Source organism: Pholcus phalangioides, unplaced genomic scaffold, assembly GCF_987345545.1.
Source record: "Pholcus phalangioides strain wild (caught in Gottingen) unplaced genomic scaffold, Ppha-v1.0 ptg000039l_1, whole genome shotgun sequence".
In the NCBI taxonomy this organism is placed as follows: domain Eukaryota; kingdom Metazoa; phylum Arthropoda; class Arachnida; order Araneae; family Pholcidae; genus Pholcus; species Pholcus phalangioides.
This window is the reverse complement of record NW_028301625.1, coordinates 24,412,175-24,699,300: the sequence shown is the minus strand read 5'-3', so window position 1 is coordinate 24,699,300 and position 287,126 is coordinate 24,412,175. Positions and strand designations below refer to the sequence as shown.

The following is a 287,126-nucleotide window of genomic DNA, read 5'->3' as shown; positions in this document are numbered from 1 at the left end:
TTTTTGTTCTACCTACAATAAAAGTATTTTTGACATATTTCAACATAAACTGCTGGCAGGCATTATATATGCTAATGTTTTCCACACACACACACACACATTAAAATGCTCTTTTCTCAAAACATTTTTTTCACACACCTTTTTGTTCAAATATCTTGAAACTTTGTGTGTCTCTGAATACTATGGTGTTACATACTTTAAAGAAATGATTTCTTATCGAAATGATTTAAAGAAATTTCATGGCACAAAGTAGTAGAAATTTTGATTTTTGAAAAAGCTGCATGTTCTTGTGTGAAGTTGAAATTCGAGAAAAAAAAAACCAATAGTTTTCCAACAAATCCTAAATATTCTTGTTAAATTGTATAAAGATTTCTATATACTTGAGAAAAAAAAATTAAGTGCCTAAACCAATGAATAGAAAATTTTAAATGTTCCTGAAAGGAAGATTTTTCCCGTAGGGAAGCATGAAAAAAGCCAAGATCATGCACCAGTTCAAAACATCGCGATTGGGGCAAAGTCAAAAACCGAAAACTGGGAAAATATGAGAATAAAAATTTTTTGGCTGATTTTGAAATTAAAATTAAATAGGAGAATGTGAGAATGTCCGAATAAATATTTTGTGGTTGAGTCTAAAATTAAAATAAAATATGAAAAAGTATCAGTATAAAGAGGAGAATCGAGCTGTGATAATTTCAATCCCGTTAAAACAGGGTTTTTTAACCTTTTTCAATCCCGACCCAAAATCAACATCATGACCAACTTCGCAACCCATCGGTCCATTTTAAATTTGTGTGCGAAAAGTTTTCTAATTAAATATTTCTAATGAACAAAATGTTTAGTTTTCGAAATTAGTAAAATTGGTCCATGGTGGGCCAACATGACCTTAACCTAGGGCCCCGAATCAAGAAGGGGCACCAAATTATTGAAAGCTTTCCTTCATTCTGAAATTTCGTATTTCTTTTCTAAATTCTGAATTTCCATCCATTCTGTGTATTCTGAAATATCATGCCAACTTCTCCCCCAAAAATACTGTAAACAAAATCATGGCTGAACAGGGCCTCAAAAATGTCTGGGTTGCAACCCAGGCCACCAAGATAATCGAGGTGCCTTTGAAACCAGTCATGCAACAAATGGATTTAGAACTGGGTTGTAGGTGGGCTCGAATGACCCATTTCAGGAGCCCGTGAGACCCAAGTTTGAGTCAAGACCATTAAAACATAATCATGTAAATATAAAAATTTGAATTATTATGGTGTTCATAGTCAAAAAGATGCCAATTAGTTAAATTTGCCCTACTCTGTTTTATTACTCTATAACATCTGAATAAACATTCGTGGAGATATCGCTTGTTAAAATACCGGATTTTTTTCGCTTTCTACGACAATCTTTCAACTTCTTTTGAGACTTGGTAATTTTAGCACTGTAAAAGTAGCAAATATCTAGAATATCAATGAATTTTTTTCATTTATTAATTTTTTTGAGTTATAATAAGGAAAAAAAGGAAAAAAATTCATCAATCGACATTTTTTTTTGATTGCGGGCCTTTGGTATATATATTTCGAATTTTCTCCCAATTAATTATGAATGGAATTTCCATAGGCTTTTTATCCCCCTTCGCCTTGGATCATCAAAAGGATTAAACTGCTTTCAGCAACATGGCTATTCATAACAGAGAGCTTATAATATGCTAATCTTTGGTCCTCATTTTATATCCCATCAATATAGAATTATCAGAGTTCAATCTCCTTTTATTGCTGATATGTTTTTTGCATTCTATTTTAATTTTAGAATCAATTTTAGAATTTTATTTCTTTCGGACACTCTTCGTGAAACACCCGATAATCTGTTCTCATGGAGTCAATGTAATGTAATTGATGTAGATTCTCAAACTGTTTATGAACAGTGTCCCACAATTGACTGGCGGTTTTCAAAATAGGACAGCGAGGAAACGGTGACAGATATTAAAGTCATTCTTGCGGAATATAAGTGTGCGAAGTCAGGAATTTCAGCTACGTCATTCGTGTTGCAAGGGGTTGTATATTTGTTGAAATTAAAAAATAACTTTTTATATGGACACCCTGTGCCCAAAAAACCCAATCAGAAAGTTGTTATCCTGTCTCTCCTGTTAAAACAAACAAACGAAAAAAAAAATCCACGTTTCTAAGTGTAATATTCGAAGGTCGGTATTACACTATAAAAGTTTTGTAAAAGTCCTTTTATAAAACTTGGAAAATGCAGCCAATATATGTCACCGGTTGCATTTTCTAGAATGTAACCAATAACCTTATTGGTTAGATTTTGCAAGTTTTATAAAAGGAATTTTATCAAACTTTTACAGTGTAATACCGGCCGAAGAGATGTTTTTTATAACTCCAAAATCGGAGAAAAGTTGGGAAAGAAACGTTGTTTGTTAGTTTTTGTTGTTCTTTCTCAACTTTCCTCTGATTTTGGAATTCAGATATCTCTGCGAACATTGCACTTAGAAACGTGGAAATTTTTGTTGGCATCAGCAAAGACAGGGCAACAACTTTCTAATTGGGTTTTTGGGCGCAGGGTGTCCGTATAAAAAGGTAACGTTTAATTATAATAACTATACAACCCCTTGCAACATCAATGACGTAGTTGAAATTCTTGATTTCGTACATTTATATTTTAAGATCTGTCACCGTTTTCTTGCTATCCCATTTTGAAAACCGTTAGTCGATTTTGGGACACGTACGTGTGAAGCGTACACTATGCTATCATAGTCATTATTAAACATATTAAAATATTAAATAAAATGTTTGGAAAAAAGATGTTTGGTTACTTAAGACAAAATTGAAAATGATTTTTTAAAAATGTATATGTACTCTTTAAAGTAGCCCTCGTTTGCATAAAATGACACAGTATGACAAAAATGATCAAAATGGTTCAGCTAACGTGATTTATTTGCGTGGTTTGACTATACGCGCACCCCAATGTTATAAAGTTATTACCATATTTTTCAAATAATATTCATTATTTACGCTTGTGCTTATATTTTCTTATCTCGTGTTGCATTTACTTTATCGGTTCTGTTCCTGAATTATATCTTTTCCGGACCGAAATAAAATTAAAATTGTATTAAAATACGGATTTCTGATTTTATACAGGGTGATCAGCGAATAAGCCCTAATTTCAAAATTAAATATCTCTACAACAAAGATCACTAGAATTATGCGGTAAACGGTACGTTTATTAGCAAAACTGTAAGAATGTTGTACAGAAATTTCGAAAATTTAGTTTTTTTAAAAATTTTTTAAAATTTAAAAAAAAAAAGAAGAGATTTTGGGGTTCCGAAAAATCCTCATTTGTGTGAAGAGAAACCACTGCATTCGCCTAAAGTTACTGCATGGGCTGCGGTATGCGGCATGTGTGCTGACAAATTTTTCCAAAATTGTAACGTAACGTTCAGTAGTAATCGTTTCTCGCACGAAGAAGGGGCCGATAATGCCTCTGGCGCATACCGCAGCCCATGCAGTAACTTTAGGCGAATGCAGTGGTTTCTCTTCACACAAATGAGGATTTTCGGAACCACAAAATCTCCAGTTTTTTTTTTAAATTTTAAAAAATTGAAAAAAAAACTAAATTTTTGAAATTTCTGTCAGTTTTGCTAATAAACGTACGCTCTAGCGAAGGAAAATCTCTATCTCCTCTGTAGCTTAGTGGTCAGAGCACTCGTCCGGCAATCGAGGGACCCGGGTTCGACTCCCGGTAGAGGCAGAGATGAGTTTTTTCCTTCCTTAAAAAATTAACATCTCAAATAATAAATATCTTCACAACATCCAGTCTTCTGTATATCTTGTAATAAACGTACCGTTTACCGCATAATTCTATTGATCTTTGTTGTAGAGATATTTAATTTTGAAATAAGGGCTTATTCGCTGATCACCCTGTATATATATTAAAATTAAATTTCCCTTATTATTATAATTAAATTTATCTTATCCGCGCATATTACTTCAGGTGTGGTGTGATAATATTGATAAATTATAAGTTATGCATCATCAGGTCACATACAAAATATTTCTCAATATTTTTAATGAAATTCATATCGCTCAGAATACCGACAATTATGAATAATATACTAATATAACAGCGTAAAATAAATAATCACAGTGAAGGTTGAAATGCTCATCGCTCGATGTTCCATTCGTAAATGTTTCTGTATCGATAGAATCCGTATATGTTTTCGGCACTAAAATGGCCGAAATATGCACGAAAAAAGGCATTTATAATTAATGGAAGAAAAGCGAGGAAAATAACGGAAAGCTAAAAAACCGAAAATCGGCTAGAAAATTGCTTGCACAGAAGTCTATTTCAATTTTAGTTTAACTTGGATAATAATTCAGTTTTTTTTAAATTTATTACTTTTTTATTTATATTACCGTAATATGCGAGAATCCTTCAAGCGCAGGGCTTGTTGTAGCAAAAATAAATTTAATTAAAACAACAGAGGCGGCCCTGTTAGCTTATACTCCTCCTTGTAAGCCATGACAACAACCGATGATCTCTTGGGGCGGTTGTTGGTCAGCCATTGCCGTAACTAGAGTAGGGACGGCGAAGGCAACTGCCCCGGGTGGCAAAATTTAGGGGGCGGCAGTTTTAGGTGGGAACGAAGAACACCATTACAAAATTATTGAGTTTTAAAGCTGTGGGGACGGCAAAATAATGTTTGCTGCGGGCGGCAAAAATCCTAGTTACGGCCCTGTGGTCAGCTATATATATACGGGGTGATTATAAAAAAACTATCCCGACATATGGGCCCCTAACTATCATATCATTCACAGAAACTGAATGAAATTTTGGCATAAGGTATTTTGAGGTATGCGCTCAAGAATGATATGGAAAACAACAGTGTCACTCTAACAGTTACGGTTACAGTGAGAAAATTTCGAAAATATCAAATGGCAACACCAAGTTTTTTGTATTGGAATGCGATCTCCATACTGAAAAACACTAAATAGCGTTGGAATGGCACCTGTAGCACGAAAATCCCCGGAGCTAGGCAAGGAAAAAGTAAAAAGGACTTTGCCGTGCACCAGAGCATTAATGTTCGTTTCATTCGTCACACCGTTTCTTCGGCTGAGATCCCAGCCTGATTGGTCCTCCACAAGGTCATGTGGAAAATTTGTGAAACACAATAAAATACTTTATTTTATGCTGCTTCTCTGTCCTTATTGGTTGTCCTCACTTTAAGCCTATCTACCGCCGGTGATTTTCATGCTACAGTTGCCGTTCGAACGCCATTTAGGGTTTTTCACAATGGAGATCACATTCCAATACAAAAAAACTTGGTGTTGCCATTTGATATTTTCGAAATTTTCTCACTGTAACCGTAACTGTTAGAGTGACACTGTTGTTTCCATATCATTCTTGAGCGCATACATCAAAATACCTTATGCCAAAATTTCATTCAGTTTCTGTGAATGGTATGATAGTTAGGGGCCCATATGTCGGGATAGTTTTTTTATAATCACCCTGTATATACAATGCAGTCCAATGCGTGCGCAAGTCATGTTATGTGAAGCCTGGGAGAAACAGAGTTCTAATTTTTCTCTCATCTTTTCTCGTACATGAACTGCATTCGTCTGAAACAATAACATTCGTGTCTAACCATCACGTCTAACAGCATCCGGCCAAAACAAAGTAGATGCATGGCGACACCACGTTTTTTATCTCTCAGGTACTTACACTTTTTCGCGTTTGAATGGGACTGGAAGGGAAGACGGTGGGTGGGTGGGTTGGCTTTCTCTGATAATAATTAATACTGAAAAAATTAGGAACTTTAAAAGTGCAATGCAACAGATTCGGAAAACTGGCTAAATGAAGAGACATCAGTGTTTCAGGCAAGGGAAATTCATCTCTGCCCTCCAGGTGACTCGAACCCCGGTCTCTGATTTGCCGGACGAATGCTCTACCAACTGAGATATGAAGACAGATAGAATTCTCCCCTCCCCCTCGGAGCGTATGTATATGCTGAATGGCTCCGTGCAATGGACGGTGGCAATATTATGCTAACAGCTCGCAAATGACATCACAGGGCTACCAGATGGTGACACACATGTAGAAAGAGGTCACTCTCTCTTCTGTTATTACAACAGATTCTTAAAACTGACGGAATGAAGTGACATCGGTGTTTCAGGGAAGGAAAATTAATCTCTCTCCTCACAGGGACTCGAACCGTGAGTCTCGTTTGCCGGACGAGTGTTCCACCAACTAAGCTATGAAGACAAATAGAATATGAAGGCATGGAGTCATTCAGCATATACATACACTCCAAGGGGGGAGAATTCCATCTGTTTTCGTAGCTTTGTTGGTAGAGCCCTCGTCCGGCAAATGAGAGACTGTGGTTCGAGTCTCCGTGAGGGAAGAGAAGAATTTTCTTTTCCCTGAAACACCGATGTCTCTTCATTCATCCAGTTTTGTGAATCTGATGTATCAACAGGGGAGAGTGACGTTTTTCTACATAAAAGAGCAATCTTTGAAGTTGTCATTTCTTAAAATATCCAAGTTCTATAGATAATGGTCTTTGAAATTCACGAATAAACTTTAAAAACATATTTAAAATAGGCCTTTACGGCAGTAAAAGTTCAAAAAAGGGGTTTTTACAAGATTTTGAAAATAGGCAAAAAAGGCATTTATGGCATTTTGCTTGCACTTCCGGGCTCTACTTATTAAAAAGAGCCAAAATGCTCATTTTACTAAAGATATAGAGAAAAGTCACGTAAAAACTTATGATTCGTTCCGGAAGATACTAAGTTATTTGAATTATCTAGTACGTAAAGAGAACCATGATCTCAAAATCGCCCATTCAATTTAATGTGCTGAAGGTTCGAGTTTAAATGGAAGGACTTTTTAGTTAACTTGAATTAAAAGAGTCAAATTACTCTGGAAAACGAAGTTATTACTTCACCATAGCATGCCTAGTGAATGTCACCGTTTCTCGGAAAATCCCTCCAGGTTAACAATTCAAACATGTCATGTCCGCAACGCAATGGCATGAACTAAGAAAGCTACACGCGGAAAAAAAGGAATTACCTGTCGACGGATTCTGATCTAGAACTAAACAAGAACACCAGGAAAAAAAGCCAATCGAGTAAAGAGGATGGATAAATTTCATCCTGGTTCGGTGCTCATTTCCGCAAAAGAGTTCCTAACTATTTCTTTCTATTTCGATGACTTTCGTTCAAATTTAGAACAACTAAAAAATTCGCTCCATACTGATTTTCAATGATTAAGTTCTTTAGCGGAATTCAAAAAATACGTGTTTTTTAAATAATAATAAAAGTATCAGTAAATATATGTTTAATCATTATTAAAATACCGCATTTTTTTGTCTTAACCCTTTTGAACCCGAGCATTCATTTTCTGGAATTTTTAAAATATTTTTGCATTTTTGATACTCAAAAAAATGCATTAAAAACATAAATGTCAGCAAATCTTTATTTTTCAAATTTTCAAATTTTTCTTGTGAAGAAATAATTCCCCCCCCCCTCCATATTTTTTCAGCAAAGATAACACAAAGTATATTGATCTTCATATACAATTTTTCCCAGAATTTTATTGCTAAATTTTATATAATAAATCACATTTTTCCTGGAAGCCATCCTAAAAACCCCAGAAAGATCAACTTTAAGTGCTGCCCTCTGATAAAAGCCCCTAAAATTCATATTTATCATATTTCTAACTCAAAACTTACACAATCCTTTAAGTCAGGGCTTAACTTTCTGAGGTCAAAAGAAAAAAATTCTACAGTGAGAAATAGCACCCACATATTTGCGGCACCAGGGTCTGGAATGGTTAAGATATCCGAATACGTTGCAAACGCCATTTTGGAAGAAAAAAAATGCCGATTTGTTTATTTTCATTTTTTTTATAAAAGCCCCCATTTCTTTGTGATTCCAACAAAGACTTTGTTGTGTTGGAATACGCTTAGAACTGAGGTGAAGTCCACTTTAGTGTAGCGTTTTTAAATAATGCAGGTACCAAATTCGTACTATTACTAGTTTAAATCGACTGTAAAAAAAAAATATATATATATATTTCATTCATAGAATTTTTTTTGCAATCGCGTTTCGAATATTAAATGAATTTTGTTTTAAAGTCAATAAAGATGACTTTTTCATAGAAAATGACGTAGGTAGTCCGAAATTTATGATTGTTTTCACCATTTCGAGACATTTTATATCAGAAAATGTTATTAAACTTCAATCCAGCACCACTTTATAGAAAAGTGACAAGAAAGATAGTCGGATACCTTTTAAAGGCCTTTTATTTTATCATTGGCAAACCCCTATATTTTGTAAAGTTGATTTCTCAATAGATCACTATTCCCTATCCTCTTAATTTGCACGTGCTAAAAATCGGGAAAAAAGAACTTAAACTAAAAAGTTTGATTTTTCTCCTCTTTTTCCAGGTTTAAATTAAAAATTTCCATGTAATTACTGTTTCTTGTATAGTAGACGCCGCTTATTATAATAATGGATAATGTTATCATTCAGGTGTTGTTATCACTTTCACAAAGTACTGAACTGATCTATATCACATGGCAAAAAAATTCATTTATAGTTATCAGGATTTCGGTTTATGTAAAATTTTTTTTCGTGGAAAGTTTTTCTTCTTGCTTATTTCACTAAAGTTGAGAGTGAGACTAATTTTTTCCCTATAAGTTATCGCTATCAACCTGCAAGACTATATAGAACACATACATGCTCAACTCTTGGCTCTCGGAGACATCTGATGTGGCCCGCAAGAAATAATCAAACCAGTCAAGTGGCCAACGAAAGGTTATCAAATCAATTAAGGGGCTAGTGGTACATTTCGAGATTAATTCAGTGTCTCGCGGTGAATTTCCAGATCATTTAAGCTGCCAACAGCACATATCCAGCATATCCAGATCACTTAAGCGACCTCAAGCGCATTTCCAAATCAATCGAGAGATCTGTTGACACCCCCAGTTCACGTAAGTGGCTCGTGGTACATTAGCAGATTACTCAAGTAGCTGTCGGCACATTTCCAAATCACTCGAGTGGTCAGCGACAGGCTTACAGATCACTTGAGTGGATATCAGCACACTTGAGCGGCCCGCGGCATACCTTCAGATTACCTGAATTGCTCGAGGCACATTTTCGGGTAACACAACTAGCCCGCGACACGTTTCCAAACCAATGAAGTGGTCCAGACTCTCCGAAAGGTTGAGCACCCTTTCCGTAGGAGGTAAGAAGGTGTACCAACATTCCCTGTCGGCGGAAATTTTCGTATGAGCTCACAATATCTTAATCGCGATGTAATATCCGCTATGTACCCTGCTCCATGTACATGTGGAGATGCATTTGTAAGTGGCTTTCCCATAGTGGAGACAAATGATGCGACAAGGAAAGCGAAAAAAAGCTCCTTCCTTCAATTTTTGGTCAGTTTCTTTCATTTGACAGATTCACAGTTACTCGGTCGAACTCAAGGAATCTATGGAATGTACCGTACCTTACAAAAATGATTGTTATTCGTAAAAACACAATAGACAGTTACATTCTAACTCCTCGTAATGACTGAATTATAATAATAATGAACGCAGGATTTTAGCTTGAAGGAAAAAGATCCAATTTTTTTATTTTTTTATTGGACAGAACACATAACAAAGAACATAAGAAATACAGATAACAAGACAAAAAATGCATAAAAATAAATAAAAATGAACATATACAGACACCCAATGTGTGATCTTCAAGGGACTTTTCGTTGTTTTAGAACCATATGAAAAAAAGAAAACCACACGATTGAACATTTTGCAACGAGTTTTGCGGGGAAGAAAAACTCAGTTGTCACGTTTTCATTAATCCCGCTCAACCAAACGGGACGCATGGACATCGCATTTACTTTTGCATTTCCTTCGGATAGAGTTATCAGTTGGTTATTGTTATCGAGTCCCAATGTGATCACATTAAGAGGCGTGCATTGTATTTGACAAAAATATTTGTTAGAAAATGTTTGTTATAGAATCAATTAAACAGTTGGTGTTTGAATGCTGTACGTACATGTGTGTGCGTTCATAATCTTTTAGAGATTGCATTTTTAGAAAATGCTTGTTAAATAACAAAAAACTTGTTAAATAAAAAATGAACATAGGCACCACTAGAGTCTTCAAAACGTCTTCAGTCTTATACAAACATAAATATACAAACACAAAGGGAACAAAAGGAAAATTGCCCAACGAGGTGACTAAAAAAAGATGTTCATAAAAATATGGATGTCAAATATAACCAAAATAAAGCAACCCAAACTTGAAATACGTTTCGTTGTTTAGAGGTGTCACAAGTTCGGTACCCGGTTCGTCCCTGTCAGAAATGTTCCTGACGCGGAAGTACAACAAAAACGTTGACATGACCACAGAAAAAGATTGCTACAGCAGGGAGCCGAAAGGTTAGCGCAACAACCTCTCGATGAGTATAAAAATAAGGCTGCCGTTCGGAATCGACAAGCAGAAAATGACCGTGGTGCGACACAAATGATCAAAATAAAGTACGTTCCGCAGTGCCAAGAAATACGGTAGTAAAATTTTAGATTATAGGTAATCGAACAAATGAACGAATCACTCCGGAATCGAATCAATACATATTGTGGTTGAGAAAAGTTCAGGTCACGAATTATTTCAACATTTCCTATACCCCTTGCAAATCCATAAATTAATCAATCAATGCAATAATTTGATACGAAATTCAGTAAGAGAGAGAGAGAGAGAGAGAGAAGGCATCGTTTTTTTCCTATACACATTCTCTCGGCTGCTCCAATTGTTCGTTTTCATGGGCCACGAAAGTGAAATAATTTTTTTTATGCTTTTCTTTTAGAGATTAGTAAATAGTTATTTAGTTAATCAAGGCTTTTGTTCAGAGATGGCTAGCTGCTGTTACTCTCGCTCGAGAATAACCATTATTTTCTTTTCTCCCCTTGAAAAACCATTGATCAAAATCGTACCTTTCTAAAAGGTTTCTTTTCTACTCAAAGTAAAAGTTCAAGTTGAAGTCTAAAAGTTAATGTTTCGCAAACAAATTTTCCCTTTCAATTTCTTAAGAACTACGTTTATTTGTTTGTGTTGTGTTCAATGGCTTCTTTCCTTTTCTCCGTCTTGAAATGGAAGAAAGAAAAGAAGAAAACCACAGAAGAAGCATCAAATTTGCGTTCCAAATGACCGGACAAGACCGCTTGCATAGTCCGTCATGTTTGACTGAAAAGCACATACACAATGAATTGCGGAATATTTGTTTTGCTCATGCAATTATGTTATTCATGCTTCCGGTTTAGCTAAAAGTATGGAATGATTCATAATGATTTTTGAACAATTCGTGATTTTTTTTTGCAAAATAATCAGATTGAAAAAATCTTACAGCCCGTGCCATAAATTTCCACGATCAGAAGAAATATTTTCATCTTACGGGGGGGGGGGGGGGGAGGGTATTTATTAAGGCATCGTTTCTCAATCTATGGTCCGCGACAATGGCATAAGTGGTCCACTGGCAGATTTGATAACATTAACCACCCGTTGTAACTTATATTAATAATATCCATATGGGTTGAAATAAAAGTATACCCCTTCATGCTTAGGTTCACCATACATCATCAAAGAGAATGCAGGAAATTGCGGTCATAAGTAGGAATATCATTAGATATTGCTAAAAAATTTGCAATTCACTGCTTCAAACGCAATATTTCGCGAGAACTTATTGATTTAAAAAAGTTTTTCAACTAAAAAAAGTTTCGATCGAAAATTAAATACAAAAAAAAATATACTTCGTCTAGAAAATAAATTTCATAATCTTTAACTAAATTAAAATAATGAATCAAAAACTGAATTTTTTTTTAAAGTTCAATTATATAAGAGATACATTTTGGATGGATAAAAATCCATTTTCTTCCTTCTTAGTGGATAAAATTGGGAAAAGGTGCCCTATATAGAAAGACCTGGTCACATGAAATTTCTGACAAAAAAATTTGATACTCGTGCACGCGCAGTGAATATAGCAAAGCCGGTCATAGAACCAGCCTGTCAAATACGTATTCTAAAGCAGTGGTTATCAACCTTTGGAAGCCCGCGGCCCAGTAAATTTCTTATGTGTAATTGAAAGGCCCGGCCATACACACAACTAACAAGAAATTATAATGGGGAACATGCACGCCTGGTGTGACTAATGTTAGGGCCCGTTACTGGGCCGCGTCCCGGTGGTTGAGAAGCACTGTTCTAAAGAAACCTACATGGCAGACAGAATTTTATAAAGATTGAAATTAAAATGATTGCAGTTGATAAAGCATTAAAAACTGCACATGTTATGGTTAAGAGCTAAAGTTGTGTGGGGGGGGGGATAATTGAACCTGTGAAGAACTATAAAAGCATCGTTAGAAAATAATAACGAGATTTTTCCGAATGAAACTTCCGCACAATATGGCGAACTGACGCGAAACTATGCAATACCCCAGCGGAAAAAAAAAATATCAGGTGATCCAAGCAAATAGCTACACAACATAAGAGCACTAAATTTCGAATTCCTTTCAAAATTAAAAAAAAAATAGAAAATTGGCTACATATATTATCATCAGACACCTTACATATATCAAAATTTATTACTTGCATAATTATTAGGGCTGGGAATCGATTAAAATTTTTAACTGCTAATCAAAAATTTTTAATCGATAAATCGACTGATTAATCGAATATTTTTCGTAACTATATAATATTAATTAATGCTATAAAAATGTAATTTATTCATTTCACGCACCTATTCGCTATATATAGATGTAAACACGTATAGGAATAGACCATAGTTTCCCAAACATTTTGTTCCATCGCCCCCCTTTCTTCGGAAATTTTTTCTCTCATCGCCCCCCGACTCAAGTGAATCTATAGGATCCTATGTCATACTCGCGGCTTCTATGGCCCCCTCGGTCATTCCATCGACCACCACGAGGGCGATATTTCCACTTTGGGAAACACAGGAATAGACTAAGAAATTAAGGCTGCCATTTGAAGCAATTTAATACTCGTATGCTGAACATATTTTGTTTAAAACCTGGAATTTCTTCATTTGGAGATCTTGTGGTTTTTTTAAATCGATTATTTTAGGTTAGTCACTGATTTCGAATCATATATTTTTGATCTCATACTGTTACTTGTTCTCCTTCAAAGTCCTCCCAAATGGTACTTGTGAGGAGAGGGACTGATAATTCCAAGAATACGAGCAACTGCTGTTCATAGTGGAGAAAATAAAAACTTTTTGGTCTTGTCTTTTAAAACACCCCTCAAACTCAATTTGAAACTGAAATGATCACAATTTTAAGTTGAATGGAATTATGTTTCCCAATTCAGAAACATTTGATGAAAATATTGATTCAAATGTTTTTAAATATGACCACTTATCGAAAATGTTATATATTGGTACAATAATATAGGACATTTAATCAGTTGCGTTAAATAAATCAAGCCAAATTATTAACTTTTTACTCGAATTTTAATCGAACTTCAATCGGATTGATCGAGTCGATTAATTCAACTAAAATTTTTAACTGCGATTAATAATTAATCGATTCACCGACCCCCAATTAATAGATTAATTGGACCACCCCTAATAATAATTATGCATTTCGTTTCAGGTAATGTATTCAGTTTTCTTTCGATATTTTCCACATCTTAGCTCAAAACGGCATTCAGACTTTAATTTTGAAGATGCGTGGATAATGAATGTATATAAACATTTTAATTCAAAAGTTATTGAGCTATATAAGTGGCTATGGCTATGAATATAACATATTATAACATATAACATATTAATTTTTTTAATAAAAAATTTTCAAATGAAAAAAAAAAAACCACACAAATAAAACAAGCTTATGATATGACTTTGTTCTACGAGTTTTATTACATAATGATACGGTTTATGATAAATAACTTGTGAGACATTTGAATGTCAAAAAAAAAGTTTGGCAATTTGATGAGTGAGGGTAGTCCTTGACCAATTAGAAGAAAAATTTGGTTAAGTGAGTCACAGATTAGAGACCAACGACGCTGGTGGAAAATCTGACTACGCCCACGAATTGCCCTTTTCTGAATTCTCAGAGGCTTTTCTTAAAGATGGGGCAGAAAGGAAAGACACCCATACTAAAGATTACAGTTGGAATATTAGTATAATGCGCTTTTAGCTGAGCGTGACCCAAAAAACCGATACATATTAAAAATACAACACTACGATATTTGTACTCATTTTTTATCGAGAAATATATTAATTTATTCTTGTTTTTTTTTTATAATTCTTACAATGAGTTTATATACAGGGTGATTCCTTAATTCCCCTTGCCGCAGTTTACTGGTGCACCGTTGATCCTAGAGACATACTTCCAATTCGAAAAATTATCCAAATAACGTGTAGAACTCAGATATGCCATTCATGTTGCAAGGGGTTGTATAGTTATTAAAATACAAAAATGAACTTTTTATACGGACACCCTGTCCTCAAAAACAAAATTGAGTACTTGGAGTAACTCAAGTCCTCAAAAACTCAATTATAAAGTTATTGCCCTGTCTCTCCTGGGGCCAAAATTGAAAATTTCAAGTTTCTAAGTGCAATATTCACTGAGGTATTTTTTTGAATTCAAAAATCGGAGGGGAAAAAGTTGATAAAGGACAGCATGAATAAGGGAAAGAAGCATTGATCGTTAGTTTTTGCTGTTCTTTCCCGATTTTCAATTCAAATATCTCGGCGAATATTGCACTTAGAAATGTGGGAATTTTCTTGTTGGCCTCAGGGGAGATAATGGGTTATTTGGGCTAATTAGGTTTTTGAGGACAGGGTGACCATATAAAAAGTTCATTTTTATATTTTATAATTACCATACAACCTCTTGCAACATAAATGACGTATCAGCTATATACACGTTATTTGGATAATTTTTCTAATTGGAAGTATGCCTCCAAGAACAACGGTTCGATAATAAAATGCGCCAAGGGGAATTAAGTAACAACCCTGTAGAGCAGTGGTTCCCAACCTTTCTTCTCCATGTCCTACCTAAGCACCTTGTAAAACCCCGATGTCCTAATTTAAAGGACACACACGGGCAGGATACGGAGGCCCCTCTTCCCTCACGATGATCGAAAATTTAAAAATAAATTGTAAAAAAAATTTTAAATGCTGTTTTAATCATTTTCGGTGATTTTGAAACGTTTTTGAAGGTCAAAAACTCAAAGTTTCCTTGAAACCACCTCAGAACTCAAATTAGCCTATGTGCTCCCTCCCATAAAAGTAGGCCCTGCTTACATCCCTGTACTCTTTCCGTGACATATAGTTCTTATTATTCCAAAAAGGGAACTATTCACTGGGAGGAAGCTGGTATTAACCTGGTCTAAATCAGGAGTTTTCAACCTTTGAGACGCAGTGTGGGCAAAATAAAAAATTTCTATGAAGCCCTATATGACCAACAAGTCATACTGTGGTATCTCGATTAACACAGTGGCATCTTAACGTTTGGACCCAATGGGACCCAGTGCTCCGAGTCAAATAGGGAGCCCTACATTTTGGAGATTATTTATTCTGAGAGATCACTTTTTCGTTAAATATGAATTTCAATTAGTACTGAAATTATTTTCTTATCGAATACGAATTTTCATTACTTTGTGAATTACTTTTTTCGGTGGATATGAATTTAAAATTATGAACTTTTTTCACTGGATTTCTCATTAATTCGGAAATTGTTTTTTAATTAAATACGTATTTACAATAATTCGGAAATTGTTTTTTAATTCAATACGTATTTACAATAATTCGGAAATTATTTGTTCACTAAATATGAATTTTCAAGAATTGGGAAATTATTATTTTTCATTAAATATGAATTTTAATAAATCCTGATGTATTAAAAATCAAATTTCCCCCTTAAAAATCACATTGCCCCTTCCCCCCGTAGGGTGTTGTCCCCACGTTAGGAATTCGGAAATCACGGGTATGGAGTCATATTTCAAGTAATTTTCTTTTCGAAAATCATTTCATTTCATCGAAAAGAATTTGATGTCCCATTGTTATTTCATTGCGCTAAAAAGATAAGGAAATTGAAGACTAAAAAAAAAATTTAATTAGAATCAGTTTTCTGTATCTTTGAACTCACAAGGTGATTTGACACCTTTTAAATCCCCTAAAGAATGCTGAAGGAACGAGAAACATGTTTGAAAATGGACTCCAGAAACGGGGTTTGTATGAGCCACTCCGTTATTATATAAATCACTTTCATCTCTCTCATTTAACTTCTCCTTTAATAAGCGCTCTAGTTGGAAATCCTCTCAGTCGTTTCAAAATGAGAGGATTATCAACTAATAAAGTAATTAGAAATCTGTAAGCTCAGTTTGCATCTCGGCGTTTCGATTTCTATGTGGTTTGTTACATTGATTTTGTGTTCGGTCATTCAATTTTCTAATTTGGGGGAGCATTCTCTATTAGAAGCATGTCGTTCCATTAGATCCCGTTTGTTGTGTTGGTCGATTGCTTTGATTTGTTACGAGCTACTACCGGAACTGATAGCATGTTCCTTTTGCCACGTGGAGGACGATTGAGTTGATCCTTTTCGAAGAGCATTTACCTTCCCGTACCGTCACACTTGAAATTGCTTTCACGTGTGTTTCGATTATCCTGTTTGTAGACGGTACAAACATTTAAAAGCATCCGATGTCTAGGCTTATTCACACTCAGTCGAGAACAATGGTGAATCCGATCGATTTCTGGTGCTAACAATTCACCGGTGTAACTCTATGGACCAACTAGACGGACAGTGGGAAATACATCAGGGTCACATTCCAATCGAGAATGAATCTTTATCTATTAGGTCACCAGGGCTAAAACCATCTAGCTGGATGAAATATAAATGTAATATATCGGATTATGATATGTAGACTCAGTAGTGGACTGTCTACTATAATAGACTCATAGCTAATACACTATAGCTACTTAGAGCAATGAAGTCCTTCCAAGTTATCATAATACCATTAGAAATGAATTATGCATTCAACCATAACTTTCAAGGTTAATTTATACTTATTGTACATTGTACTGTGAAGCGAACTTCATAAATGCGATGATGCTATTAAATACAGTACGTACCCAAGGAAATGTCTGAACTGCATGTCCTATTGCCGAAAGCTGTCTTAACGTATGGACTTGGGGCCTCCATGTTAATGAGATCTGGTACTTTTATTTAGAGAGTAAATAGGTAGGCTGCTATTTCTGGCCAGATAGGAGGTCCCAGAACATCTCTTTGCCGGTAGCCAATGATGCGGTAAAGCCAGCTCAGCTACAGGGTGGTTATAAATAAACTGACACTGTTTAGACTTATATAGCGCCAATTCTGATGAAGGTATTTCGATGAAACTTGGCATATAGGATGTATGAACGAGAAGGATCATGGGGAACAGAAAGACTCAATAAAGTAATAGTTCAATTTTTGATCACCAGGTGAAAAAGTGGCGCTTTTTTATAGCAGTTATCTTTTTTTCTACATATGGTCCAAATAATATATATATACTAAGTTTCAATGAAATACGTTCGCCACAACAGGCACTACATAGGTTGGAGTAGAGTCATTATAATTAAGTAGTGTCAGTTGTAGTGTTATTTAAACCACCCTGTATTTCCTATCTTTTTTTCTGTGATTGTTAAGCCTATTTGACAGGAATAAGAATGTTCATACTGGGACGCATATCGAATAGTAGCTACGTTTTACCACATCTTTAGATGGGTCTGAACACCTTTACTTTCTTTCTCATCGAGTTCAACAGAAAACTTTTTTTCATCCCTGTTTCAGTTCTGCAGAAAGTAATGATGTTTCGAAGTCATTTCAAATGTCTTTGAGCTTTTAATCTGAATCCTATTCGTGTTCCCTTTTAAAGATATTTACGTCTGAACTGAACCGAATGTTAAAATATAGATTTATATCTACTTGTCGATCGAGAAGCACAGAATGTTCTTTGATGTTTTATTATGCTCTATGCAAATGAAATTACTAGTCAGCGAAGCTCACAGAAAAATTAATTTATCATCATGTGCTATGCTCGCCTTGTTGTCCAGATCGTAAAACTGCTAATTCAATTTTCAATATGCCTACATTCTTCATACAAAATGTATTAAATTGTTTGTTCAAAGGACTATCGCTACAACTGCTGACTTTAGAAACTACAAAAATGTTTTCAAATGACATGCAATATATCTTGAAATTTCGTAATTTTTTTTGACGATTGCATACACGGAAAAAAAAACTTTTTACACAGTCCCTGTGTACTAAAACTTTCATTTGGTGAAATGTAAAGTCGGTTTTAGAAAGTCATTTGCGAAAAGTTTCATATTTTTGAATGCAATAATTATTCCGTTATTGAAAATGAAAAATTACAATATTTTGGTGACTAATAGCTGTGTTGGCGTGTTATTATTGGCTCGATTATCTTCATTTTTAGGGACGGCATATAAATGAAATGAACTCAACTATTGTTTATTTTTATGTTATTTTATTCCACATTTAAAAGATAAATGCTTTTCTCACTTTCTGCTCCAAATAATTTCCACTCCTGTCGGACAAAATTATAATAAAATAATTATTCAAACTTTTGAGGACCAAGAAGTGAAAAGATAAAACACAAAAAAAGAAAAAAAAACCACGTGGTGTAAATGTCTCTTCGGCAGATCGAATCAAATTGTATGAATGAAACGTCGCTGGTTCCAACTTCATGTCACTGGCAAGCGTGGATCCAGAGCGAGGGGCGATGTAGGTGATTGCCTCTCCCAAGAACCGGATAATAGGAAAAATCTGTCTGCCTCGTGTGCGATCCTATGAATCTACACAATAAATCCCCCCCTTCCAACACATTGCCTTGAATCCGGGCCGGACAGCTGGTCACATAAGAAAGAAAATGAAAAGATAGTTTTGTTGTGAAACAACTTGATTGACTTTTTTAGTCACAATGACAATTACATTTTTTTACAGAATTTTTATTTTCAATTTGAATCGCGTTTTCGCAGTTTTCCATTCACACCCTCAATCATCGGCGATAAATGCAAAAACGTAAAATATTTCTATATTTCAAATCTGATAATTCAAATTTTTACAGTGTATAACATTTTGAAATATTCATATTTTATTACATAACATTTACTAACACAACATATGGTTCTTGGGAAATGGTCGCAAAATACTGTATAACAGTATAATTCATAGGGCTGCCTGAAAGGACGTTGTGTCCCTTAGGGCCCAATATGGTTATATATGTGTTCATGTTTTGTCTTTTTTTATATGTGGTTTTTGTTTTGTTTTTAAAGTGTGTTTTGTGTCTGATTTTGCAAATAAAAAAAAATGCTGAAAAAGTACATCTTGATAAATATTGCATTTACAAATATGGAATTTTTCGCAAATAAAGAGCACGTGATCTCTCTGTATATCACTAAATTGAAGTTTGGACACACGGGAACTGCATAAAAGCTCATTTTTTATTTTGTTATGTATTCGAGTCCTCAAAGAAATTACGACATTTTAGGAAACTGCGTGTCATTTGGAAACTTTTTGTAATTGGAAGTTAACTTTTAAAGTCAACGGTTGCAGGGATAGTTCTATGAACAAAGAATTTGAAACATCCCGTATAAGGAATAAAAAATCTCTTGGATTTGGTGGAACCTCTGACCAAGAGACGGAGTAAAAAATCTATTGATAGCATGGAATAGCTTACCTTCTGATGTCATGAATTCCTCCACGATAGACATTTTCAAGAGAAAATGTGATAAGATGGGTGGGAGTAATCGAGAAGCTATCCATATTTAAAGAATGACAATCATATTTCTATGAGCAGATATAGTTGTTTAGTTAAATTTTGCTGGCTTATTATTTTTGGGTAGCTGTATTTAGATTACGACAACCATAATTTTTTTGGGCTTCTTCTAGTACTATTTATTTTTATTTCTCCTTTTACTTTTTTCCAGCCACCTTGTTGGGTAATTTGCCTGTTGTGGTTTCTGATTTTGTATTTGTATAAAATTTTACGATGAGTGCTTTAAAAAGCCCGAGTTTTAAGTTCTATTGATGAGAAATATGTTGATTTATTTCCAGACACACGTATCGTAATGTTTTCAATAAAATTTAGTTTTAAATATTTAAAAAATATAAGACCGATACCCAAGTCTTATAGAGCCCTGCAGCCTATCCAAATGAGGGGAGTGGGTAGGACATGGTATTAACAGTATTAGCCCTGTGGAAAAGAGATTCTCTATGTCCGTCACCCTATCAGACGAAACGCCAGCCATCCCGATTTAAAATCGTATTTCCTTATTATTTTTTCATGTCTCGTTAACGTGAGGCTCCTTATCGACCTGCTGTATCCAGTATGCGTTAGGACAGCTCTGCTCTTTCTGGAACCTCTTCGGAAAGGTGTTTGTGACTGATTTGAATTCCAAGACTTACCGGGGCCCGATAAATTGAATTTCAGTGAATGTATAGAGCATAAACGAATTAATCTCTTATCGTAATGTCTATCATATTATCTTTTGTACTACTGAAGAGAGTCACAAAACTTTTCTCGCACCGGGCAGCCAAATGAGCAAGTTCGGTCCTGTGTAGTCAAGTATAATTCTTTCGTAGTCGATAATTGAAATTATATCTTGCACAGCCAAATATCATCATATTAAAGATCTGGAAAAACTAGGAATTGAAAAAAAGCAATCTATTATCAATGACCAAAAAACGGAAGCAAAGTGAAAAGACATCGTTTTGCAAAACTGATGCCATTCCGAATCATTATCTCGGCTAGGAATTTCACTATAATTAGCTCAATCAAGATCTTTAAAAAATAAATAATTTCAAAATACTTTATGACTAATGAAAGAAATATTTTCCCAAACTGATAATTGTATGTATTGCCAAATACATTAGGCTATTAATCATTTCGTGATTCGTGCCATATTAGTGAAAAACTAAACAAAATGACTACAACATTTTTAAAGTACAACATTGCAAATCAAGATGTGGTATCATTGTTTCTGAAAATAAATTATAATTCAGAAAAATATCAGAAACATTTGGTCATAAATGCACACGAATAGTTCAGAAAGCAAAAGAAATTATCAGTTAGTTGAACGCCTTTTTTGAAGCACCGCTTGTTTCAAGGGCCCCAAAAACCGTAAATCAGAAAAACAATTAGTTTAGAACGTGACATTCATGCATAAAAGGATCAAGTAGCCATTAGCCTATTTGGAAAGCTACATGCAAATGAAAAATCACCAATGAAAGATATCATTAAAAAGTTGTAAAATTGTAAACTCTTTTCAGTTCGAGGTGACATGACTTCTGTTTTAGAACTGTCTAAACCAACCACAAATCCCCGAGATTTCTCATCGTTTCAAAAGCCGCCTTTAGCAAGAGTTGTTCGAAATACTTCCACTTAAATAGCTGAGAGAACAAAATGACCATAATCATGAAAGTAGGTGATGTCCTTCACGCGCAGAAGTAGTTGCCATCCACTGTAATACATAGCAACAATAATATCAATTTTGACAGTACAAATACATGCACATGAGAAAGATTTCAGGGTTGGTTGTGATGATTTGGGCAAAATCGCATGGCTGGAAGCTCGTCCTACTTGTAATGTACTCATTATTTTGACTGCACGTAGCAGTTTTCAGATGTAAGAACTATGTTTCGTTCCGGAAAGCAATTTCTATCGTGTATATTTTGACTCGGGATTCCAAGAATTATTCAAAATGCGAGAATACTAATATGCTTCCGACACCCGCCATTAACACAGTTTTATAAGTAGCATGGCATCGCAGTGTTTAGCTATGGAAATTTTTCAAGGTTATGCTGCATAGACAGAACGTTTAAGACAGCCATAAAGAAAGTCACTGATGTGAAATACGGCTTTCGCAACGGGTGTTTGAATTCTACAGTGGTATGTAGAAAATTCCATCAGCTGCTGATATACCAGAATACGATACATAGATAACCAAACTTGCAGCCATTTGAAAATTTTATAACACATTTTAACTGATCGATATGAAAAGCTAACTCATCGTCATTTTTTTTAAACCGTGATCATTATATGTATATGCATTTCTTTTTTGTCAGAGCTAAAATGATGTACGGAATCGTAACTGCAATAATAGTGTGAGTTGATTTTTTCACAAAAAGGTAACAAAATTGTCAAACCGTGTCCAAAAGTCGTATTTTCTCTTACTTTGAGCTGATGAAAAACCTGTTGTGTAAAATGCAAGAACCATAAAAAAAAGTCTTTGTAGAGTCACGTAGAGAAAATTTATCAACATATTACCTGAGCACGACACGAATGATAACAGGAAAATGATGTACTAAATTATTCTAAGACGTTTACTACTCCGCGAAGAATCCTTATAGCTTGTGTCTTTCTATTTTTATTCAGTTTCAAGTTCATGGATGTGTACGTCCTATCGTACAGCATATTTTCTTGGAGTCATTAGTGTAACGAAAAATTTGAGGCAAACTCTCGAAACGACGCATGTTATTCATTCTGGTATCTTCTCACAATAACCAGCGATAACACCAATAAAAAATAGCTCAGCTTTCAGAAATTTCCACGCAACATGTGGCTATTATTTTCTCATCGTACGTCGCATCTATCCTTCTTTTTCGAAGTTTCGCGTCAAAGTCCTTGGAGAGTTACCAGTAAGACGTAATAATGATAACATACGTATTACATTGGCTCATCATGGAGAATAATGGAAATTGCTGAAGATCCAACTCCAATTTATCAATATTTTTATTACGTTCTAGCAGATTCAGATTAAAATAATATCAGATAAAGAATCGAACTGATATCGAATATATCTGATTATATCACATGACATGAAGTCAGAGGTTGCGTGATAGTCTTTCATTTCAGAAACTTCATACATATCATGAAAAATTTTCAATGAAAAAAATTCGACTCTCATCAAGATTGAATTATTTTTTACATTTTTCGGAAATTTCAAGCTCTTCATTGTTCTTTTTTTTATCGATCAGAAAAATATGTGATCAAAGAAAACAATAACCTCTTATGTATGCGATTTATCCACGCAAATTGAATTTTTAGTCTTGGTATCGAAAGATTGTTAATAATTAAAAAAAATCATTTTACTCACTTTTATATTCAGAAACTAAATAACAAGTCGAAGATTTGTGAAATCGTTCGTCAGGAAAATTTGCAATCAGAAGCAATTTATTAAAAGTTTAAGAAAGAGAAAGCTCTTAAGATTCATAGTAGAGAATGAAAATCACATGTGATTCAATGCCTCCAAGGATACGTTTATGAGAAAAATTCATACTGGTATATCCGTAATCAGAGAAGAACTAATCAAATGTTTTGTTTAAAGTGAAGTTTTGAAGTACGTAAAATTTCTCTTATCGGTTAATAGTTACAATAATTATTCATTGTGACAGCCGTAGGCAAAGGAATCTTTTTTTATTATAGGATTAATTTACTTGATTCCCCCGTCATAAAACACAAAATTAATGTTCATACGTAATTTTGTTCGAGATTAGATGACCTTTTGTTTTTCATTTGCCCATTAGGTTGCATATTACCGTCTCTAATTGGATCTAAAAGTAATTATTTGTATATTTGCATCCTATTTTGACTTTTTTACCCCTGAATTTTGAATCAAAAATGTCTTGGAGAAACGAACCACCACATGAAGACGTAGAGACTGAATATTGATTATTTTCTGAGAACGGTGTTGATGTGCAGATACGTTATGGTGCCTCATAATTAATTTATTCTGCTGATGAAGCGTTATGAAACGCATTGCTTTATGATTGATGTAAAGGGGACACAAAAGCATGGATTTTTTTAAACACGATGAGGTGCGGAATGATGAATACATTCGAAGGACCAGAGTCTTATACAAATTTAATATTATAAGAAAAGTGGCATCTCAATTCATAATGTAAAATTTATTGAAATACAGTATTATGGCACCTGGCGGGTATCAAGCTCTAAATCGGCAGAACTGAGTTTGGATATAGTCTAGCTCCACAGAAAATTAAAGAAACTTTCAGGAATTTGTTTTGGACTGCAGGTCTCGGTATACTCAGCCTTCATGTGCATAAAAATATCACGGTGAAAATAAATAATCAAATGCGTTGTGAGAACCTTGATTCATTTTGTATATCTATGCCAATAATCAGACTATTGCATTGCAATCAATATGCTCATCGTCAATCCCCTAAAAGTATCCTTTGCATCGTTGATACTGCTAAAATTATAGTATCTAAAAGAAATCACATATACACAGAGTGTAAACAACAACTAGCACCACAAATTACTGGCGAATCGTTGATCCTAGAAAGACATACTTCTAATGAGAAAAAGTATCCAAATAACGTGTGGACCTCAGATACGTCATTGATATTGCAAAAGGTTGTATAGGGGACGAGGGGGGAAAAACCAGGCCCGTCATTTAGGAGGGGGGTTGCCCCCACCCTGGCTTTTGAAAATACACTAAAAATGGTATATATATATATACATACATTGAGTACATGTGCTTTCCCCCCCCCCCCGGAAAAAGTTGAAATGACGGCCCTGGAAAAAACATTTTCCGTTAGTTTATGCTGTTTTTCCTAATTTTTCCTCAATTTTTTGTATATTGCGAATATTGCACTTAGTCCGGGATCACACTATAAAAGTTTCATAAAAGTTATTTTATAAAACTTGAAAAATCCAACCATTAAGCATATTGGTTACATTCGAGCAAATGTAACTGATGATCTTATTGGTTGCATTTTTCAAGTTTTAGAAAAGAACTTTTATCAAACTTTTACAGTGTAATCCCGGCCTTAGAAATATAGAATTTCTTTTGTTGGCCTCAAGAGAAACAGGATAACACTGGGTTACTAACTAGGAACTAACTGGGTTTTTGAGCACAGGGTGTCCGTATAAAAAAGTTAATTTTTTTTAGTTTTATAACTATAATAACCCTTTTCATTATGAATGGCGTATCTGAAGTCCACACGTTTTTTGGGTAGTTTTTGTAATTGGAAATATGCCTCTAGGATCAATGGTTCGACAGTAAATTGTGGAGCCAGCTGTTATCTATGCACCCTGCATAGGTGGTATAAAAGGCATAAATTTTATGAAGTCAATCGCACTACATTAACTTCATATAATGTACATTTAGATGCCTGTATAAAAAGGATTTATAAAAATGACCCCTCGTTTTCAACGTTCATACAAGAGAAAGGATTAGCCATATTTAATTAAACGACCGCGTTGACTGTTTATTCGCTATAAGACGTGATTTAAAAAAGACTGACTAGAGTACCATCTGTTTTTTACATCTGGATCAGATATTTTAAATAATTAATTTTTTTTTATTCTAACAAATTGAAAGGTTTTCATTTTTCTGAATTTGTGGTAAGCGTTTTTAGCAAACTTTACGTCTTTTATTACCAAGTTGGAATTTATGATTCATTCTTATTCATTTATTTACTTAAATATTTAGAGACCGGAAGTTTAGGCACTGAAAACTAAAAATGAGCAGGCAAAAATGCACAAAAAATACTTAAAATAGGCACAAAAAATTCATTTATAATTTATGGGCAAAAAGAAAAATAACTATTTGAGGGTCCAGAAATTGGCTAAAAAACTGACTGCCATTGTACCGTCTATTGTTTTTATTTATGTTTTAATAACTGAAAAAGAAGTGCTTGTGACCCTTCAAGCTTAGGTCGGAGGTGATTTGATCAATTACTAAATACGTAACTAGCTAACATGTAAAATAATGCCAGCAAAAATTAAAGAGCAAAAATAAGTGAATAATTGTAATTATGTTTTAACCAGAATTCTCAGAATATCGATGTGAGTAGTTCAAATTTTATGTCGAATAGGGAACATAATAATAATATATATATAATGCGATTAAATAACACAAATTCAGTCATTCATAAAAAACATAAATGACGAACTTCAGTTTTTGGAGAATTAGTGAAAGGTTGTGAAATTTAAGTGAAGCTTTCCCGACACATATTTTTTTCAAGTTTAAGAGAATTATGCATATTGTGAGAACAGAGTTATTTTTTAGTGTGGGGGATTGAAGTATGCGTGAGAAATAGTCATGGTATTAAATTTATTATGAGTCAAGGCACTTACAAGTTCAAAGGTTTAAGAAATTTTTTCGTCCTTTTATATAGTTGACCGATTTGAAAGCGAAACAATATTTCATTACTTTTGTTTTCTGTCAATTAATCAGCTTTTCGTTTGGTATGATCTGATATACATATACCAACAGTTGACACTGCAAAATAAATCCACTCTTATGATGTCTAAATGGCTATTTTAGATAATTTATGTATTATTTGTGATGTTTGTAATATTTTTTATACCACAGATTTCTAGTTTTCTTTCTGACTCACTATTAACCTTATAAGCAGCATTAACGAGATATCCCGCCTATTTAATAGCCTCTTATTTTAGCATTGTCAAGCTCTGATATTTTGTAAAGTTTATTTCTCAATGAAACACATTTTCTTGTCCGCCTTAATTTGCAACTGCTGAAAATTGGAAGGGAAAATTTTTTTTCAGAGGGTTCAGTGATTCCTGCTATGCTACTTGAAGGGTTAAACGAAAAATCAGTTTCCAATATTCACGTAACCATACTATCAGTCTCTAATTAGCGACTACTCACGATAATTGCTGATTCTTCAGTGATGTACCGTTTTTATTCAGTGCCGGTTCTGGACATTTTTCAAGTGTAAGCGAACAATATTTTAGTGATAAAAAATCGCCCAAATCGGTCCCCCCCTTCAGTTGGCTCCTTCTGCGGTCGCGTAGTTCGCATAATTCAAGGTCCGGCCATTGCCAAATCCCTGTTTTTATCTCAGTGAAATATGCTCATCTTCGTTTTCGTTTTAGCGCCTTTCCGATATACTCATCCCACACAATCATGCAACGCCATCTGGCGTCGAAATATCCAAAATGAATGTGAAGGAAAGTTATCTGGTTTATCTAGTTGATGTATAGTTCACTAATGATTTGTTTATTACAATCATTTTTCAGTTGCAGCGTTATTGAATGGTAGTAAAAGTAATAATAATCAACATTTCGGTTCTCTGATCTTCAATACATATCATAAGCTGACCTGTAAGGATAAAACTATGAATTCTACGGTATTTATATTATATAAATCAGCTTGATTCTCTCCACCAGAAAAATTTATTTTTAAAGCATGAATTGCATATTTAGTAGACCAATATAGTTTATTTCTCCTATTTAATTAAAAAAATACACCCGATTTCACATTTAAGTCAAATAATAAGCTGTAGTATATAGTGTAAAAGGGACATAGAAGTGTTAAATAATTTACATAAATGTATATGATATCAGAATTAAATTTTTGCCATAAACGAAAATAAATAAAATTGATGAAAAGCGCCATCTATGAAGAATATTTTCTGACTAAGAATTTATTAGCATGAAGATTTATTTATACAGTAAATATGTACTCGTTATGAATCGCAAAATAAAGGATTCAATCAAACAAAGTTTTATTTTATTTTGGAGAGATAGTTATACTGTTTATAACAAATTTCTTGAATAAAATCATTATTTGGGAAGAGTCTTTTAAAGAAAAAATTCCACTTGATATAAGCAGGGATATCTCGATAGCATCATGGCCCTCCTCCTAGGGCAAAGCATGGGCGGAGATACGGGGGGGGGAAACCCCAGCGTCGATAACGAATCTGCCTGATCTAATGTATATGCACATGGTTGAATTGGCCCCCCCCCAGCCCTTTATGTCTATCTCCGCCTATGTTCAAACCACGATCCCCACATCCAGCAGCTGGGCTCCCAGGCCAAATTTTTCAAGGGCCCTTCCGTAGTGAATTTATAACGTGAAAGAAACAAAAATGATAGGAATCATCTCGGGCCCCCGGTCTGGAGCCTTATCAGCCCCACCCTCGTGGGGGCCTCTACCTGAATTCTATAACTGATGTGGCAATACTGTTTATTTTTGTCGTACCACGGTGATTTTCTGCACACGAGGGCTAATTAGATCGGGACTTACAATTTATTGCCGAGTCCGAACGGCAGCCTTGTTTTTCTTTTATACTCATCGAGAGATTGGTGCGCTAATCTGTTGATGGGGGGACTCCCTGCGGAAGCAATCTTTTTTTTCTGTGGTCATATCGCCGTTTCTGTTGTATCCCTGTGTCAGGAAAGTTTCTGACAAGGGCGAACCGGGTGTCGAACTCGCGACACCTCTAAACATCCTTTGATACTTTAGGCGAGTATCTTATCGACCTGGGCTACCGCGCTTGGCAACAATGTTGATTATAATGAAGTTTCCCGCGCGCTTCTCGACACCAAGGGTTACAAACACTGTCCGGAAATTCTCATCAATTGAGATCATCCCTGTTCATATAAGCGATAGTCATTCTTCTAGAAATATAGTAAAACCTCTCTGCGGACACCAACGGGACAAAAAAATTCTTCCGTAAAAGAAAGGTTACCGTTAATCAAGGGTTTGAAATACAAACTTTTATTTTATAAGGAGAAACTATTATTTCGCCTTAAAAGAGAGGTGATCGTCATCTGAGGGCTGTCCGTTAAGACAGGTTTTTACTGTACTAAAATATCGTAAATTCATTTCGAAGATACAACATTTTCAACCTCAATTTATATCTCTGGTTATATTCCCAGATTTCATTCCGACGAGGATAGAATATTGCATTGACGACGACATCAACTTACGCCAGGATTACACTATAAAAGTTTGATAAAAGATCTTCTACAAAACTTGAAAAAAACACAACCAATAAGCCCATTTTTTATATTTGCTCGAATGTAACAGATGCTGTTATTGGTAACTTTCAAGTTTTATAAAAGAAATTCTCTAAAACATTTTCGTTTAATCCCGACTTTAAAATCCAAGTACTAAATTATCTTTTAGGGAAACTAATCTCTTCCTGACATGAGGCTCACCTTCAACCACTAGATTAAAAAAAAAAAAAAACAAGCAATATAACACGTAATATTCTGGAATTAAATTTCAAGAAAGAATAAAAAAGTAGTAAAAATTTGCAGCGCTTAACATAGTTTCCAGATACAACGCTTGTAACAATACCTGATCCTTGACTAATCCTTTGTATTTTTGGAGCATCACGGAAGATTCATGGAACAATCAGAAGGTTTTGTCAAGGATTAGTTTCTTCACGTGTAGTTCTATATAAACCAAACAGACGTTCATAATCTCTCGAAAAAACTGCCAAATTTTTTCTGCCACTTTCATATTCAAAGACAAAAAGTAAAAAATCTCGGTAACATCTCAGTGACATTTTTAACGGCTTACGGTTCTTAAAATTCACCGACTAACAATTCACCGAAAACAGTTCGACACGTGTCAGTGAGTCAGTAAGTGATACAGTACGATAGTTAGTGAGTGTGACAGAGTGGTTAGTGTTGGTAAGTGAGCAAACTAGGGGGGAGCAAGTGACAGAGTGAGAGACCTAGAGATAGAGTAAGTGACCTAGTGCGTAGGCAAGTGACAGAATGAGTGCTAGTGAGTAAGTGCTTGACCTGGTGATTGACTGCGTGACAGAAAGAGCGACCTAGTCAATAAGTGAATGACCCGGTGATTGAGTGCGTGTGACACAGTGAGCGACCAGGTGATTGAGTGTGTAACAGTATGAGAAACCTAATGAGTTGATGATGAAATGAGTGACCTAGTGAGTAAGCGAATGACCCAGGAAGTGAATGAGTGACCTAATGAGTAAGTGAATGACCCAGGAAGTGAATGAGTGACCTAATGAGTAAGTGAATGACCCAGGAAGTGAATGAGTGACCTAGAGATCAAGTGAGTGTCCGGCTTACTGAGAGAGTGATCGAGTGACATAGTGAGTGAGTGACCTGGTGAGTTACCCAGGGAGTGATATAGTGAGTGACATGGTGAATGAGTGACAGAGGGAGCAACACAGTGAGTAAGTGATAGAATGAGCTACCTAGTGATTCACTGAATGACCTGGTGAGTGAGTGAGCGAGAGCGAACGGGGTCCGAAGCTCTAATGAACGGGGTTTCGCTCATTTATTCACTCTCTCATTCATTCATTTGCTCACTCACTCGATGACTTGCTCACTGGATCATTTATTCACTGGATCATTTATTCACTCGTTCATTCACTCGCTTATTCATTCACTCACTTGCTTATTCATTCACTCACTCGCTTATTCATTCACTCACTTGCTTATTCATTCACTCACTCGCTTATTCATTCACTCACTCTCTCACTTGTTAACTCGATCATTCATTCACTTATCCATTCACTCATGTCGGTGAATTTTCCCATCGATGAATTTTCCAGTCGGTAAATTTTCAGGATACGATTTTTGACATTACGAAAACATTGAATGATGATGTTTTTGTTTGAATCTACGTCTTCCAGATCAATAATCGACTGTCTCACTGATGGATAGACGCGAATACGTAATACTACAATACGTACATTTACAAATGCAAACATAATATTTATGATTTCTACGAAAAGCAAAACTACAGTCGCTTTTCGTAGCGGGGGTTCACAAACAAAATGATAACTAATAAACCCAAAGTGGAAAACCCGAATGGCGAGAAATTCCCGAAAGTTACCATTTTTACTGCCTTTGATAAGTGGACATCAAACTTCACGCCAAAGAAGTTTTAAGAAGCTCTCGGTGATAAGAAAGTGCTTTTTGGAAGCTCAAACATAACGGAAAATTTCTTATTACAACGCATGAGGAGGAACGCAAAAATAATAATAGCAATAATAATAACAATAATAAAAAAATAATAAAAAAATATATTGTTGTGCATTTCTTATTGCCGGAAAAACGGCCACGTTTGCGAAGATAAATGTTACTAAACATAGAGTCCACTCGCTATCGAACGCTAACAACCTGACGATGTAGCTTCGGGCATTTTCCTCCTTCCCATTATTGCTTTCTGAATTTCTTGTGTTGATCTCTTTAGGAATAAATAAAAAAAAATAAGAAATGTATATATATTTATGTGTACATATACACTGTATTTATATAAAGCATACCGTGAGTGACCAGCGCAGTGAGTTGACCGTCTAGGAAAAAAGGAAAAACAAACCGCACACACACACGCGAAAAAGGTAGGAATTGATCAGAGTTCTAGCCGGTCTTATGGACAGAACCGCGAGAAGTCGATAATAAGTGTTAGTATATTTACCTTGATTGTGTATGAGTACATGTATGAATGCGTACGCGACACAAACTTCTCATGTTCGCCTATTTACCTCCTTTTCAAAATGGAACATCAACGGGTGATAAACCCGCTTCTGTCGACGCATTAAGCATGCGAGACATCACACACTCTCTTTCTCTCATACAAGTACCCACTACTTTATGATTCTTGTGGCATGAGATAAGCACCGGGGTGTACTTAATACTTTCACATATGACTCTCGTGCTCAAAAAAACATTTTTTTCCCCCTCTGAAATATGTTATTTTTAGGAATTAACATGCTTTATTAGCCGTATCTTGAGTGGAGCACACCTACAAAACACACACACCTCAAAATTTATGCTAATTATTTGCAGAGAAAATTCTACCAGAGAGAGTAATACGTCATAAATATCTAGAAAGAATTTCGAGAATATAATTCATTTTTTCACTGACGTGGTTTGTTCTAAATGCCATTTACATGCAGTGAAAGTCCGTTATAACGATAGTTATCAGAGGGACGATTTTCGTTATAACGAACTTTTCGTTATAAACGAATTTTAGTTTTTGGACTGCAGATAATAAATGCAGATAATAAATAAATAAATGGGGGGAAAAATAGATAAATTTGCCTTTTTTTTTCCTTTCATTTTGAACTACTTTTTCTGAAATATGCATCTAGAGCAGTGATTCGCAACGTGGGCGTTAACGCCCCCGGGGGAGCGGTAGAAGCTACGGGTATAACATAGGATCCTATGGTTAGATTGCGTTGGGGGGGAAGGCGATGGGAGAAAAAAATTTCTGAAGAAGGGGGCGATGGGACATAAAAGGTTGGGAAACTATGATCTAGAGCATGGGTGGACAACCTTTTTAAACGCCGTGCCCCAATCAAGATTATTTTCGATGCGCTTGCCACTCTACGAATTTCAACACACAGACCATGCAGGACACAAGCATTCTCTCCGTTTCTGCAAAATATTGCTCGGTCGTATTCTTATTTTTGTAAAAATGTTCAATTTGTCACTCCTGTAAATTCATTTTTAAATTGTTTTTATTTTTGAGTCATAAATTCGATCATCGCATTACATATTGTGCATGTACGTATACCGGTAAAAGTTCATCTTACCTACACCATGTTACCGGAATCTGAGGACTCATGGTGCTTGCTCCCCCAATAAGCTTGGAAGAGGGCTTAGCTCCCCCATTAAGAATTCATAAATATATAATGTAATTGTAAATACATGTCCCACCCCCATTGTGAACTACCCTGAATCTCGTAAGCATGGGATGCTCAGCAACTATGTCCAAAGGTGAAAAATCGAACATAAACGCATTGAATGGAAAGTCATCACATGATTATTATTTCAAGAGGACCTATATACTATACTAACTACAGGTTTGGCAGCCCACCAGACCATCATTCATAAGAAAAGGATTATTTAAAATTTGTAGAGAATTTTTATTTGTTTGAAAAATGGAATAGTATTTCATTAATTTTTCAAAAGTGTTCGCGTGCCACCCCTGATACCATGGCGTGTCAATTGTGGCACGCGTGCCGTGGGTTGGCCACCCTGATCTAGAGTTAATGTCTTATGAATATACAATGCTGATTGTATAAAAAATAACAAAATGAAAAAAAAAAACACAAAGCTGATGACGGAAGCCCGAATTTTTTTGCAATTTTTGCGAAAAAAAAAACCGCAAGATCTGGTAGAGAAAAATAACTTACGACCGAGAAAGTGTTTAAGGCCTGTTTGCTCTTTGTCCAATTTTGGAAGAATCCAAGAAAGTGGAGAGAGGATGAGGAGGGGGAAGGTTTTTTTCAGGGAAATAACGATGATATCAAAACCAGGGATCATGCACCACCTGCCCAACAAACGTACATACAGATAAATTTTGTGTTTTTCCACCTCCTATATAGATTACAAGAAGATAAGATACAGCATGTGGTCCTCTTATTTATAGGGAGGTACTGGCATGCCCGTTTATAAACACCTATGAATAGGGTGAGGAAGTTAAAAAAATGCCACTGTTTCTTGTAAATCTCACTTTATAAATTCGTAATGAAAGGAGCAAAGAAAACATGCTTTTCGAGAATTTCCGTTGTCGTTATAGCGAATGTGTTCTGATTCTCATTCATAAATAACTCGCTATAAGCGAATATTTTTTGTATCTTTAGCATTAGCTGTTGACAATCACTTGCGAATGACTCGCAATAGCGAGATTATCGTTGTAAGCTGTACTCGTTATAACGAACGTTTACGGTATTTTAAATTGATCAGGAAATTTATATGAGTGTTTTCGTTGAATCGCGATAAATATCGACACAAATGCAAATTATTGTCAGATGAAGCAACAGGCTGTCTTTTTCTGTAATTTTTGTGAAAAGAAAATTTAATGTATTGCGTTTGTGAAGGAATGTATATACGAATATATGTATGTATGTAAAAGAAAAGTCGTATATAAAATGCAATCTTAAGAGGATCTCAAAGTGAAAAGACATTCTACTTTTCTGGCAGACAACCAATCTCGGAAAAGAGAGCTTTTCTGTATTTTCCTGAGAGAAATTTATCTGTTGTGTTACTGTTGTTTTATTTAGACAGTCGATAGACCGAACATAAACGAAAAAGTAATACACTAAACTCAAATCTCGAACCAACAATATTTTCTCTTAAAAATTTACTTTTTATTTCACCTTAAGCTTCCGATTATTGCTTTTCCTTCCCTTACAATGCAATCTTCAAAAAGTAAGCTCAATATTTCCAAGATTTAGAATAATTGTTGTTCGACACCTAAGTCTTTAGAGATAAAAGAAAAGATTGATTTGTCTTTTCCACGCAAATAGGAATCGTATGTTTGCTTATTTAGTTCTGTTATAAATAATATCGTTACCTGGTAGCTGCGTTGTTGGTGCATCAACCTTTAGTCCAGTTTTGGAATAGTAGGATTCGCATAAATGATATTATAGGTAAACTTATCTTGGTTAATGCTATGAATGGTGATATCAAATGACATGCTGAAAGTGGCCGCCATTAGTATGCAGGTATGCTAGAACACGACGCTGCATGTTGTCAAAGACTGGCGGTCATAGCTGAATTTTGCTGTGAATGTTTCATTCGTGTCTAGATAGTATTCAGCCTAGATGGTCACATTAAATGGACTGCGACTATCCATTTAATCCTACCTATCTGCTTCAGATTATTTCCTTTGGATTATATTGACAAGTAAAGTGAACGAGACATAGATTGTCGCTTTATTTAGACCCTTTCAAAACATATAATTTATATGCAAAAATATCATTGCACAACAGTGACAACCACACTTGGTTTGATATTATCACACCATGCAAAATCAAGGTAAATTCACACCTATAATTCAATTTCTATCGTTTTGTAATTTTGCTCATTATTTTGAAAAAACAGGTTACTAGTGAGTAAAAAATCTCTCCTGTCGGGGTGAAAAAAGAACTAAACTGTATTACAGATTTCATATTTTGAAGAAAAACAATTAAAATAGTTGTATTTTACGTTAAAAGGGGTTAGTTTTACTCACGTAGAGAGTTACTCACTCGACTAGTGTCCAGAGCTTTCTGGACTGAGTTACGCTGACTTCGCTGAGTTACTTGATGGCACCGATTGGTTGAGGATCCGCACCGTCCTCCACATAGGAAAGATTGAGATTGAATCGGATCTTGCTAAAGCATGCTTTTCTTCGTGTAGCTATAGAAAAAGGCCTGTAAACTTGATTCCATCTACTTATCCTATCTAAGTGTAAAAAAATGACCGTGGTATGTCTAAGTGGACAGTCAACCGTGATTTAGCCAATGATATTGATTAAATGATGACTGAAAGTGTTAAAACGATGTAGGCTTAGTACTAAAGAAAAAATCCAAACACAGTTTTTCACGTTACAGTGTCAAATGAACAATGCTTTACTGTGTGCTAAACGTGAAAAGTGCCTGGTAGTTTCTCTAAGTATACATCGCTAGTGTGAACGAAAACAGTTCTTTTGCGATTTCCCAACATTTTTGTGTTTGGTACTTACCATGTTTACCACTTTTAGTCTTCAAATATGTTCTAATTGATGATCCAACCTCTCTGTAACATAAATTGTTTGTTCTTCGCCCAAAGTATTCACATCTTCACAAGGAACAGCTTATGACAGAAAATAGATGACATTAATTACTATATCAGAAAATAGATGGCATAACCTTCTGCAGCAGGGGTGCACAATCTTTGCAGTCCGCGTTCCAGGTGTACAGTATTTCTGTCATTCACGGCTAGAAATGTGTGTGCATAGGGTGGCCATACGACCCGTATTCCACGAAAAGTGTCCCGTAATTCTGACTGGCTCAATTTGTTTTATAAAATGTCCTGCTTTTTTTCTCATTTTCAACGAGTGTTATTTGAATTTTTGAAATCAAGAATTAAGATTATTTTCGTGTGACTTATAACTTCTTCTATGATAATTATGACTCTATCATAATTATAGTCATATAAATATATTCATGTTACATATTTGTCATACAAGTTTCTTTGGTGAATTACATTTTAATTTATTGAGACTTGCAGTAGTCCTCTCATTCTCGCTATTAGCGATTTTTCAGCAATTTCAGCAATAGATGGCAGATTTACTTGCATTTAAAATTTTTTGGGTGTAATTGACAATTTTAATCGACAGTAATTTGGCTGTAATTGGCAACTTTACTTGCCTCTGACAATTTTTTTTAGTATAATTGGCAACTTTATTTGCCTCCGACATTTTTTTAGTTGTGATCGGCCACTTTACTTGCTTTCGACATTTTTTGGGCTGTGATAGACAACTTTACTTGCTTTCGACATTTTTTGGGCTGTAATAGACAACTTTACTTGCTTTTTGGGTTGTAATCGGCAACTTTCTTATATTTGATTATTTCTTTGGTGATTTTTCATATTTTTATAAGAGAAATATGGTCAGCAGGGTATATTTATTGTGTTGTGTGTATCGGACCACCTTACGCGGGCAGGATGAAAGTCCTTGGCATGCCGGTTCTAGTTATAATTCATTAAGTTTAAGACATGCTTTTAATATCTGAGGAAGCAAAAAAAAAAAAACACGTACATGTTCAAAAGATAGGCAAAAATAATAGATTTTATCTATATGTTAGTTTTTCCGTTATATACAAAAAGGAAAAAACCGATTTTTAAGCTTGCGTTGAAGAAAGGAAAACAAATACTGGCATTCAATAATATCAATAATATTCAAATTACCCTTATCAATAGTATAACTGCTTGTTCAAGGTACAGAAAGAAGAAAGCTAATCGCCTGAAAGTTGTTTGTTACAAATAAAAGATAGGGAATAATAGGATAGAGCACGTTTATTTTACTACTATCGGTTGTCTATTTCAAGAATATTCTGGAAATAAGATCCATAGTTTCTCGCGTCTTGCCGAACTAATCTGGCAGTAACGGTGGCTAACCAATTGCTTTGATTGCAATTGCGTAAGAAACAAGAAAGAAAATAACTTTTTTTCCCGAAGATTCTGGACTCTTTTGCCCCCTTTTCCCCCGATGAAACAGTTTCTTGGGTAACTTCGTTTCTCGGAAAACAAAGCATTTATTCTGGACGAGTGGGATGGAAGACAAGAAAAGATCACTGGCTTCACAGAGAGAGAAATGAGTAAAGGAACAATCTGTGGAATTGTAAGCAGTTTCACTTTAGCTTCACTCTTTGCTATACTTGCGCTAACCTCAATTCCCGTTAAAAGTGAACTCGATGAAACATGTGGAGACAACATCAAATATGAATGTGATCCGCAAGATTTATTTCTCTCTGATTCAGCTTGTATATAGATAAAAACTATTCTCAGAAACTTATTTTTAATTCATTCAATGTTTCACTACGTATACTTATTTCAGGATTTAAAGAAACCAATAATTATATCATTTAGAATGAAATACTTATAAATAAGTTATTACGTTATATACCGTACACGATAAAGTAGGATTAGTGTTGTCCGTACATGTCAAATTATGTATATGTTACGGTAAATGTGATAAATCGGTTATTATGCATAGTTTTGTTTGTTTATTATGCAAGTCTTCTTCTGTGACAAGCGTTGGCTTTTATGGCCGGCATCTAATTGAGAATGAAAAATTACGCAGGCCACGTGCCGTTGGGCCGCGTGGTCTGCTATTTCCTTCTAAAGTTTCACCGCAGCTGTAGCGGGCATCTTCAGAGTTGAGTCTGGTACCGGCGAGGTGCCCTTCTCATCAACATTTCCTGCTTCATATGCTGTAGATTATTGATCCCCTCATGCTTATTCGGGATTGGCTGAGAACGGTTACTATTTTGCGATTGGTGGAGATCTATTGTCACGTTATTTTCGGATAAAATTTCCGCATATGAAAGGATTGGGAAATCTACTAGGATTATCTTCAAACTTTCTTCTTTTTTGGTTGAAATTATTCCTATGTCGAAAAATATCTATCGCTTCTCTGTAGAGACGGGGGTAGTAGTGAACAGATTCGATGGTTCACTACTACCCCCGGTTGTTAACACACCTTTTGTGCTCTTTTAGTCTTAGTTTAAACTACCAAGATAAATTCTCATTCGCAGTTTTGAAAGCATTCAAAACAAATGCAGACATGTACTGAGTTTGAGCAAGTGCTACTTTCTATTGATCCTGAGAGATGTAATGGCTATTCTCTAAGGGACCTATTATCTTTTGCCACTGTGTACATTTTCCTTGGTGTAAAATCTATACCATTCTGGCTGAATAAAGGTAGAAGTCTTCTTCTGTGGACTGTTTTATTTGAAATATGGCACATGAAATCTTGAACATAGCAGCTGTCTAGCAGTGTATATGAATGATCTGGTTGTTTATTGTAATTGCATTTAAGCCTCTCTGATAAAATCACAATTATGAGTTAATAAAGCATTTTCCAATAGCCGAAGGGTAATTGTACACGTTTCCATTTTGTGGTAAAATAACAGGTAGAGCACAATGGCTCTTACAGAAGTTCAGAGATTCCATTAGAACTGGTAAATTCCGGTTTACGGATAAGATTTTATGCGTGAGAATCAAAGCATGGAAGCCGTAGATCTGCTGTACTATAATCATAGGCGAGTTCTTGGAATTACCCTTTGGCTGAAAGAGAATTAAGCGAAATCATAATAGTTCCACGAAGCTTTAAACAAAGATTAAAGTGTGGTGCTTGACATTATATTCAGTGAACACCTGACAAGACTGGAAGCTACGGTTTCGATGGCTGATATTATAATCATAAAATTAATTAATATCTAAACCTCTTCATATAAGAGAAGCAGCTATTTTTCAGGTTTGTGTCACTAATATACAGAGTGCATACAGGGTGCTAAGTTCCCTTGCCGAAAATTACTGATGATTCTAGAGGCACACTTTCAGTTAGAAAAAACATCCAAATCACGTGTAGACCTCAAATACGTCATTCATATTGCAAGATGTTTTGTATAGTTGTTGCACTAAAAAAATTAAATTTTTATACAGGCACCTTGTCCTAAAAAAATCCGATTAGAAAGTTGTCACCCTGTCTTTCCTGAGCCCAAAAAAATCCCCGCTTCTCCAAGTACAATATTCGCTGAGATATTTGAATTAAATAATCGGAGAAAATTTGGAGAAAGAACCGTATAAATGAGAGAGAGAGAGAAGCGTTTTCTGTTAGTTTTATGTGGTTCTTTCCGACATCTTCTCCGACGTTTGAATTCAAATATTACAATGAATATTTATACTTTTAAACACGGTATTTTTTTATTGGGTTCAGGAGAGACAGGGCAGCAAAGAACTTTTTAATTGGGTTTTTAGAACAGGGTGTGCGTATAAAAAATTGATTTTTCATTTCCCAATAACTATATAACCCCGTGCAATATGAATCACTTATCTGAGGTCCACACGTTATTTGGATACTTTTAATGGTAAGTACGCTTCGAGAATCAACGATCGCCAGCAGTTTGCAGCAACGGGACTTAGTTATGCATCCTGTATACCTTGGTGCAACGCGGATTTATGTAGTCTGGTTATTTCATTTAAAACTGGGGGTGCCCAACCTTTTGGGTAGTCTGAAAAAGAAATAAAATAAAAAAATAAACTATTCTGGGAGATGCATTAAGATAATTTAATGAAATTTAGAACAAATAGAATTATTAAGTATGAATTTGTTATATTTTAAAAATGCTAGTTTTACCAAATTAATAGTTGTTGTAGGCACACCTGATATAGGGCATAAATGTACAAATCTAGCTTTTCGAAAGGCTTCAAATTAGACGCCCAAATCTAACAGACTGATATAAATGCATAAAATCATGATGGACAAGACGTAAATGAGTCTAAAATTCAACCAGGAACTTACAAAATACAGGGATTATTTTTAAACAGCTTTTCTCATTCAAAGCCTTTTAACCTTTTGCGGTCCTATGTCGAGGTGAACTCGACATAGGACCGCAAAAGGTTAAAAGGTGGACTCGACATAGGACTGCTTCAGCAAACAACGGTACTTCATTGTTACAATGACCCCATACGATAACAGGAAGGCCCTTTTGAATTCGGCTTTCTAGCAGAACTCATAAGCTATACAAAATCCACAAATGGACAACGATTCAGGGACCTTCGTCATTGCTCTCTGAGGAGGCACTATAAAGCACGAACTGTACCAACGAAGTGACGAAGAAAACCTCTAGGCCGCTCTCTCTCTCTAATATACATAAAAGAAGTTTTCTCAAACAAATTGTTTTTTGTGATTAAAAAAATGTGCTATTAATAGTACATAAGAAAAGCTATTGAATTTCGCGTCGATATCTGTCATCAATAATGACTAAATACACATTAAATGCACGATACACATTTCCACATTTGTTAAGAAGGGCATTTGATATTCGAAAAGATAATATTTTCCAGACAGAAAAAACAAGGACTGTCATCGGAATAATTTGAACTGAAATATGCAAAAGGGCGAAAAGTTCAGTCTAGGTAGTTGTCAGTTATTTATTCATAAGTTCCTTTCATAGAAAAGCATGTCGAGAATATCTTTTGGAAAAGAACGATTTTTTGGCAGAAAATGCGGCGATGGCACGAGTGCCATCGCCGAGTGCTAAATATAGCAACAGTGAAACTGATGGCCGAAAGAGAAGAGAACAGAGAGAACATTGGCTATCGTATTTACATCGAAGCGGGAAAAAGCAATCAGGAAGGGCTTAGAGAGAGAAACGAAATACGAAACGGATACTTCTTAGACCTCTAGTCTAAAGTAGGAGCTTTGATGACGATGCGTTGCCGAAAGCAAATTACTTATTGAGCTACTCATTTGCGAGGATTCACTCATAAAAATTTGCTTATCCAACTTATTATCGGTCGAAGCACGTACATATACAAAAACAAAACTTCAAATATCGATTTTGAAAATAAAAGAAATATATATTATTCTATTTTAACTTTTCAAATGTCTTTCGGGGAAATTTTCTTCTAATAAAAAATGTAAATATATACCCAATAAAGTATTAAGTATTTAATTATTTTGTTATAGTAATGGAGGGATAATACATGTTAATTATTAATAGATCAATAAATTTTGTACGTTTTATATTCCGTAGAAAATGTCCTTCATTTCCCCCAACTCCTCTGGTTGGAAATTGCCGTATGGCGATATATGACCGGAGTTGGTATGCGGTAAAGTAGCAAAATTAGGGGGCATGCCACAAAATTAACCAGGAAGCTGTCATATTTAACATAATATTTTACTTACAACATAATGTGCAGTCATTTATGCCGTTTTACCCTGTTCAACGAATATCTGTGAAGCCAATAATAAATTTACAGAAACTTTCTCTCAACTCAGAATCGCCCTTTTGGGTATTCGATAGGTGAGGCCGCAATTTTCTTATCCTGTTCAAATGATTTTTAATGATTTTTTTCAAGTTAAGATCTGAGGTACACATATATGTACCAAACTGAAATGGTCCTAGTAAAGATGTCGACCCAACAGAAATTAGTTAATTATATATATAATTAATTTTTTTTTACACAAATAAATCAAAAATATTATTTTAATAGTCAGTTTTGGCTCAGTTGTGAAGAGTTAATACGCAAACACTACTCTCTCAGCAATAAAAATGAAAAAATTGATGGTATTGTTATAAGGGGTCTTATTAGCCTTGAACTTTCAAAAAAAAGATTTCAAAAAGATTTCATTCAATCGCAAATAAAATAATGAAAATTTCTTGTCAATCGGTTAATTTGTTCTTTCATAGGAAAAGAAAGAAATAATGTGTGTGTGAATCATAGTGTAAACGTATACAAGGAAACACTTTGAACGCGATTTTCTCAGATTGCAGTTTTTGAGCTCCTCCGTAAGATTTAAAAAAAAAAACTATTGCCCCAAAATCTCTGAAATTTTGCAGAAATGTTTATTCGACATGTCCTAGTAAAATAGACCGGATTTATCAATTGACTAATAGGAAATATTAATATATATATAGAAGTTCGACTGTATAACAATTTCCAGCTACTTATTTCTTCACTTCCAGAATAGACGATCGTGCTGCAGCACGGACTGCACAAAACTGTTTTTTTTTCGCTGGTGGTAATATTAATGTGACTATAATGTGCAGTTTGTAATAATATCAATAATATCAAAAATAGCCACTTTGATAAAGACGAACGTTTAAAAATGACACCGGGAATGTTCTTCTGTAATATAATAAAACGAGGTTTGTTTGAAACTTGACAGAAAAAAAAAATTATCAATTTTACTTATAATAACAATAAGGCTTCAAAATCGAAAATAATTATTGAGGAATGTCTTGGTTGTAAGAATTCCTGACTCATATTTTTTTTGTTGTATTTACCGACGGCAAATGCATGTAATTTACCCGGTTAGATAGAATTTTATATTCCACGAAACTCAAGGAAAACATCATGTAAGTATCATGAAAACAAATATATTTCTCTTGATTTTTTCTTTTATATTTGTTCAAATATGATTGAGTTCTGCACGTATGTAAGCGAAACTATTTCACCCAATGTAATATTCTCACCCATTAAAGAAAACGTGTGGACATTTATTCTTGGGAACGTGTTAGACAACATGCCACCTTTTATTAATATCGTCTTTTAGGGTAAAGAAAGTAGACACTTCATTATCATGTTCCACAATATATACACATGGTCGTACCTCCGATCTATTGTCTGAAGATGTACACATAAAAATGGGATTATTTTCTCACGAATTTCTCATTTTTTTTCATGTTTTTACACCAAGTTTCTGGAATGTTCGGAAATTCAACATTTTCTATGATATTGATGGGATTTTTTTCACTCGTTTGTTTGTGAATATTTTTTAGATTAATTCTTGAATTAAATTGACGATTTTAAATGTGATTAATTAAAGAATTTATAAAATGGATTTCAATTTTATCATTAGTTTTATTGGTAAGGTATCCAACTATGTTTAAAACGTCATATTGGAAGAAAATATCGATTTTTTTATTTTATTTATTTTTTATGAAAGCTCCAATTTTTTGTGATTTCAAAACAGGCCTTGCTTATATGACGCTTAGAACTGAAGTTACGCCCACTTTATTGTTGGGCTTTTACATAAAATAATCTGTGAAAAAACCTTTAAACGTCTTTTATTAATAGTGCTATTTTTGATATTTTACTTGAGTTTGAGAAACATGATTTCTAAAAAAATCTATTGATTGTATCATTAAAAAATTTTGATATGATATTTTTCCATATATTTTTAAGGTTTTGTATCCAAATTTAAGGTCTATCTCATGTATTTGTCTAATAACAGAGTTTTATGCACGATATGAGTATGAAATTTCGAAAAAATTCACACGCACATCAACAGATTTGGGTCCAACTTATGAGCATACGATACAATACTTTAAATTTTGGTACCAAGCCTGCACCATCACTATCTAAATCTACTATGAAAAAACAAAATATTTCATTCATAGAAGTTTTTGCAATCGTGTTTCGAAAACAGTTAAATTTCGATATACCGATACTCTGCGTATCAAGAAAAAATATCGTTGTGGAGAGGTTATCATCATTATCATCAGGTGCCGCCGCATTTATGCTGTTGTTGACATCTCTTCTGCATTCGCGTTGTTAGTACCAAAATAAAATTCATTTATAGGTGTTTATTCGCAGCCAAAAATTGGAACGGATTTGTTAATGAATAAAATTCAGTTAATTTTTTACCCTATAAAGTTGTTTACCGCACAATACTATCATGTACTACACAGAAAGTAGCTTCATGGCAACTCCATTTATACTTTCAAAGGATAGATAGTGTAAAATATCGATGCTATTAGACACCCTCGAAAGAACAAAGACTGGTGAGAAATTTAAAAATATATTGACGGTGATTTTGAGGTAAATATATAAAAATATCGTTGTAGAAGTTTCGAAATACCCTTAAAATATCATTATAAAGGGATTTATCTTAGTAAAGGATGTCGTTGTATCGAGAGTATAAACATTAGACTACAGGTAATTCCAAACAAGATTTGAAAAAAAAAATTCTTGTAGAGGGATTTATCGTTCTAGTGAGGTTTCACTGTATTACATGAATTTTGCTGAAAATTTGACATAAATATGATTTTTTCGTAGAAAATGACAATGGTAGTTCAAAACTTATTATCATTTCCACCATTTTGAGACACTTTCCATCGAAAAATTTTATTGAAGTTCACTCCAGTACCATTTTATAGATAAGTGATAAGAAAGGTAGTCGGATACCTAACATATTATTTGGCAATGCTGCTCTCAACCAACATGGTTTTCTTATATTTTTCAAGTAAACGCATTCTAGTTTTTGAGCTCGTTTCGGCATTGATGCTTCTAAACAGCTCCTATCATTCGATTTTTACTTAAAAGATGTTCATGAAGTTTCTATAATTATTAGTAGGATGGCTCAAACGTACACGTCTCTTATTTCTTAACAAGCCAAGCCAAAACGATTTTTAACCCTTGTATTTTGGAGAGTAATACCATGTGGAGACATATTGCTGTTCATTCTTAACAATGATAGAAAAGTAAGTTGGCAAACAATAAATGACATTTTTGAACTATTCAGATCCATGCAACTCATATAAATACAGTGTGTTCCCCGAAGTGCAACACCCCATAATTTTTTAAATAGTGACAATAGATTTTTTGTCATGTAATAGCATTCAAGGTACCTTATTTACCTAATGCAGTAGAAATTCGTTAATTCGAACGTGATTATTTCGAACTTTTACGAAATTTCCCCCCTTGAGTTTTCTATGTAAGTTAATGATAAAATTTCTTGTTTAATTAGAATTTTTTCGAATGGTTTGGAAAATTAGAAGTTGAAAGGAAAAAATCATTATTTTTGTATGAGCAAGTTTAGTTAGGAAAAAATCTACAACAAGACACTTTGCTTTTCTCGACCAAGTTGTTAAACAAAAATCTTTAAAGACAACTAAAAATTTGGATATTTTGTTTTTCTCTACTCTTTCTTTGATAAATTAATGCCCAGTTTAACACTCACTATTCAACTGGAGTGCATCGAGAATGTGCACCACTTGATACCGATCATGTTGTTCAATCTATGGATCAAGGTGTACCATTCAAAATCTGAATCTTTTTATCGTCATTAATAGTATGGAAACTATCGAAAAGTACAAATTGTAATACGCTAATGAAAGTATGTATTTTTTGGTAGCATAAGAATGATAAGCAAAATTTGCGCAACAATTTCGTAACGGGTGATCATGAACTGTTTCCGTAAATCAGATTTTGAGCATGGTCAAGAAATTCTGCGTAGATGCTGAGATTCCAGAACAGTGAAATAATGTAGCAGTTAAGACTAATTATATTATAATAATTCCCATTTTGTTAATATTTTCCCACTCAATATCAACATGATTGATGATTTTAAGCAGTACATGAAATCGAATAATGTCCATTATAATATTCGTTCACGTAAGAAAAGCTTTTGATGGTGTAAATCATTATATATTATTAAATAAGTTGTCAAATTACAGAATCAGAGATAATACTTTCAATATAATTGCTTCTTATTTAACCCATAGAACACAATTAGTCAAAATTCGCACCGTTGGGAACCACACTATTAGCGCCCCATTGAAAATAATGAAAGGCGTTCCTCAGGGCTCTGACCTGGGACCATTATTATTTTTAATATTCATAAATGATTCATGCAACTTAAACATAAATGACAATATAATGACTTTCGCCGATAACACTATATTACTTTACTCAGCTGACGATTTCCAATCACTAACTAACCTAATCAATACTGATTTAAATGGAGTTTGAAAGTGGTTTCTTTCTGACGACCTACAGATAAACACATAAAAAATTAAGTTAATAAATTTCTGTTCCCAAACTAACATTCATTTTAACTCTAATTTAATTTTTCATAATCTTGATTGGGCACAATCTTAAATGGAAGAGTCATGTCAAGTAAAAAAGACTACGGCTAAAAATTGATAAACTTTACTATCTCAAAAGTTACTTGAATCAATCTTTTTTACTTACTCTTTATTTCTCCTTGTTTCACTCACTCTTAATATATGACCCAAGAGTGTTTGGTGTTCTGACTATCTTTCAACACTTTTCCCTATAATCAGCCTCTAAAAGAGTACATATAATTAGAATCATCAAAAATTATTTTACTACATCATCAATATAACTTCATCAACAGCTCGGAATACTCACATTACGTCAATTATATTTCAATAAATCCATTCTCTTCCTACTCAAAAGCCAATTCTCATTAGCTTTAAATACATCCCAATCTTCAAATATACTAAATAATATGTATTCCCTTTCGTTACCTCATAAAACACTCTTGAAGAAACATTTTACTTATTTTATCCAAAAATTCTACAATATATTATAAACAGAAATTACTCGCAATACTAATTTATCAACGAATGCTTTATAAATGTTTGTTATGTACTTTTCTCTGAACTGTGCTGTTTTAAAAATTTACTACAGAAAAAGGAAGTACAAGAATACAAATATTGCACATATTTCAAGATAAACTTTATAATGTATAACTTAATTGCAGTAAATCATAAATTGCATAAAATCATGTACACTGTACAGCGGTGTGTTTCAACGTGTCCGGGGATAATTTTCATTTACTATTATTGCATTTATAGTGTTACAAAATTGTAATTTACTACTTCAATTTTTTACGATATGCACATTATAAAAAAAAACAACGTATTTTGGATTTCCTCGGGGAGGCAGAGTGGAAATTGACCTGCTGCCTTGACCTTCACGAACCTGAGTCCGCTACATAAAAAGATTGGGAAACACTGTTGTACAGTACAATTACACACACTTTCAAAATGAACAACAAAACATAAACGCAAAACGTAGGCTACGTTCTTACAAAAATTATTTAACCTTATTTTAATGATAAATGATTACACAAATATGAAAAGATAATATTGCAATTCATTAATATATTATTGTTTTATCCGGCTAGTCTGGATAGTACGTAGGCCGGATAGTCGAGAGTTTACTGTATTATGAAATACGATATTTTTGTGCTACAGGGTGAAGTGGTTTTCCTTAATGAAGAAGAGGGGATACTATATGTGGTGTTCGACGAAATTTTTGGTTGAGCGTTGGAATTTCTTGACAGGGAGCAAAACGAGAGGAAGGAAGCGGATGATGGGGGAAGAAAGCTTGGCGTCATTCCAAAGGTGGTTTGGCGTCACGATGACCAATGAATTTGGCGTCGTCGTGCGCTTTCCCGTGGCTGCGGCAATCGAGGAGGGATTCGGTTTTAAGCATTCCGGTCCTCATTGCTCCAGAGTCCGGCTTTATCTGGACTTGGCCAGTGCTTGGATTAAAAATCAGGTGGTGCCGCCGTGAGGAAGTTAAAAGGTGTCAAGTACAGCCGAAATGGCGAATGCGGCTCGAGACCCTTTCGGGACTCCGCTCTCTGCGCGGGACGCTGTTGTAGATGATGATGATGGGATGATGATGATGTTGATGATGCTGATGACTTGCGACCCACCTGGACACGTGTGCAGCAGCAAAAAGCAGTGTTGAGAGAGAAGATACGAGAGAGGCTCTTAGTCGTCAAGCTCCGTGGAAAAAGCTATGCAATTGAGGTGGTCCTACTGGCCTCCTACTGACCCTCACTGGCTTAAAAAGCGGTAGCTGACGGGCGGGCCAACCCTCACAGCGGTATGACAAAATGCCTGGCGGGCGAAGAGGACTCGTTGCCCCTCAAAACACTTTTCTCGAGAACATACTCCGACGGTACAATTCCTTGCGTAAGTCCCATTTTTATATATACTATCTATAAATTTTACTTTAAATTAATCGAATTTTATTTTGCATGCATTAACAGTTTTTTGACATGTAAGGAGTTACAAGAAAAATACTTTTACCTTACAAACTTCAATTATTAACTACTATTAAACGATGCAAGTCGTAGTTTATATAGGCTATTTTTTATCATGCACGAAGTCCATACCATTCATGTATCAAGAATTTGAGGAAGGGGATATAACTGGAGCTCACTTTTTTGCTGAAATTACTTTAGAGAACCATCTATATTGACTAAAAAGAAATTGTGTTTTATCTCAGAATTCAATCCTATTTAAAATTTTAAACACGCTTGCAACAAAATATCTCCCTCAGAACTGCGATTGGTTGTGAATTAAAAGGTTTAAATAGGTTTAATTAGGCCTCAAACTTACTTTATAATTCTGATAAAAGCTCATTTTATAGCATTGCCGCCAAGCAGAAAAAAAATTAAACATGAAAAATAAAATTTATTAATTAATACAAATGTTTTGGAAAACTTCAACTACTGTGTAAAAATCCGAAAAAATTATTGTTATGATATGATAGTTATTAATTCGTAATAAAGATCATAAATATCTTCAAATACATTGTTTTTGATATATTATTCATTATTACTCGAAATTTATGTGCAATTAACAGATCTTACCGGGTTTGTCTGATGAAATCTTTTCGAACAGGATCTACAAAACGTTATGTTCCGTAAAATATGAATTTCTACGGCGTTCTATATAAGAAAATATTTTTTAATCCAATGACTTGATGACATTTCCCTGTAACAAGAAAAAATAGTAATATCGAAAACATGAATCAAATATCAACTCAGTAATAAATTATGCTTAATAAGTAAAAATTTAGTGATTAAAACCGGTTTAGTAATTAAGTATTAATTCATTATTGAATTGTTAGTTCAGTAATTACGTAGTAATGAATTAAATTTTTGGTTCGCCAATTAAATATGAATATATTTATTTATTACAGTAATTAAAAATTTCTGATGACATTTATTGTATACGTCTACATTTTTAAACCTTCATAATGAAAAATATAATCCAAATACCCAGATGCAGTTCATAAAAAAGTGTTATTCGCTTCGAAAAATACGTAAATTTGCGCTGATTCCGTGAAGTCGGCTTTCCTGTAGACTAAATACTCATGCGAAGTAGCGGCTTTACAGTCATATTGGGTTTCACACAATCACTTCAAAATATCTTACAATGACTTCGTTTAAATTATTTAGCCATGAATATTTTCATCTATTTTAAGGCAAATATTAATAGAAAATACTGAACTATCAAACATGCAACATATAGCAGCAGTATTATTGGTTATCTGCTCGTAAATGTGACAGGAATATAAAAACGGAAACGCCATTTGGATCACTGGCACGATCCTGACACTATCAAACGTTTTAATATAATATTTGCAACGTATTCGGATAATAGAAAAATTGAGGAATATTATACCCTGCATGGTTGATCAATTTATGACACAGAGCCAAAAACAAATCGAGAACTCATCAATCAAATATTTTCCTTTTTTCCTCCTCTCATGTTTCTGTTCGAAATGGATCAAAAACAAAAGGAATAAAAGGGATACTATGATACCCGTGACTGTATCATTCAAACGTGATCCAATGATCACGTCTGAATACCATAGCCTGAGTCGTTTTGAACTGAAAGTTGTTGTAGGAAATATTTATGGGATTACGATATCCATTTCGCTTCCGGTACCCTGTTCACGTTTTTTCACAGAATTTCAGCAGTTTAATGTGTGATATCACTTACATGATGTCAAGAATACCTGTTGTAATGATCCAAAACCCCCATAGAGATGCTCAATATTTACTACTTGAAGTCGATGCGTGACAGTCTGTGAAAATGTCCATTCAGCAAAACTAAAGCATAAGAAAAGCAAGAAAAGTATCACTATTGAGCTATCCCATCATTTCTTTTTGCGATATTACATTTATATTTATTTAAAATTGAGGACTTCTCAATATTCTGCAGAATACAAAGGTCTTACTAGAAAAGACGACTCTTGTCATTCGATTCTTTGAAAAATTTTCGCTTGCAAATAAAATTTAATAGAAATATTACAATGCGCACATTTGAAAGTTTTCGGTTATTTTAAAAGATTTTAATCTTAATAAATCCTTGGAGAATGCGGAAGGTTTTCACGTTGAGAGAATATTTTAAATTACTGCGAGTTATATTGGTTATTTTACGAAATTAAATTAAAAAAAAACTTTTATGGCTTTATGGAAGTAGATATGTTATTTAAAACACCTGGTTTAATATAGGTTTTCTTCTTTAAGAGAGATTAAGTGAGGCTCTCAAAAACTATTCATTATCATTCGCTGTTGTTGCCGTTTCCTTCATTAAAATTTTTCTTTCAGCCATGAATATAATGCACGGTTTTTTATTTCTCTGGACTATAAGTGATAAAATGTGAGAGGTCAGACTAACAAAAGCTCGCCATGGTGTCTTTCATTATAGTTGAGAAATTTTCCTCGGATCTATTTTTGTATTCACGGTGAAGTTCCGGAGTGGTTAACGTTATAGTTTCTTACATTTGATCTTTTACGTCACACCACGACAATTTTGCTTCAGTCAAAGGCCATTGGATAAAGTTGCAACACTGCAAAATCGTCTGCTGCCTTTAGTACATTAGAGCAAAATGTATTTGCTCTATTTTGTATGTATTTACAACTTGAACTACTGCGCCATTATTTATTTGCCTATAATGCAGGATACCCGACTGTCATGGTCTAAATCTATCTGAGGTCAAACAGAAATTCAAGAGCCACAACAGGTAAAATAAGCAACGAGATGACTGAAAAAAAATAATGCTCATAAAATATTCATGTCAGATAAACCTAAAATCGCAGCAAACCCCTCAAAAGCAGTTTTCATGAAAAATCTAAATACTAAAATACACTGCCCATTAAAATTATGATTGTCTTCATTTAAGTAGAATAGGAAAGTAGTATTAATATCTATTAAATTTTAACCTATTATATGCAAAAACTATCATTTAACTTCTTCAAAAAATACATAAAAATGATAATATGAATGAAATATGAAAGGAAAACTATTCGGAAAAAATTGTGAATTAACTAGCCGTTATTTATCAAAAATTTTAGAATATTTTTATTTATTTTGTAACGTTTATAGCAGTCAGTTTAAAATTAAGGTACAATAATCGAATTTCAAATTATCAACAATAATTTCAACAATCATTTTAATTTCACCAATCATTTAATTTCACCAATCATTTTAATTTCACCAATCATTTAATTTCACCAATCGTTTCTAAAAATTCTACTGCTTAATTAGAAATGAAAACAAGCGTCCCAAGAAAAGAACAATGGTAAATAATGGGTCACGTTCCCAGTCTTTAGAGCAGAGATTCCCGTAATGTCGTAAGAGTATGGTAAACATCAATTCAATTTAGCTTATGTATAAACTTTATGTTCCAAAAAAATGATAACCATAGAGATTATTTAATGCGTATACATGAAATGAAGGAGCACAAGCACACAATAGACTATTTTTCAATATTTTCCATTGAAAGATCGATCTAACGTAAATAAAAGATGCGATATTGTTGCTAAATTTTCATTTGTGGTCTAGATGTTGCTCTTCTATCGATTCCAATTAGTCATGTCAAAAATATAGGAAATGACAAAGAGTCACGTGACATATTTGAATAAATGAGTCACGAGAAGGAAGCCAAAAAAAAAAAAAAAAAATGTTTCCTTGAAGTAGCTTTTAAAAATTCGAATCACGTAATCTGGATCTAGACCTTTTAGTGTTTACGAACAATATTTCTCAGAAAGCCGGATGAAACTGGTAGCATAGATAGATTTTGCTGTTTTCTTCTACTAATGAATAATTTCAATGGAAGTCAAGTTAATTGTTTCAATTGAATATTAAAGCTAACATCTTTTGAACTATTTAAAGCAATGCCAATTTTTTAATTTATCACCAAATTTTTGTTTCAAGAAATGATGAAGGCGAATGAGGTACTTTATTTTTTTTTCAAAAAAAAAGGTCATTTTGGATAAAACGTACATGGTTTTGGTTTGGATATGGTATGAAATTAAGAACACAAATGTCATTTCATGAATATTTTGGCAAAAAATATTTATACCGCTAATTACACAGGCCTGTGATGAAAAAGCTTTCTCAGAAATAATTAGCGTTTTTTACAGTTTTTTGCATGCTAATTACTGGAAAATGATTTAAAAATTTCATCAAGTCTAGTTTTTGAGATAAAGTGAAAATTAAATTTCAATAGTAATACCATATGCAGCATACCAATCACATTGAAACTGCGCGTTACAAAAAATACATAAATAATTGGCAAAAATATTTCAGTGATTTTAGGGTGTTTTGGGACTGCTGAATCCGAATCTGGCATTGGTTTTGTCAGATTGGCTCTACTTTTTGAGAAATATTGAAAATTATATTTCAATAGTAATACCATAAGCAGCATACGAATCACATTTATGCTGTGCGTTATGAATAAATATAGTAAATAATTGCCAAATACATGTTATTGATTTTAGGGCACATCATTATAATGAAAGAGCTAGGATCTATAAATAAGATGTATTTATGAGGTGATAAGAAATAAAAATAAAAATTTCGAATTACTTGGATTTGAGTTATTTCCCCAACATATGAAATCATTTTGTTTAAAAACCTTACGTGATAGAAAAAAATAGATTGCATTTTTTGCCCGAATCAGCACTGAAAATAATAATATAAAAATTAGTTATTGAAACTAAAAGGACTTAACACAAAAAAACATTTTTTTGTAAACCTACATGTGTAAAACAAGTATATTTTCAGTAATTTTGCTAGACACTGTACACTAAAATCTGCGGCTTGTATCAACATGTTCTTCACACAGATTATTGCTATGACACTTTTCTGTGTAATGAATTGAAAGTTTTAGAATGATGTGGAAATTTTTTTGAGATATGATTATTATACGTGAAAAAATACATTTTTTTTGTTAAAAATACTTGATATTCTCAATTGAAAATCATGTAAACCAAAAAGTTTCAAACATATTGCTTAGTTTCTAGTTCACTCAGAACTGTTTAAAACTTAATGGGGAAGTTTCGTAGATATATTTAAAAAAATTCCTGACATATCAAGTTTTTCGTCAAGTAAAAGGGAGATACAAATTTTCCGAAAATGCATTCAAAGATTTTGTTTTCAAACTAAGATCATCAAAGTCATTTTACATAATTTTAGCACTAACTTCGCTTTTAGCTATTGCAGAGATCAAAATGAGACAGTTTTGGATTCCAAAATAACTGCTCTTTCGAATGAACAAATAAAAACAATTTCGAAAATTTTGCCGAAATTCATCATTTGAAGGAGAGACCTTAAGCTTTAAAACAAATTTGATTGATTTTAAAAATTCGTAATAAATCATTCTTCGCAAATAACTGCAGGAATTGGTTAAAAAATATATATACAATTTATTCATCCAAAGTATTCTGAGAAAATTCAGTAGATTTCAGAAAAACGGTCGATTTCTGACATTTCAGTTGTAGGTGAAAGCGGAAAAAAATTATATAAAAGAAGGAAATGGAACTGTCTAATAGAAGTCAACAGACAAGTGAGAAATGGCCGTTGTCTTTAACCGATCACACACGGCAAAAAATAAAAGCAAAAGCAGTAAGAGAGAGCGAAAGAGAAAAAAAAGAAATCAATAAGAAAAAATACATTTCCTCAACTTATTCCTACAACTGCCTTCATAAATAAATGACCAGGTAATAACATAGAAGTACGGAGAACCCGCGTCCGACCTTGGACAAAATCGAACTGAACGACAATGGTCAGTTCAGTTACAGTGAAATAATTCTCTCTTGAGCCACTTCATCGGCATAACGACTCAGAATAGATTTTAACATATATATATGTTACTGCCAAAGCCCGAAATTGGCCGATTGGCGAAGGGCCGACAGTTCGGAAATTTGCCAATTTTGTGAAATATTAACGTGGCCAATGTCCGAAATTCGTACATTGACTCTCTCTCAGGGCCGTCATTTCAACTTTTTCCGGGGGGGGGCGGCAAAGCACATGTACTCAATGTATCTATATAAACTGAAGAGCCAAAAAAACTGGTACAGGCATGCGCATGCAAATAAAGAGATATGGAACCAATCAGAGTACGGCGCTGCGGTCGGCAACGCCTATATAACACAACAAGTGTCTGGCATAGTTGTTAGATCGGTTACTGCTGCTACAATGGCAGGTTATCGAGATTTAAGTGAGTTTGAACGTGGTGTTATAGTCGGCGCACGAGAGATGGGACATAGCATCTCCGAGGTAGCGGTGAAATTTGGATTTTCACGTACGACCATTTCACGATTGTACCGTGAATATCGGGAATCCGGTAAAAAATTAAATCTACGACATCGCTGCGGCCGGAAAAAGATCATGCAAGAACGGGACCAACGACGACTGACGAGAATCATTAAACGTGACAAAGACGTGCAACCCTTCCGCAAATTCCTGCAGATTTCAATGCTGGGCCATCAACAAGTGTCAGCGTGCGAACCATTCAACGAAACATCATCGACATGGGCTTTCGGAGCCAAAGGCCCACTCGTGTACCCTTGATGACTGCACGACACAAAGCTTTACGCCTCGCCTGGGCCCGACAACACTGACATTGGACTGTTGAGGACTGGAAACACGTTGCCTGGTCTGACGAGTCTCGGTTCCAATTGCTTCGAGCTGATGGACGTGAACGGGTATGGAGACAACCTCATGAATCCATGGACCCTACATGTCAACAGGGGACTGTTCAAGCTGGTGGAGGCTCTGTGATGGTATGGGGCGTGTGCAGTTGGCGTGATATGGGACCCCTGATACGTCTAGATACGACTCTGACAGGTGACAGGTACGTAAGCATCCTGTCTGATCACCTGCACCCATTCATGTCCATTGCGCATTCCGACGGACTTGGACAATTTCAGCAGGACAATGCGACACCCCACACGTCCAGAATTGCTACAAAGTGGCTCCAGGAACACTCTTCTGACTTTAGACACTTCCGCTGGCCACCTAAATCCTCAGACATGAACATTATTGAACATATCTGGGATGCCTTGCAACGTGCTGTTCAGAAGAGATCTACACCCCCTCTTACTCCTACGGATTTGTGGACAGCCCTGCAGGATTCATGGTGTCAATTACCTCCATCACTACTTCAGACATTAGTCGAGTCCATGCCACGCCGTGTTGCGGCACTTCTGCGTGCTCGCGGGGGTCCTACACGAAATTAGGCAGGGGTACCAGTTTTTTTGGCTCTTCAATGTATATATATATACATATATACATATATATATATATATATATATATATATACCATTTTTAGTGTATTTTCAAAAGCCAGGGGTGGCAACGGCCCCCCTGCCCCACCTAAATGACGGGCCTGCATTGACTGGCCAGTTCGTGTAGTGGACGATGAATTCTGGCTGAAGTCCGTTAATGAAGATATGATTCAGTATCATCGCTAATTTGGCGTATTATTTCGTGATAATTATGCCCACGTTAGTTATAGCAACCCATCAAACCGCAGTCACAATGCGGTAATCATTTTTTTGCCAAAATGTAGCAGAAAAGACGATGTGTTAATATAATTATTTTTATAGTTTTTTTGCCAAATTTCAATTTTTTTCTCAGCGTCACATGGAGCTAATCCAATACAGCTGCTATATATAGACATGCATCACACGTTGGCGATTAGAAAAAATGGATTTGTCTCCTACTGGGCCGTCTTACATCACCACATCGAGCTTTGGCCAGGGATCTCCGGCCACTTCGCGAAATGGCCGTTCAAAGTCCGAATCATTTCTGCAGTTTGGACTTTGTCCGAAACTCTTGGCCAATTCACGAAGTAGCCGGCCCCGTCGCGAATTTGCAGCAGTTGGGGCTTCGGCAGTAATATATATACAGTGTTATTCCGTAATTCATTTTCCTGTCGAACCGTTGATCCTGGAGACATATTTCCAGTTAGAAAAAGTCGGTTTTGGGTGGGGAGTGTTTATCACTGCACAAGATCGGAAAAAAAATCTTGAAAACAACTGGCAATTTTTAGAAGCTTTAGCGATTTTCACTGTGGCAGTTTTAATGTGGATCAGGAAAATTTTGAAAACCACTCACAGGGTTAAAATATAAAAACTTATTCCTTATACGGGACACCCTGACCTCAAAAACCCAATGAGAAATTTGTTGCCCAGTCTCTCCTGAGGTCAACGAAAAAAAAATTCCACGTTTCTAAGTGCAATATCTGCCGAGATATTGAATTAACACCGTAGATAAGTCTGAAAAGAACAGCGTTGTTATATATATATGTTATATATATATGCTGTTTTTTCCCCAACTCCCATTTTTGAATTCAAATACCTCAGTGTGCACTTAGAAACGTGGATTTTTTTAGCTTCAGGCGAGACAGGGCAACAATTTTCTTATTGGGCTTGTGAGGACAGACTTTAATAACTATAAAATTCTTTGCAATATAAGTGACGCATCTGAGCTCTAGTCGTTGTTTGAATAATTTTTCTAATTGAAAGTATGCCTCTAGGATCAACGTTTCACCAGTAAAATGCGGCAAGGGGAATAATGGAACCACACGGTATATATTTCCACACATAGAAAGCCGGGTTTATATAAAAACATACGGAAAAAGCAGGCGAAAGAAATAAGTAAATATTTTTAGGAGACAGAAAAGCTCTTTTTTGTTGTTGAAAGAATTCGTATATAGAAAAGAACATCGAAAAATATGTCTTTTTTCCCATCTCACGCGTACTCTGATACCATTTTCAAGAAATGTTCTCTGTAATAGATATACTATGTGTGTGTATATATATTTTTTCTCCTCTTTTAACTTATCTTTACTGTAGTTACCGGAGAATGTTTAGTGTTCAAATATTTGCATAGCTTTTCCTTACGTTTAGGTAACTTTTACCTATTTGTTACTTACTTACTCGCCCTAGCAAATGGAAACAGATTAAAAGCTCTTCATACGTCAGTCATCATGCGAATAGTTTCCTTGGTCATTGCATGATTGCAAAAATATTTTAAGTACAGATACTTAATCAGAATAATTTTAATATATATATATATATATTTATACATTTTTTGTTAGAATTCCATTTAAAAATCTGAGGCAATGATCATAGTATATGTAACGTGTTTCTCACCGTTAGGTAAAAACGGAAAAATATATATTAATCTGTAATCAATGACAATTATTAAAAAATAAATGCTAATATTCATAAGGTAAAATATTGCATATATTTGTATAAAAAATTCGTATTCTCTATATTATGTAAATAAAGAGATTAAATCACTATTTATTACTCTTATAGAAAATTAATAAGTATATATTACTTATTATAAGTTATACAATTATTTATATAACCTTTTCCTAAAATCAAACTACAAAATTGAGCAAAATGGATCTAGCTTTTCTATATAAAATAAATATAGCTGATATATCCATTTTCTACAAAAAATTAATATCTACAAAAAATAAATTATTTAAAAATTGCTAAATTACTATAAAACAAGTAAAAAAGACCACCTATGATAATTTTTTTTAATTTACCTAATTTTTTTAATTATCACAAGTATATTCAAGTGAAAAATTTAAATTAAACTTTTATGCAAACAAAAAATTTTCGTAATAAACCATGACAAATTAGAAGTTTTTGATCATAGGATTATATATACCTATAATATATTATTTAAATTTCATTTCGAATGATTTTATTTCAGATTTCAAATAAAATATTTTGATATACTTATTTTTTGATCCAAGCATCTTTTTGATAAGTGGTAGCTCAGGTCAAGTTTTTGAAGTTATTTGTATCAGCTTCTTTAATGGTGCATGTGGGATAGTATCAAACTACTTTCGTATGTACGGCAATGGGCAATAAAGTTGGAACGGACCTTACCCCACAAATCGAAAAACATCTTCTCCAACTTGGGTATTTTTTATTATTTTATTTATGTATATATATATATATATTCTTTCTCGGTCACTTTTCTAAAACCTTTACAAAGTTTCAATTTTTTTCTCCTCTTGAAATTTCTATTTGCAGTAACGGAACATCTACTAAATCGTGTTTGTACGTGGTAATATTTATTTCGTTGAGTTTCCCCGTCCATGAGATTTATTTTGAGAAGTTGAATTGTATATATATCTTTTTTTCTTTACTGAAAATATTACACCTTACCTTCAAAAAGAAAGTCAATAATAAAAGTTAGATAATAAATAAACATGTTAACCTCTCCTCCTTCTCGTTATAAGGAGAAGAAAAAGTAGCCTCAAAACTATTACTATTATTTTTTTAATGGTTATGAATCTCACATGAAAACTCAATTAGAATTTTCTGGAATTGAAAATAATATCTCTCATTCTATATATAGATTTTTTTAGTGAGACCAATCAATAAAAATAAGCTGAGACAGTAAGAACGTTTTTATGTGAAACTAGAATATTTTGATGTTGGTTTTGAGACTTGCCTAATATGCAAGTCTGGATTGAATCTTAGTTGGGGAAAAAACTGACTGTGTCCGTTCCAGGTAATCGATTGTAATCGTAAGTCATAATTGATTAACCCTTTATGATCCAGTGTATATTTGTATATACGTGGAAAATACATGGTCGAAAAAAAAATCCCATTTCTTTTCTCAATTTTTCCTTTTTGGTGTTTTAGAAAGTACATCTTTTAGTGCTATTTCAGTAGAAAATACAGGTATATAAGAAGAATAATTTTTTACCTCGAAAGAGTCGATTCTTTTTCGGTGTCAGTTTTTGAGGGCTGCTGAAATTTTTCACATATTATAGAGATTCATAAAATCTCGCCAAATCGAGGGAATCGGAAATAAAATTCTAAGTAACAGCTGCTCAACTTTGCTATGTAAGATTTGATCTGTTTATAGATAACAGTAAAATCAAAGCAAACTATATATTTTGCCTTTAATTAACAATTTTAGCTAATTAAAAGACAATTCTCACTAATTAAATTACTATGATGATGTATTGTTTCAATTAAAAATATGCTAACAGCAAAAAATTATAATAATAATTTAAATACGTTTTTATTGGGTGAACGACAGAGGGTGCTTCATTGTAAATAATTCAGTGTCGTATAATTTTCTAGGCAGTCTTAAATTGAGTTCAGGAACTGGAGTCGCAAACATTTTTAGGTCTGTTTAATTTAGTAGACTGAATCAAATTGAAAATAACCAAATAAAATGAAATAATAAAGAAATAAATTCCGAATAAGCAAAATTCTTCAATTGTTTGGGGCCGATGTGTGCTGTGGCAAACCCATCAAGATGCTACTGGTTTTGCTTTGAATACTCTTATAGTTATTGATTGTCGGAATATCCCCAGTGTTTAGTTATAGCCTCGTGAGAGATCAGAGAACGAATCACGGCACAAAAATATGAAGAAAATGAACCACTACCACTCTTTTATCAAGGCTTTCATTTATATCTCGATTCATTATCTGAATCAATCAATAAAGCAAGCCTCTCATCCTAAAAAACCATAAAACGAAACTAAACTATTTTACAAACTCTTTAATTAATAGAGTTTCATATATATAAATCACTTTTTTTTTCTTTCATTAAACAGAAACTTTAATTTTATAATAGTAAGAAGACGAACTTTCATCATTGGAATTATTCTTTCGACTACGCCTCAGGAGAAATCATGCAATTAAGAATTAGAAATGTAGTCCTAGAATCTCTTCGCTCTTTTCTAGTACGTATTTGACATTGTACTGGTAGGAAATAAAGAAGCCTTTTTCAGGCCGCTTAATGACGAATGAATTTTTATTTTCGTTTCTTTTTGTAAATGGGATATATATATATATCCCATGTATATGCAACATTTTTGTTTCCTAAATGCATTATTTTCCTAATTATTACAATTAGGAAAATTTATAATAATTAGGAAAATTTATAATAATTAGGAAAACTTATAATAATTAGGAAAATTTATAATAATTAGGAAAATTTATAATAATTAGGAAAATTTATAATTTTAAATATAGAGTAATAATAAAATATATATTATAATAATTATAGAGAATTTCCTAATATTATAATTTTATAAATCATAATATTTTTCTATTTAATTTTTACTAATTCTTTCTAATTTAATTTCCTTATTGTAATATTTTTTATTATACAATTATATACATATATATATAATAAAAATATTGCAATAGGGGAAGTGTATAGAGTGAAAAGAATGTAAAATAAATAAGATGAAATAAAATGGAGAAAATCGGCAACAACAGAACTGAGATGTTAGCAGTGGCTGTAGGAGAAAAATCTTATCGTTGGTATTGGATAAAGATCCCCTTTTTTGCTTAGTAGTCTCATAAATTTTTAGACCTGTATGATTCAGTAGACTGATCAAATTGGAAATAACCAAATAAAATTAAAGGCAAATTTAAGTTAATTAATTAAAATTAATACCAAATAAATATAAAAGAAATAAATTCCGAATGACTAAAAATTTTCAACTATTTGAGGCCGATGTGTAGCCTACCCAAGTAAGTCTTTGATTCTAAAAAAATAAAACGAAACTAAAGTGTTTTTGCCAACTCTTTCATTAATAGATATTTCAATCACTTTTTCTTTCTCTTTCATTAACTTTAATTTTACAGGAGTAGTAAGAATGTTTCAGAAACTTTAATTTTACAGGAGTAGTAAGAATTTTCTTCATTGACATCATTCTTTCGACTATGCCTCAGGAGAAATCATGCAATTAAGAATTAGAAATGTAGTCTAAGAATCTCCTTACTCTTTTCTAGTACGTATTCGACGTTGTAGTAGTAGAAGAAGAAGAAGCCTTTTTCAGGCCGCTTAATGACGAACGAATTTTTATTTTATTTTCGTTTCTTTTTGGGAATGGGATACATATATATATATATATATATATATATATATATACATATAAATAAAATAAAAATATTGCAATAGGGGAAGTATATAGAGTCGAAAGAATGGAATAAATAAAATGAAATAAAATGGAGAAAATCGGCAACAACAGAACTGAGAAGATGTTAGCAGTTGCTGTAGGAGAAAAATCTTATCGTTAGTATTGGGTAAAGGTCCTTTTTTGCTTTCACATACTCTAAGCTTCCAATTTTCTCTCCGCAGGCGTTTTCGATGCTTTTTCCTCACAAAAGAACTGTATTATCCGCAACTGGTTATTCTCTAGAAAAGATGTGCAGAGATATTTTTCGTCTCTTTTCTTATATATATATATATATATATATATATATATATATATATATATTCTTTTCTCCTTCCCATTTCATCGATGATGAATTTCTTGAAATGGAAAGCTACAAAACTTCGTGAAGAGGATCACTAAAATTCTCCGTTTGTTTTTGCTATTATTTTTATTCGTTATAATTCACTAGGCGAAAACAGCAAATACCATGAATTATTTTATTTTTATCGAAAGGATAAATGATGTGGATATGCTCTAGCCGAAAAGTGGCGATTTTAGAAAATAATCTAATAATAATAATAATAATAATGGTGGTATAGAGTATATATGTATTCTTACTTTGATGTGAGATAAAGGTGTGTGTGTAACTAGAAATAATGTTTCTTGAAACTTCAGTTTTATTGTGTTCTGGCTGTTGTTGAGAAACTTCTTGATATTGAGAGTTATTTTAGGAGTTTCTAAGTGGTTTTCATAAAGTCTGATGAAAAAAAGAATCCATGCCTGATTGAAAAGGATAGACATGCCTCAGATGATAAATGAGTATGGGATATTTATCATCTACCGGCATTTCTTGCCTATAACCCGCACTGGCGTATTGTACGCATATGAAATTTCATTCACCAATTTAGAAATCTTAAGAAATAGATGAGGTTGTTGTGGCTACGTATGTTTTTTTATGTATAACGAAATGTCGATTCTTCTACTAGCATTTGTAAGCTATCTATTATCTCTAAACATATTACTTTTCATGAATTATTTTTGCGAATATTTATTTTTATTCCCGCTTTTTAAACAAAAATTGCAGATAATATAATCCGCAATAAGTAATTCAGATAATTTGTTACGGTACCTAAACTTTTTGCTACATAATTTCCATGCAAATTCGGCCATTTTTTTGATCACACGATCAACTTCTGAATTTCAAGTCAAAGATATCACTTGCCTGCTATTTCAGCCGTATTGTAGTCAGATGTTGGAACATCATTTCGAACATCTTCTAGAACGTTTTGTAACTAACAATCGAATATTAATCACTATGGAAATCCAGATTACAGAGTGTCCTGTAGGTGCTAATGCGGCCGTCATCTCATTAAACGTCCATAGTACGGTTCTAATTTAAAAAATGCTTAAACGGCCTTCAAAAATTACCCTGTATCAGTTTAGTTTTGAGAGTGAAAATACAGCGTATAGCAAAATAAAAAGTCTAAATTTCTATACGGTATCCCTGTTCTCTAACTTCCAATTAGAAAGTTGCTGCCCTGTCTCTCCTGAGGCAAAAAAAAAAAAATCCAAGTTTCTAGATGCAATATTTACAGAGATATTCGAAATCAATAATCGGAGAAAAGTTGAGGGAGGACAGCATAAATGAGGTAAATGAGCGTTGTCTGTTAGTTTTTGCTGTTTTTTTGATAACCTTTCTCCGATTTTTGAATTCCAATATCTTGGCGAATATTGCACTTAAAAACATGAAATTTTCTGTATTCTCGCTCTCAAAACTGGTACAGACTAATTCTTGAACGCCTTTTGAGCATTTTTTCAAATTGGAATCGTACCTCTACGACAGACGGTTGATGAGATAAAGGCCGCATTAGCACTTACAGGACACCCTGCATAGTTGGGATGAATACACGTTTAGTTGAATTTTTAGAGAAATTGCGAAGAATAATAAATACTTTGTTAATGGAAGATAAGAAATGATAAAAAAATATGTGAACCAAAAATATAGTGTATCAATAACTAGACACGTATTACGGGAATTTAAGGAGTTTCTTACTCAGTAGCTAAGGAAATGGTGAAAAAAAAATGATGAATGTACGCGTACGTTTTTTACTCGCCTTTGCTGATCAGGAAGGCATTTATTAAAATTTCGAAACACGTGTTTAGTTATTGCTGCACTATATTTTGAGCACACAGATGTGGCTCATCTTCTCTTAATATACATCGCTCAAAATCCAATTTCTTTCCAATGAATTCTTACTTCTAATTAGTGCTACATTTTTCTAAATATTTAGCATTTCGATTTCATACTAGTGTTGATTGCGACTAATGCATTAATAACTAGCATCATCTGTTCAACTTAATATACAGTGATACCTCGGTCAATGGAGATAATTCGTGAAGGAATCACATTCGTTAGCCGCAACGCGATTTTCCGTAGGTTTCAATGGAAACTCGTTTAATTCGTTCTAGAAATGGCACAAAATTTGAATATAACTTTCATGAAAAACTACAAGGGCCTGTAAAAAAAATACAAATACTGACCGAAGACGGAGATAAACAACTTCACAATAGGATGAAGAAAATCTAATAGTCGATGAAAACTGAACATATCTTTTATTTTCCACTATGTCCGCTATGCAGTCGTGTTCATTAAAGAAAAAAAAAACCCACGGGTAAAAGTAATGTGTTATGTAATATAGTCAGCTCATTTCCTTCACACACACATGCAGATGGAAGAGATATGTTCCTAGAATGTCCAGACTGTTCAGTTTAGTGTATTACGATTCTTAATACCAAAATCCGTATCCACTGAAATCATTCAAGTCTGAAGCTTCTTTTTAAAATATTATTTTAGTGCATTTTCTCTGAGCTTAATCTTTCATTTCATATGAAATGGCTCGAAATCCTTCCGAAAGAGAAAGAAAGATCTATCTCGAAAGCGATTCCGAGTTGGAAATAAATTCATGTGGCTCGAGTGACAGTTACTCATTGGATTCATTTTGGATTAACTCGAAAATTTTGTTCATGACGTAGGTGTTTTATGTTAGCGTGTTCCCCCACATCAACTAAAATGTTCATTAGCCGAATCTGTATTGGTTAACCGAGGGAGAAAAACGTCGAACAAAATTCTGCGTTATCCAAAAAATTCGCAAGCCGAGGTATCACTGTATTAAAGAATGTTAAAAATTCACTACCCGCTTCATCATAAAATTAATTTACTGTCGTTAGAGAGAAAGGACTTCATTTTTTGATTACGTAAGAAAACTGAAATGTGTGTGTGTGTGTGTATTTATGGAAAAATTTATTTTTAGAAATCGTTTTTTTTGGGATTAAATTCGGAATTAATAATGAGTTTATTATATGACCACCGGGAAAAAATGGCATATATGGTCTATAAGAGAGAATGTGCTACTTGATGGAGTCTTCTCGAGAGTCTACTCTATATGTTTTTTTCCTTTTTTGCGCGGGAGTAATTGATGAGAGGTTTGTTTTTATGTGGCTATTTGTGCACTACCTCTTGCGATGCCATCCTTCTTTCGTACTTCATTGCGACTTGTCTTGCTCTTGAGAGACCTTACTAGAGGACCAAGTCCATCATCTCCTCTCATACCAGTCGAGAATCTCGTTCACTTCGCTGGACCATTTTCACCCTCGACATATACTGCTCCTTCATCATTTTCTATTACTAAACATTGCTTCGATGTTTTTGACAGTTTATTGGGATTCTTATCTACTAAATAACTTTTATATACGTGGCATCACAAAAATATTTCGACGTATTGTTGAATGGTTTTGGAGTTTCATCCAAAAATATTTCTAATCCTTGAATTCTATAATTTCTCGGTAATTCTCTCTATAGACAAATGGGCAGCAAACAAATTGTTTTTGTTGTTTTCAATTAGTTAAAGTTCATTTCCGACAATTGTTACGCCGAATATCATTTAAGGTAATGCGAAATTCCATGCAACGTTAGAAAGAAAACAAAAAAACATTTATTGGTTAAAAATACGGATCCAGACATAATCCCGAGAGAATGAAATTCATTCAATTCCGAAATTTTGACATTTCTAAATTATTTCACTATGAAAAAATATTATGATTAAATTAGTTTAACTTATTGATGCATGGATTTTTTTAATATTGTAAAATATTTATCCTTAAATTCCTAAAAAACTTAGCATATGAACGAATCATATACCTAAATTTATAATTTTACATCTATTTATTTGGGAAAATGGTAGAAAATGAAAGCATTGAGATATTTATGTATTTTAATATTGCAAAAAAATTATTATAAGTTTATAACCTTAAATTAAAAGAATAATCAACACATAAAATAAAAAACCAAGCATTTAAGGGTGAAGATTCCGAATACCCAAAAAGTCACTAGAATAACTTTCAAACTTTAAAGTTAACAGTATATTTCTTTCCATGTGCACTCCATAAATCATCCCCATAAATAAAATATAGTTCACTCATATATTTCGTTTTTGTTTGATTGTATTAGACTCATAAATTGACCTTTTACTCGCTTCTCAAATGATGCGGCATACGTTCCAAAAATAGTATCAAGACTCGGATCGAATCACACAGCAATATATATAAATGTACGACGGGACATGCATTTTGCGTTAAATTAGATAACAAACTAATGTTATTTGTTTCAGCGATCACTATCCCAAAAACTGATTAACTTGGGAGCTTTCAATACATGTCAGATATGAGGTTCCATTTGTGTAGATGGGATCTCAACTTCACGGGCCAAAGGTCATAGTTGCTGTGTCAGCACTTGCTTTACTAGGTTAGTTTAAGGTAGAGCTAGGTTTCTTCGCTGTAATTTTGTTGTTTTTTCGGTGAGTTCTGCCCACCGCATTGATGATCAGTTAATCTGGAAAGCGGGTGAGATCTTGGAGCCAATGGGGGTTAGTCTTACCAGCAATTGACGACTTGGTTTTTGTAGTTTCTGGGTTAGCGACGAAGAGGTTAAATAGAGTATGGCTTTCTTTTCTGTTCTCTGTTGTTTTTTTATCCTCCAACGCGTAGGTCATTTCTTAGAGTGCTCCGTTAGTTTGAAGGTCTCTTCGTATTAGCCATGTGTATCACGTATGAACAACTCGGAAGCACGTATTTTCTTTCTTTATTTGCGTGCTCCTAGTGGCACACTTTCACAGCCCCCAAAATTACAATCTCGCGGTTGCAAATGAAGAAAAGTCCAGTCAGAAATGCAACCATCAGACTACTGCTTGTTATAATGATGGTCGCAGGAAGTATACGGCTGAAAAAAAAAAAAATATTTGTGAATAATCGGAAAATAAAATTCAACCCGTAATCTGAGACAAAAGGGGTAAATAAGTAAATTAGTTTTGACAAGGAGAAAAAACCTACACTAATGAAAAACAAGATGACGTTTGAATGTTTTCCGAAATCGCGTGCAGTTAAACTGTGATTTTTTTATTTTAGTTTTTGTTCTTAGAATGAAACCTCATTAAAGGGGAATGACACGCTTTCATTTTTTGTGTGTGGAATAGTGTTCAATCTTCGACTTTCCCTGAATCAATATCTGAGTTTTCTTTAAATTTTAGATCAGGTTTCACGCGCGCAGTTTTTATTATTCGAGACTGCTTTAGCTAGTGTTGAAAAGCATTCAAGTCATTCATTACATAAATTATTTTGTGAATGCAAACAAGCGCGTGTTTTATTTTTTCCATGTATTTATAAATTAACATCGTGTGAATAAATAGAACAATGTATTTTGCTACGTTTCCCTCAATATATAAAATGTAATATACATACGTCTAAATCAAGTTGGATATACACCCCCAGAGGACTCTCTGATTTTAAAATGAAATAACTCGTAAACGGTAATCGATAGTGGAATAAAATAAGCGGTATTTTTATTTTGAAAGCTGTAAAAATCTGATAAAGAAGCTTCAAAATTAGTTACAAATATTGCCAACGGGGGCGCTGTATGCTGTAATCGCAGTTTGGAGTCCGAGAATTAGGTTATAAACTGTCCTTTGCAAGCAAACGTTGCAATCACATCACAATATGTTCAAAAATGTGCACTTTTGGCAGCGCAAGGAGGGAGAATGAAATATTCAGTCATTTTCTCTTTCTGTAGTGCCTCAACGGAAATGAACTGCACATGCCTCACAGATCAAATCTTGAAGTTCATTCAGTGTAACAGGATTGTTCCGGAAAACAGAATTCTTCAATTTGTCCCACAGAAAGTAGTAACGGGGAGGGGGTAAGATCGGGTGAGCATGGAGACCAATCCATGCCCGTTCCAGTAAATGTGGAATAATTCAATGCAATGACGTAGTGTTCCTCAAGTAAGGCAAAAACCATTGTGGTGCGATGTGTTTAGGCCCCATCTTGCATGAACCACGAAGTGCCTTGTTGATCCTCCAACCCAGGCAACAAATTGCTCTAAAACTGCAATGTACCGTTCAATAGCGATCGTTTGCTGCGAAAGGTGCACATTTTTGAATCGATTGTGATGTGAAAAATTGCAATGACGCTTGCAAAAGACAATTTATAGCCTATTTTTCAGACCCCAAACTGTGATTACAGCATGCAGAGGCCCCCTGTTGGCAATATTTGTAACTAATTCTGAAACTTCTGTATTAGATTTTTACTGCTTTTAGAATAAACATACTGTTTATTTTATTCTTCTATCATCGATCACCGTTCCCGAGTGATTTCATTGTGTCCTTTTTGAGACACCCTGTAGATTTGGTGCTATAAAAAAGCACCGAGTTGGCAAAGTAGTAACGGATAATAAAATGCACGCAATAATCGTTAAAAAAATGTAATACCACCCATAACTCTGCAGGGGGTTGTAAAAAGTACTCATAGAAATATGGATCCTGATCGATATGCTGTGGCACTTTAGGGTACCGTAAAATCCATCGCGACTGCGGCGAAGCATTTTTGGCATAAAAGTATATACATTGGAAGTGGCATTTAAGACTGATTCCAAACTGGTGTTGTGGAAATTTCGGGTGCCAACAAGTATTTCGAGATCAGACGGGGGAGCCGCTAAGGATGTCATTGATGGCATGATTTGTATTCTTGTAGACCTGTAACCCTACGAATTACCTCCCACGCGTAGTTACATCTTTCAGTTTTCGCAATATGTACTGGAATTTCTTTGATCATATTTTGTACACTGTATGTAGAAATACTGTAAATTTTTTTAGCATACTGTAAAATTTTGCACAGAATTTCTAGACGTTGCTTCACATTGAATATTATTTCTCTACGACGAAAAATATCTGTTTTTTGGCCGAAAATATGGTTCGAACTTTAATTCTGGACACGTGTGTATATATAAATCATGTACTTGACTGGATCCTCTTCCATCTGCACACTTTATTACTTCCACGAAAGTATACTTCCTATAGCGGAATTTTCCGTCGGTTTAACATACACCAAGGCAATTTCATAACCGACCCGATATTTTCCAGATGGCTTCCACTTGTTTATACCAAAACAATATTAGGAAAAAAATAACAAAATGAACAATTCAAGGAGCTAAAACTAGATATTTAGTTTTTTCGTATAAAAGTAATAGAAAATTACGGTTTCTCTCTCACTTTCTATATATAGAAAGAACGGCTATATATATATATAATCATTTTTATTATAATAAAATTCCATTTAAGTAGAATGAACTTGGAATAAAAAAAACCAGTTCTAATCAAAAGCTAATGATTCAGTGAACGAAAAATAATAGAAAAAGCTCATTAAAAGTGTTAATTAAGTCTTAAGGAAAAAAGTATAAAATTATATGAGAGAGAAAAAAAAATTCTTATATGTGGTCGTCTTTTGTTTATCCGTTGAAACATAACTAAAGCAACGCTCAACGCGATTTTTCTCTCTTCATCATCATGTTCTTACTATTTTTTTAGATAAACGTAGAAAGAATTAAATTTACTTCGTTTAAGAAAAAAAGAGTTTGAAAGTTTAAGGGAGAAATGCCAACTTTTAGCAATCAAAGTTTCTTTTTTACTTTTGAAAATTTTCTCAACATACAACAACAAATAACATGAGAGAAAAAAAAAAAAAACTAACTAAACACTGAAGTTTGTTACATGCATATTCGTTCAACTCTTTCTTTTCAAGTTTAAGGACTGCATTTTGAAAGACTTTTTTAATCTTAAGCGAATTAAACGTAACTCAAACGTTTAGCAACTCAAAAAAAAAAAAAAAACATTTAATTCCTCATATGATGTGAAATATCGCAATTTCTGTTATGTGTAAGAGCACTAAACTGCAATTTGGCAGGTTTGGATTCGAATTTGAGTTAAAGGCTTGTAAAAATGAGCATTGATATATATTTTACAATCATCAATAAAATCGGTTAAAATGAAGATTAGGACAGAGGGGATTTGACAACAACTTTATACACCCTGTAACCTAAAACGATAATAATAAACTAATAATTTAGTGCATTTAGGGGGACCGACAAAAAATTAAATAGGAAAAAATGGTTTTGATCAACCCAGTATCACAGAAAAAGCTGCAAATGACTATATATTGTACTAACTTTCTGCAATACTCTCTTCTGTGCATGTTCGTTAGTATAGAACGTATATCCACAAAAATATAAATGTTTTCTATGAAAATTTCGATTTTCATCTCATTATTTTTGCTTATAACAGGACGAGTTTTCAATAAATTTTTACAAAATTTACAGAAAACATTACGCATTGTATAGAAAATTAAAATGTGAAAATTATTATTTAGTGAGATAGGAGTATTTTCATTAAATGATTATTAATCGTGCATTGTGTGTGTGTGTGCTCAAGAAAGATGCATAATTTGATTGCCAGATGTGCAGGGTGTCCCGTAAGTGCTAATGCGGCCTTTATCTCATCAACCGTTTGGGGTAGAGGTGTGATTTCAATTAAAAAAATGCTCAAAATGTGTTCAAAAATTACCCTGTACCAGTTTTAAGATTGAACATAAAGTGTGTCACAAAATAAAAAATCGATGAGACCATATAAGTCACTCCGTCTTTAAACTTCCATTTGGAAAGTTGTTGCCCTGTCTTTTTTGAGTCCAACAAAGGAGATCCCATTTTTTTTACTACAATATTTGCTGAGGTATTCAAATTCAAAGCTCAGAGAAAAGTTGGGGAAGGACAGCATAAATGAGGGAAAGAAGCGCTGTGTCCGTAAATAATAAATAACTAATCAGTTTTTAAAAAAAATTCGTATTAATTCACAAACTTTTGATAAAAATTTTAATTGAATGTTAATCGAATTGATCGAGTCGATTAACTCAACTAAAATTTTTAACCGCGATTAACAATTTATCGATTTAATCGGACCAGCTATATTTAAAATCAATTCCAAATTGCTGGTCTCGATCTAAAATTATAGGCCTCTGATTCCTGTGATCAATACATTTGCTGCACCATATAAATATGCGCATCCACTACAAAAATATTGATGAACATTTTATTAGTAAAAGGAATTTGATGAATTATATCCTTTTCTTAACTGTGATTATTTATTATTTTATCAAATAATAAATGGATATCTCTCGAAAATGCGAAAACTTATATCTCATAGAAAATTTTAAAATAAAGTATTTAGTTGAATTTCGATAACATTTATTCAATCAAAAGGAATCCTATTCACGAATTTAAATCTTATAACAGCTTATTGATTATTGAACTTAGTCTTTATTATATATAAATAAAGTTTTTTAACCGAAGTGAAGTTTTTTTTTTTCAATGACTTTAATTAAGAAAACTTCTCCTTATGAATAAATGCAATTTTTGAAACGATACATTTTTCGAGCGGTTAATACAGTTAACATACATCATAAAGCTTTCAAATACGTTTAACAAAAAACTAAAAAAAAAATTATAAGGTGAAAGGAAAGGTGTATAAGAAGCTAAAATTGAAAAAAACCCCGTAACACTCTTCTTCAAATATTTACAATTATATCCATTATGAAATAATTGATCAAATGAGTTAGGTAATTAAGACACAGGCAAATAACAGCTCTCATAAAAATTTGAAGCGAGATGCCATTAAGGTTTGAAATTACTCTGTAATACTAAAAAGGAAGGCGTGAAAGAAGCTAACGGTTAAAAGTAAATTAAAACAACTCGGGTTTTTAAAAGTGATTTTTGAGGTTATTAAAATTTTCGGATACATATATATATACACCCACCCCCGCACACATACGGAGGGCTGAAAATAGTTTTGGTAGAACGAGGGAAAATCAAATTTATAACCGACGAAAATGAATTGCTTCTAATGCAATGTCCGTTCCGTAAAAAAGCTTATTCCGGTTCTCCTCACTTGCTGCAATTTTATACACACACTTACACACACATAAAAAAAACCGAATCAACAAAAAAAGCTTTTTAAAATTTACTTCTTAATGTAAATTATGGGCAAATTAATGGAAATAATTAATAAAGGCTAATATAGCTTCATGTTACTCAATTGGGACCAAGCATTAATCAATTTGATTTATAATTTACTATTTTTGATGTTTTTGATTTTTACCAACTACGGCTTGTTAAAGGTCTTTGAATAAATCTGATGGCCCAACAATTTTGTATAAAATATGTTAATTAATTTTTTTTCCGAAAATGCGGTAATTTAAATCATATTTAAAGCTTTTGTAGCATTGAAATTGTTCGATGGAGTGAATAGATACACGAGAAAATATTTGACGTGACAAAATAGTTCTTTATAGTACTTCTTTTTTAATACATCGATCAAAGATGGTAGTGATTCGATGTTAAAACGGATAACTTTGCACGATATTAGAGCATGTCCCCTTCTGTCACACGCTGTTACATTTTTGCTCGTGTAAGTTCATAAGCGTGATTAATATTTGAGTGTGTCGCACCTAAAAGTCATAATTTTCTTGTCAGAAGAGATGGAAAGCTTCTGATGAGAGGGTGGAGGTTTACCACCTTTAGTAAAGTAGCAAAAGGGTCTTTCATAATTAATTTCTATCGCGGAGAGTTTGAAATTAGTCTCTTTATAGGTTTATCATTTCATGCGAAGTTCTTTAGTTAATCCGCGAGATACGCCAGTGACAATTTCCCCCCCGTATATAGTAACTACTAGCTAATATCATAAAAATGTCTTAAATATCTAAAAAGTGCAAAAAATATCAGGCATAAAAATCATGAAGATTACTCGTTGGCCATGCAGTTGGATTACTATGAAATCTGGGTGTTTACCATCTCCTTGTCTTTAACGTGAATCCTTTGTAACCTCTTCACACCTAAGCCAAAACTAACCATTAAATCTTTTTTGATTGATTTGTGTTTATTGTATGTCAAAATCCCCTTTAAAAAGAAAAACATTGAAATAATTAATTAATTAGTTTGGGTCGATATCTTGGAGTTAGGTACACATACGTGTACCTCAGGTCTTAACTTGAAAAAAAAAACTATTATAAACCAACCATTTAAAACCATTAAAAATGAGGTATACACGTATCGTCCCCCTCACGTCAGAAACATAAATGGTGCAAATTTTCACTTTTTTTCAATCAGCTGATTGGATCCCTTATATAGCTATCCAAGTTTTGCCAGAAACGCGAATGTGTGAAATACAGGTTACAAAAAAAATAGCTTCCAATAAGTAACATGGGTCGAGTAAACATTCAAATGTTATTTCCCACATTCCCCTCCCCCACAACAATTTGCACATTCATGCGTCTGGAATGAGGTGGACGATATGCGTATTTCTGGAGTGAAGAGAATATGAGGATATAAGCTATTTTACTGCTTAGCTGTGTGTGTGTGTGTGTGTGTGTGAAGACGAAAATAAAATTTTATATGCAAAATTTAATTCCTCACAAACCACTTGGTTTACAGTTAGGAAAAGTTCGTAAGGCAATAAAAATCTGACATGTAAACTTATTTTTTGTCCTTAGCTAAAGACTAACCTCTTCACAGTCCTTTCCTTGTCTGCAGGAGATACTAGGTAGCACTTAGAAAAAGTTCGACCTTGCTAAACGACATGCTCACAGATACCTACAATTAGTTTTAAATGTTATAAAAATTTCGTAAAGTAAATTATTCCTGCTTATCTATTGGCAGAAATTAATTTTTGGCAGCATCACAGTTGAAAATAAACGTAAAAAGCGTAAAATTCAACGTTTCTTTCAGGACTGAGGAGGCTAAAAACACGCTTGAGGTCTGGATTCTAACTAAGGATGAAAAGGTGGCATACCTGACTATTACAACTATTGAAAACAAGTTTTAATGTCTCTGTCTTGGCTAAATTAATCCACTAGAATACAGAAAATGTCTGCGATATGACATTAAAATAAAAGTAAAGCGTAACTGGAAAGTCCCTTTAATAAATTTGATTTTGACCCATCGATAATTTTGTATTTACTGGTGATGAATATACAGATGGCCAGAATACACATATATCATATCATATATAAAAAATTACGAGTGTGATACCCAAAATATCATCAGAAAAACCTCGGCTATCACACAAGTGTCTCTTTTTCTAGAAGAGAACGAATGTTGCGGTTGTACATTGTATTTCAACAGCACGTTGGGGAATTCTTTTGGCATCCTAGGAAAAAGGATGAATCTCCATTTCATCAATCCTTTACTGTCTCCAAACTCTTTTCTCCTTCTCTGTACGTTGTGGAGCCGTCACTCTTTATGAAGAGTCATGCGAAGATGGTCATTATGCAATCTGTCATTGTTACAGTCGTCAGACTGAGAATGGTAGGTAGCGCTTTCGAATTCGTTAGAGCTTTTTGATCGAAATGGGCGTCACCAAACTACCACCGGAGCCCACGTCAATATGACATCTTGTCATTTTTTATAAATTCCAAGGGAATATCTTTTTGTGTTGAATGCCTGGAAGATATTCATCAGGATATAAAAGAAAACAAATGAATCCCTTTCCTTTGATACACTGACTGCGGAGGATACAACGTGCCTGAGGCCCAATATTATCTTACAAAAGATAAGTGCCAACTTGTCAAAACAATATTTCTATTGATCGGAAAACATATTTCAGATTTCAGTATAAATACCTGACGTGCTGTGATTTACTTTTTTATGTTTCTCCGATAAAAGATAAAAACGCTTATAAATACAGGGTGATTATAAACTATCCCGACATATGGGCCCCTAACTATCATACCATTCACAGAAACTGAATGAAATTTTGGCATAAGGTATTTTGATGTATGCGCTCAAGAATGATATGGAAAACAACAGTGTCACTCTAACAGTTACGGTTACAGTGAGAAAATTTCGAAAATATCAGATGGCAACACCAAGTTTTTTGTATTGGAATGTGATCTCCATTGTGAAAAACCCTAAATAGCGTTGGAACGGCAACTGTAGCATGAAAATCACCGGCGGTAGATAGGCTAAAAGTGAGGACAACCAATAAGGACAGAGAAGCAGCATTAAATAAAGCATTTTATTGTGTTTCACAAATTTTCCACATGAGCTTGTGGAGGACTAATCAGGCTGGGATCTCAGCCGAACAAACGGTGTGACGAATGAAACGAACATTAATGCTCTGGTGCACGGCAAAGTCCTTTTTACTTTTTCCTTGCCTAGCTCCGGAGATTTTCGTGCTACAGGTGCCATTCCAACGCTATTTAGTGTTTTTCAGTATGGAGATCACATTCCAATACAAAAAACTTGGTGTTGCTATTTGATATGTTCTCACTGTAACCGTAACTGTTAGAGTGACACTGTTGTTTTCCATATCATTCTTGAGCGCATACCTCAAAATACCTTATGCCAAAATTTCATTCAGTTTCTGTGAATGGTATGATAGTTAGGGGCCCATATGTCGGGATAGTTTTTTTATAGTCACCCCGTATATATGAGATTTAAATGTAGTGAATTCAAGATCTGATGTGCATCATTGTGATAGCACTTAAAAAAGAATACGTGTGAGCTATTGATCATTATTTGCCTATTCATACAGAAGGTTTATCTTTGAAGTCATATTACTAGAGTTATCAGACGTCAATATTTTAAAGTCCAATCCATATCGTACTTATATAAAATGAGTAAAATAATTGTGAATATACAATCTATATTGTGTTACATATCAATCATTTTTGTAAATGACAAAAAGGTTAATTATTACAAATACAAGTACGAAATCTGAAGCCACAAGAAAATGACCCGCATGGTGGCTGGAAAAAAAAATTAAAGAAAGAATAAAAGCTAATAAATTAAGATATATGGAAAAATATTAATATAATATATTGCCCCCTCATACTAGAAGCATGAATGTGCAATGTCCTTGGAAAAAAAAAGAACGTGGGAAATGTGACGTTTGAATGCTCACTCTACCCATGTTTCTCTACGGAAGTTATTTTCCTGAAATGTTTTGTAATATATGTTTCAATAAGGATACACATTCGCGTTTCAGGTAAAACTTAGCAAAACAAGGTATATTCAAAGAGCTGATAAAAAAAGAGAGGAAAATTTGTACATTCGTATTTCTGGCTCATGCGGCGGACGATATCAAGTTGGTATTTTTACTGAGTGACTTAGAAAGAATCACCCGATTTCAAAATTGTATATATTTCTTAAGAATTAAAAACTAGAACGATAAGTAATATGTAAATACAAGGGGGGAAAATGTGTCTACGTTGTATGAACAATTTTTGTTAATGGTCGATTTCAAGTATAGAATGAAATCGAATGATGCTTTCTTAATCACCCTGTATACGAAAATCAAGGACCATACACCTCGCTACAATTCCGTCTTGCATAAGGGACACTAAATACATCAAAACACAAAGTAGATATTTATATAATATTAAAAAAAATTGAATATCTTTGGAAGTCAATATCGCCTATTTGAAATCGAAACAAGCGTTCCGGAAAGTGATTTTGGGACAGCACATTTACACGCAAAAAAACCAGGAAATATGGTCAGCTTATGTAGGAGTCGCCGTTAAATTTTTTGGTCAAAAAGAGGTTGCGCACCACTAGACTACAAAGGTAACGAATCTCAATCTTCTGAAATTGATTTTCACCGTTGAGGTCTAAATCCAAAATTTTCAGGGGTCTTTTTGTAAAAAGAGGGATATTTTTTTATAATAAAAATTAGAGAAAAAAATTACCTAAAATTTGAATGAGTATTTTCACTCTTCAATGAAATTTGGAGGAGTAAAATTGAATTTTGATGCCTGAATCACGCGTCTAGATGCGTATTGGCAAACATTTTCCGTGAGAGTGTCTGTATTTTGTGATTTGAAAAATTGGTAACCTCATAATAAAACTATTGTTTAATTGAATGAGAAATGAATCTCAAGCAACTTTAATTAAGAACTAACTATTCAGATAGAGAGCGGAATGAATGACATTAATGTATAAATTACGATTATTTAATAATCTGGTTTTCATAAACATAACTAAAGATGCTTTCCCGGATGATTAAAGGAAAGCCGTAATTATTGAAACTTTTGGGAATTAAGAAGATATAATTTATAACACTAATAAAATGAAAATTCATTAACAAACAGATAAGATATGGACTACCCATGACTCACGTGAACAACCAGTTCTGAATAAGACTGGAAATTTCTTTCTTTTTAGATAGAATATTTTCGATCCATACATTTTTTCGTCACGTCGTCTCTTTTCCTTCGTGAACTACATCAAGATTTTTCTGATGAATAAATCATAAGAATTTTCTGATGCAGTTTCCTCCACGAACTATGACTTTTGTCGTTGCCACCTTTTCTACACTGTGTTTCACTCGCTATAATGTACCATCAACACTCAACTGGAACGGAACAGATCAAAGCAAGGTCACTTCTCAAAGCTTATACATACAATAAAAGATTCGAAGAGAAAGAAAGCTATAAAATTTTACTTGGATATTAAATACTTTTTACTACGATTTTTATTTAGTGAATTATTTACAGTTTACGAAATATGTGTTTCGAACAAAAGATATTTTACGAGAGAACTATTCAGGTATCTTAAGTATTATATCCTCATATAAAATATGATATTTATTTTATTTATTTCACGATCACATCAAATACACGCGTCTCATTTATCATCATTTTTCATACCAGTGCAATTGAGTTCGTATTTTTACAACAAGCCTGACAAAAACACTGAGTATTTAGTCGCATGATAATAATTAGAAATGTTGTTTTCCTTATCCCGAAGTATATAATCGAGCTTCTTTTCTTAAATGCTTATAATTAGATGTCTGGTAAGAAATGCCACGAAGTTTATATATTAGAAGATTTCTATTATTGGACCAAGTGAATTTGCTTCAATCACGAACACAATGAAAGGTTGGAACTCAAACGATGGGCAACAGATGACGACGCTTTTATGGCGAACAACAAAGAGAAGAAATTACAGTCGCACCAACTAACTACCACAGTATAAGCGAAATAATAGTTCTCAGCTGTTGTTCAAAACAATCGCAACTATAATAATGCATTCATTGCCTGCCGTTAAAGAATTTCTGATAATCACTTGGAGCGGGAATCGCACAATGAGGCGGACTTTAAAAGAAAACGATTAAAACTTCATTTTTATCTTTTTTACGAATGTCGCGTTTGTTCTTAGACTATTCAATCGTCACATTCGGTTGATTCTTACGCTTTATATTGTCACTAATTGTTTTAAAACTTAATTGAATTTAATATAACATCGGGAAACGTAAGCAATTATCATTATAAAACGGCAGAGGTATAAAACATTTTAATCTTTTTTTTTAATGAGAAAACACCAAGTACGTACCATAGCTTCCAGTGTATTCCGGCTGACGACAAAATTATAATTCGTACAATTGTAGCTTTTATTTCTTTCTATTTGCTTATTTTCGCCATTTTCTGAATGTAAAGGATAATCATGTCGTATTTAATATAAATCTCTCCAGACATAATACGGTATCAATTAATTAAATTCCATCTAGTATCGAGGTGGTTATCTAGCTGTAATAACAAACAGCACACGAAGGAGCACAGACTCAACACATATGCGGAAATGAGAATTCTGATGAACAACTTGCTGAAAATTTGCTACAACTGTCTATAATGAAGCAAAAATAGTCAATGTCCAATGACGTGTCTTAACACATTTCTCCACAGTGTACCAAAAATGATTCGTTGGATTTAAGTCATTAAGGATTATGCAGAATTATCGGTATGCTCCTTAATCTAGGCAGCAGCCAATCGGGACCAGTGAGAGTAATAGTTGTTCGGCTGAAACACGCAAATTCTACCAGGATGCTAGAAGGTTTAAAACGGATATACTTGATGGGCTATCAGGTCCACGTATCGGAACGTATTGTGGGAGATTAATAAACTTAATAAAGTTCAAAAAATTGTCACGAGGACGGATCACGACATTTATTTTATTCAAATGAAATAAACAATACAACATTGAGAAACTGAGGCGACATTACGTTGTTCTGCGATTAAATTTTAAATATTTATTCGCTTCAAACTTTTATAGTAAATAAAAAAAAATTATAATAAACCTTATCATAATTATTGTTTTTTATTGCTCTTATTGCATTGCTGTGTTTTTGATATAGTTTAGATATATCTTCAACATCCATTTTTTTTATGGCCATCTTTTTTCAGCCACCTCGTTGGGCATTTTGTCTATTGTGGCCTTTGCATTTGTACTCGCATTTGTGACACACTTTATGTTCAATCTTAAAACTGGTACAGGGTAATTTTTGAACACATTTTGAGCATTTTTTTAATTGAAATCATACCTCTACCCCAAACGGTTGATTAGCACTTACAGGATACCCTGCACATCTGGCAATCAAATTATGCATCTTTCTTGAGCACACACACACACACACAATGCACAATTAATAATCATTTAATAAAAATACTCCTATCTCACTAAATAATAATTTTCACATTTTAATTTTCTATACAATGCGTAACGTCTTCTGTAAATTTTGTAAAAATTTATTGAAAACTCGTCCTGTTATAAGCAAAAATAATGAGATGAAAATCGAAATTTTCATAGAAAACATTTATATTTTTGTGGATATACGTTCTATACTAACGAACATGCACAGAAGAGAGTATTGCAGAAAGTTAGTACAATATATATTTTTTTGAAGTTGCAAGTCATTTGCAGCTTTTTCTGTGATACTGGGTTGAACAAAACCATTTTTTCCTATTTAATTTCTTGTCGGTCCCCTAAATGCACTCGAGGCTAAATTTTCACTAGAAATGGTGAGTGACAATATATGTGACTAAAATTTTAAAACGATTCGCCCAGTATTTTTCTAGAAATTCGAAAAAAGAAATGTCTAATCTCCAAAAAGAAAAGACTTTTGGAAAGAGTGTATGTTTTCAGATCCGGTTATCAGTTAAACATTCAAAATTTCGGATCTACGTATATATCGTCGCAAAAGCAATATTATGCATAGAGCGTATATTTATCCCATTTCACATTTTATGTATTTGTCTGAAAAATGAAAAAAAAAAAAAGGGAAACGCAGAAGATGAATGCTGAAACAGTTGCCATTTGTTGTCCTAGCCATCGAGCACTATCGGAGTGCTGATGGGCAATGGGTGAATTTAAAGAATGGGTGAACATCAGATTTATGGTGAACAAAAAGCATAATTTAAGTAAATTGTCTTTAGCCTCCGACGACATTTATTCTGAACTGGAACGCATATTTTTATAATATAAAAATTTTCCAATGTCACAATAAATATCCATTACATTCTATGCTTCTCTTTAGGCGAATATTATGAAAGAAGACTGCAGTAATTTTCTAGATATATGTTTATGGTTACGACCCCTCAGAGTGTAAAACATTTTTTTTTTCTAAGCAAAACCTTTGTAATTTACAACTTAGATTTACGTTCCGAGTTTATCAAAAATTATACGGTATTTGTAGTCTCTAAAGCTCAGCGCCACCCTTAGGGGTGGGCGACAGGTTCCCCGGGCCAACACCCCTCTACTTTAGGGAGTGTTGATGTACTTTAGGGGGGGCCCCGAGGATTCTGGAAAAAATTTGTTTCATCAATTCTGGAAAAAATTTGTTTCAAATCAAATAGAATTATTTTTTTCATCAATTCTGGGTTTTTCTCTGTCGTTAATTCTGAATTTTCATCAATGCTGGAATTTTTCTTTCATTACTTCTCAATTTTCATTAGTTCAGAGATTTTTTACTCTCATTAATTCTGAATTTTTACCTCTCTCATTTCTGGAATTCGTTCTTTTATTTATTCTGAATTTTCTTTTGTGTGCTGGAATTATATATATCTTTCAATTATTTATCATTTTTAATTCATCAATTTTAAATTTTCATTAGTTCTCAGACCTTTAGGCCCTAATTTTCATTATTTCATCAATTTTGAATTATCTTCTGTACTGAATTTTCATCGATTCAAAATTTTCAGTAACTCGTGTTAATTTACAATTCATTGTGTCTATGTATATATATATTTTTTTGACTGGATATTTTTCAGCATTCCTGTATATTCTGTGATGATGCATGAATCTTTGAATGCCCCGATTATCCTCCACCACATAAATATATAAAATCGGGACTAAGGAGTTCCTAAATCATTTTTGCATCGGGCTTCACGTCTGATGTGTGTGTGTGTGTGTGTGTGTGAGGCGGCCCTCTGCTTAAACTCCCCATTGATTTTCATGTCTTGATCAAATGGTGAACGTGACATGTTCTTTCAGGACAAATTTAGCTTTTGTTCGCGATACATAACTGAAATCAACGTTTGCCGAAGTAGATATTCCACGACAATTGACGGTCACGGATTTTGGTGACAATTTGATTTTGCAGAAAAACCCTATAAGGTGGCATTACCTCTATCTACAGGGTATCTGTATTTAACGGTGAGCTTCAAGTGCTGAGAGATTGTTTAAGTGAAAAATCGAATTGTCGCGAAAACCTACTAAAATTACTTCGACGAGCGAAAATTTCAGTGTTGTATTGTAAAACAAAAGACTAAATTTCTCCTGAACTAGATCACCGATGCGGTTTATTGTAAACTCTTTCGAAAGCTAGCGCAATGGACAAGTTTTTGGTAAATTCGACCGATTGTAGCTAGAAGGGTGTGGAATTGGCGACTAAAAAGTTTAACGACAATTCAATTTTGAACTCTTCCAATCTTTCAGCGCTTGTAGTTCACCATTACATTCAGATATTTCTATGAAATTGGTGCTGCCTTATAGCATTTTTTCTGTTTTTTCCAAACATGTGCATAGTTTATGTGTAGGTTTCTCAGAAACTTCACAAATTGAGGTTCTTTCAGAGTTGAAATTTTTTTTTAACAATCGATTATCCACCATAACTCAAAAACGGTTCGAGATAGGACAGAGTTGGCCGGGTGTTACATGTTCTATACTTGGGCTCGTCTATCACCTCCTTTCGTATGCCAGAACATGTCACGTTCACCCTGTATAGTAAGGGCTTTTCCATCTCTGTAAACGCGATCGCCGCTTTGGCTCCGTTGGACATGTCTCGGAGTCACTGCTCAAGCACTTTGTAGTGGACGACATCAGAGCAGAGACGTACTATATTGGAGACGATTATTTTTTAGTGGTGGGAATCGATTAAAATTTTTTACTGGTTAATCAACAATTTTAATCGATTATTTTTAAATCCTATTCATTCATAGCAAAAGCAAACGTATAGTGATGGTAACTATAGGCCTATATAATATTCATTAACGTTATAAAAATATATTCTATTCCTTTCACGCATCTATCCCCTGAATGGATGTAAACAGATATAGAAATAGATTAAGAAATAAAGGCCGCCCGCTTGAAGTTATTTAATATCGTCCCCCTTTCCCAGAAACATGAATGTGCAAATTTCTAGAACTTGGAAAACGACTTTTGAATGTTTTCTCTACCCAAGTTACGCTATGGAAGTTGTTCTCATAAAATGGTCTGCATAATGTGTTTCAATAGGGGATACACACATTTTTCGTTTCTGGCAGAACTTAAATAGCAAAATAAGTGATCCAACACACCAGCGGATAAACCCAAAAGTGAAAATTTTCCCATTAATGTCTCTGGCATAAGGGGGACATATGAACATGCTTGTCATATCTTGGAATTTTTTTACTTGGATCTTGTCGGTTTTTTTTAATCAGTAATTTTAGAAATCATCACTAGTTTTCGTTGAATCGACTTGTGTTTCTTCATGTCAAAAAATTTGATCGAAACATTGATTCAAATATCTTCAAATACGCTCGCTTATCTGAAATTTTATGTATAGGAACATAATTTAAGGCATTTAATCGATTTAGTGAAATAAATCAAGTTAAATTATAAACCTTTATAAAAAATTTTAATCGGATTGATTGAGTCGATAATACGACCATAACACAACTAAAATTTTTGATTTAAATTCGATTAACAATTGATCAATTAGCAAACCTAGTTAATCGATTAATCAAACAAGCCCTAATTATTTGAAATTTTAGTTGCTTACTCTAATTTCTCAAGTGAGTGATCTCTCGTTTGTGGTTTGGTTTTAGTATCACAAGTATTCGCTTGTGACGTTTTTCTAATTTTTTTTGTGATTCTTGTGAAAATGAGCGATAAACAAATATGAGTTAAACAGTTGCAACATGCAAGAACTCGCAAAATATGAGTTTCCAAATGTAAGAGGCTCGATCAAGTAAACTAAGTACGCTCATATTTAATTCATGGATAAATACTTTATCCTCTTTGGTAAATTAACAGTGCCGTCGGAGACATGGAGAAGAACGGTTGGCTTCGAAAGATATTTAAATCTCTCCATGGTGTGCATGAGACATTCAACCATCAAAAAGGTGTTATTAAAGAGCTGAAAGAAAGACTTACGAAGGAGTTCCCTCATGTATACCCACAAGCTATGCACATTTATTCAAGGATAATGACTTTTATCAGAATTAAAAGTTTAAATAGGGATGGAGAGTGCATTAGGAGAGAAATTAAAAAAAGAAACAAATAAATTAAATCCAAGAAATAGTTGGTAAGTAACAATGTCTTTTGGTGTTAGCATTCATAATAGTTCATTCAAACATTTTTTGTATTATGATTTCTTTTTTTATTTGCTTTCTATGTTTTTATGTTGCAGTTGCATTGGTAATAACCAAGTTGTTGTCCTAAAAAAATCTTGAAAAATGACTAAAAAATGATCTAAAAATTGGAAAAAAATTCCCATCAAAATAATAAGACAAAGTTCTTGAAAAACCAGTTATATATTAGAATGTCGAACGTGAAAGTTTTGACAGCATCAAAATCATATGTAAACTTTTTTCTCAATGCTTATACATTTCATCAAAAATAACAATTTTTCTAATAAACGAGTTATAAGTCATGAATCGGTTAGGAGCACTGGCGTTATGACCCCTAGCAAGGGTGGGGCTGACAGGGCTGTAGGTTGGGGCACCCGAGACAATTCTTATCATTTTTTTTTTCACAAGAAATTCACTATTGAGAGGCACGTGAAGAATCTGCTCAGAGTGCCCTGTTGCTAGATGTGGGGGCCCATGACTGGTGTACTGAAGGGGATAAGGCTTTTTGCAGTACAAAACGAAAAATGAAACTCCCCTGCCAGGAGCAAATTGAGTGTATATCTATGGTTAGGAAGCCAGAAAGCATCTTTAGTTTTATTAACCAAGAAATTCAAGCATATTTTTTCATAATTACTCTCAATGTAATCAGTATCCATAAAATTTTTTCAATCTTTTCCGTTATCAAAAAGTTTGAAAAATGAAAAATATCGTGAAAATGCCAAAATGTGCCCCAAAACTCAAAAAATGCCCTAACAGTGAAAAAAAAGAAGAAAAATGCAAAAGATGCAAAAAAATGCAAATGTCATCAACCGGCCCGGGTGATAATGAAGTTTGACTTATTTTGTTAAGTTTGACTTCACTTTTAAAACTTACACCTAATTCAAATGAAAATAAAAAGAGATAATTAAAGATTATTGTAAGTTTGAAAGGTAACTGAAATTATCTGTCTCGAGTTGTCTCCAATCATCCCAATCAAAATTAAACGTACGTGATTCAACTGAAATGAATCCGAGAAAAATATTTTTAGTGGAAGTTCCCTCATAAGCAAATGCAAAATTTCTTATTTCAAATGTTTAAATGGTTTGACGAAGCAAGCCAATAAATATACAAATACTAATGACCGGGGCTAGGATTTCTATAACTGCATATTTTCTATGCATTTTGCATATTTCGCTATTTTTAGGCGATAGAGCATTTTTTCATGATTTTGAGATTTATTTAGGGCATTTTTTATAGAATTCAGAATTTAAGACATATTTTCGTATTTTGGAGCATTATTTGGCATAGTTCAGCTGTGGGGAGCCGACCACATAATCAAGGTCGTCAACAAAGTGAAATTAGTTGGCGATTAGTTGATAGAATGTTTTTTAAAAATATTTTATTTTACTGTCGGCTTTGACCGAGTCCCAACACAGCATGACAATTAAGAGCGATTTTTTTCCTTAAGAGAGCTCCCTTCTCTAGCTTCATTTCACGCAATTGGCGGTTTTAGCAATAACAGGCAATTTTATTCACCTTTGACATCTTTTGTTGGCAATGATTGACAGTTTTTCGGTGACATTAGCAACCATTGGCAATTTTATTTGTGTGCCTTTGGCATCATTTTTGATAATGATTGGCGATTTCTTGTAATTTCCGTATTTTTCTCGAGGAAATATGGTTAGCCTATTTGTAAAAGCATATTTTTCAGTTTCTTACTGCATATTTTTAGTTTTTTTCAGGGTATAAATGCATTTCTTATGGAGCATATTCTGTCCATTTTTAGGTGATAAAAAATCTAGCCCTACTAATGACAATAATCGAAAAGATAATTTTGGAAAGAATTGAATAAAATGGGCGATACAGAGATTGCAAACTATCGTAATTAACAGGGTAGCAAGGTTTACGGAAAATTCACCGACAACAATTTACCACCATGCAAAATTCACCGCCAGGAAAATTCACCGACAACAATTCATCGACGTAAAATTCACCGACAACAATTCATCGACGTAAAATTCACCGACAACAATTCATCGACGTAAAATTCACCGACAACAATTCATCGACGTAAAATTCACCGACAACAATTCATCGACGTAAAATTCACCGACAACAGTTCGACACGAGTCAGTGAGCCAGTAATTGAGCAGGGCCGTCTTAAGAACATCTTGGGCCCCAGGCCAAGTGATTTTTCTGAGGCCCTACATGGCAAATTCTTGAAAAATTCAACTACTTTTCATTTTTCTGAGGCCCTTATTCTCTTGAGGACAACAAGAGAACTGAGGCACTGAGTGACCAGGCGATTGAGTGTGTAACAGAGTGAGCAACCTAGTGGGTTGATGATAGAATGAGTAACCTGGTGAGTGAAGGACAAAGTGAGTGACTTCGCGAGTTAGTGTGTGACCTAGGAAGTAATTGAGTGACCTGGAGATCAAGTGAGTGACTGACTTACTGAGAGATTGATTGAGTGAGAGACATTGTGATTGAGTGAGAGACATTGTGATTGAGTGATATAATGAGCGACCTAGTGAGTGAGTGATAGAATATGCTATTTAGTGATTGACTGAGTTACCTGGTGAGTGAACGAGAGCCAGCTAGCTTTAGTGACAGGCCGGTTTTGCTCATTCATTCACTAACTCACACACTCATTCATTGACTCTCTCGATCATTTATTCCCTTGTTCATTCACTCACTCAATCTCTCATTTACTCGCTTATTCATTCACTGAGTCATTCATCTGCTCGCTGGATCATTCATTCAAGGAAAAATTTTGTGAAAGAATCTCAGAAATATTTCATAAAAGTCCATCTACTACGGATACATGGTAATTAAAAAGGGATTATTTCATGGAGAAAGACATACGACACATGATACATGAAAAAAGAGAGTATCTTGAGTTAAAAGAAAAAGTTACTTGTTAGGAGTCCTCAATGAGTGTTGCCAGCTTATGTTTCCAAAATTACATTCTCCAGTGTCAGCTTTCACTCATGACAAGAATAAGAAAAATTGGTTTTGATGTTGAACAAGTAGCAGAGAGAGTATTAGCACGAGAGAGAGAGAGAGGGGAAAAGTATGTGTGTTTGTGTGGTAAAAAAATTTGTTTTAGAAAAGAAAATGAAGTTTTGCTGAAAACTTCTCAACTTTCTTTTCCACTTTTGGGGGTTTCATTTTTATCAAGTAATGGAGTTATTTCGGGATTTCTGGTCAGAGTCATGCTATTGATCTTAAGGTGAAACAGTGAGGCATACCGTACAGTGAAACATGTGTGCAACAATGATTTTTTGATAGTTCACTTGGAAGAGAAACAAAGTAAAGCATACACATTCAATTAAATTAATTAAAAAAAAATACCTGAACCAATTTTTGTAAAAATTTGATTACAAAAATACTTCGAAAGTAGTCTAAAATAATGTGAAAATGTTATGACTTTCTTTGCTGTTGAGCCATCGGCCAAAATTGAAAACGGAACTACGGTGAAACCTCCCCTAACGGACAGACAGTCCCCGTTAACGAACACTTTTCTGATCCCCGGTCCCGTAAAACAGGGTATTAATGTATTTCACTCCCCGTTAGCGGACCGTAAAATCAGACAGATTCATTTTCCCCCAAACTTTAATTTATTAATTATTGGTCATTAACCAAGAATTTATCATGTTCACCTAAGATTATGTTTAATCTCAAGGTCGTGTTGTTAAAAATGATAAATCGTCAATTTATTACTTAATTAACTGAACATAATTATGGTCCGGTCCACACTCATTTTAATTTAATTTTTATTGCAAAATATATGTGTAGTACACGTATCATGTACGGGTAAAAATAATTAATTGGTTGAATGAAGAGAAGATAAATTATAAATTTTTCATATATTCACCACTTTCCAACTTTATTTGGAAATTATGCGTAATCGCCGCTAAATGATAAATGTAGTGGAATTTCACTCAAACTTTCTTTATCGAGACGATTTCGATTTATGATTATGCATAACAACCGGTGTACCATTTTTACAGTAACATACATATGCATTTTTAACATTAAAATGATTGAGGACCAAAATTGTGACCGAAGCCAAACGTCGTATAAATGTGAAAAAAAGTCGCATAAACAAGGTTCCCCCTGTGTATCGTACTGACCTATTAGCAGACAAAGTTTTTGGTCCCATGAGTGTCCGTTATCAAGAGGTTCCACTGTAGATGTCTCTGTGCAGACGCAGCAGGTTTTTTCAGCAGATAGAAGTATAATTACAAATCTATATAAGAACAGTAATTATTTATAATTATCTTCATTTTTTATTTACTTTCAGTATTTACTGAAGACTATACTTTTGCAGCCGTTGCAAACGGAACAATAATTGGTTTCGTTCTGTATTTATAACCAAAAAAAAAAACCAAAAAAAGAAACCAAAAAGCAACACGTCGTGTGGCATTAAGGAATGATTCCAGCCATTTGTTTGCAATCTGGGTGTTTTGCGAAAAGCATCCAAAAGGAATTGAAATTTCACGGTAATTCTAAAATGAAAGTAAAATATGGAACATGATCAGTAGAACGAGGAACATCTGGCATAAATATAAAGATATTTTTTTTAACAAATCGAAACAATGCCAATGAATAAAATTTACGCCTCTATTATACTGGAAAAAACTGACTCCATAACGTTTGAATAAGAATTCGCCGAGACATAGATCACGTCAGCAACCACCCTAAGATTTATGGCTTTTTGCAGTGAGAATATGCAAGAAAAACTGTTGCAGCAACGCGTTTTCACTGCATACAGAAATTGTGGGCATTTGATTAATATAAATGACGTTTTTTCAAACGATTCGGAGTTCGAGTCGAAGTGAAAAAGTCGAATAATTGAGGTTTTACGTCGAATAAATGAATTATTTTAACATTAAATGTATAGGAACCAATTGCGACCGAAGCTATACGGCGTATAAAAGTCATAGTCGTATCACTGAGCGATGTATAAACGAGGTTCCACTGTACCATGGCCCCCTGAGAAAAAGGATATTGTGGAGCTCCACTTCCCTAATTAGCTGAAAATGTCCGTTTAGAAATTTATATACATCAAAATCACAGCACCAAATTTCATTGTAACCAGGCTTCTTAAGCTCTTGCCGTGTCCGGGTGAGCCCATGCGTTAAGACGGCACTGGTGTTCAACACCGAAACTAGAGGAAGGCAGGGGGCCTGGTGCTTGGAGCATTGGACCAAGAAGGGCACCAAGTATTTTTTTTGTTCAACATTACGATGAGATGGTGCTAAAGTTGATATTTTCTAGGTCGGCGAGCGATTAAAAGAGTGACTTAGATAGTTTGCAAGCATGTGAGTGACTTAGAGAACAAGGAAACAGGTCGGTGAATGATTTAAGATTGACCTCGAGACAGGGCTGTCTTAAGAGCATCGTGGGCAGGGTCCTCGGACGAAGTTTTAAATTAATTTTGTTTTAAAGTTAATTTTTCTGATTCCCCTATCTAGCCAAAAATGCCTGCCTACCAATTCTCCCGCTTACTCTCAACATTTTTAATCAGATTATCTTTTCACGAGGCCCTCTCTGTACTTGAGGCCCCTGGGTCGTGCCCGGGTGCGCCCATGCGTTCAAACGGTACTGCATACGTATGCCTGAAATCCGCATTTTTTAAATTGTAATCCTTGAATGCAATTTTTACAGGGTATTCACTGGGTATTCAATTGAAGCGTTGATGAAGTGCTCGTGCGCACGAAATCGGACATGAGAAGTGAGCAAACTTAGTGTTTCGGGGAGCACCATGGTGCTCACTAGCAAGAGGTTGAATATGCTGATGTTGGCAATAGGTAAAAAAAAAGGGGAAAAAGTTCAGTCATCTATATATCTCAGCAAATTTTCAATCAATATTCTCGGATTAAATTCGTTTTGGTCGAAAGAAGCTCAAATTTTACAAAGTGAAATTTTTCTATTGGGAACCTATAGAAATTGAAATCTTTATGTATGTCTGAAATAATGAGTTAAAATTAATTTACAATCGATTAAATAAAATTTATGTAAATAAATCGAAATAACGCGGCTCATTTCCCCTTGTTTTGCTGGTAATTTTTCATATTTAAGTTCAATTTTAAGATAATTGAAGATTTGTTAATCCCCTTTCGGATACAATCTTGAAACACATTCCGTGTTTCTTCAATGTTTTCGACAATCGTAATATCCACAGACAGGCGATATATAAAGATTATTTAAATTGTATAAATCAACTTGCTGAATCTATAACAAAAGAAATAAATTTGGTTCATTTCTCAAACGTTATGTTCATTTTTAATCATCCTCCCGGATTCATTTCAGATCGATTTATAACGACCAGACGTTGCTAAAAGATAATGAAAGAAAGGGATGTTACAACTCTCATCACAGCATGGAACCAATTGTGATCTTGGGATTAAATTTGATTTCATTACATGACATTTTCTTGTAAAACAGGAATTTTTCCAATTTTAAAAAGAATTCAAAGAATCCACGCAGTTATTTTAATATACGCATATTTAATTAATATTACAACTACAGACGTTAGAAAGATGGAATCAAGATTTTAATGAAACGATGATGAATGACGAAGTTGATGCTTATAAAAATATGTTGTTTTAAAACATTTAATTCTTAGATTTTTATGAATTTCTTCTGGTGTTTTTAAGGAAAATCGAAGCAAATGTGTTTCATTTTCTTTGAGGAAGATTATTTATTGTCCTGTAATTGGTTTTAAATGGTTCTTGGCAAAAATGATTCTGTGATTTTTTGACGTGTCTTCTAAATCATCTGACGATACTGGGTGCATTCGAAAAAAGTTGTGTAAACGAAGTAATTTAAACGTTCGTATCTAAAGAAGTATTCAATATACATCAGCGCTTTTGATGTCTGACGGTAAATCTTGTTAAGGGAAATACAATGACATCCCTCCGGTTTTAATACCTCTTCTAGTCTGGGCACCAGGTTTGCGGCCCGCTTTCGTAACGAAATTGTTCTACGTATATCATGAAAGACTCGCAATGCAAATAAAAACCAATGCCGTCGTCTGATAGGCATTTTTGAGACAAATCCAGTGATACTGCAGCCGTCCCTCGGTATACGCGGGGGTTATGTTTCGGGAGTGATCATGAATACGGAAAACTCGCGAACTACAAACTTAGGCATACGTTTTTTTAGGCATCTCGTATCTGCTTTTGAGTGGAAGAAGTAGAAGATTGGGGGAGGGGATTTTGAGGGCAGGATTAGTTTTTGTATTTCAATAACTATACAACCCCTTGCAATATGAATGGCGTATATCTGAGTTCTACATGTTATTTGGGAATTTTTTGTAATTGAAAGTATTCCTCTAGGATCAACGGTTCGCCAATAAAATGTGGTCTAGGGACTTTTAATACCCTGTATAGTAAGTGTAGCTACAGCAACGGCTGATCGAATTTTAAGTTCTTATATTTCTTGATAGATTTGACTATAGATTCATTGATACCATAAATAACGGGAAACAACGCTAACCTCTGCCAATATTTCTAATTTTTCTTGCAAGTTTTCCACTTTAAAAAAACGTTTGATCAACAGTCTTTAGAAACATTTTAAGAAGCGCCAGAAAAACGTTTAGGAGAGATTTTTCAAACGTTCATTTAACACACGCGCGCGCGCGTGTATATATATATATATAACTTATATTTTTCTCCGAAATGAGAATTATCACTGTAACAATATTTTCCAGAAAACATGGAAAAAGACCACAAATACAAAAACCTCGAATATTAAATCCGCGAATACCGAGGGCCGAGACTGTACTTCGGTTTTAATATCTGTTCTGGACTGGACATCAAGCTTGCGGCCCACTTTCGTAATGAAATTTGTTTTACGCTATATTTCGAGAGACTCGTAACGCAAACAAAAAAGAATGGTGTCGTCTGATCACGGCCGTAACTAGGGGAGGGGCAACTGCCCCGGGCGGCAAAATTTATTGGGCGGCAATTTTAGATGGGAATAAAGAACACCGTTATAAAATTATCGAATTTTAAAGTTGTGGGGGCGGCAAAATAACGTTTGCCCTGAGCGGCAAAAATCCTAGTTACGACCCTGCGTCTGATAGGCATTTGTAAGATTAATACAATGATACTACTTAGGTTTCAATATCTCTTCTGGTCTGGGCACCAGGCTGGCGGCCCGTTTTCGTTACGAAATCATTTTGCATTCAATCTCGAATGGTTTGCAAAGCATACGGACGACATTGATATTGTCTGTTAGATATTCCAAAGACAAATCTGATAACACCAATTTAATTATATCCACTTTTTTTTTAATAGGTAATTGATTATTACCTACCACGCGATTCAAAGCACAAGGAACGTATTCACGTCAAAACTTGCGGCCGCGTTTATGACACAGCCTACCTCAATTTTTTTCTTGTTCGGGAATGAGCGTAATATATGTTTATCACTCCAAACTTTATGTATGTGAATGCGTGCATTCATCTTGTGTTGTGATCGATCACGTCTCGAGACCGAGATGCAATTCTTTTGAGTTTCTGAAGTGCTTTAGAACATGTTGAGAAAATAATATTGATTGCTGACTTCAAATATCTCGACATGATGTGAATCATCTCTTCGGATATATTTCTTCCTCCTTGCCACCAGCAGCAACAATAGACAAACAGCCTCACTAGATGCAGATGGAAGAGATCTCAGACTGGAAAAATCGAATGTTTACTCGAGTAATCAATCATTCTGTTCAAATATCACTGTTGGATATTCGTGGATGCGCTTTTTCACAATTGCTTCGAACCCGCTATGCACTTTTCATTTCGCAGTGTCCACGTTGAAGAATTTCTCTCATCGATCTGCAGATGGATAATGAATGGATTGGTTAAAAGCATTCGTGCACGTATTTACGTAAATAATATGATTAATTCACACGCATTGAAACATATAAAAATTTAAAAATAAACTAAAGATCCTATTAGATAATTAAACATTAATATATGTTGATGAGAAAATTTAGGTTAATGTTTCAATGGGGATGATCAAGTGAAAAAGTAACGAGAGTCTCTGACGATAAAATACCCTCACTTTACGTGATTTTGGTATAACGTAAAGCCGCCCCTAGGAGTGTTAGACAGGTGCGGTCGCACCGGGATGTGCACTTACTGTAATGATAATTTGTTTTGTGAATTCGGGAATTCTGAAATTTCACCAATTCTTTCATGAATTGTGGAAATATTTCTTTCATTTATTTCGTTTTTTCTGAATTTTCCTCAGGTCTGGAATTATTTCTTTCATTTATTCAGAATTTTAATTTATTCTAAAAGAATGAATGAAAAATGAATTTATTATTCATTCAGAATTTTCATAAGTTCTAGAAAATTCCATCAGAATTGTAAGCGATGTGAATTATAACACATGAATAAGAACACAATTGTCACATTTATGAGGGATATTCAGAATGCTGTCTTTGGATAGTGATATAGTAAAAAAACCGTAATGTTTTATGGGCAATGTAGTTTATTTTATCATAATCATTAGTTTTTATTGGCTTTATTTTAGTGTGTCATTAATTATTTTGGGTTGCTATATATTTTGAAATCCATATTTTTTATATGCATCTTTTTTTCAACCAACTCGTTGGGCATTTTACCTGTTGTGGCTTTTGTTTTTGTATTTGTATAAAAATGCTGTCCGTCAGCTTCTCTTCAGGAGGGTAGAGATCGACATTCACCTGACCTAGTTCGTTCAACATCCGATTGAAGAAACTAGAAATTAGAAATTATTGATTAAATTCATTCACATTTAGTCAATTTGCGAGATTTATCTATAGGTTTGAGTAATTAGTTCATTTTTTTTTACTACTAGGAGTTAAGATTTTTTAACCCTTAAATGCATAGCTTTGCATATGTACAAAGGGTCCTTTAAACATTCATTACTCCAGCTTAGTTTAAAGATTAAAATTCAGAATCACCTTTGCACATAAGATGAGGTCATATCCTTTCCGTCTTATATCTTGAATTTGCTGGTAGATGTTCCAATTACGACAAAAGCACTTTGTTGCAGAGCATGTGTGGCTGCGATTTCGCTAATTCGTTAAACTGTTTTGTTTACATTTCTTTTCTTTTTACTTTGAAGTTTGCAACCTGATTTTTTTTCTTACTATAGTTTGAATCCCAATGAAGGTAGTTATACTGAGTGATTACTTAATTCTTCTTGCCGCATTTTACTAGCAAACCGTTGATTCTATAGGCATATACCTCCAATTAATAATAACATTCAAATAACGTGTAAAACTCAGATATATACGTCATTCATGTTGCAAGTGGCTGTATAGTTATTAGAGTAAAAAAAAATTAACTTTTTATATTTACACACCCTACCCTCAAGAATCCAATAAGAAAGTTGTCGCCCTGTCTCTCCTGAGGCCAAGAAAGAAAATTCCACGTTTCTAAGTGCAACATTCGTGAAGATATTAGAATTCAAAAATCGTTGGAAACTTGGGAAAAAACAGAATGAATAAGAGAAAGAAGCGGTGTCCGTCGTTTTTTCGAAACACAGCATTGCAAAATGCACTGTGTATTTTCAATACCAATCAGATCACACCTAATATAAATGAGCAAGATATTGTCACAAAACTTATATTGCATGTATGAAATGATACACATAAAAAAAGGCACTTTTGTATAATAAAAAAACATATTACACTTTCTTTTAAACATTTCTGTCAATATTCAACAAATTTTACTATCAATTCATAACGCACTGGAGCAGCGATGTTTTCCACACATACAGATGAATGAAACATCGAGCGAATCGGTAATGATAATCACGGCGATAACCATGAGCATTACTAATAAGTTAGCGTGTATTTTATTCCAAAAAAGATATTAATAAATAAAACGAAAACGTACACAAACATGTATGAATAATAAAAAAAAATATTTTTTCCAATAAATAAATTCCTCTTTGGAGCGGTTGGGGCACTTCAGGGGATAAGAAAATGAAATAAAGAGAGAAGAAAAGCAAAAAGAAAAAGCATCTTTTTAACGAATGAAAGAAAATATTGGATTCCATTTCGCTTGGGTAAAGAAGAAATCCAGTCAAGGAAAAGACACTACGTTTCTACCCGAAAGCCATTCATGTTAAAACTATCTTATTATTTCTCTTTTTCCCATCGAAACACACCATTTCTTATTTTTTTTCTTTAGGTTTTTTATTTATCCCCATTGAAAATATCCGAGTAAACGCCCCACAGACGAGTTGTTTTTCAAGTGTCGCTGTAAAAATATTCGTGCTTGAGTAAGTACCGAAGTATATTAGATACCTTAATAGATTGCCATAAAAGAGACAGTCAGACAGTGATTTCGAGTTATAATTAATCTAAGTTCGTGTTGTGAGAGGTTAAAGAAAAAATATGTTTATGAATAAAAATTCTATCTCGTTTTTTAAATATTTTTTAATGAATTTATGAGAAATGAGATGAATGAAAATAAAGCTATAAATATTTATTAAATTTGTTTTCTTTCGGATGGAAGTAAATAAAGAGTGATGGTAATTGAAATTTCAATTTGAGATAACCACTGGTCGGAATGTTTTAAAATTTTGTGTGAATACTTGTTTGACTTCATGAATTACTTCGAAGAAATTAAATTTGTTTAATGAAGAACAGTTCAGAAATTAGATCCTAGGAGACTTGCGGCCGTATTCATCAACACAGTTTAAACTAAAATCGCAGGTTAAAAGATTAGCGATCGACACGGATTGGTTAAAATCCTCAATTTAACCAAACCGTTTCAATCTTCAATACTTTCACCTGCGATTGCAGTTTGAACTGTGTTGCTGGATACGGCCGTTGGTGTTTTATTACGATTGAAATCGATACAAAAGTAATAATAAAATCATTGCAGAACAATTTTCAGATGACCGAATGCACGCGAGTGAAGCCGCGGGTTACAGCTAGTTAAGGATAAAATTCTATAGGATGTAGCTAAAGAGATCACATGGATACAGGTCTGACGAGCGTGCTAAACATGTAATGCAGAAAAAATATGGGTTATTTTGTCATTTTCACAATGACTGCGAAGTAGCTGATTCTCTGTTAGTATTCACGCAAAATTTCAAAACATTTTAACCAGTTGTATTTATTTCAAACCTTTTTGATAGTGAAACTTAATAATACGCGCATTGTACTGCGATTGGTTTTACGATTGATATGAAAATAGTTAAACATACATTAAAAACACATTTCTTCTTTTACTATCCGTGAAAGAAATTTTATTTTTAGTTTCAATGTTCATAGTGAACATCAACGTGTATATGACTCTCGGAATAATCCGAGATCCATTTCGTGCAAATACTTCAAAGGGTTCGTCAGATTCTATCAGTGACATACATCTATATTTATTATATGAAAGCCGTGTTACATCAGTAGAACATACATTTCAACATTACCTCTAACGACATGCAACAATAGTGAAGAACAGAGAAAATTTATAGCGATATTTATAGTGATAGCTCCAGACTTGTATGAGAATCGAAGTGAGAATCGTTATATATATCCGTGGATGTATATTATTTAGAAAGGTCAGAGCAATCACACAATAAATCCATATACAATCATGTATTATGTAATTTCATACGCAGTTAGAATTATCATGGGTCTTTTTACATGTACAGGGTGTTTCGTGAAGAGTGTATGAAAGAATACAAATTCTATGGTTGTTTCTAAAATTAAAGTGAAATATAAAAAATAATCAATAGAAACAGCAGAATTCTGTTACAATGCTCGGTAGACGGTAATCGGTAGGGAAGGGGGAGGGCCTTGCTTCTTTTGAGGCCAACAAAAAAAAACATCCATGTTTCCAAGTGTATATATATATAATATTCGCTGAAATATTACACTCAAAAGTTCAAAAATCGGTGAAAAATAGGAAAAGAATCGCATAAATGAAAGAAAGACGCGTTTCCTTTTAGTTCTTATGCCCTTTTTTCCTAACTTTTCGCCAATTTTTGAATTCAAATATTTCATCGAATATTACACTAAGTTTTAAAAATTTAAGTAACTGAACGTAATTTGACAAGTTTTTGTACTAGAAAGTAGGTTTCTAAAGTCAACGAATTCGGAGATATCCGACGTGCAAACAATTTGGGACAGCCTGTACAACCCACGCAGAATAAAATGAATACCGATTGGTAAAATTTACATTTCTTTTTTTTTTGTATTGCAAGAAATTGACTCTATATCAGTCAGTATAATACCCTAGTGTAATTTATGAATTTGATAAATATGAAAAAAATTTCCAAAGGAGTCTAGTATGTTTGACCTATCCAGATTTAAGAGGGGTGTCACGGCCCCTGAAGTCGATTTTTCGACTTTCCCTGAAGTGTATTATGCATAATCACACACCCCTAAAAGTGATAAATTTCAAGTATTTATCGAATTAACAAGGCACGCTTGCATATTATGCATAATCTGCAGTAAAAATGAATTTTTCTTTATTATTCATCAGCGATGATTGGGATTTATGCATAATTGCCGGTGAAAGTGATAAATTTATCAAACTTTCAGAGACAATTGGTGATTATGCATAGTAACCGATTCATCACATTTACCGTAACATATATTGCTCACTAAAGGATTTTGACCCCTTGCCTCTTTAGTCCCGCCTCGTCTTTTAGTGACGTAATAGTGATCTTGGCCAATGACGTTGGCGTAACTCCATGTTAAAATCCTATATATAGGATGAAATAACGCAAACGGGTTTTCAAGATTTCGTTATTTCTATTCGTTCTATTTCGTTATTTTGATGGGATGTTTTTTCGAGTTTTAGGGAATTTTTTTAGTAATTTTTCAAGTTTTTTAGGGTAACAACATCCAGATCTTGATCATAACCAAGGGCCAGATGTTGTTTCCTAAAAACCTTGAAAAATAACTGTAAAAAATGCCATAAAAATCTAAAAAATGCCATCAAAATAATGAAACAGAGTTCTCTTGAAAAACCGGTTATGTTCGAATGTCGAAAGAAAAAGTTTTGACAGCATCAAAATCACACACACACACACGCGCGCGCGTACATTTTTTCAAGTTTTTTCTCTCTCGTTTAGATTTCATCAAAAATAACAATTTTTTTCATTAAACGAGTTATAATTCATGAATCGGTTAGGAGCACTGGCGTTATGACCCAATAAGGGCGGGGCCGACAGGGTACCGGCTCGGGGGCCGGAGACGATTCTCATCATTTTTTGTTTTTTTTCACAAGAAATCCACTATTGAGAGGCCCGTGAAGAATATGTTCGGAGGGCCCTGTTGCTAGATGTGGGGGCCATGACTGGCGTACTGTGGAGAGGATAAGGTTTTTTGCAGTACAAAACGAAAAATGACCCCCCTGGTATGTGTATGGTTAGGAAGCCAAAAACCATCTTTTATTTTATTTTCCAAGAAATTCAAGCATATTTTTTCATAAGTGCTCATTGCAATCAGTATTTCCAATCTCTTCCATTGTCAAAAAATTTAAAAAGTGAAAATATATCGCGAAAATGCCAAAAATGTCTCAAAACTAAAAAAACTGCCCTAACAGTGGACAAAATGCAAAAGATACAAAAAAAAAAAGGCAAATGTCATCAGCATCCGGGCCCTGATCATAACCATCAACGGCAAGACAGCGTTTGAAACCCTATGAGATATTTATTCACAATTTTTTCGTAGTATTCGAGGTACACGGTGAATGTGCAAGTTAAATGAACATTATGGAGAATGGAAAATAAGAAATACATTTTTTTTTTCACATGTATTCTTCGGCAGAGAATAATGCTCTTTTATGCCCAAGAAATAAAATTGAATTCGTCTTCTATAGTGATAAACCAATCATAGACAAGAGAATGGAAGATGAAGACGAAGGGAAATGAAAAGGATTCTTAGTTTTGGGGATTCTTCTTCTCTTTTCAACGAAATATTTAATATTCATAATCATTTATGCGAGATTCTCTTCCACCATCTCTCCCTCTCTCTCTCCCGCATCCCTGTCTTTACTTTATTTTCATTTTCATTCTAAGCAACATTTCGTATTCTTATCTTCACAAGAAACGGCCTATGACGTCAATGACGAAGGTTGGAGGTTTGCCAAAAATAGATTTTTGTATTTTTTTTTTTTTGCCTCCAATATCCCTTCTTATGTTCGGTTATTTATTTATTTATTTTATTTCATTTATTTTTTATTCTCCTCATCGCAAATGGGAAGATTTCTGAGTATGGAATTTTATCCACGTGCTGCGATGGAAAAAGCTTCTTTTTCGTTTTTTTTAAACATTATGGAATTTTATATATATATATATATATATTATATATTTGCTGTATCAATGGGACCTCACAAAATCTAAATCTAATCTAAGAGTATTTTTTGCAGCTGTTAGAATTTTAGAATAAAGTTTATGAAATAGATACAGTCATGTCTCGACTGAATTTATAGAAATATTTTACAATTTTTTTTTTCTCTTCGATGAAGTTATCCGCTAATGTAAATAAGGTTAGGAATGCGATATAATGTACAATGAAACCTGATCACAACGACACATCTCTCAACAACGATATTTTTTCAAATCGTATTTGGAATTGCCTATAGCCTAGTGTTAAACTCCCATAAACTAAAAAACGATATCCTTTACTACGATAAATCCGTCTGTAACAGTGGGTTTCAACCTTTTTTCATCCCGTACCTCTAGTACAATACGACTTACCTTCCCGCACCATTGGATAATGAGTTTCGTATCTATTAGAAAAAATTTAGTTTTTCTGCAATTAATTACATTAATTAGTATTAATTAATTTCTATAAACCCTTTTATTTATTATTTTATTATTTTTTCGGCTATGGCTAATATTTAATTTTGACTTCCATTTTTTTTTTGAAAATCAATTCAAAAACGAAACTAGAAGAAAAGTTCCTCTTTTTTTGTTTTACATTTTTTGGAATTTGAGGGAAAAAATATTCAACGAATAGTAGTTCTTCATTTAATCATTTCAGCCGGAACGTAAATATATAAATGTTTGTGTATTACCTTTTATTTTTTTATTTTTTGACGTTTTTTCTGAGTTATGGTCACGACAGTATCAAATGTAAACGCAGCATGCTAATAACATAATGTACAAATATAAAGAAACCGCGAAATATGTTAGTTATTGGTAATATTTTTTTTTAATCAAAATAAAAACAACTACGATCGCTAATCGAAAAATAAACTTTTGCAACGCAAATTTCGTATGGAACCCACCCGTATCCCGCACCCACGATTAAAAACAACTCGTCTATAATGATATTTTTAGGAGATTTCGAAACTGCTACAACGATATTTTTATATTTTCCTCAAAATCACCTTCAATATATTTTTAAATTCCTCACCAGTTTTTGTTCTTTCGAGGGTGTCTAAAAACATCGGTATTTCGCACTATCTACCCTCTGAAAGTATTAATGAAATTGCCATGAAGCTACTTTCTCTGTACTACACGGCAGTGTGGTACAAGAAACCACTTTACAGGGTAAAATAACTACCGTATTTTAACGTGTATAAGGAAACAATTTTTGCCAAAAAATTGCGTCCCAAAAATACGAAGGGTTTCTTATACATGGATAGTATTATATATATATCTTTTAAAATCTTCAAATTTTAAGTCAAAAAATATACACGTTAAAATACGGTAACTGAATTTTATTTATCAACTAACCAATTACAATTTTTTTGCATTGGATGAACACTCATAAATGCATTTTATGGTGATACTAAGAACGCCGATTCAGAAGAAATTCCAACAACAGCTTAAATTTGATGGCGCTTGATGATGATGCTATCTCTCGATACAACGATAACCTCTCTACAACGATATTTTTCTTGGTTCGCATATCGTTATATCGATAGACTCGTCCGTTATATCCAAGTTTCATCGTATAATAATCTCAATAATACCATTTTATTTTTACTTATTATTTATGAGGGCTGTAAATTAAATTTTAATTAATCAGATAATTATGAGTGCATTATATGCATTTTCATCTAAGACATATCGGAAGTGTATTGTTCTAGAGAGTCACCATGGGAATTATATTTACAAAAGATACCGAAATAATACAGATTTATGAATATATTTGTAGTCATGGAGTTTATTGTATTCGCATAGAACAAAAGCAATATATTATCGTCGAAGTCATTTATCAATGCGAAAGCTTACTTGACAAGCATGCCTAGTCCACATGTCCGAGTGTTTTCAATTAAATTGAATACATCACATTCCACCGTTGAATTCACTTTTCTCTCTCTCACTCTACTATAATTAATTATAAGTAATTGTTTGTATTGTTGTGAATGCTACTCTAACTGATGATCAGTGCATATTTCATTGTAAATTCGCTAAAAATGAATGTGAGTTCATAATTTATGTTACTGATCGTCATAATTTTAATTTAAAAAACGAAATGTCTATACAGTATAAAAAATACTTTAAAAAAAAATTATTTCAACGCACCGTTATTTCTTGCGTATAACTTGCTGATCCGTATTTTCCTGAATTGAGAGAAAATATTATCTTATATGAGGGGTTCACAACCCTAGTAGACCAAGTCCATTTATCTTTATTATGGATAATAACACCTTAAAGTTTCCGTAAAAGCCCTGCTTTTACAAATTTTGTAAAAGCAAGGCACTAAAAAATGATAGTTTTAACTGAACTTTGACATATTAAATTCCTTTACGGCACTTGAACTGAATTAGTTATCTATCAAAGACTTTAAGTTGTTATTATCCATAATAAAGATAAATGGACTTGGTCTATATTATGGTTGTGCACCCCTCATATATATCCACGTATGCAAATTTCATTGAAGAATAATATAATCTTGTGGAACAGAAAGGTTGTTTATCACGCGTTTTTGTAGAAAACACAGCCCACGTTCGTTGTAACAACCCTTCTTTTTTCACGGAAAACGGACGTTATATTGGGAAGTCATTAGATCGAACGCTTGAAAAACAATAGTTTCTTAAGGGAATTCATATTTGGACATAATGAAAAATTGTATTATTATTTACATTTTGTCATAAAGTAAGAAGGTGCAGTAAAAATGCACCAGGTCAGAAAAGAGCAATAAAATTGTAATAATTAATAACATGCAAGAACATATGTGCTAAATTCTCCAATATCAAGGGTCAAGGTGAAACACAATTTTAGAAAATGAAAATCGCATGTTTTGTTCATTTTTTTACAAAAAGAGGCGAGGCGGAGCTGAGTTAGGACGTTGTATTGGATTGAACGTTGTTTGTAGGTCGTTATATTGGATGAATATGAAAAAAATTGGAACTTATCATACCGGTCGGTATAATAGAACGGTCGCAATAACGAATTGTGGCTATACACGCACATCAACTGTATAACGTCTATTTTCGACAACCCGTGGGAGTTATAAGGAGCGTTGATTGTATGTAGATTTTTCTACTATATTATAGAAATAATATAGTAGATATATTATTATACGAAATTATTAAGGGGCGCGGTAGCCCGGTCGATAAGATGCTCGCCTAAAGTACCAAAGGATGTATAGAGGTGTCGCGAGTTCGATACCCAGTTCGTCCTTGTCAGAAAACTTTCCTGACACAGGGGTACAACAAAAAACGGCGACTTGACCGCAGCAAAAATTGCTACCGCAGGGAGTCCCCCATCGAGGGGTTAGCGCACCAACCTCTCGATGAGTATGAAAAACAAGCCTGCCGTTCGGAATCGGCAATAAATTGTAGGTCCCGGTCTAATTAGCCCTCGTGTGCAGAAAATGACCGTGGTGTGACAAAAATGATCAAAAAATGATCAACGAAATTATTATTACCACACGAAATTTATAAATTTTTAAAAATTATTTCTTTACAAATCAGTTCTGAAAATTCTTATTTTATCTCTATTTCAATTTCTCCGAAGGAAAGATTCAGATAAAATGCAAGAAATCCCGATGATTTTTCAACGCATAATCAGCAGATAATACGAAAGAAAATAAGATGATTACAAAAAACACAAGAATTAACTGACATGAAAATTCATTTTAAAAACGACCTCAATTTTTAAAATCTTCTAAAAAATACGTAATCTCTTTAAATTAATTTTTTTAGTCCTCTTTATTGTAGATTTTGCATGAAATTAGCCGGGGAAAAATTTATTATTTAAAGCGAACATTAATATGTTTGAGCATGTGTTATATCCGAGCTCCTAAACAACGCCGCTGATGGTTTGCTTCTCACCTTTTAATGACAAGTAACGATTAATAAACACATCATACTGGAAAAGAATTAATGTAGCTTCATCGGAAGACTGACAAATCAATTTCAGGCTTAAAGGAATTTTTCACTTCAGTTATTTCCTGCAAGAGAAAGATTAAAGGGGGATTTGCTGGCCGAGTAAAAATCGAACCACATGTCGATGCGGTTCATTCGTCAATCGCAGGCTCACCAAAAGAACGATGAATGGATTTTCTGTGGCAAAATTATCTTACGCCTAGATGATTTGTTCTTTCATCCACATTCAGCGAAGATAAATAAGTTCTATTCACAAAAGAGAAGTCGGACCATTGGTCTAGCACCATCCGAATGCTTAAAGTATCTGTTCCGCTACGTACACCAAAGAAGACTACATTCGTTTATTGAAAAATTTAAAGGTTTCCCATGGATTCCATGTGATTGATCTGATCCACAAAACTATTGAATTCTCTAGAGGAAATAGAACGTTTTTTTGTCAGGGTGCCTGATCATTTTTTATGAACACGATGGCCATTTAGACCGAGATTTATAGAAGATTCTTTCTTTCCCCTCCCCCCATTTCTGTAACTGAAAAGATGGTGTGCTATCCTCTTGATGCAATAGACCAGCGTTTCTCAACCTATGGTCCGTGAACGGGACGTGGTCCGCGACGATGGCATAGGTGACCCGCAGGCAGACTTGATAAAATTATTCACTCGTTGTAATTTACATTAGTAATATCCATATGGGTTGAAATAAAATTATACCTTCATACTTAGGTTTACTATACATCATCGAGGAGAATGCAGGAAATCACGATCCTAAATACGGGATATCACTAAATGTTGCCAAAAATTGCAAATTATTGCTTTATATGCAATTTGCTAATTACTATTAAAGTTGGAGAATGGTGTAAAAATAAAGGGCTGCTACAAATCGCAGTAAATAAAAATGTATTTCACGAAAAAATATTTAAATGATCTGATGACCAAACACATATTTCATTGAGAAAAATAAAATTCTGTAAACTGCGTGGGATCGTGAATAATAAATCTATAGACTGGGATCGTAAATGATAATCCGTAAAATACGGGGCACATTGCCACTTGTCATCAAAAACCTCGTCAGAAGTAGGCACAATCGCCAATCGTAAATAATATTCCTAAAAAAATTGAGGAAAAACGTTGAAAGTGAAAAAATATGTGTGATGATATATGATTTCCGCCATAATTATCATAATAGATTTTATATTATGAAAACACTGTGCATTCACACACACACACGACCTATAAGTAAATATTAAAATTCAAACAAGTATCGTTGAAAAATCGGGGCAAATGTATAAAAAATATTAGAGCAACGAAAATTACAGGAATGCTCCATAATACGGGACACAAGATGTTCGTCGAATTGTTTGAGACATTTTACTAGTGTTTTACTAGTGTTTTCAGAGAGGTTGAGAAACACTGCAATAGACTGTTTGCTGTAGCCCTTTGCTTGTGCAGTAATATCGTCGTCTTGATGCCATCTCTCTTCTGCAATTGGAAATGGTATTTTTGTGTCGGGAAGGATTCTGATGAAGACCGAGTATTTTTCAAACTCGTTAAATGCATGAGCGCCTTTTGGTACAGTAGGGGTAGGGGGGTGTTTTATTTTTCCTAGTATCCGTGGAGATCCATCCGTACCTGACGATTACCATATACATCATACAAATACGAATTGAAGAACCAATATAGTCCTCAACAAGGTGGCTGTTAAAAAAATACCCATAAAAATGAGGATGTCAAATACAGGGTATTTTTACCACTAGACTACAAAGGCAACGATTTCCAATCTTTAATTAGAGCTCGTGTGTACCGAAGGAGCTTTGGCCTCGGTTCCGACCAAAGCGCTTGAAGAGAGCGCTTTGGTTCCGACCATCCGTGAACGGTCCCGTTCAGCACACACGAGCTTTAAGGAAAGATTGAGAATCGTTGCCTTAGGGGCAACTGTCTTGCCTGTTCAGGGCATTCGACCGGCAAGTGAAAGAACGTTTGTCCGATTCCTCGTGAGGGCAGTTGAATTTTCTCCCTTTCCTAAATTCATCTTCGCATCAGCCAGCTGTTGAAAACCTTTGCATTGTATGCACCCCATCGAAAATGTTCAGTCATACTATCTGACACACCTGCGTTCTTAAATAAATAATTAACATTATTTATCATTATTCTGATTTATATTTTAGAAGAACCTGCCACAAGAAATCGGATAGATTTATAGGACCAAAGAAAAAAAATAAAATGCACTATAATATTTAATATATTTCTAGGAAATAAAACGCTATGTACGCGAATGGGTAATCATAAAAATCAATCACATATTGTAAAAATAAATTGCCGAACATCTTGAGATATATCTCTGTTTACCCCCGAGTCATGTTCTTTTTTATAAGAAGAAATGTCTTTTTCGTGCTCTTTCTATTTCTGTTAAGTAATAAAATAGAACAATCAGTTTTCTTGCTGGGGATTTACAATTGGGATCATAATCTTTTTTGTTTCTAAAGTGGTGTAATGTATCAACGAAGACAGTGGGACAGATCCGGCCACATCTTGGACGCTACATTTGAAAGAAAAATACAGAACTCAATTAACTCCTGGAATCGAATGCTCTTGTGTAAAACAAAATAAAGTATCGAAAAGATATCCGATTAATTTTTTTATTCTTTTCGGTTTCATTGACGGCTTGTTGCCAAAATTAGTTCTGAATCACTGCCAAATTTACCATGACTCAGGTGTGATCGTCGCCAGGATACGTGGGATACGTTTTCGCATCACTGTCAAATGATCGAATTCGTTATTCAATGCACGCAATCTTGATACACGTGCGAAATGATCGCTAATACTGTATAAACTATCTATAACATATATACTCACTCCATACTTTGCACTAACATCATTTCATTTCAAGCTTGTAACTTGGCAAACCGTACTGGATAAAAAAGTCTATGATCTACTGTATATACAGTAGAACAGTCCAACTCGTTTATAACGACATCGAATATTCCACAAAATTTTGTCGTTATAACCAAAGTTGACGTTTTCCGGATTTTTTTCGACACAAAATATAATCAGATGCACAATCAAATTACTATACATAAATGCGGAACATCGGTAATTCTCGCCAAGTGCGTTTCCGATTACCAGCGAAATCACCAAACATACCTTAACGAGAAATGTTACAACAGGTCTGCAGTTATTCAAAATGTATTTTACAAAGAAAAAAAAAACACGACAAATATTCGAGATGAAAATATATATATGATATTCGTAATCACTTTTATCAATTTATAAACAATCGAAACTACCTTAACTCCCGCTTCCAGTAAAAATTAACGTAAGCTCCGTTGAAAAAAAGTTTTTTTTTTAAAAGGCAGAAATAGCGAAATTTCTGCGAAATACGGGATTGTCCTGTATACCGGTCACGCCAATTAACACGTTGGGGCGTTAAACTAGTGATAAATATATTTTTCAACATTGAGCATTGACAGAATAACTAATAAACATTGCCTGAATGTGATATTCCCTATGGGGACAGAGCGGGGGTCAAAGTTGGTCTGGATGGATGGATGGATGAATGCCTGAATGTGATGATCTGGAAATTTCTAAAATTCTAGCAATATTCCTGGAAAACGCTATAAAAACAAGCAAAGGCAACAAGAGATGCCGTTATATCTACGGTCGTTGCGTTTTCATAGACATTATAAAAAGGGTTATTTAACATTACTCCTTATGCGATTCTACCCGGACAGTAGATTATAGACGTTCCATAACCGAGGTGTCGTTAATCGAGTTTGACTGCACTTAGACTCTATATTAAATCTATATGGATAAGAAATGTAAATTATGTAGTGCTTAGCGAAGTGTGATCAAATACAATTCAAGATATCCATGATATAGGGTATTTTTTCCAATTCCAAACGGTGTCTCATCAGTTGATATACAGTATTTGGAAACCAAACTTTTGTGTAACGAATGAACTGGACTTTAATGAAAAGCGATGAGGAATATGATTCATCGTTGCTTGAAAGAATGACGTCAGAATTAAACACGATCCATACTATACGTGTTCGATCGTGGTGTAAACGTGAAGCGTACAAACGAAGAAATAAATGAGTCAACCCAAATTACAAGCATGACGTATTCAATGAGAATGCTAAGAATTCCAAGTAACCCTCGAAATGAAAATCTGCTTATGGCTCGGCATCATTGGGAATTTCATATGTCATAAATTATTAGTCAGCAAAGCGCAATCTTGTTACTTTGCATCGGCGAGACGCAGCATTCACACACACTCACTAGTACATACGGAAGCTCTTCTCCGATACTCTACTCGGTATCACTTGTATTAAATATGCACATACTCCAGTTGTATATTTAATCTTTCACAGCTAACGAAAGCCTGTCCATGATCTACCCTTCATATTCCATGCATGTAAATGGAATGCAATCGTAACAAATTATGTGCACGTATTCATTCACGGCCTGTGAGCTTCTAACGAATTTCGAATATTCTATTCAAGCAGGTCATATGCACATATATCTACGCACATGTAGATTGAATATTTATTTCTTTTGTGTTTGAATTCTTTCATGGAATAGCATGCTACGGATTTCCAGAATTTGCAGGGTGATTATAATTAAAGTTTCCCGTGCTCTGAGTAGTCTTTCTCAAAAACTGCTTCCCCGAATATAGCCAAATTTTTAGAATATCTTAATGAAACCATGGGGAGAGATTTGTGAAATAAATAAAAAAAAGTTCAATTTTTGACCACCAGGTGAAAAAGTGAAATTTCAATAAGAAATTTCTTTTTTCCCATAAACCATGTAGCGTATACACCAAGCTTCAATGGAATACGTCCTCCAGAACGGACGCTACATAGGTCGGAGTAGTGTCAGTATACTGAAGGTTCCACATTGGTCTGAGTAGTGTTAGTATACTGAAACTACTCAAAGACCTATGTACAGCGTCCGTTCTGGTGGACGTATTCCATTGAAACTTGGTATAGACGCTGTATGAACCATGGCAAAATGTAAAATGCAATAAAAATAAATAAATAAAAAGCACCACTTTTTCACCTTGTGGTCGAAAATTGAACCATTTTTTATCTATTTTACAAATCTCTTACCTATGATCTCATTAAGATATCCTAAAAATTTGGCTGTATTTGGATAAGCAGTTTTTGAAAATAAGCTGCACAGAGTACGGGAACTTTTATTATAATCATCCTGTACTTTCATCATATTTGATTGGACGTATTAGAAAATCATCAGCAGCCCGGGAAATACTTTTTTTGAATGTCAGTTCATTAGTCAGATTGAAAATAAGACAAAAATCTGGTGATTTTTTTCCCTTAAAAAATCATTTTTAGGGTATAAATTATGTATTTGTGTGTGTGCTGTAAAAAATGAATTTGAGATTGTCATTTTTAAATTTTCATTTTGAAGCGATGCCAGAATGAACTAATGATTGACATTCATTTCTTTTTTTTTCGGTAGTTAGAAAAAAAATGGAGTTTTTTACGGTTTTTTCGCTGCGGGGCATCACTGAGTTTATCGGTGAATAGAAACCTCGCGATATTTCAGTTTGATTAATGACTTTAATAAAGAATGTCTCAGGTTTCTTAAACCGTGCACTTTGATGTTAATCCTGTATAAATAGTATAAGATGTTGAAAAAAAAGCCACTAAATGAACAGTAAATATTAACTAAATTTGATAGTCTCTGATTTGATTTTCAATTAACTAGAAATGTTTCGTTTTTGTCAAGCATTCAGTTCATACCGGCTGAAAATTTAAGTCAGTTTCACCTCAAATAACTCTTAACTATGGAAAGTGGGCGCGGTAGCCCAGGTCAATCGGATACTCGCCTAAAGTACCAAAGGATGTGCAGAGGTGTCGCGAGTTCGATGCCCGGTTCGTCCTTATCAGAAAAATTTCCCGACACAAGGGTACAGCCAAAGCTGCATTAAGAGTTTCAAGTGGCTTTGGGTACAGCAGAAACGGCGACATGACCACAGAAAAAGTTGCTACCGCAGGGAGTCCCCAACTCGAGGGATTAGCGCACCAATCCCTCGACGAGTATAAAAAACAAGCCTGACGTTCGGAATCGGCAATAAATTGTAGGTCCCGGGGTCTAATTAGCCCTCGAGTGCAGAAAATGACCGTGGTGCGACAAAACTGATCAAATTGTCTATGGAAACAGACTTTCGATTAGAAAAAGTGTTTAAATGACATGTTAGATGCGTCTTTTATTTTATCAAGGGCCGTATATGTACCGAGATACAAAAATTAATTTAATTTTTTATGCGTTCCGTCGTCCTCCAACTTTCAATTAAGTCGGGATTACTCTATAAAAGTTTGATAAAAGATTTTTTACAAAACATGAGAAAAAACAATCAATCAGCCTACTGGTTGCATTCGCTCGAATGTAACTGATTGGTTGCATTTTTCAAGTTTTGTAAAATAACTTTTATAAAACTTTTATAGTGTAATGCCGGCTTTAGGGCAGGATTCCATTATAATTTCTTTTTAAAATAAATGTTATATTATAAAATTAAAAAAATACAAGCAATAAGCTCATCGTTTACATTCGAGCAAATGTAACCGATAACCTTATTGCTTTCATTTGTCAAGATTTATAAAATTATTTTTATAAAACTTTTATAGTGTAATACCGGCCTTAGAAAGTTGTTGCCCTGTGTCTCCTGAGGCTACCAAAAAATTCCATGTTTTTAAGTGCAATATTCACTGGCTCTTGAATTAAAAAAATAACTGAAAATGACGGCAAGAGCAGCATAAACTAACAAGCTCATTCTACGCTTCATATGCTGTTTTTTTCTCTCTCATTTTCAGTGTTTTTCAATTCAAATATCTGAGCGAATATTGCACTTTGAAGTCATGGAATTTTGGAGATAAGGCTAGAACTTTCTAAGGCCGTAATACACTGCAAAAGTTTTGTAAAAACTATTTTATACATCTCGACATATGCAAACAATTGCTCGCGAAAGTAACCGATCAGCTTTTTGGTTGCATTCGTCAAATGTTATAAAATAACTTTTATAAAACTTTTGTAGTGTAATCCCAGCCTAATTGAACGTTAGAGGACGGTGGCAGGACACATAAAAAAATTACATTTTATACCTCCCTCGATATACGGCTCTTATTTAATGTCACTTCCAACATGTACAAATAATTTAAACACTTTTGCGAATAAAAGTATGTCTCTATAGCCAACGGTTTACGAGATATTTGAGGTGAAACGAACTCGCGTTTTCACCCTGTGTAATCTTGAAAGATTTTAAATATTCTGTTTTACTGAAATCGGAAATACCTAAAAAAAAATCTCCACGTTTTCTTTTTTTCCTTTTATTTCAGGAAAATTCACTGTTTTATAAGTTATTATTTCGAGAACAAAAAACCACAAAGTGCAAGCGCCTTTGTGGTATCATATGTTTCTATCATTCCATAATGGCTTTCAAGAGCTGTAAATCTCTAGGCTTCTTGTAATGCTTCACTTAAAAAGCAATGCAATTTCGGTATGAATTCTTTTGTGTTAGCAATAATAATAAAAAAAAAAAAGTGCTTACCGTGCATTGCCTTTATTTTCCATCTGCGAACTCAAATACGCAAAAAAAAAAAAATAAATGTCACAGGAAATGTCTTTGGAAGCGATTGTTACTCGGGAAAAAAAGATGGAAACGATTTAGAATGAAGAAAGAATAAGAAAATCGCTTTGAAGATAGAAAACGAAGGTTAAAAAAGGAAAACGTCTGCAAAAATCTGAGCTAAACACTTCCGTTTAAAGCAACTTGAGCTGCTGGAATAAAACTGTTATTAAGACGCACACATTTTCCAGATTTGTGTAATAACTACTAGATAAAAAATAGAAAAACTAGATCGCAGTTGGAAAACTAGAAATATTCACCTCATCTCTCTTAAGAATCTTTCGTGATCTCTTTCAATGACTTGGAAAGCTCTTCAAGTCATCGACATAATCTTTTCACTCCTTTCTTGTAGGGTCTATACAAAACAGCAATCTTCATTGAAACAGAATACAATTTGGAGGATTTTTCCCTCTCTAGTGTAGAATCTAGTGTAGTATATATATATATTTAGTTTTTATTATTTTTCCCAGTGATTCTTTCTTCTAAATATTCGATGACTAAACATTGAGATTGTTACCAACTTCTTCAACATTTCGTTACTGTCGATTGTCAAGTAAGCTATAACAAGCTATTTATTAGCTATATAGGGTGCATAGCAAACAGGGGGGGGGGTATGGCATTTTACTGGCGAACCATTGATCCTAGAGGCATATCCTTCCAATTAGAAAACGTTTTCAAATCACGGGTAGTACTCAGATATGTCATTCATGTTTCGAAGGGTTATTGGTTATTAAAATAAAAAAATTAATATTTTATACGGTCTCCGTGTGCCCCAAAACCCAGTTAGAAACCCTGTCTCTCCCGATGCCAACAAAAAACATCCCATGTTTCTAATAGTGCAATATTCACTGAGATATTCAAATTCGAATAACATGGAGGAAATTTGGGAGAAACAGCGTTGAATGTGGGTAAAACGGTCTTTCCGCATTTGGAGCGGTTTTTCCCAAATTTCCTCCGTTCGAATATTTCCATGAATATTGCACTTAGAAACATTGCATTTTTTTATTAGCGTCAGGAGAAACAGGGCAACAACTTTCTAATCGGGTTTTGGGGCACACGGAGAATGTATAAAAAGTTAATTTTTTTATTTTAATAACTGTACAATCCCTTGAAACATGAATGACATATCTGAGTACTACATGTTATTTGAAAACTTTTTTCTAATTGGAAGTATACCTCTAGGACCAACGGTTCACCAGTAAAATGTCATACCCCCCTGTTTGCTATGCACCCTGTGTATTTATTAGCTTTATACGCTTATCTATTACCTACATGTGCCTGGCAATATTATTATCTTGAATTGTGCATTATTCGACTGTGTTTTTCTTTCTTGGTGAAATTATTTTCTTATCGTCATGAATTACAGTAAAATGGGTATTTTCAGCATTAAAGGATAAAGTACCATTCAAGCATACAGTCAAACTTGGTTATAACGACACCTCTGCTGTAACGTCAATAATTTGAGGTCCATACTAGAGAATAATGCTATCCATACTAGAGAATAATGCTATCCATACTAGAGAATAATGCTATCCATACTAGAGAATAATGCTATCCATACTAGAGAATAATGCTATCCATACTAGAGAATAATGCTATCCATACTAGAGAATAATGCTATCCATACTAGAGAATAATGCTATCCATACTAGAGAATAATGCTATCCATACTAGAGAATAATGCTATCCATACTAGAGAATAATGCTATCCATACTAGAGAATAATGCTATCCATACTAGAGAATAATGCTATCCATACTAGAGAATAATGCTATCCATACTAGAGAATAATGCTATCCATACTAGAGAATAATGCTATCCATACTAGAGAATAATGCTATCCATACTAGAGAATAATGCTATCCATACTAGAGAATAATGCTATCCATACTAGAGAATAATGCTATCCATAGAGAATAATACTATCGAACTTTGCTCATCCCTTTCAGACCCTGCATTCACAAATGTGTACGTTGCTTTTTCTTACTGTAGAATTTTCTGTTTATCTCCAGATAATTAAACCCTGGTCAAAGGATTGTGTAAGTTTTGAGTTAAAAATATGGTGAATATGAACTTTGGGGCTTTCATCATAGGGCAGTAGTTAAAGTTGAACTTTCAGGGGTTTTTTAAGATTGCTTCTAGTAGAAAGTGCTTCCGGGAAAGGTATGATTTATATAAAATTTAGCAATATAATTCTGGAAAACATTTTTATATGAAGATGAATACACCCTGCATCATCTTGGCTGTAAACATTAGAACTAAGTGAATTAATTTTTAAAAAAATTTTAAAAGTTAAATTTTTTTTTAAAATAAAGATTTGACGGAATTTACATTTTTTAATGCTAGGGGAATCTGTAGATATGTGTGGTCTCCAAAACATTACGGCATACTCTAGTCCAGGCTTAACTAAACCTCGGGAAAGCGGAAGAATGACTTTAGGAGAATACGAAGAGACCTTTTTAAGCATTAAAGCGTTACCATTCTATTCGTTTTTTTTCAACGTTCAGAAAACCAAAGCCGCTCGTCAACGAGAATTCCCAAATCGTTGACCCTAGTTGCATCCGGGATAGTGAAATAAAATAATGATACCATTCAACATAGGTTGGGGTAACCAAAGCACCGCCCCGAGCAGAATGAGGGATCCCAAAAAATATACACTTATTTTGCAACCTTTACGAGGGGCCCAAGAAAAGTCTGCCCCGTGACTCTCGAGAAGGTACGCTACGGCTCTGCATTCAACTCGTAATTCAAAATGGGGTTGTTCGGACGAAAACGTCATACAAAGTATTTGATTGCCTCTGTTTATATTTTTAGTTAAAAAAAAAAAGTCTTTCAAAAAAAAACGTCAACCTTGGTTGTAACGACTCATCAATTATAACGACAAAATTCGTGGAATCACTGATATCGTCATAACCGAATTTGACTGTATCTTCTTAATGAACGACTCAGATTAAAATTTTTTATGGTGCTGTAGCAGCTCAGATTCATCTCAAGTACTTTTGTTTTTATGATATATTCCGACTAATGTTACGAACGATTCATTAAAAAAAGGAAGAAAATCTGTCAAAAGTCAAATTATTTCAATGCACGCAGCAGTGAATTCATTCAGCGTTATTTTTATTTGCAAATGCTAAAAGGGACTTAGATTGAGCTGTGTTTTGTAAGAGAGAAAGACACCCAAACAGACAGAGAAACTGTTTCGTATTTTAAGTTGTTTCTTTCAGCTAGATCAACGTGCATCGTTCACTCTACACTGCATCAGCACAATAATAATAATAAAAAAAGAGAATTTAAAAAATACATCCAAACACAATTTTCCACTCTTCGCCAATGTTAGTTGTGCTCATGAACTTACTGTTGGCTGTTTTCCAGAATAGCACTTCTATCACACGCGTCTCTGGAAATTCCTCCGGAATCTAGATGATGCATTTCGAAAAAACAAAACAAAGAAGAAAGGGGGGGAAAAAAAGGAGAGAAAAGGATTCGGCTCTTACATTACCGTTTCCTTTAATTTTATCGAAATAGGAAACGACTGAAGCTTCACTTGCTGGAGGAAAGACACCTTTGGTAATGCATCAAAGAATCCATTAGAAAACCTAAGAACATGTCAACTGGTGCTCTAGATGTCAGCTGCCGAGTGTGTAGTCATCCTGGGAACATTTCTAAGATAGACATAAGTGAAATAAAAGATTTTCAAACGTATGCAATTAGCGATAATAGTAAGAATACTACTTTGGAAATAAAAAGAATACTACTTTGGCTTTTTTTTATTATCGGAATGGCAATGTTTTTTGACGGAATGTTTAAAGGCAATGGGAACGGTCGAGATCTTTGAGATATGTTACGGTAAATAGATAAATCCTGTAATTATGCATAATCACTGATCATTTTGGTATGTTAAGTGATAAGTTTCCCTGAATTTATCACTTTTACTGGCGATTATGCATGATATTCAAGCGTCGTTTATATAAACATGATAAATCGTACTAAATTCATCACTAAATTGCCGATTATTATGCATACTCATCATTTCGTAGTGGTAAATATGATAAATTAGCCTCATTGCCGTGATAAGATTTATTATTTAGATGACTGTAGGCTACCTATGCAGAGTCCGTACCGAATATAATGAACTCTGATTTATTTTAATTTTTTCCGAACATCCCCGAAATAACTCGTATAATTAACTCTGGCTTTACGAATTCTGAAATCAGACCTCGATATAACTAAACCATATTTAACAAATTTTACGATCGTACCCTGATTACCAAACTCTCGTTTAACAAATTTTACAATCGTACCCCGATATAACGAATTCACATTAAAGAAATTCTTCGATTTATTGGATTTTTACAAGTTTTTGTGCGTATACAATCAAGCCCCAATATAACAAACTCCCATTTAACGAATTCCGCAGTTGGACCTCAATATAATTTCCATTTGATGAATTCTACAATATAATCTCGATATAACGATCCCTGGCTTGACAAATTTGACGGTTGCACCCCGATATAACAAACCACTACTTGACGAATTTTACAGTTGTACTCCGATATAACGATTCCGAATTACACAAATTTTAAGGTTGTACCCCGATATAACGATTACAAATTCGAAAAATTTTACGGTTGTATCTCGAAATAACAAACCTCTACTTGACAAATTTTATGGTTGTACCCCAATATAATGTGTGTGTTTGTATGTGAACTCTGACTTAACAACCTTAACTGTAACCAATGACGCTTGGGTGTTATGCATAATCGCCGATAAATGTGATAATTTTTTTTAGCATTTATTAAATTTACCAATGACGCATGGGTATTATATATACTCGCCGGTAAAAGTGATAAATTTATTAAACATATAGAGCCGATTAAAGATTATGGTTAATTACCGGTTATTATGCGTAGTATAACCAATTTATCACATGTACCGTAATAGATACATCACTGGAGCTATAATCAGTTTATCACAGGAATTACAGTATTATATTTTTACCGTAGAAACATTTAAAACGTGTTGGTGCGTAGAATATATATGTTACTGTCAAAGTCCGAAATTGACCAATTCGCGACGGAGCCGGCCACTTCGCGAATCGGCCAATGTACGAAATTTGAACATTGATCGGCCAGTTCGTGAAGTGGCCGGTGATCCCTGGCCAAAGTCCGACAACGAAAGACATGATTCGGGATCATCGTCAAGCTGTCGTACTTTTTGGTGATAATTATATCCACATTAGTTATAGCAACCCATCAAACCGCAGTCACGATGAGGTAATCATTTCTTCCTCTAAACTTTGGCAGAAAAAACGATATGTTTATGTAAAATTATTTTATAGTTTTCTGTCAAATTTAATTTTTTTTTTCTCTCGTCACATGCAGCTAATCCAGTACACAGCTGCTATACATATAGACATGTATCACACGTTGTCGATTAAAAAAAATGAATTTGGCTTCTACCGCACATCAGCACATCGAGCTTTGGCCAGGTATCTCCGAGCACTTCACGAAATGGCCGACCAAAGTCCGAATCATTTCTTTAATTTGGAGTTTGGCCAAAACTCCCTACCAATTCGCGGCCAAGTGGCCGGCAGCATCGGGAATTGGCCGCACTTTGGGCTTTGGCGGTAACATACACACATAAAGCTTTATAGAACGTCTTTTATGTCTTTTATTTGTTCTGACAACTTTTTATTCTTGTGTCAGAAGTAATAGATGGAGAATTCTGACTTTGAAAACTGCCTTCGATTTTTCATTTTGCTTTTCAACACTTTTTTTTTGGGGTATGAAAATTGCTGAAACATCAATGTTCTTTGACGTTTCCGGTCGTAACTTCCGCGACAATGAAACTGGACTTCGTCACATAAAGTTACGCGAGAAGTAGAGAGATTTTTTTTTCTCATTCACACAAAAACGGAATTTTCGCTGTTACGGAATATCACTAGCAATAGGTTAATGGTTAGAGTATGGAATAGTAACGTCGAAACATTGTAGAGAGATAAAATCCCTTACACTAGTTATCTTCGAAGTTTTAAGCCCATTAGATTCTTCAAAGGTGACGTCACCAGACATCGGTGCTTTAATGTTCACGTCTAGATAAACTAGATGAAAGTCAACTGAGAGATTAGAAAAGTAATCATGTTCATAGATATATTTGAAAGTTTAAGGGGTCTCCTACCTATTAACATGGTGGAAAAACTATACTCTAGTACATAAATGATCAGCACATGGCCCGCGAGCCAAATACGGCCCTCGGAGTCATCTGATGTCATCGTAAAAATGAACTAAGCGGCACATTCCCAGATTTATTAAGTGACCTGCGGCACAGTTCCACAGCACTCAAGTGACCCGCTGTGCAGGCCCACATCATTCCGTGGCACATTTACAAGTGACTTAAGTGACACACGGCACTTTTACAGATCACAAAACTGGCCTGAGGTGCTCTTTCAGATTATAAATCTGACAGGCAACGCTGTTTCAGATCACTTAAGTGAGCCGTGGTTGTCCGTTCAAGATCACTTAAGCGGCCCGCGACACATTTTCACACTAGTGAAGTGGCACGCGTTCTCTTAAAAGTTCAGCACTCGTGCTCTAGTAGAAAAATATCATTAAAAATATTATTTAACCACTGATTTATTTCAAATTTAACATACATATTTTTGATTGTATAGGCCTATCTATTCTATGCCAATAGAGTGTTTTACATATCTTCAATACTTATTTTCGCAAATTTAAAAGAAAAATAATACATTATTAACACCTTGCGCGCATCAGAAAATAGTATGACATCAATGTAATTTAAAAAAAATTGATTTAAAATAAAGGGAATTTTTCAGTTCATAAAATGAAAAAGATTTGAGATCCATTCAGAAATACTTGAGTTATAAAAAAATATTTAATTTTTTTTTAGTTTTAAAATGTATTTTTAAATAAGATTGAATTATTGAAATCTCAATCTTTTTCATCATTTTATGAACTGAACATTGTACAACATTGAATAAATATTTTGTATAATTTTATTTTAATGACTGGGGAGAAATAAATTATGTTTTGTTATGTTATATATATATATATATATATATGAACAGTTTTAATTACAGAGATGTCATGCTATTTTATCATGTGCGCAAGGTGTTAATAATATATATTTTTTAAATTTTTCAAAAGCTCATGTATTGTAGATAAGTAAAACTTGGTAATGGCACGGGATAGCATATGCAATCAAATATATGTGCACTAAATTTGAAATAAATCAATGTCTCAATAACATTTTCAATGATATTTCTACTAGAGCATAGATGCCACCATGTTAAAAGGTACGAGCCCCTCTTTAAGAAATCAAACATTACATTAACATACCTGATAAATTTCGTCCTATAAAGTAACTCAGTCGTTACAAATTAAAATAATGCTGGATCACAAATAACGGGCGATAACTTCGCGAAAAATCGCTAATTTGCAATGGAATCAAAATAGAAAGGTTTGATAAAAATATTAAGGATTTTTTTTATATATTTTAATGTAAAAATTAATCAGAATGATATACGTTGTTCTATAATATACCAATTATGAAAAAAAGAAAACAACAACAACGGAACATTAATAACGTTAGCAACATTGAAAAATGCTAAAAGGCCATTTTATCGCGAGGACGATAAAAGCGTTAGCACCTAAAAAGAGAAATTCCAAAGCCCTTTTAACAAGTTTAGACCCCGAGCTCAATATATTTATTGCAATTGATCTAGATAAGGAAGACGTCAGAGTAATGTTAATTTGCTCGTAAAAGTTTCGCACGTGGGCACCAAACTGCAGGACATCTACTTAAATTAGGCTTATCATCTAGCGGCTTTCCAATATACAAAATGCATCTCTACGCTCTCGACATTTACACACCCTTCTTTTGCAGACCTCAAAAAACGTGCGTTGTGGGATTAATAAAAACCTTGATTAATTGCCCGAAGATGTGGCAATTAATGATTTTTCTCAGCCATCCAGAAAAGCATGGATGAGTTCTATTCTTTTCGGATGCCGTCATTCTACGAATATATAATTACTCTTTTATTGAATTCCCATGATATTCTCTTTTGTTAATGAATAAAAAAATATACTTTTTCATTATCCCGTTCTAATACACTATCTAAATTCGTCTTTACAAGTTTTAAATGTAACATTATTTGAACCCGAATGACGTTGTGGGATAGCGATGCGAAAGGGGCGCCATTGCTCTTGATTAAAACATTTAGAAATGAATCGAGAGAATTTGGAGAAAGAGGCGTCCGATTGTTGATGTGTCTTTTTAATTAAGAGAAATTTTTAACCTAAAACCTAGAAACGCGATTCCGCTCACCGTCGATGAATGAAAATGGAAGTTTCATCCTCTTATAATCCTATGGGAAAATGACTTAGACCAAAGTATTTGTTGAAATTAACTATGCCTAAGAAACTGAACTATTGTCTCCGATCGATATATGTATATTGGATAATTAAAGATCCTATCTATTCTAAGTATGAGGCATAGAGACAGTAATTTTATGTCGGGCGTTTCATGAACAATCGAATACCGATCGTAATCATTGCTTAATATCTTTGAAATAGGCAATTTAAGTGGTTGAACCTCCAAACAGTTTAAGACAGTGAGCGTGAGGATACACTTAAAATTACCACCTGTATATTAAACAATTAAATGGCTTCTACATTCGGATGCGTTTTAGTTTATGTAATGAGTAACTAATATTAAATTTTTCCTTGTTAGCTGTAATGAATACCATAGGAATATCTGACATCGTTACAATATAAATTCTTTCACGCAGGATAAATGTAGTTTGAACATCACCTAGAACGAAATACTGAATACTTCAAAAAATATAGACACTTTTTGAGTCTACGTTCGTACAATGAACATCATTTATGAATCTCGTATATCGTACACGATATTTTATTAGAAATAACATTGCACATATCACTATTTTGATAAATTTCTTATAGTCGTTGTGGTTGAATATGGATTCAATAGGAATATCCCAAGGAATTATGGGTAGTATCAACAATTTCTTCACAATAATGTGAAACAGACAATTAATAATAATTAATTAATTAACAAACTAAATAAAATAAGGAATTGATAAAAATATATAACGGAATCTTCATCATAACTGCGTTATTTGTGAATTTTCTGAGCTTCTGGGAAGTTAGTTATGCATTCATGTTTTAAAAAATTAAGGATATTGGCGGTGACCAGGGAAATGTATACCCACAGCGAACATTTGTGACAAAAAATAGTTTGACACTTCCAGAAAATTTACGTAAGTTTATTAAGAGAAATAGGAGATGACTGTCGGGTGCGACGAACGAGCATTATGTTCAGCGACATGTAAGTAGAGATTTTGTTGCTGTAGGAAAAAGCATGTTAGGTGAATGTCGGTGATTTGACAGTACTGTTTACGACTTGTAAATATGGTTGATAGATGGCACATGAACAATATTTTGTGAGAAAAACTGATCGGCTGACTGGAATGTAAGTGAACAACGAGGAAATTATCTAAAGACACATCCTCAAATTGTTATATCCTTAATTAATCGGTATTTGAAACGGACAGAAATGTTTCTCTATGTTTCAGCAAAGGACCTAGACGCATCATAATGTCAATATAAGACCAGTATTCGTCTCTATGTGATAGAAGATGAAGAGAGAGTACGTCCGGAGACTTCTCCAAAGATCTTTCTGCAGCTACTGAGACCACCTCTTCAGATTAAACGTCTACAGAGGAGTCAAGGACCATATTCTGCATTTCCGAAGCGTACATGATCCCTCAGCTCAACTTACGGTCACCGCATAGACCCTTTGGTTTAGTGCTGAGAACATAGATATCGTACAGATGGGCAGTACACTCATGTTTTATTTACGGATAATTCCTTCTTTTCTTAGTCAGATCATGGCCCGCCGATCTGTCTCAATGAAGAGATAATGCAGGCGGTCGAAGAAGACCTGCGCCATGCTAGGAAATGTGCGTGTATGTGTTGTGAACCTAACGTGATGTTTGTTTCCGTGTAATGCTTGTTATAGCGCTGCCATCTGCCATCAATTTTTCTAACTATGGGTGAAGAGTAATGATTGGATAAATGTCTGTTAGCCTGTTGCTCTCTGTGGGGAGACTTTTAAACGGGAAAAAAAAGATCGGATTGCATTTTTTTGTTGGTATCAAGAGAGAGACATGGCAACAACTTTCTAATTGGGTTTTTGAGCACATAAGAACTGTATAAAAAGTAAATTTTTTTATTTTAATAACTATGCAACTTTTTGAAACATGAATGCCATATCTGAGTACTACATGTTATTTGGAAACTTTTTATAATTGAAAGTATACCTCTAGGATCAACGGTTCGCCAGAAAAATGTCATACACCCCTGTTTGCTATGCAGCCTGTATAATGCCATTAGAGCATATCTTGGACCACTTCTGACTGGAGCGGGCGTATTTCTTCTTATGGGATCCCGGGAGTTGAAAATTTGTAACCAAGTCAAGTTGGATCCCCGGTCAGCGTGATAGTGGTTATACTCATCCTCTGAAGATGACATCTTTTGTATGTTGAAACGCGTTAGGAATTTCACGTTTTTTTTATTTTCATTTAACTTTTTCATTGGTTCATTCTGAGATGTCTTCAACCTTTTTCACGTCGCGAGCACTGCCTGTACCCATCATCAAAAGAAGAGCACCTTTACGACAAGTTTAACATACGATGTTTCAATGTATGTATGAACAAATGAAATGACGATGATTTCAATCCTTGAATGCAATCCACAAGCAAGGTGATGTTGCAAGCAATTGGAACGTTGATGAAGTGCTCGCCAGCACAAAATCGGACACAAGCATTGAGCACTCTGGGTGCTTCAGAGAGCATTGTGGTGCTCGCGAGAAACGGGTTGGCGATGCCTGTCTTGCACATATGTTAGTAAGGCTTGCACAACGCCACCCACGTCTTATACAGTATCTATTCGTGAGGTTTAGATACACAGCAGCACTGAGATCGTAAACCTCAATAATAGATGTATGGTTTGGGGCTGAGTATGCCCAATTGCTGTGATGCGTATATTGTAATATCATCTTCAAATTTATAGATATGAAACATTCGTTATTATCACACCCTCCTGTTTTGTTTCCATGGCATTTTCTGTGGTTTTGTGAGAGAGAGTTTCCATTTCATTTAAATAACTTATATTACCGTTCTGAGGATGGAACTTCCCAAACTGCCATCATCCTTAATTTCTGGATACGAGTGAACATCAAAGAAAACGAAGTAAAAAAAAATCAGGATGTTTTAATACAAGTAATATTTTCTATATCCAGTGATTTCACGGCGTATACAAGCTACATACTCATATAAAAAGGATGAGATGCCTCTATTTAAAGCATTTTCGCTGTTCATTTAATAGAGCAGTTATTTTTATTTAAGGGCTATAAAGACGCAGAGCACAATACATTTTGAAAACTTCCAGAGTTTGATCATTTTCTATGGATATCTCCTCCCACATTTACGAGTACTTTTCCTTAGAATCGATACTTTAGTGAAAGGTCACCGAATACTTGCAGGGTATATAGCGAGTACACACACACACAAAATCTTCTGTTGAACCTCATAGATTCGTTGTTAGTAGTTCTTTCTCTCTCTCTCTCTCTTTTTTGTTATTTTATGATCTCGATGCTGTTCTCTTACTATTTATATATATTTCCGATGCCCTTTTACTATTTTCAAGGAATACGATTTTTTTGCAAAGTAGTAAAAGTGTAGTGCTCTCTTTCTCTCTCTTTTCCATCCATTTTTCTTATATTTTTTGCTGTCGTTTATTGATGACTGCTCTTCAGACTTTATCGATTGTAGACTGCTATTTCATTTGTTTTTTCGTTGCTCTTGCTTTATTTGCAACATCCATCCTGTACGATATCTGAAACGATTATGTTCAGCAAGATGCGCTCTTTCCCATTAGCAAAAGTAAGGAAAAGTAATCGGTTGGAAAAACTGACGATCTCCGGATTTATTATTACTATTATTATTATTTTCCTCTCTCTTATTTCTTTTCTTTGGACCAACATGGTAGTTGCGATTCATCTTCGGCACAATTCTTCAAATTATTATATGTCATCTGGAAATTCAACAGGCGAACCATATTTATTCTTAGCGTAAATCAAATTGATGGCAGCGGAGAGATATTTGTTTTTCAAAAAAAAAATATGTTCGAAATACGTCTAAAAAAATTTTTTTTTTTGGTATGTTAATTAATCAAACGATTCGGCTGTGTGTATTTACTCGTATTAGACAATACCAACGTGATTTTTATTGTTGCGTGTTAGATATAATTTGCATCGAATTCTCACGATGTTTTTTCCCGTATAAACACCAAACAGAAATCTATTAATCTTCATAATCAAACAATTTCGAATTTATTTGAAAAATGATGTAGTCATGCAGTCAGTCTCACAATGAAAAATGTTAATGATATTATATATTGTGATTAATCGCTATTTAGATTATGTCTGGCACGATCGTAAAAATCCCACGCGTATTACTTCTATTGAGAGAAATCAGTGATATATTAATTGATGAAGTCCGACTGATTATATATCTAGAATAATTAGCCTGTGTTTAGTCTCAAAAAATCACTAGGAATTGGGAAATTCAACAAAGATGTAATCATACAACTAATTTTATATTTATTGATCAATTGATATCAACAAGATAGTAAAATTGACCCAAATAATATTTATAGTCTGATGACTTCATTGATTATTTAGATTTAATATTTTATCCAAGATTTATGTTAATTCTTAAAATAAAAATAAAATAATGTTATTACTATGAGGGGGAAAAAGTTAAATTTCTTACCGGAATCAGGAAAATCAATAAAAATATTATCACTTCAACTAATTTGCATTAATCATGAATTGGTATCAACAAGAAACAAAATTAATTCAATAAGTAGTTGTAGTCTAGTGTTTTTCATGGAATATATATTTGGGTTTTATATCTTACTAGCTATAATACCCGGCGTTGCCCGGGTTTTCTTTAATGAGGTTTTTTTGGATCACGTGATATCTCCCTCATTCTTCGAGGGACATGCAAACCGTGTCTAAGTTGGCGAATTCCTGCGCGACTCATGAAAGAGACAAATCTAGATTTAAAGAAACTAAAAATAAATAAATAAATAAATAAATAAATAAATAAATAAACATATATATATATTTTTTTTTAAAGGGTGCTAGGTATTTCGATTCCCCCCCCCCTTTTGAACTTCAAGTTATCCATCTGCCTATTTCTGTTTCAAAAAAAGCTTAATTAAAGCTGTGGAATTTCTTCGATCTACTTTTTACGGGCCCATAATAAATTTTAGAATATCCTAACCCGCATGAATTTATGCAGTTGAATATCAAAAGACAATACGGAGACATTAATTTTCATGCTTGAGAAGATACTCGTATAAATAAAAAGTTGAAATCAATGTTATTACATGGATATCCAACTCAAAAGTAGGTCCGGCTAATTACTTCATATTTAATTTTTTGGACTTCGTATCTCTAAGCGAACTCAATATTTCAAAAATCGAGTATTCAATGCAATTTTTAAAATTATTGATGTGACAGAAAACTCCACTAAATTTCCTCATTTCTACAGTAAAATCGGCAATTTTAACACTGATTTCTATGAGGATTCCCCCTTTTCCCAACCCTCAAAGCGATGCTGATGATGATTATCGCGTCTATTCAAAAAGCCTCATTATTGGGAGTATTAAAAATGTGGCAAACCATTATAAAGGCATAAACTATTATACATATACGTACAGCATTGATGAAATGACAAACCATTGTAAAGGCATATACACGTCTTAAACGCATTGCTAGGGAACCACGGTAACCAAAGTAAACGTTTGGAAAGTGATTGTTGAGGCACAAAAACCATCGTTGCCCTCGGTTTTTTGTCCATTTGGGGCATTTGCCCTGCTCTGACGAAATTTTAACGTAGCCTATCGTTCAAGTCGGGTCCCATTTGGTTTATATGCAAAATTTGGCGACGATCGGTCTAAAATTCTAGATTTGTATGGAGAACACACACACACACAAACAGACAGAAAATCAATTTTATATATATAGATTTTATGCTGATTTTCAAATTCGCAAAATAAAAAGATCAATTTCCTTTTTATGGGAAAAAAGACATTTAATTTTTTTATTTGAATCGAAAAACCAACAGAATCGCTACTTCTAAAATTTATATCGATCATCGATTGGTATTTACAAGAAATAAAATTGATTTTAGTTAATAGTTACAGTCTGAGTGTTTTCATTGAAATTTCGGATTTAGGTTCTTATTTGATCCGGGTTATTTATGTTATTTCATAAAATAAAAAAAAATGAATTTTAGTTTTATGACGAAAAAAGGAAATTTAATTTTTTAATGGAATTCGGAAAATCATCAAAAATGTAATTTTTACAACTTATTTACATTGATTATTATCAAACGGTATTGATAATAGTCCTTTAATAATGGGAATTTCATTAATCAGTTAAATTTTTATCAATAGGTTCATTAATAGAATAAAGGACTTCTAATGAGGAAATAGGAAATGTACATTTTATCGGAATCGGAAAAATAAACCCCAAATATGTATAATAACGCAACTAATTTATATTGATCACTAACTAGTATTTACAACAAATAAAATTGACTATTATAGTTCTAGTCTGGTTATTTCATGGAAAACTTGGATTAAATTTATTATTTTATCCGTGATTTATGTTAACAAAGTAAAGTAAAAAAGAAATGAATCTTATTCTTATGAGAAAAAAAGGGAAATTTAATTTTTTACTGGAATCGGGGAAAAATCAACAAAAGTGCAGCAAATGACAAACTTGTGGAGTGGGTTAGTCTTACGCTTCAAGTACATCGTGACACCTTTAAGTATTATGATACGCATTTCCATACGTCCAAAAAAAAAAATGGTAGAGGTGATGAAAAATTTAGTTTTTTTTCGGTATGTTCTCTTTTAAACAACGTATATAAATATTATTAGTGTCCTTTTTATATATTTATATGCGCATTTTTTCTTCTGGTTATCTTTTTTTTCTATAGTAAATAGCAATGAGACGAGACTTTTTTTGTGGTCGGTCGCGTGAACAGCAGTAATTTTCGGCTGGCACTTTGCCCTTAAAAGAGGCTAAAACAGTGGTATATATACGTGTATACATATATATATGTAAGGAATGTATATATGTTGGAGTAAGAAAGGGTTGGTGGCCGGTCTCGCACGATAAAGCAAATACGTAGTACATGGAAATTTTAACGTGGACTTGTTTCATTTAAGCAGACGCAAAATAACCCAGAATCTTGCACATTACGGGCGTTTGTCTGACGCACGCAACTTCTCTGGGTTGTTCTCTTTTTATTTCCTAATCCCATTTTTTTTAACATCATTCGGGAAAAGTAGTAAAAAAATTTGTGTTGTGAGAGATATATCTGGCACTTTTATTCTTTTGACTGCGAGAAGTATGTGGAGGTGGTTGCTGCATTCATGTGTCCGATAAAACGCTATCTCCATTACTGTAGACATCAAAAAATGCTTGAGATATTTTCAACATGTGAAAAATATAGTGTCTCGCCAGTTAATTATTTCTCTAGAATTCACATTATTTTTATACACTTTTTTATTACTATTATGATTGATGATAACAATTCTAGAAATTTTATTTTAGATTTATAAAATTCTTTTAGATAAACTGTTAACCATAAATAATATATGTAAATAATAGAATCATAAACGTGTGAAATATTAATCTCAAATACGCATGAGTTGCTTGAAAAGTAAATTACCACCTTATTATTACAGTAATTATTTTAAAGTAATTTTTCGTAATAAAACCTTTTTTTTTGCAATCATTTACGCAGTTTAAAAATTATATTTTTAGCTTTTGTGGCTAAGTCCCGATCGATTTAATAATTTTTTTCAGACGTCAAGAAATTTTAATTAATATCTATGAGGACTTTTTTGTACATTTCATTTTTATCCATCGAAAAAATTAAATTTTTACTTCATAATAATGCCTAATATCACATTATATTTGAAAAATTCTTTACAGAAAGAAACTTGAACATTAATTTAAAGGCTAAACGTTTTATTTTATTTCTATATCAGTATTTTTGGTTTTGCTGTTGAATGAAAATACGTGTGACTTATATAAAGCTGCGGCGTTTCTACCGAAGTTTTATGGTTGGTCATTTTACTTGGTGCGGCTTGCGCATCCCAATGGCTTATTTACCAGAAATAACAGTACTATATATTAAAGTGGACAGACCTATTAAAGTAATTTGGTCTTCGATTACATAATTAGTGTCGACTTAAAATTTCAATATTTATTAATAACAGTTGAATTGCACAAAAACCTATATAAAATAACCTATATAACCTATATAAACCCCCCCCCCCCCAATATTTTGTTACACCATTCTGAGCGTCCCCCTTACGCGCGCGAACGCACACACACAGAATTAAATTCAAAATTCTCCTATACAATAAATAACACCCTGACTTACGTCACCCTTCATTTACGTCGTCTTGCCCTAAAAATATTATGTTATTATCTATGAATAAACGAAATAGACAAAAGAGTTGAATTAATAAATCTAGTTTTCTCTTTCTTTATTTTGATCTCTAAAATCGTACCTCTTCCTATATGCGAGTAAATATGGTATTTTATGTTTACTGAACTAAAACTTTCGCCCGTTTCCAAGTAAAATATACTTCAGGCAATTGAATGAACGGAGTTTTTCTAGAATATACTTGTTTAGTGATGGTCACATGAAAAATTCGGCATCAGATACGTTGATTTTGCCTAGCAACCTTGAAGGTACAAATCAATACGGATTTTCAGCTCGGTTCATTTGATGGAACAACCACATGTAGTCTTTATTAATGACTTGAAATGGGATTTCCTCTTTCCGATCCGTAAGATAATGAGGTGGTTACAGACTAAACATTCAAACGGTTGTCTGTCTCCCTCTCGATTACAACAGCACCAATACCAAATTCGGTGCATTAAATGATAAAAAACTAGGAGAGAGATCAGCAGTTGCGAAAGAGATAGAGAGCGAAAACGTCTTAGAGCTCGAAAGAAATTACTGTCTTAACGGTATTAAATTAACTTTGATGTCCTTCACTGACGTTAATATTTCTTTTTGCTCTGCCATTAAAGTGCAGAACATTATTAGCTTTGGACATGAACGTTATCCACGTGTTTATTCTGATCTGTTACCATGGAAACGAGACTCTTTACAAATCTCTTTCATGCAAAATACCCTTTAGCAATAGCTTCTTAATATAGATTATCTGGAATCATGTGGTGATAGAGATCTTAGATAATCCAACTTATTTCTGTTTATTGTTAAACGTAATGCGTCTTTTCACTTTGGAAAATGTAGTAATATAATTTTCAATGATCTGCTTTAATTATAATTTAATTGAATGAGATTTTAGATTTAGATTTTGCGTTTTTATTTTGACAATTTTGGTGTGTGAAAATAATTATTATATATGTAGTACATTCGGGTGTAATATGGAATACACTTTTATTTTTTTTTTTCGATTATTCCAATTTGAAACATGGTAGAAACCTGAAACCTCGTTATATAAAATTTTGTGTCTTGTCTTTGCATTGGCAAGTTTATCATATTTAAAAATAAATATTATAACTAAGAAAAAAAACTATTAAAAAAAATCATTTTCGTGGGGTAATATGGAATAGTCGGATAATAAGGGGGATATGGAATAGGGGCTCAAAATGAAGAAAACGAATTTTTCAGTTTCCTAATTTAATGAGTCTATGGCAATGGAAAATAAAAATTCCATCGTTTATTTTTGTAGTTGATGATGCGTGGCATCATAGTCTGTTTACAAAAGTCATAAATGTAATCTTTCTATTCTGCCACAAAACAGTCTAGGTGGGCGCTCAGAAACAGGACACACATTACACCCAGTGTCCAAAAAATTAGGAACACCCTGCTACTCACCACTAATATCGTGTGGGACCACTAATATGGTGAGTTACTCAAATCTCTTGTTTCTCCATGAACAGTCAAATTGCAACGTCAGCTGGTGCTTCTGACCAGGGAAAAGCAACTAATAAGCAAAATCCGATTTATTACGTCAGCGCACGTGCTGCACGGATGAGTCGAAGTTTGAGTGAGGGATGTTCCTAATTTTTGGCCCTGAGTGTATTTCTAGATCTTTCCTCTTCTATCTTACTAAACTTTCAATCTTGCAGAGATATTCTAACCCAACTCAGATAATACTTAAAGTATTCCATGTTACCTGACACACCCATCTGTGAATAAATAGCGTTCCATCTAACCGGAAAGAATCGCTAACTAAAACTGAGCATAGCGCAATAAAATACCACTTGCGATACACGTTGCGATTACTTTCAAATTATTGGGCACATTTCCAATAGTTAATAAACACTTTTGGAAATTAATGGTTAATAAACACTTTTTTTCTGAAAGTGGAAAAACAAATATTCTCTTATAGCAGCCGTGTTGATGGCGATAACCGAGCGACACTAACTCTATAGCATCTTTGGGGCTTTTTGACGTTGATTATCACTGTTCCACTTATAAAGGCCATACCTGAAGGCAGAGAAAATCTGGTATTCTATATTAATCTCCGAATGTACTATATATATATATATATAAAATTGAAGATGGAGATAATTTGTATAATTTACAAATTGTGTATAATGAGTGTATACGCATCTTACATATTTGTCATGTTCACCTTATTTGTTTAGTGAAATACACTTGTGAGTTCACTGCAGACTTGCTGTGACTATTCACCACCAAGTGTTACTAATATGCAATTATTGGCAGTTTCGCCAACAATTGGTAATATTTTGGGATGCATTAGAGGCTTTCAAATCCAAGATCTCAAATTTTCCGCATTTTTCTCAGTATAAAATATGATCATTGTAATTGTAATAGAGTAGCAACTTCATGTATAGTATTTGACTGTGTGTGCATCTCTGATTTTAAATTCTTTATACCTAAAAAGGTAGTGGAAACTTCAGACTTAGTTATATCGATACCTTGTTCATAACGATACAATTTAGGAAACCTCGATATCGTTATAACCGAGTTTGACTGTAATTGATATTCATATGCACTAGTATTCATTCTCAACAAAATAAGGGGGTGTCCGGAAACCCTACCGCCAAAATGAAAAGGTTGATAGTACACGTCAAGACAAACAATTTTTGCGATAGAACCCAGAATCCCAAACTGTTAACATGGAATTTCAGACACTGGCACCAAAAAAGGGATAAAAAAGGTTCTAAAGTAACCCCTGAGGGAAATACACTCACACACGCGCAAGGTTGCTGTATTTTGTTAACTTCTGAAGTAGGTTAATGCTCGTATTCCACGAATAAGTGGGTTGTGACCCCGCTCCATTGAAAAAAATGTCTTGCACTGTCACCTGTGTCATTTTGATGATAGAATTTTAGGATACCCTCTGTATCGTAATACGTTATGTTTGCGCATACACGATGTTTAGTATCCAGCAAGTTGTGCGTCTACCTGGAAGAGATTATTTATGTATTTGTAACCGTTAACTAAAATTAATAAAGTAAATGGGTATATACCATAATGAAACGATATCAATATTCATTGCAACACGAGTTTTTTTTAATTATTACAATCTATATCAAATGGAAGTTTCCACAGATAAAATTTCTTTACTTTTAAGTATATTACAAACAGATTTCTTATACATATTATATCTTACACAATATATATCTCTTTATCACACAATTCGACCGAGCAAAATTTAGAGGGATGCGTTCATGTCCTCCCTTCTATTTGGAGTATACTATATATAGATTAATATTATAATTTGAGGTTCTCATGCGTGGATTGTAGTTTGGACTAGTGGCATGTTTCGACTACATTAATTCGGTAGGGTTAATTGCTTTCGATGTCTCTTGCGAGTGGTCGGCAGTATTTGCACAGACAGAAACCTGGAAGCCCCAAAACTGTTTCACATGATACCGAGAGAGAGAGATATATAGACTTCCCTCCTGTTTCCTCTTCACAAAGCCCTACCGGATGTTGAGCTGAGCCTCTTGGCTCATTGATCGGAAGCTGCATTTCCATAAGGCTCGTTAAAACGCGGTCTAGAAAATCCGGAGTTTTGCTTTAACCTTTGTGTGTGGGGGTTCCTCTCTCTTCCATCCACCTTCAGTTTTGAGTACATTAGCTGCAACGAATACCTTTTCTATTTTGGTGGACGCGCACTCGCTCATTCACCGAATCACTACTCTCTTTTCTACGGTGTTTCTTTCTCCATGGTTTACTTGATGGGCGTGACCACGACTTGCAATGTATCACAGAGCTCATTAAGATTCCGAGATGCCTTACACCCCTTCCATTCCATAACGCGTGCGATGACTCGCTTCAACGAACAGTCTGATTACTTTCAGAGGGCGCTTTCATTTTTACAACGTAAAGGATTTGCTCAACTCTCTCTCTCTCTCTCATCTGCTCAAGTGTTTACGAAACTCATTTGCAAGTTTGTTCGAAAAAAAAGCTTCATTATAATAAATAAATAAGGAAAAAAAAAGAGGAAAGATATTTTTTTTTTCTTAGCATAAATATCGTAACTAGCCCTACCCAACTGCCCCATATATCACTAATACCACTCTAAAAATGGTGAAATGCTAGTGTGTTATTACCTAACGTGCTTTCATAACTCAAGGTAAGAGTATAAAGGTCAAATTTTGAGTAATTCTTTCGATGTGGAGTAGATTTTTTAGCTGTTGAATTGGATTCAATTGGAAAGAGTTGTACGGTTATATTGGAGTTATACGTAGAATATAATGTTAGGCATGATAAAAGGCAACTAGGGTTGCAGAAAAATTCACAGACATTTCGACTGCCAAATGTGACATTTTGTTCAGTGCAACGTGCGTGATGTTAGGTGCAATTCATATTATTGTGGAATCAGCTTTCGGAGAGAGGAGTTTTTGTTAAAACACACACACACACTCATGACAAGGCTGACCCAATACGTTCCATGGGCAAGTAGTGTGGTCGCTCCACCACTGGCAATGATCGTCAAATGTTGGAGGCTGGTAGGTATTGGAAGACTGGTGTCGAGTATATATCTTCCATCTTCCTACTCAAGTCAAAGGTGTCCTTTGACCTGTTTGATCAAGAACGAAGACATTCCTTCGATCTTCCAATCCGTTTGGCCACTCATTGGTCTAAGAACGCCAACAAACACATGAAGAGTTCTGGACAAACAGTTTCTGTTCTTGTTTTTGGTGAATATTTGCCAAGGAATATTGGGCCAAGCTGAGCCAGTGTGTAGCCAACTTATGCCACTTTTTTGCATCAAGGAAAGGCAAATATTTGCGAATGACTATTGGGACAGCCTTAACACAAGTGTGGCCATGCCTTAACATTACTAGTATGCCGGCTGTCCCGCATTTTTCTGCGTATAATCCGAGGATTATTTGTTAGAAAAACATGGGAATTTTTTTCTTATTGAGGATTAGATGCCACTGCGTCAAATAAATTGTCTATATCTTCGTTTTTCTAGAGGGGTGGAATACAAATAAATAATTTGAAAATTGATTTGTAAAAAAATTAATTTTTAACAATATATAAGTTACGTATAGATGCAACAAGAAAAATTGTGTTATTTTTTCCTTAAAAAATAGTCACAACTCCTTTCATTTTTCACCCCTCTCATGGGTATTGACGAGATATCTCGCTTGGTCGAAACCTTTTTATTTTAGGAATTCCAAGCCCAGATAAGGCTGATTTTTTAATGAAGCACACTATTCTTCTTACTTTGCACCTGCTAAAAATCGGAAGAAATTCTATTTCATAAAAAAAAGATATTATATATTATTATAGGGTTTAAGTGATTTCTGCTATGCCGTTTAAAGGGTGAATATTTCATTATTGATGGAAAAAATTTACATTTGCGGTTTATACATCGCTGCGGACTACATGATGACATATTTCTCAAAATGGCAAATTTGCATCTGCGCATTATCCACAGGCGATTACTGCAGTTCCCTTCTCTAGTATCAGCTTGTCCATCTTCTTCGATGACCAAAAACAGGTGCTAACATTGAGCTCATTCTAAGACATTGTTACTTCTGCATCGGGCTGTAATGATAAATCAACCCGAAATTGTGACTGCGGGTGTTGTGTTTGAGCTCGAAAATGACTGACCACATGTGCCTTAGTACATAATCAGTCTTCTAACTGAATGTCGCCAGGAGATACTGGAACAGCCACCCTACACTCCAGACTCATCGTTCTGTGACTTTCACCTGCTTGCCTCACCTCCTTAGCCTCTAAAGATGAGTTGAGGAATATTGTATTGTATAGCATTGTTTGTTCAATAAAACCGTATCATAACGGAGATCTAAAGGTCATCGCGTCCAGGCTAACTTACAAGCACTCAAGAACTCATGCTCTTATATTTACTTATTTGAAATAGACTGGAAAAGTGATTAAAAACCGCCGGATAAATGAGTTTCGGGTGATTTGAATGATGATCAGAAATTAGAAAGATTTTTTTTTCATTTCTTCTCTTCTCTACAAAATAAGTTTCTTTTTTGCATTGTATTTTCGAGAGTGACGAAGAATGGATTCTGTATGGTAATGATCGGCATTTTCATCAGTGGTTAGATTCGAATAAATCAGCATATCATTGCTCTGAACCTAGCGTGGATCACAAAAAGTTTGATGGTCTAAATTCCAGACTTATGTTCCCTATTCTTTCTGAGAGAGCAGAGAACTAGCAGAGAGTATTTGCAAGCGACGGCTGTAGGGAATGATGCGAAAATTTGGCCTTTCTCAACTCCCAAAATCGGCCGATCGATCAATTCTGATATTGTTTCGGGTTATTAGTGAAGTCATTACACGTAATGCTACGCAGAAGCCATATGAGTAGCGACTGGAACGTTTTTCGTCACACAATATATTTGTCAACCTTGTTCTTATTCATTATCATTTGTTTCGGAGTTTCGATAGCTTCTTGATCGGAAAACATTTAAATTTTCATGTAGCAGCCATGACCTTGGGTTTCTTGGTAGCCAAAATTCAACAATTAGCTGAATCAATGAACTACTACAGTAAAATTCCTCTTTTGCGGACACCGTCGGGACGCAAAAATCGTCCATAAAATAGAGTTGATATCATATAACGGTGTTGTTATTGGAGAGTTTAAAAAAAGTGGTTTTTTTTTTTGGCCGAAAACGGGGTGAACGTTTAGAGGGATTTCACTGTATTAAAACGATAAAAGATAATACTGGTATATATTTAAATTACAGTTAAACTCGGTTACATTGAAGATTGGGTGAAATTTTGGCATTACAACCAAGGTTCACGTTTTCAAGACCTTTTACGTATAAGAAAATATAATCAGATGCAATCAAATGGTGTGCATGAAGTTGTTGTTTTATTATTATCAAGTTGATCGAGAAAAATACGAGAAAGGGGGATCTTAAATACATCAGTTCTAGGTAAAGATATTGCCAATTGTCAGCGAAATTACAAATTGTTCCCAATAAAGTGGTCTTGGTGAGAAATACAAATCTGCAGTGATTTAAAATGTATTTCATGGAAAAAAATTGAAAAAAACAACATGGTAGATATGTAAGATTAGTATTCATATTTATAATCATAATTATCATAACATAATTTGTAGATTATTGAAATTACTTTCATCCCGATTTTAGTAAATGTTAAGGATTAAAGTAAACTTCGTTGAAAATATGGGACGATTTTATAGAAAAAAGTCAGGAAGGGAAAAGTTATGAAATGTTCCGTGTACGTGTCAAATTGTTTAAATAATTATGATGAATAATATGGAATAACGACAAATAATAAATTTTTATACTCGAGGTCGTTGCGTTTTCACTAATGTTATAAGCAAGGTTCATTAAAATTATTCATCTCATGGAAGTCAGTCGGAACCGCTAGTTTTTGACGTCATAACCAAGGTATCGTTTCAGTCGAGGTCGTTATAGCCAAGCTCAACTGAAATGAATTGAATCACTTTTCCTGGCATTTATGATTGTATAACTGACAAGGAAAGGGTCCCAAGGTGACGTCTTCAAAAAGTGTTGAAGAAGTTACCACTGATTCTACTCATTTAAATATGCACAAAAAATGTAAAGAAATCCTGCGAAGTTATTTTGGGTCAGTCAGAAAAATCGTAAACATTAATACGTATTTTGAACGTCAGAGAAACCATGAATGAATTTGAAAATGCCGCTACCCTAGAGTGTTAGAGTGACGTCATTTAAACCTTTAAACAACACATGATCAAGTACAGCACAGGCAATGAAAGAAAAAAAAGAGAAATAACTAGTTTCTATGTAAAAACAAAGAAGCTGGAGGAAAGAAAGGAAAAGAAAGTGATAAGAAGTTTCTTATAGACGTCGGTCAAAAAGAATGCGCGAGAATGGATGAGTAGCCGACTGTTATCCTGTTTTATAATTTTTTGTGGCATTAATGATTACACTCCACCGCTAATTTTCATATTTTTATGTGTTTCTGCGTGAGATGAATGTAGATTTTTTTTCCATAACTTTTTGAGGACGACACCTTGGGACCCTTTCCTTGTGAGTAAGACAGTTTAGTATTTAAATTCGTTTTACAACAGTGTTATATTGTTTCTAACAGGTACTCAAATAATGAGAACAACAATCTAACTGTTAAAACGGTTCAAAACGAAACCATACTTTGAGTGGTAGATATTTGAAATATAGTTATCTAATATGTGCGGTTATGGGACTACAATGATTTCAGGATTATTGGTATTGTCAAGAGAGAGTGTGTGTTGATCTATTATAAATGCAACTATAAACTGTATAAAGAGACAAAGTTGTATCTTAAAATTCGTTTACAGTAGATACATTAGACGTGGATGCACCTAATGCCTTTACTGTTCTCATTAGAGGAATCCACTATGATGTCCTAGCAAAAGGACGTCATTAACGGAATTGTGCCGGGTGGTAAAGACAGGATTCATAGCGTCTAAAGATAACGTATCCCAAAATGGCCTATCTATCCCCCTCCCAGGGGACTAGACGCTGTCCACTTGACCGCTTAAATTACGCATGTTCAGCTTCAAATGACTCTTTTATCTCCCGCGTGAGAATTATATTTCACCTTCTTCGTAACTCTCACGTATTTTTTGCTTTAGAGTTCATTTTAGAATACCCTTGAGAACACATGAATTCTCCGATAGTGTGTGTGAATTGTCGAGTGCGCGAAAGTTATTACGCTTTTGATTTTAGGTTGTTTTCTTTAGACCTAATATATTGTAACTACGGTAATTGTTTAACCAGTAATGGAAGATAATTTTATTCTGAATAAAATTGGAATTCTTTTTTCTGCCGATGGAAAAACAGAAATTTATTTTTCTTAGAATTTTCGAGAAAAAAAACGCTATTTCAGACTTATTCAATGAAATCAAAACGATTTATTTTTGATTTTTGTGATTTTAGAAGAGTCACGAATTTCCAGACTGAGTAAAAAAAGTCTAGTCTAGCTCCTGGAATTCGTTTTCTGAAGAGGGAAGAAAGGAAAGTAAACTTCTTCCAGTCAGTCTTATGTGTTAGAGCATTGTTCCGAAGAATCCATCCATCATTTTCCCACAAGTTCGGCATCTTCTTTCTTATAAATCTCACCTCAATGTAATGGTCTGACCTTCAGAAACATTCTTGGCCATAATCATACCCTTCTGGTAGGAGGAAAATATATATTTTTTTCAATTTGATAGGGACAAACACCACACTCATGTGGAATAGAATTAAACCACTAGTACGATTTTTTTCTTTGAAAAAAAAAATAGAATTTAAAGTTATATTATTTTTCGTCGATAGAAATAGTCTAGACACTAAAAAACGAGGCGCGTTTGAACCTAAGTATTTTATTTATTTTATTTTATCGGTAGATGGAAAATGTCTGAAATGTATCATTGTACAGGGTAGTGCGTTTCCTATCCGCAAATTTGAATTGGTAATCCTGTCCGAATGTATGTGCAGTATACATTCGACTTTTGTGAATTAAGAATCGGGCAATTAGCATACTTAGACCAATGGCTGGTGCAGATGAGGATGTTGCACATGCTGCATTATTGTTCTCTACTTGTTTTTGAAGATGACGTGCCTGTACTGTACAAACTGTACCTTAACATTGGATTCGCATTTACTGCACGTGTAACATCACCCAAAAAAAAAGAAAGAAAGTAGAGACCATTATACAAGGACGACGTCACTCTCCGCTACCATACGAAGGTTTTTAACAACTGAGTTGTTAAAATGAACGTTTTGAGCTTGGCCTGAGTCCGGTTCGGCCGTCCATGTAGCCACGAGCTCCAAGGAAAGATTTTGAGATTTGTTGTCTTTGTAGTCGACTGGTCTAGGGCGTTCACCCGGAAAGTGAAAGGAGGTGGGTTCGATTCCCCGCAAAGACAGTTGAATTTTCTCTGTCTCAAAAATTTATCTTCACACAGCCAGTTGTTAAAAACCTTCGTATGGTAGAGGAGAGTGAAGTCATCTCCTTGTATAAGTCGCCATCTGGTAGCAGCGTCAGCAGTTGTGAGCCTGGCCTGAGTCAGGTCTGGCCGTGAATTAAGCCACAAAAACGAACGCGAAAAGAGACCTTCTCAAATATGAAACCGAGCATCCTATTTGCTATTTTGATCACCGGAGACAATATTCACAAAACCTAATTCCCTCAATCAATGAAAATTCCCAAATCAGTTATCTTAATCCCATCTGAATAATTTTACTATTTAACTCGTAAGTGGAGCTATTCCGTGCGTTATTCGAAGCTGAGTGAGCAACCGTACACTTGAGAATATTGAATCCATTCATCTGCCAATACTGCGATCCCATTCAAGTTAGTTTGGAGCGACTCCCTATCACTAGGGTTCCCGACTTAGTCATTAGTTTTACTTCATCTGCGTGTTTCCTAACAATCCCATCGAGTTTATCGATAAAAAGAGGAAGAATTAGTTCAAATTGTTGTTTTAATTTAGCGTTAAATGAAGTTTTATTTACAAAATTGTTCACAATTTACTGCTATTTAATTACTAAATTTAACTGTTTACAAAACTTACTATTAGCTGTTAATAATTTTTAAGGTGTAGATTCGTATCTTGTAAGAAAGGGCATGATATTGAATACGATCAGTTTAAATCCAGCTTTAACCACTTTACGTACAAGCTTTCGGCAACAAATTTGGATTATCTCTATTTCAAGTATCGACGATAAACCTGGTACCCTTGCAATAAACCTAACAGCACGTTAGAAGAAGGAAGAAGGTAAAATAGAAATAGAAGAAAAGGAGGAGAAAATATGAAAGAGTATTATTTTGGAGTCTTTCACCCTCACCCTACCTGTTCTCTTTCGCTTTTGCATGAATATTATGTACGTTTTTTTCTCGTATATACATTTTATACAAAAATTCACATATATACATTATATGTGAGGAAACAAAATCACTAAAAGGAGTATAGAAAAAAACGGGGAAACGGGGTGTAAAATCTTCGGTTCATAGGGTCACAATAAAACTTCGCAATGGTGAGGAGAGAGGAAAGAAAACACAAAGAACTGGATCGAATTTATTGCACTGGCGTTTGGACGAAATATTTCATCCGTGATCGTAAAAGGGATAAACATTTATTTCTGTTGGAAAATCTCGAATAATTACCCTAAAGGGAAAAAAAAATTCATTTTGGGTATGCATTTATGACGATGGTATCCCGGGCTTTTCCCAATTAATGATTAACATCACGTGTAAATAATACAGTGAAAGAAGTAATTCGAAACAGCGATGGAGAAACGAAAAAAGAGATGAATTAGAAAACTGAGAATGTAAGGCATTATGTACGCATAATTTTTTTTTCCCGTGTCTGAAAGAAGATGTAGTATGAATTCGTTTTTACGCTCGTGAACGCAACAAACGCATTCGCATAACTAACGCGCAGAGTAAGAGAGAATAGGCTTCAATTTCCGAAACTAAAGAGTTTATTAGAAGAGCGCAGGCTAACTCATTCGCTGTGTGTATGTATGTACTGTGATAAATGAGAAGAACCGGGTGCGAAAGAAATTGTCGGCAAACATGGAGGCAGAAAATAATTTAAGAAACTTAAGAAAAAAAAGAAAGAAACCACTCCATATACACACACACACATACAAGCTTCAGTAATGTTGTTGTAAATTAACAGAGCAAACTCTCGTCGAGGAACATTTAGCAATTCTTCCGTTTTCTGAAATTAACTTTAATGTACCACCAGACTTTCTTAAATGCACTAGTTTCGCGTGCGAAAATAAACCTACTTTACGGCCACCGTTTTACTAGTTAATGCGCTTCAGAACTACTCTGGAACCGGCTTGAATTTTCATTTCTGGGAAAACATTTCGGTTCCTCCAATATACGGTACCCGTTGAAATTTTTTTTTTTTTTTATCTCTCTTCCAACATCGCATTTATTTTACTTTTATTTTTTAAAAGATCCTACTTTATAAAAAAAAAAGTGACAAAATCTTTACATGATACGGAGTAATCAGAGATTATGGGAACTAATTCGAGCGAGAAAAAGAGATAAGCATAAATTGTGAGTGATAAAATATTATTATCAGTAATATACATCGGATTAGATATCTACTACATATTCGTAATCTTTTCTATAGAATTGCCCGTAGTTTGGTTATATTTGACATCCATATTTTTTATGGGCATCTTTTTTTCAGCCAGCTCGTTGGGAAAATTGCATGTTGTGGCCTTTGTGATGGTATTTGCAATAAATGGGTTTCAAGTAAAGGTGAGAGATTAGAAATCATGTGAATGCAAATAGCGTGAGAGATATTCGAAATTATTCCTTGTATATCATGATCGAAATGATCTGAAACTTTTCCATTAAACTTAAGAACCATTAATTTTGCAAAACATTAATTTATATATTTTTTCGGGTTAATTAATTTCTAAAAGGATCCATGATAATAATCTTTTTTGAGAAGAAAAAATACGAATAGTACATCAAAATGAGAATCTGGAACCCACTTGAATTTTCATTTCTAAGAAAACATTTTGGTTCTTCCAATACCACCCGTTGAAACCGATTTTTATCTTTCTTTTAACATCAAATTCATTTTACTTTTATTTTGTTAAAAGATCCCATTTCATAAATTTTTTACAAAAACATGTGACAAAATTTTTATTTGATACCAAGTAATCAGAGACTATGGAAACTAATTCGAGCGGGACAGATAAGTATAAACTGTGAGTGATAAAATATTATTATCAGTAATATAGATTGGATTAGATATCTACTACATATTTGTAATAAAATGAATTTGTGTAGAGTAAAAGTGATTAGAAATCGCGTGAATGCGAATCGCGTGAAGGATTCAAAATGATTTTTTGTATATCATGATGGTAATAATCTGAAACTTTAATAAATCTATTATTTTTGCATAACAATAATCTATTTTTTGGGGAGAAATAAATTTCTAAAATAACCGATGCTACAATAATTTTTTTCGATGAGAAAAACATTATAATAAAATGGGAGTCTGGAACCGGCTTGATTTTTCATTTCTTGAAACATTTCGGTGCTTCCAATACTGTACCCGCTGATACATTTTTCCTCTCTTTTCCAGCATCGAATATTTTTTCATTTTACTTTGATTTATTTAAAAGATCCTACTTTATAAAAAATTTTATAGGAAAGAAATGTGCAAAATATTTACTCTTGATACCCAGTATACCCAGTAATCAGAGCTGGAACTAATTCGAGTGGGAAAGATAAGTATAACTTGTTTGAGTGATAAAAATATTATTATCAAAATAGCACTAGTCTACAAGGTTTTTCTAACATGGGAAAATTTAGCTGTTCTTAAGTACTTTTGGGTGCTGATTCTAGATCTGACCTTAAGAAATGGCCATCTTAGTTTTTTGTTACATGGTATATGATTTAGAATATCTTTCAAAATTTACATATTTAGGCCATAAGTGTGTAAAGAACGAAATACTAATAAAATACCTTTATCAACTATTTCAATCAAAAATCCTGTAAATGCGAATTGCGTGAGAGATTCACAATGATTCTTTGCATATCATGATCCAAAAATGATCTGAAACTTTTATAAGTCCATTAATTTGGCAAAAAAATTAATTAATTTTTTGAGGGGAAATAAATTTCTAAAAGAATCGATGATGAATCTTTTCAGGGAAGAAACAATACGGATATTACAAAAAATAGGAAACGGCTTGAATTTCCATTTCTAGGAGAACATTTCGGTTCTTTGAATACGGTACCCGTTGAAAATGTTTTTTTTTCTCTCTCTTTCAACATCACATTCATTTTTATTATTTAAAAGATCCTACTTAATAAAAAAATTTTAATAAAAACAACACGTGACAAAATTTTTACTTGGTACGGAGTAATCAGAGATAATATGGGAACTCATTCGAGCGGGAAAGATAAGCATATATTGTGAGTGATAAAATAATATTATCAGTAATATACATAGGATTAGATATCTCCTACATATTTGTAATAAAATGGGTTTGAAGTAAACGTGATTAGAAATCGTGTGAATGCGAATCGCGTGAGAGATCCAAAATGATTCTTTGTATATCATGATCGAAATAATCTGAAACATTTATAAGTCCATTTTTTTTGCAAAACATTAATTTATTTTTTCGGGGAATAAATTTATAAAAAAATCGATGATGAAATTTTTTTTTCGAGAGTAAAAAAAAACACATCAAAATGGGAATATTTAGATACCTCATTTCACACAGCCGAGCAATGAGATATCTATCTATCATCTCTTTCCTGTTTTGTTGAGAAAAGGATGGTAAGAAAAATAATCAAAGGAAAAATCCTTAGATATTAGGGAATCCAACAGCTGGTATTCATTGATTTCTGTGTGTATGCTTCTTTTCAACCTCCAATCACAGTGGATTGTTACAAATGTGGAATGTTTTTAAGAACAAAAGAAAACCGATTAGTCATTTCCAAACCAGTTCAAGTTGATATCTCGGTTTCACTTTTAAAGCTGGAATAATTTACGGAGGGGAGTGTGATATCGTCTCATTTCTCTTTTCTTTCTCAAACAAAGGACAAAAGTTGTGATTTGTAAACGAAAACGAAACTACAATTTTTTTCTTCGTCTGTGAATGAGAAATGTTAAGTTGATTGCACTTCATTTTCGTGCACGCGATTCTAATATACACCCATGTTCTTTGAAAATACATTTTTTTTTGTCTCGTGTAGCACATTTTTATTTTTGTTTTTATTCACATAGGTGAATAACCCGACACGGTGTAAATTGATTTTATATTGATGTGTATATGGAAAAAGATTATGTGTGTCGATAAGAAAGCGTGAATATTTCGGTTATTTTATCGGCTTGTTAGACTGAAATCTGCTATTGAAATCCATGCCCGAAATTATTTTTAACTTCAACACACTTGTTGAGCAACCTATTTCCTCGCTAACCCCACGTTTGTCAAATTGATAATAATGTAATGTTTTCAAACTTTGTGATATTGCTCATGAAAATTTTCCTGAACTCAACGGACATAAATGTGTAAAGTCATCGTAAGAAATTTTTAATTCATAACTATAACATAAATTATTAATTTTTAGGCTACTGTTAGTTTTAAGACCCTTTTTCTTAGCTTATCTGTATATACAGAATGTAAAGTTGAGTCCTTATACACACTTTATCTTTTAAACCGTGGGTTATAGAAACATACTTCTAATTGTACAAAGTATTCGAATAACGTTACCATTTTAGATATGTTATTTATTTTACTAGGGATAAAATATGTGTACCGAGGTACAAAATGTAATTTTTATATACGGTCCCTCTTTCCTCTAATTTCCGATCGAAGAAATTCTGCCTTGTCTTCACTGAGGATACAAAAAAAATCCATGCTTCCAAATTCAAATATTTGCAGAGATGCTTGCATTCAAAGATATATTTGAAAATGAAGAAAAGAATAGCATATATTTTTTAGGGACAAACTTGAGAAAAAAAGCGCGAAAATTCGAAAGACTCTTTGAAATCGAGTTTTATAAATATTCTGAGATTCCCTCCCCCCCACCCCACACACACACACTCAATGAGTAATATCTCTCTCGGCTAAAAGAAAAATTCTAAGTGGCAGTAGAGACTTGGCAGCAATTTTCTAGTTGGAAATTAGAAGACAGGGGAACCACATAGAGAATTAGATTTTGTACCTCTGTACATATACGGTGCCGTAAAATATATGCCATATAAAAAAATGCCTACGCTATTTGGATAGTTTTCATAATTGAAGATATGTTTCTATAACCAACGGTTCAAAAGATAAGTGGTATATGAAGACTCAACTTTTTTTACACCCTGTTATATAGACAATATTTTAAACTATTTTGTATCACTCATACGATTTATTTTGTACTTGCAGCGGATTGTAGTTTTGTCCTGGCTAATGCGCAGATTGTGGATTACCCGATCGTGTACTGTTCGGAGTCGTTCTGCAAGATTTCCGGCTACAACCGGGCCGAGGTCATGCAAAAGTCGTGCCGATGTACATTCATGTACGGCGAGCTGACGGATAAGAATGCCACCACACGACTAGAGCAGTGCCTAATTTCCCAAACCCAGGACCAGTTCGAGATCCTTCTTTATAAGAAGAGCGGTAAGATTAAAACTCAATCTGTTTCAATAAATCTCCAACGCACCTTTCCGTTAACGTGTTTGAGAGCTTCTACGGGAATCGTAATAAGACAATAGAAATATAATCTTATATAGTTTTACCGAAAGTCTTTCAAAGGCAATTTTTCAGTGAGTAAGTACGTTTCATTTTCAGCAACATCATGCACACAAAAATTCGTGAAATGAAAAAAATAAATAGAATAATAATAAATAAATAATTTAGATTCAGGAATAAAAATTTGCGAAATTATTTTTTGATCAAAAGGGGTTGGGAAATGATTAATAATACTGTAGTTTAAAAGACATTTTATTTTTTAAAACTGACATTCTAAATATCACATAATTTACATCAACTCACAAACCATCAACGGTATAGTCTCTGACATGGTAGTTATTGGAAAATTCTTCTGAAGGTAAGCTTTAGTTTATAGATTTGTACAAACTGTATATTTGTAGCTGATGCAGAAATGAAGGTGAGTATGACATTCCAAGTAGATTTTAATGATATTTTTCTGGACATTTCGGTTCAACATCAGGTTTTGGAGAAAAAATTAGGTATAGTTTTTTATGTGTGTGAAAAATATTGTTCGTGCGTATGGTATGTAAGAGAATTCCAAAAAAAAAACAAAAACAAAACTGGTTCAAAATATTCTGGTTGGAATACGGAGGTTTTTTCAAGTTTTTTATTGCACTGCACCGACATTTTATGAAGGTATTCTATTTTATTAAACTGCTGGTAGAAATGAATTTTTTTGTCTCCATTGATGTTTTGAATTATTGGTGAATGGCAATTTTTCTGTACTGGTAAATAAATCGAATTGTGTATAAATATGAGTTATTCATTAATGCACTAGCGGAAAATGAAATATCAACACATTAAAGGTAGAGCACGGTATTGTGTTGGGATTTAATTTTCCACCCGTGTATAGTTATTAGTATATATTTATAAAAATATTCAATTTTTACTCCAAGTTAAAATTTTCTACGATCGATTGCTTCACATCTCAAATTCTGTTAGAGTATATACTAAGAATTTTTTTTTATTACTTTTACTCCATAAGATATATATTTTAGGGATGAGGAACCTTATATAACAATTTCCAAGTGTACTCTAGAGAGAGAGTTTGAAAATATGACCCATACAGATCATCTCATATTATCTCGAAAGTTATAACTTCCTACGTATATATGGGATTAATATAATATATATATATATATATATATATCAAATTCCCTCTACCCCCAAATTTAAGTTAAAATCTTCGCATCAAACCATCTTGAAATAAAATTTTATTGCTCCGAATATTTCAGAAAAACGACTAATGCCAGACATTTGAGGTTCTGCCACACCACATGATCTGGCGAATGAATTATGACTCCATTTGATATGAAGTCTTGGTAAACTTCCGTGTGCCCATGATTTATTGGAGGATACCAGACATTTTAGTTCTGTTCTGCTTTGCGTGTTTGTACGATTCCAAAGAAATTTCGGTTTCCAGTTCGAGCCCTAGTTGCATGTTTTAACGCCGAGAATGTCGGCTTAACTTTCAGCCTATCATTTACGACTGGGATTAAAAAGAAAAAAATTGACCATTGAATGCTGATTCATGCCAAGAAATGACCGTGTATGGTTGTATATCGCTTATGAATACATGCATGTCTCTGATCTCCCATAAACGGGCTTTTAAGTGACTTGCTGAGAGAGGGTGAGGGCTGATTTTACATACGTCTTATTAACCCATTAGCATCGGTTGGAAAGAAAATTTGCCATTCTAAATTTTACGTTTTTGCTTTGCCAATAAATGGTGGAAGTGGTTCCACTCATTTTTTGTTTAAAAAAAGTCAAAATCATCGTTAATGGGTTAATCCAATTCAATTTCAATTTCCCATGGATTTCCAATTCTAACTGGTGTTAAAAAGTTTACAGAGTGAAAACTGATGTCAAATAACTCGTTTTTACTAGGGCCGTATATGTACTGAGATAAATTTATTTTTTATAAGGTCTCCCTGCTTTCTAACTTCCTATTGAAAAGTTGTTGCACTGTCTCCCCTGAACCCCCAAGAACCAAAAAAAAATTTCTCGTGTATCTAAGTGGAATATTTGTCGAGATATTTCTCATTGGAGGTTAAGGGGGAACGGGATTTCTTAATTTATAAAAGTTTTATTAAACAGCAACTTTAAAGAAATTTCCGAATATTTTTCCCTCTTCAAGATTGTCCCTTAATACAGGGTGGTTATAAATAAACTGACGCTACTCAGACATACGTAGCATCCATTCTCTGATGGAGGTATTTTGATGAAAAACTTAGTATATAGGATAACTGGACCATGGGGGAAAAGAAAGATTCAATCAAAAATAGTTGAATTTTTGACTACTAGGTGAAAAAGTGGTGCTTATCGCAGTTATCTTTTTCCCATGGTTCAAATAACATATACATGTACCACGTTTCAATGAAGTACGTCCGGCGCTACATAGATCGGTGTAGTGTCAGTATAATTGAACTGACACTATTCAGCTCAATTAATAGTGTCACACAGTATAGTTAAACTCAGTAGTGTTAGTTGAATTATACTGACACTACTCCGACCTATGTGCTGGACGTATTTCATTGAAACTTGGTATCTAATGTTATTTAGACCATGGGAAAAAGATAAATGTGATAAAAATCGCCACTTTTTCACCTGGTGATCAAAATTTGAACTATTTTTATTGAATCTTTCTTCTCCCTCATGGTCCATATATCCTATATACCAAAATTTTCATCAAAATACCTCCATCAGGATAGGCACTGCATATGTCTGAGTAGTGACTATAACCACCCTGCATTTTAAGAGACAATCTTGAAGGGAAAAAAAACGTGAAAATATTGGTAAAATACTTTAAAGTTTCAGTTTGATAAAACTTTTATTAATTCAGAATTGGCACTTTATATGTCTGAGTAGTATCAGTTTATTTACAACAACCCTGTATATGATGTTCTGTTCCTCATTTTCGGAGATTTATGGAATTAACTTATCTCGGCCAATATTGTACTCAAAAACACAGAATGTTTTTCTGATGGAGTCAGGAGCAACAGAGCAACAAATTTTTCATTGGAAATTAGAGGACAGAGGGACCGTATGAAATATAAATTTTACATGTCAGTACATATACGGCTTTAGTAAAAAAGATGACGTATCTAAAATGAACTCATTATTCGAATCTTGTTCTAATTAAAAGTATGTTTTCATAACCAATCGTTTACAAGTTATTTGAGCTGAAACGGACTTAAGTTTTCACTCTGTATATACAGAGGTGACTTTCAATGGCAAAAAATGTTTCAAATGCTGTCCGACTTCCTCCTAGAAGCCGTTGAATTCAGGAAAACTATTTCTAAGAAAGTTACGAAACATAATTTTGCATACTGTGACCGAAATTCCCCGACTTATCGCTAATCAGAGTTGCTTTATTTCTTCTTCTGAGAAATAATTGTCATGTGCACACACTCACAACAAAATTATTTCCGATGAACAATCTTTACTGATTCAAATTATTCACCATGCACACATTAATAACCCCTAATGTAATGTCATTGAATGAAATCTAAAGAAAATTGTTTTGGTTATATTAGATATGAATTTTTTATACAGCACTTTGAAGCTTAACTGGAATGATGTATTTTCTCACAATGAATTTTCCTAAAATACATCAATTTTCAACTTTCATAACTCGGTGAATTTCGGTCGTAAGAAAATGATTTTTTTTTAAATTAACATGTTGGGCACGAAGAATTTTTTACTAGCTTCGAGTTATAGGATCCAGGAACCGTCTAAAAAGTTAAATTTCGTAATTTTTCCAGAAATAGAGATAGATGAATTTTGATCGACCAAGATACATGAAATAAATAGGTTATCTGGATATTAAGCCGAGATGAAATGAGAAAAGTGTCATTCACTCTACCGCGAATCGAACTCGGGTCCTCTTGCACAGACAGATGATCCTCTTTCTTTTAAAACACGCACAGTAGCGTGACTTGCTTAGTAGAGACATTGCAACCTCTCTTAACTTCAGTTAATGGCCTCCAGGTGGCGGCAGTACAATTCATTTCCCAGAAATAGTTTTTTTTTTTTTTTTACTCAAACGACTTCTAGGATGGTGTCTATATAAACATATCTGAACAATTTTTTGGAAGTCTCCTCTATTACTAACAGTTTAGAAATTAGCTACCGGATGACGGTAATATTGGACACTTTGTATATTCAGTATACTCTGTAATATAAGACGTGGTTCATTTTTTCACGATTTTATGCTAATTGAATTGAAACACTCGAGTGCGTACGGAAGTCTCATATTAGATGATAAATCCTTGTGCTAAAAATATCTTTTCCTAGAAATCAACACTCGAATCACCACTGAGAGAATTCAAGAATATTAAATCATATTAAAACTCAGAAATCCTGAAAATGAAAAAAAAAATGTTTCTAGAGAATTTCTACCCTTATTTTAGATACAGAAAATTTCGAAACCCAATTGATTTTCTGACAGTTGCATCATGATTTACGCGAACTCTCGATCCAATACTCAGAAAGATCCAGCGTTTTCTATAAATGAAAAGTTACGAAATTTTATTAGTTTTCAGAAATGAAAACCCACGGAAATTTAAAATCCTTTTAACTTAAATTTAAAGCTGTCTACTAGACAAATTCAATCTTAGATATATCCTGGGGGGATGTAGAGATAAATTGGTTTCATAAAATTTATGAACGTTTCATAATCAAGAGAGAATCTTTCCCTTTGGTGGAATTTCGTTCTTGAGTTTGTCAGTGGAAATTTGAAGCCTAATATTATTTCAATTACATGAATTTATTATTTAGGAGGCAAGACAGAGAATAATTTTAAATAGTTGAGGGGGGAAAATATATTACTCTTTTTTTAATAAACACATATCCACAAAAACAAATAACGCTTGATATGAAGGGAAAAATAACTCCCAATTCCTCTTGTGTGAAATAAGAGTACATTCAAATTTGGTTATAATGAAATCGAAGATTCCGCGCCATTCTGTTGTTATAACAGAGGTTCACGTTTTCTAGACTTTTTGATAAAAAATAGAATCAGATACCATGCATGACGTTGTTATCTAATAGAAATACAATTCCACAACAGGCAAATTACCCAACGAGGTGGCCGAAAAAAATTCCCATAAAAAATATGAATGTCAAATATAACCAAAATACAGCAAGCAAATATAGAATCATATATCACGAAGGAAAAAAAACTAATAATTAATACTATATAATGCACTTCCCATAAAAGGCTATGGTTGTCTCTCTCTTATCTAAGTATGGATAACTTCCTGATTTATCATACTATGTGTATCATACTTTCTTTAAACATGTCAATTGTGTTAGAAGTCACGACCCCTGCGGTTAAACTATTCCATTTATCCCCAACCCTATTAGAGAAAAACTCCCTGCGACAACACAACCTAGAATTCTCTCACCAATCGATACTTGTGCTCCTTTGTCGAAGCAGTTGATTAATGATGTATTAATAACTCATGGTACATTTCATTTATTCCTTTGAAAATTTTAAACATAGCGATCATATTCCCCAGACCCTTATTCTTTCGATGTAGAAAATTTTCAAAAATCAGGTCTTCCTTCATGGTCTCCCCGTTTGCCATCAAGAGCACGCGTGGCTCTTCTCTCATTCCCTCGACCAAGTCAATGTCCTTCTGTAAGTATGGTCTCCAAAACCTAACGGCATACTCCAATCCAGGACGAACTAAACCCCGGAAAAGTGGAAGGATAAGTTTGGGAGAACGTGAAGAGACCTTTATGAGAATGAAATCAAGCATTCTGTACGTTTTTTTAACCCTTACAGCGGCAATCCCGAGATATCTCGTCAAACTCGATCTGCTTTATTCAGTCACGAAATATCCCAGGTTCTTAAAAGCTTTTATTTCGGCATCGACGAGCTCAATAGACGTCGAAGTTATTTTTGCACTCAAACATGTCTTTCCATCCCCACCCCCAATCGATCAACTACCAGTAGGCGGAGTCAACTTTTTTTCAAAGTTAGATAACAGAAGGAGCGAAAAAGTGAGAGAATGTTTTTCCCTCTCTCTTTCTTTCAGCAGAGTAAAGAAATGTACACTCAGTATGAGCAATACAAAAAGATTTTTTTCTAAAATAAAGTATTTCTCTTCCTAGGAAGCCACACATTTCATGGCAAGTGTCTGTATCATAGTGAGGGGAATAAAAAGCGATGGGAGGTTTTTTTCCAAGTTTCTTGGTTTCTTGTTGGGGATGGGTAAAGCATTTGTTAAATCGAAATCGAAATAAAAAAATCTACTAGAAAATAGGTGGCAATTTTTATATAAGACTTAGTGATTCCGAATGTGGCAAGTATAATGCGGATCAGCAAAATTTTAAAAACCGCTTAAAGGGTTAACAACTGCTGAACAATGTTCCGAAAAGCTAAGTCGCTCGTCAATGAGGAGTCCCAAATCGGTGATCCTAGTTGCATTCCGAATGACACCACCATTCAATTCGCAACTGAAACGTGGGCAGTTCGAACCAAAATGGGAGACGCTATAGGGCGTGCTCCAATCGTTAGATCATGCTGCAATCATATTCAATTTCACCTGAAGCTTCCGACTACCCCTCATAAACTTCACTTCATCTGCAAATTTTCTCACAATCCCATCGATACCCTGATCGAACTTATCGGTAAAATGTGAAAAAATAATAGGACCAAGGACACTTCTTTGAGGGACTCCACTTTTAACACCTGTGCAATCACAAAATTCCCTGTTCACCATAGCCCACTGTAACCTATCTCGCAACCACGATTATATCCAGTTCACACAACAAGTTGCTCCCAATCTCATGTAAACGCTTCAAGAGTTTACCATGTTGAACCCGATCGAATGCCTTCTGGAAATCAAGATAAACAATGTCGACGTTTTTTTTCCTTTTCCCTTCAGTCCCGTGATCATAGAAACAAAGGCGGTTAGTTACACATGACTTCCCCTTCTTGAATCCATGCTGGTGGGGCGCGCGCGGTAGCCCAGGTCGATAAGATACTCGCCTGAAGTACCAAAGGATATATGGAGGTGTCGCGAGTTCGATACCCGGTTCATCCTTGTCAGAAAAATTTTCCTGACACTGAGGTACAACAGAAACGGCGACATGACCGCAGAAAAAATTGCTACAGTAGGGAGTCCCACATCGAGGGACACCAAGCTCTTGATGAGTATAGAAATAAACCTGTCGTTCGGAATCGGCAATAAATTGTAGGTCCTGGTCTAATTAGCCCTGGTGTGCAGAAAATGACCGTGGTGAAAAAAAACGAATCCATGCTGGTTTTCCAACATAGCATTATTTTCGCCTATCCACTTCACCAATTGCCTTTTGATGATAATTTCTAAAATTTTCGAGAGAAAATTCGTCCAATTCACTGGACGATAATTTGACACGGTTTCTCTACTGCCGTTTTTAAATATCGGAATAACATTAGCAATCTTCCAATGATCTGGGATGATACCGTCAGAAACACTACTACCGTAAATCTGTGCAATTGGCCCAAACAGTTCATTAGTACAATCCCGAAGGACCATTGGGAAAAATATCATCTGGTCCTGGTGTTTTTCTTGGACATACATTGCTTGCAGTTAGGAGAAATTAAAGTGCCGCAGCAGGTTCGCGGAGAAGTGTAATGCTTTTTATGGGGGGAAAAGTTGAGAAAGTGTGTAAATATATGTTAGATTTAGGATATTTTTTATTCAAAAAAAAATCTGAAAGGACAAAATTATACTGGAATGTTAGTTACACGGATGATGTCAATGAGCGTCAAACATCTATAAATTGTTTCTTATTCAAATCATATGTTCTGAGCACCAATTCAAAAAATTTCTTAGAAAAATGCCATAAATACGACAAAAGTGCGAAAAATGGTCGTTGTATGCTCGGCGCTTTTTCATCGACATTATAACCAAGTCTCATTAAATTTTAAGGGAAGAAATCCTGACCGCCGGAAGTTATAACCGAGTTTGACTGCATTTAGTGAATGAAAATAATACAATATAACTTTTAAAGTTTCTATTTTCAATTTTTTCATCTTAAAGGAAAAATGACACTTCAACAAAAACATATCGATTCCTTCAAAAAAGCTAAATCCATGTAACGGAATAAAAATAAAATCCTCTAAAGTTTTCAAGGTATCGTTTTTCTTTTCTAGATAAGTTATACTTGATAAATGACAATATCTAATGGAAACTGTCTGAAATATATATACCGAAAATCACCAGAAACTTCAGTAAGATACCAAACTTGGATTTTTTTTGGTAACATTTAAGCTATAATGTGCACGAGAACTTTTCGATTATTTAATACGTGAAAATGATATATGGTTGAATGGGTTAGATAAATCTTTAAATTGGATTACTTATGAATTGCGTGAGACGGTGGCATTATACCACAAAACCATTCTCAGAGTCTCCTGCGGACGCGTACATGCATAAGTAATAAGACATTTTATGAGTGTGCGAATGAGATAAGACATAAATATCTAGGGGGAATCCTGGGGATAACGGTTTCTTGTACGCATTATGTCAGGAAATCTCCCGCTTCCATACTGATATCATGAGTACACGAGCATGAAAGAGTTTAACGTTCATCACATACATATAACATGCAAGTTGTTTACTAGATGAAGCTACCGGTCGTCCTGCATTCATATTAGAAATGCACTGAAAAAAAATTTCTGCAATTCCGTTTTATTGATGGGATGTAATAATAATATGATTAGATATTTAATGTCACAGCACTTCTAGGGGTCTCATATCTTTTGAAATGGTCAAAAAGCGGCAAAAACTATGCTGTAGTAGAGATATCATTAAAAATACCACTTAAGTTTTAACATGGTGAAACTCTAGTAAAAAGATCATTAAAAGTATTATTTAAACACTGATTATATAACTTGAAATTTGGTATACGTACAGGGTGATTACTCAATTCTTCTTGCGTATTTTACTGGTGAACCGTTGATCCTAAAGGAATACTTCCAATTAGAGAAATTTTCCAAATAACGTGTAAAACTCAGATATGTCGTTCATGTTGTAAGGGGTTGTGTAGTTTTTAAAACAAAATTAAAAATAACTTTTTTTTATACGGATAAGTTGTCCTCAAAAGCAAACTAGAAAGTTGTTACTCCGTCTTTCTTGAGGTGAACAAAAAAAATTCCACGTTTCTAAGTGCGATATTCACTGAGTTATTCGAATTCGGAAAGTAGAGAAAAGTTGGGGAAATACAGCAAAAATTAACGGAAAACGCTTTTAAGTCTCATTTACGCTGTTTTTCCAAACTTTTATCCATTTTTACAATTCAAATGTCTCTGCGAATTTTGCAATAGAAACATAGAAGTGTTTTGTAACTTTTGTTGGCCTCAAGAAAGACAGTACAACAACTTTGTAATTGGGTTTTTGAGGATAGGGTGCCTGTATAAAAAGTTAATATTTTTTTATTTTAATAACTGTACAACTCCTTGCAACATGAATGACGTGTCTCAGACACACACACGTTATTTGGATAATTTTTCTAATTGGAAGTACGCATCTAGGATCAACGGTTCACTAATAAAATGCGGCAAGGGGAATTAAGTAATCACCCTCTACATTTGATTGGATATGCTATTTTATGTCAGTGCAAAATTTTGCGTATCTCTAATACTTAGTTTTTTTGCAAATTAAAAAAAAAACCGCAATATAAACACATTGCGGCCATGATAAAATAGGATGATATCAATGTTATTGAGTAAAAGTTTATTCAAAGTAAAAAAACTCTGTTCACTTCATAAAATGATGAAATAGATTGAGAATATTACATTACCTAAATCTTCCTTAAAATTAAATGTCAAAACTAAACAAAAAAAACTAAATATTTTTTCTTATATCCCAAAAATTTATGAATGGGTCTCAAATTTTATGCACTGAACAGTTTCCTTTATTTTTAATCAATGTTTTTTAAGTATACGGATACCATGCTATTTTATTATGCACGCAAGGCGTTAATAATGGTTTTTTTTTTGTAAAAATTTACAAAGAACTTGAGTATTGGAGATATGTAAAACATTATATTGACATAGATAGCATATACAATCAAAAATTTGTGTACCAAATTTGAAATATGGTAATGGAAATGCTAATGATATTTCTACTAGAGCATAGTTGTTCACCACACGTTAAAAGGTGGAAGACCCCCTTAACCATTGATTTACTTCAAATTTAATGCACATATTTGTGATTTTTCATGCTATAGTATGATAATAAAATGTTTTAAATATCTTTAATACTCATTTTTTTGAGAATTTCGCAACATCAAGAAAAAAATCTATTATTACCACCTTGGGCGTATGATAAAATACATACATGATAAATACACGACATCAATGTAATGGAATAAAAATTGATTCAAAATAAAATGAGGCAAAATATACTTGAGATCCATTCATAAATATTTGATTTATGAAGTTTAATTTTTAAAAATTACAATTTCAAATTTAATTTTTAAATAAGATTGAGTCAGAGAAATTTTACGCTCAATCTTTTGCTTCATATTATAAACTAAATTGTTTACTTTAGCCTTTTATCTACTGACGGTACTTTAAAATACCAGGTTTGATGATTTCTTATACACTAACTAATTCTATGAAAAACAGTACTTGTGTTTTATTTTTTTTCTCTTTAATTAGAATTAAAATTACTTATGGAATAATTTACATAATAATTTATTATTATTATTATTTATTTTTTTTATATTTGTTACATTCTCTTCTTAAATTCTTTTCATAATCTAGTGGATAAAAGGTTAATAAATTTTTATTAAATTACATTGGTGTCATGCTATTTTATCATGCACGCAACGTGTTAATGATACATGTTTTTCCTTAATGTTTGAAAATTTGCAAAAAAATGAGCAACGGATATATAAAAAACATTGCAATATGATATAGCATAGCATATAATTATTATCTAAAATATGTGTACTGAATTCGAAATAAATCAATGGTTGAATAATATTTTAAATATAATTTCTACTAGAGCAAGGGTGCGCAAACTTTTCACTCTGCGGGACAGATGTGCGCGGTATTTTTGCCGCTTGCAGGCCAGAAACTTGTATGTGAAGGGTGGCCATATGACCTGTATTTTACGGGATAGCCTCATATAATTTTAGTCGTCCCAACTTTTTTTAATATAAAATGTCTCGTTTTTTTCCCTTATTTTCAAAAGAAGCTTATTGAATTTTTTTTTTGAAATGAAGAGTTAAGAGTATTTTCATGACTTATAAATTGCAATATGTTTATTATGACTAATTATCATAATTAATTATGGTCATATAAATATATTCTCACATATTTGTCAAATATACGTTTTGATAATGAATTACATTTTTACTTGCAGTAAACTATATTTTCCTCGATTGGAGATTTTTCAGCAATTTTAGCAACGGCTAGCAAATTTACTTACCTTTGATAATTATTTAGGCTGTAATTGGTAACCTTACTTGACTTGACAACTTTTTTTTTGGCTATATAATGTATTTTTTAGGAAAGAAATATGGTCAGCCCAGATATATATTGTGTTGTATGCATTAATGCTTTTCTAACGGAACAAATTTCGCAGGTCGGATGAAATCTCTTGGCGGGCCGCATTAGGCCCATGGGCCAGAGGTTGTAAACCTTTATGTTTGAGCATATTTCTTGAGGCTTTTTGATCATATTGAAAAGTATGAGACCCCTTAATGAAATTTTAACTGACCGAGAATGTATTTTCCTTTGAGAATGTTAATGATCCATTGAATTTTTTTTAAACAAAAAAAATAAATAAAATAAACTTTCAATTCAGTTAATTAGTATATGTATTCTACTGCAAATTTCATTTATTTAATTCAAATTTAATATGTAAATGAAGCTTTTTTTATGCTATTTTCTTTAGTTTAAGATAGTTTCAAATTAAACTGCTGAGAACACGAGCTTTTTCGACCGAGATAGTCTCTTATTAAGGTAATTAAATGAATAGAATAAAATTAAAGTATGTAAATGAACAATAATAGGAAAGGAGAAAAGAAATCTAGGAAAGAAAAGCCGTTATATATACGTATTGTATTGTGTGATCGCAGTTTATCTATAATTTATGCATAAAAGAAAAAAAATCTCAGCAATTAGGATCGTTTCTCTGAGGCTAAAAGCTCATTAAAGTAGATTATATCTCGAATCAAGAAATAATTGGCTGTAAAATAAAGAAAGATGCAAATAAAAGAAATAATAATTATTATTATTATGATTTTTCTTCTCCCAATGCACGAATTAGTTCTTCAAACATTGATTATTACTTATTTTGAAGTCAAATGGAATTTTTTTCTCTTTCTGATTATTTGAAAGTCTATTATCGTAATCTGTTTTACATAAAGAGAAGAAAGAATACATTGTATGTGGATATAGAACAGTTTGTTTCTCATTAAGTCGGAGAAAAAGCTTCTGAATACAACCGAAAATTAATGTGATCAAAAACTAGGCGCTACCCAATATGGTGTGGATTCGAAAAATACGTGAATTAATTTCGGTAAAAATACATATACATGTTACGGTTAATGTGATCAACTGGTTATATATTATTAGAGCCCGGATTATATGCATGTGCATTTGCATATTTTGGCCTTTTTTTTAGCATTAATGCATATAAATGCATGAAATCAAAGAATTTTCAGTATAAGTGCATATTTTTGAAGGTTTATTTAAGCTCACTCAATTTTTTCTTTATATATAATTTTTCAAATAAGTGTTGTTCATAATATTTTCATAACATCGATTCTTTTCCGCAGGTGAAATTTAGTGAATTAATACTTATTTATTAAAGTATTTCATGAATATTAACCATTTTATTGTAAGGCTATTTCTAGAGATATGTCAAAGTGTTAAATTTTTTTTTAGAAATAGTGTCGAAATTCTTTGGTTACTGGTATTTTCGTTATTGAGCAGCTACAAACTGAACATTAAAAATGCCTGAATAAAAAATATGTAGAAGTTATTTGCATATGTGGTATATATATATATATATATATATATTATATATATATATGAGGGGATATTTTTTGTAAATGAATTTCATATGCACGAAAAAATAGAAAAGATGCATTTTAAAAACACATCTGTTTTTTTTTGCATGATAATTTTTCAACGCATATTTTCTTATTTTTTGTACATATTTCGGAATTTTTTACTTTTTCAAGATTTCTAGTGCATATTCTGGGGTGTTTAATGCATATTTTGGGATTTTCAGTGAATATTTTTTCATTTTCATATGCATATTTGCATATTTTTAGAGTTTACCACTTTTTAGTGCATATAATCATGTTATTACACAATAACTAGTTATTATGCACACTTACAAATCGTCTTGATATAATTACTTGATATAATTGATTACAATAAGTTTGATAAATTTATCACTTTTGCCGGCGAATATGCATAATACCCAAGCGTCGTTGGTAAATTTGATAAATGCCGAAAACATTATCACTTTTGAGACGGCTTCTTTCTCAGCCCAATACATATAAACACATATACGAACACAAAGGCCACAACAGGCGAAATGCCAAGATACAGGAAGAAATCAGATATTTTCTGGACATTAATCCGAGATGAACTCGGAAATTAAGGTCATATGGTCTCCTCTGGGACTCGGACCAAAACCAGCATGTTTGCCCGGTTCGCAAGAAGGACTGGGTCCCGGAGGATTCATGACATTTGTTTCCGAGTTCACCTTAGCATTATATCCAGAAAATATGTGTTTCCTTGATTATTAATTTTATGGTGATTATGCATAATAACCAAGTGTCGTTGGTCAATTTGATAAACACTTGAAATTTATCGCCTTAATCTGCGATTATGCATAACACCCTAGTGTAATTGGTGAATTTGATGAATATGAAAAAAATATGTGATGAATATAGTTGGACCCCAATATAATGATAACAGATTTTATGATCGTACCCCAATATAATTATACAATAGATGTATGAATTATCATGTATATTATATCACATAGTGCGATTTAACATGTTTACCAACGACGCGACGCTTGGGTGTTGTGCATAATCGCCGGTAAATGCGATAATTTTTTTAGTACTTATTAGATTTACAAACGATGCTTAGGTATTATGCATGATCGCCGGTAAAAGTGATTAATTTAAGGAAATTTGTCAGACTTACCAAAATGCTCGGTGATTATGCAAAAAACCGGATTTATCACATTTACCGTAACATATATATTAAAAAAATATACGTAGATTTCATTTAATCATAGGGATAGGGATTAGGATTCCGTGAAAAAAAAATTAATTATGTTACAAAGTATATTGTTCGGGTAAATTCATGAGAGTTTGCGCAGGAAACCATCTGGTGAGAAACAGCCGAGTTATTTCTTACGTGTGGTATGCTAATTTGTCCTCAAACTTCTTGCGAAATTGTTTTTCTAGTACATAACATGCACGTAACAACAACAACAACAACAAAAAATAAAATAAAAATAATTCTTTTTTTCAAAGGAAAAACTTTGCATTTGCATTTAGTTTTTCAATATCCTGCTACTGTATATAGGCAACGCATAATATTCAATATACTCATCCAGGAGAAAGAGAAATAAAACATCTTCAGCATTTAATTTGTGAGACATTTTTACTCTTTTTTTAATATCAAATTAGCTAATTTAGTTATTTAAAAAAAATTAAGTTATTATTTCAAAAAACAAATAACAGATTCTGTTGAGAATGAGATATTATCTACGTTATATCGGGATGGGAAAGACTAATGGCGGACCGACCAAGATGATAAATTATTCCGTGAGAGTCATTAAATTGTTGTAATTAAATAAAAAGCAAGCGTATTTGAAAAACAAAATAAAACAAGAAATTAATTATCTATCTAATTATAGATAGTTAAGCGAGATGGGAGAAAAAAAAAGTTAAGTAAAAAAATCTATAGCACGTGGAAGTGAATTATTGAAAACAATGACCTAATGAATGAAAAAATTCGATTTATTTATTCCTTTTAGACTCTGCATGCATAAATTTGGTGTTAGCTTTTTCTCACAGTAGAAATTTTTTTTTAACTTCAGAGAGTTAAGCCCTGACTTAGGGGGTCTCCTACCTTTTAATAATGTGAAAAAATTTCTTGCGTAGAAAATCAATAAGTCCATTGATTTGTTCTAAATTTTTATCACGTATACAGGATTGATTATAATTAAAGTTCCCGTACTCTGAGTAGTTTTTCTCAAAAACTGCCAAATAGTAGCCAAGTGTAGGATATCTTAAGAGTATAAAAGATTTATGAAATTAGAAAAAAAATTCAAATTTCGACCACCACTTTTTGGTGAAAAAGTAGCACTTTTTATTTCATTTTACATTTTCCCATGGCCCATGTAGCGTATATGTTTCCATGGAATACGTATAGGAGAACGGGCGCTACATTGGTCTGAGTAGTTTCAGTATACTGACACTGCTCAGACCAATGTAGCATCAGTCGGTATTCTAACACTACTCCGACCTATGTAGCGTCCGTTCTGGAGAACGTATTTTATTGAAACTTGGTATATATATATACGCTATATGGTCCATGGGAAAAAGGAAAATTCAGTAAAAAAACGCCACTTTTTCAAACTTTTCATCTGGTGGTCGAAAATTGAACTATATTTTTTATTTCAAATATCTGCCTTCCCATAGTCTCATTAAAATATCCTAAAAATTTGGCTGTATTCGAATAAGTAGTTTTTGAGAAAAACTACTCAGAATATGGGAACTTTGATTATAATCACCCTGTATTTGATTGTATATGCCAGTGATTAGCAAACTTTTTTAGAATCGGGCCAAAAAAACAAAAAAGAAAACATTTTGGCGGTCCAGGACATATTCGAACTTTTATTCATACTGTATTCCCGCGTATTAACCGCCATGCCATAAAACTCGAGGCACATCAGGTTTTTGAATTATTTTCTGGTACGTTACCGGCATGCTGGGAGAAGCGAGGTTTAGCAAGAATTACAATATGAATTTAGCCAATTCAGGAGATTTTAAAATAAAGATGTCATATTTAAGAATTTTCCAGAATCCGTGACTTGAATTTTCCAGCATGTCGGAAAATACGGGTGTTTCAGGCTTGTTGGTCTCTCTTGCTGTTTCCTGGCATGCCAGCTAAACAGGGAGAATACAGTAACTGGAATTTTATGCTTGGAAATGAAGTTGCGGAATGTGTTGTTTACTTTAAGACTGTCATGGTATCATTGCAAATGAGATAATGGGTTATCATTTAAAACTGTAAAAAAATAAATAAAGTAAGTATATATATATTTCAACAACTTTATGCATATGCGTTTCATTTTTTTGCATATGCAAAAGTTTTTAAATCAATTTCTATTTAAATTATCACAACTGTATTTTTCCATATGTAAGAAAAGGATCATTCCCCTTGAATGAATTTTTTTAAAACACTGAAATTGGAAATTTCTATACTATTATTTTGAAATCTGCGGCTGGCCGGATAGAACTTCTAAGCGGGCCGCGTTTTGCCCATCACTAGTATATGCTATCCTATGACAGTAGAAAATTTTACATATTTTCAATACTTAATTTTTAAAAATTTTCAAAAAAAAATTCAGCTTGCTCGCATGCTAAAAACACCTAAAAACAGCTTGCTCGCATGAGAATGCAATGGAATTGCAGAAAAATTCATTCCAAATAAAGAAAACTCTTTGGTTCATGAAATGACGGATAAGATTTGAGACTCATTCATAAATTATCAAATTTTGAAATTATTTTAAAACTTATTACAATTTTTTAAAATTTAATTTTGAATAAGACTGAGTCCATAAAATCCAATCTTTTTCATAATTTTATGAACTGAACAGTTTTCTTTATTTTGAAATTTTCTTTTACTCAATTACATTGATTTCATGCAATTTTATCACGCACACCAGCTGTTTCTAATGAATTTTTTTAAAAATTTGTAAAAAAATAAGTATTGAAGATATGTAAAATTTTGTATCAGCGTAGGATAGTATATACAACCAAATATATGTGGTGAAAATTTGATATAAAGCAATGGAACATAATATTTCTACATAAGAAAGTTTTTTACCATGTTAAAAGGTAAGAGACCCCTTTTAGAGGATTGTGTAAGTTTTTAGTTAGAAATACGGTGAATATGAACTTTGGAGGATTTCATTAATAGGGAAGCACTAAAAGTTCAGGGGATATTTGAAATGGTTTCCAAGAGAAAATGCGTCCTGGGAAAGTGTGATATATTACATAAAATTTTGGAAAAAATTGTATGTGAAGATGAATATACCTTGCATAACGGCTGAAAAAATTTGAACTGAATTATTTGTTCCCCCCCCCCAAAAAAAAATGCAAATAAAAAAAAAAATTGAAAATTTGAAAAAAGAAATTTGCTGACATTTATGTTTTTAATGCATTTTTTGAGTATCAGAAATGCAAAAACATCTTGAAAACTTCGAAAAAATGAATGCTCGGGTCTGAAAGGGTTATACGTATTTTTCATATAAAATTCGATTTTTGGATAGAGGTTTCGAATTTCTGTTTCGCTTCACTACCGTTTTTTTTGAAGTATTTTATCCATCATGTCGTCGGTGTTCAAAAATAGAGATATTTTAGTGAAAAATCCGTTTCCAAAAATTTACGTATCTTTTTTCCTGTATGTGCATGTAGGAAATACTAATACATATAGAAACGAAAAAAAAAAAAACTTTAAGAATCGGGTTGTATCTTGAATATTCTTAAATTCCATACACATAGAAATCTGAAACGTGAAACAAATATCGAATTTGAAAAAGCAAAGCCGCCTCTGTTTTTACAGTATTTTTATTTATTTTTCCTCTCCCGGAATAGAGCTTTAGATCCTTTTTCTCCCGTTCTTTTCTCGTGCTTGTGCCAGCAAAAATACTTCTTTGGCATTTTTATTTAAAGATTTTAAACCGCTTTTAAATATATATTTTAAAAAAATGAATGTTGAGAAGACACGTATATGTACGAAAATAAACTGGTTGTTTACACTTAAAAATATAATATCTCAATATTTTAATGCTACCCTATCGTAAGATATCATTTTATGGAGAAAAATATGCATTATTTAAATTAGACTAGTTCAGTAACCATGATATCATGAGAGTTTCTAATTGGAATGTTTAATATGTTTAATTTTTTTGTGACTTAGAGTATCATGGAAATCAAGGTTTCTTTTCGAAGAGAACATTTGAGATGTGTGGTAATCAAATTTGATGTTTTTTTGTGTTGTGTGTTGTAGACATTTATATTTTACTATCGATTATTTTTTGTAGCTTTTCCTGTGTGTTTTGTGAATATCGGCACTTTTATCTAGTAATAATGTAGTTATCTTGATTTCTGTATGTTCAATAAATACATCATTGAGGGTATTTTTGTATACTATTTTGATTTTTAATTGAAATGATTTTTTTTCTTCTTCATGACAGTGATGCAAGGAAGTGTCCCTCATAGCCCTGGTAAGTACGTTGTACGTCTTCTAAATGCATGAATTGAATTGTCTGACAACTGATGCAGCATCTAATTATCATTTCAGAATTTTCAGGAATTAAATCGGGCATTTGTGATTTTCTGATTTTGGTTACGAAAGCAAAAAATACCTTCATACACAGCTCAGTCTCAACCACATGCAGACATATAGGTTGAACTAGACACATGTAGACGCATAAGTTTTACACAGAGGCTATGTCATACTCAATTTGGTCCTACCGAGGCATCACGATTGCTAGTTGAAAAGTTTCCTAAACATAAGCTCAACTTGAAAAATTTACGCTAAATTTGATAATTTTGAACATTTTTGTCACACCGCGGTCATTTTCTGCAGACGAGGCTAATTAGACGAGCACCTACTATTTATTGCTGATTCCGAACACGGCAGCGTTTTTTATACTCACCGAGAGGTTGGCGCACTAACCCCTCGGCGTGGGACTCCCTGCGGTAACAATCTTTTCTGTGGTCACGTCGTCGTTTTTGTTGCACCTCAGTGTCAGGAAAGTATCTGAGAAGGACGAACCGGATATCGAACTCGCGACATCTTTAAACGGGCGAAAATCTTATCGACCTGGGCTATATAATGAAGGCTGGCCCCCATAATGAAGATAACACTCAATCTTCATTCCCAAGCCCACGAGTACATATCGACGGCTCTGTTGAAAAGGCAACATATCAAAAAATTGCATTTTTGAATTACGCACACCATGAGAACGGAGGAGATTGCCTCTACAAATTGCAAAACAGCAACAACTCCCAACTCTGCTTATACGCTCCCTACTGTAATTAAAAATCTGAGTTGATTCCTATTCAGTTCCATACAAAATGACTCTTTAAAATGAAGTTAGAACATGGAATTTTGAGTTGTTGCATTTTTAAACTAGGTCATCGATATACACCAGTGTGAGAAAAACCGATATACAAGTTATATACTTGATAACTTTCCCATGGTTCGCAGAACTGCGCAAAAATGACGAGGCATAGACTGTGCAATCTTGAGGAAGTAGTGTGTCTGTAATTGACACTTTATATAAAGCGGTTTACAGTAGTGTTTTATTTTAAGATGTTTGGTTTCCCTGCAGCACAATGCGTTTCATGACATCTCTAATGAGCTCGATAAAACTGAGATCTAGTAACTGAGGCCAGGTCTCGAGCACTATAGCAGAGGGAGGGGAGAGTCAAGAATAATATGGAAAATAATGATTCAGTCCTGTAAAATACGGTATGTGTCGCCACCGTACGACTTTGACTGCCACTAAGTTGTCCCTCCCTTGTCCGCTTGATCATGGTCTTAAACCATCCTAAAAATGTGCAGTGGGGCTTTATAACCAAAAAACCATTGTACCAAAAAACACTGGAATGGATGCAGGACATAAATTGATAAAATATTCGACCCCATTCAATGAGACATATCTAGGAATTCAGAGAATGATAACCAAATGTACCCCATCCACCACATAACTGACCCAGCAACATCTTCTAATGTTCTCTGTTGACATGAAAAATCCATGACTCGATGGAGTTTTCGCAACACGTTAGGTTCTTCTGTTTGTTCAGTGAAGTTAGAAACGTAACTCGTCAGACAATACCGATTGCTTCAAATGGTCATGTGTCCATTGATGGTGAGCCCAGGTGACACGGCAAGGGTTCTTCGATACGGCATCGACTGTTATATCCGTGCCATGGACATTGTAATTGCAATGTCACCACAGAGGTTTTGTACAAGAATCAGTGTTGAAATTTGAGTTTATTTGTCACCGTTTTCACGACCATTTAGTAGAGCAATTATTGTCAGTCGTTATTGATTATGATGATTTGAATTTTTTCTACTACCACCACTGCTCGAAAAAAGTCGAAATGCCGTTGCAAACGCACTATAATAGTCGTAGTCACAAACCAAACTCTATCTTTATCTCAAGAACAGTGTAACCCATCTCACGAACTTCTATTCATATTTAAAGTCATTTTAATGGTTATACTAGACATTTTCCCTACAAAAACTGCTCTAGAATTTCCGTTAGATGTCTATTATATTATATACGTACTGGCACATGTAGCCAATGATGTGAATGTAAGACATTGCAATGAAATTTGCATGGAATCACCTGTATCAGCTTTTCTGGTACTTCCACCTTCAATACATAATAACATCAGCTTTGCAAGATTGTCATCTTAAAGAATGAGAGAGCAGTTTCATCTCTCGGAAATTTGATATACGTGCACATCGCATCGAACGCAAATAAGATTACACAACAAGCGAGTACATAATACTCAAAATTGACTAAAACTTTTTTTTCTTATTCTAGTCCCTCGACATCGAATCATAGAAGAGGAAAAAGACAACCGATATATAAGTCTTGACCTCTCCATCGAAATCATTCGAGCAACTTCCATTTTCCCTGGGCTGCATCTTCTCCACTTCTTATCATCTATTGACCATCATTTTTCATCTTTAGAGGCTTCTCTAGAGTAAACTCTTTTACTATGGACTCGCGTCCTTCTCTAGTGTATATAAGAAAAGGATTTATAATGACTCAAAATGATATTTTTCCTTCCTTTCTGCCCTCTCAATTCTTTGGAAAGTACATTTTCTCCTTATACTCTCTTCATGTCTTTATACAGTTTTTTGTTCTTCGGGAGATTTTTCTATTATTCTATTCGAATCGAATATTGTATTTTCTACGGCATGGGTGCACATCCTTCTCAGTCTACGGGTCAGATATTCAGTAATTCTGCTGCTCACGGGCCAGAAATTTGTATATATAAGGTCACCATATGACCTAATGGGACATTCCCGTAATTTTGGTTGCCCCAACTTTTTCATACAATGTCCCATTTTTCTCTTATTTTCCACGAAGCTTACTGTAATTTTTGAAATCAAGAATTGAGACTATTTTCTCATTACTTATAAATTAATGTCCTTGAGAATATTTTTGGATGTCATTGTTAGCTTTACATACTTTTGACAAGTGGCTGTAATTGCATTGGCAACTTTACTTTTTCTTAGACAATTTTTTTTGCTGTAATTGGTAAATTTACTTGCCATTGACAATTTTTCTGGCTCTAATTGGCAAACTTACTTATCTTAGGCAATGTTTTGGATATAACTGGCAACTTTAGACAATGTTTTGCGTTAATTTGCGATCTCCCTCATGGATCCGATTTCTCGTATTTTTATGAAAAAAATATGGTCAGCCTAGTCTTTCATCGTGTTGCTCGTATCGATACTTTTCTACCGGGTCGGTCCTACTTTTCTACCGGGTCTACCTATTCGTGGGTCGGATGGAACCCCTTAACGGGACGCATTTTGCCCGCGGACCGGAGGATATGCACCCCTCTTGTACGGTATTTTTGAATTCCAAGCTCGTATAATGAGTTCTAAATTCTAAGCTCATATCGGGCCAATTCGAATAATAACGATCTGTAAAAATCGTGCTACTTCTAAGCTAGTATAAATAGTGAAAAATAATCTATACAAAGTAGATCTTTTTTCTATTGAAGAAATTATCACAAGAAAGTTTATTAAATAATCATACAAGTTTTATAATCGTTAAACCGAAATTTTCAAGAAATTCAGTACTGTTCATCAGAAAAAAGTAATATTTTCTCACATATCACACATTTATAGAACAGATATTACTTTAAAATTATAGGTTTTTTTTTTGAAAATAGCACAAACTACGTATAAATTTGTACGTATCACATATGTACACTGCTTGGCTATAGTTGAGTACTCATGAGATTTTGCGCTATAATTTATGGTGGACACTGTTCGAAAGGAAAAAGTATCAGACTTACATAATTTGCAGCAGAGAACCTCTGTATCTTTAAGAAGTCGACATAGGGAAAAGTACAGGGTGGCAAAAAGAAGAAGTCTTAGAGAACATATTGGGATTTTCATCCCAGAAAATGCATATTTTCTCGTGGATTGCACCAGACCTCGTGGTTTTGGTTGAAAGTTAGCCTCCTCTGTATCAGTTTAACATGTTTACTGCGCTATTACTATTATTATTTCGCCGTTATTCTTGCAAGGTTTATTAGCCACATATTATAGTTTTCAGGACTTGCACATTTTTTAATGGTGTTTTCCTGTTCGTTACACATCTAATAAGTGCACCTCTTTCATGTTCAATAAAGTTAAGGTCCGGGAATTATGCAAGCCATTCCATACGTGATACCTAACTCTCTAATATACCAGTCACGACATTTGACCTTTGTTCGCAAGAATTGTTCTTATCTGGGATCTACGTCTGCCCGGATACCGAAAGGCTTCTTCAGCATGGTTCATCGACTGCTAAAATCCCCTTGGAGGACAGAGCGGGGCCATGTTCTGCTCTTGGTGGTGTGTGGGCGAGTATTTTCATTCATATACAGTAGGAAATTGAGCGAGATACGTTACTCCACTAAAAAGACTAACACAAGATCTAGAAAACTCTCTTTGAAGGAGGCTATCTGTTGTGATGGTCCATGATTCAAAGATATGCAGCAGCTATAAGTGGTCAATGATGTTGCCCCCAGTTCACCGTAAAGAGCAGTTCTGGACATCAAATTGTGGAGAGAAGACAGAGAACGCGTCACCAACAACGTCTAACGCGTCACAAAATATGTCAAATATGTTGACTGTTATGGTCTGGAATTAATGGTATAAGCAAGAATCATGCACGACATTAGAATCCCAGAGTGACGCAGAACGTGCATTCAAATTCGGGGACAGCCTATCTCTACCGAGACTGCGGGATCTGTTACCATTCCCGAGAAAATTTGCATTTTCTGCAATACGCTATAAAATATGGAATATAAATTATGTCCTATCTCTCCTCTTCTTCACTTTGCCACCTTCTACGTTCCCCTGCCATGCAATCTAAATAATTTCAATTTCAAAAAACAAATTCTGTTGAAATTGTGTATATTTAAGGGATATCCTACCTTTTAACATGGTAAAAACTTTCTTAAGTAGAAATATTATTAAAAATATTATTTATACATATATCAATTGATTGATATATGTATTTTAAATTTTTCCCCATACATTTCTTTGCGTATGATATCCTATGCCAGTAAAAAAGTTTACACATCCTTAATACTTAGTTTTTTAAAAATTTTCCAAAAAATGCATTAAAAATAGCTTGCGTGTATGGTAAAATATCATAACGTCAATGAAATTGAATTCAAAAGATCTTGCTCTATATCTTTTGTTGAAATATCATTTATCCCCCGTTAATTATTTCCCTAAATATGAGCAGATCATGACCAAGAGTTACCTGATAATTTTCAGACTCCTAGAAAAGACAAAAATGCGTCTTTTCTAGGAGTCTGAAATTAAAACGTCGAATTAAAATATTCTATAACCCATTCCAGACTTTCGTAACCATTTGTTCCTCATAAAAATATGGACTTATACGAGTCAGTTTAATCTTTTGTTTTTAAATGTTGTTTTTTTGGCAGGGTGGACGATAGATTTTCTTCAAAACAATGAGGTAGACACCTTTATTTATTTATTTATTTAATACCACGCTACAGAAAACAATCCAATTACAGCAAGGTATCGTTGAACGATATAACAATACAGCAAGAAATGACGTTTGATTTGAGCATGAATTGTAGACACATAATTTTGTGTGACCAGGGCTATATTTTATCTGTAAGCAGAGGCATTTTCTGACTAAATGTCATTCTTATAATTCACTTCACTACAGTCGTAGTTGTTGTATATGATCTTCCACATCGTGATTTTGGATCAGAAAATTCATATTATTGGCTAACCCAGGGTAAATACTTTATTTGGACCGTTGTAAAACATTCAAAATTTCACCCTTGCCTTTCGTTTTGAACTTGGACAATTTACAAACTTCTGTCTTGGTTTTCGACCGAAAGACTTCTTTTTCGAGTCAAAAGATTTCGACGTTTTGATTTAGGGATGAAATCGGTGATTCCGCTTTAATATTACGCGTCTGACACGTAATCTTGATCGTCCAATCACACACAGCATTGATTTACTTAAAATGACGTTTGTGTCTAAACTTTTGAAACACTTGTTTTTCAGTATATATTTATTTACATTTTCGAAATTTGATGCTATTTATACAGGGTGTCCTGTAAGTTCTAATGCGGCCTTTATCTCATCAACCTTTCGTCGTAGAGGCATGGCTTTAATATAAAAAGGCTCAAAGCAGTTAGGAAAGAACAGTGTAAATGAGGGTAAAGGAGCGTAGTCCGCGTTGGTTTATGCTGTTCTTTCCCAACTTTTCTTCGGTTTTTGAATTCAAATATCTCAGCGAATATTGCATTTAAAAACGTGGAACTTTTATGTTGACCTCAGGAAAGACAGGGCAACAACTTTCTAACTGGAAGTTAGCAGACAGAGGAACGTATAAAAATTTAGATTTTTTTTTATTTTACGATGAACTGTATTTTCACTCTCAAAACTAGCACAAAGTGAAACATTTTGAGTATTTTTTAAATTAGAACCATACCTCTCTACGATGAACGGTTGATGAGATGAAGGCCGAGTTAGTACTTACAGGACACCCTGTATATCCTTGCGTGTGCGTAAATAAAAAATAAATCTCAAGAGATTTTTTTTTTGCTGTTTCGTCTAATTTTCTGTTTGTTGCAATTTACTTACTGTGACTGAACTTATGAAACAGACTATATTGCAAGAAAAAATGAATAAAAACAAATATCATTGTGAGAATATCTTAAATAAATGAATAATAACTCGTAATTACTTTGAATAGCGATTAATTCTCCGTCTTTTTTGAGCGATTTCGCCTTAGGACATCCGATAAGTGAGCGATAATTACCCGGATGCTTGATAATTGCTAATATATTCGATTGCTATTAAGTGCCCCCCCTCCTTCTCCTCTTGCCCCAACAACTGACGAGACTCGTTTTATTTTTGCGGTAAAAGCTAAATATATATATAAGTGTGTAAAAGGATTATAAAGCGTATCATAAATGAAGCTTCTGATTTTTCTAGTTCAATGTCAGCCAAACGCGTTAAATAGAGCAGGGACAAAACCTTAACTGCAGTAGTTACCTAGTTTCTCTAGTCTTTTTTTCATTATTATTATTAATTTTTTTTTTCTCCACCCACAACATTTTTCAAAGCAAAACGTTTCCATAGTGATTTGCATTCCTCGGTTTCTCTCTCACGTGGCCAGAAAATAAAACAATAAATAAAGAAACAAATCAAGATCACAATTACGCGTGGCTTGGCAGCTTTGGAATCAATGGTTTCGTTTTGTTATATCATATCCTAATGACATTGCATATTATATGCCAGGAGTATCCCGATTTATGGCATCGGATAATGCCAAATAAAATAAGGGGAAAATCTACATATTTAAATAAAATTATTTTACTCGTAAATTTTAGAGAATACTACATTCACGTTTTTTTCCCGAATGAAGGAATAATAATTAATTTAGGAATTTATTATTAATAATATAATAATGAGTGGTTTGTCACATGTTTTCTGATAGTTATTTTCTGTTTTTGTATCATGAATATACAGTCCCTACAAAACAGAGAAGCAATAAATTCCCGTCGTAGAATGCATAATATAGTGCGCAAAGCTTTTAATGATGGCAGTATACAGGCAGAAAAGGGATCCATGATGTTCTGAAGCTGTTTAAATCTGTCAAAGCTGGCCCTGTTTTTATGGTTGGCACTAGCTTGAATCCTCACGGAGTAGCTATAGTCAACTTTCTGGACTATAAGGTGTATAAGGTGTTGCTTTTTTTTTTTGGTCATCCTTTAAAAGATTCTGATAGTTTTCAAAGGCCAATAACACTGCCGTATGCATCACATCGCAACTGATGATGCCATTCAGACAGAATAATGGACATTCAGAACAACTCATCACCAAATCTTCTCCGATACAGAATATTTGAAAAGGAATATCTTATTAACAATTGAAACAGAATCATATGCACTTGGGAAACTTTGCTGAACTCAGAGATCACTGATGATCGAGTGGCTTAACTTTGATCTCAACTAGTCTCACACTTGTTGGATCCATGCCACGTCGACTTAAAGGGAGGACTAACTGCTTATTTTAAGTTGGATTATACATTGGGGTCTAATTGTCTGTCCGGTTATTGTATATTCGTCAAAATATACAATTCTAACTTATTGGGACGTGAACTATGAATGCAATGGTACTGACTATTGAACTCATGATATTGCTCATCCTCTATTAGACATTGATTCTTCTGACTCCCATTTGCTGTGTTCGAGTATAAATTACGTAATTACATTTGGTGTAAGAATTTTTATTTTCTGCACTGTAGTATCTTACATCTGATATTGACTGTTGTACTCAAATCGTTAAGAAGAATATTGGAGCTTCGTTTTTTATTGAGCAATACTACTGATCTAATTTCATGACCCATATTGATTAAATTCCGCTCCAGGGAATTGCGAGCATAGACAATCATTAATTATAGATATTCACTACATTTGGAATTTCAGTGAATTAGTTATATTTTAGGGGCGGTGTATGTGTGTTGCAGACTAATTTCGAAAATATTTGCTGAAGTCTATACGGAATATTTCGAATTCTTAAGTTTATAAAAGTGGATATTTCTATTTTTCGTACGTGTGAGCTGCCGCTAATTAACACAAATACTTTACTGAAAAGTACAAAGCGACGCTGAAAGGTTGAAGTAATGCATTTTTCTAATAAAAGTGATGAAGAGCTTTGTACAGTATTAACCAATTTGACAATTTGAAAAATTTTCAAATCTACCTATCGCATTTGAGTTTTTAAATAAAAAAAATTGAGTTTTAATAAAAGTTCCTTCCAGTTTTCAATTAAATATCTAATACGTTCGCGGGGAATTTCACGAAGAGAATCTGAAAGAGACAGAGAAAAAGAATGCAAATTTTTTCCAGTTTGATTTTTAAAATTGAAGTAAAAAATAGAAAAATAACCAGTGACAAAAAATAAGTTGAGCTGTGATAGTTTTAGCCCTACAATATTTGAGAAAAATAATAAATAAAAATTTTCATAATAGCTTAAAATAAAAAAATACCAATTAATAAAATTTACGCTTATCTTGGTTATACCGAAAGAAACTCCCTATAATGTATTTGAAGAAAACATTCTGAGATATAGGTTATTTAATTTCTTGATTTTTGCCACTTTTTACGTGCCATAACTATAAAGTTCTGTAAGGAGTAAATTTAATGCCGTAAAAAACTCAGAAACAAAGAATTTCAGTCACTTAATATCTCGGTGAATTTTCCTTCAAATGAAGGAGTGTAATTCACTCTTTTTTCATTCAATCTTTTCCATAAGAACTTGGAGTAAAATCTTGAAAAAATCATGAAATGTAGGTACAGCAAATATAATTTATTCTTTTTCAAATTATCTTCCCTCAAATGATATGCAATGGTCCCATCGTTCAATCCCCTTTCCAAAACAAGTAGAGAAGTCTTTTTCTTTACTGCACACCAACTCAAGTATATTCATTGACTATAGGGGAAATGAATGGCTTCAATGACGTCACGAGCTACGCACATTGTCTTTTTGCTATAGACGATGTTGTCGGTGGTCGCTCCAGGCTCGGTAGGTAAAGAACTTGTTCGTTCCTGATGTTCTTCCCGAATTCGAACCCGTAGACCTTGACGGTAACCTTCATAGTGGAAGACATGCATTTTACCACAGCGCCACTCAGGCAGAAGGAATCTGTCCCAATTTTCTTTAAGCTGTCTCAGTTTTCTGGAAGCTGTCTCGATGCACCCCACACAGCTAAAATAACAATTGATTCACCTACGGAACTTCTCCTTCAATGAAACAGACAGAAATCGCATGGTGCGATCCGGATTTTAAGATGATTGTGTGGCATGATATTATTATTGCATTTATATAAATTATGTTTTAGTTTTTAAAAGTTTGTGACAACATATCGAGAAAGCTTTGTGAACTGGAGGAAATTCCAGTTGTGCAGGTTCCACTGAGGCTGCTTTAATAAAAGGCTTCTCTGCTTGCTTTGAAAAGTGGATTTAATAAATGGACCATTGAATATCATCTGAGGGAAGATGTTTTGATAAAGAATGAATTATTCTTCGCTGTACTTATATTTCTTGATTTTTTTTATAATTTTACTGTTTATATGAGACACACCTAGCATAACAAAGAGGGACACCAATTTTACTAATTATTACTGGCATTTTTTGATTGAAGGGGCGTATAAAAGTTTCAATCTCAATATTTCTTCCAATTTTCAGCAGGTGCAAAGTAAAGGGGATAAGAAAATGAGCTCCATTGAGAAATCAGATGTACAAAATATCTAGGCTTGTCAACCATAAAATATAACGGTTTCCTCGACCGGATATATGTAGCCTCGCTCATTTAAGGGTTAATACCAAACTGAGCACCGTCTGAACAACACATTCTAGGGAATTTATCTTTCCCATCTTACTTAATTGCGTTTACTTACTGTATCTTTCCCATCTGCATGTGTGTGAAAGAGAAATGAACTAACTATCACACACTACTCGAATTAAATGATTTTCCATAGAAACCTATGAAAAACTGCGCTTTGGGTAACGAATACTATTTCGGAATGAATTAATTTTTCATTAGCCGAGCTATCACTGTAATGTTACTGCCATAATCCGAAACCGGCAGTTCGCGAATTGGCCAATTTCGTTGTAAATCGACCCGGCCAATGTACAAATTTTGGGCTTTGACCAGCCCGTTCGCGAAGTGGCTAGAGATCCCTGGCTAAAAATTCCGAAAAGAAAAAGCAGGATTCGTTGTCAACGCCATTTGGTATATTTTCTCGTGATAAATATATCCACGTCAGCTATGGTAACCCATCATATCACAGTCGCGATGCGGTAATCATTTTTTCTCTCAAAATTTGACAAACAACTACATTTATAATATTATATAAATAGTTTTTCTATCAAGTTTCTCTTTTTTTTCTCTCGTTACATGAAGCTAATCCATTAAAGCTACTGTACATAGCGATGTATCACACGTTGGCAACGAAAAAAAATGGATTTGAGACCTACCGGACAGTCTTACATCAGCATACCGAACATTGACTGGGATCTCCAGCCACTTCGTGAATTGGCCGACTAAAGCCCGAATCATTTCTGCAAGTCGGACTTTGGCCAAAACTCGGGCTTTGGCAGTAGCATATATATTCTGACTCATTCCTTGTCCGAAAACCAAAAATATTCAAAGATTTCGTGAAGACTCCTCGAGAAAAACGGGACACGAGAGGTCACTTCCATCTATAACTATCCGAGAAATACATCCATCCTTAGGATAGGAATGATGAGTATTGGTTTAATGAAATTATAAGAGACTACGTTTTGCGCTGAAATCTTTGATGTGTTTTTGCAACGGCAGCAATTTCTTAATTACGAATGCGAACGATCGCTAAATTAAGGTATCATCGCAGAGCTGCGGTAACAGAGACGCGAAAGCAAATTAAGGAATATGTAATTAACGTCTAATCGCTTCGCTTGCTGCCGTCACTTTCGATATTCGAAGGAGAAGAAAATCTGGACCAAGCTTAAGGCGTTGCATTCTTACTTCCCTTCATTAAACATCTCTTCCGTTCAGTCTGTGTGTGAAAATGCTTTTAAAATATTTCTCCCGAAAATTATCGGGACTCGGGCATACATATACCAGAAAGAGACGTTTAATGCCTGTATCCGACAGCTTTACATTCAATACGATATAATATAGAACTCGGGAGGAAGATATTTCTCGTGGACATGACACACATTTTCCTTTTCAAAAGAATGCGTTTGTACGTGTGGTGTGTCTTTATGCACGTTCGGGGAGGATAATCATTAAAATTGATTTTCGTTATCTTTTGTATAAGCCACAAGCACACTTCACGAATCGGATTCGACCATCGGTATTCCGAAGAGAAGCGGTTTCCTAAAAATGACTTGGAAATTTCTTCGCTGACCTAGAAGATAAAAATAAACTTAGCCGTGTAGAGAGATATCACATTTAGGATATTTCGGGAAATTGATGGAATCAAACTTTTTTTACCCTTCCTCACTTCAACTTCAATGTGAGTATGTTATCGGGTGGTCATTTTTAAGTGATACGATGGTCATCCAATAAACGTTAAGCTATAAATCACCGAGGGCGTTTAATGCTGTAGTTTTATTTCTTTCTCCTCCTCGTCTGTCGATTCCTCCGGTTGAAAATTTCGGGCACTAGGTCAAATACTTGTTCATGGTCAACTGACTACAAAACTATCTAACTTATTTTGAATATAAAAAAAAATTGAAATTTGCTTATTGTGCGTTAAAACAGCAAACAAGCTAATTACAAAAACACACAGAGACGCAAAATATACACACAAAAAAATATAAATATACGAATAAAAATAAATAAATAAGACACACAGAAATAAGGATAAGGATAATAAGGATAAAAGCATTAATCAGTGGTAAAAAAAAAAGAATTAAAAACTAGAAAGAATAAATTTTTAAGGGGTCTCATACCTTTTAACATGGTGAAAAACTATGATCTAATAGGAATATCGTTAAAAATACTATTTAACTATTGACTTTTTGAAAATTTTTTACACGTTATTGATTTGAATGAATTTCTATGAAAAGTGTGCCTTCAATAATTCTTAAACATACAAAGCAATCCCTCCCACGCGTGCTTTATTGAATCGACACGTTCATGCCATCAACTTTGGTGATGTGATCCTTAGGGGTTTCAATGGAAATCGCGTACCCAATGCCCAGGAGATAGACCCACAAAAATTAGTCTAAAGAAAAGAGATCGGGGTGGAGCCATGTAATGGTCTTACTGTGTCCAATCCATTAGAGCAGAAATTTTGTGCTCAAATGATTCCTCATTTCATTGTGAAAACGACTGCTCTATCATATTAGAACCACATGCGCTCCATATGGTTGATGCTACATATTGCGACAAATTCGTTGAGACAAAAATCGTACTTGCTCATGCTGAAGTGCTGTTACACACTCTCAATAAACCTATATAATATTTCCCAATGCTAATGATATTAGTTTGATTTAACAAAGATTAGTCAATATCGATGATTTGAGATTACAAATAAGTCAGAATCTATTTTATATTCCATGATTTCTAATTTTTTTTAACTTTCTGGGAAAGTTACCCATATAAGTAAAATTAGATTATTACAACTCATATAAGGCGTCAATAAGCGCTGGTCCGTTTTCCATGAAGAACAATTCTAATAAGCCCCACATTTAACGTCAACGAAATCGAATGACCTCGGATATAACAGCACATTTTTCAGCAGTTTTGTAGTATTTTTCGAAGAAATTTTTAAATATTTAAAACAAGACACTAATGAGTGGTTGTGAATTAATTTTCAATCATAACTAAGAAACTAAAAACAAGATATGTTTCATTATTGACGATCGGTGTAGTTTCCATGCATTCTATATAGGAACATTAGCAGAGTTCGTAGAAGCCGTAGAATCCCTGTTGATATGCATTTTCTCAAATTAGTTTATGTAGCAAAACTCTCTGTTTAGATATCATTAACTCTGTTTAATCCATGCATTTCTCATCATTTTTAGCTTTATCTTTTATTTAGAATGTCTTCTGGAATTCTCACTCATACTTTAAAAAAAAAAATTAGATTTTGAACATGCATTCTGCGTCTCTGTATATGAAGACATCTATTGAGGATGGTTTAAGCCTAGTTTATAATCATCATTACCACATATTATGGTCATCATTTGATCATTTTTGTAGCTTCATGGTCATTTTATGCACACGAAGGCTAATTAGACCAGGACCTACAATTTATTGCCGATTCCGAACGGCAGCCTTTTTTTATACTCACCGAGATGTTGGTGCGCTAACCCGTGAGACTCGTGTGGTAGTAATCTTTTTCTGTTGTACTCCTGTGTCAGGAAAATTTTCTGACAAGGACGAACCGGGCATCGAGCTCGCAACACCTTTAAACATCCTTTGGTGGAGTGTCTTATCGACCTGGGCTACCGCGCACTTATAATATTATGGTAAAAGAACCAGTTCATGATAGCATCTGATTGTACATTTCGTACTAGTGCCTTAAGAATTTCACTTCAACATCTATTTAAACGACACAATTGCACGATCTCTATCATTACAACCAAGTTGATGTCCCAAAATATCTGTAAGAACTAAAAAAATAAGAATTAAACAAATGAATGAATTTACTTAATTGATATTATACATTCATTCCATTAAAAAAAATATGTTTAAAAAAAATGTTTTTGTTTTTTTTACTAACGTCATATGCGAGATTTCGTACATTATTTCATAACCGAAATCCTTTTATCAATGCATTCATATTTGGATTCCGTGACAGTGAGAGAACTCCTGTTTCGCCCATAAATGCATATTATTACAGAGACGAATGTTGTTAGTTTTTATCCAAAGTGCGTAAGTGAACTTGGAAAATGACGAGAAAATTATCGACTATTCTGGAAAGCAAATGACAACACGATCCGTTTTGGAACGTGTTCGATTTGCGAAAGAGACAAATTATACTCCAGGACAAAGTCATGTCTGTCGTGCTACCCTTTCAATCTGAAATCGATGAATCACCAGCGATCTCGTTTCTAAATTGAATACGGCTGACAGTTATGCATTATTCAATCACAGAGGTTTTACGTATGATGAATTATTTTACAAAATGTCTATGTAAAACTCTCGAAACAGTGAGAATTTATTTATTTTTTAGATATATCCGTACACTTATTTATTTATTATGATAGCTTTTTTTAAAAATAATTGAATGTCTCTAATAATAAAACTAATCATTATCGATTTTTTTTATTTAATATTAATAAATGATTGTAATAATTTGGTTTAAAAGGTTCGATTTGATTTTATGTTGATAATCATGATCGTAGGTTCCTAATGAGTTTTTAACTAATGGAACATTCGAATGATTAAGAAATATATACATTGTAAGTCTTTTTACTATCAAAATATTGAGAATTTAATACTGTTGTTGAGTTATTCAAAACTTATTAAATTATACTCTATAATCAAAAGTATGAGGTCCTCAAAAAACTATTGCAAAAATATGGTCGATTGGCGCAGAATTTTCGGAAATGTCATAACAAGATTTGCACCTCTGATTCCCTTCGAAGAACCAGTGGCCTAAGCTCAAACAAGAAATATCTGCAAACCATACACACACATTACGTTTCTACCATGAAACTTCACTACTCAATATTGTCCCATGAGAATGGCTTTCACCGGAATTTTTCGAACCCAAACTCTTATAGCCATCGCTATCATACATTGCTCCACTGTTGTCGAGCTGTATACCACTGTAATAAATGTTTAGCATCGGCAACGGTAGTGTTAAGTGTGTATGCGGCTGCAAGACCATGAAAACGAATGACTTGGATCATGACGAATTGCCATCGCACTGATGCTGCATATGTTACGGTAACCTTGATTCTATTAACGAATGTTCTCAGTTGATTCCATGCTATTTTTTTTTCTTTGGGACCGTTTTTAAAACTACACAATATGTAACAGCCAATCGAGAGGGTGGACCAGTTAGACATTTCTAAAAAAATAAAATATTGCGAGTATATCAATTTTATTTCTTTTTGGCAATTGATGAAAACGATGCTTTAGTTATATAAATTGCTTTTTTAGAGGCTATAATAGGTTTTTATTATTAACTTTTTTTGCTCTTGTTCGGCACCATCAAGAACTTCTGTAGAAGGTTGAATACAATGTAGTAGAAAAGCACAAAAAGAGAAAAAGGTAGAAAGATACAACTATTAAGGTAAACGTACATGCTTCCCTCAGTAAGAATCAAATATATTAACTGCTTGTTTTTGTATGTCCGCGCATAAATTCTCAACATTCTGGAGAGTCATTAGCACAAAAATAAAAAGAATTCCAAAAAAAAAGCAATAAATTATTCACCTGAGAGCCTCATTCTGTATATGTAGTGAAGTTTTACCCACTGGAGCGTTGAGTTTTACCGTCATCTATGGAATGTGATGACTGTAGCTAAAAGAAATATGCTGGGGGGAAAAACATGATAAATAACATAAAGTAATGTTTCAGTGTCTCGGCCGAAATTTATTGTATGTATATAACGGAATTTTTAAAAATAACTTTGATTTTCTTGCCAAGTTGTTTTTTTTTTAGTAGAAACTGTTACATTTTCCGCTGTTCTAAGGTGTTTCTACATGCTGGAGTTGATGAAAATGGGAAAAGTGGATACTATCATTATGAATTTTTTAGAACCATTGAATTGTTTCTAGAAAAAGTCACTCTTTTTATTTATGTAATGGATCCATCCGTTGTACGATACATATTTTAGTTTTTCCTGTATATTTGCTCTTTCTTTAACCACTTGAATGTCTTAGGCCACGGGTCTTCAACGCATGGCCCGAGGGCCACATTTGCCCCACGGAGCTTTTTGTCGTGGTCCTCCAACAATTTTTAAGAAATAATTGAAAATATTGAATGGCGATTAATTTTAAATTTAACGAAAGAAATAATTTCGGAATGAATGAAAGAAATAATTTCGGAATGAATGAAAGAAATAATTTCGGAATGAATGAAAGAAATAATTTCGGAATGAATGAAAGAAATAATTTCGGAATGAATGAAAGAAATAAGTCTAGAATAAATGAAAGAAATAAGTCTAGAATAAATGAAAGAAATAAGTCTAGAATAAATGAAAGAAATAAGTCTAGAATAAATGAAAGAAATAAGTCTAGAATAAATGAAAGAAATAAGTCTAGAATAAATGAAAGAAATAAGTCTAGAATAAATGTAGAAATGAATTCTGGAACAAATTGATGAAAATTCAGAGTTACCGAAACAAATATTTCAGAACTGGTGAAAAAATAACATAAAGCAATGATAGAACTAATTCCGTAACTTTTGATAGAAATTATTTCACAAGCGATAAGGGAATAATTGCATAATTATTGAACGAAATGATTTCAAGATAAATTGAGAAGGAAAATAACTTTTTTTCAGAATTACTGAAATAAATAAACAGAATCGTTTAAAGTGATTTCAGATTTAAATTATTCTAAGAATCAATTGATTTAATCAGTAATTAATCAAATTCTGAAAAAAATAAACTCTTTTGGAATCAGCGAAAAAAAATTATTTCAGAATTAATCAAACCTGATAATTAATAAAAGAAATAATTTTAGAATAAATAAAAGCCTTTAATTATTTTTGCCTTTGCTTTAACTCGGGATCCCATTGGTCCCTTCTATTAAGATATTACTGAATTAAATGTGTTGGTGGGCCACGGGCTTCGTGGGAACTTCCAATTTGGCCAGCCGTGTCGGAAAGGTTTAAGACCTCCTGTATTAGGCCTAACATCTGTGTGGCAATATACTTCACGTATATGATGCACGTGCCAACTTTATAAAGTTAAAACTAGAATATTGCAATTTTTGTTAGACATCATATATTTATCAAATAATTTTTTAATGGAAAAAATAATCTAAAGAAATGTGGAAACGAAATTAATCTAAGGAAACAAAAATTCAATTTCCTTAATCTCTAATGGAAATAACACAAGAACGTGGTATGATAAAACAATTAATTTAAAAAAATAAATCTCCATTTATTTAGATTAAATTATTTCCAAAACCATAATCATTGCCATTCTATAATCTCTCCCTTTATTTCAAATTTAATTTAAAGAAAATCCTCGACCGAAAATCTATTAACGTTTCAACATGTGCTACTGCATATATTTATGTATTTATGGCGAAACATGCTGTTTTTCTATCGAATATATCAATTTTATATATATAAAGCATATGAATAGTTTGCTCTTCTTAGACTTTATAATTTGGTTGTGGTGGCATAAGGGTGTCCTGTAAGTGCTAATGCGGCCTTTATTTCATCAACCGTCAGTCGTAGAGGCATGATACCAATTTAAAATATGTTCAAAAGGCGTTCAAAAATTACCCTGCACTAGTTTTGAGAGTGAAAATACAGCGTGTCTCAAAATAAAAGAAATCTAAATTTTTATACGGCCGCTCTTCTTCTCTAACTTCCAATCAGAAAGTTGTTGCCCTTTATTTCCTGAGATAAAAAAAAACAAAAAAAAAACCACTTTTCCAAGTGCCACATTCACTAAGATATTTTAATTTGGAAAAATGGGGAAAAAAAGTTGGGGAAATAACAGAAAAACTAACGGACAACGGCCTTTTCCCTTATTTACGCTGTCCCTACCCAAATTTGCTCTGATTTTTGAATTCGAATATGTCAGCGGATATTGCACTTAGGTACTTGGAATTTTTTTGGTTGGCTTCAAGAGATACATAACAACAACTTTCTAATTGGAAGTAAGAGAAGAAGGGACGTATAAAAATTTAGATTTTTTTACGCGCTGTATTTTCACTCTCAAAACTGGTATAGGGTAATTTTTGAACACCTTTTGAGCATTTTTTAAATTGGAATCATACGTCTACGACAGACGGTTGATGAGATAAAGACCGCGTTAGCACTTACAGGACACCCTGTATATAGAACATTCACGTGCATATATTATCACGTCTTTTCAGTATGAAAGTTAAATACACAGTGCATTTCATGACTCAAATAAAATGGCTGTAATTGTTTGCTTTAATTAAACATTAAAAAAAAAAAAAAAATTTTTGCCCCTTAAAACTGCCTTCACTGCTATAACATCATTATTAAGGGGAAACCAATAACAGAGATTCAATCCATGTGAGTAAATCCATAGTTGATATTCAAAAGGATTATTTTCAACATTGGGGACCAATCAATAATGTGATAAAAGTATGTACACTATACGAAGAAAGCGATGGTGCGATCGTAATCGAATATTATGATGAACATATTGATTACCGCACAAGGTTCACACTTTAACATTTTATTAAATTTATTGTTATTATTTTTAGCTAATGAAAAGTACCTACATGCTTAAGATTTAGTGTATTATGCTTATGAATATCGGTGTTAATGATATAACTAGTTAGTATTTTTCGCATTAAATATCTAGAATATGATATTTTTTTCCGTCGTCGAGACGTCATCGCTATAACATGGTTTTGATTTTAAACTAAAAATATTTTTCAGCGGACAAAAAGCTTTGCATAGAATAATAAACAAAGTTTTGTGACTTAGTTCGACAGTTTTGATGCAAAAGATGGACAAATACATTTGAAAATTTATTTCCCCAGTTCCCATAAACGTGTACAGTGTTGTTTAAATGCGTTGTATAATATAATAAAAGCATTAGCTATGTCCTAGAATTCCCGAGACGTCAGCTTTTGAAAATTAGCTCGTACTTGTGTTAATGTGTACGTAGCTTATGACATGTTGGAAGTTATGCGGACAATGCTACTGAGGTATGATTATCATCTTATATGTGCATTTCGTGCACTATACGAACTCGAGAAGGTTTTAGAACAGGTTGTTATGAGTAAACCGCATTCGGACATCGTAGCACTTTTAGGCATATTTAGCTTTCTATAACGTTCAGTTAAATAAACTGCGGTATATTTTCTTGTTCCAGACCATATGTAGGAAAAGAAATTAGATGTATCATATTCACATACCTTTCCAATTTCAGTAAATATATCGCATTAATGACTTGTTTTTCATAACTTATATACGTATATTGTTTTGTAAAAAATAGAAGCTAATTTTCTTCTTCAAAAGCTGGCAGACACCAAAGAAAAAAACGATTGTACATAATGCTGATGCTTCATTTATCAATGTGTCATAAAATGGGTTTAGTAAATTTAGTTTAACATACTGGCAATTATCCAAAACAACTGAGAGATACATACTTTTCTTAGAATATTCTTGAAACAACGGTTCATATTGCACAGAATATTATAATAATGAAAGAATATACAAAATAGAATGATTAAATAAAAAACAAAAAAAATAATATGTTTTATTATAGTAACTCGTGATATAAACGGATATAAGTATCTTTAGTAGAGTCAATTTAAATTTGAAAGAAATTAAATCCACTACAATTCATTTGAACACGAAAACGTATACTTGAGCTGCCGAAATCACGCAATTAATGGATTTCGACACTTTAGGCCCATGACTATTGATTACAACAAGAAAAAAAAATTAAAGAGTATTATGTATAATGACTTGTAATAGCATCGAACCACTTTGTATGAATTAATCATTTTGACAATCTTAAAGGAAGAAAAGAATGCGATGTTTCCACATGTATTGATAGCGTGATATGAAACTACCGAATCTAGCCAGCAATAGTAACACAGACGGAAGTGACTTTACGTGCAAGGTCGAGAAATTTCAATCACAGATATCTCATATAATAAAAAAAAAAAGAGGAGAAATAATAATAATAAAAAAAATGTGTATTTTTAGTTTCATTTTTCCACCTTTCTTACAAAAAATGTCGTGTTATGTTCCAGCAACTTCAACAATAAAAAAAATGAAATGACCGCGAATCAATTCAGTGTCACGCACGACCGGCAACAATCATATCGAGACCTTAGAATTACGTCCTCACAACATGATCATTACCAAAGTTTTTCATGTCACAGAAAATAGTTTTTTGAATGCTCACTTCATGTTAAGATACGATTATACTAGACCTTGATACAGTCTGCGCCGCTTATTAAAATCATGTATAATGTTATCATTCGGGTTTTGTTATCACTTTTGCAAAGAACGGAACGGGCCCATATCATATCATGGGAAAAAATATTTGTTTGTAGTTATCGGGGGACTTCGGATAATGTTATGATGATCGCGAATCAAACGACCGACAACAATTATATCGGGACCTAAGGTTTAACCAAACTTTTCCCCCTATATAAGTTATCGTTATCAGGCTACAAGACTACAGTGGAACCTCCAGACAGTTTTCTGATCCCCGGTCCCGTGGAATAGGGCATTAATGTATTTCACTCCCCGTCAGCGGACACTCTCAATAGCGGACAGTAAAATCAGGCAAACTCTAATTTCTTCTCTAAACTCAAATTTTTTCCAAAAAAAAAATTTATTAATTTTTGGTCATAAAAAAACCAACAATTCATAATATTCAACTAAGATTATCTTCCTCACACATGTATTTATTTTAATTTAATTTAATTTTTATTGCAAAATATGTGTAGTACACTTATCAGGTAAAAATAATTAATGGGTTCAATGAAGAGAAGAAAGATTATAAATTTTTTCCATATTTATATTACACTTTCCAACTTTATTTGGGAATCATGTATAATCGTCGATAAAAGTAATAAATGAAGTGAAATTTAATCAAACTTCCGTTACCAAGACGATTGGTGATTATGCATAACCACTTTAGTGTATCAATTTTGCACAAAAATGTATAGGAACGAATTGCGACTGAAGCCAAACGTCGTATAAATGCGAAGGCCGTATAACCGAGGTTTCACTGTATATAGCAGTGGTTTTGAACCTTTTGAAGCCCGCAGCCCCGGTTCATCTATTTTTCGTGATTGGAAGGCCCAGCCATATATATGATTAAGGGCAGTTGATACCTTTATCATGGTGAAAAAAAAAACAATGATCTAATACAAATATCATAAAAATTCATAAAAAAATTTATGAATGAAACGCATTGTATATTAAAAAAATATTACTAAATTCGTGATGTACATTGAAAAGCCTCATTCTGATACCTCATACCTCAGCTTAATAGAAAAAAAATAATTCCCTCCGTTTTGCGGAATTTAGAAAAATCGAACGATTGAACATTTTGCAACCAGTTATGTAGGAAAGTAAAACAGAGTTGTCCAGTTTTACCAATATCCGTCTACCATACGTCCCGTTCGACCAAACGAAATGTATGGTCACCGTACTTGAAAACAGGATTTTCTTCGGTTATAGTTATCATTTGGATATTTTTATCAGAAACCCAGAGTCCCGATGTGATGACATTAAGCGGCGTGGACTAGTTAGAGAGAGAGAACTCGACACAAATAAATTAATATTTGAAAACAAAAACACAAGCGTAAATTTTATTTATAGTAAAAAAACCATTTGGTAGTAGTCTGGGAAAAAATGAAAAATAATGAGATAATAATATATAAAATACCGGAAAAGACATCGATCTTTTTTTTTTTTTTAAGATATTGTCAACGAAAGTTCTCTCAAATTGTTAGCTTGTATTCGACGAACGTGACAAAAATACCGATAAACACTGACCCTCTCCCTTATTTCTGTAAGATCCGGAATTTCCAAACATCAACTCGGTTTTTTTCTTGAGTTAAAAGTATGATTTATTTTGAGTGCGTGGCTCTTTGACGGAATTTATTGACCTTGCTTGCGATTTTGTTCACATCTTGTTGGTTCTTTGCTGAGTTCGCGTTTCCTTAAGTTGAATTTTTACACACACACATATATATATAGAAAAAATGGGATAACACTCTTTTCCTTTTTTCATATATTTATTTTAGGAGACACTTCTATTCTTTCTCGAGTGGACACTTCTTTTGAAATCTTTACGCTGAAAATAATCTATCGTGTGTAAGCACTTTCATCTCAAACATTCAAATTGAACGCATATTTTAATTCCAATTAATCCAAGTTTAATTCAAGCGTGATTTATCCTAACGTAGCTAAAATAAATTTCACCGAAAGAAGCGTGTAATTTAAATCTTAAATACTTATTTAATATTTTCTATTTATGGTATTTATGTAATAAAAATAACTGTATACAACTGTATATAACTGTATGTAATAAAAATAAATACTGTATCTACAACATGAGCAAATAATTTTTTAAAATTGAAAAATTAAATGTTTAAAAACAAATATTAGTGATATGAAAATTTACATAAAAATTTGATTTTGATATTATACAGCGATATCCTATAAGTTTCTCATTTAAATTTTAAATATGTCTATTATTTTATAGCATTACAAAATTTCGTATAAACGTAAGACAGTTCTTGAATATCGCAAGTCTTTTTATATTCGAGGTAAATAATTCAGGGGGTCGTACGAGTCTTTTTTGGAGGATTTCTTCATGTAATTGTGTAATAAATGAGATTTCCGTATATTATATAAATTTTTATACATTTACGGTAATTATCCAATCAAAATATAATTTCGTGTCTGCAGATGGAAACAAAAAATTCAATAAAATGTAAATTATGGTAAGAATAGTATGATATAAAAATTGGTTTTAATATTGAAATAAAGTTTCAACGAGCTCTTAATTTATACTTTGAATATGCCAATTTTCTTATAATATTAAAACTATTAGCATAAAAGTGGAAAATTTAATAAATATTTATAATATAATTTCAGATTAGATTTTATTAGTTTACAATTTCTGCATCCGACACATCTCGGATATCAGTAATATTAATCGAAATTTTATTATCAGAATAGGTATTGGGAATTATTTAAACATATATTTTTATATCTATGGTGAGTTTTACCTGACCAAAATATAACAATTTTCTAAAGATGGAATAATTGTAATTTTTAAAATAAAAAATCAAACTTTAGTAAGAAAAATGATTTTAGTGCTTTTAAAAAACTTGTATAAAAAATTTTTTTTGAAACTATATAGCGTTTCCTATAAATTTATTATTTAAATATTAAATATGCAAATTTCATAGTTATAAAATTCTACAAATATCGCAAATGTTTTTAGATTAGAGGGAAATAACCCACGGCTTGTATTTTTCAACAATTTTTTCATTCATCGTATTCGATGTATAATATTAAATAAGAATTTCTCTCCCGATGAGACATTAAAAAATGATCTATACACAAATTTCGTAATTTATTATTACCTAATTATAATATGATATCATATCAGTTAAAAAAGTTATTTTTTAGAATAAAAATATTCACAACAAAAATTAAAATCAAAATCATATTTTAATTAAAAAAATCACTTCGTAGAAATTACTTATTTAAATTTTAAACATGTAAATTTTTCTATAATATCACGAAAATTCATACCGACACGAAAATTCCACAAATATTTCAAATATTTTTAGCTTAGAGGTAAATAATTTGCGTGGTGTATTTTTTGGAGAATTTTTGCATCCGCGTGTCTCAGATATGTGTAATATTAAATAAAATGTTCTTCCTAGAAAAGAGATATAAATCACGTGTCAAATATTATATTAAGATTTATATATTTCATGCGCTAATAAAAAAAAATTAGATGAGGAAATTTGCTTATTTTTGTATATGTATACCTAAATTCGGGATGGCAACCTGTGTAAGATATGTAAATCAAATTTGAAAATAAATCTATATTTATATCCGGTGTCCCAAAATATTTTGAGCATATAAACATATTTTTAAAAAAAAACGCAAAAAAAAAAAAATTTATTTGAATTTTTTTTATGTTCAGCAGGTGAAATAATTTAGGATATTTTTTTTAGAATAAACAGCTAATTTCTCTATATATATATATTCCCCCTTTCAAACAAATTATTGTCAGTGCATTTAAAAATAGAATTTTAGAAATTTTTTTTTAAAAAGTTCATAAAAAAAATTGAAATCAAAACATGATTCTAATATTATTATAATTTTAAAAAATTAATTCCTGTAAATTACTTATTACAATTTCAAACTAGTTAATTTTTATATAGTAACATAAAAATTCGTACCAACATAAAAATTCCATAAATATTTTGGAAATATTTTTAGATAAAAGTTAAATAATTCACGTGGTGTATTTTTGGACAGTTTTGAATCCGCTGGGTTTCAGATATATATAATATTGATTAAGAATTTTTTCCTCAAGAGAGATATTAGAAATTACCTATCTGTACAAATTTTGCCAACTATCTAATAAAAATATATCGTGTCAGTGCATTTAAAAAAATTCATAACAAAAATTCCAATCTAAAAATGCGATTCTAATATTATAATAATTTTGAAAGATCAGGTCCTATAAATTACTTATTAAAATTTCAAACTCCTAAATTTTTATATAGTATCACAAAAAATTCGTACCAACATAAAATTTCCATAAACATTCGAAATATTTTTAGATTAGAGGTAAATAATTCAAGGTGGCGTTTTTTTGGACAGTTTTGAATCCGCTGGGTTTCAGATATGTATAATATTGATTAAGAATTTTTTCCTCAAGAGAGATATTAGAAATTACCTATCTGTACAAATTTTGCCAACTATCTAATAAAAATATATCGTGTCAGTGCATTTAAAAAAATTCATAACAAAAATTCCAATCTAAAAATGCGATTCTAATATTATAATAATTTTGAAAGATCAGGTCCTATAAATTACTTATTAAAATTTCAAACTCCTAAATTTTTATATAGTATCACAAAAAATTCGTACCAACATAAAATTTCCATAAACATTCGAAATATTTTTAGATTAGAGGTAAATAATTCAAGGTGGCGTTTTTTTGGGCAATTTTGAATCCGTCTGTCTCAGATGTGTATAATATTGAAAAATAATTTTATCCTGAAGAGAGACATTAAAAAATGTTCTATATATATATATATATATATATAGTTAGTTAAAAATTTTTAAACTGTGTAATTACAATTTATCATATCAATGCATCAAGAAATTGAATTTCAGAAAAAATATTTACAGAAATTCAAATCGAAATATGATTCTAATATTATTATAATTTTAAAAAAGTCAGTTCCTGTGAATTACTTATTTAAATTTAAAACTTCTAAATTTTTATATAGTAACAAAAAAATTCGTACCAACATAAAAACTCCATAAATATCGGAAAATAATATTTTTATATATAAGAGGTAAATAATTCACGTGGTGTATTTTTGGAGAGTTTTTGCATCCGCGTGTCTCAGATATGTGTAATACCAAATAAGATTTTCTTCCTAGAAAAGAGATATCAGTCATACGTCAAATACTATATTTAGATTTATATATTTCATATACTGATAAAAAAAAAATTTGGGGATGGAAATTTCTTTTTCCTTATTTTCATGTATAAAAAAAAAGAAAAATTTTCTTATATGTATATATAAGAAAAATTCGTGATGGCAACGTGTATGATATGTGAATCAAATTTGAAAATATATTTATATCAGAGGTTCCAAAATATTTTGGGCTTATACGCATATTTCTTAAAAAAAAAAAAAAAATTCAAAATTTTATTAATAAAAAGAAAAATTTCGTGTTCAGCAGGTGAAATAATTCTGTGGATTTTCCTTTTTTTTGGAAGCGCATGTGGAGGGTGCCCACGGTTTTTTTTTTTTGGAATAAAGCGCTAATTTTCTTTCCTCTACTCCCCTTTTGCTCCCCCTTATGCCCAAAAACTCCCCTCGCTCGCCCCCCCCCCGGTCTCCGTCCTCCTCCCCGCCATCGCTGTCTCTTTTGTAGACGTAGTTGCCCCTGGCAACCAACGCCGGGGATCTTTGACGTCACGGGTCACACGATTATGAGAGCGCGTTCTTCACCGCCCCCTCCCCCTTTGCCCCTTTTATACTCGCGCGAACCCCGTTTTCGCTTTTGGTTCGGGCACCCCGCTTGCGCCCCCAGCTGGGCATCTTCCCACGCTGGGGCGGTAAAGAGAGGGGGGGTCCCCGATAGAGTTAAATGAATCGGAGGAGAGAGAGAGAGATACATAGACACACACACACACAGTGAGTGGGGCATCGATGGATGGAACCACCTCCGACGAGTATATACGCCTCCCACTGTCTTCGGATTTATTTTTGTATTTTCTTATCTTTTTGAGGAAACATGTTAGAAAAAGTGTACATCGTTGACACCACTGCCTTTTCCTTTTTTCTCCTGGAAAGACAGGAACATTGGTATCTCTTGTTGTACCTCTCTTTCATCTTTTAGATTTTTTTTTGCTCTCTGTTTGGCATCCAACAACCCCGGATGTTGGAGTCACGAGTAATATGAATTCCTATATGCGTATAGAGAGTAAATATTGTTGCTCTCATGTCCGCGCCCGGTCAATATTATTTTGGATCTGTTCCCATAAATGATATCAAAAAGAAAAGAATTTCCTGGATCATGTTTCCAAAAATATCCTACTAGAAAGACAGACATATCGGAATTTACATGTGATATATAATGGGCAATTATAATGGAACACGAAATGGAAATAATTGTATTTATATTTTAGTAGTTTGTTTTTGTTAAATTAAAATAATTATGAAGTTAAAAATGTCTTTTTAAATTGAAATTAGAATTAATTAGAATTTACACGAGGACACCACTTGATCGAATACAAACGGATCCAAGAACACTTAGAGCTATGACATAGACCAGCGTTTCTCAACCTATGGTCCGTGGCTCAGAGTCCTCGACGATGACAAAGGTGGTCCGCAGGTCGATTCAATAATTTACTGTACTTCCAAATCAGTTGTAAAATTGTTTAATTGGTGTAATTGATAATAGTAATATCCTTATAGGTTATAATAAAAATTACAACTTCATACTTGGAGTCACCATATCTCATCGAAGAAAATGCGGGAAATTGCAAGATAAATACGAGATATCACTATTGTAACCGAAAAATGAAATTTACGACAAATTTGCTAATTATTACTAAAATTTCTGAAATAAAGGGCTTCTGCAAATCGCAGTAAACAAAGACGTATTTCTCGAAAAAAAAAAAACATTGGTTATGACTTTGTGACCATATTTCAATAAGTAAAATACGGAATGCTGGGATATTAAAAATACGGCAAATTACGGGACATCGTCAATTCTCACCAAAAACGTTGTCACAAGGCGGCAAAAACAACAATTGTTGCTAAAAAATTACAAATACTTAGGGAATGCAGGACTACTGGAAATCTCTGTGAATTGAATTGTAGCCATAATTACGATAATATGTTTCATAAACTATAAAAGCCTCATCATTCACAAGTTTAGAAAACTTTAAAAATTCGAATAAGCTCCGTTGGAGAAAAACGGGACAGGTGTATAGAATAGTCTGAACAGCGAAAAATCTGGCAATTTTGACAGTCCCGTAAAATACGGGACGCCATCATATTAAAAGTTTGTGTTCCGTCGAATTGATTCAGACATTTTACTGGTCCTTGGATTCAGAAAGGTTGAGAAACGCTGACAAGAGAGACGGATTGGAAATTCGGCAGTTGGTTATATGAAAATTAAATATGTTAAATATCAGCTTATTCGGTCTTTACATGCTAAAATAATTAAGTTTAAATTTTTATAAATTTCGGAAAGATGTGAAAAGTCTCAAAAATCGGGAGTTATAGTCACCAATATCTCGATGGATTTTTCATACAAATGTCACGGGGTAAATTTCCTTGTCTACTTTGGCCCTGGGAAGGTGGGGTCTTTCTCTGTCCCGAAATGATAAAATAATAGAACGTACTCTAATTACTGTAGAAAACCATTTTCGGGACTAGTTTCTGTAATTTCTGCTGGGTACTACAGAAACTAGTTTCGAAAATGATTTTATACAGCACAGTAAGTTTTATTATTTTATCATTTGGAGAAGAGAAGGGGCATAGGGCAAAAGCAGCCAGTGTTTACGGTACAATAAAAATAATAAAAAAAAATTTACCAATTGTGAAATCATCTGGACTCTGGGAGCCGCATATGTGTAAATAAAAATTTAATGTTTTTTTAATCTTTTGGTCTGTATTAATTGATATCTTATTTAATTTTACGTATGAATCAACCATAGAATTTTGAGGACACTAGATCTGTGAAACAATTCGTATACAGTGTACACGGTCATTCCCCAATTTACGAACTTTCGAAGTTTGGACAGAATATTTTTCCGAATCTTACATTAACTTTCTTGGCGATATTGGTTGAAAATGGGTGAAATTCAACATGATAAATAGTTGTTATGCTAAGACTATCGTGTAGCATTCAAGAACAATTTTGAAGAATTATGAAATGGCTGAATAAAACAACTGATATCATCCTGAATCGCCCTCAAAAAAACTTATACCCCTAGTTTTTAACCACTTCACGTACAAGCGTTTGACAAGAAATTTGGATTATCTCTATTTAACGAATCGGCGATAAATATGGTAACCTAGTGGTTGTGTATGTATATAACTCCAGTATTTCGTATTATATTCTTTTTCTCTGTATTGCCTATCGATGGCACCGCTTACACAATTATTATCTATGTTATTTTTCCCGCCTTTTGAGGCAGATGTTTCATATCGGCTCGAGTCAGTCGTAAATTTGCTCCTTTGCTCATGTCTAAATAAACGTTTCATTATAACTAAAACCTTGCGTTCTCCGTATATATCGTCACGTCCGTCGTTCGTATACACCATAGTCTCCCAAACTTTTTGTTCCATCGCCATTTTCATCAGAAATTTTTTCCTCTCATCGCCCCAAACTCAAGTAAACCCATAGGATTCTATGTTAAATCAGTAGGTTTTATCGCCCCCTTGGACCATTCCATTGCCCACTTTGGGAAACACTGGTATACACATTGTCCTAACCTAAGGGAAAGAAAAAAATATAAAAGTATAATAGATAAGATTTATAGATGAGAGTGGTATTTTTAAAGTCCTCTTTTCACCCTCACCCTACGTGTTCTATTTCGCTCTTACATGTATACAGTCCGTCTCAAAAGTTTAGACACTAAATTTTTAACTGCGCCATGGATACCGTTTAAAATTTTGAGTTCTTTTTTTTTTGCTTGTGATCAGAATGCAAAAATATACTATAAACTTCAATCATTGTCGAGGAAAATACATTTTGGATTTTTCAAACAAAAATTTTTTTGAAAATAGCTGTCTCAAAAGTTCAGAAAAATCTGCAAATGTTGAAGACTGCGTGTATATGGCGTACCAGAGACGTGATAGTATAAAAGTGGAAAGATATCCGATTCATTTTCATTTTTAAAAAAAACATTTCCAAAGTCGTCGCATATTCTGTGCGATGAAATCACTCGAGTACTTTATTTGAAAGTAAAAAGAAAGGCTGTAAAAGGCATTGTTATTGCTTTGAGCAAGTCGAAATGAAGTGTCTGACGTGTATTGATCCACAGTGTGTCCCAAAAGCCAAAACTTGGTTGTGGTAGGCAACGCAGTACATGTTTAAGCGAAAACAAAACCACTGGAAGATTGGCTTCAACGCATAAAATGACCTTGCCTGAAATCATGAAAGATCCTGGAGTGAAAATTCCAACAGATACAGTTCATAGACAGATCAGAGAAACTTGTGTTTGATTCATAAAAGAATGGGTAAGAAATGTAAGAAATGGGTAAGATTGTCACAAAGAAGCACCAAAGAGAGGTGGAGAAGAAAGACTGGAATGGGCATGAAATGATGTTTTATGGAGGCAAATAGCTTATTTATCATATTTAGTGGTTATCATATTTAGTGGTTATCATATTTAGTGGTTATCATATTTAGTGGTTATCATATTTAGTGGTTATCATATTTAGTGGTTATCATATTGACAGGTATCATATTTAGTGGTTATCATATTTAGTGGTTATCATATTTAGTGGTTATCATATTGACAGGTATCATATTTAGTGGTTATCATATTGACAGGTATCATATTTAGCGGTACAAAAAAATGGAGAGCTTACATGTTCCAGACGTATGTTTTCAACAGACAGTAAGGTGGAGCTTCGATAATGGGCAGCGTTTGTTTCCAATGGTCAGGTTTCCTTAACTTTTAAAACTGATCGTCAAAACTCTGATGCTTGAAGGAGATAATGGAGAACAATTTGCTGGAGAAAATTTAAGAGGACCAAACTTTACATTTCCACATCATAACGTGTCTATTCAAAGATCCGCTGCCACAAAAAAGCTCTTTAATTGCAAAAATGTATTGTTTTTAGACTGGCCATCTGTGAGTTCTGTTTTGAATCCTATTAGGAATGTATAGAGCATACTTACGATAAATGCGTTTGCAAATGAAATACAGTATTCGACTGCTGATGACTTGAAGAGCTCTATCGGGGAAACATGGTACAGTTCTGATGTTGATACCCTACAGAATTTAATTAGGTCTATAGAGAATAGTATGTTTGAGGTTGTCTATTAGTTATTAAAAGCCTCTAATTTATGTAAACCTGAACGTTCTCTAAACATTTGAGACAACCATTTGTTGTATTTTCGATACTATGAATATCCTAAACGTTTTTCGTAAAAAATTTTCTTTCTATAAATGTAAAAAATACTTCAGTTGGTATCCATTAAAAGGTGCTAATTTTACTCGCCGTATTTTTCTTGTTATTTTAAGGAAAAGTGCATTATCTAATTTTTTGAGATGGAGTGTATAGTAGAAAAATATATTAAATGCGTGGAAATTTTTTTTCGCAGATAGTATGGTTGCTATAAAGCTTTGGGATGGTGAAAAGAGAGAAAAGAAAACACAGAGAACTTGTTTGAATTTATTCCACTTTAGTTTGGACGTAATATTACTCTCGTTTTGATTGTAAAGACGTTAATTCAGAATTAGCTACTTTCCACTTTGAGTGATTTTTTACTGTGTTAGCCCGAAAATTACAATTTTTCACGTTCACAGCACCCTTAAAATGAATAAATTTCCATTATGTTTTCTGGTTTGGCACATCTCGTAGGCCTCCCTAATGATCTCTGGTTTACCCCCATAGGTCTCAGCCTATCTTTAGAAAATCAACAGAATAGACCAATTGGAGCCCCGAATATAGAAATTATTTTAAATAGGAATTAGGAACATTTTAATTAAAAAAAAAAAGAATTGAAATTACAGGTCTGTTAAATATTAACTAAGAGATTAATATTATATTAATATTAATATTAATTAAAAGAAATTAGATTATTAAAAAACACCATGGAAAAATGCCATTGAAGACAAAACAAATACCCATATATTCAATGAATGATCACGGTAAGAACCATAATCCCATCAGCTGTTCCTAAAAAACCAATTCTTGCATAACACAATTGGAATCTAAATCCTAACAAAACAATTTTAAAAACATCAAATTCCAAAACAAACAACAGAAAAGTAAGTATTGACTTTTTATTGATAACGGAAGGAGAAAAATATAGATACAAAATTTTTTTTATATAAAAACGGGGTTTTTTTTTTCGTGGAAATTGATTCTATTCATAGAAAAAATATAAAAAAAAACCACTTTCGAAATTTCATTGAGTTTTCATTTTTTAAACGATCGATCAGTTCATTTCCTCTCGTATGTCCAAACAAGAGAAAATTGCCATTTTTATCTATTTATATTTGTTTTTGAGTCATCTTTTTTTTTTCGATTCTGAACGAGAGAAATTCCAACTGTATTTTCTCTTTTCTATCACCTAGAAGTAAATCTAGAAACATAGAAATATATGATTCCATAGTTCAGCGGTTTTTGTTTTTTCTTTTACTTTCACAAGAAAACTCCGTGCTTCTTAAGAGGTAAAAGGTTTGGTCAACACCATAGTTTGGAATTAAAATAAATTTACTTTAACATGTCTTCGCGGCAACAAACATTTTCAATATTTTACGTCTTGAAGAAAAGACGAGAAAAACAAAAAACTTTAAGGATAGGCAATCTTTTCGAAGACTTAATCACCAAGGCATCAAGGACAATCTATATTTTACTCGGAATGATAGCTTCTCTCCTTAACAGGAATGGCTTTTTCTTCTAAGACATTTCTTTCTTATAACTTCTTGCTACTAGTAAATCCTTTCTTTTTCTCCAGCCGACATTTATAGAGAAAACTGTCGAGAAAGAGAGGGATCGTAACTCACTTGAAAATATAAAGTTTATCTCGCTATTTAAGATCCGTATACAGCTTACATTGTATTTCTCTATCGCATTTTTGTAGCAACACATTTTTAATTTATATTAGCGCTGCTTAAACCAGAATTTCAATTCCGTTTTTCTCAAAGTTGACGAATTATTTCTTCTAGTCTATTCGTTTTTTTTTTTTTTCATTTTTCTAAAGAATATTTCCAATTTTTTTTTCACATTTTGGATTTTACATTGATCCGAACTGTACTCTAATGATGATGTATTATTTTATTAGTCTCTAGTTGTAGAATTTATATGTGCCATTAGTATATTTTGAAAAATAAGTAGTGTCATACTTGTCTTGATTTTTTGATCATGTATAATTTTCTTGCATGATATATATTTCTCCTTCCTCTCGTTCCTTTACGTGTTGTGGACATGAATCACTGATATTCTATTATTTTTTTTATTACACTGCATGTTACTGATTGGAGAACCACTTTATTTTTTTTTTGTGAAACATCATAGAATTAGTGAAAAATGCATGATTCGTTTGTGTAGGAAAAACGGATACGTTATTAAGTCTGTTATCATGAAATCATTAGAAAAACCGCAAAGCTAGATTCATTTTTATCATTTTAATACTCCCTATAGAAGCAATGTAATTAGTAGTTATAATGCTTGTTTTAGCGAAACTTTCGATATTTTTAGGAAATTGTTGTAATGTTTCAATTTCATAATTATATAGTTTTATAAAATTTTAAATCCTTAAAAAATATATCATATCTAAATTGGATAATCTTACAAGAAAAATCTCTACGGAATGAGATTATAAGATAGTAAGAGTAATTCAATGAAACAATAAAGATTTTAATTCAAATAACTATTGGGTTTCAATAAATAATGTCAATTAAAAAATAAACCAATAAATAAATAATTAAATTGAAGAAATAAAAGAATAAAATAAAGAAATAAATTGACCATTAATAAATTTTTCATAATAGCTCTAATAATTCTTAAAGAAAAGATGCGGATATATTTGTTTTGGTCTCTGTTTCTTCGTTTGTCGTCTATCCTTTACCTTTTCTCTGACTGTTCTCTTATTTCCTTTCTCTTTCCGAAAAAAATTTCCTATAATTTTCTTTTGTTACGACCCTTATCCTGTATCTTTCCATATTGTGTCATGCGTATGACCTCTTCAATTTGCAATTGTTTCCTGGCATGGTAAACAGAACGAATTTTCATTTAACTCCTTTTTGAACTTTTACCAAACGGTTTCTGAAATAATTTTGTCTCTTTACTCTTCGTAAATTACAGATACATGTGCCCGAAATCTAGCGTGGAAGGCTTCACTGTCCACTCCTGTCAAAGGTAATTTAGACTATATATAATAGTTTACCGTATTTCAATATCCTTTTTCCAGCTGATGATGCCACTGATTCTTTTGCTCTCAAGAACTAAATGGATTTTTAAATTTTAAATAATTGAGTATTGATTGGCACCATGTTTGATATTGATAAACTTTTTGTAGATCAATTCGTAGTGAAAACACGTTGATTATATCATTTAATTATTTGTTTTGAAGAAAAAACTATAAGAGTTCTGATAGTATATGCTGTGAAACAGGACTGTAAATGGAGTTTTGTACGCTAGAGTGAAAGTTTAAATATGAATTCTTGAGTCTCGTTAAAATCACTTATAACAAGAAACTTAATGTTTTTAGTCGCCTGAATGTATCTCCAAAGTCGTTTTACATAAATTGTTGCGGTTGTAATGCATATATATTATCTCAAGTTATATGCTGATGCTACAGGAGATTTTTCGAACTCTATATGATATTATGGATCTACTGCAGCAAACATAACAGATATTATTGGCCTACTGCAATGTTTCTCAACCTTTCCCAGTCTGAAGACCAATAAAATGTCTGAAACAATTCGACGGACCACAAACTTACAACATCATGGTGTCCCATATTTTACGGGACCGTCAGAATGGCCAGATTTTTGGCTGTTCCGACTATTCTATACACTTGTCCCATTTTTTTCCAAGGAAGCTTATTTGAATTTGTAATATATTATTTTTGCGTATTTGAATTTGTCATACTAAACTCGTGAATACTGGTAATTTTTATAGCTTATAAATCATATTATGATAGTTACGGCTACATTTAAATTAACAGCGATTTCCATTAGTCCTTCATTTCCTAAATATCCATATTTTTTAAGCAATTTTAGCAACTATCGTTGATTTATGGCTACGTTTTGCCTACGCTTATGGCATCGTTTTTGCTGGCAATCCATGGTATCCCCTATTATGCCGTATTTAAGATCCTAGCTTCCAGTACTTTGCTTAATGAAATTTGTCGCCTAATCATGATGGATTTTTTTCTCTCAAGAAATATATCCCTTTTTACTGTGGTTTGCAACACCCCTTTATTTCAGAAAACTTTGCAATACAGTCGAATCCCGTTATAACGAACTCCAAGTGATCGGAGAAATCACTTCGTTATAACGAAATTTCGTAATAAAAGAATTCGAGGTATTTGCATTTCTCCTATACGTGAACTTATTTGGGGGATTACAAAAGTGTTCGTTAAAACGAGATTTTCGCTATAACGGTATTCGACTGTATTTAGTAAATTTATCATAAATTGCACTTTTTGGCTACAATTAGCGAAATCCCGTATTTATGGTCACAATTTCTTGCATTTTCCTTGATGAAATATAGTAATTTTTATTTGAACCTATGAGGATAATGATTATTACTAATATCAATTACAAAAATGAAGCAATTTTGCAATTGATTTGGAAATAAATTATCAAGCCTACCTGTGAACTACCTTTGTCATCGTCGTGGACTTCCTCTGGTCCGTAGACCATAGGTTGAGAAACGCTGGCCTACTGCATCCACATAGTCCTATAAACAGCGTATGTTTCAGCAAATAAACATATAAATCTATTGCTAAAAGTATAAACATTCAAGAAACGAGAAAAGACCAATTCATTTCATTTATGTGCATTTTTTTTACTATATGTTTTATTTTTTGCTGCTCCCTCAATTCAGTATTCCAAACATTGGAACTTTTTTTTCTATTCGTCCGCTTAGCGTTTCTTGGTATATCACCGTGGGAATCAATCTGATCAAAGAGAACTCATTCGGCTTGACATAACTCTTAAACGTAATGAATGTCCGAGTCTTAAGAGGATTAACGATAGTTTACTCTGATAGTTACGCTGATAACGTGAACAAAAATCGGTATTACGACTTAGTGTATTCCGAGCAAAAGAACACGAAGATTTCTGACATGTGATATTTTTTTGGCTTTTCTATACTTGGCTATCGATCGAATATGAAATTCTGTAGTCGCTCAACAAGATTTCACAGATTGAACAATTGCAACTGATTTCCCCCTTGCGTTTTCGTTATCCATCAATTTAACATGCACGTTATATTCACGTAAAATATTTCAGGATATTCGAAAAGCTTTCAAACTTCAAGTTTCAGAAGGGTTGTTTCAATTGCAATCACCTATAAGGTAATTTGTTAGAAACTTTTTATTACGAAGTTCCTTTGTAGGATTTCTGGCAGTTTTTTACTAATTGTAGAAACTTGGTTAATCAGGCAAAAACTTTTACCCAAATTAAAGAGACGGTTAGAAAAGTTAACCCACTGTTTGATGACATTGGCTGATATTGACATTCGTTATTTGGTAAAGTTTATCTTTTACTTGCCAAATAAGCATTTAATCACGCTTCAGAGCAATGGTGATCAACAATACTCCGAATTCTGCTGTTATAAGTTGAGTTGTTTAAAGAATTCTGCTTCTAAGGTTGAATGCTCTCAAGTTTTAGTCCACACGCAAAAAAAAACATCGTAGTTAGCCCCTTTTTTAATTAACTTTTTTTTCCTTTTCAAACATTTTTAGTTAACAATTTTGCTGTTGGAAGTTTAATTATATCGCAATTAAATATATTTCAAACGGTTATAGGAAGAAACATCCATGTTTCTGAAAAGTTTCATGGAAATTGAACTCTATTATTATATCACACGTTAATGTTTTCAGCTCAGCAACCCAATATTATACATTTACTATACATTTATCACATGTGGACTTTGCACATATGAGAAAGGAATTTTTTCCTTGTACAGTGTGAAGTCACCTCAATAAAAACGAAAAATAAACTTTTTTTATACTGTATATGAATTTAATTTGCAGCACGATTTCTCATCCCTGAAAGCCATGATCAGAGTACACTATTATTAGAAAAATGGCTTTTGAAAAAGTTAAGTGAATCAACTCAATTCAGTTCTTGAAAGTATTTGAAATTCACAAAGTAGTAGTTAGACTCACCGAGAGAGATCGGACGATTTCCTAATCCATTTGTATCCACTGTACTCATTTGGGTAAAGCGAGGATTTAGCTCTTTGCATAATATAATAACCTTGCAACTAGATGTTGTATATTTTAACACTTGTAGAATATGACAATTCTACTCAGAGATTGGCATCGAAAAAATTCTCGAGAAGCCATTTCTGATTTAGAAATGAACTCTCTCTCTCTCTCTCTCCACCTTATATTATCGACTTTTTTTTTAATATTTTCAAATTACTTTATTTCAAATAATTACAAAAAACCAGCATTCAAATACAAAAATAAAACAACCAAGGGGACATTGGTCCCATACTGGTTGTTACAATAAAAATTTCAGTATATGTCAAAGTTATTACAATAAATTAGAATTCATGACAAATAAACAAAAAAATTAATAATTAATGACAAAAAAAAGTAAACATACTATGTATTAAAAAAATGAGTGAATACAAAAAAAAGAGAAACACACAAAAGAAAATAAGAGACAGGAAAGAGAAAAATGTAAGTAAATTTAGTATTATAATATAAGTGGTGGCAGATATATACATTTGGTATATGAATAATAACCATGTAACGGGGTTGAAGGCGCTGTGACGCTTATGACATATAAGAACATGAATCAACATATGCATAATACAATAATGTATATATCCATACCAATACAATACACATGCAATTGCATAAGTTTTCTAAAGAAAAAAAAAAATTGGGTGTACGTTATTTGACAGAATTTTTTTCCTTTAATTAATTTATACATTGAGTTAATAAAGCAGAGGAAAAAAATTAAAGTTATGTTAAGACCTGTTTATATTATTGTTTTCATGCAAGTGATTCTTTTGTAATTGGGTTTTTAGATTACAGTTTAATGTGATTAACTCTCTAGCACAATTCAATTACATTTCATTTCCACTTTTTTTCAAATATGACGTCATATTTTGCTGTCTTCAATTCAGGACACTCGCCATCCAGTGTCATACCTGTTGATGTATTTAAAAAATCTCTTGGAATATTCTTGATAGGTGCAATTTCAACAAAACATCCCAATATCGAAATGGAATTTAAATCGCATCAAGGTGCAGGCACAAACGGGTTAAGTAATTTCATTCGTCTATTTTCATAAGGTACTATGTACAGCCATTGCATAACTCCGGGGATACGTATACACTATTCTCACTGTCCCATATCAACGACGATCGATTAAATAGCGTCAATAGTATACAGGTACAATCTCCACCATCATACTCCCACATTAAGGTAACTTTAATGTATCCAGCCACAATCGTATCAAAATTCCAAAAAAGTAATATTACGAATTACGTAAAGTATACCATCGGGTAGAATAATTTGTCTTCGTAAAGTATTAAAAAAAATATTTTTTTATATATAAAACCTTGATTCAACGCTCCGAACTTTGTGAAAGCTGAGAGCTTTAAAACACGATGGGGTGAAAGAAAAAAAATGTGAAAAATGAGTCTTAAGCTATGATTCAATTGTTCGTTGGCACTACCACGTACGAAACTTCAATGTTGCTACTCTCTGAAAAGCTTCCAGCCGAAACACAATGCTCACGACTCCTAGACTTCATTAATCAATCCCCGACCACAAAACGGATCGGTCGCACCACCACTGCTCCCAATAGAATTTTGGTACTGTACTGGAACTTCCTGTCAAAGAGAGAGATATCACATGATTTTTGTACTTTCTCACAGCACATTGGACGCCGTGACATCGCGTATATAATATATATAACCACGGAAAATTATTTTCTAAAATTCCAAAATAAGTTACAACTAATACTTTATGTTGTTGTCTTTTACTAAGACGTCTCATGACAATATACCAAAACTGAAATGCTTAAAAGACGCGTATGCATGAAAATGTAAATTGCCGATGCGCTATTATTGCAATATTTCCGTAACGGTTAGCTTAAAAATGAGCTAAAAAATTTATGTGCTTTCATCTCACATTGCGATCGAATTGTTCACAAATTCCTTTGGGTTGTGAATATTTCACATGAATAAATCAGGTCTGAGACACTTTTTAGCGATGGATGGTATCAAAATTCTCTTTTTTATCTGTTAAGAAATGTTTTTTTATATACATGCGGAACAAATTAGTAATATTTTAAGACCCTTTTAAGATCTTATTTCAGTAGTGAATAAAAATCTGGAATAAAAAAAAAATGTCATACTGATTTTCTCTCTTTATAGATATTTTTACATAAGAAACTTTTCCTTTAAACCTTTAAATCTGATAATCTTCTTTCGAGCTGAAGAAACAATAACTGACACACTCTCCACCTCCTTTCTTTTTATCCATTTTTGTGTTACAATGTGACGTGTTATGAACATTTTTTGAAACTTTCCCTGCTGAATAAATTTCATTTTCTCTCTCGCATTTGTTTTTTTATGAAAAAGATAAAACATGGCTGACTAAATTTCACTGAATTTTTTTATTATTTTCATGTACTTTATCATGTAGGTTTTTATTTTCTCAAAAATATAAAGCACACGATTCATACTTCTTTAGTTGAAATTTTAATACTTAATCTGCCTCGTAATCCTTGACCCTCCCTCATGATCAAGACATATTAATAGATGAAGATACTAGTTGTATTCAAGATAATACTAATATTGATAGAATATTTTAGCCGTCTAAATTTTCTAAATAATTTATTGACCAGCATTGACTTATTATATTAATATGAACGATTTGAACTTATCATTAATTATTTCAACTGAAAAATAGGTGTTATATCACACATCAGGGAAAAACAATATTTCCAATGGAACCTAGGGCTGTATTTAACTTATTCTCATACTACCAGAAAAAGTTAAAGCTACCCGTTAACGTTGATTCTTCAACAATGAAAAATAGAGACTCAGATAATTCCATCCGCATTCCGCATCAGAGAAAGACTCAAAGAATTGGCTGAACAGGGGGCTCTCGTTGCATAATCCACGTCTGTGAATGAAAGACCATCTCGCATAGACTTTTTATTGTGTTAACCTTGCCCACAGCAACGACGTTTTATGCAATTTTTTCTGTGAAATCTACGATATTCTCGTGCCCAATGTTTATGTGTAAATTTGGCGGGAGAATATCAGTTACAGTTTCAAGTCTAAACGAAAAGTGGAAAAGTAGTCCAATCAATGATGTTTCAGGAGCGTAGGGATATAGCCACAGATTTTCCATGCCCAATTTACACCCACGTTTTTGGCACTATGATCGGAATGTAACATTAGGTCCCATAAAATATTGTTCGTTTCGATATGTCTCCCATTTTCTATTAAAATTATTTCAAACCTCAAGCTCATATGTCATCCATCAGCCTATTAGCATAACAAAAAACATCGTAACTACAGGGTTTAAATTTAAATTCGGTGTATTCTGAGCTACCTACAGTCTCAAATACCCAGGTCTATGGTATAGGTCTATGATATAGTCTATATCACATGTATATGATAGACAGAGCACTCTATCCATAGAACTTCTTCAGCTTGAAACAAAGATGTATCATATGCTGTGAAGGGATTAGGAATTTTGGGTAGCACATTTGATTAATTTCCTCAGTAATTGGCAATGCCGTGTTAATGCGATGAATTGCATTAACAAAATTTGATGAAAATGAAATTTTTTCATAAAATCATGATTACAAGAAAATATTTTTGAAAATCTCATTAGGACATAGCGGAAGAGTAAAACCAATTACGTGCTTTTCACATTTACCATGTAATATAAATTTCATAATTTTGATTTGATCCTGTATTTTTGTATACAGGGTGTCCTGTAAATCCTAATGCGGCCTTTAACTCATCAACCGTTAGTCGTAGAGGTATGATTTTAATGTAAAAAATGGTCAAAGTGTGTTTCGGAATCACTCTGTACCAGTTTCGAGAGTGAAAATGAAGTGTCTCGTAAAATTAAATTAAAAATCTAAAGTATTATACGATCCCCTTGGCCTTTAACTTCCAATTAGAAAGTTGTTGGTATGTCTCTTATGAAGAAAATAAATGTGCATGTGAACTGCAAGTTCAATATTCACTGATATATTTAAATTAAAAATTCGAGAAAAGTTAGAAAGGACAATATAAATGAGGGAAAAGAGCGTTGTCTGTTAGTTTATATGCTGTTCTTTCTCAACTTTCCTCAGATTTTTTTAATTCGAATATCTCGGCGAATATTGCACTTGCAAACACAAGCAATTTTTTGTTGACCTCACATGAGACAGGGCAACAACTTTCTAACTGGAAGTTGGAGGACCGGAGACCGTCTAAAAATTTAGATATTTTTTTTTATGACAAACTGTATTTTTACTCCCGAAGCTGATGCAGAGTGATTCCAAAACACACTTTGACCATTTTTTAAATTAGAACAATACCTCTAAGACGAACGGTTGATGAGACAAAGGCCGCATTAGGACTTGCAGGACCCCTTGTACAAGTCTATGGTCTAAATACGTGTAACTTAATTTTCAAATGGTATGCAGTCACACAATTCAGTTTTCAAATCAGTTTTTATTTTGAGATTAAGATAGCGGAAACAATATCGTGAAAAATATATTTTTTAAGAATGGCTTGTGTCTCTTATATCGAGCCTAAGAGCTCGCTTTCTACATCCACCATCCTTCTAAAGCAGGTGTGAGAAAGTATTCAGTACACGAATGACTAATGTCACTAGGCACTAACTTCTGAAAAGTTGCCATCCCTGTCGCTATCTATACATACAGTATATAATTTTAAGATGATTCTAAAAGTTTGTAAAAAAATGAGAAAAAAATGAGGAGGTTGGTGGGGGGGGGGGGGAGAAACCAAATCCGGAAGGATTTGTTTAGAGTCGAGAAAGTTTGACATTTGAGTATAACAATTTCTCATCCACAAAATCCTGAAAAGTCCAGGTCGTATTTCATAAGAGGTTGTGTGCGAAAAGCCATTCGTGCTATCATGCATCAAAAGAAATCCGACTTTGGCTGCTGGAATATATTTCCGTTTTTATTTTCCTATAAACTAAAAAAAATATTCTTGTTTTACCATACTAGATAGCGTTTCATTCATTCCTTGATTATTTACTTCCTCTATCATTTGGATATTTTTGTCCAGTGTGGCATCGTTGAAATTTTACGCTTTTGATTCCCTTCAAAAAACATGAAGTTTTGTGTCATTTCCAGATGACATCTTTGTGAAATGTCTCCCTCTTTATTTCTTATTATAAGCATACATCATCTCTTTACCTTGCATAGACTGCAGTTTTAATGCTAAGCATCATGATTGCACTATATTCAAAATAATACAGTATATTTTTAATACCCTATCTATTAACGAATTAGAAATGAAATGATAAACCGTTGAAGATGTCTAATTTGTACTATAGCGTGTATAATTGCGAAATGAAATTTCATAAACTCGTGTCAAACATTCTGAGAACTTCTAAATAAAGTTCAAGTTTCGCATTAACGCAATTCTTTCGGTGTTTAGGGTTTCGTCTGGCAGACAACTGCCAGACGGAAGAAACTAGACGGAATGCTTTTGAATTCAAGAACACTTCAATTTTTTGATAGAACTAATTTTTGAAAGGCTTCCAAGTCAATTTTATATCTCCTATTGTTCTGAACATCAAGCTCATTCTCTATCGTTGTTTCTATCCCATCATATGGGCCTTCATATACCGGATTTAAAACTTATATTGTTTTGCCAACCGTGAGCGCTATAAACAGGTAATTGGAGTCTAAATCATCTGTCCCTTTTGTTAGAGGATAGCACAACAATAAATTGCTTCATGGCGATATATATGTCAAAATTTTGTTTTCTTAAAAAGTATACCTTGTTTGATGCTACAACTGTCATGAACACAGATTCTCATATCCCGCAAAATACAGGGTGTCCGGGCTGAAAGTACACAAAAGCAACGGCTCATATTGAGAGATATGATTAGAGTTATAAATTTTAGTGAATGAAGAATCAAATCCTCAAGTTTATTTGAAAGTTAATAAAGTTTAATGTGACCACCTACAATGGCTGTGTAGGCATCCGAATGGTATTCGATCTCTTGCCGTTTGTTCAATAGTACTTCAGATGTTATTAAATCTACGCCTGCGAAGATGAGCTAGTTTGAATGATGTAAGAGACTACAAATTTCACTCAGTTCGTACATGGCGTTTAACACGCGTCACTGATTTAAATTCAGCCATCCTGCACACGCACTGAATCTTATGTTGTGGCATCCACATGCTCTACTACCAAATCCGACGCGCATCTTGTAAACATTCCTCGGAAGAACTTCTAACGAATTAATGCATATTGGAATGTGCGGTGATGTGTTGAGTACCACCATCAAGTTTGTTTCTGAGGAATGCTTGTCATGTGTTCCAGAAGTGCAGATATCTGTCTTCTGAATTTGGAAGCAAACAACTCATCAGTTTATTTTTCCTGTTCGTATTATAAATGAGTTTTAAATGTTGTAGGCCGGATTGTGTGAGATGTCTGTGGAGAGACTATTTAAATGGGAGATCGGCTCACACTTGCACCTTGAAGTTGAAAAACTATTGAAAACCAACTTCAGCTGACCACGGCTTCCCGACGTTGGCAGTCAGCGAGCAATTGCTGCGAAAAGCGTTTCAAAGCAGCTGTCGACAATGCACATGCGTGATCTTATAGAAAACTTGAATGAAAAACTTAGAGCAACCCCCTTACAACGGTGCAGCACTTTCATAACTAAGCATGAGTGGTTCTCTCAGTATGAGTCTATTGTTTTTTTGAATAGTAAATGATCTTATTGTCATATTGGACTTTCTAGGGCAGTCTAGATAAGGTTGTCTTGGAAAGGTCATCGTACTTCAGATGTTATTAAATCATAATAAAATGATAAGATGTCTTTCGACAAAGTCTTCCATCTCCACCAGGTATCTTCCTAAAGATGCAACCCACTAGAAAAAAATAAGTGCATGTAAAATTAAACCGAAAACAATGTTTTACAAGAAAAGGAAACTGACATTGAGTTTAGAACAGTGTTCCAACCTTTTTGTCTCATCGCCCCCTTCTTCAGAAATTAATTTTCTCCCATCGCCCCCACCCCAACGTAATCTAACCTATAAAATCCTGTTATACCCGTTGCTTCTACCACCCCCCTGGAAAATTCCATCGCCCCCAGGGGGCGTTAACGCCCACGTTGGGAATCACTGGTTTAGAACATACACGACATAATGAAAAGACAGTGTGCAAACAATGGACCTCAAACCTCTTTTATAAACTATCTTATAACTACACTAAACTAGACAAATCTTAAACTGATCTTAAACATGCGAAGAGACTAATATTTCATCGTTCTTATAAAACTTCTGTGTGTGACACCAAAGGAATAAACCATTCCAAAACAATTTTAATGTCACTAAATAAAAAGTAAAAAGCGAAAAAAAAACCTCCAATTAAAAGTAAACATATATTCGACATTCTACAAATAAACAAACACGAACTCAATAATATTATTGGGGGCTCAGTCCCCTTACAAAATTTATTGGGGGGGGGGGGACTCAAATGGCCTCAGCCCCTTGGTTCCGGCACCTATGCATTGATTCAAAAGTAAGTCAAAAAGATACGGAAAACAAATGTCAAATACAAAACTTAGCATTGAATAAATTATTCAATTAACTCAATTAATTATCTTTAACAATGAGCCTTGGACCCAATAATACAATACAAAGAAATGAATGCTTATATTAACGTAAAGACAAAAATAAAATATATTACATTTGCATCATGTAATGGAACTAATGGTGCGATAAAGGTAAACAACCGTACTGCGCCTGCGCAGATACGGCAAGACGCTTGAGATCCCATTTGAATCAGAATTTTTTTTCGCCTGCTACTGTTGTAGCCAGAAATCACAAGCTAAAGATCACTGCCAATGGACGAAGTTCTCGTACTTTCTATGCAATAGAATCAGTCTTGCAAATACAGACATCTATGCGTGACTTGTTTATCGCTTCAAGTCGCTTTCAGTGGAAGGCCGGCCTAAATATTGCTATGCCACCTATCAAAGCTCTTGTAGAGGCAATCATGATATGTCATGCTTTTTCAATAACTTATACAAATACAAATTCAAGGCCACAACAGGCAAAATGCCCAACGAAGCGACTGAGGAAAAAGATGGCCACAAGAAATATTGATGTCATACGTTTCTAAAATACAGTAACCCAATTAAAAATGCAGTTATGAAAACTAGAAACAATATATACAGGGTGTTCTGTTGATGGGCCGGCAAACTCAGAGGGTTGTTAGTAGGCATCGAGAGGAACGAATATTGCAATGGAACGTGGTGTCGCAAAACACGTTGAGAGGGTGAAAATCGCGAAAAATGCATGCAGACTCTGAGTCCAGAGGAGACGAAACATGGACGTCAGTTGATCTCTGAATGCGTTCGTGGGTTCGCTCACCATATCTGACGTAAGCAGCGTCGCGAAACGCATGCGCTGGGTATGATCACGCACTGCGGACGACGTAAATTAGTGCTATTGCGGTAGTAAGCACCTGTTGTCTGTTTCAATGAGCGTCCGGGAATCGTTTTTACGTCGTTGTAGACTGTGCAATGACGTCAGCGGCTGCCACTTTCAACAACTCTTGTAATAATTAATCAAATAAATCTTTTTGTAGTTATTATCGTACTTTTTGTTGTTCCAGCGTGACGTCGAAACCTGCATGAGTTTTTCGCGATTTTCACCCTCTCAACGTGGTTTGCGACACCATGTTCCATTGCATTTTTTTGTTTTTCTTGATGTCTACTAACAACCCTCTGAGTTTGTCGGTCCATTAACAGAACACCTTGTATACATGACAAAATATTATACAATGCCAATAAAATATATTTTTATGGTTGTAATACTTGTAAATGTTATGGTTTTTTACTTATAAATAAAGAAAAAACAGTTAGTTTTGTAACTATATGTTACACCGTGTACAATCGTCTCTATAAACTTATCTGCATCCTACAATCATATTTTGTAATTCAAGGATTGTTTTTTTTGCTTGAAAAACAGACCGAATACGTTTGATCAAAAAAGTAAAAAACTTCATACATAATTTTTTCCTAGAAATGAAGTGAATATAAAATAAGTTTACTTAAAGAAAGTCAAATTTCTTACGAACTTATCATCAAGCAATTTTTTCTTGCAAGCGAATCTTATTGATCTGAGTCGTAATATTTCACTTAAAATTCTTGTTTTCAAACTCCTTACTTCATGTGCTTTTATATGTCCGAAGTATTGACTGGAATTGCATTTGAATTTCCAATGATGTTCAAAGTTTGGGCTCAATGCGGTTTCCATATTATTATTCATAAAAAAAGCACCGTTATTTAAATATTTGGTTGAGAATTCTCAGAGAAAAAAAGTTCTATCGAAAAAAGTATAAAAACATAAAATTTTTCGAGAACTTCTTTTTTGTCGCTGGTATGTACATATTTGAATGATTCGAAAATCGTCGCTTGTGTTTCAGCGTGATTTTAATTTCTCAGTATTATAAAATAGCCGCTGTGGTGGTCGAGTGGTTATAGTGACGGACTCGCGATGCGAGGATCCGGGTTCGAACCCCACAGTGGTGGTCGGCTGAAGTTGGCTTTCTGTGGTTCCCAACTTCAAGGCGCGAATGCGAGCCGATCTCCCCGTTAAAAAGTCTCGCCACAGAGAGCAGCAGGCTTACAACGTTACAAATATTCAATCATTACACATCACTCACAATTTGAAGTATAGATGGCAGCACTGGAATATCATACACAACACTAGCTACACACTCAGACTGTTAGGTGCACTCACTTTGTTCCAGACTCTGCCACGAAGCTGGGCTGGAAGAGATCTCGGCAACGGGATAAGTCCGGTGGCAGAGACCCTGGCGTTCATTCATTCAGTATTATAAAATAATCATTTTTTTTACACTTAGCTTTACCAATTATGATAGATGCAACACTAGTGGTAAAAGTTCTCTAATGTTGTTGAATTTGTTGTTGAATTTGTCGCCTGTTGTGGCGTTGTATTTGTATTTGTATTTGTATTTGAATGTAATACATCAAGAGCTTGATCAAGAAACCTGACTTAAGTTTGTACACGTAAAAACTCAATTTATAAGTAAGAAAATTAGTAATTAGTATGTACAGGCTATCAATAATTTGTTATCTAAATTCTGCCAATCAACTATTGCAAAGTTTTGAATTGAATATCATATTAAAATTATGCACAATTTCGAATACCCATAAGTGTGAGTTTGAAATTTCCCATTAATTTTTTTTCATCAAGATGCAATCTATATTTTTTATGGGCATCTTTTTTCAGCCACCTCGTTGGGCATTTACCTGCTGTGGCCTTTGTATTTGTATTTGTGTTTTATAGATATGCAATGATTGTAACGTATTTACTGAGTGTTTGTAATTTTTGAATGATTTATATATATATATAGGGTGATTACTCAATTTTTCTTGCCGCATTTTACTAGCGAACTGTTAAGCCTAGAGGCCTACTTACAATTAGAAAAATTATTCAAAAAACATGTAAAATTCAGACACGCCATTCATGTTGCAAGGGATTGTATAGTTATTAAAGTAAAAAAAATAACTTTTTATATATGGACAGCCTGCTCTCAAAAACCCAATTGGTAAATTCGAAATCTGTATCCTGAGGCCAACAAAAAAACTTCCAAGTTTTTTTAAGTGCAATATTCATTGAGATATTTTTTATTTCAAAAATCAGAGAAAAGTTCGTAAAAAAACAGAGAAAACTAACGGAAACAACGCTTCTTTCCCTTATTTATGCTGTTCTCTCCTAACTTTCCTCCGATTGGAATTCTAATATCTCTGTGAATATTGCATTTATAAACGTCGAATTTTTTTTTTGTTGGCCTCAGGAGAGACATGGCAACGACTTTCTAACTGGGCTTTTGAGGATAGGGGTGTGCATATAAAAAGTTATTTTTTATTTTAATAACTATACAACCCTATACAACATCAATGGCGTATCTAAGTTGTACACGTCATTTGGATAATGTTTCTAATGGAAGTATATCTCTAGAATCGCAACGGTTCACCAGTAAAATTCAGCAAGCGGAATTAAGTAATTACTCTGTATAACGTGCCCATTGAATTAAATGTTTTTAGAAATATCGGGATACGGAAGTTACATAACTTTATAAATAGAAAAACCACTCATTGTGGAATACGTTCAATCTTAAAGGCAGCAGATTATGCAAGATTTCGTAAGAATGGAAGCCTTACAAAAAGAGATGGAAACCCCAAAAGTAACATTTCTTTTACGGTCAAAAGAATAATATATAAATCTTCGATTATCTTTTCTCTTTTTAGTGTTTCTCTCTCTCTATTCGCGTACATTCTAGTGAAAACATACTTCTACAATACACTATACGGCAAAAAGTGTTCTGACACCAGCTGTTGTACACTGAGAGAGTTGTTTGGTACATATTGATGTGACATCAGGCAACTGTTTGTATCAGTCATTGTCTGCACAGATGTTTGAAAAGACTTCAAACCATTATTTATTTTTCTAATGACAGTTTTTTCATTGGTCCATGAGAGCTGCATTGAATCTAAAAACTGAAAGTGGGTAGTTTTACATCACACGTAATCGGAAGTCTAATATTTCCCGGTGGTATTCAGTGGAATTAAGATCAGGGTTTCGTGTGAACAGTCTCCAACAACTTCAGATCACATTGACATACTTTCGTTTCTGTGGATAGAATAACTATCATGCAGATACCGAAATACTACTGCAGAAACCGTCCTTACTAAAACTGTTATTTCTAGAGGTAATAGACAAAAAAAATAACGTCACACTACGTCTTAGTGTTCATATTTCCTGCCACAAGAACTAAGAGAACAAGGCTGAATCATGAAAAACAGCTGTTAACCATGATCCTCCAATCACCAAAGTCAACAGTTAGCACAATAAACCCGTTAGCACAAAAACCACAGGAGAGACGTTTTATCCTAGCATCTCTCAAACTTAGATGAATGCATGAGATTGTTAAATGGTGTACGATATTCGTAGCTCAGAAGACTCTCCTATGTGCACAGTCCCATTGCTAGTGAGCTTTTCACCATTGCTACCTACCATTGTTTGTGCTCATGTTCGGCTTGTGAGTAGCTGAACAACTTCCAACTTTTTTCAGTTCCAGGCGAATAATTCTGGTGATAGTGACGACACCAAAAGGACTTTGGAAGCCCCTACTGATTATTACCACCGTAGACATGAGAATAAAATTTAAATAACACCAACAACATTTGTTTGAGGTACGACAATTTTACGAATGTCCGTAATTGGATACCGGAGAAATGAAAAAAAAGAATAAAATTTAGTAAGAAGTTAAAAAATGCATAAATGTATCTTATTTTCTACATATTTAACCCATTCGTACCCACTGTACTCCATTTGAGTACAACTAAAACCAAATCCTCGCTGTATTCAAATGAGTACAGCGAGGATTTGGCTTTGTATATTATTTCAGCCTTGCAGCTAGATGTTGTATATTTCAGCACGTGCAGATGAAAACCCTATTTAGAGATTGGTTGGTATATAAAAAATTCTCGAGAAGCCATTTCTCGTTTAGAAATGAACTCTTGAAGCTGGTGTATTTTATTATTTCATGGGTACTTTTGTTTTCCACCTAATATTATCGACATTATATTGGTATTTTCATGTAAGTGAATTCTTTTGTAATTCTTTATTTAGGTTATAGCTTAATGTGAATACAAATACAAATACAAATACAAATACAACGCCACAACAGGCAAAATGCCCAACGAGGTGGCTGATAAAAAGATGCCCATAAAAATATGGTTGTCATATGTTTCAAAAATACAGCAACCCAATTAAAAATGCAATTAACACAAATTACAAACAATATATACACATGATAAAATATTATACGATGCCCATAAAGATTACTTATGGTTGTCTTATTCTAAGAATGGATAGCTTCTCGATTTACCCCAACATGTTTATCGTATTTCTTTTTAAACGTGTCAATTGTGTTACAATTTACTACCTCCGGGGGTAAGCTATTCCATTTATTAACAACCCTATTGGAGAAAAATTCCCTGCGACACCATAACCTTGCATTGTCCCTCACCAATCGATACTGGTGTCCCCTTGTAAAAGCAGTCGATTGGCGGTGTACTAAAAGTTCATGGTCCATCCTATCCATCCCATTGAAAATTTTGAACACTTCGATCATATCTCCTCGACACCTGCGTTCATCCAATGTAAACATATTCAAAAAATGAAGTCTTTCTTCATAACTCAAGCCCTGTGTGCCAATAAGGACACGCGTAGCTCTTCTCTGCACCCCTTCAACCAAGTCTATGTCCCTCTGTAGGTATGGTCTCCAAAACCTTACAGCATACTCCAGTCCAGGACGAACTAAGCCTCGAAAAAGAGGAAGAATGACTTTAGGAGAACGCGAAGAGACCTTTTTGAAAATGAGACCAAGCATTCTATTCGATTTTTTGACAACCGCTGAACAATGTTCAGAAAACTTAAGTCGCTCGTCAATGAGAATTCCCAAATCGGTGACTCTAGTTGCATCCGGGATAGTGACACCATTCAACTCGTAAGAGAACCGTTGGTTGTTCGAACCAAAATGAGCGACCATGCACTTATCTACGCTAAACGTCATGCTCCATTCATTTGCCCATGCTGCAATCTTGTTTAAGTTGGTCTGGAGCAACTCCCTATCGCTTTCATTCCCGATTACCCCCATTAGCTTCACATCATCTGCGAATTTGCTAGTAATTCCATCGATACCCTGATCGAGTTTATCGATAAAAAGTGAAAAAAGTATGGGGCCAAGGACACTTCCCTGAGGAACTCCACTTGTGACGTCTGTCCAACCAGAGAATTCCCCGTTCACCATAACTCGTTGCGACCTATCTCTTAACCATGATTCTATCCAATTCAGCAAGTTGCCCCCTATTCCAATCTCGTGTAAACGCTTCAAGAGTTTGCCATGTTGGACCCGATCGAATGCCTTCTGGAAATCAAGGTAAACAACGTCGACATTTTTGCTCTTACCCAAAGCCTTAGTCACGTAATCATAGAAGCAAAGGAGGTTAGTTACACATGACTTCCCCTTCCTGAACCCATGCTGATTATCCGACAATACATTATTCTCGTCTATCCACTTCACAAACTGCCTTTTGATGATAATTTCCAAAATTTTCGAGAGGGAGCTCGTCAAACTCACTGGACGATAATTAGACACCACTTCTCTACTACCCTTCTTAAATATCGGAACAACGTTAGCCAGTTTCCAATCTCTCGGGACGATACCCTCAGCAACACTACTCCTGTATATCTGTGCGACTGGCCCCAACAATTCATTAGCACCTTCCCTGAGAACCCTGGGATAGATATCATCTGGTCCTGGTGCTTTGCTTGCACATACATTTCTTAGAAGATTTAGGACCTCCACGTCTTCCACTTGAATATCGTTGAGCGTTTTATTACCCCATGCAATACCCGTATATCGAATATCATTATCTCCATTAAAAACCGACGCGAAAAAGTCATTGAAAGCACTACACATGCCTACATTGCTCTCTACTTTTGAGCCTCCTATCGAGAGGGGGCCAACTGTCCCCTTACATCCATTATTGACGTATCGAAAAAATGATTTTGGGTCAGAGCCAATGTTATCTGCCAACCTAGATTCAACTTGCTTTTTACTATCCCTTATCGCTTTCTTCAACAGTCTTCTTTTATCAGTAAACAATGATAGGTCACCTCGTCCACTTTTATACTCTCTGAATGCTCTTTTCTTTTCAAGATAAAGGTTCCGCACGCTATCCGTGAACCATAGAGGGTGTGATGTACAAACACGCTTTTTTCGAACAAAGGGTATGACGTCGTGCAAAACAGAGGACAGCTTCGTACTAAATTCTTCCCATTGACTTACCACCCCTACTGATTCCAACCGGTCTTTGAAAACTTCCGCTAACCTTCTTCGCAAAACATCAAAGTTAGTTCTCCGAAAACAAGGAACCAATCTTTTGTTATCAACCTTACCCGAGGAAAAGTTACAGTGAAATCTGACGATACGATGATCACTGGAAGAAAACTCTTCCCCCACCGAAACATGTTCAACTAGATCCTCAGAACTAGTAAGAACTAAATCCAAAATAGCAGTACCCCTAGTGGCTTCTGATACATGCTGATACAAAAAATTTTCGAGCACCAACTTAAGAAAGTCTCTTTCATACTGATTTCCAGATGAAAGGTTCTCCCAATCAATACCCGGGTAATTGAAATCCCCTAGTATGAGAACCCTCTTTCGCTTACACATGTAGGAAATTTCATCGTGCATTTTGGCGATGTAGTTTTGATCCCTATTCGGTGGATTGTAAAAAACCCCAACAATAAGCTTATGACGTCTTTTGTTCTCAAGTTCAACCCATATGGTTTCAATATCACTTCTCTGTACGTTACACTCTCTAGCCTTCAAACATGATTTCACGTATATCAACACTCCACCCCCTTTCCTATCAGATCTATTTCTCAAAAAAGTATCGTATCCGGAGATGTGTAAGAAAGATTCATCCCCATCGTTTGCCCAAGATTCTGTAATGGCTATAAGATCCAAGTCCTCCACAACTATCATAGTTTCTAAAAAATCTTTCTTGTTACCCAAGCTCCTGGCATTTATTAACACACATTTTAATTTGCCCGGTGGTTTGTTGTCAATCGAGAAGCCTCGACCTAACACAATTCAGTTTCGTTTCACTTCATTTTTTTTCCGAATATGACGGCATATTTTGTTGTCCTCAATTGAGGACACTTGTCGTCCAGTGTCATACTTCCTGTTAATATATTTGAAAAATATCTTAATTGGTGCAATTTCAACAAAATATCCCAATACCGGAATGGAATTCAAAGCGCATCAAGGTGTGGGCATAAACGGATTAATTATAATATTCAATAAATATTTTTATTTCAATATTTTGAAGGCATTTTGAGCTTTTTTCTGTTTGCATTCAAGACTATGCATTTTTATAAGGTTCACCAAGGAACGTTTGGTTTTTCTGAAGTACGGAAATTAAAAAAAAATTAAGGGTAAAAATGGTAAACCCTGTGAGTGTGTGCCCCAAAAAAAATTCAAACACCGTTTTTCAGGTTAAAGTGTCAAATGAGCAAAGCTTTATAATGTTGTCAGCGTGAAAAGTGCCTGGTATTCCAAGTACCTAAGTGGTCCAAAAGAGCGTATGAGAAGAAGTCACAAAATTGAAGGTTCAAAACATTTTTTTGCAATTTCCCAACATTTTCCTTTTTGGCACTTACAGTGTTTACCACTTTTACCCTTCTCAATTTACCATCAATCATTTGTTAATAATGAGTTCATATGAAATGGATTTCTTTTTGAATTAATTTGTGTTCCTTTATGTAGCAACATATGGTTGCAAACCATGTAAAGTCACGTTATTTTTTGTGTTTTTCCTCGAACAGGGTGCAAATTGGACAGCGTGCTGCAGAAGCTACCGACTTCCCGCTCGCCAGAATCTGGGGATTCTCGCGGAGATGCCTCCAGCCTCGGCAGGAAATCCCCAAGCTTCGGGTGGGATGGAGGTAAGGTACCTTTTCCAACGCACATACGATACACCTATTTACGTCAACACATTATCTACTTATTGCTTATAATGTTTAAGTTAACTACCACTAACCGGCAAACACTGGAACAATCGAGACATATTTGATGCAACAGCAATTACCGATCCCTCATTTAAGTCTTAAATTTCTAAACTCCTTTCGCAGCTATAAGAAATAATTGAAATGCGACCAAGTTCTGATGCAGGAATTTTATGTATCCGGTAACTTCAGACTGGAACTACGAACGACACGAACTGTCTATTGATTGCGGAGTAAATGCTTTAGTTTCCAAGCATTGATAAACTTCTTAAAAAAAATTGTGACCGCAAATTTTTGTTGAAATGAACGATGTTTTCAAACTCATTCAGGCTACTTTATAGGTGTATAAAGTTGATTTACACATTACATTAAAATACAGTCGAACTCGGTTATAACGAAGTCGAAAAACACAGCGAAATTATTCGTTATACGCGAACTTCGTTATATCAGTACGGGCTTTAAAATAATGCATTCAAGCAAAATAAAACATTTTACACATTTCTGGGTAATCTGAGCTCTTAAAATGAATAGATTAAAATGATATATTTCAATAAAGATCAAAAATTTAATAAAAATATCACGTAATTCAATAAATCAACAAAAATATGTGTTTTTTCCCTTGATAATTTTGTGGACTTTGAATATTTTGTGTTAAAATCATTTTCGCTAAATAAGCGTACACAAATACCGTATAATGCCTTTTCTTTTAACAAAGGCACCGACACCGAAAAACTTTTACGTCTCATTTTTTCGAATCATTTAAAGAAAAAATAACGAACTTCGAATAATCCCGAATTTTTTTTGATACGTCACTTTTTTTTTCAATTTTGGATTTCAACCAACCGTATAGCTACAATTTTTGAAGCAATGACTAGCGTTTTGCACTTGGACATTCCTAAAATTCATTTGCAAATGATGAAATCATCACAACCAGCGTCCGAATCTAGATTGTGAATGTCAAATGGGCACTGAAGGTGATTTGAAGGTTATATTCTTGACAATAAATAACCTTAATTCTTTCTTCCTATAATGAGGTTTTCTGCAAAGAAAATAATATTTATATGTCAGAGAAAATTCGAAAAAAAGAAGCAAAATATTGTTTTACAGTACCCACAAAACAACCCTATAATCTTCCACAAAGAATGTCTAAGATAGGAGATAATATCATCTGCAGGAAAGTAAATTGTACAGATAAGAAGATTTAGATAAGATTACAAAGAAATTCACGAGACAATTACATGTTTGAAAATCGGTCGAAAATTCATTATAGGCGTACCTTGCTGAAATCGGTGTTCGTTATAAACAATCAAAATAGCATTGATAGAGAATACAAAATTCACGAGACGGAGAAACTTCATTATATGTGAAAATTCGTAATATCCGTGTTTGTTATAAGCGAGTTCGACTGTGTAACTGAAAGTTCCATGGTGATAGTAGTAAAACGATCGAATGAAAAGTCGTATCGAATTCAGCGTGGGTTGAGACTATTCTGCATGAGAAATAGCATCGGTCCCACAATCGAAGGTTCGTACATCTTTTAAAACACGAAAGCTTTCTTTTATCTTTATGGTAGTTCTTGTTTTATCCTTCACATGTCCATTTGTTTCTTAAGGTGACCGGTCGATTCTATAGCTTGCGGGCTTTTCCCCAAACAAAAATAAATCCTTTCGAATATATATATATATATATATATATATATATTCTTATTCCTTTATTATTTTCTTTAAAAAAAAATAAAATGAGTGAAAATATCGTCGTTTTTGTTTATTCAGCGACATTAAACGGTTCTTCTTACAATACTTTCGCCACACAAAATGCCGTAAAAAACGCATTATTCTAGATAGAGATTGTGAAATCTCATTATGTAACGTGAGAATTTCTATGCGATATTACTTGTTATACCTCCCTTTGTAAAGGTCACGAATAGAGAGTTTCGATGCATGTATATATCGATTTTTTATGAATGGTATTTTTCATAACAAAGCCTTATAAGTGCTCAAAATTATTCATTTTTGGCGACAGAAAAAAAATTCATGTAACAAGTATGTTTTCGTGAGTGTGGAGATGAAAAATCAATGTTCTTTTGCAGTAATAATAACTCAGCAAATATGTATTCCGCGTCTTCTACCCCGAAGCCATTTACGTGGATCATCAATCATCATCAACTCACCAACCTGACTATATGAAATATGATAATTCCAGATTTTATGACCCTGAAACTTCATCGACTACGAAAAGTTATACAATTTTATACCGTATAAAAAACATACGAACCTTAAGATATTCCGTCGACATTACAATTCTAAATACGTGCACTACATCTCCAACAGGGTGAAAAGATTCACCTAAGTACGCGTATATGTGTCTGAACATTCATTCACTTTCAAGAGAATCGCTTTCTCTCAGCATGACGAATCGTGGTAAAGATGTGGACGGAATTTGTTCGCATCCCATCTTCCAATAGCAAATCTCGATTTTTTGGAAAGCAGAATATATCGGAATGGGGAAAAAAGTTACAATATGCGCAGTACGCTTCCTGCAAAATGTGATTTCACCCTTTATATACAGGGTGAATACTTAAGTCCGTGTCATCTGAAATAACTCGTAAACCTTGGCCATAGAAACATACTTTCAAGTAGAAAAAATATTTAAATAACGTATACATCTTAGAGGTGCCTTTTATCTTACCAAGAGCCGTTTATGTATCGAGATACTAAATTTAATTTTTCATACGCTCCCCTGTCCTCAAACTTCCAATTAGAAAGTTGTTTACCCGTCTCTTCTTAACATAAAAAAAATCCATGTTTTTGAGTGCAATATTCACTGAGACTTTTTTGGATTCAAAAATCGTTGGGAGTCAGGGAAAGAACAGCATATGATAACGGACAAGCGTACTCTGTGTTTCATTTGCTGTTCTTCCCCTCATTTTCAGAGATTTTTGATGTACGTCTTAGTAATGTTGTACTTTACAACAATTGCTTTGTTGGGCTCAGGAGTAGGATCTCTCTCCCGGGATCCCGCACCTAAAATGCAACCGGGAATTTCTCCTGGGATTCCGGAAGACCAGATCACATTTCTGTATTGAATTAGACATACCTAAGATATTTTATTCACTAAAAGCATATGCATTTTAGAAACTACAATCAATACATTTTGAATACAATTGATCACATATTAATAAGATAAATTATTTAATTTATTAATATATATTTAATTTATTATTATATATATATATATATATATATATATATATATATATATATATATATATATATATATATATATATATATATTTTCTCTCTCTCTTATTTTGCTTGTGCAAACAGAGAAGACATAAATCTTATAGGCTTCCTGGAAGGACAATTGTCCCTTGGGGCCACACAGATGTCTTTATTGTTTGCGTGCGCGCTCAATTTCATATGTATATTTGTGTATTGTCAAATTAATTAAAGAAAATGATATGCACGCAGCACATTCAACCCTTTAGGCGGCATTGATGAGATATTTCGTCAATCTCTTGCCTGTAATTTTAGCATTGACAAGCCAAGGCATTTTATAACGTCGAAAAAAATTTCACTAATTTGTCAAATAGTGAGAATCTCGAATAAATAACTCACTTGAACGCGGACTTTTCTCTTTCATTAATTTGTTAACCTTTTAAGTGGCATTGACGAGATATCTCGCCTTCTTGAAAGAATCTTACTTTAGCATTGACAACCCAGAAATTTTGTAACGTTGATTTTTCAATAGAATACTTTTCTTACACTCCTTAGTCTCGCATTCGTGCCTCGAAGCTGGAATACTTTAGTTTGCACCTGCTGAAAATCGGAATAAAAAGCCTACTCCATTAAAAAAATGGCATTTTGAACCGGGGAGGGGGGAGGGGGAGTTAAGTGATTTTTGTTGTGCTGCTTAAAGGGGTAACAAGTCCACCACTGAAACGTTGCTGTGTGTGCAGAACGTGCAGCTTTTTTGCGATGGAAAATCTCTTTATTTCAAAACTAATTCAATAAAAATTTTTTTGGAAAAATATAAAGTACCTAGCTCAAAAATTGTTTGAATGATTGTTCTACAAATATTGAGATTATTCCGAAAGGAAAATAAAACTATTTTTCTGTAGTTAAGTAAATTTTTCCAAAGAAATTTACATATAAAATTACATTATATTTATGAGAAATAATAATGTAATTCTTAAATTATTGTGAAATCACATTAGTATTAAAATTACATTATTTCCAACATTATTGTAGAATAGTTTACGCTTCGATAATTCTTCTAATTAATTAAAATATTATAATGTAATAGTTTAATTACATTAACTCATCAACCGCACCATTACTAAATAGTATTTTGGGATTATAGCACTATTGGCAATCCACGAGATACATTCACCCTCCCCCAGACCCATTGATCTGTTTTAAAGTCGAACCTTCAATAAGAAGAGAACAAATTATTTCTACAAATCAATATTTATTCAAAACAATTTCATAACAGATTAATAAACCCATAATTTTATTAATTATATTAATAAACTTTTGATATTAATACCTTATCAGTAATTGAATATCTTTAAATTTACTTAAATTGCTCATATTTTTACGATAACCGAATCCTGGGATTGAGAAAAACTCGGGAAACGTTAATCCTTACCCAAGAGAGAGATCTCTATTCATTAGGGCTCAATAGAGGCTCTATTCATTCTGTTTCATACGCTGTTTTTTCCCTTATTTTTAGCGAGTTTTGAATTCAATTATCTTAGCGAATATTGCACGTAAAAACATGAAACGAATTTTTTTTCCGAGTTGAGTTCAGGTTAAATTGTGTATCTCGGTACATATACGGCCCTTAGTAAAAAAAAGTCTAAGATATTCAGAGGCTAAGACACAGGGCCGTCATTTCAACTTTTTCCGGGGGGGGGGGCGCAAAACACATGTACTCAATGTATATATATATATATATATACCATTTTTAGTGTATTTTCAAAAGCCGGGGGGGCAACGGCCCCCTCCCCTGCCCCCCTAAATGACGGGCCTGCTAAGACATTTCACTAAAGATGCAATGTAGAAGCTGTAGTTAAAGATAGAAAAACATTTTATTATTAATTAAAATTACGTATGTGTGTGTGTATTTCCCTATATTTTAAGAAACAAAAATTAACTTTAAAATTGAAGCACTCGACCAATTTCTAAAACATCTCCCTCAAAAGCAAATGTAATTTTATATTTTGTTGCCTTTTTCTGTATTTTATTATTTTGTTCAATCGAGTGGCTTTCCAACTCATTTTCCTTCAAGGCGTACTCTAAAATGCCCAACTTCTGAGGTACAACCACTCTCTCGGCAGTAATTTGATTTCTACTTTGTAAGTAACTTACGGGAAGGCAAACCTAATTGTGTTCACGGTGACTAGACGTAAAGCAGATGTTTCTAGAGTGTTACAACGGAAGACCTGAAAAATTGAACTTAATAAAATTGTGGTGAATATTTTGCAAAACGTGTGTTTTTTGTTTGTTTTTTTCGTTTTTTGATTTAAGAAGTAATGACGGTTCATTTTTTCCCTCTTTTATAACTAATAAAAGTTAATTTGGTTTACCGTTATCCAATTTCCAGAAATAAAATTGCGATGGGTAACTTCAATGGCGTGTTTGAACAACTATGAATTTTTGCTTGAGTGGTTAATAGCCTGTGAGAAGTATTCATAGATGAATTCTAAAATTATAGAATATAATTTTGTGTTTGGGGGTATAATAATGGATAATAAACTTTGGAAGAAGTAGAATATGCAATGAGCTGCATGGCGATATATTGCGCTTCATAAGTATAAATAGAATATTAGCGGAAAAATATAAGACCAAAAAACAATTATAGAGAGAGAGAGTATTACGTATAAACTTTCATGTATGAGACGAATCTTTTTGTTCAGATAATCTTTCATATATTGGGAGGGTCGGCTTATACCAACACCACCTGTTCTATAGGTGGTGTTGCTTATACACGGGTCAGTTTTTGAGAAAAAACATTGCGAGTTTTATCGATCCCTCCTCCTCTCATTTAGTGAATTGCGATAATTCTCTGGCCCACAAAGTGGGTTCAACTTTGCGACAAAAACAAAGCCATTTTTCAGTGTCGTGGGTGAAGGGGGAACCTCTAGACTAGCAATACACTGAGACTCCTACTCATTGGGCACAATTTATGGTAATTGATATGCAAGGTCATCTAAGGCCCCTCATGCACGAAGAGGAGCTCACATGCAGTGAAAAGGTGAGCCCCTAAGACGATCCTACACCAAACGGGTTTCGAAAAGTAATATCAATTCACAGCACGATAATTACAACAGTTTGTGACCCGCGAACGTGGTTGCCCTCTCTTATATATCCGACTAGCAGACTGAGAATTTTGTATATTCATGCCTCTCTGTCCATGGTGTAGCCATTGATACGATAGAAAACGTTTTAATGCTGTCTCGTAAAGGGGAGAGTGAGTAAGCGGGAGGAGGAAAAAAATATTCGGATGGTTGGATTATTTTCTATTGTATTATTTATGTTATATCCTTGAAATATACATTTTTTTCCTCAATGTGTCTATTTTTTTAGAATCAGCTTATACACGTATTTAATTTCTTATCTTAATTTTCTTCCATACACCGGTAATTTTCTATCGTTTTGGTGATTCTCAAGTGAGGGAGGGGGGGGGGTGTCTAAAAATACAGCAAACCCCAAAAAAATAATTTTCACGAAAAAATATCGGTTCATACACCTGTGCAATAATTTTGACATGTATGACACCTATAACAAAATCTGAACTAAAATCTAACCCTTTAATTGGCAAGCACTGAAATATCCGGAAGAGAAAACAATCGAGGGGTTATATTAATTAAATGATAGGTACCCTGAATGTTATTACATGGCAAATAAAAAATTATTGTTAATCTTAAAACAAATATGGGATGATGCACTGCACGGAACACACTGTATTTTTATGATTTACATCGATTTAAATAGTATAAAAATGTAATTTATTGTTTGCCAATTTATTTTTCTATCATTGTTGAAAAATGCCAGCAGTATGCCTCCCATATATACATGGTATCTTCCTCCAAAATGAAAGGGTCAAAAATCGTTTTTGCTTGGCTTGTCAAGAAATAGGAGACGTGTTCTTTTGAGTCACACATTCTCTGCTGGTGTTACAGAAATTTCATGAATATCTCACAAGTAAAACTCAAATTTTTAGGAGTTGCTTAGAAGCAACAATTCTTTAGCAACAACAATTTGGCAATTTTCTTGCCAAAAAGAACTCAAAATATAAAATGCGTTTACTTGAAAAATATAAGAAAACAATGTGTTGTGTGTGCTTGAGAGCAACATTCCCAAATAGAAAAAAGGGTTAAAAAAACGCTGTCCCAAAAAAGAGTATGAGACATTTATCTCATGTCATTAAACAGTTCTTCCATTTTAACAAATAACTTTCAAAATCTAACTCAGTCATATTGCCAATTAATTTGTGTAAATGTTCTGAGTCGATTCCAAACCAACTTTCTTCAATTTGGCCTTTCACTTCCCTCTAAAATTGTTTTGCTCATTTTTCAATTTCTACACTTGAAAAATGTTGTTCATTTGCTTATTTATCCCTATGTTTATTATTGGATTAAAGTCCAATCAGGGTCATAGCCAGAAATTTATTTCGAAGGGGGATGAAAGTGATAGAACAATAGATTATACCATATTATTACATGTATTTTGATCATTTTCTTACACTTCAGAGGGGGCAGCGAACCCCCCCCTCCCCTGATCCCGTTTCTCGCTACGGCTTTGGATCCAACAAAGTACTAGCAATCCTCTACCAACACGGATTATTCTCGAACCCCTTTTTTGTTGAGACAGGCCTGTATAACTGTGCATTGTTTCGATTTCAAACTTTTTTGTAAAAATCAGGTGGTTTTCAAGGAGATCCTAATAATCTTTGAAATTTTGGCTTCGGTTTAGATGGGGCTTCTTAATCTTTTATGATCCATGGACCTGTTGTAAAATTAAAATGGAGGACTACGGTCCTCTTTTCAGACTAATATTCAGTTAATCACGTAAGATGAATGATTCAATTGTCTTTTTAACCAAACTCTCGGACTCCCCGAAGTCTTTCCAAGGTTCCCAAAGGGATCCGTGCACCGGTTAAGAAATACCTGTTGTGCCATTGAATCCAAAGACTCCTCATACCATAAAAGATGCTTCTCCATTCTGTCTACTGAGAAAATACTGCTCCTCAAATCATTACCAGTAATAATGCCAAACATCTGAGCCATGAAATTTGAATTTTGTATTATCAGAGAAAATATTTTTTACCCATTCGTCTTTTCAAAGCATGCGAAATGTTTTTCGCGATATGGAACTTCTTTGTAGTGATCTTGGTGTCACACAATGTTACTGATCTCCATTATACGTCAATGAACTGTGTTCTTGGAGATACCACAGTTAATATGCCGAGACGCTTCATGTAATGATGACAACTATTGCGATGACCGAACAATGGCAAGTTCATTTTATCTAGTGTTTTGCTTGGTTATCCAGTTCGTTCACTTGCATTAAAATCCGTATTCTTTGAATGAATAATTTTGTGCATGACAGAGTTATACGTTCATATATTTACCATGAAATTTACGGAATCAACGTCCAGCCTGTTGACTCATCAAATTCGAGGCCTCCTCATGAGAAAAATGAATATCACGTAGCACTTTTAAAACTAAACGGATAGTAAATGTTTTCGAGTCTTTCATGCACTGTCTAGAAGTACTACTCATACGCAAATCAACTTTATGCAAATTGCTCTTTTTTTTAATTTCGAAGTAGAACTTTGCTATGCATGTTGCGCATGCCAAAAAAAATTGCTCAGGGGCATGTTAATTTATTCTCGAATTACGCGTTGAAACTTCCGCTGATGTTACTTTTGTTCAAATTTTATTTAGAAAAATACTCAGTCTCTATATTTATGAGACGCACAATATTACTCAGGCTGAATAAAAATAAGTTTTTGCGGGAAGGTTTCTTTCATATGAAAACACATTTCTTGTCAACTCAATTTTCAATCACTTTATCATGAATGTACAAGATGAAAATGAAAACTGGAAGGAAAAGACGAAGTGTTTAAGTTTAAAATCTTTTAAAAATAAAAGACTTGAGAGGCTATGTGAAAAGATTTCACGTAAAGAAACCTTTTATACCCTCAAAGCTTGGACAAAAACATTGTAATACCTTTGAGAGAGATCGGTTTCATTGAAATGAATAAAAACTCGGCTTTCTTCAGGAATAGAAATTCGCGACATTTGCAAAAGTCCATACCGTAGCACATGCATTATTCACACGAGAAGGGTTTTCTCATTTCCCTCTTTCTTTTCATAGACATTCAACGTCGAGTGCATCTTCAAAAATATTAAAGCAATTGATTTGAATCTGTTTATTTTTAAAGCTATTTACAAAAATTTAAGTCAACTCTTATTTAAAACAATCTAAATGACTAGAGAATGTAAGTTCAGACACTAAAAGCTTTGTAAATAGACAGGTAAAAAGACACTAAAAATTATTAAAATAGACAGGTAAAAAGGCACTAAAAATTATAAAAGTAGGCAGGTAAAAAGGCACTAAAGACGTGTTTCCATATTAGTTTATAATAATTGCATTATCAGCCAAGCCAAGTTGATAGTATCAGACTAAAAATAAGTTATTATATATGACCCTTTAAGCTTAGGTCGGAGGCGATTCTATTCAACTAGATACGCAATTAACTAACATGCAAAATAATATCGGCTAAAATTAAAGAACAATTATATAAGTGAATTATAATTATGTTAATTAATCAGTCTGCTCTAACAATCGATGTTAATTTAATAGTACGTTGATTGTTATCTAAAACCTATGTATAGCAAACATGAAAAGTCTTAGTGACTTCTATGCCTGGCAATATCAAGCTTTGTCTAATGTTTTTATCACAGACACATTAATGCATATTTCCGTTTAAATTAAGCGGGGGGAGCTTTCTAATAAGAATTAATGCTAAAAATTGAAGTTTTTATTCAATTTAAAATTCAAGGGCAATTCTTTTGAGGTTATCCCAGCCTAAAACATCAGAGTTTTACAGAATATGGCCCCTCTAAGATTCAAGAAAAAACATAAAACAATATCGAATTAGGCATTTAGAAGCAAGAAAAATTCAAGAAAGGCATTTTTACAAAAAAAAAAAGTTTGAAACAGGGAAAAAACATTTATAGCAATTTGGTTAAAAATGACAAGTATATCCAATGAAAATAATTCATTAAATTATTTTTTAATCCTCGAGTGGCATTCAAATCTGCTGTATTTAATCAATCCGAATTCAGTCAATTTCGGACATTAAAGGAAACCTATATATCAATCATTATTTTTGTCCTTAATTATTCTTCAATCCATTGTTCTCCTCTTAGTTTAGTCTGAATCGCATTGATCGTGAAATTTCCACAAGCATGTACTAAGTTTCTCTTATCTCAACATCAGCAGAAATAAAATGGACCATACTCTTAAGTGGTGTCCTCTAAAAGATACGAGAGAGAAGGGACCGCCACTTTGTGCCCAACTAAAAGAAAAACGTACTACAATTACGTTAGCTAAAGACGGGAAATGGAAAAGTAGGACATTTTCTAAAAATAGTCCGCCTATTCAATTAATGTCAAGGTGAGCTCAAAATATTATCGCGTGTGGGAATGCCGCGGCGCTCGCAATTCTGGCGAAAAACTCTTGATTATTTCTTATGGAACAAATTACTGATTTCCCTCTTATTTTGAGGTTCGTATTAAATATGATTTTTTTTCTGACAAACTGATTGACGGTGCAGAAACATAAATTAAAAAAAATAATTTATATACAGTATAAGAGGAGATTCTGAACTTCAGGGGGGGAATAGGAGACAAAAAATCGGCATTTCTAGGCGCAAACATAAGAGATGTTCAGAAAATAAAATATAATTTCAATTTCTTACGCTTGAAAGATCCGCGTAAACTTGCATGATTGTTATTATGGGGAAATGTTGACCTTTACGTGTCGGTAATTAGTAAAACTGTGGACGCGTACCGGGTGATCCAAAGGTCTGGAAAAAAACTTTAAAATTCAATAATTCGCGAATTAATGAAGCTAAAAATAATTCTGTTGGTATGAAGCCTGATTTATTGTCAAAAAAGTGAGAGTGGTTCGTTTTTTGACTAACTGATAGGGCTGCAGTTGGTCTAGCTATGCGTTATACACGTATAGGATGGTATGTCAGATTTACTCTCGACTCGCAATAGTTCAATGTGCCGTCCGTCATTCAGCAACACAGATGTCAGATGCGGAGCCACACTGTTAACAGTACTTCGGTCGGTATGACGTACGCATGCTGCCAGATGGCATCATGTAATGTTGGTTGAGAGCGGTAGACCGTTGACTTCAAATATCCACACTGTCGTGTCCTCAGTCGATCCTTTCCGCATGCATAGCCACCCAGATATCTCGGTCTGACACATTGTGACTTTCGGTTGTGGCAGGGTCGTCTTAAGAGCACTATGTCTAAGAGCACTACTTCTTACTTAAGAGCACTACTTCTTACTTAAGAGCACTACGTCTTACTTAAGAGCACTACGTCTTACTTAAGAGCACTACGTCTTAAGAGCACTATCTTAGAGCGTCATCCTCGGGCCAAGTGATTTTTCTGAGGTCCTCTTCCAGGCAAATATAAAAAATTCTAGTTACTTACTTTCCTAGAAAATTTCAAATATATCTCACTTTTGTGAGGCCCGGGTGGGCCTACGCAATAAGACGTCACTGGGTCGTGGAAATATTTGAAGTCAAAGATTTGCTGCGATTAACCAACATCATTAGTAACATTAAAAGATACCATTCGGCAACATGTGTATGCCACAATGCTGTGAACAGCGTGGTTCCTCGTCTGACATGTGTGGTACTGAATGACGGACGGCGCATTGAATAATTGTAGCCGGGAGTTAATCTGACATACTAACCTATATAGGGTTAATAGATTCGAAAACTGACAAAGGAGGACACCTGCGCGCACCATCGATGACGTCGTTTTTCTCAATTTTCGCAACAGATGGCGCCACTTTTTTTTCCAAAAAAGGAAACCACCAGCCTACTTAAAAATGTCGACATTTGCAAATGCATATATGCACTTGCGAATAATCCGGGCTCTAGTTATGAAAAAGGTTATTCGAACTCATTCAATAAGTTCTCAACAAAGTGAGGAACAAATATTGATGATATAGATGTTTATGAAGTAAACATCAATCAAAACTCACATCATAATCTGCAAAAAGTAACACGTCTCTCCTACAGTTGTCAAGCTTATTTAATGTTGCCTTCCAGTGGTTACATTTTTTGCCTTCAGAATTTCAGAGACGGCGAAAAGGCGAGTAGGATGATTACTGCCAAAAAGCTATGCAATGTCTTGGACTTGAAACGTCTCAACATTTTGATATGAGTTGGGGCAATAAAAAAGATACCTCTTCCCCTTGCTTTTAATGAATTCTACCCAACTTTTTTTTTAGTTTTATTAGTTCGCCTGGAGCAAGGAGGAGCTTTATATACCCTCAGAAGTTTTTTTTATCTTTTGGGAGTAGTTTTTTTTTTTTTTGTCAGAAGAATCAGCATTGAGTGTTGTTTGCACCCTATTTTCTCTATTTCTCAACGGAATAAATAGCCCCTTCCCCTTCCCACTTCAATACAAGGCATGTGCTGGTGATGAACAAAAAATTGTATTCTGAAAATGGATATTGCGGTTTTCTTCTGCTGTTTTTCATGTCATCCTAGGGTAAGCTGGGCCATGGTTAGAATAGCATCTGTCCTGCTTGGACGCAATTTGGATTCGTCTGGAAATTTCGAGGGAGCCGGTCAAACCGTGTAAGAATTTGTGGGAAAAACACATACTCGCAAACACTCATGTCTATGGAGAGATATATGTTTCAGAGTGGAAAAAAATCCCTTGAAAAAAAGAGAATGATTCCGGAAACCTAAAAAAAAGGACAAAACGACGAATTTTTTTAAATGTAGGATGACGCTTGAAATGACACCAAAAATGAGGCCCTCTTTTAGGAGGACATGTCCTCCTAAAAGAGGGCGGATGGTAACCCTAATCCTATATAATGCATAGCCGGGCCAACTGCAGCACCATCTATTAGTCAAAAACGAACTAATCTTGCATCATCATCATTATTATTATACAATGAATCCAGTTTCATACTCACCCTTTCTGCGCAAACAGAATCCATTGGTTCGTGAATTTTCAGTTTTTCCTGACAGATCACCCTGTATTATCAACGACTTATGGGTTATATCTGGTATCATCTCGGCTCGATGGCAGATGTAGGGCACCCGGAAGAAATATTACACGTACCGGGTGGGCAGAAAAATCGTGTGTTCGGAATCCTCTAGCGCAGTGGTTCTCAACCTTTTTTTGACTCGCGGATCTCTTTTCAGTATATAATTTCTATGGCGGAGGCCTGTATGCCTCTTTTTTTTATTTATCAAATTTAATGATTTATTTTATTTTCCTCGAGTGGCCACGGAGACCCGGTTCTGAACCGGTGCTCTAGCAAATAGCGTATCGGACGAAACGTAACAAAATTTGGTAGACGTACACAACAGTGGAACATGCGGTTTTTATTTTTGGATAAAAAAAATTATTACCAACAAAAGTTGCCAACAGAGAAAATTTTGCGCTGTAAAAGTTAGTGCTCGTATGTATGATTTTTTAATGAATGATTGACAAATAAGACAAAAAAACGTTTGTTATTTATTGCAAATGACGTTCAATATAACCCCCATTTTGATATTCAAAGAACTATAAACGTTGCATTTCATTTTCCACGGTGGCCCGTAGCATATTGGAATTTGTCTTACCCGCAACATTATTCGACGTTTTAAAATAGAGGTGGGCAAAAAAGTCCATAGAAACTTTAAAAATGAATAAAAACCGGGAAAAAAAACCGAAATAAAAAACGGTTTGCAGGGTTAGCATCGCTAGGGCAAGGAGATTTTTTTAAGACAGGAAACAAACTCGAAAAAAGCGGATGGGTGGCGCTGGTACGAGCTACTTCGGTGGAAATATGCAAATGAGACGGTTACAAGAACTGCACTCCTAATCCACTACTAGTTCACCGTTGTAAACCGTGTATGTGGACCTGCTGCACTCTGCCGTTGCTGGATTTGTGACCCGCCTGCAATGTGTTATCCCTTGTGGTGGTTGTCACATACTGCTATAATAAACGATATGGAGGCAGGCATTCTGTTCGTTATTTGCGTATCTTTTCTTTGACTTGTGTACGTCAGCGCCACCTATCGGCTGTTTTTTTAGTTTTTTTTGTCTTAAAAATATTCCCGTGACCTAGTGATGCTAACCCTGCAAACCGTTTTCTATTTCGGTTATTTTTCCGGTTTTTATGAATTTTTAAAGTTTCTACGGACTTTTTGCCCACCCTGTATATCCACAAAACACAATGCTTTTCTGAAATTCCCACAGCCAAAAGTCACGAAGTCACAAAAATTAAAACAAGGAAACTTCAGTGGTCCTCTTAAAGAAAATGAATGACCATCATTCTGTTTTCAGAGAAATGTTGCCACATACGTCCCGGAATGGTGACATGCATGCCCCGTATTATATCATGAAGCGTATCTCTCAAAAGTGTCTGTAACTAGACCTCTGCATCGTATAAAATCGTAAGCTGTCCAATTTAGCTTTCAAGATTATCTCTTATATATTCTATTAGGGATGAATCTGGTAACTGAACAAGCTAAGTGTAGCAACCAGGCGGAAACATGCCTATGTCACCCAATTCCGCGTACTTCCGAGCAATATCCTGCTAGAAAATACCTCCAGGATACGATGCCAATACACACGTGGATGTAGTATACTAAATCGTCTACCAGTTAATCACTACTTGGAGTCACCAGCTCTGATATGTGAGTGGTTCCGCGAACTCGCTTTACATACCAAATGTAAGAGCAGTTTGTCGTTCGAAAGGAAAGGCACAACTGAAACACACACTGGCCAGAGAGTCTCCAGATATGAAAAAACACGGTCATTTATACAAAGTTTTTCACAAAATATGTGCGAAAGGAAAAAAATTCTATGACTCAATCCAGTCAAAAATCGAGACTCAAAAAAGGAATACGAGAAACACCGTTAAAAGTTACAAAAGCCAAAAATTTCAATTATCGATATCTGGACGAATTATCATTCAAATGCTACGGGATAAATGTCTTTATGTGTTATGAAAGAAGACACAAAGTTTACAAGGTGACATTTACATTCTTCGTAGCAGCATATGAAAATAGTATTTTTTATATTTCTCTATCAAACGTTTTACACGAGGGAAAATATCATTGATGAATTTCTCTCTTTTGGCTGGAAACTTTTCACGTTTCACTTCAAGTTTAGAATAAATAATAAAATATGTATCATTTTTTGGGGCAGGTTAATCGGGAAACATCAATTTACTGCATTTTTAATAAATATAACGTATAATGTGTGTCAAGCAGCTGTTTAACCGACATTGCAATAAAAATTATACATTAAATGATCTTTTTATGGTTTGTCTAAAACGAAATTGATCGATGAACTGTCTCGACAAGTTCGATATAAATGCGTTATTTTTTTTAGTTCATTATTACGCATCTCATTTTAATGTGAAATGATACGCGTGTGGTATATTTTTAACAGATTCGCCGTTGTGGCTTCTACTGCACGTGGCTCCAATCAGAAATGAGAAAGACACTGTGGTCCTGTTTCTTCTCACCTTTCGGGATATCACCGCACTCAAACAACCTCTAGAAGAAGATGCAACCAAAGGTTGGAAACCTACTTTACACCTATATGACTTATATTTTACCTATATGATTATATAAAAGGAACCAAGCGCAATTTTTAACATTTTTTAAATATACCGACAGGTGAACTATTGAAAGAGGTGGAATTTTTTATCTAAATAGAATCAAGAGACATATAGGCTGTAATGCCGTGTCTATGTGCACTTGAACCAACTACCAAACTGAAGAGATAACTGAATCGAAGATAACTTTAAATGGCTTTTTCTCAGTTTCGGTTTGATGGCACTTGGTTTCCTTTATATAAAAGCTGTCCAATTAATACAACAATCATAATTTTTTAACATTTAAAAAGAAAATTATTTTCCTATAGAGGGGCCTTTAAAGAAATAAAAAAAGCTCATACAAATTTCCAAAGACTCATTCCTCAACGACCCATATGGAAAACAATTTGGAACAAAATGTGATAGATTATGAAGATTACAAATTCGAAAGCTTGATAAGTTTTCCTTGGAGTTCGATTGAGTGCCGCTACGATCACCATATCCCAGTGGTTCTCAAACTTTTGTCACCCGTGGCTCCCTTGACTTATTCATGGTTCATCTGCGGTTCCCTAGAATACTACCCCTGGCAGAAAGTGTTCGTTCACCTACGAACACACTAGCAATGCTACGTATAAAACGGCAAAAAACAAAATTAAAAAATAAGTATTTTGTAGACTTTTGAGTTGACTGTACGCTTCACGATGCTCAGTTCCCTTAATCCGTCTCTCGGGTATTACAAGTTTATGAATTGATTATCACGATCAAATTGTAATAAATTTATGATTTTTGTCATTTATTCCGAATTCAGAATGATTGATTTTAACAAAAATTTTCACTCGAAAAAAAAGAATTGTTTTTTTTTATTTTTGCATTTTAAACGTAGCATTGCTAGTGTTTTCGTGGGTGAACGAACACTTTCTGCCAGAGGTAGTAGTTAGGTAGCTATTTTCTCATATAAAAGAACCACATCAAAGAATAAATAAGCACACAAATCAATATCTCCAGCTCGCCGCGAAGCTCCTGACAAAATTTGGCGACGCCCCTAGGAACCTCGACGACACTTTGAGAAACACTGAAATATCCAATACTTTATTTCTTTTTGAGAGGACCGGGCATCCAAAAAAATTTTGAAATCTTACTACAGACGTGAACTCGGTTTTGCTCGTTTTCATGTTGCTTTCACTTTAGTGGACACACACTATCCATCGATCTGTCAGCCATTCTACGGCGTATACAAGCATGTCCCGATATGTGTGGAGAAGATTTTAAGCACTTTCCTATATGTGAACCTAATGTCACTAGCATTCATTAAATTTATCATGTTTTCAAGAAATCTGAAAATTTTCGTGTATTTTTTTTCCCCTTGAAAACTTTTGATAGTAGAGTTATAATCATTCGGATATTTTCCTTGCATAAGATACCAGATCAGCTGTCATAAAAGCGTGACTCATTTAAATAATAATTTTTTTCAGCAGATCTTTTATTTTTTATTTATTTATTTTGCTAACAATGTTTCACTAATATTTTCGATTGGTGATCTTGGTGTATGATTATAAATTCAGTGTTTTTATGATCTTCTTTCCATCTATTTAATCTCAAAATTACGGAGGATAATATGATCTTGATCATCATATGACATTTAAAGAATATAAAAAATATTTTAATTTGCTTTTTCTAGTGGGCCTTAGCAAGTTCGCACGCCTTGCCAGGTCGGTCACTAGGAGTCGATCTGTCTTAGTGCACCAGTTTTCTCACCTGAGCTCTATGAAAGCCGATACCGCGAAACAGTCACAGCTAGCACATGTAAGTTATGAATCAAACTTTTCTTTTGTTCTTTAGAAACACAATGTAAATGCCAGTCCCATGGAGTCATGGACGATACAAATACAGAAAAAAGACTCAAAACTGATAGTAAAATCTTTAAAAAGAGATAAAAAGAACACACCCAAACAAGCACAGAGAATGTGTGATCAATTTGGAGCAGAGAATACGTAAAGCACCTTGTAGTGATCATATAACCCACACAGTCTGTGTGCCTCTCTCCCTCACCGAAACCAAGTAATTTTTCCGTATTTTTCTACAAGAAGTCTTACCGAATTTGTTTCTGGATGTACCCTCAATAATCCGAGGACGCACGTGGTCACAGAATCAGTGAACCCTAGTTCATTCGCATCATAAATAGGCGAACTGTTTAGAACCCCGTAGACTATACGGGGTGGATGAAAAGTCCTTGAAACATTTTGAAAATTCGTAAAAAATCAACTAACTAGCACAGAAACGCGTGATTTGCACTGGAATACTTACACAAATACAAATACAAATTCCTTTCCACAACAGCCAAAATGCCCAACGAGGTGGCTGAGAAGTTTTTTAACTGGTTAAGAAGGTGGTTAGTTTTTGTAACTAAATTGAAAATAGTCTAAATTTTCATTCATAGATGGCGCTACATTACTAAAAAATCTTGACATAACACATAGAAAGCTACATAAATAGTGTGGATGGTGCAACAGATCAACGAAATGTGCAAGCCTTATTTTTCGTTATCCAGAAATGGGGCGTTTTGCATACCATACTTATTTGCCGCAAGTTGCTAAGCACACTGGAATGTAATATGAAAATATCGCCTTCCGATATCGTCATTCTAGAAATGGCATATTCACCCATGGCCACGAATAAAGGTTGAGAAACACTTGTTTAGATGTAGTGCGAGCTTGTGGGTGCTCATATTTAAATGTGGTAGTTTTACAAAACGCAAATATCGTAATAAACATTAATTATGTTCTGTTTGTGTCGCTTTTTATGTGTTATGTCATAGTTTCCAAAACTTTTTGTTCCATCGCCCCCTCTTCAGAAATGTTTTTCTCTCATCGGCCCACACTCAAGCGAAGCCATAGCATCCTATGTTAAACCAGCAGCTTCTATCGCCCCCCCCCCCCGGACCATTCCATCACTCACCAGGGGACGATATTGCCCACTTTGGGAAACACTGTGTTATGCCGAGTGTTTTATAATGTAACGCCACCTGTGAATGCAATTTTGAAGTACTTTTTTAATTTATCAAAAAAAAAAAAAACCTCTACGCCATAATAAGTGTTTTAATGCTAACCGATTGTTTGTTTGTTTTTTTAATTGCTTTTTCAAATGTGTCATACACTTTTCGGCCACCGTGTATTTCCGCTAAGATTAATTGCTCACGGTGTACGATGCATCCTCAACTTCTGTTTCGGGCGTGTCATAAGAGACTTCAATACTTCACATACGATTACGCATTCTATGACGAAAAACGCTTATTTAGGTGTGTTCTACTTCCTCTCAAATTTTGACCATTAGTTTTGAATCACCCTGTATACATAAAGAGAAATAAATATAAAAGTCGGTAAGAAGATATATTATTCGTTTGAAAAGTTTTCCGCATTTCGGGTGATCATCCAGATTCTTGAAGACGGTAATTAATTACGAGCCGTATAACTCGGTATTTTCCCCACGGCGATAAAAATGTATCCAAGATACTGCAGAAAGAACTTATTTATTAAGAAGTTGTTCATCTTCGGTTGAACTGGTAATTCGTGTGGAGCTGGAATTTACGTGACTCCTTAAACTTACGGCGGAAGGCAAACATACCCTTCTAAGTTCTCCACATCATAATCTTTGAACATTGAATGTCAGAATGCTATGGGGAGGAAAAAAAGGGGCACTGGACAGTCTTCTTACTTGGCTATTTTCCAGGAAAAAACAAAAACAAAAAAACAATGCCGAGAAAACATTCTCCTTCCCTAATATTACGAACCTAGAAATAAAGGTGGCAGGAAGCCAGGTATAATTTTCTCTTGTTTCGTTGGGCAAATAGCTAACCTTCAGTTGTGAACATGGTAACAGTCAATAATTCCATGAGCAAATGATGTATTTGAAATTCTTTGAAACCTCTAATGACATATTTTATTGCTACATGAGGGGTTTATTGATGAGTGGCATTTCAACTGAAAAAATAAATTCTATGAAAATATATTTTTTTCAAATTCACATTATAGGACATACTACTACGTACTACTTAACGGAACATGCACCTCGTACACATTCCTGTACGGAATTTCTGACGAATTGGTACATACTGATCCAATTGCATTACTGAATACTCAACACACTGAACGATTGGTACATTAGGAAAAACTGTTGATCCTCGGTTTACGAACTTAATTCGTTTCTGAAGTCCGTTCGTAAGCCGAATTGTTCGTAAACCGGAATCATTTTTCTCATAGGAATCAATGTAAAATAAATTAATCCATCCCTGGCACCCCGAAGATTTCTAGTGTGAATTTTTGCGGTGGCTCTTGTGCATAACGTCAAACTAGTGAAAATGCAGGAAATTGTGACCCTAAATACGGGATATCACTAATTGTAGCCTAAAAATGCAATTTACGACGAATTTGCTAAATATTGCAAAATTTGCTGAAATAAAGGGCTGCTGCAAACCGCACTACAAAAGATGTATTTCTTGAAAAACATTCGTCACATGACTTAGTGACCGTATTTCTTTAGGTAAAATACGGGAAGCTAGGATCTTAAACACGGCATAATACGGGACATCGTCGACTGTCACCAAAAACGTAACCATAAATCAACAATAGTTGCTAAAATTGCTGAAAAATTACAAATGCTTAGGAAATGAAGGACTACTGGAAACCGCTGTTAATTTAAATGTAGCCATAACTATCATAATATGATTTATAAGCTATAAAAATTACCATCATTCACGACTTTGGTATGCATTACAAATTCAAATTACTAGCTTCTCACTGTGCAGGTCTGGGTTCGAATCCCGGTTCGGGCATGGATGTTTACTAACACTAACAAATTCCCTGGACGGATCATGCTGATCCCTTGGGAATACGTGTGGATCACGTTATTATAAAAAAAAAAAAAAAAAAGCTTCCTTGGAAAAGAACGGGACAAGTGTATAGAATAGTTTGAATAGCCAAAACTCTGGCCATTCCGACAGTCTCGTAAAATACGGGACACCATCATGTGTTAAGTTTGTGATCCGTCGAATTGTTTCAGACATTTTACTGGTCCTTAGATTCAGAAACGTTGAGAAACACGGTTCATAGAATCGGGTTATTATATATATAGCGTTTTTCTTTCTATCCATAACTTTTACAGAAAGATGGCATACGTTTAAGGTTGATTTACGTATATATGAGTAGATTTACCGCTTCTCTCCACGGACGTACGTGATTGACAGATTTCTTGGAACATGCATGTATTTATGATGTCGATAAGCATTGAGCAAAATGGTTTTGCTTTCTTATTGATTGTCATTAGTGATAAAATGCTTCAGGGCATTTGATGTCATGTCTTGATTTTCACATCGCGTGCCGTTTGATCGTCTGAGCTTCATGTCTCGCTAGTTTTTGGACCAAAAATCCCATTTATTTTGTCTTTCGCTTTGCTCTTTTTTTATTATGTCATTCTCTACGCATCTACTAGCCTCCGTATTTCATGCTAATGCTGTTACCGACTGATTCGACGAGACAGTATCTAAAAAAACACATTCTTCATAGATAGTAAGAGTTAAATGCCTCACGTATATTGATGCATAAGAACTCTTTATAACGATTACTTATAATTCGAAACTAAGTATGTAGAAGTATATGTACTATCGATTCTTTACATTTAGGAGAGTATCATAAAATCTACACGTGTGCAAACCGGATGAATCTAAAATCAATCCGATTTTAATACGTGTTTCTATGATAGTAAAGTATAAAGAATGAACGATTTAAATTCGTCAGTATTACTGATGAAAAGAATTTCGACTCTGAATTTTCCAAACTTATAAAAATACTTTCCAAAATTGAATACAGCGAAATCCTGATATAACTATACTCTGTGACCAAGAAAAAATACCGTTGTAGAGGGATTATCGTTAAATCGACGGATAGCATTATCATCAAGCGCCACCAAATTTATGTTGTAATTGGCGTCTCTTCTAAGTTGGTGTTGTTAGCACCAACATTAATATCTATTCAGCATCAAAACATTCTAATTGATTATTTGATGAATAAAATTGAGTTAGTTGTTTTACCCTATAAATAGTTTTCCGCGCAATATTTTTGCTCATACACAGAGTACAGCGTCACGAAAACTTCATCAAGACCAGGATCACACTATACAAATTTGACAAAAGATCTTTTAGAAAACTTGAAAAAAGAACAATCAATAATCCTATTGGTTACATTCGAGCGAATGCAATACCGATACGCTTATTGGTTGTTTTTTTTCTCAAGTGTTATAAAAGATCTTTTATCAGACTTTTATAGTGTAATCCCGGCTTAACACTCTCGAACGGTATATAGTGCAAAATACCGGTATTATTAAAAAAACCCAGAAAGAACAAACACTGGTGAGGAATTTAAAAATATATGGAGGTGAACAAAGTGAAATATAAAAAATATCGTTGTAACGGTTTCGAAATATCCTAAAAAAATATCGTTGTAGTGGGATTTATCGTACTTATAGACACTCATCGTTGCATCGAGAGGAGTTTAACATTAAACTAAAGGCAAAACAAGATTCGAAAAAATATCATTGTTGAGAAATTTATCGTTATATCGAGTACCGTTGTAGCGAAGCTTCACTGTATATATCTACGAATGTTGATTTTTTTTTTTTTTTTTTTGTATTAAAGTCTGTTCGCTCTGCTTTCTTGAAGTCCATTGCTATTTTACATCTGCATAACCAATAAAGGTTGAACAGTGATTTCAGCGGTACCGTAAATCAAATAAATTTAAACAAAGATTCCGAGCAGGAAAACTAACGAGCATTCCGCTGATAATATCACTCTTCTACACGTTTCCGAAGCGCTTTGGCAACCCTTTCTCGAATGATGTCCCGAAATCTCCATATCTGAGGATTCCTATTATATTCAGTGAGTAGCACGAAGACGAGGCTCTTTGAATCATAGAAAGAGAGATTTTATCGGGATCCTTCTCACGGAACATCGTACTCGAGGTTTGGGAAACACTCTCTTTGGCTTGGAACATCGTCATATCGCGCTCTTTTATTGTTTGTCTCGTGTGTTCCTGACATTAAAATGGGTGGGAATAATCTTATCCGAACCTTGACCTTTAACAGCTGGAAACGAAAGCAGCTTTTGTTCTCATCGGACACACCCGGAGACAATCCTTCAGCTTAGGAATTCCTAATTATTTATTTAAGGGTGAGGCTTCCTTTGAAGGGAATCGTGCAAGAACAATGAAGATGGTCCCGATTGATTAGAGCCACACCAGTCCACCCGACTTTTTTTTTTTGCCATCATCTGCGACCACTATTTATCGCTTCAAGTAGGTTCCGTTGTTGGCTGGATGCCACTCATGTCGCCGGATGAAGAGAGCATCAGATAAATAGCTCTCCACCACGAAATGAGTCTCTCTCTCTTGCATCTCAGCACACATAAAAGCTCTGTAGCTTCTATTTATCGTTGAGCCCCCCATTGAAAAAAAAACCACCAACATAGCCTTATTCTTAAAAAAAACCCATCTAATTTTCTGTTTGTTGAAGTTTCCCAACAAATAAACCACCAACCGTTTACGTTTTCGTCCGGGAATCCCATCACATAGCAATTAATATTTCCAAAAATGACAATAAAAAGAGCTAGAGCACAATTCCTCTCTACCCGAAAACTAACGTCGAGTGGGTCATTTGCTAAAGGTTAAAGGTCGTGACCTGTTTTATTTCCCAAGAACATAATCATGAAATGCTGATGCTGGTAGTTTATTTAATGTTGTGTTTTACGTAAGGCCCCTGGAAATGTTTCTTAATTTCGTGCTCCTATTACGGCAGTGAAATCGTTTTCTCGGAAAACTAACACAACGCCGCAGCTGTTATTTCGGTCATCGTCGCCGCAGTGGTGATCTCGGCTGAAGTTGGTTTTCTGCGGTTCCCAACTGCGAGGCGCAAACGCGAGCCGATCTCCCCGTTAAAAAATCTCGAAGCAGAGAGCAACAGGCCTCCCTACAACGTTATAATTATTCACTCATTGCACTTCACGCTCTATGAGTTGAGGAAAAAACTCATAGTTTAAAAAAATGATTGCAGATGGCAGCACTACACATAACAAGCATTACACAGGAACAAACTTCACGGAAGGTTCACTATACATACACCCACGTGTACCAATTCGTTAGAGGTTCCGCAAAGGAATATAGACGAGGTGCATGTCTGGTTTAGTAGTAGTAGCTGTTATTCGTTGCCGCTGTGCGGTCGCGTGGGCATCATCCTGAGGATCCAGGTTTGAATCCCGTTGACGGTACAGTGGTGTGGTCGGCTGAAGTTGGTTTTCCCAGCTTCGAGGTGTGAATGCAAGCCAGTCTCCCATTTGAAAAAAGTCTCTTCGCAGAGAGCAGGCAGACCTACAACACGATACGGACATAACATGAAAATGCATACATATGGCAGCATGAACACTAAACAAGCGCAACTCAACAACATGAATACGTTAGGGGCCACACATACACTCGGAACACACATTCCGACATGTGCCGATTCGTTAGATATTCCATAGAGCAATGTGTACGAGGTGCACGTACGGTGAAGAAGAAGAAGCTGTCATACGTTGGGACACACACACACATGTGTGATTTTCTCACAAATACAATATAACTTTTACCGTAAATGTGATAAATCGATTATTATACATAATAACCGGTTATTATGCATATTTACCAATCATCTCGGTAAGTTTGATAATTTTATCACTTTTGCCGGCGAATATGCATAATGCCCCACAAGTGTCGTTGATTAATTTGATAAATACTGAAAACATCACTTTTATCGGCGATTATGCATAACAACCAAGTGTGGTTGGTAAATCAGGTTGCCGCCTGACAATCCAGTGGTTAGGGAGCTAGCTTCTCACTGTGCAGTTCTGGGTTCGAATCCCGGTTCTGGCACGGATGTCTACCAACACTAACCAATTCGCTGGAGAGATCTCACGGATCTCTTGGGAATACGTAAGGATTACGTTATTATTATAATTTAAAAAAAATTCAATAAATACATGAAATTTATCGCCTTTATCTGTGATTATGACTTACGTCAAACTTACCAAAATTATCCACAATTACGCATAGTTACTGGCTCTTATGCATAATAACCAGATTAATCATGTTCACCGCGAGTAGCATATCCATGATGAATACGATAACATTGAGTGAATTTTTAACGTTCAAAATTAAACAGTAAATTTAATCACCGCGTATTAAGAACACAGCTCTCTATCTGATCAAGATTTATCGACAAGATTATCTTTCGGTTCCACTGTTGACGGAAAACGAAAATTTAAATAAAAATTCAACCGATATATATGAATAGAAAAAAAAGTAATATATGCATTTCAATTATTAATGAATTTTTTTCTCCACAAAATAAATGGAAATAAAATGCAATATAGGCTATAGCGAGCGAGAGAGAGTGGAAATGACGAACTCTCTTCTTCAAACACAAATATTTTGATAAAATAGGCTCCAAAAGTAAAAAAATGGGTAATAAGACGAAGCAATATGACGAACCAAACAAAATATATATATAATAAATACAAAGCTAAAACGGACTCATTTATCAGAAAAACTTGGCAGATTGCCAATTTAGAATTCCGTCGCTACTGCACTTGAAATACGTGGCACTTCTTTGAAGGCATTAGGATTCGTATTGCTCCCCCTTAAATTATAGTATCTTTTTAGCTGATACGAAATATACCAATAAAAACTCTTATATCTATTATTATTTTTTTTTTTTGGAAAATTGTATTTGTTTTTCGCTAAAGTTAGTTACTAAACCTCACAGCATTTTGTTTGTACGTAGTACGGTGGAAGCAACTGCGGAGGGTTCGCTTAGTGTAGTGATGGGCAAGATGCGGCCCGCTTAGAGGTTCTATCTGGCCCGCTGGAGATTTAAAATGATAGTTTAGAAATGTTAATTTCAGTGTTTTAAAAAAATTCATTTTGGGGTTGAAAATCGGATAGAATCGTGGTTAAGAGATAGATAGATAGATAGATAGATAGAACCACTCACACATAACCCCGGACTGATGCACAGCACCTTACTTCCGTTACCTCAAAAGAGGCAGAGTTGTGTCGGAAAAGCTAGCAAAGATTTATAGTGGTGGCTCCCCTTGCCCCGTGCTCGCAAGTTTCGAATTACTCGCGTCGTTCTCCCCATGGGACGGGTTATGGTGAACGGGGAATTCTCTGATTGTACAGTTGTCACAAGTTGGGTCCCTCAAGGAAGTGTTTTTGGCTCCATACTTTTTTTCATTTTTTAATGAAAAAAAAATCGAAATTTCATTTCGATAAACTCGATAGGATTGTTAAGCTAATCGGATAGTCGGGAATCAAAGCGATAAGGAGTTGCTCCAGACCAACCTAAACAGAATTGCAGCGTGGACAAATGAATGGAGAATGTGTTTTTTGCGGTGGCAAGTGCATGGTCGCTCATTTTGGTTCGAACAACCCACGTTTCACTTACGAGTTGAATGGTGTTATTATACCGGGATCACCAATCTGGGTATTTTTATCGATGAGTGACTCAAATTTTCTGAACATTGTTCAGCGGGGGTCAAAAAATCGAATAAAATGCTTGGTTTCCATTGTCAGAAAGGTCTCTACGCGTTCTCCTAAAGTGATTCTTCCACTTTTTTGGGGCATAGTTTGCCCAGGATTGGAGTATGCCGTCAGGTTTTGGAGACCATACATACAGAGGGACATTGACTTGGTCGAGGGGATGCAGAGAAGAGCCACGCGTGCTCTTGATGGCACCCTGATCTTGAGCTATGAAGAGAGACTTGATTTTTTTAAATGTTTACATTGGAAGAGCACAGATGTCGGGGGATATGATTGAAGCGTTTAAAATTTTCAACGGGATGGATAGAATGGACTATGTGATATTAATACACCGTCAATCAACTGCTTTGACTAAGGAACAGCAGTATCGATTGGTAAGGGGTAATTCTAGGTTGTGGTACCGCAGGAAGTTTTTCTCTAATAGGGTTTTGAATAAATGGAATAGCTGAAAATATTTTTTATGGACATCTTTTATCAACCACCTCGTTGGGCATTTTGCCTGTTGTGGCCTTTGTATTTGTATTTGCATTTGGGGTTTTTTTTTTGCATATAAAAAATATCGTTGTGAGAATATAGATAATATATGTTACGGTAAAAATGTGATGAAAATACGGTTATTATGCATATTTACCGACCATTTTGTTAAGTTAGATAAATTTGCCTAAATTTATCATTTTTACCGGCGATTACGCATAATACTCAAGGCTCGCGTCGTGGGTAAACATGATAAATAGTACTATATGATCGGGCTATATGGCTCGGGGATCCATGATGTTCTTAAGTCAGCCACCTCGTTGGGCAATTTGCCTGTTGTGGCGTTGTATTTGTATTTGTATATATATTATACATTATAATTCATGCATGTATTGTATCATTATGGTGGTCGGCTGAAGTTGGTTTTCTGTGGTTCCCAACTTCAAGGCGCGAATGCGAGCCGATCTCCGCGTTAAAAAGTCTCGCCACAGAGAGCAACAGGCCTACAACGTTACAAATATTCAATCACATTACACTTCACTCGCTATTTGAAGCATAGATGGCAGCACTGACATATCAGACACAACACTAGCTACACACTAACAAGTCCAGTGGCAGAGCCCCTGGCTTTCATTCATGTATCGTTATATCGGGGAACGATAGAAAGGTCTGTTATTATATCGGAGCCCGACTATATATTCATCACAAATCCTTGACTGATTTGGAATTTTTTTTATGTTTATCAAATTCACCAATTATTCTAGAGTATGATGCATAATCACAGATAAAAAGGTGATAAATTTCAAGTATTTATCAAATATTGCAACGACGCTTAGGTATTATGCATATTCGCCTATAAAAATGATAAATTTATCAAACTTACGAAGACGATTGCTAAGTACGCATAGTAACTTTAGGTTAGTATGTATACATATCGGTTATTATACATAATACCGTCGAATCTCGTTATAACGAACGCCAAAAGACCGGAGGAATCGCTTCGTTAAAACGAAATTTCGATATAAAGGAATTCCAGGTTACCTAACATTGTTCCTATGTAAACTTATTTGGGGGATTAGAAAAGTGTTCGTTAAAACGAGATTTTCGCTATAACGGTATTCGTTAAAACGGGATCAGACTGTATAGGTTATTATGTATAATGACCGATTTATCACGTTTACCGTAACATGTATGTAGAAATCGATTTAAAAACTTTTACGTATCCAAAAAATGGAACACTTTCTAATAAATATGTATAAAAGTTATTAAAATGTACACATTTATTTTTCACAGTTGTAAAGGATAAACCATTGTCCCTCATTTGCAATGAAACTGTGACAGTCTTCGAAGAATACGACATACCCCCGTGTTCACTTCTAAGCATAAAGATTGCAAGTATGAATCAATGTCCGAATATGTCCGGCCCGCCAAAATATTTTCTTTTTGCTTTTTGGCCCACTAGTAAAAAAGTTCACCCGGAGCTGGCTTAGTGCAAGGGTGTTCAACCTTTTGGAAAGTGGGGCCACTTCACTGGTTTGGAAACGTGTCGCGGGCCACTTAAGTGATATAAATGTATTGGATGATATAAATGTACTTGGATCGGTAAATCTGCTGCGGGCTGCTTAAGTGATCTGGGAATGTGCCGCGGATCGCATAAATGACCTGTAAATTGCTTCGGGTCACTTGAGTGGTCAGCAAATGTGCCGCAGGGCACTTGAGTGATCTGCAAATATGCCGCCGGTCACTAAAATGTGGAAATGTGCCACGGGCCGCTGAAGTGATCTAGGAATGTACCGCGGATATGGAACTGCACTTCGGGCAGCTTAAGTGCTCCGAAACTGTGCCGTTGGCCATTTAAGTGATCTGTAAATGCGCCGCCGGCCACTTAAGTGATCTGAGAATGTGTTACGGGCCACTCAAGTGATGTGGAACTGCACTGTCGGCTACTTAGGTGATGTGGAACTGCACCGTCGGCTACTTAGGTGATCTGGAAATGTACCTCTTATTTTATTTTATCGGAAATTAGGTTTGATGTCAGCCACACCAAATGTCTCTGAAGACCATATTTGGTCCGCGGGCTTTGGGTTAAGCATGTATAACTTAGTGGGTACCCGTGTTCTCTCAGCGTTTGTGGCCATACGTGAAAATTTGTAAGATGGCGCACGTTTTTTGTAAAAACGGCTTTTGAATTTTTTTCAGCCATGAATGCCTATTTTAACATTGTTTTGAGTTTTTTCGTGAATTTCAGAGTCCATATTCTGTAGAACGTGGATATTTCGAACATGGAGAACTTCAAAAAGCTCTTGAGTCATTTAAAACCTCTCTTATTAATAATTATTATCAGAATCCCCCCCCCCTTTTCAAACGATGATAAGCGCAAGTGCCTGAGAGATAGAAAACTTGGTGTTGCCCTAGGGTGTGGGTCATAATCCCGACAGACGAAATCCCGACAAGTCACAATCCCGACAGACGAAATCCCGACAGGTCAAAATCCCGACAGGGTCGAAATCCCGACAAGTCAAAATCCCGACACGGTCAGAATCCCGACAGGGTCGAAATCCCGACAGGTCAAAATCCCGAAAAGTCGAAATCCCGACAGGGTCAAATTCCCGACAGGGTCAAATTCCCGACACGGTCAAAATCCCGACACGGTCGAATTTAAAAATTCAATTTCGCCGTATAATCGCCGCACTTCGCGATTTCTGTCGGGATTTGAATTTCTTACGGCAAGGGGCGTTGGGGCGCCGATGAGAATGATAAATTGCGATCAAATAAATTTTTTAAATTTTAATTTCGCCGTATAAGCCGCACTTCGCGATTTCTGTCGGGATTTGAATTTCTTACGGCAAGGGGCGTTGGGGTGACGATGAGAATGATAAATTGCGATGAAATAAATTTTTCAAATTTTAATTTCGCCGTATAAGCCGCACTTCGCGATTTCTGTCGGGATTTGAATTTCTTGCGGCAAGGGGCCTTGGGGTGACGATGAGAATGATAAATTGCGATGAAATAAATTTTTCAAATTTTAATTTCGCCGTATAAGCCGCACTTCGCGATTTCTGTCGGGATTTGAATTTCTTGCGGCAAGGGGCGTTGGGGTGACGATGAGAATGATAAATTGCAATCAAATAAATTTTTTAAATTTTAATTTCGCCGTATAAGCCGCACTTCGCGATTTCTGTCGGGATTTGAATTTCTTGCGGCAAGGGGCGTTGGGGTGACGATGAGAATGATAAATTGCTATCAAATAAATTTTAAAATTTCAATTTCGCCGTATAAGCCGCACTTCGCGATTTTTGTCGGGATTTGAATTTCTCGCGATGAAGGGCGTTGGGGTGACGATGAGAATGATAAATTGCTATCAAATAAATTTTCAAATTTTAATTTCGCCGTATAAGCCGCACTTCGCGATTTCTGTCGGGATTTGACTTTCTCGCGATTAAGGGCGTTGGGGCGACGATGAGAATGATGAATTGCGATCAAATAAAATTTTCAAATTTTAATTTTGTCGCATAAGCCGCACGTCGTGATTTCTGTCGGGATTTGAATTTCTCTCGGCGAGGGGCGTTGGGGCGACGATGAGAATAGTGAATTGCGATCAAATAAAATTTTCAAATTTTAATTTCGCCGTATAAGCCGCACTTCGTGATTTCTGTCGGGATTTGACTTTCTCGCGATTAAGGGCGTTGGGGCGACGATGAGAATGATGAATTGCTATCAAATAAATTTTCTAACTTTAATTTCGCCGTATAAGCCGCACTTCGCGATTTCTGTCGGGATTTCCGTTTGTCGCTGCAAGTGGTTTGTGGCGCATACCATGATCAATGGAGATCAATAATTTGGAAATTCATTTACTTTTCCAACTTGGCGAAAAGCAAAGGATTCAGGGTTGCCTTTTTCTGGCATTTATCGATTTTTCTATCCTCCACAAACACTGCTGTTCCTTATTATTTTCTTTGAGAATTTTTCGAAATTCTTTCTCGCTCAAGTTTCAAATAGACTTAAAATGTCAAATGATATTGCACAAAGTTAGACCGTTTCATGAAGATCTTAATTTAAAATTTTCAAGGTTTTCGAAAGCAATGTAATAGTAGATAAATATTTTTATTCATATGTATAAAATTACATGTCTTGACAGCTTAATTCACTGATTCATCGCCGAGCCGCAACCACTGAAGGTCAGGCCCGTATCTAGAAATTCCATGCGGGGGGGGGGGGGGACAAGGTGGTCAAATAATATATTTGGCCATGTTTTACCTTATTTCAATCATTTTCTCTCATTTCGAAGGGACCGGATCCCCAATTCCCCCCTTCTCACTACGAAGCTATAAACATAAAATTCTGTCAATAGTTTTATTTTATACTGTTGAGACTCCCAAAAAAATTTCTTAAAATTCTATCTCTAAGTTGGTCTTAAGGCTTTGAAGAGAGTATGCAAATTGTGTGGTAGTGTAGTTGCATACAGGGTGTCCTTTAAGAGTTAGTACGGCCATTGTCTTCTCAACCATCCGTGGTAGAGATGATTTCAGTTTGAAAAAATGCTCAAAAGGCGTTCAAAAATTACCCTGTACCAGTTTTGAGAGTGAAAACACAGTGTGTAACAAAATAAAAAAATATAAATTTTTAAAACTTCTAATTATAAAGTGACTGCACCGTATCTCCTGAGACCAACAAAAAAAATCTAAGTTGACAAGTACAATGTTCGCCGAGATATTTGAATTCAAAATTCGAAGGAAAGGTGGAAAGGACAGCATAAATTTGGGGAAGGAGCGTTGTCGATTAGTTTTTGCTGTCTTTTCATAACTTTTCTCCAGTTTTCGAATTCAAATATCTTAGCGAATATTGCACTGAGAAACATGCAATTTTTCTGTTGGCATCAGGAGAGACAATGCAACAACTTTCAAATTGGAAGTTAAAGGACGGGAAATCAAAGAAAAATTTAGATTTTTTTGTTTTGAGCCACACACACTGTATTTTCCGAGGATGATATCACTTTCCGCTATCTATACGAAGGTTTCAACGGTTGGCTGATGCGAGATGAAGTTAGGAAGGAAAAATTCACCTGTGCTCTTGCTAGGAATCAAACCCACGTTCTCGAGCTTTCTGGGTGAGCCCACTAGACTACAAAGGCAAAGAATATCAATTTTTCCTTGGAACTTGTATGCGATGAACGGTCGGACCTAACTCAGGCCTCTGGAATCACGAAGTGCGGCTTATACGGCGAAATTAAAATTTGAAAATTTATTTGATCACAATTTATCATTCTCATCGGCGCCCCAACGCCCCTCGTCGCGAGAAATTCAAATCCCGACAGAAATCGCGAAGTGCGGCTTATACGGCGAAATTAAAATTTGAAAAATTTATTTCATCGCAATTTATCATTCTCATCGTCACCCCAACGCCCCTTGCCGCAAGAAATTCAAATCCCGACAGAAATCGCGAAGTGCGGCTTATACGGCAAAATTAAAATTTGAAAAATTTATTTCATCGCAATTTATCATTCTCATCGTCACCCCAACGCCCCTTGCCGCAAGAAATTCAAATCCCGACAGAAATCGCGAAGTGCGGCTTATACGGCGAAATTAAAATTTGAAAAATTTATTTCATCGCAATTTATCATTCTCATCGTCACCCCAACGCCCCTTGCCACAAGAAATTCAAATCCCGACAGAAATCGCGAAGTGCGGCTTATACGGCGAAATTAAAATTTGAAAAATTTATTTCATCGCAATTCATCATTCTCATCGTCACCCCAACGCCCTTCATCGCGAGAAATTCAAATCCCGACAGAAATCACGAAGTGCGGCTTATACGGCGAAATTGAAATTTGAAAATTTATTTGATAGCAATTTATTATTCTCATCGTCACCCCAACGCCCTTCATCGCGAGAAATTCAAATCCCGACAGAAATCGCGAAGTGCGGCTTATACGGCGAAATTAAAATTTGAAAAATTTATTTGATCGCAATTTATCATTCTCATCGGCGCCCGCACGCCCCTCACCGCGAGAAATTCAAATCCCGACAGAAATCACGAAGTGCGGCTTATACGGCGAAATTGAATTTTTAAATTGGACAGTGTCGGGATTTCGACCCTGTCGGGATTTTGACCTGTCGGGATTTCGACCGTGTCGGGATTTTGACCTGTCGGGATTTCGACCCTGTCGGGATTTTGACCTGTCGGGATTTCGACCCTGTCGGGATTTTGACCTGTCGGGATTTCGTCTGTCGGGATTGTGACTTGTCGGGATTTCGTCTGTCGGGATTGTGAACGGAACCCGTTGCCCTACATTAAATTTGCTTTGGCTAGATGGTGTAATAGACATCGATGCTTTTATGTCAGACAAACGCAGCTATGTATGAGAGAAAAGTTTGTTTTTCCTCATAACATATCTTGCTCATGCATTGAACTGCATTGGAAATGTATAGCTGATCGATCACCGTTCCAAGAGGTCATCAGTTGACGTCTTGGATCACCCAGGGGGTATGGATATATATATATATATATATATATATATATGGTGCACGCTGGTTTCCAATTCTGCCAGTCATCGCCATTACAGATTGGTTAAAAACCTGTATTTCAAGTTTTTTTACCAATCCGTAACGGCGACGACTCGCAGAATAAGAAACCAGTGTGCACTATGTTCGTACCCTATGAGACGGAAACCTGTCCTGAACGGAATCAAATGATAGTCCCATTGATGATTAGTGCTTCGATGTGAGTGTCCGTTATAGAGAGGTTCTACTGTACATTCGTCCCTCACTTTAGGCGATTAATTGGTTCCACAAAATGATAGCGTAAGACGAAATTGTGTAAAGTGAGTTGAATTTAACATGGGTAAGATATGGATAGGGGGGTTTTTTCTTCAGAAATATAAGAAAAAGTAAACCTATCAACCAGCAGCAAGATAATTTTTTTAATGAATTAATTATTCAAACTTGTAAATTATTCAAACTTAAATAAATCTTGTCAACCCAAGATATATACGAATAAATTTAATTGATACTTTCTACTACTGTCTTCACCACTTCTGATTGATTCTAGTGAATGCGGATGTTTTCTTTCCTGAAGAGCCTGATATGATGGATTGATAACATTTTTAATGTAAATACTTGAGATTCTCAGCTGACAAACAGCATTATTCGTCCCTTTATAAAAACTAGAAGCAAAGCTAGAAAATTCTGAATATCCATAGCAAATATTACAATAAAATTCTGGATTCATTATGATCGTTTCCTTTGATTGAAATTCTGATACAATTGTCGATGTGTCACCAAACAATGTTATTAAGGAAATCTGGAGGGGTTTGAGCATTTCTTTTTCATTTCAATTATGTCTTACCATTAATTTGCACAAGCCCATTTTCAAGACTATATCGAACTACAGACCAAATTTTGTGGGTCACAATTTCTAAAATTAACTTTTTAAAATTGCGTTATAGCAAAATCGCTTAAAGCGAGGGATACCTGTATACAGGTTTTGAGTGACACTATCAAATAACCGAAACTCACTTAAACTGCTTTTTGCTTTACCATCAAATCTATATCCGTACACCATCAGAAATATCGCGCGCTCGTCACGCTATCGGTCTCAGTGCCAGTTTTACATAATCAAATTTCGTCGATTCTGAACAAGTGTCAAGTTATTTCTGGTCACAATAATGATCCCTGCAGATTTCTCTCTTCATATAGTCGACCTCAATATTCACAATTCTTGTGACATCAGTATGTTTTAAAAATTTGTAAAACCCACTTGACGTCATGGAAAATGATTAAATAAAATTTCGGATGGTTTTTCTGAACCCCGCTAAATTACTATTAATCTTCTAGCACATGATGATATCAATATTGTTTTCTTTTTCAGATGATCAGCTTAAATTCCGATGTCTTACCACAATATCGTCAAGAAGCGCCTAAAACACCTCCTCATATTTTACTCCATTATTGCGCCTTTAAAGCCATTTGGGATTGGGTGATCCTATGCCTCACCTTTTATACAGCTATCATGGTTCCCTATAACGTGGCCTTCAAAAATAAAACAAGTGAAGACGTCTCGTTGCTCGTCTTAGACAGCATCGTGGACGTCATCTTTTTCATCGATATAGTTCTTAATTTTCACACTACGTTCGTGGGTCCCGGTGGGGAAGTAGTCTCCGATCCCAAGATCATCCGTATGAATTATATGAGAAGCTGGTTCGTCATCGATCTTCTTTCGTGCCTGCCTTACGATGTTTTTAATGCCTTTGACCACGATGACGACGTAAGTTATCAAAATTTTTGCATATTGATATTTTATGTGTAACTACCGTAAGAGATAGATATGTAATTTCTCATATCCTTTTGATTGTCAATAAGGCTGTTGCCAATCAACTGAATTTTCTATCAGTTCATGATACACGTCCTGGTCAGTCAATTAGAACTCTAAAAAAGCCATGTTCATGCAGATTAACTGACCTATATGATTTGCACGAGTTTGCAACACATTTGTGAATAGGATGTTTATGTACATGAGTGCAGAGTAATCGAGCATAACAAGATTAAATGAAAGACCTATCTTAGTTCAAAGGAAAAAACTCATATTAATAACCCGTATTACAGGAGCCAAATTGGAAGCAGAATCGTCATTCATTGTCTCAATAGCGTAAATACTGTTCGAGAGCAATCATCTAATAGCGAGATTGTGTTGTCATTTCCGAAGACTTTGTTCAGCAGAAAAATATTTTTTATACCTTCAGTCGAAGGTATCCATTGGTGTAAGCCTTATGAAAGATTGAATCCATCCTGCCTTCTGAACGTAGTTGAAAGTACTGGTAGGGGTTATCATGTATGAAAAAAACATGTTTCTGATTTTAGTCTTAGTTTCCTGTTATTTTTGGAATGTAAGATGTCTCCCACGCAGCATGTGTGGCATTTGTTGCCAATCCTGTTCGATCTGTAACGTTGTATTTTATCCCACTTGTGATAGATCCTTCATGGACGAAAGTGCTTGTATCTATCGAGCAAAGACAGTGGATGGCTGAGGATGACTAAATTTCATTATTCACCTTATCGAGACCACAAAGTTCAGATCCAAACCTAACAATTTATCTGTGGTTTGGAGTTACCCTAGCAGTTATTCAGGTGGCTGCATCTACTGCCGCAAACTGGGAGGCCATTTGCTGAAGTTAAGGGAGGCTACCGAGCCTCTACTTCAGCGCGTCACGCCACGGTACGTAAACAAGGAAAGAATGGTTGTTTCTTCAGTGGTGCATATGGCACTTGAGTGGTGTAGTGGTAAGATGCTTGTCTTCCACCATGAAGGTTATGTCAAGGTCCATGGGTTCGAATCCGGTTAAGAACATCAGAAACAAGTTCTTTACCTACCGAGCCTGCGGCGACCAACAATAAATGACGCCTTCATTTCCCACCCAACTCCACTGATTGAAAATTGCCATATGGGACATGACCGGAGTTGGTGTGCGGTAAAATAGTGGTGTATGCAGATAACGCGCTTCCCCGGTTTGCAAGAGGACTGGGTTCGATTCCCGGTGGAGACCAGTAGACTTTTCTTTCCCAGTTCACCTTGGCATAATATCTAGGAAAAAGGCTTTTCTTCATATATTGGGCTGAAAAAAAAAGTCAACTAACAGAGAATGTTTGAACAAAGACACTTACAGTTGAAAAAAGCGTCCCCTTCCATCAAATCTATAGAAATTTATTACTCGAGTATCTGACCACAGGTGATCACTTGAATGCTCTGCAGAGACTTCTAGAATCAATGCCGAACCACTTAAGTATTCTCCTTTCAAAAGAGGTGGGTTGCAGTAGTTTATGTCAATGGCATACTCCCCCTACAATACTGAAGGATGATCAGAGATATCGCGTGTTCGATACCCGATTCATCTTGGTCAGACTTTTTCCTGACACCGACGTACAACAGGAACGGGGATAAAATTACCACAGAATACACTGCTATCACAGGATGTTCCCCACCAAAGGGTCAGCGCGTCAACCAAGTACCTCTTAGAGATACAAGGCATCCGCACGGGTTCCCAAGTTCGTCTGTAACGTCATTAAGACTACTCTACCTAGCAAGTTTTCCACATTTTGAACCACAGCTTCGTTTCTTCTTATTTTGTCGTAGAATCTTCCTAGTTGACTCACAAATACCGCATGGTGATTGGATGTGGGGCATAGAAATTACCAATTCTAACCTGATAATTTCTTTTCTGCACAACGATCATACTGGTACACAAGCAGGGAATTTTTCTCCTGAATATTCTGAGGGAATAATGGACTACTTGCTGACGTCACGACCAGTGTGCGGAGGCCTTCTATCTCAAGGAGGTGCTGGTCAACCCCACAGCGAAATGTGTGAAAAAAAAATGTCGAATGCTGCCATTGGATTCGGCAATAAACTAGGGTTCTCGCGATGCGAGTCCCTCACTATGACCATACGACCGGTCAGTGGCTTCCCGGTCTAATTAGCCCTCGTGTGCAGAAAATGATCGTAGTGGAACAAATCAAAAGCAGGTAGATTAAAAAATTGAATCAATGTTTCTAATTCACTGGCCAGTGTGTGTTTGTGTTTGTCACAAATGCAGTCTGATACTAATTTATTGTTTTATCAATTTTTTTTATGAAATTATAGGAATTAACATCTACCACAAACACGGATTTTTACTTCGGCCCACTTTTATAAAACTTTTTATTTAATCTTATGCTAGAAAATAAGGATTAAGGAAATACTAAGATTTACAGTAATTTTTAAATAGTTCAAACTTTTTTCTAAAAGACTGTGATATAAAACAAATCCACTTTCTATAATATTTTTATGAAATGTATGTATTTTTATTTTGGGTCAAAGTAGCCCATACGTTCGGGGTAACTTTGTCACACATCAAATATTCCTATTTTAAAATAGTCTAAAACATGTTTAAAGCGATGGAACCCACTGGTTTTGAAGAAAAAGTACTCTCACAGATCCATAGAAAAATGCACTTTATTTACACAGGTACTTCTTTGTCAAAACAAATCGATGTTTACAGATAAACAAATAGAAAAGAAAGTTCACCAGTCTTATTAGAAGTTCTACATAGGTGCGGTACCTAAGTTTAATATTTGTATCAGTCTTTTATAAAGTCAAAAACAACTTACAATTCTTGGCTATACAATATTCACAGGAAAAAACCTCTTGAATAATTTTGAAGTCTTGATCGCTTGTGAGATGTTAGACCATTTGTAGAAAAAGGTGTCTTTTGGCTACTTCCAAGCCTGTTTTGTAGGCTTTATACAATCCACAATATTGCCAATTTCGTCTACATTCATAACCAGTTCTGGAAAATATTTTTTCTTCCACAAGCAACTACTACGATATCACCTTCTTTCAAAGTGTCGTTTATACACATTGGATTTCCACAGTTTGTGACGAAGTTGATTTCAATGGCTCATTTTCCTCAACGGACTTGTTAGTTTTACCACTACCAGTTCCCGGTGTTGGCTCAAGCATTTTCCGTTACTTTGTCCCACGTTTTTGGGACAAAGTATATCGTTTTTGGAGTTACCAGTACTATGCTTTGATTTATGAATTTAATCAAAAGACCTTGTGATAGGTCAACAAAAGCATTTTATATATTCTTTATCAGGATAATATCGATTTAAAATTTGGTACTTACCTAAACTAAAATATGTTAAGAGAGAGGTGCAAACGAGTCGAAGATCAAGGCAATACTATTTATTACAAGAGAGGGAAGATATGCAAGCACACAACACACGCTGATAACTGGAAACGACCGGTTAGTGGACATGCAGTGCCATCTATGCATATATATATCACAACGTAAACCAGGGCGATTATCTTTCCAACAAAATACGTACTGATTTCCTTGCACAAACGAAAGTTTGAAAACAACACATTACGTGTATTGTCAGCCTCTTCGGGTGACTTCTACTTAACTAACATATATAATTAACCAGTTATTAATTAGCATGATTTTAATGATCGATCGTATAGTGGTCGTAAATTGCGTAAATTGCGTTGTGTGTTTGACGTGAAAAAAACAATTAATTAATTACCCCAGTAATTAGAAGAACGAAGGCGTTTTTAAAGTATATAAATATTTAATTTAGAAATGGCAATTACAATCGTTAAAATTATGTAAGATGTCTCCTATATCCCTTTGAGAAAATACATTACCATGCCCTCAACGGGTGATTCAAGTTATAAACTTATGAATCTGAGAGACAAGTCTACATGTAACATCCTGACTCCTTACTTAACTGGACATTCAGTTCACAGGAAAAGTGGATAAGTGTACTCACCACAGTCCTCGTCTGTGATCTCATTGCCATCCTAAGTCTATTGAAAAGACACCAACGAATAAGGCAAATACACATGTATTTGCCTTATTCGTATGTGTAAATAATATGTGTATTTGCCTTATTCGTTGGTGTCTTCTCAATATTCTTGGGCAAAGTTGATCAACTCTTCTACATCCTAAGTCTGCTCGCTACATCCACACCGCACTACGGCACTTTCATATCCCGCGACTCTCTACTAGAGCCTCAACTCGACACTCCACAATTCCAAGCCCGCTTCTCAGGCTTTCTCCTCCCAACCTCTGGGAAAACTGCAAAGTCTTAAGTCCAACAAAAACTTCCAACTTCCATTCCTCTAAAATCGGGTCTCCTGATTTTACCTCTTCCTCGACTCCTCCCTAGAACCCGGATTCGCTCCTTAATTTCACTCTTCTTCCCGAGCTAACTTTTAATTTGATGCCTGGAGCCTGAACACTACAAGTAGACTTCTAATTGACCATTCCCGATGGAACATCTGTCCTATTCATATGTCCCAATAAATTTCGAACCTTCCCAAATAATTTGAATGCTGCGTGCAACTGCGCCTTCGTATTAATATAAGGCCACCCATATGCTACCTGAAGATCACAGGTGCTCTAATGGGGCAATGTGGCAGTGTATTTAGATTTCTTCTTTTATATCCATTTCAAAGCGAGCCCATCCTCACCATTCATTAATTCTAAAATTTCATTATTCTCGCTCTCCATAACTTTTCCACACCTACGCCTCAAGAATCGAATCTCACATTCCGTGACATCTCCTATTCACGTATTCTAGCAAAACACACCGTCCTCCTGTCACCAAGCCCTGAGTTGCGTTCAAATTGCATCTTCTTTTCAGTGGAGATCCCGAATCTATTGACATCCACTATTCAAGTATTTTCCATCTTACATTCTTATTTCATAGCTTCATACCTTTCCAGATGAATTGTGCTTCATCGGCAGTTAGCCTAAAGCACCGTCTTCTTTTCATACATAATCTTTTATCACTCGTGGCTGTCCTGCACACGTGTTCTTTACAACTACCTAATGAGAAGCCTCAATTGATACCTGTTACATAGTCCCCTTTTCAAAATAATCTTTCGATACAAAATAATCCTTAAACAATTAACCATTTAAATAAATTAACACGTTAACTAATTAACTTTTATACTCAAATAATTACGTATAATTATGAGCGGAGCGAACCCGCTCATTGTATTTAACACGATTATGAAAGCAGTACTGTTGTTTCAGTACTGTTGCAACCTAGCGGCGAATATTAGAACTCTATTGAAAGGGGGTTTGCCTAACTAGAGCTACGGCCTGTCAGAATTGCCGGCTACTATGCGAAAATGATGCAATCAGCTTGTAGCACGCCTGTTCCAATCATTTTTTCGTTTTGGGACAAAGTAACATCCCAGGGCCAAAGTAGCTCACGTTTACCGTACTTGATTTAAGAAACAATCCAGTTGTATATAAGTACCCATTATCAGTAACTATTGTACTCATGTGGAAATATGTACTTTTCTACACTACTATTCTCTCCCAGACCCTTACTGTAAAGTTAATGTCATAATTGTATAAATCTATGAAAGATTCAAAAACACGCGTGTTTTTTCTTCCTTTTTATCTTCAAACAGCAAGGTATCGGCAGTTTGTTCAGTGCTCTGAAAGTCGTAAGACTTTTGAGATTAGGGCGAGTTGTTAGAAAACTAGATAGGTATTTGGAGTACGGTGCGGCGATGTTGATTCTCCTGTTGTGTTTCTACATGCTGGTTGCTCACTGGCTGGCCTGCATTTGGTACAGCATTGGCAGGAGCGACGCTGAGAACGGTTTTGTGCATAGCTGGCTTTGGAAGTTATCGAATACCACCGGTAAACATTTCTACTTCAAGACGTCTTCCTCAAGTTCTGGGCAAGGCGCAAATGTCACGCATGAGCTTACGAAAGGTCCAACGCGAGGGACAATGTATGTGACTGCTCTCTATTACACCATGACATGTATGACAAGCGTAGGTTTCGGCAACGTGGCGGCAGAGACGGATAACGAGAAAGCTTTCACCATCTGCATGATGATCATTGGAGGTAATTTCATTTCAGTTTTTCTGATTAGCCACCGACTAAAACATGTTGTACAGTGCGACAATTTTAGTATAGTTTAACACCATTTACACGCACATTTTCATTGCACTATCCTAAAAATCAAATCTAAAAAATCATTGTTTCTAGGATAGTTAGACTGCTTTTAGAATAGCATCGGCAATACATTTTATTTCTAGTTTGCAGTAGTAATTCTGTATAAAACATTTTTTATTACAGCTCTGCTATACGCCACTATATTCGGTCATGTAACAACAATAATACAGCAAATGACGTCAGTTACAGCAAGATATCATGAGATGCTTAACAACGTCAGGGAGTTTATGAAACTCCATGAAGTGCCGAAAGCTCTAAGTGAAAGGGTCATGGACTACGTGGTGTCTACGTGGGCAATGAGCAAAGGAATCGATACGAAGAAGGTGAGTGATAATTATTTATTGTTTCAAATTACACGGTGTTTTTCACTAAAAAGTGTCGGGAAGGAATATAAATTTTACGGTTCATTTTAAAATTCTAGTAAAATATGAGATATGATCAGCAAATACAAATACAGAATTAGAAACCACAACAGGCAAATTGCCCAACAAGGTGGCAGGAGAAAAGCAAAAGGTGCAATAAAAATATATAGTATTAGAAGGCCATAAAATTATGGTTGTTGTAGTCTAAAGGCAGCTACCCAAAAATAATAAGCAAAAAAAAGAAACTAAACAACTAAAATATCTGCCCATAGAAATAACGTTTGTCATTCTTTAAATATAGATGGCTTCTCAATTACTCCCACCCATCCTATAATATTTCCTCTTGAAGGTGTCTATCGGGAAAAGGGGAATTCACCACATCAGAAGGTAAGCTATTCCATGCATTTACAGCTGTGTTGGAGAAAAACTCTCTGCGACGCAATAACCTAGAATTATCCATAACGAATCGAAACTGGTGTTCTCTAGCGGAAGCATTTGAAAGACGGCGTAACAATATTTCATGATTCAGCATATCGAAAATAAATACTTCAATAATATCTCCACGACGCCTATGTTGTTCTATTCAACGAATCAAGTCTCTTCATACCTCAAGCTTTGCATACTTGCCAGTCAGTTTGCTCTAGTGGTTCTTCTTAGCACCTCTTCAAACAAGTCTATATACTTCTGAAGATAGGGTCTCCAAAACCGTACGGTGTACTCTAGGCCAGGACAAACTAAGCCTCGAGAAAGCGGAAGGATGACTGGGAGAACGCAGAGGACTTATGAAGAATCAAACCCCGAGCATTCTATTAGCGTTTTTGACCACCGTGGAACAATGTTCAGAAGTATAGCAAAATTGTTATGTGATAGTTGAACTCCCTATAAAATGATTATTGGGAAAATACAAAAATTAAAATTTATTAAAGACCCTCAGTCAAAAAATTGTTATCAAGTAAAAAATTTTTTCACTTTTTTCTATATTTATGCATCGAAAAAAATTTACCCCTTGTGATAACTGAATGAAAATTCCTCGAGATATCGGTGGATGAAAATTCCTTTTTATTACTTTTTTTTAGCTAAAAAATCTCAATTCCAAAAAAATTCCAGGACTTTTAAAAAATGACGAAAATCAAGAATATCAGTCTAGTATAGCTCAGCAAATGTTCGTTTAATAGTTACGGGGTTATTTTTTTTTCGTTACAATAGAAAGAGGTGGAACCCATTTTACAATGCGGAACCCATATGAAAATTTGAATGCCTTTTTTGTTCCCCTATGATCATCTTTTGGAAGTTAAACCCTCACAAAATACTTTTCTTTGAATTTCAAAATGAATAGTATAATTGTATTCCTTTCGATCTAATTTTGGTGAAACTGCCCGTATTCCTTTTGAAAAATCTATGGAATGAGGCTGCATGTGGAAGTATTGTTGGTAATGATACGATCGATCTGTTTCTCAAGTAAGTATTATGAAGGTCAGAAAGCGAATAAAATAGTCACTGTTTCAATCATAGGAGTAGCGGAGAACATTTGATACGATTTTCACTGCGAAGGGGAATGAAGACAATAGGCTTATAGCAGCATGTACTTAGTAATGCAAAGGATTAAAACCACGTAACAACCAGCTAAAATTAATATTGATGACAAATAAATGGCGGTTTTTGGCAAATATTTGCTTATTTTGTACCAACTATCTTGTTAGAACTTTTTTTGGTGCATGGTGACCAAAAATCAAAGTTTATAGTAATTGGCAGGTACTTTTTTTATCCCAGACTCTCCTTTTCATGTTAATCTTTGTTTAAACATATTTTGTTTCTCAAGCGGATATACTCATGCAACCTTGCTTCATGATCAGGACAGCAATCCATATTGTAACTCTGATACATGCTCGAACTCAAATCCTGGAATCAGGATGTTTAATTGGCGCTTTGATCAACACCTGGTGATTAAAAACCGGGTTTAACATCAACCTCTCTCGTGGACTGCAGTGAGCACTGGGGTGATCGTGGCTAATAGGTTGAAGGTGCTCTAGACATTGTTTATCAATTAATACTTAGCTTTAATTAACTCTTTAAACAGTTTTTTACAAAATTTCACTGATCCACGCATTATAACTACCACAGTAGAAATCACAATCCTCTGTAAAATGAAATGCCCCACCTTTTTTTCAAGAAGAATATTTTTTACCGATTTTGTGCAAGTTATAGTACTTCCCACTTTTAACTTCGAGAAGTATAAAAAAAATCCACTGAGGAAGACAAATACTCTGGCTTTTCCTATCATTTATTCTGTACGCATATTGCTATACTATACCGAAGAAAAAACATCGTCTCTCTCCTTTTGTTATCAAAATTTTAACAAAAGATGACTTCACCCACTCGCAGTTGATCTGACAGGGGGGAGGGATGTGATGGAAAACATGTTCGCAAAAAATTCTGCTCTACAGAGATCGCTGGGCGCGCCATTGCCGAAATAAGAGGGTACGAGATGTCTCGTACTTGCCGAAATTCAGGGCATCAAATTAGGCGAGACATCTCGTCATTGGTGCTTTAAACACGAAAACACATTATAGAGTTTTATGCATCGGATCACATTTCGCACATATAGCGTATATTCCGTCTCGAAAGCTGTGTATTTTCTTTTGCCTTAGGTATTGAGCTACTGTCCGAAAGATATGACAGCTGACATATGCGTGCATTTAAATCGAAAGGTATTCAACGAGCATCCTGCTTTTCGTTTAGCAAGTGACGGCTGCTTAAGAGCTTTAGCTATGTATTTCACTATGGACCACAGTGCTCCTGGTGATCTCCTTTATCATACAGGCGAAAGCATAGACACCTTATGCTTTGTAGTCTCAGGTTCTCTAGAAGTTATTCAAGATGATGAGGTAGTAGCCATTTTAGGTAAGCAATTTTTCCTTTGATTGAATCTAAAATTTAAGCATTTTGGGTAAAAAAGAAATTGATACGGTAATTTCAAAGTTTGACATATCAGTAAATATGCCAAATTTAACATTTTATGTCCAAAATCCTTTCTGGACAAATTATTTTGACGTTCTACTGACGTTCTGCTAAATCATGCACATGGAATAGCAAAAATTGCAATTAGTAAGGTATACTGTATTTGGTCTCGAATTTAAAGATTGAATTCTGTTCAATTAACCAATAAGAGAGTAAAATGGAGAAAAAATTAGAGGAACAGAGTAAAATTAGAGACGTCAACATATATTTTCATACAATTACTATTACGTATTATTTATTGAGCCATGTCATTTGACTGTTTAATCAGTTTTAAAGATAAAAATTAGATATCTGCATCTCTCATTCTCATAATCAAGACTTAACATTTAATTTCCCAATTATTTGCCAAATACAGTAACTGAGTTTGATTCTTTATCTCAGTCGCGAAGAATTTCTAATCAAGCGTTTCTGAAACAGCTATTACATACACTACATATCATGGTAATGTGAAGAGTGTAAGATTAAAAGTTAACAGGTAACGTCATTTGAAATTATAAAAGTAGCAATATGCAATTTTTATTATCTAAGACTATTAACGATTCTCATATGTTCGGTGCTCTTTGGCTTTGATGTGACGTAAAGGGACTGCAATGAGACAGCGTATTTTAAATTCATGGCTGAGAAAAGACAATGGTCCGATAGGTTTTCGCGCTTTAATCCGATATATTCTACACCTCATTGACGTATATTGTCTCTGTCAGCTCACTAGGATGCAAATTGTGCATGTCTCGAATATAATCCTTATTCATGAAGTAATCTCTTAATCGTTTGCCAGGAAACTGCCTGTCCAGCAGCTGCAGACGTCTATAAATGGAGCCTATGCTAATATTGATCTGTTGCGGCTTGCAATCAGAGCCACGAGCTGGCCATCAATTCGCAGCCATTGTGATCTGTACTCAACCTCTTTCCACTTGACGACTAATATATCCACAATCTCAGTAACTAACCCGTAAACCTTGAACAACGTGGATTAAGTTCCTTCTGTTGTTCTGTAATGTTGGTTCATATACATCCAGCGTTACTCCCATTTAACGTACTACGCTCAACTTAACACCTTTCAATCAACATAAACTTTTAATATCGCACATTAATTGATGTCATTTGCATCAACAATTTAGGAACAAGAAATAACTAAAAATCATCTACTGATATCATTTCAGTTGCGGCGAATGTTGTTAGTTCTCAAATCGGAAACTTGTCATAACACAAACCCTAAAATTTTACATTCCAAATTATGTAATTCCAAATCGTAGGAATATTAAATTGAAATGCACCAAATTTCAGGACTTGAAAACCTGGAGATATTTATATTGTATAATAAATATATAGGATGTCCGAGAAAGATCTTTATTATTATAAAAATTAATAACAAAAATACGAAAAAGTGAAATGAAATGCAGTTTGCGGTAAAAGAATGAAGAAATCTAACATTTTTTTTTTAGTATCAATTGCCTGGGGGTAGACGGCACTAGTTGCTCTGCAGCTGTAATGTAAAAAGAAAATGCCGACCGCGCAGGAGAAAGCGCAATGTGTATGGAAACGAGATCACCGAAAACCGTGCAAAGAAAGTTTCGCCCGATGTGACATAGAAATTCACCAAGTATGCCTTCAATATATGCATGGACACAGAAGTTTAAAGACACAGGAAATGTGTTAAGCATGTGAATTTCTCGATTTATCACCAAGTGTCAATTGTACTTTGTGTAAAAGACCACACCAAACATTACATTTGGGGCTGTCTGGTTCATGTTCGACTGAAATGCGTCTCTTATTCGCTCGACACTGTCTTCTGATGTCGATGGTGGCCCATCATTTTTCGCAAGCTCAGCATTTCCGGTGTCTTTTAACTTCTGCATCTATGCATAAATTCAAGGCATACTTGGTGGATTTTTATGGTTCTCACCCGGTTTTCGGTAATTTTGTTTCCACTGACCACAATACACACTGGTCTTTCTCTTGCGCGGTTGCCATTTTCGGTTCTTATCGCAGCTGTCGAGCAACTAGCGCCATCTACCTCAAACAATTGATACTAAAAACTGTTCGATTCCTTCATTCTTTTGCCGCAAACTATGTCATTTCACTTTTTCGTATTTTTGTTATTAATGTTTAGAACAATAAAGATCTTTCTCGGATATCCTGTATATTATAGATATTTATTTGAGATCTCCATATATATAAAGATTGCCTCTACATACAGACCTCAAATGACTTGAAACGACTTCGGTGGAGGGGTGGGATTACATGGAAAGTAAGCGTCGACCCTTCCTTCGACTAGGGTCAAAAGTGTTTGGTTGGTCAGCGATTACATATCGTTCAATGGCACTGCTCAACAAAAAAAATTATGTTCCCAAGGACATTTTAACGGTTTTACGTTATATTAGGGCTGTTGTTTTTAAAACTGGTGTTGATTTTGCCGAATCGGCTCTAGTTCTTCAAATAATGCATCCTCCCAACATTTCAATATAGTCTGCAGCCACTAAATTTTTGCGTTAGATTTTTACTTTCAATTTTTTATTTATTTTCCTATTTTACTCAATGCATTATTACATTTATATCATGATCAGTTGAGCCCTGAAGTTCAGGCAAAATGCCATAAATGCCTATTTTCGAACTTTTTTGCCATAAATGTCTATTTCAACACTGTTTCAAGATGTTCGTGATTTTCAGAGGCCATATTCTGTAGAACTTGGATATTTTGAGCATGGAGAACATCAAAAGACTCGCTATTTTTAACTCTTAGTATTAATTATTATCAGAAAGCTCCCCCCACCCTTTCAGTCATATTTAACTGTGTAAGAGATAGAAAATTTGGTGTTGCTCCTGCATTAACTTTGCTTTGGCCGGAGGGTGTTAGACATGAATGTTTTTGTTTCAGACGAACAAAGTTATGTATGAGAGAAGCTGAGAAACATTAGAAGTTCGCTTCTTCTTGTAACATATCTTGCATTGCTCATGCACATGCTCATGCATTGAACCGCATTCAATTAGCTGACCGATCACTGCCCCAAGAGATCATTAGTTGACGTTTTCTCTCACCCAGGCAGTGTGGGATTTTTGAGCACTTTGGCCTCGTATTGTATTGGTCCAATTCATTTATTTTTTACCACAAATGCACTTCAAACAACCATGGCAAGTTATTTCAGGAATGTGATATTCGATTGCATTGACCAGAAGCACTCTCAGGGATGTGTAATAGGTGCAGCAGCGCCGGGTACTACCCTTGAAATCCGCATATGTGGTAATATGGATGAAAAAAGTTAGATTTAAAAAACTATAAAATGATAATGAATTTCCAAATAATGCAACATATAAATGAGAATAATTCATAATTCGAAGGAGCCCCACAATCATTTTCTCTACGAGTGACGCTTTTTGCCTGCCTATTTTAAGCATTTTAGTGTCTTTTTGCCTGCCTATATTGAGCATTTTAGTGCCTTTTTGCCTGCCTATATTAAGCATTTTAGTGCCTTTTTGCCTGCCCATTTTAAGCATTTTAGTGCCTTTTTGCCTGTCCATTTTAAGCATTTTAGTGCCTTTTTGCCTGCCTATTTTGACCATTTTTATTGCCTAAACTTCCGGGCTCTAATGATCAGACGTCAGTGGTCTTTTATCATTGGTATTAAGTTTATTATTGATAAACATTTCGCACACTTCAAATAGGATTTGTATGTTGCTTATGAATTATATACCATTGAAATTTAACTTTTATTTTATCTCAAAAACTAGTCAATCTGACAAAACCAATGCCAGATTCGGAATCAACACTTCGAAATAACCCTTAACCACTTTACGACCAAGAACGTAATATTGCGTCCAAACGCCTTTGGAATAAAGTCAAACAAGCTCTCTCACTCTCTCTCACTGTTTTCTTTCCTCTCTTATCATTGTCAGGCTTTGTCGTTACCCTACGAAGAGTTGTTCTTTTTACCTTCCTCTTATTTCTATACAATTATTAGTGACTTTTTCCCCCACATATGATGTAGCCTTCTACTATATACGCATAAGAGCAAAAGAGAACAGTTTGGGTGAGGGTGAAAAGAGAAATCTACTTCGTATAATACACGCTCTTATTTGCACTTATGTATTATACTCTCTTTAACTTCTTTACCTTTTTCTAACGTGCGGTTAGGTTGAGACGAGGTTACCATATTTTCGCCCATTCGTCAAGTAGAGATCATCCGAATTTCTCGCCTTGTAAGCGAAGTGGTTAAATTAAATCACTGAAAAATCTCTAAGAAAGAAATCAGTGTTGAGCTTGTAATCAAATACAAGAATACAACAGGCGAAATGCCCAACGATGTAGCTGAAAAAAAAATACCCATATATTTCCTTAAATCACCCAACTCCTAATTAAAAATGCAATTATATAAAAACTATGTATGCACAATAAAATATAATACAGTGCCCATAAAAATTATTTATGATCGTCTTATCGGTATGGATAGCTTTTCGATTTACCCCAATATATTTATCGTATTTATTTTTAAACGTGTCAATATTGTGTTAGAATTCACTACCCTCAGGGATAAGCTATTCCATTTGGACAATGAAATTTATGGAATTTATCAAATGTACGTTATATTTATACATTTTATATATATAGCAAGTGTTTTCTAGTTGATTCTTATGTACATATATTTATAGGTAAAGGAGATGTGTTCGGTGATGCATTCTGGAAAGAGCCTTCCATTGGTCAATCATGTGCCAACGTCAGAGCTCTAACATATTGTGACCTCCACGCCATAAAAAGAGATAAGCTGTTAGAAGTGCTGAACTTTTATCATGCTTTTGCGAACTCATTCTCTAGGAATCTTGTTTTAACGTACAATCTCAGGCATCGGGTAATTTGACCAATCAATTGCTTTTTACTATAAACAATTCCTTAATTGATGAAAATATGTATTCATATTAATATACAGTGGGACAATAATAGGATATTTATATAATGCGAATATAGGATAAATTTCAAGGAATTTATCTCTTTAACTGGTAATTTTTCATACCGTTATTTGCGATAATAAAAAAAGCTACCGTTTTAATACTTTAAAAGTGAATATTGTATAGCTTTTAAAATAATGATTTACAATTTTAGCTGTAGCGGCCAATTCGAAGCCGTGGTCAATTCAATACGTTGTTTTCCGTTGCCATTCCCCAAATGTTTTTTTATTGTATTTTTCACTTTTCGAACAGTGTGATGAGTTAGAGGTGGGCTGCTTTTTTCTCAGCCCAATATATCATTGGAAACTGATATTTTCTAGATTTTATGCCGAGGTGCACTTGGTAGGAAAAGTCATCCGGTCTTCGCCGGGACTCGAACCTAGGTGTTCTTGAATTCCAGGCAAGCATGCTACCATTTATACCACTGGAGACACGACCCTGCCTTCCTTCTTTTGCTCACTGTGGCGTGAGGCGCTGAAATAAGGAAGGCAGGGTCGTGCCTCCAGCGGTGTAGGTGGTAGCATGCTTGCCTGGAATGCAAGAGGACCTAGGTTCGAGTCCTGGCAGAAACCAGATGACTTTTCTTTCCGAGTGCAACTCTGCATAAAATCCAGAAAATATCGGTTTTCTTGAATGCAATGGTTTCTTATCATTTAACTATCCACTAAGTTTCCTAAAGTGATCTGTGTCACACCAAAGTGACAGCTGAAATTGACCGGTAGGGGGCAGTAGTGGTTGCAGGTATGGTATAGAAGCAAAAGTACCGATAAGAAGAAAACATTGTTAATGTAAGGTTGCCAGACATCTCGTATCTGAAGTGGTGCTTCGCAATTCAACACTCGAAATTGTGCATACGCATGCATGAAAATTTCGGGTATCATCACTTCTTATCAATCATTTCTTATCAGACGCTGCATTGTGTGTGCGTAGTCTTTCGTATTCATTTCAAACCTGTGTTTCTAAGAAATTTGAAAGGAAAGAATTCATATATATAGTAGTTGATTTTTTAACCCTGAGAATTATGCCAATTTCAAAATAAACTTGGTAAGTTTGAGATAATGGCATATAGCATGTGATAAATTAGATTGGTTTAAGATACGGGAGGATCCAACGAACCTACATAAAAAAATCGCCCCTTCCAACACATTGACCTGGATCCTCACCTGCGCGGAAGCGCCCTCTAGTGCTTCACCGCTTAAGTTCCGAGCATGAATTATAAAGCAATTTGAGCTTGTTAGTTGTTTTTTATCACTCTGACGTTTGCACCTTGAATTTTGAAACATGTTGAACTAATTATGCCGTTAAATTAGTATTTATCGCACTATATTCTAATATTAAAAAATAAAAAAAAATATTTGAAATACATTTGATTAAAGCTTACAAAAATATACTTTAATTATCTAAAATGAAAACTTTACATAATTTATCATATTTATGAATTATGTTTCGGGAATTATAAAAAAATCCCTTCATTAATCAAGTCAATTTGAACCAAATTATCTGAAAATTATGGATCGTGAGAATATATATATATATATATATATATATATATATAAATTCTATTATTCGTCAAATTTACCTATTTCATTTGAATATTGTGTAAAATTACCGGAAAAGTGAGAAATTTAGTGAAAAATTTCATTTAGATAATTTTTGATTATGTATAACCACTTTTATACCGTAACACGGACGCTCATTTATCGACACTCGTTGGATAAATTCATGATCCACATGGGAAAATGGTACTTCAGTCTAAAATGTGAATTGTCTACCCTGCAATCAATGGAAAGTTTTTAAAAAGATCAAACCGAATAAATCTATGAACTAAAAAAAAAAAAAATGCAGCCTATGGCTTTGTGTTAATAAATCTGACAGAAAAAAGAAAATAGCTTCAAGATCGATTCAACAACATGAAGACACACACACACAGATTGGGCAGCTACTACTTGCAAAGGGCGGACAAACGTGAAAAGCAAAAGATCAAAAATTGATGGATCAAAGCGAAAAAATCGACCCTTGAAAGAATGATCAATCTTAACTACAGGCGGTGACGCTATCCTAATTAAGTAGCCTCTAGTGAACGCTGAGAATATCCTAAACTTTTGCAGTTTGAACATTTTCGGCAGTAAAAATTTGGTTTAAATCTATTATTACGAAATCTCAACAACCACCTATTATACAGGGTGGTAACTATCCACCGCCCAATAATTACACAGTGTTTCCTTGTGAAAAACTAATATGGGAAAGTGTTTTTCCGTTTTTAAGTATTGGACGAATATTAAGGGAGTTATAACGTTTTGATATTTTGTGATGTCATTTTTTAACAGTCAGTTACGTGCTACAAACACCGAACGAAAGTAAATTTCTCCCTCAGAAGGGGGGGGGGGTGGCCACTTTTCGAAAACGAACTGAAATATTCAATCCTGTTAGAAGCTCAGTTCGGTATTCTGTCGCGGTTCACGCTTTTTCTCTTCGTGTTGTGCGACGTTGTAACTTCGTTATTGCGTAGTGCCTTCGTTCGCTATATTGAGAAATCTCCAGATTTGTAAAGTGAATGAGATCACCAAATGAGATCTGTTTGAAAAATAATCTTTTCCAAAATCAATACTTTTTTTGCCAAAACGTGGTAATTTTCTCTCCTTTACTGTTAAAAGAAATCTTTTGAGGGAACGTGCATACGGTGCATTGTGCTTACTGCACGATCGTTTTTTTTAGTAGATCACATGTTGATCAATAAAACAGGGTAATATTTTTTGAGCAATTTTTAAATTTCATCGAAACTTTTACGCGTAAAAGTTTCCATGACGATATAGAAATGGTAGCTTGATGAAAGTGATCGTCGGAACGGTAAAATAATAACAACGATTCAGTCAGAAACTTTTAATCCACCTTATTATTTTATTAATCGGCATATTCAAAATAATTGGTAGTTATAGATTTTTTCTATTGGTTGTTCATATAGTCACATTTTCATATCGATATACATGCAGAGCCGCAACTAGGGGGTGCAGGCGGGTCTGGTGCCCCGGGAGCTGCAAATTTCACTCTTTAACCTCTCCTTCAACATTATGAGGGGGGCCAAAATGCGTGCTTGACCCTGCTGACCAAGCATCTAGTTGCGGCCCTGTATACATGTTGCAGCGAAGGTTTTTAATTTTCTTGTGACTGCGATTGATTTTTATCGCCTTGAAGTGTTAATAAGTTTACTTTATATTTTTACAAGAAAGATTTTGACGTGACCTTGAAATTTATTCCAGCCTACATGATTTGCGCTGAACTTGGTCATTTTTTCAGATGAAGTTATATTTTGGGGCGTATTTACAAGGTTGTGGGGTTGCCCGGGCCCCTTTAACAGATCCATGTCAGGCTGTCGCCACCCTAGGCGCTACTAATTTTGCCGCCCCTTTGAGACGCTCTTCTATATTTCGTTTCTTAATTTTTTCCGGAAAAATCAGCCCCCACCCCAGCTCTTAATTTCCAGAATGAAAGCTCTCTTTACTGTTTGCTTTTCTAAATATGGTTTGAATATTGTTGTTTCATACATACACACTAATAACATAAATAAGATGCCGTAAAAATTTTAAACTTCACGACAATTGGTAACTGTGATCGATTTCATTCAATAATCTTTATGTGTTAATCAAGTTAATTGTTACAGAATTACAATCAAAAGCTGTGATGTAACATGTAAATCCAAAATTGGAACTGGAAAAAAAAATTTCATCTCGAAATCGTTACCGATATTTTTTCATTTATGGGTTGTCACAGATGGGTGTTCCCATGAAATCGATTATTAAAGGTGACTTTAAAAAATATTTCATTCAATTGAATATAAAATGCGAAAATTTTCGTATCGATCGGGTTAATCTGTTTTTACAAAATAAAATGAAAAATTAATGATTTATAGCGTAACCCCCCCGCCCTCCCCGAACAAGAAAAAATACTTTGAACACGATTTTCTCATATTGAAATTTTTGTGTGTGAGCGCTCTCTCTCTCCCTCTCCTTCTCTCTCTCATCCGTTTTAAAATTTAAAAAAAAACTACTACACTAAAAATTCTGAAATTTTATAGAAAAAAAATATATTTATACGACGTGTTAGTAAAATGAACCTCGAACTTCTCGATATCTCATCATTCGTTAGAACTTTATGAATTTTTAAAGCTTGAGAGAGAGTGAGAGAGAGAAAATGTATGCTAATAAACGCTTCAAAAATCTGAATACAATATCTGCGGCAACCACGTAAATGAGCGTATACACTAGCGCGCGGATCATGCGATGAAAGCATTCGCAATTGGTTGTTCAGTAATTTTTACGGTGTTGTGAACGATTCGTGAGCTGTTTTCACTGGACCTGGAATCGGTTTTTTCAACGAACACAAAGGAAAGAAAGGAACACAAAGAGAATTTGTGTACCCACGAGCGGATTAGAACCGCTGCAGGGGGTCGTGCGTTGCAAGATCTGCGCGCTAGAGCAGCGGTTCTCAACTTTTTTTGACTCGCGGAGCCCCTTTAAGCAAAAAAATTCTATGGAGGAGCCCCTTAGGCCAATTTTTTAATCATTCATCAAAGTTACTGATTTATTTTTACTATTTGAAAATATTTATAATTATTTTTTTTAATTTTACTGTTTTTTTTTTATTTTCCTCGAGCGTCTGCGGAGCCCCTGAAGAGTGCATAAGGAGCCCCAAGGGCTCCGCGGAACACCGGTTGAGAACCGCTGCGCTAGAGTATACGCGCCTTAAGAGGAAATAGATATTTTCTGGTTATTATGCTGAGCTAAATTCGGAAAGAATAGTAACGTTCTCTCCGCAGGGACTCGAACCTAGGCCCTCTCACATACCGGGAAAGGATGCTACCATCTGCACAAAAGGAGACATGACCTCTTTATTTCACGCACCGTGGCGTAAGGAGCCGAAGTAAAGGCAGTAGCCTCTCACTTATGAAGTGACGTAATCAATTTTTGAACCATAATAACTCCTTAATTATTTGGTCAAATAAAAAAAACTTAACACACTTTCCATATTAGTTTTCCACAAAGAATTGCGTGTATTATTATTAGGCGGTCGATAGTTACCCCACTGAATAGGTTACGATAAAATATATCCCATTTAAAGTTATATAAGAAACGAAATCAATGATCTCGCTTATCCTCGTTTTTCTTTCAGGCAGAAAGTAATGTCATTATATATACAGGGTGCACTTTAAGTTATGGAAAAAAGCTGCATTTTTAAAAAAATAATTTCAACATCAAGCGCGATCTATTGCCATGCAATTAGAAGCGGACGAATCATATTTTGTGTGAAACAACCGGGTATGTTATATTATTAAAATAATATTGCGAGACTTCAATGGTTCGATTCTCCGCGGACGCAGTTGAATTTTCTTTCCTGAATTCATCTTCGCATCAGCCAGTTGTCTAAACCTTCATATACACTGCTCAAAACAATTAGGGGAGCAAACAAAAAAGTGAAGAAAACCGTGCGAGACAGCCACGTATTGGCATACAATGGATAGTACACGCGTATCAATGCGCAATACAGAAAAAAGACGTAAAAAAATTTGGAATTAAGCTTTAATTCTTTGAAAATATGGAAAAAACATGAAAAGATGATTTAGGGCAACAATTTGGTTACATGTAAACGATAAAAAAAAGTACTGTTCAGACATGATGCATGAGTTTTAATAGGGCGTGTGGTCTCCTCGAACAGCTAAGACTGCTGCACACCTGTTTGCCATGGATGCGATGAGGTTATCGATCAGACTTTGGGGAATACTGTTCCACTCCTCAAGAAGTGCAATCTGCAAGTCTCGGACAGTAACAGGCAGCAATGCGTCGTCCGAGCATGTCCCAAACATGCTCGATTGGATTCAGGTCAGGAGAGCACGCTGGCCATTCCATACGCTGTATTGTTTCAGCTTCAAGCATGTTCTCCACCAGACGAGCTCTATGCGGTTGGGCATTATCATCCTGGAAAACAAAGGAATCTCCAATGGCTCCAGCGTAAGGGATGACATGAGGTCGCAGTATCTCGTCTGCATACCTTCGGGCCGTCAAAGTGCCATTCCGAATGATATGCAGGTCCGTACGTCCGCCTATGCTGATTCCACCCCATACCATCCAACCAGCTCGTCTATATTGTGACCTTTCACGAACGAATGCTGGGTTATTTCGAGTGCCCCTGTCCCTCCATACCAGAACACGTCGGGAGTCACATTCCAGACTGAATCGGGACTCGTCTGTAAACAGCACTTGGCTCCAATCATGTTGCTCCCAATCTCGATGTTCAGCAGCCCATCTTCTTCGGGCCGCACGGTGGCGTGGGGTCAACGGAATGCAGACCATTGGCCTACGTGCATGGAGCCCTCCCTCATGAAGCCGATTACGTACTGTTTGGCTGGACACCCTTCGTCCTGTTGCCAAGAGCAACCGTCTTTGCAGCTGCGTAGCATTCTCTGTTCTGTTTCGACGGGCTGTTAACCGTACATACCGGTCATCAGTTGCCGACCTTGCCCTGGTCGACGTCTAACATTTCCTGTTTCTTGGAATCGATTCCACAGCCTTGCAACAACACTTCTGGCGACTCCAACAGCGTCCGCGACATTACGTCGTGTTTGCCCGGATTCCAGTCTGCCTATAACACGTCATGCCATGGATTCCGGTAAATCACGTTGTTGAGACATCCTCAAGTCACCTTGTCTAAAAAAAAAAAATACTGCGCAATCGAATTTCACAGTTACGGCAGTAAAACAGACGTTTCTGCAACATCCCGATTTCTGCCCTTATCTCCTTTTTCTGGTTTTTGACGTCATGAACTTTGATTTGCATATGAAGTTTTCTTCTTCCGTTTCCTGCTAGGCTTTAAATTATGGATGATTCATTTTATGTTACTTATCGGTATACATCTTTGCTTAATTCTGTTAAAACCATGTGCTCCCCTAATTGTTTTGAGCAGTGTATGTGAATAGCCAATTTTATTACATAGCGACCAATAATTTGTTATTATAGTTGTAGATAAAAATAACAGATTGGACGCGGTTGTGAAACATTCGGAACTTCCAAATACTGATTTCCTACACAATTTCCGCAATTCAAGAAAATTTTGTTTCTGGACAAGAAATAGTCTATGGCGGACAATGAAAAGCTTGTTCGAGTGAATGTATAAATTAGCAACATGATCCGATATACACTAAAGTAATTTATTTTCAGTGTTATTATTATTGTTTGAGATTTTTAATCAGAAATATTTCTGTAATTATTTGTAGCTTATTTTTCGTAAAGTTTCTGACGTTCACCGAGAAAGGGAATTATCGGAGAGGAGGAAAGCAGATCCACTTCCAGATATCTCTCAAGATCATCTTGTGAGGAAGCTGTTCTCAAAATTCCGGAAAAACGGTAATGAACCTGGAAGACCAAGTAGTTCGAATCAAATTGCCGCTTTACCTGATATTGAAAGAGGAGAGACAGCGTCACCTCTTCCACCGAGTCCTGAGGAGAATGCTCAGTCACTTGTAAGAAAAGATTATTGCTAATCGCATTTACAAATCTCTTAATTCATTGCGGCCAATTAAATTTATGTACTTAATTACAAATATGACATAAAAGGAACTTAACTTAAGGGGATGTCGAAAGCTGATATTTTTGATATGGTTTTATCGATGAGTTAAATTCTTTAGAAGTAGAAAATGAAAAGTTTACTTATAGAACAATGTTAGTATAAATGAACTTTGAAACGAACTAAAAAACTATACTGTATTATATTAACTTCAAATTAGAACATTTCGACACGTATGGAAATACTTTATTATTTGAAATTAAAAAGCAATTCAAAATGTCTACTATTGCCAGCTGAGTAAGTTTTTTATGACCTTCCCGCGATAGAGAGCCTGACGATATTTTTTTCGAGTATAGATACTACTGCTGAAGCCTTAAAAGGCACTATTTTAGAAGATTGTTTGCGTTAATGTGTGACTGGCTACATAGAAATTTGTCAATTCCAGGATGAAGGTTTCTGAGCACTGGATATTTTCCGAAATGTCATTTTCAGACACTGATGCCGCTTAGGAAAAACTCGTCCCTGTTCAGGACAAGACCATTCAAGAGCTACCCTATTATCTGAGATCATTATATGACTCTTATAGCAAGAAGAATTTGTGAAGTAATAGCTAATAGCTAGACAATTGACTGGGGACATCTCGGCTTCTACCGGACGTGCGTAAGCAGAACTGCAGCAGACTCTTGGGCTGTTCGAAAGTAGTCTTTACGTGAGAAGACTACTTTAAGATTCGTTTGTGTCGTGTAAGTCTTTTGGCCATGAGAACGCGTTAAAGATGACACATTACAAGCATCACTTCTGAAACACACAAATTCTTCCTTACAGAAAATGATTTCTTTTCGCTGATTATTTTCTGAGCATCTTGGTAATAATTCTAAACACTGTCTCATCTAGAGGAAACTTGCAACCTCTCATAAAGTATCCGAGAAAGACAGCGTTATAATTTTCGTATATTTAAACAAGAATCAATTCAAACAACTTCATTTACCTGCAGAAGTTTCAGTGAAGTTCCGTGATTATCAAAATGCGCACGCATGAAACATTAGCATTTATGCTAAAGAATACTAGAGATCCAGGTCCTTACAAGTAATCCAACTTCTTGCTGGAAGAGTATTTGAAAACAAATAATAATATTCGAACGGATTATTGACTGAAGTTATCCCGAGGAAGCATGTATGGGACGAATTAGAACGTCTGAAGGTCTGGACACACATATCCGCACCGTGGCCGCGCACCGTCAGCGATTAATTTAAAATTATTATAGTTTATATTTTATAATTATTATAGTTTGTATTTTAATTTATATTATGATAATAAAATTATTAAATTAATTTAATAATTTTAATTTATATAATTTTTTATTTATATTTAAATTATTATAGTTTATATTTTTACGGTGACGGTGCGGTCTCGGGAGATAGAGAGCATATTTCTATAAAAAAGAGGAGAGCGTATTTATATTTTATTTCGCTTCTCAATTTTCTTAAATTGCGGAATTATTAGATCCATTTATTTCTTGATTTTCATCAATTCTGAAACTATTACTTTCATTAATTCTGAATTTTCAATAATTCTGTAATTATTTCTCTTCCGTTAATTATAAATTTTTCATTAGTTTCGGAAACGGTTTCTCACATTAGTTTAAAATTACCTCCATCAATTTTTGTGTTAATTCACATTTAATTGAGCGTTTAATTATTATTTTTTTTTGTATGACTATTTTTCAGAGTTCGTGTATATTCTGTATGCCGATTCCTCTTCCCCGCAAAAAATATACAAAATCTTGTTAAGGGGGGAAGGAGGGACGTCCTAAACATTTTTTTGTGCCCCGAAATCGTTGGGACGCATCTGCACCCCCCCCCCCCCCGTGGCTCTGGCGGAATATAAAGAAAACACATGGAACCATATTTTCACACAACTTTGATGGGAACAGAAAGTTTAAAATTATGTTTCGTAGCATATAAAAATTTTTTGCCGGGGAGATTTTTGTTAAAATAATGATATAAACTTGGAAAACTAATTATGTTTGATTTCCAATGCTCTATAAATGACTCATTGTTTTGGTTTGAACATACACTATAAATAGAAAACGGTTCAGAAAATTTTTTTTTTTTCTTATATGAAAATATGGAAGACATTTTAAAGTTGGTACTTACATCAGATCACGCAACATGTTGAGCCATAAATGCTCAACCCACGTCCTGTAGGCCAAATGCGGCCCTCGGAATCATTTGATGTGGTCCGTGACAAAAAACAAAACACACCACTCAAGTGGTCTCAAGAACATTTCAAAATCGCTTGAGCGACTAGCGGTACACCTCCAGTTCACTTAAGCGGATCGTGGTACATTTACAGATTGGCCTATTAAGTGGTTGGCGGCACATTTCTAGATTGGCCTATTAAGTGGTTGGCGGCACATTTCCAGATTGGCCTATTAAGTGGTTGACGGCACATTTCCAGATATCTCGAGTGGCCCGCGGCACGCTTACAGATCACTTAAGCGGCAATGACATTTTTATAGATAATTTTGGGGGCTCGAGGCACATTTCCTGCGCACACACAGACAAAAATAACTTATATAAACTTATATAGATTATTTACAGAAATATTTAGAATAATTATTAATTTACGCTAGGACTGTTATAGCCAAATCACTATTGCTAATTAATTTACTGAACATTTCACCGAACCGGCTTCGTTAAAATCTTGAAACAAACGACCCAGCTCCGGTAAAGCTAGCAGCGAGTATACGGCAACGACACGGAAAGGTGTGGTCTGAAGGGGGACGAGCCGAGTCACTCGGCCAACTGATGCCCGAGCTACAGTCCTGGCGCGGCGCGGATATGTGTGTCCAGACCGTGCAGCCCGACTTTCGTAAGAGTGGATGTTAATTCCACAAATTGCAATCAACATCACAACTACCATGGACATACATTACAAATGTTGCGTGTCTGTTCCAAAATTTTTTCAAACTGATTTTATCCCCACAGAACAATAATAATGAAGTTCAATTTAATGTGAAATCTTTCCTAACAGTCTATGATATTACTGATATCTTTGGAAAAAAAAACTACTGCACTTAAGCTATTTGACATGTTCTTAGTTTTGATATGAAATTTTATTACGTTTTTTTTTTAAACTTCACGAACACAAAATCACATTTTGTAAATAATCCTTCAATTTTAAACACTAGAGCGGATTAAATATAGTAAATAGCGCTGATCAAATTTATTTCATCTATAATATTAAGTATCAGCACAAATTTCTAGGGTTCTTAGCCGAACATGCTGTACTTGAAGTATTATTATTGTTTTATTTCAGAGAGTAGATGAATTAAAAGTAATTATATGGCATTGCTAATGAATGTAATATTTTTTTTATGCGTTAAGGAGAAAGCGACGCTTATACTGAAGATAATATTTCTATAATGTTTTCAGCTGATGTGTTTTTAAATAGCGTAAACACACGCAATAAATGCATTTTGGTGTATCTACTCAAATTATTTGGACTACTTCTATGTTTAATTATAAACTTATTGAAAAATAACTGCAAAACTGGAATGAGCGATATTTGTCCTTTGCGTTTCTCCTATTTTGGTGAAATCCATGCATATTTTTTATTGTGCTTCCAAAAATAGACACAAGCATTTATAAGCATGAATTTTATGATGTATCCAACGGTATGTGAGAAAAAAAGGAACCAAATGACAATTTGTTGGCCTTTTTAACAATTAATATATATTTTTAGAATTAAATAGCGATGGATTTATAAATGGATGCTTAGTTGTCTCAAGTGAGTCATAAAAGCAAGTATATAAAACTTGGAGTAAATTGAACTAAATTTGATCATCAAGGGACATTTTGAATATTGTCGAAAAACAAGCACGAAGAAAACTGGAAATGAAGATATTTCTCGTAGAAAACACCATGATTTTTTTAATTATAGAAATTGCAGTAGAAAAATAACTAACAAACGGATTTTAATACGGTTTGTTTTGAAATATTTTACGCAAATTCCGCAATTTTTTTTATGTAATAAAAAACAAATATTAATTTTCATGGTTTGAACATCCCGTATCTCCATATGAAAATTATTTTTCTATACATAACTGTTTCTAACGAATGAATGATTTTATTCAGGCTGTTGCTGAAGACGAATCCAAAGAGAGCCGAAATGGTCCCAATATTTGGGGCTATGGTTCTTCCTTAATGAGCTCGAATGAAATTTCAGCAAAAGCGGAAGTGTCTTTCCTCCAAAGCTCAATAGAGCCTCCTCCAGGGAAGGAGTTGGAATCACGGACAGTTGAAGAACCTAGTGCTGGTAGTTCGTCCCCTAAATCCAAAGTTTTCCCGTCGAAGTGGACAAAATTATCACAACCCGAGACAATCGCCGAAAGCCCAGAAAATGAAAAGACTCGATCGGCAGGGTCCGAAGATCGAGACAAAAAAGAAAAGTGCCACGCAGATGTGTCACCAAGTGGTGGCAAATCAGTAGCTGCCGGGAAAACCGATAGCGAAACAACAACCACTGGTGCCTCTAAAAAAGACACCGCTACAGGAAGCGGACATTCGCAAACGCAAACAACGGAAACCACGTCGAGCGGCAGTGAAGGCGAATATCGAAAAATAGTTTCGAGTCTAATGGAAATGAGAGTTGATTTGAAACACGAAATTCAGAGACTTAATCACAAAGTGTCTAAAATCGACGATCATTTAATGGAGTTGGTGCGAATCATGCCTAGGCTAAAACATTCTTCCAGGACCGACCACGGTAACCGAACGTCAGACCACGGTGCTGAAGCGAGTGGTACTTCTCGTCGAAGTGACCACTCCAAGCACACGTGTAGCAAAGGAGGCAAAAAAGAAGGTCATAGCTCTGGTAGCCGGAAGAAATCTTCCAAAAGCAAAACATGGACGTCTTCTAAGACGAGCTCTGCGACCGCCACTCCGCCGACAGAAGTTCCTCCCAGTGACCCCAACGCTGTGAGGGCCATGCTGGAAAATGAAATTGAAGAACTCGAAAAGGAGGAGGCGTTAGTTCCGAAAGAATCTTCCGGAACACCTCAATAGCACAATACCAATGACTAAATGCCTTTCTCTAAATATTCATCTGTGACATGTATTGTTGAAATTATTCATTATTTTGTTTAGTATTATTGATGATAACCCTCTCTGCTGCCATGTCTTGTCTAAACGACTCAGCAGAGCGGGTTAACTTGCTGTACGGATTCATTCCATATTTTCAAATAACAAAAAAACGAAGAGAATATCTTCTTCACCATAAATAAACCTGGTGTTAACGCTGCATAATCAATGAAATTCACATTTAATCATTGTTTGGTGCTAAGCTATGATAAAAAAAAATACCGCCGTTTTAAACATACGGAACGGTGATTTTAAAAATTGATGAATTCTCTCTGTTTTTCAGTTCGAAATTATTTTGTAAATGAAAAAAAAAGTTATGTACAGCAAAAAATACTTAAATTTATACATTGTAAATACAAATATATTTCTAAACACTATGGCAAAGGTCAAAAAGGGGATGAAAGCTATGGTTCATAAGTAAAATCTAATTGAGAAAGCGTCGTATAAGCTTCAAAGTAAAACAGAACGGGATCAGGCATAAGCACCAGAAAATTTATCTTATTTATTTATTTTCCCCGTCAATACACATATTTTTATTATCGTTATTTAAAATCGCTAAAAAATTGTTACATTAAAAATTTTATGGTCCATAACAAGTAAAATCCTGATTTTTCAGCTTTGCTTCACTATTATTTTAACGTTTTCTTCCCAGCTACAATGAAAAACCATCATTCGACAACATAATACAACAGATTTAGAAAGTTCTAAAGTAAATACGTATAAACATTTATTCAATGATAATTACGTCAAATTTTGTGATACAGTTTAAACATGATTCTTGAAATTTGTATAATGGTTATGGTGAACCAAAATTTTCTTCAATTACTGATCAATAATTATTAAGAAAAAAAATTTCGCGTGAAAATGTGTATGATAAATCTAATTTTTTTTCCTCTCCATATTCAAGGAGCCTAATGAGAGAATATGGTTAGAGTGTGTAACTTCTTGGCGCAGTATTATGGTTAGTGTGTGTTATAGCCCACTTCTTGGCGCAGTATCACCAACGTCGGCCCGCCGCTATTGTGATACTAACAGAGGATAGCGAAAAATATTTTTTGCTTCATTTTAACTGGTTTTGGCTCTGTTCTCTCTTTGTTTTCTGAAATTGAATAATAGAAAACAATTTCACCGTCGGTATCTTTGCATTCTTCGCAGTATGTTGATTGTGCGGTAGGTGAAAGAATACTCCAGGCGTAGGGTACTGTAATTACAGTTTACCACTTGCAGAGTGTGTTAAATGATTAGGTAAAGCCACTCTGCTTTATACCTATGGATATGCGATGTGGGTGATTAAAACACAAGAGAGAGTTATGTTACCAATTTTTCTTACATCAGTTAAGTAATTTGATTTGTGGAAAGACCAAATTTCAATATGGGGAATATTTTGTAGCTTCTTCATTGCATATGAAAAGAAATGTTTCAGCTGATGCTGAATCCCTATTTCGGCACAGCATCAATTCTTCAACGAAAATCATTAAATTAACAATAAAGCCTAGTCACATTGAGTAATGGTTTTTATTGTTTTTATTCTACCACAAAGTTTCCTTGTGCCAGCTGGCAACTGGATAGAATATTGTATCATTTGATGGTAGAGTTTTTGAAATCGAAACAGCTCTTGTTTTTCTAGAAACCAGATCTGAATTGTTTTGCTTGATGTTTCACATAATTTTTTTTCCTATTCAGATATATCCTATCGTTTTTCTCACTATCGTGATTTACTGCTGTAATATTTGCAGCAAACCATTATACTTTCAGTAATAGTGTTTGAGTTGGAAGAATTTCACCTACATTATTATTGAAAAATCTTGCAGTGAAGAAGCCTACGTAGTATTCATGGATTCTTATTATTTTATATCCGAATTAACGCTGATCAGTAATATTATAGTAATCGAGACATTGAAGATCATAATAACTACTTTTTCTTGGTCAGTGAAACACAACACAGACACACACAAAAAAAAATAATATTGCATATGATACATACATATGCACACGCGCGCAATAAATCTGACAATAATTCTAAAGTTAACTAAAGAAATATTCGTCAATATTTCTAAAGAAGAGGGGGGAATAACATCATGGCAGTTGATCGCTGCATTTTGAATTATTCATAATATGTATTTAATGTGTATTAGCCAATACTAAAAATTACCATTCAAAATGTAAATCTGTAAATTACACACCATATCTATTGGAAAAAAAAAATACTTCGTAACTTTCACCTTCCTTCCATAACTTGGAAAAGGAAATTATAGCATACCTTGTCTGTGCAATTTGTTGAATTTTCTAGCTTATCGATTGAATTTTAAAAGATCTAAAAATTGTTTTTTGGATCTTTGTTATTTCGAAAAAACCAAAAAACGAATGTATAAAATGTTGCACATTTAATTGTTGAATATGCAGTTGTATAGCATAAGTCGATGGCGGAATTTAGAGTGCCTTTAAAAAAAGTAAAAATAAATAAAGTGAAATAGAACCTAATTTAGAAATATCCCCCTTCAATGTATGAAAACTAACAAAAAAAAAGAAAGGAATGGTTATATTGTGCTGAAATGAAATGAGAAATTACACATATTTATACGCGTTTGTCAATCACAAAAATAATTATTGTGCAGGACTCTCTGAAAGGACTACATTACTACGAAACGTTACATTTCACTCTACATTTCGCCACTCAGACTGTATATAAATTATGAGAAAGTGTGAGTGAGCAGTTCTTCCTATAGGCTAAATGCGTGTTATATATATACACACATATATAATAATAATAATAATAACAAAACGTGCAGCGAAATAATAGTTAAGTGAAGTGGATCACACTTAATCATTGCTTCCTGCCGCTGAACTGCTTTTATGCAGTCGAATCTAAGCGGTTGTCAACTCTTTTCCTCTGTGATAAAATGCTCATATATATATATATATATATGATAAAATACTTGTATATGTATATATATATATATACATTTAAATTTCAGCATAAACGCTAACTATAACTCGAAGTGCGCTCTCTCATTTATTGTGATTGTTGTTTGTGTCTTCATAAAATTTGGCACCCTTAATGCCATTGCTCTACACTTGTTTGTGATGCGAATACAATCGGCAATAATCTACTTGAGAAAAAAATAATTATATATATATATATATTAATTACGTTTTGTCTTTTATTGAACTTACAAGTATGTAATGTCGTTTTTGCGACGCCAGAAGTGCTTGAGTGTGTGATTTGTTCATTCTTACATGTCGCGTATAATGGCTGCGCCAATGATGTAAAGTACGCGGAGAAACAATTTTTTTCCATCTCATCGATCATCACAATATTCAGCGTATACATATAATAATGCACGTATTTTTAGCCATTTCTTTGTTTAATGAACTATATATGTATAGTAAAAGTATTTTGCGTTTATGTATTTATCAGTTGATTATATAATCACTTGATTTGTTTATGATTAATTATATATAACTCGTTCATGGTATGTTTCACTTCCATGGTGAAACTTCGTAAGTCAAAAATTAAAATGCGCGTATGAATGTTATCAAGGGACCTATAGAAACAGAACTGACTGTGATAGATTGATTCGATCCTCTTTATTGCGCATTTTTTATTATTTGATGTGTGTGTGTGTGCGTTACTTGCAATAATCGCAATACAGATTAATTAATTATCTATTAAAAATTGTATATGAATGTTATTTCCCCCTCTTTCTTCCAGTACGTAATTTCGAGAAATTTCTGATGTTTCTCCGAGTCGAACGATTGTAGCGCTTCCAATTCGGCCGATGTATTTATTACGTATGGAGGAAAATATCTTTGAATTCTTTGTTTTATTATTTTAAATTCATTTTATAGAATTTATGAAAATTGTATGAAATATCGGTAATATTTCAAGACGGTTCATGTATTTGAGTTTTCTTTTTCTACGCAAAATGTTTGAACTTCGATCTTCGATATCCCTGGTGCTATAAAATAATGGTGTAAAGAATTGGTCGTTCCCATTGAAAACACTAAGCTTACTTTTCACAAACACGCTTCCGCCAAACACACTTTTTGATTATTTGTAAATAAAAGATTATACTTCTTAATTATATATATCTTGTTCTGTAAAAGTCTTAGCAAAATATAAGACAGAACTACTTCCATATATATGTAAAATTATATTAATATTAATTGGAAGAGAGAACCATAATTAAGTGCATATCTGAATAATATTTTTTTACTTATATTTGTGGTATTGCTTCAAATCTTTTTTGAAGACTGAGGTAAACGTTTTATTATATTCAGCATAACAATTGAAATCATCAACAATATCTCCCCTTCCCCCCACTCCTTTAAAATACAATTAATTCTCATATTTCCGATGTACGATATATTTTATTTTCAGGTTTGAAGTACCGTCCATATTTTATTGTGTTTTTCATCAAATTTTGCCTGACAATCCTCAAATAAAAGTCTACTTGAGTATATTTATTTATACGTTTCCCATTATTAGAACTTGCCCTATCTCCTTCTACGTAGTTGAAATATTTTCTATAAAACTCTCACTTTGGATAATTTTCCCGTATTTTTTTACTGCATGATATAATATAGTGCTTGCCTCGGAAATATCTATAGGTACTTATTTTAAATTAAATTCTAAATATGTTACGAAATGAGAAAAAATAATATTATTCTATTCCTTGGTTTATGAAAAAACAAATGATACGTTGTTTTCAATGGAAGAAGAACTTCCATTGGATTTCTAAAGGGAGATCATGTTATCGGGATATAATGTTATATATTTGTAAGCTATATACTACCCGAAAATCTGGGAAACGGAGTGAAAACGATTTATTGGAAAAGAGTTGTTTTTAGAATCGATCCTTTGTTAAATTGAATTACTGTTTCGGAAAATAAAGTGTGCTGCATTGGGAAAAATGCCTGTTGGGATGATGAATATTAGTAGTGTATATGCCCCTGAATAATAAGATAATGTTGAGTATTTTGTGACATGCACCTCAATTTTGCTATACGGACGAATTACAAAGTCACCTACCTCTGTTATTGTAATCACCGTAACACAGTCGGCTCAAAATACGCGAGTTTAGCTTCAGCAAATAAAAATTTCAGTTGAAAAATATTTTCCTAGTGCAGGCGAAAACCGCAATGCTAACTTAGTCTTGTTCTTTTGCTTTCACAAATGCATTTTTAGTTATTTTTCTATCTATATTTAAACTCTTTAGTTTCAAATTTTTGGTTTTGAACTTCCTGCACGCATAACGAGTGGATCCTTAAAAAGAAAATGAACGTATAAAGTGCTGAAAGATTTGTGAATTAAAGATAAAGCATAATGTGATTGTGATGCGATGCGAAAATGAAATTAGTATAAATTGTTTATTAGAATTAATAATTCCGCGGATACCGAGGGACTGATAATGAAAACCCATTACTCATGGTGAGTTCGTGCAACCGATCCCTCGAGTATAACATTAAGGGGCCGACTATACTCAATTACTGACCTTCGTCCTAAATTAGTAAGACTGATACGTGGTATCAATTTTAGGTATTTGTTTACGGTTACAGTGTATATTGATTCTACTTTATCTCATATATCTACTCTCTTTACAAACATTGAGCTTTGACAGATATAGAAAATATTTATTATCTTCATATATATGTAAAACAAAGAAACCCTCATATTTCATAAAAGACGTTACCAATAAATCCGATAGTTGAACAGTAAAATTTCGATAAGTCATCACCGAGAAAGTGTTATGTTTTTGGCTTCGTTTATCTGTTATAGATATTAATGTGATCGAAACTCTCTTTTTCTAAATAACACTAAGGTCAATCTTACACCTTATAATTTTTGAATATAACAAAGTTTTACTGAATGTTAATGACCAAATTTAAGTTAGTTTTCACGTTTTATAAAATGTAAATTGTACAGAACATTTCGGTAAAATGCCACGAAAAAAATTGTGATGAAAATGAGACTCCCTTTGTTTACTTGATGAATAAAAAAGTTCTAGAATTTTCACAGATGATTGAATATTATATTACTGTATATTGGTTGAAATTATCAGTTCAAAATGAAATTTTAACAATATTGAATAGAGGTGAATATACATCCTCGATAAAGGTTTTTCACTTTCAGAATAAAACTAGTGATTTTGTAATACTGTGTAGTTAGTGAGAAGTCAAGCCTTAAGAACATTTCAATGAGTATTACTTTTTATTAATTTGCCTAATATTCACTATCATATTTATTTATCATTATTTTTTATTAAACATTTTTCGTTTTACTTTCTTACTTTATTTGATCGATATAGAACTTTATGAATGTTTTACGGGTTATGTTTAGTCATTATAGCGCATATTATAACTAATATATATATATAATATATATAGTATATATTTATAAAATATCAACATTTCTTGACTGATCGACTATCGAGATTTTACTGGATATTATTTTTCAGTCTCTATTTCTGTTTGTCGTCTCAGTGTGTTCTATATATATCTTGTAAATTTCCTAATTCCATACAAATCTACATTTACTATTCCTATAGTCGTTTATGTTGCGCCCGATTATATCCCCGAGTACTGTTTAAATAAACAATTAAAAAACTCTATAATACATAATAGTATAATTCTTGAGACACCGAAGAGGACGTTAAAAGGAGCAAATCGTCAAATGGTATAATCAAGAGGTAACAAAAAAAAACAGTTAATCTATTGAATGACAATAACTTCTGTGTGATTAACGTTTCGATCGATCCATGATTCAAATATCAAGGACATTGATCAAAGTTAAACTAATTATACCTTGGGAAAAAACATTAACCGGGTAGATTCCGAATTAGTAGTTCTTGCTCTGGTATCGGCTCTTGTTAGATTAGGTTTGCAGTTTAGCAGATATATCGGCAGTACAGGCACTTTTCGAAAGTCCGCCGATAGATGTTCACAAAAGAGCGAGATTAATGAACACTAATGTATCGCAGACAACTTAGTGACATGGTCATGGTCATTTATCATGTCAAGAATAGATTCGGATTTTGCAAAGAAGTCGACATTGATCTGATACTTTCGTCAAAGTTTGTTTATACAAAGTAGACACTTATAGGCTATATACATATAAAAAGAGAGCTCAGAAATAATGAGAGTACAAATGTTACAGAATAATAACCTATTTTCTGTATGCATTCTTTTGTAAATTTCTAGCAGTCACCTTAGTTAAACTGGTATAGTTCATTCACAAACGCATTAAATTAGTTTTGTTTAAAGCATATGATTATAATAATTAGAACATTAGCTCTTGGCTTTATATCTATTCATTTAGATTCATAGATAATTTTAGGGCAAAAAAGCATTTCTTGAATTTATTGCAAGTGAGCATTTAGTTGTGCTCTTTATAAGTATTTTGAATAATTTACTTCTCATTTTTAGATAGGTTTCTTTTTTAACAAAAAAATATATACAAATGGCTTATAGATTTATTCATATATTTATGTTTAATTTGTTGCTGGGATATTTCTGTGTTCTTATAATGGGAATTTTATTGAACTCATTTTTTTTAATACTGTATTCTACTTATTTTCCTTTATGCTTTCCGACGGAATAAGCACTCAAAATTATTATTACATTTGGTTTCTATCACACAAGCTTTGTTAATATAAAAACAGAATTTTGAAGACTAGAAACAAGAATAATACGATTATTTTCTTTAAAAGTGGTTATTACTTTTAATTAAAGTCTGGAGATATTCATAATAATTTTTTCAAGAAGTCCACAGGTTGCATGGATCAAGAGAAATTAAACGATTCGACTGCCATTTTTCAATACACATTTGTGCTTTCATTCACTGCAATGACCGTAAGATACGGAATATAATATATTGATTAACCGATTATATATAATGTCGATTTTTATTAGCTTAACATTAATGCATACGGGAAATTTAATCCTCTATGCTGTAAGCGAATAATTTCAAAAGTTGTGAAGCTTTGTGATCGTAACCTTATGCCCAACCTGACCAGTGCCTTTATGTTCAAAATCCATAAGTAATATATCGAGATAGTATCCATTTTTTGTTTTTAATTTGTAGGCATAATTCGCTTTTTGCTTGTTATGAGTTTTTTATAAATATCCATAAAATTTCATTATAAAGCGCACACAGATATAACAGCTGTTGTTCAATAAAAAAATATATATTATTATTATTTAAATTATTTTCTGCTGAAAATGAAATAATCGACCTCATTTATTTATTTCTCGAAACAGGATAATTAATTTAAATGGAAATCAATCGGACTGAAGCTAGTTGTTATTAGTATAATGTGACACAAGTATACATCGTCAAAATGTATGTACTTACTCTCGATACGGTGTGATAAACTCGCCTTTTAGTATCGAGAGTCTATGTAATGGTCACATTGAAAAAAAAAACGCGGTCGAATTTTTTTATAATCTTGTTCTTCATTAATATTTAAAAAATATTTCCAAATGCATAAAGTTCGTCATTTTTGTATACGATATTCCTGAAATAATTAGTGTACCAAACGAGCATAAATTCAAAATAGATTCTTTTTCAACAAAGAGAGAAAATGTATGTTTGTTGACATGGCTTGCTGCAGTCTTTCGATTTCTACTATAAATACATATCCATGCCATGCAAAGGACAATCTGAGTATTATTATGCCTGCATTATATATACATGTAAGAGCGTCCTTGTGCTTTTTCCCTTGCCGTATAAAAAAAAAGATCGAAACCATAAATACTTGCAAGTACGCTTCTTTAGAATTAACAATTAAATATAGTCTGATGAGAAATCCCCCCCCCCTTATATCGGATATGAATTCTTGATTCTTTCCCTCCTTTCAATATTGTAATGACCGTTAATAAAACCCTGATGTTAGTTAAGTTGGCCTTCGGCATAATTTCGAGTCGTTCAAAATTGAAATATCATTCACGAGCTATATTATGTCTGTTTATAGATAGTTTAAATAAAAGTGTGTTCGTTGTTCGATGTCGAAATTTAACAGTCACGTTCAAAATATTTACAGAAAAACCCTACATGCACGTCTGTTAAATACCTTGTACACTAACGTTTTTTGGGGTTTATAAAACGGTTACATCATCTTTGCTGTAGTCTTAAAGGAAAAAAAAAACACTTACGTTATTGTTGCATTTGTCGCATTTGTCTATACAAATGCAACAATAAAGTAATTCATCTTTTAATGGAAAAAAGAATTGCCCTATCATCTAAATTCCGTTGAATCAAATATTGCTTGTAAATGACTATAATACAACATTTCTTCTTACATCCTTATATCCAGTCTCTCTTGAATAAAAGTCGTGACCCTCCCCTTGTATATCCATCGTATGTGCCTCTAAAATCATTCACACATTAGGTGTCTGTAGAATTTCACTGAAAATTGTATATGTAAATCTGGTATTGAAAAAAAAAAAAACCGCGTGAGAATTTTCAGTAAATCCTCAAGTGAATACCATGATGATTCAATACTGAATGAATATTGAATGATCATTGTATCTTTGTAAAAAAAAAAAAAAAGATGAGATTCAATTTAGTGTTTAGTTTTGTTAAATGTTTCTTCGTGTTTTGCAATCCAAAACCTTAGATGATATGATTGCAGATCAGGTTGAAACTGTGATTTTTGAGGAGGCAGAAATTTTCTTTTTCTAACTGAATCTGTGATAACATCTAAAATTTCGACGACCCTCCAAGTTCGTCAAGGTTTTAGTAGTTGAATTAAAAATACGGTGCAGTTAACAAGTTCTAGAAAATTTTCAAATATTGCCATGGGTTACTGGCACTTTTGTTATAAGTTGACCGTGTATCATCTATTCGAATTTGATTCCAGACGTAAAAGAACGAGATTTGAAAAACATTGAAGCAAATCACGTAAATTAAAATACATTTTTCTAAGTGGGAATGACATCAATCGGAAAATTTTCTGTAAATAGTCGCTTTTCGTTTTACATATATTTTT

At 34.2% G+C, this 287,126-nt stretch overlaps 1 protein-coding gene and 1 non-coding gene across 2 annotated transcripts; both read left to right on the top strand.

The window, feature by feature from the left end:
• Positions 1–47,090: 47,090 nt before the first annotated feature.
• Positions 47,091–283,452, top strand: LOC149065740 (potassium voltage-gated channel protein eag-like). The gene is made up of 14 exons (XM_089253728.1): positions 47,091–47,556; positions 142,098–142,331; positions 160,895–160,924; positions 194,919–194,972; positions 214,466–214,585; positions 230,369–230,497; positions 232,195–232,319; positions 249,473–249,868; positions 255,566–256,010; positions 256,245–256,444; positions 259,132–259,384; positions 264,146–264,342; positions 271,704–271,949; positions 276,133–283,452. The coding sequence occupies exons 1-14, from the start codon at positions 47,478–47,480 to the stop codon at positions 277,060–277,062; spliced, it is 3,438 nt and encodes a 1,145-aa protein (XP_089109854.1). The 5' UTR covers positions 47,091–47,477; the 3' UTR covers positions 277,063–283,452.
• On the top strand, positions 161,134–161,277 carry LOC149065741 (U4 spliceosomal RNA). The gene has a single exon (XR_016195640.1). It is a non-coding gene; the product is annotated as a U4 spliceosomal RNA (small nuclear RNA).
• Positions 283,453–287,126: the final 3,674 nt, after the last annotated feature.

Coding starts and splice junctions, on each gene's coding strand:
- LOC149065740 (XM_089253728.1), top strand. CDS start 47,478: ATGCCTGGCGGGCGAAGAGGACTCGTTGCCCCTCAAAACACTTTTCTC. Junction 160,925..194,918: donor AAGTGTCCCTCATAGCCCTG/GTAAGTACGTTG, acceptor CGTAAATTACAG/ATACATGTGCCCGAAATCTA. Junction 256,011..256,244: donor CTGCATGATGATCATTGGAG/GTAATTTCATTT, acceptor TTTTTATTACAG/CTCTGCTATACGCCACTATA.